Source organism: Myotis yumanensis, unplaced genomic scaffold, assembly GCF_028538775.1.
Source record: "Myotis yumanensis isolate MYYU_CA2020_CCGP unplaced genomic scaffold, mMyoYum1.0.hap1 SCAF_15, whole genome shotgun sequence".
Classification (NCBI taxonomy): Eukaryota; Metazoa; Chordata; class Mammalia; order Chiroptera; family Vespertilionidae; genus Myotis; species Myotis yumanensis.
In genome coordinates, this window is record NW_027223766.1 from 52,473,517 (window position 1) to 52,727,756 (window position 254,240).

At 56.6% G+C, this 254,240-nt stretch overlaps 3 protein-coding genes and 1 long non-coding RNA gene across 7 annotated transcripts; 2 read left to right on the top strand and 2 right to left on the bottom strand.

The window, feature by feature from the left end:
- Positions 1–3,170: 3,170 nt before the first annotated feature.
- KCNK9 (potassium two pore domain channel subfamily K member 9) lies at positions 3,171–41,616 on the bottom strand. Its single transcript, XM_070392423.1, has 2 exons — positions 41,334–41,616; positions 3,171–10,310 (listed from the first exon to the last, which is right to left on the bottom strand). The coding sequence occupies exons 1-2, from the start codon at positions 41,614–41,616 to the stop codon at positions 9,469–9,471; spliced, it is 1,125 nt and encodes a 374-aa protein (XP_070248524.1). The 3' UTR covers positions 3,171–9,468.
- On the top strand, positions 41,179–69,614 carry LOC138993283 (uncharacterized). 2 transcript variants are annotated; one of them, XR_011468256.1, is made up of 5 exons: positions 41,179–41,562; positions 63,493–63,686; positions 64,944–65,051; positions 67,311–67,702; positions 68,219–69,614. It is a non-coding gene; the product is annotated as an uncharacterized lncRNA (long non-coding RNA). The 2 variants fall into 2 exon arrangements; XR_011468257.1 differs by lacking the exon at positions 41,179–41,562 and adding an exon at positions 59,519–59,643.
- TRAPPC9 (trafficking protein particle complex subunit 9) lies at positions 66,299–229,134 on the bottom strand. Of its 3 annotated transcripts, XM_070392421.1 has the most exons (23): positions 229,049–229,134; positions 224,094–224,687; positions 217,697–217,842; positions 215,409–215,537; positions 206,718–206,744; positions 203,174–203,295; positions 201,425–201,550; positions 198,837–199,053; positions 194,037–194,180; positions 186,761–186,887; positions 184,193–184,338; positions 182,451–182,536; positions 179,708–179,834; positions 178,684–178,816; positions 176,769–176,932; positions 175,873–176,025; positions 173,845–173,969; positions 126,982–127,124; positions 117,673–117,783; positions 106,123–106,276; positions 101,189–101,279; positions 67,438–67,658; positions 66,299–66,942 (listed from the first exon to the last, which is right to left on the bottom strand). In XM_070392421.1, exons 2-23 carry the CDS (start codon positions 224,675–224,677, stop codon positions 66,775–66,777), a joined length of 3,444 nt encoding a protein of 1,147 aa, XP_070248522.1. In that variant the 5' UTR covers positions 224,678–224,687; positions 229,049–229,134; the 3' UTR covers positions 66,299–66,774. The 3 variants fall into 3 exon arrangements, with proteins under 3 accessions (XP_070248522.1, XP_070248521.1, XP_070248523.1); XM_070392420.1 differs by lacking the exon at positions 206,718–206,744 and having other exon boundaries at positions 229,049–229,128; XM_070392422.1 differs by lacking the exons at positions 224,094–224,687; positions 229,049–229,134 and adding an exon at positions 221,794–223,066.
- A 13,143-nt stretch (positions 229,135–242,277) lies between these two features.
- Positions 242,278–245,251, top strand: CHRAC1 (chromatin accessibility complex subunit 1). The gene is made up of 3 exons (XM_070392425.1): positions 242,278–242,485; positions 243,982–244,108; positions 244,679–245,251. Exons 1-3 carry the CDS (start codon positions 242,339–242,341, stop codon positions 244,798–244,800), a joined length of 396 nt encoding a protein of 131 aa, XP_070248526.1. The 5' UTR covers positions 242,278–242,338; the 3' UTR covers positions 244,801–245,251.
- The last annotated feature ends 8,989 nt before the right edge of the window (positions 245,252–254,240 follow it).

The following is a 254,240-nucleotide window of genomic DNA, read 5'->3' on the forward strand; positions in this document are numbered from 1 at the left end:
AGCAGAGAGAGCAGGTGATGGGTGTGTGGAGGCAGGAGAAAGGGATGCCCACCTGGACAGGGGCTCTGGGCTGAGGGAGGGAGAGGCCAGGACAGAGGTGGGCAGATAAGACAGCCGACCTGCCCACCGACGGGAAGAAGGGGCCCCTAAACAGGGGGGAGTTCAGCAGCCCCCCCACTCATTCTTGCCTCTGCAAAGTGGGACTCGTTTTCTCTCTGAGCAGAAGTGGTCTCTGCCATCGGCCACCATGGCTCCCCTCCCTGGGCACCGTGACACCTCAGACACCCGGCCCCAAACCGAGGCCGGCCCGTCAGATCGCGGTCCTGTGCGCGGGCATTGCACCCGCTGTGGTGAGTCACCTGCAGGAAGAGGGTGTGCGAGCTGAGCCCCCATGTGGGGGTGGCCCCCACTTAATCAGAGCCCCGGGCGCTGCAGACTGCGTTTGGGTTGTAACCTGCGGCCCCCTCACCTGGGTGGCTGCACCGGGGATGGCTCGGCAGCAGCCCTGAGCTGACACTCGCCCCAGGGGACCCCACTGAGCAGCAGAATTGTGGGTGACCCTAAATCTAATTGGATGCTCAGATCTGATGCCTGTCCCTGGGATTCTGGGCCGGAAGGACTCCCGGCAGCTGTGGCCTTCGCTCCTCGGGGTCGCGGAGACGGCACGAGTGCTCGGGGCAGCCGTTAGGGACACAGATGTGCAGCCTTAGTGGGTGCAGTGATCCCACTGCGTTGTAACCCCAGAGGCGTGTTCCAGAAGGTTCTAGCTGCATGATTAATAACTCTCAGGTCTTACACGATGCATCTGACCACTGGCTCGTCCTCTCCACCACCGGATGTGTGCCGTGTGTTGGGAGGAGAAGGGCAGCTCGGGCGAGACCGTTGGGTGATGTGTTTGTCCCTGGAGCCATCACGTGGGGCTCTCGTTAACCAGCCTCGGTGACCAGCCGCCGTGGCTGGGGGCAAGGTCTGTCTCCCACGTGGGGATCCTGCCCGTGGCCGGGCACGCGTGTTTCCATTCCCCCTCTCAGAACCTGAGAAATGGCTACATGGGGGCCGGGGGGACCCGGGGACCCACCGTGGGACAGGTCTGAGCTAAACTTCCCGGATCCCCTGAACTCCGCGACCCCTCCTCCGACAGCGGGGCCGTGTGACGTCTTGGGCTCCTGGAGTTGGTGCCGCTCAGAGCCGGTGCCCAGCAATCCCCGTGCAGTCACCCTGGGGCATGGCCACAGGTCCCCTCGGGGAGGCGGGAGGGGGTGAAGGGCATGCGTTTGTGGGAACCTGGCCAGGTCCTTCCTCCAGGGGACCCGCCCCCCTTTCCTTCGGGGACCTGGGTCTGCAAACCCGCTCAGGACTGGACGGTGACCAGGAGGAGGGATGCACTAGAGGTCACTCTGCCAGTAGCCGGCCGCCAAGAGACCACGTGTGCGGTGCACACGGCCGAACCGGGTGTGGTAACCCTCGCGGCGTCTGAGAACAGAGCTGGCCACAGCCCACACTGACAAGCGTTACATGGTCTCCGCAGACGCCCTGGTCCAGGGGAGCCCCGTCTTACACACGAGGAGTCTGCGGCCAGGGGCTGAGCGGGGACGCTGGCCTGGCCCACTGGGGGCTCCCACCCGCCCCAGGACTCCCTCTGACCTTGCAGGTGGGCCGGGGAGGGGGAGCCCCACGCTCTGGGGTCTTCGGGTTCATCACTGCGATCCTGAGTCTGGCCGGGCCGAGCCCCTCAGCTGCGGAGACCGTGGACGGGAGCTTTTTGGGCAGTTTGAGAGCTGAGTCAATAGACCGTCCAACTCGGGGCGGGGCTTGGAAGGCTGCGGGCTCCGCGCGACCTCTGCCCGTGACCCCTGCCCATGACCCCGCGCAGGAGCCCTCTGTGTGCGTGCGGTGCCCTCCCTCCAGAAGCTCTGCCCCCGCATCCCCAGAGCTCCCCGAGCCCCACCCCTGCAGCAGGAGGGGCCAGGGGCTCCCCGACATCCGGCAGCTCCTGCGGGTGTGGGAACAGACGTTGTCTTCTGAGGAGAGATGACCCTGAGCGCCTTTATCTACCTGCTCTTCCTTCATTTTCCCGAAACACAGACAGGCCGGCAGGGGAAGGGGCTGTCTCATGCCCTGAACCAGGAGTCCTCAGCCAGGAGAGAGAAACAAAAACCAACACCTGGGCTCTCGGCTCGGGGGGGGCCTCTGCGGGGTGTGGAGGGGGGGCTCCTCGGGGGGCTGCTGTGAGGCCGAGCCCGCGTGGGGTGCGCAGCGCGGTCCCCGCCGCCCGGTCTGCACGCCCCGAGCCCCGAGCGTGCCGGGCGGCGTGTGCCCAAGCCCTCGGCCACCCTCCAGTGCGGACGACCCAGACACATTTGCAAACGTGCCATAGAGATTTTAATGAAAAAATTAGAAAACTGCGTTATTTTACAACACTACCGTAAAGGGTTCTTTTTCTGTAAAGACCTTGTAAAATATATACAGGGCTGCTTAGTGCATTCGTTACAAAAGAAAGGTGCAATCTCTTGCATAAATTACATATTGTACACGGGCGGGATGTCTACTGGGACTTGTAAACATTGGTGACAGTGTGTCATTCTCCCGATCGGCTGCGAGAACAGACTCCACGGCTTAGTCCTGGGGTGTCCGTCCTGCTGCTTCAGGCCGCACTCTAAGGCCATGTGTGAAGGCACCCCCCCCCCCCCCCCCACGGGCGGAGAAGGCCAGAGAAGAGAGACAAAGGGACAGACAGGAGCAGGGACGGGGGCTGTTGGAATCTGGTTCTCCGTGGTCCAGGGGACCCCCGGTTTAGCCATGTGGCTCCCCCCAGAGGTCCACACCCCAGGCTCCCGCCAACGCGGGAAGGTAGCTCCCTGCTAGGAACTTGGGACAACCCAGCGCCTCCTCCCAGGACGTGGCCATGGAGCCCCAGCTTTGGGGAGAAATTCCTGATGTCTGCCTCCCCTCCCCCCCCCACCCCCCATAGCGCTTGGGAGCACACAGTATGGCCATTGAGACCAGCCAGGTCCCCCAACCACACAGTCATAAAAATACCAGCAATGTGAAAATGAGAAAGAGAGAGCCCCGGAGCCCCAAAGATGCCCAGTCAGCCCACACACGCCCCCCCGCCCCCCCGTGAATACGTGAGGATCCCCCTCCCGTGCCCCGCCCCCCAGAGGAACCCCTGCGTATCTGCCAATCAACCTCGGTGGGAGCTGAGAACTCATTCCAGGTTCAGCTCTGTGCCTGGTCCCGGGGGACGTTGGTCTCCTTGCCGGTGACTTAGGCACCGCACACAGTTGGCTCAAGTTCAGGTTACACACCCGAGAGGGAGGCAGCCGCCGCCTGGCCTGCTGGGGAGAGCCCGGCTGCTCCCGCCTCGTCTGTCAGTTCAGTGGTCTGCAACCTGCTCGTTGTCCTTGGTGTCTCCCTGCCTGTGTCTCCTATGTGTTTCATGGCAAACCTGGTCCACACCGGGCACAGGGACGGCCCCCGGCCTCGGGTGGGGGAGTCGTTTCCCTGGTTAAACCATCTCCCCGAACCCCCTGCGCCCTCTGCCCCGCGGGCCGTGGCCTCTCAGGCCCTGGCAGCCCCGATGGCCCGTGCTCCCTGCGGCGCACGAACGAATACGCACTCCGCCCGCTGCAGGGGGTGCTCCTCTGGGAGCCACCGAGTTACCGGGCGACAGTGCTGTGCGGGCCCTGCTCCGCTGGGCGCCCACGTCCGCGCTGTCCCCCTCACTGACCTCTGTGTCCTACCGACTCCCAGCGCTCAGCTTGCGGACGTGCTCGGCCAGCGGTTCGGGCCCGGCACCTGCGCTCGGGGCCCTGCCTCCGGGCCTCGGGCCTCTGGGAAGCAGGTGGTCCGTTGGGATTGTGGCCTCGGGAGGCCACAGACGTGGACCATCTGGTCCGGCACACGGGCCGGCGGGCGGCAGGCGCCTGAATGTCTGTGAATCGCCGGCCGGAAGGACCCTGCACAGAGCGGCCCCTGGGCACCACGCCCGCCACCGTGGCAGCCCCACCTGCCGCTCCACTGCCGGGAAGACGCTCCCGGGTTTGCCAGGGGAGAGGTGGGCGTGGCTCACAGGAAGACGCCCCTCCCCCCCAGGCACCTGGTCCCTGGGGACCTGCCATCCGGGCCGGTCAGAGGAGCTGAGCGGACGCGATTCTTTGGTGTGAGAGTCTGTACCTGAAAAATGCGATGCCCGAGAGGGAGGAGCGGCCCAGCTCGGGGACCCTGGGCCGCCTCGACGCAGCCTCCAAACCCGCCACCCACCAAGTGTCAATCAAACGCCCCAGACACGGCGACACTGGAGTCCCTTCATCCTCCCAGCCCGGGGGCCCGTCTGCCTCTCTCCGCCCGGCCAGCCCGTCCTCTGTGGCAGCAGAAGGGATGCGCCCAGGCCCGGGCCTGAGAACAGGGGAGGGCAGGGCAGCCCAGGCCGGGCTGCGGGGCCCTGAGGTCTCCCCCCGCGATGTGAGGAGCTGGAAGAGCGAGGCTGCGGTTCTGTCTTTAGGGCCAAGGCGTGTCGCCGGCTCCAGGGCCTCCCTCCTCAGCCCAGCCCGCCTTCTGGGCGCTGGAGGCCTACAGGGAACTGCCCGGGGCCAGCAGACAGGCCAGAGCGAGATCCACGCGTGGAGTCCTGCCCGCCCTCCAGACTCCCCCGGCTGGGACCGAGGGTCACCAGGCGAGGAGGGGTGGGCGGCAGGCAGACCACGGCCTCCCTACCTCCCTGCCAGGCTGGGTGTCCCACAAAATTTCAGGCAGCGTCCCCAGCACAGGGGTCCTCACCCTGTCCTTCTGGAACAAGCCACGCTTCCAGATCCTTCCCACAGAGATGGGGAAACCAAGGCTCAGGGATGGGCACGTCCCGGGATGAGGGATGGGAGCACGGCAGTCCTCCCTAAGCCCTCTCGTCTCTACCCCCCGGGAAGGCACCTGCCCAGGTGACACAGCACAGACTGGAGGGGGGTCCCACCCCCATGGCTGGGCCCTGCGCCCCATGTAGGGGACACTCGGGATCCCCGGGGGCCTCACCCTGCGATCACACGGAGCTCCCACGGCCACTCGTGCAGTAGATTCACTTTGAGACGGGCACATGGGCTAAGGGAGGCAAGCCCCCACCCACCTGTGAACAGCGGCAGCGGGTCTCCGGTGTGAGGTGCCACCTGGAGCAGCGCCAGCTTGCCCGTCCCCAAGACTGCACCACGGAGGCAGGAAGACGCTGCCCTGTGCCCACGTCACCACTGGGCAGGGGCAGGGCTGGGCGGGGGACCTGTCACTCACTGCGCACACCCACACCACTCAGCCTCTTCTAGCAGCAAGCGAAGCATGCAGCACATCCAGCACAGGGCCACCCTGCGGGGGCAGTGGCACAAGCGTGGGGTCACCACTGGGCAGGAAGTGCCCAGCTGTGGACAGCCCGTGGCCCTACTGCGCGGGGCACACTCAGCTCTGCCAGCCTCGTGCCTCGGACCAGCCCATGGGGGCCGATGGGCTTTGGTCATGCGGATGTGCATGGATTTCCAGGGGTGGGCGGGGCTTTCGCTGGAGCTAAGAAGGCCCTGATGACAGCGGTGAGCGCCCCTAGGCAAGGCGCTGGGGACCTGCCTGTCCATATTCCTTCTGTGGGTTCCGCCAGCACCTGCTGCTCCCAGCCCGGCCATTAGTCTGCTTCCCAGGCCATTTGTCTGCGATAGAAAGGACAACAGAGCCCAAGGAGGGCCTCACTGAGTCCCTCGGGGGCCAGGGAGGCTTCAACAAGATGGGGGAGATGCTCCCATCCACCTCCAGGCTGAAAAGCAGCAGGGGACCTTCCAGGTGGAACAGCACAGGCAAAGGCTCAGAGGTGGGACGCTGCATGGATGTATTTTCTTGATCAAATTGGAAGGTTACTAGGCCACACAGGTGGACTGCTTTGTTGTCAGACTGAGTGGTCATGTAGAACTTGCCAGAGAAAGTATCTCCAAGACGGCGGCCACAAAAGATAGCCCTTAGTGTCCAAGAGTACCGCGTGACAACAAGCTTACAGGTTGTCATTATTAATGATAGCAAGGGCTCAGCACCACCGCCCCTCACTAGAAGCTGCTGGTGCCCACGCACCCCGAAGCCCCTGTGGGTGACACCTGCCCTGCTGTGTGTGAGTGCCTAGCCGGACCACCGCCAGGCGTTTGGGAGACAGACTGCTGATGGTGAGCACAGAAGGGAGATCAGGTGTGAACTCTGAGACAGCAGTCAGCTCTGGCTGACTGAGGAGACCTGGTGTCCAGGGCCGGGCACCGCTGCTGCAGTGTCGGGGAGTATCTCTCACAGGGAAGGATGTTGCACATGACACATTGATCCACAAGGAGAGGCCGTCGCGGAGGTCTCCGGACAAACAACCGTATCGAACGCATTGCTCATGGCCAATGTGTTCTTGCCTGAAACTCAACCTGAGGGAGCCAGAAGCAGCCCCGACTCTTCCAAATGGCAATGTCGTCAACACAAAAGTGTGAGGGAGAACATCCCAGATGGGGCGGGGCTGCGTCAACATAATGTACCAGCCCTTCTCGGATGGTCTCAGATTCACCTACAACTCTGCAGGACATTTTGGGGGACAACTGGGGCAATGTGCACATGGGTTGTATTTTAGATAATAAATACTGTTGTGTGAAATGTAAGTTTTTAGGGGGATACCGGCACTGTTATCTGAGAGGAGGCTCTTGTTCCTGCGAGACCAGTTTTTTCTTTGGCGGCACCGCCTGAAGGTGGCATGCATCCCTTCACCCTCCAAATTCCTGAGTGTGCGTGGGGGGCGGGGCGGTGGGAGAGGAGGCAGCCACTGAGGCAGAGTGCTGGAGGCTGGGGAGTCGGGTGAGCGGCCACAGAAGTCCCCCCTACCACTCGCTCCACTTCTCTGTAAATCTGGAATTTGCAAAAATCGAAAGTCTGGGGGGAAGACATCATGGTAATAGATTTTGTTTTCTTTTCTTGTTGCCTCTACCAAGGTGAGGTCGAGAAAGAACCCCAGGAAATGGACTTCTGCCCAGGGCTCTGGTTCTCGTGAGGAGGCCACTGTTGGTGGTGACACTGTCTGTTCCCGCTCCCTCTCCCCAGCTCCCAGGACCGGCCAAGTCAAATGACTCTGGGTTTTCTTTTTTGGTGGCTCAACCTTCCAGTGTGGCCGCTGACAGGACATCCAGGCCGAGTCCTGATGGGCCCATGGTTTTCAGGAGAAATGCTACCGACTGCCCGCAGCCTCCAGCACAGCTCAGAGGCTCTGTGAACAGGCGTGGACGGCCTTGCCCTGCGGCCCCTGCAGCCAGCGCTCTCTACCGGGAGGGAAGATGCAAAAAGAGCAACTGTTTCTACTCTCTGCACAGACTTTAGAGACCTAACGTTTTTAAAAAAAAATAATCTTAGACACGAGTGAATAGAGACAGACCCTGGAGACTGAGATCTGTCCCGTTAGGCCCAGAGCGTCTGAGGTCCTTCCTGGGTCCTGTGCCCTGCACAAGGGGCCGTGTTTAACATGGGTGTGACGTGGGTGTACCATGGATGTAGCATGGATGTGACATGGGTGTGACATGGGTGTAACATGGAGTGCGTGCCGTTCAGAGGGGTCTTGTGTGCTGGGTTTCAGTCCTATGGGCCAAAGGCTTGGGACTGGCGGCATTTGGTCTCCTTTCAGAAACCGTGTGGTTTCCTCTTCCCAGGATCCCACCGGGGCTCCCGGCACCTTCCTTCCTAGCAATCCAGCCAGAGCCCATTTGCACCTGGAGCCGGGAGCTTCCCATCCAGGAAGGAGCAGGAGGCGGTGACTGTGGGAATGGCAGGGGCTGGCGTGGCTGTCATTGGAAGGGCCTCCAGGGGCCATCGGCACCTAGCTGTCCTCTGAGGTCGCCCCCTAGTGAGAGTGGGAGGAATTTCCCCTCTCAGAAAAGTTGTCCCCTGAGATTGACGAGCCCCCAGCAGGCCAAGACCGGCTCCCTGCCTCTCCACCATCCTGAGACCAACACACATGCCCCCGTATTTACCATCAGACGCAGAGACAGGCTTTCCTGGAATACATACACACAGAGGGAGGTTTGTTAACGAGGAATGCCCTGTCTTTTTGTTCTTAATTAGGAAAAGGACCCACATTGACCTGCTGATACCCACTCACATCCACGCACCCACACCGTGACCCTCACTCATTCGGTGGCTGCTGCACCAACGGCCATGCCCACCACCATCACAGAAATAAGAGGGAAGCAGTGGTCTACCCTCCCAGCTCCCGGTTTGTCCGGACGCTTCCAGTCGCACGGTAAACTGTTAGAACTGGAGATGGTAAAACTAAACAGGTCTGTAACAAATTAATAGTACTATTGGCTTCGGATGATCCCACCGATAGCTTTTCCTTGTGTTGAGAATGCATACCAGTTTAACAGAGTACATGCTTTAAAAAAATGCTCTTAACTGGCAAGCTAAAATGATCCATGTCGCCTTGCCCACCCCGCCCGCCCCCTAAAAATAAGTTAATATAATTTAGAACCGAGCATTTTAAAAGTATGGGCATGACGCATCGGGGATAAAGGCTGCTCGCGGAACATGCTCGACTTGGCAAGATGATAAATCAAAAACCTCGTGGGTTTTGTTTTCCTGGGTTGTTTGGAAGCAGCCAAAAGCAGGCTATTAACAAAACTGTAGGATGGAGAAAATAAATGAATACCTGTGCTTTCCTCCACGTCGCATGGCGCCCGCTCACGCGCACACACACACACACGCACACACACACACCAGCACACACACACCTACACACAGCCACCCACTCCCTGGAGAGGGAAGGAGTGGCGCCCGGTCGGGGACGCCCTGGGGGTGGGCGCTAAGGCTCCGCCTGGCGTGCAGCTCTGGGCCGGGTATCGTCTCAGCTGTGTCCCATGGTCTCGGTGTCACACTGTCCTGGGGAGGCCACCCCGCGAGGGGCGGCCAGGGAGAGATGTAAGGCATGTGTCGCTGGTGAGGAAGGAGGAGGAGGAAGAAACCCATGCTTCATGCTCAGATGCGCGTCTCAGAGGAGGCCTGGGCGGGCTCCGTCCGGCTGGAAAGGGGACGAAGAAAGGAAACCGAGAAGGAAGGAAGGACAGGAAGGAATGACGGTGACAGGACGCCTCTGACGGAGAAAGGGTAATAAATAAACAAGCGAGGAAAGACGTGGGGCCCGGCCGGTGAGGCTCAGGGGCTGAGAGTTAACCCATGAACCAGGAGGTCACGGTTCAATTCCCGTCAGGGCACAGGCCCGGGTTGTGGGCTCCATCCCCAGTGGGGGGCGTGCAGGAGGCAGCCGATCCATGATTCTCTCTCATCACTGATGTTTCCATCTCTCTCTCCCTCTCCCTTCCTCTCTGAAATCAGTAAAAATTAAAAATAAAAGTTAACAAAAAGCAAGACGAGTGGGGCCAACGGAACGTGACGTGACAGGTGACGGTTTCTGCCGCGGCCCTCCCCGCCCCCGCCCGTCCCCTAGATGGACCTCCGCCGGCGCATGAGCCTGTGCACGTCCGTGAAGCTGTGCAGCCCCGGCGAGACGGAGCTGATGGGCGACGGGAAGAGGCTGTTCTTCAATGTGCTCGGGGAGATCTCCTCGATCTTGTAGGAGACGGAGTGGAAGTACTGCGGGCCGAGCTGGGCGCCGAAGGAGTTCTGGTGTCCCGTGGGGCGGGCCCCCGCGCGGCCCTGCGGCCGGTAGCAGGAGCAGGAGCACACGGACTGCAGGTCCCCGTCCGCCTTGCAGCGCGCCCGGCCCCGCAGCGCCTCCTCGGGCACGTGGATGGCCATGCTGTTCCGGGCCCCGGCCAGCGACGCCCGCTCCTCGGCGTCCCTCCGCTCGTCCTCGCTGTTCATGGTCAGGAACCTGAGGACCACCAGGTTGAGGAAGGCCCCGATGACCGTCAGCCCCACCAGGATGTACATGAAGCTGAAGGCCACGTACAGCGGCTTCTTCTGCAGGGCGCCCTTGGTCTGCAGCGCCACGTAGTCCCCGAAGCCGATGGTGGTGAGCGTGATGAAGCAGTAGTAGTAGGCGTGGAAGAAGCTCCAGTCCTCGCACTGCGAGAAGGCGGCCGCGCCGATGCACAGGGTCCCCATGCAGGAGAAGAAGCCCACTGTCACCATGTTCTCCATGGACACCTCGGTGTGGCGCATCCCGCAGCACTTCTTGATGCGCTTCAGCAGGTAGCGCACGAAGGTGTTCATCCGCTCGCCCAGGCTCTGGAACATGACCAGCGTCAGCGGGATGCCCAGCACCGCGTAGAACATGCAGAAGGCCTTGCCCGCGTCCGTGCCGGGGGCCGCGTGCCCGTAACCTGGGAGGGGAGAGAGCACAGGGAGAGGCGGTGACCGGAGGGCTTGTGAGGTTGGACGGGGAGGGGGGAGGGCTTGGGGGCATTTCAATGGGGAGGGGCTGGGGAGTTTCCCTGGGAGGTTGGGATTGGGGGGGGATGGGGGGTGGGGGCGGCGGGGTTAGGGTTAGAGAGGAAGAGAGACAACCAATACAGACAGGTAGGGGGGACCTGGGTGGTCTCCTTGGATGAGTTTGGAATCTGCCCAGATCCTGAAGGGAGGGGAGAGGAGAGTGGGAGGAATCGGAATCGGTGAGAAATGTCCTGTGAAGCCTGGGGGTGGGGGGAGGTGGTGATCTGCAGCGTTTCTGTTGGGAGAGGAAGAAGAGTTTGGGAGCCATTTCATGGTTCGTCTTAGAGCAACACAAAGTTTTTTAAAAACCAAAAACAGCCCATTTGCTACGAAGAAAACTGCAAAGGCATCAAGCCCGACAAAGAAGACTAAACATGCCCCCCGTGGGCCAGCACAGACGGTGAACGGCCAGCATGGACGGTGGACAGCCGAGGACGCTGCACGGTGCAGGCCAGGCTCGGTGCTCACTCCTGTCGCCACCGCCTCTTTATTAAAGGGAGAGCAAAGATGAGCCAATGGAAAGCACCCAATCTGAAGAGCAGAGAGGAACGCAGATAAAAAATAAACAAGCAAAGCTTCCGACAGTTGAGGGCAATCACGAAAGGCTTCATAGAAGGGAAATCGAGACTAAGACCAGAAAGTCAGGATTGAGCCAAATTTGATAACGGACACAAGTGTACAGATTCAAGAAGCTGAGCAAAGCCCACCCAGGATAAACACGAAGAAAGCCACACATCCGAGTGAAACTGCTGAAAACCAAAGACAGAAAATCTTGAAGGCAGCCAGAGAGAAACAATGTGTCACATACAGGGACACGACTGTGTGAGTTCTGCTTACTTCCCATCCTAAACAGTGGAGGCCAGGGAACAGTGGAATTGCACCTTCAAAGAGCTTTTTGAAAAAGGCTGTTAACCCAGAATTGTCTATGCAGAGAAAATATCCTTTAAGAATGAAGGCAAAATACATTTTCAGATTAAGGAGAATTTGCTAACAGCTGATCTGCACGGCATGACTTCCAAAGGAAGTTCTGCCCTCGCTGGTGTGGCTCCGTGGACAGAGCGTCAGCCTGTGGACTGAAGGGTCCCGGGTTCGATTCCGGTCAAGGGCACATGCCCGGGTTGCAGGTTCGATCCCCAGTGTGGGGCGTGCAGGAGGCAGCCAATCAATGATTCTCTCTCATCATTGATGTTTCTATCTCTCTCCTCCCTCTCCCTTCCCCTCTGAAATCAATAAAAATATATTTTAAAAATAAAGAAAGTTCGTTCTTCTGCCTGGAAGGAAAAGATGCCAGATGGAGCCTTCGGGTTCAGGAGAGCATGAAACACCTGGGTAGGCACGGGGGTTTATATTGCTCACGGGATCTGCTGAGACTGTGCCGCCAGCCACGGGCACATCCGACATTCACAGGCACCTGCCTGGGACACGGAGGCACCCCGGTCCCTCCCGCAGAGCCCGGGTGCTCAGTGGAGCTGCGTGAACGAGGCGCAGGTGGAGTAGAGCCGCAACGCGTGCACGGGACATGGAGGCACGGGACACACACAGCTTCCTTCCGCTGCCTCTGGCCAGACCCTCCTGAGCTGCCTGATGCCCCCTCGGGCGGCGAACTCCCACTGGGGCTGCTGCACGTTCTCGGACAAGACTACCCCTGGCACCCGGCCAGCGGTGTGAGTCCTGAGTCCCACAGGGACCCTGCCCGGCCCCCTCTCCCCAGGCCTCCCCATCTTCTTCTGCCAGTTTCACTGCAGCCCCGGCTCCCCGCTCCGCAAGTGGAAGCAGCTGGAAGGCCAGGTGCCTGGTGTGGGCGGCAGGCAGGGCAGAAGCTGGCCACCTGGGCCTCTGGGCTTCGGCAAATCTATTGCCGGAAGAGAATGAAATCTTTATAAAGCGCATGCTAGGATTCTGTGCTGGTAGGAGTTCAACAGGCACAAATCGCATTAGGGGATGACTCAGGGTGGCGCTGGGGAGGGCGGTGGGAGGTGAGCTGCCCTGGCCCCCAGGCTTCCTGGCCGGCTCCCACTTCAGCCTGCCGTCAGCTCCCTGCTTGCCCTTCCCCCAGGAGGAGGGGGTTCCGGAAGGGAGGCAGCTGAGGGCTTTGGGAAGCGCCTACCTGCTGGCGGTTCCCAGTGCAGAGCCGGCTCCACACGTTCCGGGAACTACCTCCCAGGCACCTGGCAGCTGTGTTGTTGCTGGTCCTGGGGTGCGGCCCCTCCGCTCCCCTCCCCTCCCCCCGCCCCATCGGGCCCTTTTCAGATCCCGGAGGAGCGACACACGATTATAAAGACTCAGGTGTGCCCGGCCGGCGCGGCTCAGTGGTTGGGCGTCGACCTATGAACCAGGAGGTTACAGTTCAATTCCCGGTCAGGGCACAAGCCTGGGTTGCGGGCTCCATCCCCAGCAGGGGGCGTGCAGGAGGCAGCCGATCCATGATGCTCTCTCATCATTGATGTTTCTCTCTCTCTCTCCCTCTCCCTTCCTCTCTCTGAAATCAATAAAAATACATTTTTTAAAAAGAGAGTCGGGTGAAGGTGACCACGCTCTCCTGCATTTGCTCTTTCATCTGAAACGGGTACCCGGTTCGGCCACCTGGCCAGCGTCCCCTCCTGCCATAGGACGCTCCTGAGCTCCGCACCCCAGCACCAGGGCCTGGGCTCCGCACCCTCCAGGCAGCTGCCTCCTGTGGCTCTGACTGAGCCGCCAGCCCAGCCCTGAGCCACTGGGCCGTGGGTTTTCCTGCGGGAGCTGAAGGGACCCGGAGTGCGATGGCCGGCGCCCTGAGTCACCCAGCGCCCCGAGGAGGGGCCCCCCACAGGGAGCACGTCCTGCGGTGGGGACACGTTCCACCCCGTGTCTGAGCCCCCAAGCCAGCCCCTCGCAGGCTTCCGGATGGTCTCCCACGGAATCTTCTGGCTTCGGCCAGTGTTTTGATCGCACTTGATTAAGGCTCAGCCTGCCCTACGCCTCGGCGTGACTACGAAGAATGAGCAGCAGCCTGTGTGGGTAACAAAGCCCTTCGCAGCGCAAACACCCTGCACCCAACTCACAGGAGCCACCCTGGCCTGTCCGCGGGGGCGAGGGGACCCCGCAGGTGAGGGGAGCAGGGCATGGGCAGACGGAGGCCGGGGGGCAGAGGGGGCGGGGGCAGGCAACCTGATTTCAAAAGAGAAGCTGGGACTATGGAGTTTTGAAAATGTGGGATCTAATTGGTGTCTAATTAAACATTTTTACATGTGGCACAGGCCAAACAAAACAAGACAAAACAGACCATCTGTTTGTCTAAAGCAGAGGCATCCTGAAATGACAGGAAGGGAAGGGAGAGAACAGGAGGGGCTGGAGGGAAGGAAGGGGGTGCAGCAGAGTGGGGCTCCCCACCACCCAGCCCCCTTTCGCCTTCCCTCTGTCACTGAGCCCACAGTTGGTTCCATTTCACAGATGCACAAACCAAGGCAACAAGAGGCGACATGGCCCGCTGACCGCCTCCCCCGCTGTCCTCCTGCCCCCCCAGAACCAAGGAGGGACACGCCCGGGGGGCAGGGCCATTCTGGGTAGACTGAGGCCCCTTCCCACAATCCCCGAAGGGAACTCCACCCACAGGATGTGTGAGCCCATCTCACAGGGGAGAACACTGAGGCTCCAGCCCTCGGCCCTGCGTGCAGCCACCGGAGGGTGCAGATTTGAGAGCGGAGCCGGCAGGAGTGTGGGAAGAGCCTGGCCCAGGGCCTCCCAGCTGAGCCCTCTGAGCAGCAGGTGGGGGTGGAGGGCCAGTCCGTTTCCTCCTACGGGAGCTGGTGACGGGCTGCCGGCTGCCGGAACTCTAACGAGGCACCCACCAGGGTCAGCTCTCCCAGAGTGAGACAGCCAGCAGGCGCTGGGCATCCAGGCACAGCCCCTCCCAGCACACACACACACACACCCCCCCCCCATCAATCTCTGAGGCTGGGAACCACGGAAGCACGGAGCCATGCCCTCGGAAATCCTCCATCCACCAAATAAACGTGCTTTGCGGAGGTTCATCCGTGTGGCCAATAAAGAGCTGAATGGGCGGAGATGGTTCCAGCCCACAGGCCCGCTGGCTCAAGCGCCTCCTGCCACGGAGTCGGGGACAGGAGATGCAAGGGCGCCCTCTGGCGGGAGCTCGGGGGACTGCGGACACACCGGGGCTGCCGCACCGCCCACAGCCCACGTGTCCCCTGGGACCGCATCCAAACCAGGGGAAGAGCCATTCATCCTTCCCGGAGAGGACGGGCTAAGTGGAAAGTTCCCCCCAGAAGTCAGCATCCATCAGCGGCCGCCCTGGCGAAACATCCCCATAACAACAACAAGATGGTGGTGGTGGTGGCCGCAAGCAGTCATGAGGGAAGCACTACAATGCTGGGCTCCGTGGGCCACTTACTCCCGGGGGGAGGGACGGCCCTGTGCACGGTGAGCCGTTACCTCCGTGGCCTGGATGAGAAACGGGGCAAACTGTGGTCTCTCTAGGCCCCGCGGGAGACTCGTCCGGGCTCCGGCTCTGTCCCTGCTGTCCGCCCGCCCGGGGGCCATGCAGCCGAGGTTTGTGGGGGACCCTGCCGGAAGCCTGTGTCTCCTCTGGTCTCCGCCATCCCCCCCCAATAAATCCCCCCCTCTCTTCCGCTCTACTTTCCTTCCCTCCCACTCATGGTGCAGACCCCGCCCCCCAAAAGAAACTACAAGGAAATGCGGGGAAGCGCTTTAAATCTAAAAATGAAGTCCATGGAATTATGTAAGGTCTGGCTGACTTCTGAGAAGTGTATGCAGAATGACGAGCCTTAAGTCCAGCTTCGCAGCAGGGCCCACTCAGGAACAATGGATCCTTCCAGTAAAAGAGGTGAAGCCAAGTATTAAAACACGGCTTTCTTCCTGTTTGCCGTGGAGGGTCCCCCTTAGGGCTCATCACCGTGGAGGCGAGGGAGAAGGTGGGATTCACACTGGAGACCCAAGGGGGACAGAGAGCCCTGGTCGTCGGCCCCCCGCCCCTGCCCTGGTCTGCCAGTTGCCCAGCTCTGCTCAGACCTCTCCTGCCTCCACAGGGCAGAGTCCTGCCCTCACTCCGGCCGGCTCTGAATTCCCAGAGGCCCCGGGCACACAGGGATCTCCATGACCTGGAGGCAGGAGGCCTGGGTCCTCATCTGTGAAATGTGTGATTCAAGCCCGGAGGGGGGGGGGGGGGTCAACAGGGCCCGAGAGGCCAAAGGCAATGGGGCCGTTAGAACTGAAAGGGAGCCCGGCCGCGGGGCTCAGTGGTTGCCCGTCGACCTATGAACCAGGAGGTCACGCCCGGTTTCGGGCCCCGTCCCCAGGGGGGGCCTGCAGGAGGCCTCACTCAGTGATTCCACCAGACACCTGCTCCTGGGGCGGAGGGGAACGGTGGCTTTGGTGGCATCGGAAGCCCTGCTTCCCAACACGGCTCAGGGGGTGGGGGTGGGGGGGGTCAGCTGGTGTCGCTGACGGGCAGGTCCTGAGCCAGCAGGTCCGGGGGCTGGGCCTCTGCATTCTAACCAGCTCCCTGGACCTCCCGCCACGGAGGAAGGGAACTAAGAGAAGTGAGGACGTAGAGCGGGGCGTCCTGTGAGCACCTCGGGTCACAGATGAGAAACTGAGGCACAGACAGGCTGTCGCCCAGCGCCTGCTGTCAGGGGGTCCCATCGGGGGAGAAGGGGGTGCCCGTGCCCCGGGGAGAGCCGGCCGAGGCCTCCCTCCGGCCGCAGGAGGCGCCCGCGAATGGGACTGGCCTTGCTCCATCTCTCGGAGCCGGGCCGCCCTCTGGACTAAGGCGGCTGCCCGCTGCCTGCGGGTGAGGAATGGCCACTGGACTGGGAGGCGGCCCTGCATCTGTCTTGCTAATGGCTCGGTGTCCCGGCGCCGTTCGCGCTGGGCAGGGGCAGCCTCGGCCAAGGCAGCCGGCCCGCAGGCCGCCGTCCTGCAGGGGGAGCGGACTGGCCACCGCGTGGCCAGCTCTCCTCCAGGCCCGGCTCCGCACACTCAGCCCCCACCCCCCCGCCCCCTGGAGAAACCGAGGCGCGGCCGGCTCTCCTCCAGGCCCGGCTCCGCACACTCAGCCCCCCCCCCCCCGCCCCCTGGAGAAACCGAGGCGCGGCCGCTGCAGGAGAGGCCCCCTCCCACCTGCAAGGCGCTCCGCTGGCAACTCCCAGATGCGGCCACGGGGAGGCCACGCTGGCCACGGTGGCCTCAGGGATAGGCCTGGGGAGAGAACTGGCTTGGCCCACGGGAAGGTCGCCGTGGCCTCTGACTCAGTTTCCCCGTCACATGAGAATGGGGCCCCTGGCAAAGCTCGGGAACCCTGACAAACAGCGCCAGGTGCACAGAAACCGCCACGTCGGCACCCGAACCCGCACGTGGCCATCGGTGACGTCACCTCTTGCTCAGAGAAATGGCCTCACAGGTCAAGAGTGTGCAGTAGGCCCGCAACAACTGCAGTGAGGCCCTGGCTGGTGTGGCTCAGTGGATAGAGCGTCGGCCTGCGGACCGAAGGGTCCCGGGTTCCATGCTGGTCAAGGGCACTGACCTCGGTTGCAGGCTCCTCCCCGGCCCGGGCCTGGTCTGGGCTCATGCAGGAGGCAACTCATCGATGTGTCTCTCTCTCTCCTCGATGTTTCTCTCTGTCTCTCCCTCTCTCTTCCACTCCCTCCAAAGATCAATAGAAAAACACCCTCAGGTGAGGAGTAACAACCGCAGTCGAGCCGAACCCCTTCCCACCCATCCCCGTCCGAGCCTGTCCCCGGGCACTGCCCCCCAGAGGCCCTGCAGGAGTCACCAGCGAGTGGCAGGAAAGCCGGTCCCGCTGCCCCGGGGACGGAGGGGACAGCTGGGGCCCTGCACTGGCCGGACGTGACTGAGTCGCGTTGCCACGGCGAGCCTCAGTTTCCTCATCTGTCACAGGCAAAGGACCCCACCGCCTCTCCACGCTGGGAGGTGGGCACGGTGAGTGAGGCACGCAGCCCGGGCCGAGCCCTCGAGTCCGCACGATGGGCCTCTCCCACGCCAGCCCCGGGCCTCCCACCTGCCTGCAAAGCCCTTCCCAGTGAGGTGCCAGCACGGCACTCCCGGCCCCGTGTTCCCCGGGTGTGGCCCGGAGCGCCTGGGGGCTCCCTGGGGGGCCGGTCAGCCTGCAGATTCCGGGCCGGCCCTGGCGCTCGGGGTCAGAACCCTGGAATGGGCCTGGGGGTGCATGACACAGCCACCAAACAGGGGTCGGGGGGCAGAGCCGCGGCCCCGACGGGAGCTGGGCTCTGGGTCCTGCACTGTTTTGGGGCCTGGTGGGAGCGGGAACCTGGGGTGGGTCCCCTGGGGTGTGGACGGCCCACAAGGCCCCCAAAAGCAAAGCCCCGCTGGTTCACGCATCTCCTACCGGCCACACAGGGAGGACCCATTCCTGCCGGAGCGCCCTCCGCAGGGTGAGTGTCCTGCATCCGTCAGCGCCCACGGGGGACCCACAGCCAGGGCGCGGGAGCTCGTTATCACTGTCCTTCCTGTTAGAAAGACCAGTCCTGCACCCACACCCACACCCACACCCACACCCACACCCACACCCACACCGCCCTGCTCAGCGCGTGACCCTGGGAGTCCGCACGGTGGGCCGCTAACCTTAGAGACCAGAGCCGGAACCGCAACCCGAAAACCGCGATGGAAACTCCGCGCCCACCGCCTCCTTCACGCATCTCCTGGGTCTCCAGCCACCTCCCTCGTCCACTTTCTGCTTTTCAGACGCTTCAGGGTTATGAACTGCTAGTCCTGGGAATAGCGCCTGTCCCCACGGGAGAAGACACTGTTTTTAAGTGGACAGAAGCGGGGACGCTCCCCTGCACGCCCAGCCCAGAGGCGGCCCAGCCCCGGGGCGCGGGGTGCGTTCCCCCCACCCCTTTCCTGACACCGCCCGGGGCCCACAGCGAGCTGCACAGGCGCCCGTCCGTAGCCTCTGTTTTCCACTTAAAAGAACATGTTTAGGCCGTGGCAGTGCCAGTAAAAGTTCTCCATACGCATCATTTTTAATTCTTCCTCAACTTCAAGGAGACGGCCATCGTGTCTTCAGCTAAACAGGCCAACTAGGGAACCCGTCGTGACAAAGACCCAGAAAAAGCCGGAGACCAGCCCAGCACCAGACCCGGTCCGCGCTGACTCCTCTCGGCGGGCGGTCTAATGGAATCTCCCTCCGCAGCAGGCAGCTGCTGGGGGGCCCGCACCCCGTTTTCCTGGAGCAGACCGAGCTCAGAGAGGGCGAGGGACCTGCCCCCGTCACACAGCGTGAGTGGCGACCCTGAGACTCCGATCCTCATCGCTGCGACCCGGACGCCCCGCGGCCCTCGCGCTGGGATGATGCAGGTTGTGGCGGGTGGATCCTCCAGGCGGGCGAAGGGCCGGCCGTGCTGGGGCAGGAGCAGTCTCCCTTCTCCCTGCTGCACGGTCCCCTCCGTCCGCCGCCGCCCCCGCCCCCCACTGCTGCTGGACCTACCCTGACCGCCGTGGGCACAGCGAGGGGAGGGCCCCCAGGACGGCTTCTCCGCAGAGGCCAGGGCGCCCCGGGCAGGGTCCCGACCAGCTCGCCAACACTGGAAGGACAGAGCAGCACTGACCCAGGGAGGGGCTGCCCAGGAAAGATGGTGACGGCGTTCCAGCTTGTCCTGCTCACGGCTCCCGACCCCAGCTCCGGGGTCGCCTCCAACGCCAGCGGCCCAGGGTCCGGCTGTGGACACCGCAGCCGCAGACGGGGCAGAAGCGGCTGGAGCCCACAGGCCTCTGCCTGAGGCGGCCCCTGGAGAGCCAGCCCCACGCTGGTCTTCCCGACTCCGCTCCACTCCGCGAGAACACGTCCCCTGGGCCTTGGTTGAAAACAGAGGCATCTTTTTAACCCGCAGCTGCCTGGAGTGGCACTGCCCGCGGAGCAGGAGCCGCTGCCACAAATCTAAGGTGGAAAAGCGGGGAGTGAGAGCCTTAGAAAGGTCTGCCCGAGCCCGGGAGGTGAGGACACACACACACACACACACACTCACACACACACTCACACACACACACTCACACACACACACTCACACACACACTCACACACACACTCACACACACACACACTCACACACACACTCACACACACACACACACACTCACACACACACACACACTCACACACACACACTTACACACACACTCACACACACACACACTCACACACACACACACTCACACACACACACTCACACACACACACACACACACACTCACACGGCCATGCGCATGACCAGGAAGCACGGAGCGGCCCCCATCGCTCGCTTCTGGCTGACCCTGACACCCCACACAAGCGGGAAGTGGAGGCGAAGGTGGCCCTGCACACAGCCTACCAGAGCACTGTGTACCCCGACACACACACAGGTCCCCTTGACCAAGTCTGGGAGAATTACTGGCTCAAGGCGTTTAAGCAAAACTCTATCCAACAATGCGCTGACCACTGAGCTAACCAGGCAGAGACCCTCCCCCCCCCCCCCCCCCCGACCACACATGACAAGGAAAACGGACTTCACAGAATTCGTCCAGGAAAGCGGCAAGGCACACGCACAGCAGCAGCAGCAGGAGCATCAGACCCTGGAGGGGGCGGGGAGTTTGATTTCCAGAGCTGCCATGTTTTAGCATCTTAAACATCCAGCTTGCAACAGAAAAGTCCAAGACACAAACACACAGGAAAGTATGGCCCAAAAAGCAGTCAATAGACGCTGTCCCTACAGAAGCCAGCAATTAGTAGAGAACATGTTATAAATAAATACGTTCAAAGAATAAAGAGTGAAGGGGAAGCATCCAGTAATATCAACGAAGAGACAGAAATGGTTCCCATTAAAATACAGAAATCCGGGAATGGAGAAGTACAGTAACTGAAACGAAAAAACCCAAGACAAGGCTCCACAGCAAGCTGGAACTCACAGAAGAAAGAATCGTGGAACATCAAGAGCCTAATCCAGACTCCCCAGCCCGAGGAACAGAAAGAAAAAATAACTTTCAAAAAAGGACGCAGAGCCTCCAAGACCTGTGAGACTATCACCAAAGATCAACCACTTATTTCCTTGGCGTTCTAGGAGAGGACAGCAAAAGGCAGAAAGTACTTCTAAGGAAATAAGGGCCAAAATCTTCCAAAATTTGATGAAAAAGAAGCCTAACCCATTCCGAGTAGGATGAACACAGAGAGATCCACACCTCGACACACCCTAGTTAAGCTACTGAAAGTCAACAACACAGACAGAACCCGGAAAGCAGCAAGAGGCGCAGCCCATCGCATGTAAGGCCCCTTGAGAGGGTGAACAGCCGGCCTCTCAATGAAGCCACGGAGGCCCTCGGAGGACACGGAGGACACGTGCAAAGTGCTGCAAGAAAAGCACGTCAACCAGGAGTTGGATATCCGCCGACACTACCCTTCAAGGCACACGAGCCGTGAGATGCCACGGATAAGCACTGGAAGAAGGCGTTGCTGGCAGACCTGCCTACAGGAAATGACACAGGGGTGCCTTCGAGCTGAAACAAAGTCGGTAACTCAAATCCACACAAAGAAATAAAAAGTGCCAGTCGAGGCAGCCACAGAGCCTGCGTGGGCTGCTGGGACAGGTGCTGACTCAGGATGGGGCAGGGGAGGCTGAGCAGCGTGGGTCCCTGTGCCTGCCTGCTGCTGTGGCTGCCCTCCCCCGACCCCTCCTCCCCGTCCTCCCCACTGAGGGACCAAACCCCAGGAGAGAAGGACGGAGGGTGGACAAAGGGACCGTGTTCCTCCCACACACACACCTCAGGGTCCGTGCCATCAGCGAGCGCAGCAGGGACTGGGGTGGATGGGTGTCTGCACGTGGCCCCGGGTGAACGTCAACAACCAGAGTCCCTGGAAGGAGACCGGCTGCCCCGAGGTGCTGGTGAGGGGCCTGGCGGGGGGAGGGGCCGGGGGGAAGCAGAGAGCCCTGCCTCCGCTGCTGGCGACGCAGGGGAGACACACAGCGGCGTCCCCAGGCAGCAGTCCCACCTGGAGACTCACCAAGCCCCTCCTCGCAAGGGATTCTGGGTGAACCTGGTGGGTGGCCTGGAATGCCCCCTGGACCCCGAAAGCCTTCGCTCCTGTTAGCACGAAAGCCGCCGACCATCAGGATGAGCGCAGAAGCTCGAGCGCCGGGGCGGGTCAAGAGGGCGCCTCTCGAATTCCCCTTCTGCTTCCTTCCGGCTGCAGGACCGAGGCCCTGTGGCCCCCCTCAGCAGGCTGGAGCTGGAGGAGCCTCCCGGCTGGGGTGGCAGACATTCTGCGATCCGGCCCGGCCTCTGCGACCACCCGGTGCCCACGATGCCCACGGGCTGAGACACCGCCCCAGCCTGCTGTCTGCTGGGCCTCCAGGGCGGCTGAGCCTGGCCCTCCTGGTCTTTCCTGGTCTTTGCCTCTGCTCCTGAGCCACGTGCGGGGGGGCCTCCCTGCAGGATGCTGTGATCTGTGCCCCGAGGAGATCTGCCCCCGCCCCACCCCACCCCGTCCTGCCCGCTGCACAGAGAAGCAGGGGCCTCCCTCTCAGCTCTGACGACATCATTCGAACCCGGGTCCCAAGGCCCGAAACCGGGTCCGCTCCTGACTCCTCACCGCGCCATCACTCGCGTCGCCAGTGTGCGCTCAAGTCCTCGCTCCTGAACCCCTACGAGCTGGTGAACACGATGCCCGTCTGGCAACAATTCAGTGAGATGACGGGCTCGCGGCACAGGCTGGTGGGGTGCAGGTGACACACACCGACCCCAGACAGCCCGCAAGACGCCCCCGGATGCCCCCCAGCCCTCCCAGGAGACTGGTGCCAACACGGCCTCGCACACGGGATGCTGGGACTGATGTTCCCAGCGCCTTCCTGCCTCCAGGCCCATCCCACCTCCACGGCCCTGGATCCTCGCTCCTGAAAAAGTACTTCTAAGAGTCAACACCTAACCCTGGCTGGTGTTGCTCAGTGGATGGAGCATCGGCCTGCGGACGGAAGGGTCCCAGGTTCGATTCTGGTCAAAGGCACAGGCCCGGGTTGCAGGCTCGATCCCCAGTGGGGGGCTTGCAGGAGACAGCTGATCAATGATTCTCTCTCATCATTGATGCTTCTGTCTCTCCCTCTCCCTTCCTCTCTGAAAACATATTTAAAAAAGAGAAGAGTGGACACCTGAACCAGCTGGGCTCGGAGCCGACCACGTGCACCCGGGAACCCCCCTCCCTCCCGGGCCCCTCGACTGTCCCAGGGGCTCGGGGTTCAGTCCCCGGCTGGCCTGCTGCCTGTCATCTGCCTCCAGCGCTCCTCCTGGTGAACGTAGGGGACTTCCTCTGACACTGGGGGGAGCGCGTGGGGGACCCCGGTGTTCCCAAGGGCAGGAGCCCCTGCCGGGCCGAAGGCTGATGAAGTGGTTATTTCCTCTGCCTTCCACTCCGGGGAAACGTGGACCTGAAGAGCTCTCAGGAGGAAAGTGCTGCGTGGTGATGACTATTTCCTGGGCCCATAAATACACGACGCTGTGCAGCCAGACGCTGCCGGCCGCCGCCAGGAGCGCCAGCCAACAGGTGCCGGGCGGGCTCTGGGCGCAGGCGGTCCTGGGAGCCCACGGCGCAGGGCCGGGTGCTGGCTCCGTCCCCACCTTCTCTCCTGGGTGGGATCAGGACCTCGGCGGCTGGGGGCGACGAAGCCGCAGTCACAGGGGCGCGTGTGCGTGAGGACAGTTTGCTGTGTCACCTGTGGGCCGTCTGGGGACTCCTTCGACCCACCGCACACTCGTCCGTCCTCAATGCTTCGTCGATGTGGATGGGAGAGGCGCAGAGCGCTGGCTGCCGGGGCCTGCCCGGCGCCTGGCCCACCCAGCTGCCCCGTGTCTGAAATGGTGAGGAACAAGGACAAAAGCCACCGCCTGTCGGCCTCTGACTCCAAGTAGCTTCCCCCTGGCCAGTGGCCAGCACCATGCGTAGAAGTGCCTTCTTCTGAGACCACAGTAGGCGGTGGGCAGGGGAACGGGTGTCGGCACAGCTCACGAGCGGGGCTTTCCCTGAGCCTCACGGAAAAGCACCTGACACGTCTGACCTCTTGGTGCCGTGTTTGCTCGAGTCACCTGGAGCCCCCGCCTGACCTAGTCCTCCCCACCCCGCCCCTGCAGGGGGCCCTCCTCCCAATGTCAGGCCCACCCTTCTGGGCCCACACTCAGAACGGCCCACCGAGACCCCCCTCCTGCTCTCTCCAGACATTTCCGGGGTGCAGCTGAGGCCCCCCTGGGCCAGCCCCACCCTCCCTGACCCAAGGTCCACTACATGCAAACACCTCACCCACAGACACTCGAAGCGCGATCAGACGGCAGGAGATTTGGAAATTCCTTCCGAACCCGTGAATGGCTGTGTGCACGCGGCAGTGTGATGGGCTCAAGGGGGCCGCACCAGAGGCCCAGGGGCCCCGCCAGCTCGGTCAGCTCGACCAGAACTCCCTGAGACTGCTCCGCTCGGCAAGGCCTCCCGGCCCCACAGCCCCACACCCACGCCTCGGGCAGAGGGGCCACATCTAACCCCCAGCTCCTTCCCTGAGGGGAGGGGGAGGCCTAGAGTGATCAGGTGCTCACAGGATGGGGGGGGGGGGCAGATGGATGGATGACAGGTGGGTGGATGAATATGAAGAGGTGAGTAAATGGATGGGTGAGTGAGTGAGTGGGTGAGTATATGGATGGAGGATGAGCAGACTGATGTTTAGGTGAATCAATGGTTAAATCAACAATGGATGGATGGATGGATGGATGGATGGATGGATAAGGGGATGGACGGATAAGGGGGTGAATGGATGGATAGATGGATAAGGGTATGGATAGATGGATAAGGGTATGGAAAGATGGATAAGGGGATGGATGGATGGATGGATAAGGGGATGGATGGATGGATGGATGGATGGATGGATGGATGGATAAGGGGATGGACGGATAAGGGGGTGAATGGATGGATAGATGGATAAGGGTATGGATAGATGGGTAAGGGGATGGATGGATGGATGGATAAGGGGGTGGATGGATGGATAAGGGGATGGATGGATAAGGGGATGGATAGATGGATGGATGGATAAGGGGATGGATGAATGGATGGATAAGGGGATGGATGGATGAGTGGTTGGGGAAGGCGGGTTGTTTGGACACGGGTTGGTGAGTGGAAAGGTGGGCCCGTGGGCAAATGGCAGAGCTGGAAACACTGTTCTGGTGTGTCAGGATCTGAGCCCCTGCTTTCTCACCCCACCCCCCTCCCTCAGACCGCCTGGGAACAAGCTGACAGTGACAAGTGACGGGCTGGCCTGCAGGCCCGTGTGGCCTCGGTTGTCAGGAAGCTGACAGTCCATCTCACGGCGAATGCGTGCCCCCCCGCCTCCCCGTGCAGCCCTCGCTCGGGGCCAGGAGCAGAGGCAGGGCCGCCACCTCTTGTAATCACGAGGAGCAAACAAAACAAACAAAACGAACCCTCCTTCCCGGCTCCTTCCCAAAATAGCCTCTCGCCTCCCAGACACACGGGCTGGCTGGCTCCCTCCCTCACACCTGACCAGGCAGATTTTCTGGAACCCTGAGCCCGGGTGGGGGAGGGCAGGGGCCGATGGCCATGGCCAGGGAGGACGAGTCTGGGGAGGCATCCAGGCGGGAGGACCGTGTGTGCAAGGCCCTGAGGTGCGGGCGGCCTCGGAGCCTCGAGTGAGTTCCCAGACAGGAAGGTGCTGCGACCCATGGTGCTCCACGTGGGTGGCGGCCCGGCTGTCAGGGGGCCCGGCCCAGGGTCCCCCACGGGTAGGGCAGCGCCAGGCTGGAGCCCGGACCCTGAGAGACCCAAGCTCGGCCCCGGGTCTTGCTTGGGAACGAGGCCCTGACCCCACTGCCCCCAGGGGGCGCCCAAGAGCGGAGCCTGAGGCGGCCAAGCCCATCCCCTCACTCCAGCCCCCATGCCCTGCTGCCCTGCTGCCCCGGCAACCACCTTAAAGCATCCTGCTGGCCGATGGGGGGTGGACACAGCACCTGGGGTGTTCAGGAGTGGCCCCTCCAGCGCCTGTCCGGCCTGCCCGCACTCATGGGTCACTGTCTGCTCCCTGGGGGCCAGCTCGCGGCCTCCTCCCTCACACCCGCCCAACTGCAGGGAGGGCAGGAGGGGGCCGCGGAGGTGGGCAGGGAGGCCAGGTGCCACCCGCCCGTCCAGCTGCTGGACTTAGCACAGCCCTAACCCTCACCCAGCCTGCTTCATCCTGGCACCCGCCCCCCCGCAGCACCTTAAGCTCAGGCATCCTGAGGACCCAGCCAAGGCCAAGAGGGACCCAGCAGCCCCCAGACCAGGACAGGACAGAGAGAGGGCTCGGTCCCCATCCTCTCCGGGCATGGCCTCGAAACGTGCCTCCCGACCGCTCCCCGAGGCAGCCAGAAACGCCCCTGAACCCGCACTCGGGCCCAGCAATGCCCACGGCGCCCAGAGCCCTCGTCCTGGACACTGGGCACGGCAGCCCCCGAGGCCAGGACGGCATGGGGCAGGCAGCATGGGTCACTCCCGACTCTTCATGCCACGGAGCCACACAGTGAGGCCACACACAGCGAGGCCACACCACGGAGCCACACACAGCGAGGCCACACACAGCAAGGCCACACCATGGAGCCACACACAGCGAGGCCACACCACGGAGCCACACACAGCGAGGCCACACCACGGAGCCACACACAGCGAGGCCACACACAGCGAGGCCACACCATGGAGCCACACACAGCGAGGCCACACCACGGAGCCACACACAGTGAGGCCACACCACGGAGCCACACACAGCGAGGCCACACCACGGAGCCACACACAGCGAGGCCACACCACGGAGCCACACACAGCGAGGCCACACCAGGAGCCACACACAGCGAGGCCACACCATGGAGCCACACACAGCGAGGCCACACCACGGAGCCACACACAGCGAGGCCACACACAGCGAGGCCTGGCCTCCAGAGCCCCCGATTTATCCACAGGACCCCCGCACCTGCTCCTCCCGCTTTCTCCTCTTTGGGGAACAGCTGGGCCAACCATCAGCGCCACCCCGCACCCCCTTAGTGACAGCTGAGCAGAGCCCCCAGACCCGCCACATTCCTCACTGACCACCCATTTTTGTGGCAATGACCCCAGCTGCCCAGTGGGGCCCCTATTCCCTCTCCTCCCTGACCAGCAGCTGACCTGGGTGGCACTGGAGGTGGCCGAAGGGACGCAGGCCTCCCCCTGGCCCATACCCACCCGCCTGTCACTCCTGTATAAACCCGCCTCCGCCACCAGGGGCGGGACGCAGAGTGGGCGAGTCACTGCAGGTCAGGGCTGCTGGCATATGGCCCAGGTCCAGGTGATGAGGCCTGTGGGCGGGGCTGGGCCTGGGGCTGCAGAGGGTTAGGACCCAGCTCCAAGGTCAAAGCCGGCCTGTCAGCGGCCACAGGCGGGCACCCGACACATGCAGGTCAGTCGCTGTGATCCCACCCGAGGAGACCGTGCAGGGGGAGCCCCATCCCCACTGCGGAGACGGGAAGACTGAGGCTCGGGAGTTAAGTCGGCTCTCGGTCACGTGTGTGATGCCCTGTAAGCAAAGAGGCTTGGCAGCTGCCGGGGAAGAGGACCCCGCCCCGGGCAGAGCGCCCCCACATCCGCTCGCGAGGCCCGCCCCCAGGTGCAGGGGTCTGGCTGGCACTGCTGCACCTTCCAGCCAGGCTCTCTCCCTCCTGGCGCAGGGCGCAGGGCACAGGGCGCAGGGCGCAGGGCCAGAGCGGGCTCGCAGGGGCCTCTGTGACGCTGCGATTGTCCTGCGAGGAAGGTGTCCTGAGGGGAAGCGGACGAGGGCACAGAGGAATGCGGGCAAGGCCGTCGTCCACGCATTCCTCACAGCGGCGAAACCTGTGAGCCGTCAGCATCGCCCGAGCAGAGCGCAGATGAGCTTAGTAAGATCCCACGGCCCGGCCAGTGTGGCTCAGTGGTTGAGTGTTGACTTATGAACCAGGAGGTCACGGTTCAATTCCTGGTCGGGGCACATATCCACGTTGCGGCTCCATCCCCAGTGCGGGGCCTGCAGGAGGCGGCCATCACTGATTCCTCTCAGCATTGATGTTTCTCTCTCTCCCTCTCCCTTCCTCTCTGAGATCAATAAAGACACATTTAAAACGAAATAAATAAGGTGCCACCGCACAGGTGGGCCGTGGAGCCACCCGTGGTGGCGGGTGCCCACCCGTGGCCTCTGACAGGCCGGCTTGGACTTGGGAGCTCGGTCTTACTCCTGGGCGGCCCCAGGCACAGCCCCGCCCCCGGGACCCGGCATCACAGCTCCGCCTGGAAAGTAGCTTCCTGGCACCCTGCGGGCACCCCCTCCGCCCCCCGCCACCGGGCACAGGAGCGCCTCTCCTGGGAGCCTGGTTTTTGTGAAATAAGTGAATAAGAACACGCAGCAGACGCCATGTTTGTGCGTGTGCGTGTGCGCGTGCATGTGTGTGCGTGCGTGTGTGTGTGTGTGTGTGTGTGTGAGGGACCGTGTGGACCCGTGTCATCTGGAGTCTGAGAACCGGGATCCTGGGAGGTGGGAGATCAGGACCTTTTTCTTTACTTGCATTTCCACCTTCCCTCACAGGGACTGTGTATTGTTGGTGTGATTCAAATGTTTTGTTTTTTCAACAGAGAAACATCACAGGGGGTCAAATGCAGACTGTCCGACCTCCCGCCTCCAGCTCTGGGACGTATGACCGCCCTGGGGACCCCCATCACAGAGTAGGGACCGGCCGAGCTGGCCCGTGACCACTGCCTGCAGCCGTCCGCCCTCACCGGCGCTGCCTCCCGGCCTCCTGTCTGTCCTAACGACGTGAGTAAGGAGAAGGCTCCCCAGTGACAGGAACTGCGGGCCTGTCGGGGCACCCGCAGGCCGCCTGCCAGCTGCTCCCCGAGCCTGAGGCTGCAAAGCCGACCCCTCCTCAGGGGGTGCCCGGCTCCCTGCTGCCTGACCCCAAAGAGGGGCTGCACATGGCCAGCGCCTCCCTCCCCCCCGTGCTCCCCAGGGGACGCCCCCCTGACCCTCTCGGCCATGTCCTCACTGGGTGCTCTGTGCCTGGGGACAGGAGGCTCGGCCATGTCCTCACAGGGCAGGAGCCAGCCCCTCTCTTGGGTTCATGCTTTGTTCACGGCGCCCAGGCTAGGTCCCAGGGAGCAGCGAGGCCGCCCCTGTCCAGGTGGGTGTGCGAGGCAGAGGGCGAGGCCGATGTTAAACGTACAGACACACAGTTCTCACTCCCACGGTGAGGGCCAGGGAGCCTGCACCCACGCGGGCACCCGCCTCTGTCCCCACCGCTCACTGAGTTCCCGGGGCCTGGGGTGGTGCCCCAGGTTCCTCATTGTCACAGAGGGCACCGGCCCCACCTGCTGGTGTCACCCGCCGGCCAGCGGCAGAAGCTGGGAGGGACACCGTGTCTATCACCCAGGCTGTGCCTGCTGGCGGCAGGCGGGGCAGCCCCCCTTTGCGGGGTCCCCGCAAGTCCCCTGTCACTCATCACACAGAGAGGCCGGGGCCACGCCACGCCGGCACCACCACCAGCCGCGCCCTGGCCAGTCAAAACCCGCTCGCAGATCCGCACGCCCGGGAAAGTGGGAAATCAACAGCCAACGCCAGGTATTAAAAACCACGCTACACACTGTCTCCGAATAGATCCCGAGCGCAATCCCCATGGCAACCGCCCGAGCCTCAGGGCCCCTCCCCTGAGCAGGGAATGGAGGGACGGGGCAGGTGGGCCCAGGCGCTCGGACCCGGACCCGGCCACCATGGGGGCAAAGGGCCCACCCCGGTTCCAGCCCCAGGGCTCCCGGAGCATCGAGCTGCTGGGAGGGCCACAGGTCTCAGAAGCTGGACTTGACCCGAGGGCCTGGGAGCTGGGGCCCGGCCGCTGGCTTGAGGATGGGCACCAGCTCCACGGGGCCTTTCACGGCACAGCTGGGGCCAGGCTGACCGCGCCCTTTGCCCAAAGGAAGGGAAGTCCAGAACCTTCCGTGGTGCCCAGGCGGTCGGCAAGTCCTACCTGGAGGGGTGGGGCACTGGCAGCCTGAACCAGTCGCCTGGACGCACCCTGGGGAGAGGTCGGAGGACACAGTGCTCAGGCCCCACCACGAAGACATCCTGTCCCTGCCAGCAGCCGCGTGGGCTCAGGGGTGAGCACCTGGGCAGGCCCAGCCCCGGGGGGAGGGAGGCCCCTCAGACAACAGCTCCCGGGGCCCCACAGAAGGAAGCCGGGCCTGCGGGTGCCCTGGATTTGGAGGAAAAGCAGCAACGCGGGCAGCCACTGCGTGAGCGGGCAGATGAGGGTGCGGGGAACCCCACGCCCACCCCATGTGGCGGACGGCCCTCCCACGGCCCTGCCCTCCGCTGCTGCCAACACCTGCTGCTCCGAATGGGGGGCAGCTGTTTTTCGAGCATTTGCTTTTCAGAAAGACCTGGAGAACCTTCCAGAACAATGACACATAGCTCCCAGGCTCCGCAAACATCTCCCAGGGCCTGCGCCCCCAGCAGCCTGACACCTGGCCCAGGCGAGAGGCGGGCCCTGCAGGGAGGGGAGTGCAGCCCAGGCGACAGGTGCTGAGCTGGTGGGGCCTGGGCTGCAGGACGCAGGCCGGGCACCGGGCCAACCACAGAGGACTTCTCAGAGGAGGGCTCTCTAGCGGTCAGGTGGCGGCTCTGCGGGGAGCAGGTGCCTGTGGCCAGGGCTACAGGCCGCTGGGAGCTGATGGCAGTGGAGCAGGGCAGTGACTCCATCGAATCGGCCGGCCCCGGGGCAGCGGACGCACACCAGCAGGGGCCTGGGGGTCCCTGGGAGATGCAGGCGTTGGGAGGCCGAGGGGGAGCGTGGGTGTTGCATAAGGCAGCGGCCCCCGCCAGCCCTGCGCAAACAAACGCTTAGGTCATCCCGGAGGAAGCCAAAGGGAGCCGGCTCCCGTGTGCCCAGAAGCCGGCTGCGCTGCAAACAGCACCTGCAGGAAGAACCCAGCGCATTTCCCACGCCCGGCTCCCACGGCCGGTGGGGGAGGGCCGCGCGGGCAGCGGGCTGGGCAAGGATCTCCCGAAAGCACAGTCGGCCACGCCCTCCTGATGGAAGGAGAGGGACCGGCACCAAAGCATTAACAGCCCGGTGCCCCGCTGCGGCCCCGGAGGAAACGCGGACGGGGATGAGGGCCAGCGGCCAGCATCGGCCTCTCCCCGTGCAGGGCGGGCGGAGAGCGGGTGGCGGAGGGAGGAGAAAGCTGCAGAGAGACCAAGGCCCCTGGCAGCTCCCTCCTGGCTGGGAGCGACCCCTCTCCAGCCCCATCTTCTCTGAGTCCTTCCCAAGGGACTGCTGGGGCCTGTGCCTGCAGCAGCAGGTCCACGGGGTCCATCGCCGGCCACCGGAGGCCTCAGAGCCAGCTTCATCCAGGAGGTCATTCCCCGCGTGGGCGATGAAGGGCAGACTGGGAGGTGAGGTCGCCCAGGACACGTGGGACCTGCCGTGGCTGAGGCTGTCCCTGTCACTGGGTGTGTGCAAGCAGGGTCTGCGGGTCCCTGGACAAGCGTCCAGGAGGTCCCTTAAACCCTGGGGGTCTAGGCTCCACGTCCCCTAGGCCTCCAGGCAGGTGTGAGATGGGGCATGCAGCCACACCCCCTTCTCTGTCATCTTCCTATGATTGGTCTACGCGTGGCCATGTGACCCACCGCTGACCAATGAGTTAGAAGCAGAAGTTACTGGGTGGGGCGTCCAGGAAAATCTCTTGGAAGGGCAATGGCAGCTGGCATAGCCCTCTTGACCTTTGCCCCTTCTTTCCTCCTGCCTGGAACAGAGAGGTGACCTGCCTGGAACAGACATGTGACCAACACAAGCAAACATGCCAACACACTAAGGAGGACACAGCTGGAGTCCAAGCACCTGGGCCCCAGATGGCCCTGGACATGGCACCCCAAGACCAGTACCAGCACTCCCTGCACATCCCCTGGGGAACTCCAGGTCAGCCACACCTCAGGGGGGTCCCATCCATGCTCCTGGCACCAACACGCTCCTCGGCGAGTCCTCGAGGAAGGCATGAGCTCCCACCCTTGCAAATTTCATCGCCCAACACTTCGGCCGTAGCATCTGACGTGCTAACTTTTTGTCCTTCCTCCTCGGAAGCTCCCAGCACAAATGAGCTTCCACCACAGCCATCCTGCAGGTTAGTTCCCGGGACCCACACACATGGACAGCCCTGACCTGGGGCCGGGCTTCACACCTTATGTTTATGACTTTTGTGATAAGCTGTCTCAACATCTTCCTACAAGAGAAAGGGTAGGAATCAGCTAAAGACATAAACATTGTCTATCTAACAAATGCTAATAAAAGGAGGCACAGAAATAACATCAGGGGAAAGAACTTAGGGCAAAAAGTACCAAACACGACCCAGAAGCTAGTTTTATGAGAGCAAGCTTACCTCCACCCAGAAGCAACAGCACACAGGAGCCTGTATGCGTCTAACCACACAGCTTCAAAGTCACGAAACCAAAACTGTCAGCCATACGAGGAGACAGGGCAAAGCAAAGCACAGAGCACAGAAGGGACACGAACGGATCTCCCTCCAAGATCAGGCAGAAAGAGTAACACTAACCAGATAGTAATAACGCGAGGGCTGGAGGTGAGATGCGTGTAGAGCCGGGCGGCCTCGCGGAGTGAGTGAGGCGACCTAAGGTGACGATGACGGCAGCGAACTGAACGGAGAGCAGGCCCCACTAAAGGCACAGACGTTAGCAAACCATGATCATTTGCACCCTCTGTGTTCGCACACATGCTTCACCCAGCCTGTGTGCAGGTGACTTAGCGAGCAGGCACTTGTGTCCAACCCTTGAAAGGGATTCACGGGACGTAGTAAACCAGTTTGATTCAATAGATGTGCGTAGAACCTGTGCACATTCATGTGCGTGTTTTAATTCGGCAGTACTGCGCGCTACCTGCTGAAAAATCCCATCAAGAAAGGCGTTTAAAAGAAGCACAGGAACTTCATATACCCCCACTCTGCTGAGGGAGGCAAGGCCACCCACAGTCTACAAATGCGGACACCAAGGTAGACAGGAATCTGCCTTGCAAGACAGGAAGCGAGCAATGTCCACAGTTTCCAAAGTGACATCATTCCCGCACAGAAGAGCCCTCCACCTCGGAAGTCCTCTCTTTCACCAGTCCACTGTCCCTTCTGCACTCATGGCAGACATGACCAATCGATCCCCATTCAGCATTTCTGTGACCATGGCCAATTGGCTGGACCAGACTGACCAGGTGACACCTCTCCATCCCTGGAGCTAGACCAAGCCCCACGGGCTCCCGTCCCTCCTGGTTCCATGGTGCCCAGGAAGCTGTGGGTTCTTCGTGTCTAAACTGTAACCACAAGCCCCGTGGACGAGCCATGTCTGGGATAAGGGTGAATTTTCACGACTGTGGGCACCAGCCTTCCAACCCTGATTCCTAAGGAAATGTGCTGAAAAAGTAAGAACATCAAAAACGTTCCCAACATGCGGAGAGTTGCTCAAGTTAAAAAACAAAAACAAAAAACCAGCCCAGCCAGTGTGGCTCAGTGGTTGAGCACTGAACTATGAACCTTGAGGTCACAGTTCGATTCCCGGTCAGGGCACAGGCCCTGATTGTAGGCTCAATCCTATGTGGGGCGTGCAGGAGGCAGCCGATCAATGATTCCCTCTCATCATTGATGTTTCTATCTCTCCCTCCCGCTCCCTTCCTCTCTGAAATCAATAAAAACATATTTATAAAAAAACAGCAACATCTATACACACAGAAGTTCAATAAAGAGGTTCAACGATCTATACTTGGCAAGAGGCGGAAAGGATACTTTAAAATCACTATAAATAACAGAATTGATAAGTAGATAGTAGTATGTTCATTCAGGGGATGTACAGCTGTTAAAATACATTTCCCCGAGGCCTGCAGACACACCAGGTAATGTTTGATATCCATGTAAAGAGAAGAGGGGTTCTGCGATGGTAGGAATATCACCACCGACACTGTGGGTGCCCTACCAATGCCTGTGTCCGCTCCTTCCTCCCCATAGAACAACCTGCCCCATGTTCCGGGCACCCTTGCTGCTAGGCTTGGTCATGAGACAGTCCTGGCCAATGAGATGTAAGCAGGAGTCCTTGCCAGGGCTGCCAGGTAAGCTCTTAGAGGAGTAGGTGCCTCTGTCTGTGTCTGTGTTCTTCCCCTTCTCCTTGTCGGGGAGGATGCGGGAGGCAATGCCGGAGGCACAGCAGCCACCTCGGCACCACAAGGCACCGTCCCCCCGCAGGACGAAAGCCAAGCTCACCGGGCTGAGCAGAGAGAGAGAGAAGGAGCCTGATCCTCCGAAGGGACTGGGGAGCCGCCTGTCTGCCCATCTGCCTGCCCCAGAATTCTTAACGAGAAAGAGAAAACGGCTGCTCTCGAGCCGCTGTTAATTGGTTCTCCGCTACAGGCAGCTGAGCACAGTCCCGAACAGATCCGCTCTGATGGAACGGTGAGGACGGCACCTGTGGGCAGCGAGAACGGGAGCGTGAAGACGCCAGCCTCTGCTGCGGTGACCGTGGGCACACGGGAGCCGTGCGGACTTTTGTCCCTTCTTCACGCGTCATTCCCGCCACTGCTTCCTGCGTCCCCTTTCCAGCGACGGGGCGCCACCTTGTGGGCCAGCATACACTGGCCTCTGCCTCGCCGTGCAGATCCCTGAACACGGTCCCGAGTGGGTGTTAGACCTCGTCCCAGCCGCCGGGGTTCCTCAGCCTCGGGGGCCGCTGCCCCAGACACAGATCCAGGCCGGTGGCCTCTGCATTAAGCCCGATCGGCAAACACTCCCCGCCCGCAGCTCCCCTGCGCTGGGCCCTGTCCCGGGGCCCAGGTGAGACTGGGGGTGGGAAACTGGCACCCCAGCAGTCACTCCCCACAGAGTCCAAGACACGCAGACCTCGCCGCGGGCACGGCTGCGGGCAGGGTGCTTCCTGCGGATGCCCTGGGCGTCCCGCAGCCTCGGCCGGAGTGGGCACCACGCACCCCAGGCTCTGTGCCCCCAGCACAACCTCCCAGAGCCTCTGCTTCGGGGGAGCCAGGTGCCACCCACGGTTCTCCCCAAACTCACTGAGCTTGTCCCACCCACCTGAGCTCCTCCCCCCATCCACCTCATCAGCGGCTGCCCAGGCATCGCACGGCCCCGGGTGGAGCAGGGCTGGGGAAGCCGGGGCAGCAGGCTGTGCTCAGCTCCGGAACCCCCGCTTCCCCCCCCCCCACCCCGCTCCCCCCCGAGGCCCGGGTCTGCTCCCTGAGTCCCCACAGCCGCCATGTGCTCACAGCCGCTCAAGTTTCTCATGGTCCCGCTGCAGACTTTCCCATCAGCCCCCAGCCCTGCCCCGCGCCCCCTGCACCTGGTTCTGTTTTGTGCCGGAGACCAACTCCAGGCCTGCACCCCGCTCTCCCCATCTGAGCCCCAGCCCCTGCCCTGGAGCCACATGAACTAAGCACTCGGGACACGGATGCAGCGAGGGGGCTGCCCAGAGAGCGGGGCCACCGGGCACGCACAGGGGGACAGACTCCTCCTGCAGGGCCAGGCCGGCTGGGGGGCACACCCACAGACCAGAACCCCAGGGGAGGCACGAGGCTTACGGAGCAGAGGATGATGGGAAGGAACTCGGGGCCTGGCGTCTCCAACCTCCAAAACATGTTCCCAAGAGGAGGTGCGCCCTCCACGCAGCCCATAGTCCGAGGACCCTAAAGTACAGGGTGGGCGCCGGCGCCGAACAGGCCACTTCCCACGGCAGACGTCGGTGATGGGAGAGGCAGACGGCGGGCCTCACACACCCAGGCCCCGCCCGACGCAGGCCCGGAGGGGGCCACTGTGCAGAGGGGAGACCCCACCGTATTCATCCCAGAATTCCTCTGCCCGGGGGGCCCTCCTTTCTCAGGCCACCCACCGGGGTCCCTGCGCCTGTGCTCCCCTGGCCACCGCCACACCCCTCCCCACCCAGGCTCACCCATGTCAGCGTGCTGAGCGCCCCCCCCCCCCCCGCTCCCAGGCCCAGCCCCCCACTTCCAGTTTCTAAATGGACACCCTCTGCCTCTTCGTCAGGTGAGCCCAGCTGCCTCTTTAAGAGAAGACCCCCGCACACACACCTTTCCACACGGCAGCCCCCCGAGATCAGAGCCTCACACAACACCCTCAGCGTCCATCACCTCCGCCCTCATCCGGGTGGGGGATGAGCTCCTGCCTCTAGGACGCGCAGGAGGCTGGCTGGTGGGGTCCGGGCTGCTTCTGGGTCTGAGTGCTGGTTACAAGGTTTGTTTTCAAGGCCCCCTGGCCGATGCCCGGGTGAGATGGGCCCATTACATTCATGAAAACTGTTTCAGATGAAACGCGGTTGGGACCCGCTGACCACCTGGCAGGAAGGAGACGAGGCCAGAGCACCGTGGAGACGCCCATCAAGACACGAGGGCTGAGGTGGCCTGGAGCTCTGCGCCCCTCCCGGCACCTGCACCTGCACCTGCACCTGGGCCCCTCCCCGCACCTGCACCTGCACCTGGGCCCCTCTCTGCACCTGCACCTGCACCTGGGCCCCTCCCCGCACCTGCACCTGCACCTGGGCCCCTCCCAGCACCTGCACCTGCACCTGGGCCCCTCCCAGCACCTGCACCTGCACCTGGGCCCCTCCCAGCACCTGCACCTGCACCTGGGCCCCTCCCGGCACCTGCACCTGCACCTGGGCCCCTCTCCGCACCTGCACCTGCACCTGGGCCCCTCTCCGCACCTGCACCTGCACCTGGGCCCCTCTCCGCACCTGCACCTGCACCTGGGCCCCTCTCTGCACCTGCACCTACACCTGGGCCCCTCTCTGCACCTGCACCTACACCTGGGCCCCTCTCCGCACCTGCACCTGCACCTGGGCCCCTCTCTGCACCTGCACCTACACCTGGGCCCCTCCCGGCACCTGCACCTGCACCTGGGCCCCTCTCCGCACCTGCACCTACACCTGGGCCCCTCTCCGCACCTGCACCTACACCTGGGCCCCTCTCCGCACCTGCACCTACACCTGCGCCTGCACCTGAGCCCCTCCCCGCACCTGCACCTGGGCCCCTCTCCACACCTGCACCTGCACCTGAGCCCCTCCCTGCACCTACACCTGGGTCCCTCTCCGCACCTGCACCTACACCTGCACCTGAGCCTGCGCCCCTCCTGCCCCCCTCCCAGCATGAGCGTGGGAAGGAGCTAAAACCCGCTGAATGGGGAGGTGAATGAGCCCGGGACGCAGGGCCCAGAAGTGCTCAGTAGAGGGAGGGTGAGCGAGTGAGTGAGTGGGGCCTGCACTGGTGGCGGGGGTGTGAGCTGTGAGGAGACTGGAAGTGGCATTCAGGGCCCGCTGCCTCCTCTGCACCCGGGCCTCCCCAGCTGTAAAGTGGGCAGCACCCCTCCGGCCGCGGGCAGTGAGTGCCAGGGTGTGAGTGTGCCTCCAGGAAGATGCAGCGAGAAGGGACCCAGTCTGGTATCAACAATATTGGGCCTGAGGGAGGCGGGGGGCTGCCCAGGGCCCAGGAGAAAGCCAGGAAGACGCTCTGGAGGCAGCAGGGGAGGGGTTAACGCTTAGCTGTTCCTGCTCCTCACGGTGGCTGCACAGCGCCTTACGCTTGGGTTTCCAGCTTCCCTCCCGCCCAAGGCCAGGCCTTATCTTGTCATCTAGACGGTCCCCAGAGCAAAGCACAGACCAGGCCAGCGGCCCGGTGAGGCGCACACACACTGGGAAAGCTGCACTGCGGGCCGGGAAGTGGGGAGCCCTCACCCCAACACCCTGCTCAGGGCTCTGCGTGCGAACGAGATAAGGGCGGCGTCTGGAAAGTCTGGATTCAAGCAGGTGCAGCATTGGATCCGGGAGGCAAGGGGCCCACGGCCGTGTCTCAGGGGGCGCCCACCAGGGCAGCAGCTTGCTCCCAGGCGGTGCCCTCGGCTCCTGCAGCAGCCCGCCCCCCCCCCCCCCCGCATCCAAATGGGCCCAAAGGGCCTGGGAATCACACCCCAGATGTAAGCCTCCTGCTCCCCCTTCTCCCCTTCCTCCCCCTCAGACAGGGCAGGTTGTAACTCGCCCTCCTGCCCCCTCCAGGTGAGACCTGAATTCTAAGCGCGGTTTCTTCTCCGGTGACCCTGAAGGTGTAACCACTCAGGTCCCACACTAGATTGAAAAAGGGGTGTCATGGGGATTCCTGCCCTGTTGTCAGGAGTGACCGCTGGTTGTGGAACCCCATTTTGGCCTCAAGCGCCTCCTGCAGGGAAGTTACAAGTTTGCCAGGGTCCCTAGTGCACCCAGGCCGCAGCCCCAGGCAGAGGAATTCAAGTCAAGCTCTTGGCAGCCCCGGCAGCCAGCACTCCGCGTCCACCACCTCCATCACCACCACCACCATCACCATCACCTCCACCACCTCTACCTCCATCACCATCACCACCATCACCTCCACCACCTCTACTTCCACTACCTCTACCTCCATCACCATCACCACCATCACCTCCACCACCTCTATCTCCATCACCACCATCACCATCACCTCCACCTCCATCACCACCATCACCATCACCTCCACCACCTCTATCTCCATCACCACCATCACCATCACCTCTACCTCCATCACCACCATCACCATCACCATCACCATCACCTCCACCTCCATCACCACCATCACCATCACCATCACCATCACCTCCACCTCCATCACCACCATCACCATCACCATCACCATCACCACCACCTCCATCACCACCATCACCTCTATCTCCATCACCACCACCTCTACTTCCATCACCATCACCTCCACCTCCATCACCACCATCACCATCACCTCCACCACTTCTGCCTCCATCACCACCACCATCACCACCACCTCCACCACCATCACCACCTCCATCACCACTATCACCATCACTATCATCAGCATCACTACCACCTCTACCTCCATCACCAGCATCACCATCACCTCTACCTCCATCACCACTACCTCCATCACCATCACCAGCATCACCACCACCTCCATCACCATTGCCTCCATCACCACCACCTCCACCTCCACCAATAGCCTGGGGGTTGGGGGAGAGCTTCCCAACCATCCTGCCAATCAGACAAGCACGACAAGCTTTCCATCTGTAACTCGATGGCGAGTCCCAAAGGTCTGGGCTCACCACGCGCAGAAGTCAACAGCATCCTCTCTGGGAAGTGGCTACAGTGGCACCGACATCGAAGCAGCCGCGGGAGGAGGCAGCGGGGCTGGGGTGTGGTGGAGCAGAAGCCACCTTCGGGCCCCTGGACCTCTGGGCGTCCCTCCTGAGGCTGTGCCCAGGGCTCCCGGGAGAGTCAGCCTCTGTCTCTCCAAAGCCTTTCTCGAAGGCGCGGCCGCAGATCCGACTGGAAGTGGTCGTTATAAACGTGTTTAAGATCCATTTCCCAGAGCGAGCCATTAGCTGCCTCCGAGAAGCAGGTTCATTAGTGGAGCGAGTGCCCGGTGCCTGCCCCTCGAGTGGGAGCTGCGAGTGGGCGCTCACTCCCAACGTCCAGGGCTGGAGGAGTGAGCCGAGGAGGTGAACCTGCCTCACTAAGGCCCCTGTCCGACAGGAGACGATGCCTGGGAGGCCGGCTTGGGGCTGGGTTTTGTTCTAGGCCTGGAGCACCTTCATTTGCATTTATATTAAAAAAAGAAGAAAACAAACAGAATTAACTAGAAAGGTGCTTTGTTTCCTGTAAATTCAGGGGCTCCACTAACCAGCTTCCAGGGGCAGAGCGCAGGACAGGCAGGCTCGGGCAGGGAGCCAGTGCACACCTACTAAGCACTCTCGTCGCTGGTGTCTGCAGGTACCAGGCCTCCCCCAGCCCCTCAGAGTCAACCTGGCAGGTGGCCACTGTGCAATGCCCTTCCCTCCTACGGGTGGGGAAACTGAGGCTGGGAAACGCCCAGTGTGGCCGGACTCGGGTCCCAAGCTCAGTGTCTTCCCACCCCAGGGCAGGTGAGCGAGGACAATCTCTTCTTCCCGACCTTACGGATTATTCCAACCTTTCTCTCCAGTAAGGCAGCTGAGCGCTCAGTAAAGGCAGAGAGAAGCATCAGCGCTGCCGTCAGGCGCCTTGGGGCGCACCCACAGCCCCTCTATGATAACACCTCGGCTGGGCCACCCTTTGTAGGCGTCACCGTGAGAAGCACAGGCCCAAACCACGGGTCAGAATCAACAAACACACCTGCACAAAATGTATCTAACAATTTCTTTTCTCAGGCAAACCAACATCTCTAGGTTCGATTTCAACTCCAACCCTCTCCTGGGACCGGCCCAGCGTGGCGTGTCCCAGAGAGCGGCCAGACGCCCCCGTCCTGGATGGAGACACTAAAGACCAAGGGAGGGTGGCTTCCCCGCCCTGGGGGGGTCGGCTTGGGAGCATCTGTCTCGCTCTCTGGCCTCCAGCTCACAGGCCCTGACCCCCAGGACCTTGCCTGCGCATGTGTGTTCCGGCCACAGCTCACAATGGAAGTTTACAGACAGAAAGGACCGTGATGACAATGACCGGCTGGCCCGTGGGGCACTGGGGGCACACGGCGGGCGAGGAAGGCTCTCCTGGGTTCTGGCCTGGGCCAGAGGTGTGGCGGACACAGAGCAAAGCTGGTTATGGAGACGACAGAAGGACCACTTCCTTCCAAAACCATGAGATGCTGCAGCAATGAATTAAACATTTCTGACAAGATGACTCTGAAAAGTGTTTGCAGCCGAGAAGGGAAGACAGGCCGAGCCGGGACTTCCTGTTGCATATGGCACAGCGAGCCGCTCCGCCAGCGCAGAGCTCCCCAGACGGCACATGCCGAGGCGACCGCAGAGGGGGAGGCCTCCTCCCCAGTGCAGGACAGACAGGACTGGAGGGGGACGGGAGAGAGGCCCCCCAGGCCAGCACGGTGGCCCTGACAGGACGAGGAGAGGGTGTGGAGGGCAGGGTGCAGGCTGGGACAAGCTGCGGTCAGACACCACCTCCTCCTGCCCGGGGAGGGCACCCACAAACCTGGGAGGAAGGGACCTGCCTGCGCTCCCAAAAGTGTGATGTCTGCAAGTTCACAGAGCCCAGGCCTCAGGGTGCTGCCCCGGCACCCACCAGAGAGCGCCCGGTGCACAGCCCCAAGTGGGGGCCAGGGGAGCCCCCAGGGCCTACCAGCAGGGCTCCCCCCAGACCGGGCCAACTTCTCCGGTTTGCAGGCCATACGCAGACTGGTCTTGCCCACAGCCCTGGGTGGGCAGGCCAGGACCGTCCCTGGCCCTCCTCCTTGCTCCCAGCACAGTTCACCCGCTGCCAACCCCTCACCAATCACCAGATACAAACTCTCTCCCCCCGGGCCTGGCACGACCTGCTGCAGAATTCGAAGAAGAGGCGCCAGCAGGGAGGGGGCTGAAATCTGGGCTCGGATGCTGGTGGCTGGCGAGGGTCAGCGCCGCCCACGCCCAGGGAGCCGTCCTGGCCACCCGAGTCTCTCCCCGCGCGGATGGCAGGCCGGGCACCCTCCCCAACTCGGGGAGAGGTAGTAAGTGTTGGGCTGGGAGCCGCGCAGCCCGCCGCCGGGCGGTGGGTGGGTGTCTGCTGGGGACTATTCTTAGCCTCCACTCGCTTCGCAGAGCGGCGCCTCCGCCCTCCCGGTCCCGCCCGCTCAGGGCTCACACGCCCGGTCCAGGCACCTGCGCCTGGAGAGCCCGGCTGGGGTCCTCCAGGAACCAGGCGCCGGAGCGGAGGGGGCTCTCGAGGGAGAGGGGGGGAGCGCTGCGGGAGGAGCCCCAGCGACAGGCTCCCCGCACCCAGCCCCGCGCCGCGCGCTCGGCCGCCTCCCCGGCTCCTCCGCCGGCGCCCAGCCCTTACCTATGGTGGTGATGACCGTGATGGCAAAGTAGAAGGAGCCGGCGAATTTCCACTGGACGCCGGCGCGGTGCGGCTCCGACTGCAGGATGACCTGCTCCAGCTGCCGGTAGTCCTCGCCGCTGATGTTGTACTTCCCCTTGAGGCGCGTCTCCTCCGCTTTGAGTTTCTCCTCCTCGCGCATCTCGTGGTCCGACTCCAGGGCGTCGAAGACGGCGGCGCCCACCAGCAGGTAGGTGAAGGTGCAGACGATGAGGGACAGAGTCCGCACGTTCTGCCTCTTCATGGCCGCCAGCAGGGAGCTGGCGCGGGGGGCATGTCCCGCAGGCTCGCAGCCGCGCGCGTCCCACTGCAGCGCCCGGCGGCCGCCGCCGCCTCCGCCGCCGCCGCCGCCTCCAAGTTGTAAGCAGCGGCGGCGGCAGCAGCAGCAGCAGCAGCAGCAGCGGGGAGGCGGGGGGCGGGGAGGCTGGGGGTGCCCCCCTCCGCCGGGGCCGCCACAGCCGCCGCCACCGCGAGGCGGCCCGCGGGGCAGGGGAGGCGCGGGCCCGGGCTCGGGCGAGAAGGCGGACAGGCACAGGAGGCTGCTGGAGCGCCGCGGCCAGGCGTCCGGGAGCCCCGACACCCTGCGCCAGACCCGGCCGAAGCAGCCCGCCCCACTGCGCAGGGCCATGCACGGCGGCGCCTCCGGGCACCGCGCGCCCTCCGCTCCCCGCCCCCCGCTCCCGCCGGAAAAGCAGGGGCAGGAGCGGGAGCGCGGCCCGAAGGCGGCCTCCGGGGCCTGCGCCCCTCGGGGTCCGGCTCCCGGGCGGCGGCGCCCCGCTAGGAGCCCACAGGTTGGCGCGCGCCCGGCTGGACCTCCTTCTCCGTTTACCTCTCCGCGGCCCCCCTCGAGGGGGGTGTGGAAAAGTTTGCGAAGTGCCGGCGTCTCCGGAGTCCCCAGCCGGCGAGGCAGGGACCGGGCAGGTGCGGCGGGCGGGGCAGCCCGAGGCCCGAAGGTCCGAGCGCCCAGGGCCCACCCGAGCGCGCAGGGACGGGGAGGGGTCCCTGCCGGGCGTCGGCCGGTCCACGAAGTTTGCTCCGCTCAGCCCCCGAGGCGCGGGATCGGGGCGCGGCCTCCGGGCGGCAAAGCCCGCGGCGGTGCGGCCTCGGGGGCGGCCGGGAGGCGGCGCGGTGGCGGTCGTCCAGCCCGCTTCTCCGAGGGCGGCGGGCGCGGCGGCGGCGGCGGCGGGAGGGGTCCCGCGGGCCTCGCGGAGCTGCAGAGCGGGCGCGGGCGCATCAGCCGCGCCGGGGTCGGGGCCCTCCGGCGTCCAGGCGTCTGGGGAGGCGGCTGTGGCGCTGGTCTGCCCGGGGCGCTGCGTGCGTGCGCGCCGGAGGGAGCCCGAGTGTGTGTGTGTGTGTGTGTGCGTGTGCGTGTGTGTGTGCGCGTGTGTGTGCGTGTGTGTGTGCGCGCGCGTGGCAGCCCCGCTCCGGCGGGAGGGCCGCGGGGGGCGGGGGCCGGGCTACGCGGAGGCACGGCCTTCCTCCTCTCTTCCTCCCTCCCCCTCCCCCCGCAGCCTCCGGGGCGCGCCACCTCCCGCCTGGTACCCGGCCAGCTGGCGAGGCGGCCGCGGCAGCTCCCGCTGCAGACCGAGCGCGGCGCAGGGTGCGCACGGAGGGAGCGGGAGGGGCGGCCGGTGCCGGGAGGGCGGGGGCGGGCGGAGGACTAGGTGTCTGGGGAGTGAGGGTGGAGGCGGAGCCAGCAGCAGGTTTCAGCGCGGAGGCCGGGAAGACCAGGCGGCTGCTGGGTCCTTGGAGCCGGCTCCCTGCGAGCGCGCGCAGCCGCGCGGGGCGGAGAGTTTGCGGGACCCGGGGCTGTGGGAGGAGAGGGGTTCTGTTCAGCCCAAGAAGACAGACCGGCGGCTTAAGGGAGAGGAGGCAGCCGGCCGAGGGCGGGGCACCAGCAGAGGGGGCCGTGTGCACCCGGGAGCGGGCAGCGCGCGCGGTTCCCCAGGGCCAGCTACCTGGCGCCGGCGCGTGCCACTGGCGGGGGGCACCTCCTCATCGCGTGGTGGGGTCCCCAGGGTCGCCTCAGCTCCCTCCAGCGGCCCAGCCGGTGGCCCAGAACCTGCTGACCTGAGCCGTTACCCCGGGGAGCGCCGAGGATGGCACGGGTTGCCACTCTTGGGGTCCGGGCCACACCCCTCTTTCCTCCCTGTGGCTTTTCCCAGAAACACTCTCTAGGTTCCCCGAGGCTGGTCGCGGGGTGCATCCGCACGCCACCGGCCCCTCCCCTGCTCTCTGAGCAGCGCCAGGCCCCTCTCCCGACCAGCCTGGGACTGGACACGCGGCCCCCCTCCTCTGGGGCGCACTGACCCCCTGTGTCCGGAGGGGAGACCTCGCCTGGCTCCCCTTCCCACGTCAGCCCCCTCTGCCCCCTTCCCTCAGCTCCCTGCAGATCGAGGGGGGTCCTTTCATCACGGCCCCCTAATCTCTTGGAGCTCGAAATGGGCAGATTGAAGCCGCGGAGACACCCGCCACCCCGGGTTCCCCTTCTCTGGGCCAGGCCTTGGACCCGGCCAAGGAAGAGATGGAGACTTGGGGAAAGGGGCGCCCCCCGGCGGCGGGCGAAGAGCCGGGGCAGAGGTGGACTTGGGCGCTGCGAAGTTGGCCGGGGGATCAAATCCAACCCTCTCGCAGCTCGCGGGCTACGGGCGTTCTGACCCCTCTGAGTCGCCCCCCCCCCACTCGGGCCGCGCATCGGCTCCCGGTCCGCAGGGACTTGGAGCGAGGCCCGGGACCCTCAGCTTCACGGAGGCTCCCCGGCTTTCCACACATTTGAGGGGCTCGCGAGTGCGTGCGCCCCCGCCGCTCCGGGAAAGAGGCCCGCGCTCTGTTCCGGCCGCGGGGTCTCCGCCGAGTCCGCGGGCTCCTGGAGCGCCAGGAGGGAGAAAGGGGGCGCAAGTCCCGCCCCAAGGCGCTCCCCCTAGAATTCATTTTGGAAACCAGGCCCCTGCGCTTGGCGATGGAGCCCGGCTGCCCGGTGAGTCACCGCGGGCGGGCGACCAGGATTCCCAGCGGCTGGTGCTTCACTGCGCGGCGGCTCGGCCCACGACGGAACCCCAGCCGGGCCTCCCGGGCCCCGCCGCGGAGCCACCCTGAGTCACGGCCGTCGGACCCCCGCCGTCCGGAAGCGCCGGCGGCGGGGCGCCGCCAGGGGGCACTGGACTCCGACCCACAGGTCCGCCCGCTGTGAGCCAACCTGGGGAGGAGCCCCCGGCGCCCGCGGGCAGGTGCGGAGCGGGGCGGGGACGCTGTCCACCAGCAGAGCCCACGCTGTGTCAAGAGCCTCTTCTCCGGGGTTTACAGACAGCCTTCCAGGAAAGGAACCGCTTTCCGCGTCCTGGAAGGGACCTGGGAGATAAACTAGTCCAAACCGCGGCTTACAGATGGGAACACTTCCAACCGAGAATCTGTGCCCAGGGACACAGGCAATTCGGTCTAGCCCTCCGCCCTGCTCCGCCCAGCGCTCCTTCAAGGCCCGCTGCCTTCTGACCCCAAGTCCCAGTGCCATGTCCGCCACAGACCCCCCCAAATGCTGGTCTCCCTTTTCTCCCCCCTCCAACTTACAGCTTTGGACTCAAGAGAAACAAGGCAGGAGCCAGGCCTCAGGGCAGAATCTGGGGGGTGGGAGCGGAGGGTGCTCTGGCCTGCCCATCTGCCCCCACACTCCCCTCCACGCCCCACACTCCCCTCCACACCCCACACCCTCTCCACGCCCCACACCCTCTCCACGCCCCACACCCTCTCCACGCCCCACACCGTCTCCACGCCCCACACTCCCCTCCACGCCCCACACTCCCCTCCACGCCCCACACTCCCCTCCACGCCCCACACCCTCTCCACGCCCCACACTCCCCTCCACGCCCCACACCCTCTCCACGCCCCACACTCCCCTCCACGCCCCACACTCCCCTCCACGCCCCACACCCTCTCCACGCCCCACACCCTCTCCACGCCCCACACTCTCCTCCACGCCCCACACTCTCCTCCACGCCCCACACTCCCCTCCACGCCCCACTCCCCTCCACGCCCCACACTCCCCTCCACGCCCCACACCCTCTCCACGCCCCACTCCCCTCCACGCCCCACACCGTCTCCACGCCCCCGCTCCCTCTCCCTGCCACGCTCCCTCTCCCTGCCACGCTCTCCTCCCATGGCCTTGACCTACAGGTAGAAGGCGGGCTCCTGGCGCAGAGCCTGTCCTGACACCTCCCGTGCGCCCCCAGAGCTCTTCCCCAAGGCGGTTCTGTTAACCTTGGTGGCTGTGACAGTCCAGAAAGGTCAGGCTGGTCTCTGGGGGGGTCGGGTGGGGGACACCCCAACTCCAGCTCAGCCTGGAAGTGGATTCAGAGCTCAGTGTGGCCAATCAGAGCCCAGGATGCCCCCTGCCCACAGTGATTGGCTGGGTGTGGCTCCCCCCTCACCCAATGGGAGCCCTGGGAAAGCATTGCCAGGAGGAGCAGAGGGTGGGAAGGAAGCCGGTAATGAGGGTGCAGGCCCCGGCACCCACCTGAGGAAGCAAATGTCAGAGATCTCTGCTCAGGCCACCGGCTGGTGCCTGGGAGCCAGCAGCCTGTGGCCCCTCCCCCGGGGGCCGTGGGCCTGCGTTAGGAAACAGATGGCCTGATCAGAGAATAAGGGCCTCCAGGCTCTGTCACTCCGCTGCCTGCTCGTGTGCTAGGTTCTTCAGACGCTGAGTGAGTCCACAGCCCCACCTCCGAGAGCTGCTACCCTGTCCCCCCGCAGAAGCCTGTGGTTTACTGTCCTGGAGAGGGTTGGAGGGCCCTGCCCGCCAGCCCAGAGCTCCTCCCACAGCAGCGCTGAAGGCAGAGAGGGTGGCGCTCTGGGGCAGGTCCCCCGCTGACGCCGGGCACCAGTCAGTGCAGGCCCCAGGCAGTTCCATTTGCTGGAAGGAGCCGAGTCTGCTGGTCCCAGGACCCCCAACTCCTTGGGCAGGGCCCAGGCTTTGCCATATTAATGCCCACATCTGTGAAAACGGGCAGAGGCTGACAATCATCGTCCCCATTTTACAGATGGGGAAGGTGAGGCACCGAGTCCAGGGGGTCAGAGGAGCTGGAATGAGCCTGCCGTCCCCCCAGGGCCAGTGGCGGATTCAGAGGGAAGCACAGGGCAGCCGGGCAACTGAGCCCACGCAGAGCTCCCCTGCCTCCTCTTGGGATGAGAACGTGTGTGTCACCAGGAAGGCGGTGTTGAACGGAGGGCAGGACCTCTCAGAGCCTGCCGTCCACTCACAGGCATCGCGCGCCTGGGCAGCAGTGCTGGGAGCAGCGCTCCCCAAATCCATGTGACCACAGAGTCTGCACAAAGTCGGCCTCAGCACCAGCTCCTAGGTCCACTCTTGGGGAGCCACTGGCCTCGCCCAGAGAGCAGGGCACAGGGAGGCAGGACACCTGGGTTCCACTTCCGCTCGGGCCCTCAGACAAGCCCACGCCAGTGCAGTCCTGTGGCCTCAGCTCCTGGCTGGGCCCTGCCTCCGTGGAGCTTCCCCCTCCACCTGCAGCCAGAGCCCCTCTGACACTGACCCTGCCCTCCATGCTGAGAGCCCCCAGCGCCTCCTGGGCATGCTCACCTCACACCTCCCACCTTTTGCAGACTGTCCCCTCCTTTGAGGCAAGGACGGCGCCCCAGTACCCGCGCACATGCGTGCCCTCGCTCTATTAGAGGAAATGTGATTAGTGGGTCTCAGGTTGCTGAGTGGGGTCTGAACCATGCCTGCTCCATAAATAGCTCATCACGTCCGGAGCCCTGCGCTGCCAGGCCCAGCGGGCGACTGGCAGAGGCATCTGCAGCTGACAGCTCCCAGGGGCTGCTGAGGGCCACCGGCCCAGCAGGAGGGTCTCATTAACAGAGTCCTGAGTGCAGGGTCGATAAGGGGGGGCGCCGCTCCACGACCAGGCAGAGGGGGCAAGAGGGCCCTTCCGAGCTCACCCCGCCAGCCCGGGATAACTCGTTGTCCAGAGAGAGGGGCACTGTGGGACCCCACTAGCTGCTTTCTTAACATTTAACAATCATCACTTCATAGATAAAAACAAAAACTAAAAACCTTCACCCGACCGGTGTGGCTCAGTGGTTGAGCGTCGACCTGTGAACCAGGAGGTCACGGTTCGATTCCTGGTCAGGGCACATGCCCGGGCTGCGGGCTCGATCCCCACTGTGGGGCATGCAGGAGGCAGCTGATCAATTCTTTCTCATCATTGGTGTTTCTATCTTTCCTTCTCCCTTCCTCTCTAAAATCAATTAAAATTTTTAATAATAAAAAAAAATAAAAACCACCGCTGACTGGGTCGGCAGTAACTGCCCCACCTCGGGCAAGTGGCCGAGTCTCCATGTTGAACATGGGCTGTGGCGGGGTTCCCTCCGGTGGCAGTGGGAGGGGTGGTGTAACACCTGGACAGTGCCAGCACTGGGGGGGGGGGGGGGCCTAGGAACCAGCAGCAGGTGTGGGGCCTGCACAGAAGCAGCCGGTCCCTAAGGCCCAAGCTCCGTTCTCCCCCCTCCCCCCCCACCCCGGGCAGACAGTCCAGGTCCTCCCATGGCCAAGGGAGGGGCCCTCCCCGGGTCTCTCTCCTGGCCAGGGAAGCACAGGAAAGAGGCGTCCACACCTGGCTGGACCTCTCCCACCTGCAGCAGGCGCTGTCCTCTCTCCAGCTGACTGCCCACCGGCCGCGGGAGCGGAGCCAGTGCCACAGGCCGCACGCAGCGGGGACCCGCTGCTCGGCCAGCTCCCTCCGGCGGGAGCTAACTTTAGCCGGTCACATGGCGCGCGGTGCCTGTGCCCAGAGCTCGCAGAGCCCTGCGGAAGGTGTTTAACTGTCTTCCCCTCCGAAGCCTGGCTCTCGCCTCTGCCATTTCCACCTTGTGTGGCAGAAGGTATTTTTGCAAGCGCAGCCGAGGTGGCAGCGACTTCACAGCGTGAGGCTGCGCCCTGTACACGCCACTGCTATTTCGGGGACTCGCAGGTGTGTCGTTTGTGTCCTGACGGCCCGGCAACTCCCAGGGAGGGAAGAGGGGCAGGTGCTCCAAGGCCCGAAGGTCCCCGAGCTCGGGCCCCAGGTTCCTCCCCGAGGAAGCCTGCCTGCCCCGGGCTGGGCTGGGCAAGGCCTGGGCCCCATGCACACAGCAGCAAGGCCGTGCCCCCAGCCCCTGAGCTGTCCCGCTCTCCGTTGTTCTGAGCTGGAGCAGACAGGCAGCCCCGAGGATGCGCACTTGCAGATGGTAGAGACGACCTCCCGGGGCTGGGAGGAGCTCTGGCCATGGGTCTCCTTCCCTGCTCACCCGTGAGGGGCGTTGGCCCAGAGAAGGGGCCGAGCTGGGAGGCCCCGAGTCACTGTCAGCAGGGCCGGGACACTGTCCAGCTTCGGGCCCCTGAGGGTGTCCAGGCAGCCTGCGTGGCCCAGCCACCCAGCTCTGGCCGCCAGCACCCACGAGCCAGCAGCAAGGCCAGGCTGTGGCGGAGCCGATGCTGGATGGGAGAGTGCACAGCCCTGGTCGGGCAGCGGGCGAGGCGGGGCTGGGGCTGCGGGGAGATGAGATACCTGGGTGCGGGGTCAGGCCTGCCTCCGGGAGAGCATTTGAGCTGCGACTTCAATGCCGTGTTGGGAGCCAGGGAGGTCATCCAGGCAGAGGGAGTGGCTGATGCCCTCGAGTCAGGGGACGGATCTTGGCTGGTTCAGCGAAGAGCAAGAATGCAAAGGTGGCTGGGGTCAAGATGAGGTCAGAGGTCAGGGCTCCAAGGCCCCCAGGAGGATAGGAGGTGGGCGGGTGGGGGGCTGGATCTTACTTGTGCCCCAGGAACCACGCTGCACTGGATGAGGGGGAGTCGAGTCACAGCCTCCCTGGGCGGGGTGGGTCCCCTCCTGCTGTGTGGGCCTTGCAGGGCCCAGGGCCTAGGTAGCCCTCTGACCTGGAGGAAGAAAGTCCCCAGGAAATGGGTGGCCAATGAAGCAATAAGGACCCCAACTCTGATGACCGTGAGGCTGGGCTGCCACCAGCCCCGAGGCCACGCTAAGGGTCTCCCCTCGGGGGGCGCTAGGCCTGGCAGGGAGGGTGGGGGTGAGCGGGGTGAAGTCACAGCAGATTTGGGTGCTGTCTGGCCCTCAGCGCCCTAGGACAGGCCTGGGGGACACAGCGTGACTCCCACAGCACCAGGAAGGGTCCCCAGTCCCCCAGGCCCTCCCCAGTCCCCTCCCCCCCGCCCGTGCCTGCAATCCCTGTAATGGTGGGTGACTGAATCACTCCTTTTAAAGATCATTTTGCTCTTTACATCGATTTATTCTTCATCACAAACAATGCCTTTTTGCATAGAATCTAAGAAACAGAGGAAAATATACAGAAGCAAAAGGGAAAGAAACAAAAACCTAAGCCGGGCCCCCTCCCCCCCCTTGGGGGGAAGTTAGACCATTCAGCAATGGGCCCAGGCCTGGGAACGAGGCTGCACCCTAAGCACACGGCTGGTGCCGGAGGCTCCCTCAGAGTCACGTTCAAGGAAAGGGGTGGCGGGTAAAGTTCAGGGACAGTCAGGAGGGCCCAGGGAGGAGGCAGAGAAGGGGAGGCCCTGGAGGAGAGGCAGGTGAGGCCAGGGTGCTCACACGTCACAGAGCAAGGCGCTGTGGTCAAGGGGCTTCCGTGGCCTGGCACCAGCAATACTGTCCACGACTCAGCCCCAAGTGCACCGCTCCCCTGGGGGGCCACCTCAACCCATAGACCGTCCAGCCATGCCCCTCAGACAGTGCACAGGGAGAGGAGCAGGAGAGGAGCAGGGGAGGAGCAGGGGGAGGAGCGGGGGAGAAAGCGGGGAGGAGCAGGGGGAGGAATGGGGGGAGCAGGGAGAGGAGCAGGGAGAGGAGCAGGGGGAGGAGCAGGGAGAGGAGCAGGGGAGGAGCAGGGGGAGGAGCAGGGGAGGAGCAGGGAGAGGAGCAGGGGGAGGAGCAGGGAGAGGAGCAGGGGAGGAGCAGGGGAGGAGCAGGGGGAGGAGCAGGGAGAGGAGCAGGGGGAGGAGCAGGGAGAGGAGCAGGGGAGGAGCAGGGGGAGGAGCAGGGGAGGAGCAGGGGGAGGAATGGGGGGAGCAGGGAGAGGAGCAGGGGGAGGAGCAGGGAGAGGAGCAGGGGAGGAGCAGGGGGAGGAGCAGGGGAGGAGCAGGGAGAGGAGCAGGGGGAGGAGCAGGGAGAGGAGCAGGGGAGGAGCAGGGGGAGGAGCAGGGAGAGGAGCAGGGGAGGAGCAGGGGGAGGAGCGGGGGAGAAAGCGGGAGGAGCAGGGGGAGGAATGGGGGGAGCAGGGAGAGGAGCAGGGAGAGGAGCAGGGGGAGGAGCAGGGAGAGGAGCAGGGGGAGGAGCAGGGAGAGGAGCAGGGGAGGAGCAGGGGGAGGAGCAGAGGAGGAGCAGGGGGAGGAATGGGGGGAGCAGGGAGAGGAGCAGGGGAGGAGCAGGGGAGGAGCAGGGGGAGGAATGGGGGGAGCAGGGAGAGGAGCAGGGGAGGAGCAGGGGGAGGAATGGGGGGAGCAGGGAGAGGAGCAGGGAGAGGAATGGGGGGAGCAGGGAGAGGAGCAGGGGAGGAGCTGGGGGAGGAACAGGGGAGGAGCAGGGGGAGGGATGGGGGGAGCAGGGAGAGGAGCAGGGGGGAGCAGGGGGAGGAACGGGGCGGGGGGGGGGGGGGAGCAGGGCCGGGCCTCCCACCCAGTCTGTGCCTTTTCTGAGAGGAGCCTTTCAGCCCTGAGCTCCTCTATGGGCTCAGCTCTTTGTCTTCCCCACTCCCCCCCGCTCCAGCCCTCCCACCTCGCCCTGTGCCCTCTCACCCATGTCCTCCCTGGTAAATTTCTTGGGAGTTCAATTGCATCTCAACATCTGTCTCTTGTGGGACTCAGACTAACACAGGGGCATTCAGAAACCACCTGAGCCCCCAAAGAGCCAACAAAGAACAATCACAGCTTTTAAGGGGCCAGAGCCAGCGAGGAAGGGAGCAGCCAGAGAGAGAGAGAGGGAGAGAGAGAGAGGGAGGGAGGAGGGAGGTGGGACTTGGGAGGTGACAGGGTTAGATGAGGACACAGGCGGGGCCCCTGGAGGGAGTTCAAGTTCCTATGGGAAGAAAGGACCAGAGCTCACTCTCCAGAACATGAGGACACGCCACGCCGGGAGAGAGCCCTTGCTGGGTCCTGGCACCATAACCCAGGCCGTCCAGCCGCAGGACTGGGAGAGCGAGTGCCCACAGGCAGGCCTCCAGCCTTGGCTCTGGGAGGGCCACCTGAGCCGACAGCAGGACCCACATGTGTGAAGTGGAAACTCAGTGGCTCAACATTACAAAGGCTTCTGCTCGCTCCTGTGAGTTGACAGGCAGCTCTGCTCTCTGAGGCTCCTCTGAGACTGGACAGCTGCGCCCCTGCCCTCCTTCCAGGACCCGGCAGGAAGGGGGACCCCACAGATCTCGCCAAGGTCCCGGAGACTCCGCCCAGAAATGTCCTATGTCACTTCTGAGTACATTTTGTCACATGGCCCAGCTCGGGGGTCAGCCCAACCACGTGTCCAGCAAAGACCTCGCCCAAGAATCCGGCTCAGCCCAGGTGTGGCTCACCTGTGAGGACGCAGGAAACCATCTGAGCTGCACTTCCTGAGCCCTGGTCTACGCCCCTTTCCCCCCCGCACCCTCGAACCCTCGTGTGAGGGAGACTCGAGAGAAGACTCAGGATAGAGTATGGACTGATGTACAGGGGTAGATACAGAAGCAGAGCAACACTGAACAGAATGTTAAACTACAGTGGGAAGCCTGGGGAGGGTTGGGGGGGGATTAAGAGACCAACTGAAGGACTTATATGCATGCATATAAGATTAACCAATGGACACAAGACATGGGGCGGGGGTGGGGGGGGGGGTGGGGGGTAGGGGCCGGGGGAATGTCAAGGGGGGGAAAAAAGGAGACATATGTAATACTCTTTGTAATACTTTAAGAAATAAAAATTATTAAAATAAAAAAAAAAAAAAGACTCAGGATAGGAAATTAATGAGACAGGATGGAGCCCACAGAATGAAGAAAGATGAAGAGGGAAGGGCGGTGGGTGAGCGGGGCCTTGATAGGTGGGGAATTAAATCAAAATGAATACGGATAGACCTGTCAGACCCTGCCACCTAATGCTTAGTAAGGGCTCCCGAAATAGAAGCTCCTCCCGGGAGGGAAAATTCCAATGATGGTCTGCTTAGAAAAGTCCTAGCTCAGCAACCTCGCAAGGTCTGGGCAGGGGAAATTTACAGGCTCTCCCAGGGCCTCATCCTTGAGGGGCAGGGGAAGGAAGAATTCTAGAAATTCTCACACTGGACGGAGGAGGAATAGTCAGGGGGAAATAACGCGTCTTACTGGGTGAAATAGGAGGCGTCTTAGTACAGAGAAATCTGTGTCTGGTCGCAGGGACGAGGAGGGTCTGGGTGTCTGCTCAGGCGCCACAACAGAGTCCCAGGGACTGGTGTCCGGCACAGTGGGCGTTTGCTTCTCACCGTTCTAGGGGCTGGAAGCCCAAGGCCAAGGGTCTGGCGAAGTAGGTTTCATTTCGAGGTCACGTCTCTTGCTTTGCGACGGCTGTCGTCTTGCCGTGGGCTCCCGTGACCTCTTCTTTGTCCGTGCTCTGGGGGGGAGGGGCAAGAGTGAGCTCTAGTGTCTTTTCTTATGAGGGCACTAACCTTATCTGATCAGGGCCCCACCCTTATGACCTAGTTTAACCTTGATTACTTCCTCAGGGGCCCCATCTCCAAGTACAGTCACACAAAGGTTTGGGGTTTCAACATGTGCATTTTGGGGAGACACAAACATTCAGTCTGTAACAGAAGAGCATAAGTACGGATTTCTAATTGACAAAGAAAAATATAGAAGGAACTGTAACTTGATCAAACCATCAAAAATGAGGAAGAAACGATGTAAAATAAATAGCCAACAACAGGAAGTATGTTAAATATGTGAGTTACCATCTTAAATGGAAAGATGTGGACTCTCCATGAGAACAGCCAGACCTTGTCATACTGGGTTCTGAAGAAACACAGCCAAATATAAGCTGTTTATTAGAAATACACTCGAAACAGAATACTGTAGATATTTAGATGGCTGGGGAAATATGTGCAAGGATAAAGCAAGTGAAAATAAAGTAGAACTGGCAGGTACTAATTTCAAAAAAGGTTAAAGATGCTTACACGTGATAAATGAGAACATTCTACAGTAGAGGGATACACAGTCAGAAGCCTGCATTTATAAAAGAAGAGCTAACTTTTCAAAGCAAAACCTATTGGGAAAGAGAACTTGATAAAAAAAATATAAGCATATGAGGGACAGCTGCTCATTTCTATCAGAAATGGACAGAAGTGTTAGAAAGGAAGTCCCAGGTATGCAGTCCCATGCATGCAGTCCCATGTATGCAGTCCCATGCATGCAGTCCCATGTATGCAGTCCCAGGTATGCAGTCCCAGGTATGCAGTCCCAGGTATGCAGTCCCCTGTATGCAGTCCCATGCATGCAGTCCCATGTATGCAGTTCCATGTATGCAGTCCCATGTATGCAGTCCCCTGTATGCAGTCCCAGATATGCAGTCCCATGTATGCAGTCCCAGCTATGCAGTCCCAGGTATGCAGTCCCAGGTATGCAGTCCCATGTATGCAGTCCCAGGTATGCAGTCCCATGTATGCAGTCCCAGGTATGCAGTCCCATGTCTGCAGTCCCAGGTATGCAGTCCCAGGTATGCAGTCCCATGTATGCAGTCCCCTGTATGCAGTCCCCTGTATGCAGTTCCATGTATGCAGTCCCATGTATGCAGTCCCAGGTATGCAGTCCCATGTATGCAGTCCCAGGTATGCAGTCCCAGGTATGCAGTCCCAGGTATGCAGTCCCATGCATGCAGTCCCATGTATGCAGTTCCATGTATGCAGTCCCATGTATGCAGTCCCCTGTATGCAGTCCCAGATATGCAGTCCCATGTATGCAGTCCCAGCTATGCAGTCCCAGGTATGCAGTCCCATGTATGCAGTCCCATGTATGCAGTCCCAGGTATGCAGTCCCATGTATGCAGTCCCAGGTATGCAGTCCCAGGTATGCAGTCCCAGGTATGCAGTCCCAGGTATGCAGTCCCCTGTATGCAGTCCCCTGTATGCAGTTCCATGTATGCAGTCCCATGTATGCAGTCCCAGGTATGCAGTCCCAGGTATGCAGTCCCAGGTATGCAGTCCCAGGTATGCAGTCCCAGGTATGCAGTCCCCTGTATGCAGTCCCATGCATGCAGTCCCCTGTATGCAGTCCCATGTATGCAGTCCCCTGTATGCAGTCCCATGTATGCAGTCCCCTGTATGCAGTCCCCTGTATGCAGTCCCATGTATGCAGTCCCATGTATGCAGTCCCCTGCACTGCAGGGCCTCGATCAGAGCCTGGTGTGAACAAATCAAATTGCCCGTAGTGATGTCAGGGACAACTGGGGAACGCGATGTGGGTGGAGCCTGAGGAGATCGCAGGACACCACCTCTCTGAACAGGGCTGGGACCACGGTTACCAGGGACCTTCCTTCTCCATCGAGGAGGGAAGCTGAGGGACCGAGGGGCAGAAAGTAGGAGGCTGATCTCTCTTACTAAGACCTCAGTGAGAAACAAGCCTGGCGTCATGGCACAGCTACTGAGTCCCGGTGCTTTCCTGTACCTTTGACATTTTAAAACACCGAAGTAATAACACCAGAATAACGCAGCCCACGCATGTGGAGGTGTGTGTGACACACACTTTATATGTTCTCAAGAGCGAACACACGGTCATATGCCCACAGGCCACTGATGAAAGGCAGGAGCTGGCAGGCCAGCGAGGAAACCTCACCAAGTTCAAGGGACACACGAATGCAGCTGTTCACAGGCCTCCGTGCTCTGGCCACGCCCAATGCAAGGAGAAATAAAGGATAGCAGGGAGCCCCAAACCCTCCAACTACTTGCAACTGCAAAACATTCCTACATAACTCTTGGCTCACAGGGAAAATCAAAGGAGAAATTGCTGGAAATGAGGAAAAGGAAAAGCCTCGGGTTAGCACACACAGAGGGGAGCCCACGGCTCGGGAAGGCGCCGCCAGAAAGGCCTTCACCAGACACAGGAAGACTAGCCGTAGCACCAGCTCTTGTGCTTGGCTCAAGAAATTAGGGGAAAAACAACAAGAGAAATAAGAAAGAGAAGATTCATAAAGATAAGTGAAATTGATGAAACAGGAAAAAAATTTAAACAGTGGAAAGAATACGTAACTGCAAACGCTTGTTCTTTGAAATGGCTAATAAAGTAAAAAACAACCCTCGTGAGTCTCATTACAGGGCACGAAGAGCGAGAGATGGTAAAATTAGACGAGAGTGGGAATGAAGGAGGCTGACGTACCCCTAGAACTACAGACACAGGGGAGATAAAAGTAATTATGAGAGACTATTGCCTGCAACTCTGAGAAACCTCGGGACATGGACAGTTTCCTGGTATCAGTCAATTACCAAAATCAGTCCAAGGAAAAAACTGAAAGTGTTAATAGACCAATTACCATAAAAGAGATTAGGAGGTGACTGAAGATTTATCGGGGAAAAGGCACCAGAATCAGACAGGCGCACGGCCGAGGTGCATCTAATTTCTAAAGGTCTAATCCTGTCGGTGCTATGGAAACTATTTGGGGTCATGGAAAGAGATGGGAGAGAAACGCCCTTGTTCATCCTGCGCATCTACAATAACCTGAGTACAAGTAATACAAAATAAGGGGACTGCAGGCCAATGGCACTGCGGAATATAAATAAAAGTTCCTAAAATAAAATGCTAGCAAATAGAATCCAGCAACGGACATAAAGAACAATACCTTACTCTTCAGGTTTCCTGCAGGAATGCGAGTGTGGGCGAGGATCCTTGGCCCTGGGGACACTTTGTAGGCATACTGTCACCCCTCTTCTCTGAGCGTCTCTTGGGGAGACAGAGTCGGGACATGTTAGGCAATGATCAGGGGGCTCAAAAGAACAGGACTGGACAGAGCAAAGACATCTGAGGAGCCTTAATATCTGTCTGGTGGCCACGATTTCACATGGAAACCGTGTGGGGTTTATTCCAGTACAGGCTCCGAGAGGTCATATTGTTCCAACACCTTATCAACGATTCCATAAAACCAATTCCTTTCTGATCTGAAACCCACCGAGGGAGCAGCTGAAAGCATTTGCTTGTTTTTAGTTGCGCCCCGGTGCCCAGGACCTGGTGCTGAGCGTGTGGTCCATCGCACAGCACAGAATCTTGGCCATCTGCGGGGAGTTGGTGTGATTGACAGAGGCCTGGAGAGGTGCGGCGACTTCTGAGAGCACTCAGATGGCGAGGGCAGAGTCCGGATCTGAACCCTGCCGAGACCGGCCGCAGAGCCCAAGCTTTAAATGGTACACGTGGAAGTCACCCTCGGTGACTTGCTGGCTCACAGAGGAGTTCCAGGCGTCCATGTACCCAAAGCCAGGGCCACGGAATGAACGCTGGGTTAGGTGTCAGGAGGCCTCGGTTCCAGCCCCTGCCCTGCCACCAGCTCACTAGGTGGCTGGACCACGACTTTGGCCTTCTCTGACTCTGAGATGCCTTGAGCAGCCTGTCTCTGCAGAGCCGGCCTCGAGGCGCTGTCCGTGGTGCTGAAGGCCTCCTGCCCAGGGTTCCCACTTCACTTCCCCGTCTCCAGAGGAGCTGGCCTGGGCAGCTGCCAGGGACACAGTGTGATTAATCAGCAGGTTTGAAATGGCAAACTAAATTCTAAAGGTGGACGCAGGGAAGAATTCTTTATTGGTTTGCTGAATCGGTGCCAAAGGATCTTTTTTTACCAAAAGCCATGTCTTTGACAATTCGCATCACCTGGGGCTGACTCAAACATCTCAATTTTTGGAGAGAGGCATGGAATTAAGTTTCCACTGCCCAGCAGAATAAAGGGAACATCACCTAATCCCCAAGCTCCGTTTGCCCCTTTCAAGTCCCATCCTTCCCCTTCACCCACAGGGAATCGGTGCTAAATTTTGTGTCCGTTGCTCACTTTTTGTTTCTACAGTATTTTTTTTAAGGAACTTGTGTATGGAGCCTTAATAAATACATGGGTTTGCTTTGGGGACTCCGTCATTGAAATCAAGCCACAGGTATTCTTTGGTTGCCTGCTTTAGTCCATCAACGCTATGCTTTTGACGAGCATCTGTGTTATTCTGTAATCACCACCGTATTCTGTTCTGCTACACAAATCGGCCACAACGGAGTGACGAGTTCCATTCTTAATAGGGCACTGGAATTACGTCCTTTTCTCCTACTATGAACAATTCTGCCATAAATGTTCTGGGATGTGGCTCGTGTTGGGCAAACCACTATGGAATGGTAGTGGGGTCACTGGGTCATAGGATATGACCAGCTCAACTTTGCTAGGCCTGGTATAGACTCCTGGTGCCTACTGCATCCCATTCCCCCTCCTCTCTACCGCAGACAGGCCCCGTTCTCGGCCAGGCGGGGCCCTGTAGTTTGCTCTTCTCTATGGGTTGTGAGCAAAAGTGACTGAAAGTGGTAGATCCTCCTCGTATTTCTCCCCGTTTGTGACCTGTCTTTCCACCTCCTTTATGGAATCTTCTGAGGAACACAAGTTCTTAATTTTAACATACTAGAATTTATCATTTTATGATGTGGTTTTTGTGTCTCGGTTAGGAAATCTGTTTCTAACCCAAGGCCACAAAGCTACTTATAAAGTCTTCTAAATGTTGTATAATTTGCCTTTCACATTTAGGTCTTAGCCGAGAATAGATTTTCGTACACGGTGAGTCAGGGGTCCGAGGTCTCCCTTGCCCACATCTTCCCGCTTACTTTCCCAGCACTATCTCAGGAAGAGCCCAGCCTCTTCCCTGGCACATGGCCGCAGTAGTTCACACATCCCGTGTCCGTCTGCGCATGGGTCACTTCTGGGTTTTCCATTGGTCCCTTTCTGTGTGTTTACCATTGTACTATATTTCTACCTGTTCTTCAAGAGCATGTCGGTTATTGTTGGGTCTTTGCATTTCCACATAATCAGCTTGCCAAGTTTCACCCAAAGAAATTAAGCTTTTTATTACTGCAGCACTGAGTCCATAAATCAATATGGCGAAAATTCACATCTTTGGGACAGTCTCCCAGTGTCCCAACTGTCCACTTAGATCCTCTTTAATGTCCTCCAAGACACTGTTACCTCTTGTTCCATGAGGGTCTTGCACATTGAAAATGTATCCTTGGGTGGTGTATCCATCTCCTACTGCCACTGTAACACACTTAGTGGCCTACACAACACAAATGTCATACCTTACCGTTCCGGAAGCCAGACGTTAAAAATGAGTCTCTCGGGGCAAAAGTGAAGGATTCAGGAGGGCTTTGTTCTTCATGGAGTTCGTAGCGGGAATCCCTTTCCTGGCCTTTTCCAGCTTCTAAAGCAGTGGTTCTCAACCTTCCTAATGCCGCGACCCTTTCATACAGTTCCTCATGTTGTGGTGACCCCCAACCATAAAATTATTTGTGTTGCTACTTCATAACTGTAATTTTGCTACTTTTATGAATCATCATGTAAACATCTGATATGCAGGATGTATTTTCATTGTTACAAATTGAACATAATTAAAGCATTGTGATTAATCACAAAAACAATATGTAATTATATGTGTGTTTTCCGATGGTCTTAGGCGACCCCTGTGAAAGGGTTGTTCGACCCCCAGCAGCATCAGGCTAAATCCCCACGCTGCCCCCTCTGGTTCTCTTCCCAGGACGCTTGTGACTATCTTGAGGCCCCCTGGGTAATCTCCCTGTTTTAAAGTCAGGTGATTGGCAACTTTAATCTTACCTGTGCCTATACTTACTCTTCGTCATCGGACACCCACAGGCTCTGAGAATTGGGACGTGGCCATCTTCGGGATGCCCTTATCCAGCCGACCACAGAGTCTACCTTTTTTGTAGTTCTATAAGAGGTAGCCCATTTTATTTTCTAGCCATTTGTGCTATAAAAATGCGATGGCTTTTCTGTATAGATTTTGTATCCGACAACTTTGCTAAGCACGGATTGATTCTAATAAACTTGCGGATCCTTTATGTAGTAGACGGCACACGATGTCAATAACGACGGCTCTACTTCTTCCTTTCCAGCCCGTGTGCCTTCTGTGGGTTCTTGTCTTTGCGTTTCCGTGCTGGCCTGGGCCACGCACACATGTGGAGAGAGCAAGCATCCTTGTTTCGTTCCTGACCTTAGAGTGCTTACATTTCAACATTGAGAAGAAGGTTTGACGTATGTATATTTTTTATAGATATCCCTTTATCAGGTTAAAAAAACCTCTCTAGGCCTAGCTTTCTAGGAGTTTTTTTTTTGGGGGGGGGGGGGGGGGTAAGGGTGATATCGACTTTTATCAAGACTTTTCCCACATCTATAAGAATGTTCATATGCTTTTTCTTCTTTAACTTGACAATGTGGTAGATTATTAACATCCTGTCCAATGTGAAACCAACCTTGCATTCTCTTTGTACAACTCGACCACGATATGCTACCTTTTTCACATACAACTGAGTCTGTTTGCTAACATTTAGATTCAGATTTTTGCCCCTACATGAATGCATGATTTAGCCTGAAATCTCCTTTTCTAGGCTGTCTTTGCAAAGTTTGGTATCAAGGCCATACTAGCCTTATGAAAAATAACTAAATATTTTCCCTTTTTCCCACATTCAGAAATGTTCTGGGCACACTTGGATTTTAGTTTGTTTGTTTCTTGAATTAGAATTCACTGGTAAAAGCAATTTGGGCCTAGAATTTTCTTGACAAAAAAGATTTTTAACTACTGAGTTGATTTCTTCAATGGCTTTAAGATTACTCAGTTTTTCTGTTTATTATTATTGAAAACTTTAATGTTTATTGTGTTTTCTAGAAAATTATATTTCATTTCTGTTTTGAAGTTTATTGGTGTAAAGTTCTTCATAATTTCCTCTTCTAATATCCTCCCATCATTGTCTGTAGTATCTGATGTCCCCTCTTTGTTGACATGTGGCTATTTGTGTCTTTTCTATTTTATTAATCCAGTCAGAGGCTTCTCGATTTTATTAGCCTTTTCAAAACACAACCTTTAGCTTTTCGCTACTGTGGGTTTTTCTTATTTTATTAATTTACGATCTTATCTCTATCATATTCTTCTCTTCTCGATGATCTCTCCTGCCATCTTTTTCAGCACCTGGGGATGGCGCTCAGCCCATTAACTTTCACACGTTCCTCTTTGGAATATAAGCATTTAAGTTTATAAAATATCCCTCTAAATACTGATTTATCAGCACCGTACAGTTTTGATATATACTTCGCTATTGTTCAATGTCAATATTTCCTACTTTCCACGGCGATTTCTTCTTTCAACCCTTAGTGATCTAAAAGTGTTTTCTAGTTTCCAAATCCATGAGACTTTTATAATTATCTTTTTGTGGCTGATTTCTAACTCAAGCATATCAGGTTCAGAGAATGTATGTCTGTGATAACAGCCCTTCAACTACACACTGGGCCACAGCAAATCTCAACATGTGTGCTCGATAAAAACGGCTTTCTACAGCCGCTGAGTGAAGTATTCTACATAAATCCATCAGATTAAATGTATTGGTTGAAACTTTCAAATCTTTAACATTTTGTCTCCTTGATCTTTCAGTTACTGAGAGCAGTTTGTCTATTTCTCCTTGTAATTCTATCAGGTTTTACTTTATGTGTTTGAGATGGTATTACTGGTTGCATATGTATTTGGAGTTAGTATAGCTTCCTGGCGAGGTTACTGTTTATCATCATGATGTAATTACTTCTAGAAGTCATTAACGTTTTGCGTTAGACTTTCTTTTCATTAGGGTTTTTCTGGTACAGCTTCTCCTGCCATTCTGTTTCAACCTCCTCCCACGTCCTTGTCTTAGTGTCTCCTGTAAATATCATCACCTGATTTTTGTGGCTGCTGTCTAGTCTTTTATCTGGGATAGTCTTTTAATTTATTGTAAGCACTGACATACTTTATTTCTACAACTCGTTTCATAACCACTTCTGGCTACTTATCCATTGTGCTTCACTTTTCTCAACTACAACATAAAGATAATAGTACCATTACAGCGTGGTTTTGTTTGTTCTGCCATTTCCATTGATTCACTTGGTCCATTTTTCTTTCTTTTTTGTCTTCATTTGGACTGAATAATTGTTTTTCCTTATTTAACTTTTTGGAACATCCAGTTTAGAAGTTGTGCATGCACTTTCTTACTTTCTTAATGGTTACCCCAGAAATTGAAGTTCCGTAACTAAAGCACAAAAGCTCGCATCTAAGTTATTTGATATCTTTCTCCTCCTCCCGAGCCTTTGAAATTAAAATTAAAGCACCTTCTCGCTCCTTGACTCCGTCGTCCCCTCACTAACGTGTGTTACTTTGCTGTACACGTTAGGTCTGTGATGTTTCCACTGTAATTCATGCTGATGGTGATGACTGACAGTCACTGTTGGTTCAGATTTACCCACATTGCTGTTGTTCTTCTTTCCTGCATTTCCGACCGTCAAATATCGATTCCTTCTGCCTGGAGTTTATTCTCTAGAATTCTGTTTAGTGAGGCTTTGGCGGCAGAGAGCCCTGGGTTTTGTTTCGGTAAGAATGTTGCTGTTTCACCTATTAGAACATGTTGGTGTCGCTCAGATGTCACTCCACTGACATCTGGACTCTGCTGTGGCGGACGGAAAGTCAGCTATCAAGGTGCCACCTCTTTAGGGTGGTTTGCCTTGTCTTCTAGCTCCTCAGCAATCACCCCTTCACGTCTGGTGTTTGGAATCATATTATGATGAGTCTATTGTGTATTTTCAATGTTATGCTCCGTGGACTTGCTGGGGCTTCCGGAAGTGTGGGGTTTGTCCCATCAGTTCTGAGGGTCTCAGTCATGCCCCTTCCCATCCTGCCTCCGCTCCATCCTGCCCTCTCCTCCAGGAACTCTGAGGATGTGAGCGTCCTCACCCTGCTGGCTGTGGGTGTTTTAGTCTCTTTCATATTGTCTGTCCTCTCTGAGCTGCATTTTTTATAACGTCGCCAGCTCTATCTTCCATTCACTCGTCTCCCTCGAGCGGGGTTTAATCTGCCTTCAACGCACTCATTAAGTATTTAATTTTAGTTCTGTCACAGTTACGGGACTTCCACTTGATTATTTTTGTGATGCTCTCCATCTTCACCCATTTTCATCTTCTTTGTCATTTCTGTGACACAGTGAGGCACTTACTTCACAGTCTGTCTGAGGAAGCCGCTGCGTGGTTCTCCTTCAAGCCCGGTTTGCTGCCTTTGTTCTGCCCTCACACATGATGCACTGTTTCCTTGTGTGTTTGATGATTTTCTTTCTTTTAGAACTGAATTATTCATTTGCCTTGGAGATTTGGGACAGAAGTGGCTTCCTCCAGAAAGGATGTGTTTACTTCTGCGAGCCGTCTGCTGCGTGGCGGTGTGGGCGCTGGGTGTCTGGGACCATTTTCAAGTTAATAAAGGACGTGGGGTTGGGGGCAGCGCTGGGGGAGTGTGGCCTGGGACTGCAGGTCACGGGAGGGCCAATTTGGGTGGAATCAAAGCGTGGAGACCGGACAGTTCTATTTCCACCCTCTGAGTAGGGGAGGGGGCACTTCCAGTTCGCCCCTGACTCAGGGTAGAATCCTTTGCGTTCCCAGATTAATGGGGTGCAGCCTCCCCTGAGCTTCCCCACCTGGGTGGGCGTGGTTCGCTCCTCCCCTTCCCAGTTCTGTGAGAATGGCGAGCTGGCGCCCCGCCCTCTCGGGGTTTTGCCCACCCAGGTCAGGCAGGTGCTTCTTACTCCCCTGCCGCCCGCGGTGCGTCACGCACGTGTCTAACAGAAGGGCCATCGCTTAGTCGGTTTCAGGAGGAGGCTTAGTCTGTGCCCCAGTCCATCACGGTAACACCTTTTGATCTTTACTATTTGCCTTAACCCCTTAGGCCATGGTTCCGAGGCCCAGGGGCCAGGCGACCACAGGCTCCCCGCCTCCTCTCTGCGCCCGGGGCCCGGGCTGGCGTGAGCCACCACGAGGACGGGGTTCCTAGGCTGGCGGCTCAGAGGCATCACCTGACGCCGTGTCTTTCTAAACCATCCACAGATCCAGCCTCGGCCTGAATGCAAATAGGTCAACGTGACATCATGGGGCTCATTCCCTCGATGGGCAGCCCCTCTCCCCGGAGCCGCTGTTCAGAAAGCGCCTGACACTGCCCCTCGCTACCTGGTACATGGGCCCGCGCAGAGTCTAAGGGAACAGTGAGGGCACGTGGCCAGCTTCCCAGGGACAGGGGTCAGGTGAGTGGCCGGGAGGACAAGGAGGTGCGGGAGGGCAGGAGGGGCCCAGCGTTAGCTAGTGAGGACCTGCTATCACATGTGGGCACGCCGAGGGGATGCAGGCCAACCACTAGCGCACATGCCCACGAGATATGTTCTTACCGCCATCACGCAGATGACAGCAACACGGCTTCCTGTCAGTGACGTGTGAGGTCCCAGAGCCGGCCAGGGGCGGGGCGGGGCTTCCGCGCCTCAGGCACCTTCTGGATCCCCGCTCTGCCGGGTGAATTTTGGGCAACACTGTGACGGCCGGGTGACTGCGGGCCACTGCAGGCCTGTCCTCCCCTGTGTGGAACAAGTGTCAGGAGGGCGAAGCCACGCCACCCGCTGCTGAGGGGAAAGGACGCCGTCGATTTCGGGCTGTGCTTCCTCGGCCTCAGGGGGCGCTGGGCCCCGGGCTGGCACCTGGACGTCGCCTGCCTGGAGGAGGAATATTAGGAATAACCCGGCACCTGACAACACGGAGGAGATGCACGGAGTCGGGCCGGCGCTGCGAGAAGTCAGGGCTGCCGTGGGGTCAGCGGGAGCCAGGGGCACCGGGGGACACACAGGTGCCTTCCCAGACCCTGGCTGGAGGGGCTGACTGCCATTATTGAGCGCCGACTGTGTACAGGCAGAGCAGTGGCCCTTTGCCTGGACTCCCTCATCGGACCCTGGCACCAGGGGGCTGAGCTGGACTCCACCCAGCCCGAGGCCTCCTGCCTGGCGGGTCCATCCGACCTCTGTGTGTACGGCGGGTCCAGGATGGGACGGCTCAGACTCGACCTTGTCCAGGGAGCTGTGGACACGGTCACAGGGCCCTGGAGAGTTCTCGTGTCCTGAGCGAAGGGCTGTGGCCACCTCTGCTGGAGAGTCCTCTCCGGTCCCCACCCGCCACCTCAGGGCTGCTCTCCCGTGGAGCCTGGAGCCACGGCAGCTGAAAAGATCTCGGGATCCTTGGGCGGCCGGGCCCCTGCACCCGGCACACCACGCCCACCCTGTCCCAGAGCAGCTGGGGTCCCCAACTCAGCCAGCTCTCACACTGCCTACCAGAGTGGGCACAGACCCCACCCACAGGTCAGGGCTCGGTCCCACTGGCCGGCCCCAGCTCAGACGCCAGCGCAGGTGCAGGCCCCCCACTTCTAACAGCCAGCAGTGTGCTGGGGTCCCTGACCCCCCAGGCCTGACAGTTGGCTATGACAGAGCCCAGAACTCACAAACACCTACTTACATTCCCAGGTGACCACAAGGACGTGACAAAGGATGCCGGTGAGCGGCGGATGGAGCGAAGCACAGTGAGGTCCGGAGGGGTCCAGGGGCAGGTGCTTCTGCGTCGCCCGCGTGACTGTGAGTGCGTTCACCAGAAGCTCCCCGCACCCCGGTGGGCAGGATGGGTCCCAAACCCAGTCCAGGGAGGACAGGGCGGGGTGGAGGCTCCCAGCTCCTAAGCACGCTGGTCCTTCGGCGACCAGTCCCGTCCTGAAGCCACCAGGGGCCACCCAGGGGCCCACCCAGAGTCACCTTGCTGGACAAAGACACTCCCATTGCCTGGAAATTCCAAGGGATTGGGGGGGGGGGTGCTCCAGGTCAGGAACCGGACAGGGACAAATGTCAATTTCTTCCTATCACATCCGCCTGCCTCGGCAAAAGCCCACTCCCTGCTCCCTGCCCCAGGATTCCCTGGGACATCACTGTTGGGGACACCCCAAGGCAGGGGTCGGGTCATCCTCCTGGCAAGGGTGGGGGCACTGGGGGCCGGGACCGAGGAACGAACTCCGGGGACACGCAGGCCAGCTCAGCCGCCCCCGGCTGGGGGACTCTCTCCCTCCAGATTCCCCTGAGGATTTCGGGGCCAGGGTTCCTGTGGCAGCGTCCCTCAGGGCTCCCTCGCTGCCCCAGGGGAACCCCACTTCCCAGACGGGCTGCTTGAGCTCATCCTGTGCAGGCTTTGCTGTGCAACCTCTAATTGAGCCCCTTCCTGGGCCGCTGCTGGGGGCCAGGTGTAGCCAAGGCCAGGCCTCCCTCCTGCCCTGAGCCAAGGGGAGGGAGGGCTGCAAGGGCGCAGCTCCATGAGGGGCGAGGCCTGGGACAGTGGAGGCGGATGGGGAGGAAGGCACCACAGCCCCCTGGCAGCCCCGCAAGCAGAGTAAGGGCCTTCTCTGGGCGCACAGCCCCCACCTGGCCGGGCTGCACCCCTGCCTCCCTGCGAGCACCTCTGGGCAGCAAACAGCCTGCCAACCAGCCAGCCTGGCCTGAAAGGCCTGGGCATGGCCCCAGAGCCCAGAGGGACTGTGGACAGTGTCACAGGGTGAAGAGAGAGCAAGAGGCTGACATGGCCAGCGCCACCTTGGGGGCTGGGGACCGGGGTGGGGGCCGGGGACCAGGGTGGGGCTGGACCTCATGTTCTGAGCCAGGCCAAAGAAGCACACGTGTGGAAGGGGCTGTGGGGTCACCGAGACAGACAGACCCAGGCCCAGCCCTCCTGGCCACCAGCCGTGTGTCGTGGGGGTCTCTGATGGGAACCCCGTGCACTGGAACCCTCACCTGAGTTGGGGCGGCCCCTGCCCACCGACAGAGGCAGGCGGACCAGCAGGGAGCCAGGCAGGCCCTTTATTGGAGAACTTGTCACAGACACACAGATACACACAGGCCATGGTCCCTGGGGCCCCGCCCAGACACTGCCCCGCAGCTGGCACAGGGGCTGCCTCGGGGCTCAGGGAGAAGGGCCAGCCCTGGGGGGATTCTGAGGCCTGGGGGCTCTGCAGGCCCCCCCTGGCCGGGCTGTGATCCCAAGGTGCAGGTCCCAGCTGGGTAGGTGAGCTGTGCCCTCTGGGGTTGGGCAGCATCCGCCTTAGAGCCAGGCTCCAGCAGAAGGTCCGTGGTGGGCAGTGCGGGGAGGGGTGAGGCTGCCATGTCTCCACACTTGGCACAGCCCAGAAAAGGTGCTACAGGAAAAAGGGATGGAGGGGGCTGGGGCTGGGGCTGGGGCTGGGCTGGAGGAGGGACAGGAGCTACAACGAAGGCTGGGGGGCCAGACTGTGCACCCCCATAGCACAGGCCGGACCCGGGCTCAGGCCTGGCCCTCCAGGGCGCGCACGTGCACGCTGGGCAGGCAGAACCAGGAGGGCGGCAGCTCCTTGCTTGTGCTGTCCTCGTGCACCCGGACGTGCAGGAAGAAGTCGCCCGTGTAGAGGAAGAGGAGGGCCCCGAGGCAGGCCGACTGGCCCGCAGGCTGCACCTACAGGCAGGAGGGAGGTGTCAGCCCAGAGCAGCGGGACCCAGAGCCACAGGGGACCCCGAACCCGCCCGGACAGTCACTGCACCTGTCCCGGCCTCGGCTTCGTTTCTGGGAGGCACTTCAGGTGGGGTGGGGGTGGGGGTGAAGGCACAGTGTCATGTGGGTGGAGCTTGAGGGCTGTGCCCTGTGAGGCTGGGCGGGGGGGCCAGGGGAGCTCTGTGACTCCATCAGTCCCCTGGGCCCTGCAGTGACCATGGACAGGGAGGAGGTGACTGCATGGGGCAGGGCAATAGTGAACGGGGGACCTCAGCTGTCCTGGGCCCCCACCACTCGCCTTGTCTTCTGAACTTCCCTGGTCTCACTCCTAGGGCTCCGGATGCAGAGAAGTGAGCTGCCTAAGGCCTCAGAGTGAGCCAGGCAGACCAGGGCCAGCCCAGAGGGCTGGGGGCAGTGGGACACGACCCTGGGGCTGCATGGGGCTCCCCGACCACGCACCGCATCCAGGTAGAAGGTGCTGGAGCCCACGAAGGAGACGGCGCTGTGCAGGTCGTAGCTGTGCACGCCGTTCTGGTGGTCCTGGAAGGGGACCACGGTGAGGGCGAAGGGCCCCACGCTGCGCGGGCTCCGGTTCGTCAGCCGCACCTCCAGGCGCATGGGATCGCCCACCTGGCAGGCCGCCGCCTCGCAGTCACACGGCTGTCCGTCCACCAGCACGTCTGCCAAAGACACAGGACATGAGACCGTCAGGGACACAGCCCAGGTGGCCTCCCCTTCTCGTCCGTCTTCTTGTCATTCATTCATTCATTCCTTCCCTCATTCATTCACCCCCTACCCCAGCATCCTCCACATCTGCCACCCCTCTGTGCCAGGCTGGGTGCACGGTCCAGTCCCTGCTCTGCTGACGTGCAGGCTGGCAGGGACAGGCATGGGGCCAGAGCTCTAGGAGGGTCCCCAAGGTTGTTTGGGGGGTCCAGGAGGGGCTCCAAGATACTCCCGCCCGGAAGGGCTGAGCTCTGGCCACAGTCCCTCAAGATGACGAGTGGCACCTGGCTGGGCCTTTGCCACACACACTCCTATTGACAGTGACTGGGGGTGGGGGTGTATCTGCAAGTCAACAAACCCCCCACCACGCTCCCCTCCAAATCCATGTTTCAGGAAGCCTTCTGCGATCAAGCCTCCCCCACGTTTTGTTTCTTTAAAATCATGAGCTTTCACAGCACACTGTAAACACTTCGGGAAGTTTACGGAAGTAAAAACACTTTTGTAATAATCCCAGGCCCTGGCCCCGCCCCCTCAGCACCCGGCGACCACTCCTGTGTCTGGGCATCCGCGTTGAGACCGTGAGGACCGAGCATGTCCCCCATGTCGACGTCCTTGGGAGAATGTTCTCGGAGGCCGCAGAAGATCCCAGGCAAGAAACACGCGTGATGTGCCCACCCACCACATCTCGCTGTGTCCACGTTTGCACCGTGAGCTTTGTCTGAATTCAGACTCAGGAATGGAATCATTGGGACAAAAGTAAGAACGTCTAAGAGCAGCTGGTCCTAGGGTGACGGCCTCCAGGAAGGCTCCAGGGCCTGCACCTCGCAGCACCACTCCCCCAGGTGCCGACTCCACCCTGTGCTCCACCTCCCAGCGCACGGCTCACTACACCCGCTCCTACTCCCATCACGGAGCCAAGAGGGTGGGGGGAGGCTGCAGAGGTCCTGAGCAGCACCATTCAGTCCCGTCTCCCCGTGCCTCCCTCACCCCTGCTCCGAGGCACCCGGGCAAGGAGTGCAGGCTGAGGGTGGACACAGGGTCGCCCAGCCTAGAAACCTTCCGACTGAAGAAACCCAGGTCACGTTTCCACACTCACTTTCTCATGACCCACAACATCTTACCTGAAGCTCTCGTGTTTACCGCCTGTTTAACTATTAACTGCCTGTGTGTCTCCTCCCCCAGAAGCTCCGGAGAACTGCCACTTGCCCGTGTCCCCAAGACCCAGGCCAGGCAGACTCTGGTTCTAGTTCATATTTACTGGATGAATGGATGGATGGATGGATGGATGGATGGATGGATGGATGGATGAGTGAATGAGTGAGTGAGTGAGTGAGTGAGTGCATGCATGAGTGAGTGAGTGAGTGAGTGAATGAGTGAGTGAGTGAGTGAGTGAATGAGTGAGTGAGTGAGTGAGTGAGTGCATGCATGAGTGAGTGGGCTTTGGGCCCAGATGCCTTCGGGACCAGCCCGTCTGTACCGTGAGGGTTAGAGGGTCAGGACCGCCCTCCCCCTTCCTGGCCTGGGTCCCCGACGGCAGCGCCAGCTCTCCCGCAGATTATTCATGCAGGAGGCTCTCGGGTAAGACATCCCGGGAGCAGATTAGGCTCTGCCCCCTCAACGTTACATGGGGCCATGGCCCACCTCCTGCCTCCCGCCCCCACCCCATTCCCCCTCACTGTTAATACAGCTGGAGTCACGGACTTAATTTCATCTGGCCCAGAATGCCTCCTGAAACCACCGCCACGCTTATGCTACAGCACGGCCGCGACAGACACATAGGCTATAAATAGAAACCAGGAGGAGGGAGGGCCTGGCCGCTGGGAGGAGAAGGAAGCCCCCAGTGCCAGGCCGCCCTGGTGCCAGCCTGCCTTTGGGCCAAGGGCAGCCACGGTGGGACGGGGGGTGCACAGGGTGAGGGAGCTCGGAGAAGGGTGGCGGAGGGGCGGAGTGGGCTGGCCCTTAATCCCAGACAGGCTCCTGGAGGGCACGTGCAGAGCAAGGTCGGCCCTGCCTGGGCTGCTCGTGCTGCGCCCTCTGCGTTCACAACAGAAGCCGGCCCTTCTCTTGGGCACAGCCCTCGGCATCTGCCCATCGGCCTCGCACACTTAGGTTTCTGTGAACGAATGAGGCCGGGAGAAGGTGGGGGAGTTGTGGAAGGGGCTTGTCCTCATCAGTCCCCCCTCCAGGGCCCTTCCCCCAGCAAGCTCAGCAGCCCCCCTTCCCACTGCTCGGGCTCCTGTGGGTGACCAGAGGGCCTGTTTTTTGCGCACCTGCTGGATCCAGGCCGCCACTTGCAGGGCCACACGGGTGCTGCTCGCCAGGCCCACCAGGCTGGCACCCACAGGCGAGCAAGTGGAGGGGCAGCCACAGAGCAGGCTCCCTTAGTGGCCAAAGGAAAGCCCGCAAGTGGCAGCAGGCCCCAAGGTCACGTGGAAATCACTTTCCGTGACAAGGAGTGACCCTGCGCTTCTTGCTCAAGTGACTTACACAACCTGTTCACCTGTCCCTTAGCACCTGGCGCCCAAGGCAGGCAGGGGTACTGTCCCCGGAGCCCAGGCTCCCAGGAAGGCCATCCCCCCCGCTGGCCCCACGACGCCCCCTGCCTGGCCCTTGGTGACTATAAGAAACAGGGGAGGCTCGGTAGACTTGAGGTGCAAATGTCTAATTTTGGATAAAAAACTTTTAAGGCTTAAGAGCAACGCGGAGGGATTAGTGAGGCAACAGCTGGGAAGGGCGGGAGTGAGCTCACCAAGCCGGCTTCGCTTCGGCCAAGCACACTGAAATGCCCATTTCTCAAGGCACCGCACCCGTCTAGCCCACGTAAATCTGGGTGAGCCTAAGTCTGAGTCAGATTGACTCCAGAGAGGCCTGGATTGGGAGTCAACCCAGGAGCTCTGTCACCGGTTAGGAGCCATAGTCGGTCCCGTGAAAAAAGACAGCCGCGCCTCAGGACTCGAGGGAGCGCGGAGGCCCGGCCTGCTGTGGGCCTGGCTTCACCTCCTCGACGGCAGCCAGCGGGCCTCGGGGCGGCACAGGCAGACCCGGCGCGAAACCTCGTAACTGCAAGTACCCAGTACGAAGTGGTGACCTTTCTCTAAGGCCAAGGGAGCACATGCAAGGTGCCTAACCGACCGGCAACCTCACCCTCTTTACTGATGAGAGTCAAGAAACTGACCTTTTCTCTGTGGCTGTTAGGAAGCTCAGAGTCAAAAGGACAGCCATCGAACCTTTGGTAGCCATATTAGTCCCCCACCCCAACATTCTCATTCTCTCTCTCTCTCTCTCTCTCTCTCTTGCACACCCACTCCACCAGTCTTGACCAACTATGCCAAATACGGTTTCCCTTATCCAGGTTTCTAAATGTCATAGGGCTACTTTTCCATATATTGAGTTTTAAAAAGAGGTCAAAAGCATGGACAGTGCCAGGAGGTGGGGGTGACCATGTTCTGAGCAAGGGTTTAAGGCAGCGGTTCTCAACCTGGGGGTCGAACAACCCTTTCACAGGGGTCGCCTAAGACCATCGGAAAACACATATATAATTACATATTGTTTTTGTGATTAATCACTATGCTTTATTTATGTTCAATTTGTAACAATGAAAATACATCCTGCATATCAGATATTTACATTACGATTCATAACAGTAGCAAAATTACAGTTATGAAGTAGCAATGAAAATAATTTTATGGTTGGGGGTCACCACAACATGAGGAACTGTATTAAAGGGTCGCGGCATTAGGAAGGTTGAGAACCACTGGTCTAAGGCAAAGAGGCACCTGGGGAGGTGGGCTCCCCCCACCTCCCCGTCACCCTTGCCCCCACCTGGAGCCCCCGCAGGGCTGGGCGGGGGGGGGGGCCTTTCTTCGGGGTGAGCTGGCTCAGGGAGGCAGCTGGAGGCGAGTGACAGGCGGGAGGGTGGCCTGCACAGCTCAGCTCTGATCCCAGTTGCACGGTCACGGAGGACAGGCTCGTCTTGCCCCGGGGCAATTACCAAGTGAGTGCCTGTCAGGTGGAGCCCTGCTCTGCATCTGCCAGAGCACGTGCGGTGACAGTGATGGAGGCAGCTAATCAGTGCGTGAGCCAGAGCGCCTGGCCCTCAGCGCCCAGGGAGGAGGCCGGCAGGACCCACATGTGTAATTACCCTCAAGGCGGGAGCGCCCCAAGGAGCGGCTTGGCTCTCTCGGGTAAATAATTTACTTTTACAACTTTCCATTAAAGATTAAAGGGAATTAAATTAAAATTAGGCAAGTGGAGAAGAAATCGCGCTGCCCCGGGTTCTCTGTGGAGAGGTTCCTGGCTTCCTCAGTGTGCCCACCGCGAGACGGTCCTGGCACGGGCCTCCAGGGTGGGGCCCACGGAGGAGAGCCCGGGGGAGGTGCGGGGAGCTCACAGAGTGGTGAGGGCGGCCCCAGAGGCAGGTCTCTGGGCTGCGTCTCGGCGTGGCCCGTGGCTGCTGTGGGCCATGGCGAACCACTGTCCTCAACAGCGGGAAGAAACACATGGCCAACACCACACACCCTCCTGTGGAAGTGCCCTCCCCACCAGGCCAGGGTTCTCGGGCCACACAGGTGCCCACTTCAGGGCCAGGTGAGCCCCTTCCGAAGCCAGGGCTGCTGCCTCCTTGTCTGAAAATGGGAGGAGGCAGCGTCTGGCCAGCGGGCTGGTGGGTGCAGAGGAGATGTGTCCGGAGAGGGGTGAGGTCCCAGTGTGGAGAGAGAACACAGGTCATGGCCCACAAACACACGCCTCCCACAATCCCTTTCTCCTGGTGGACAGAACTAAATGAACTGAGTAGAGGAGGGAGGAATCGTGGGATGGGCAGGGCCATAGTGGGACCACAATGGGTGGGCCCATGGGATGGGTGGGGTCGTATGTGGGTGGGCTGTGGGATGGGTGGGGTCATAAGTGGGTGGGCTGTGGGATGGGCGGGGTCATATGTGGGTGGGCTGTGGGATGGGCAGGGCATCCCCGACATTTGGGGCTTTGTCACAGCATTTATCTGAGCCATTTGCAGGCCTCCAGCACTCATCTAACCAGCCCTCTCGTCAGAAGGGAACCTGAGCCCAGCAGGGAGCTGACACGCTCAGGGCCACACTGTGAGCTGGCGTGGGCGTGGGCACGGGAACCCCGGAACAGAACCGCACCAGGAACACCTTCCGGCTAGAGGTAATGCCTCTATGAGGTCCTCTGCTTCCACCTTTTCTTGGACAAGCACTTCAGACAACAGAAGACAAACCAGGGAAAGGCAGGCGGGGAAACGGGACATGTGCCTGCTGGCGGGCATTACGCAGAGACAGCCTCTGAGAGCAGCAGAGAATGTGAAATGACTTGTCTGTCCCCACGCAACGTCTACCGTTTCAGTCCTCGTTTTCCATCTTCCCTCCAGCCTTTCTAAATAAAGCGAAGACTCCTGCCGCCCAGGCGGGACCCTCCACCCTGCCCACGGCTCTGCGCCCAGCCTGGTCCTTGCCACACCGTGTCATCCGGCCTCGCACCATCTCGCCGGCAGGGTCAGGTCACACGCCGGGGAGGGAGCATGGGGAGGTCCCAGCAGGTGTGGGAAGAGGCGGGCGGCTGGTTTCATGCCACTGGCCCTGGGCACAAGCGGTGGCCTGCCTCTGCCGGGGAGCCTGCCTGCCTCAGCTCAGCCTCACTCCCTGGGAAGCCTGCCCTCCTGGCGCCTTGGTCTCTGAACTCGGCCTTCTGCACTTCCCTGCCTCCACCAACAGAGTCCCGAGGGCCAGGACCTGGGCGCCCCCTCGGTTCCCGGTGCCCAGCAGGGCCAGTGTACGTACGGGGTCTCTGCCAGGGTGCACAGACCTCCCACTGGCTGGTAGTGGGGCCAGGCCGGCGGGGAGCCAGCCGGGAGCAAGCCCAGGGGAAGAGGGGCTCGCAGAGGAGACAAGTGGCGCAGATGTAGCAGTGACGCCGCGCTGCCCCTCCAGAGTGTTCGAGGCCTGGCTGGGACTGTGCCCTCTACACCCGCAACCTGTGCCCTCCCGCCGTATGTCCCCCCACAGCACGCGCGATGCCCTCATGCGTCCCCTTGCCGACTCCCACTGGCCTTCTCGACACTCAGCTTGAACAGCACCTCCTCCAGGAAGGCTTCCTGACCCCAGCCCTGCCCAAGCCCCTGTCACTTGAGGGCCGGCTCCACACAGGATTTTCTGTTGAGGGGCTGTCTCCCGCTACAGGGCTCAGGGCTCACTCAGTGAACTGACAGTGACCCCGCACCCCCCAAGCCTCTGCTCCCCGATCTGTTACATGAGAGTATCGGGCCGGATGATTTCAAAACAGGCTCAGCCCCACGGAGTCTACACGCAGACCCTGCCCGACTCTGCACACTGCCCACCTGTTTTCACACCAGCTTATAATCCCTGGCAACAGGGGGAGGCTCCCCCACTTTGCTTACCGAAGGTGTTGGTCTTGGTTTTGTGGGGTCCCCGGTTAGAGTGACCCCCAAGCCTCCCTTCTAACCTGCTTAGTGATCTGGGCTCCTGTGTCCCAACCTAGGAGCAAGAATCAGATTCTTTGTCTCTGGCGTTACAAACTCAACACCACTAGACTGCAGGTCACCCATCTGTCCATCCACCCACCCACCACCCACTGACCCATCTACCACCCACTGACCCATCCACCAATCCATTCATCTATCACCACTCAGACATCCACCCACCACCCACTGACCCATCCACCAATCACCGCTCAGACATCCACCCACCACCCATCCACCCACCACCCACTGACCCATCCACCAATCACCGCTCAGACATCCACCCACCACCCATCCACCCACCACCCACTGACCCATCCACCAATCACCGCTCAGACATCCACCCACCACCCATCCACCCACCACCCACTGACCCATCCACCAATCCATTCATCATCACCTCTCAGACATCCACCCACCACCCATCCATCCATCCACCCACCCATCCATCCATCCACCCACCCATCCATCCATCCACCCACCCATCCATCCACCCACCCATCCATCCATCTACCCACCCATCCATCCACCCACCTATCCATCCATCCACCCACCTATCCATCCACCCACCCATCCATCCATCCACCCACCCATCCACTTACCACCCACTCATCCATCCACCTGTTCATCCATCCACCCCCCACCCACCTATCCATCCGTCCACACATCCACCCACCACCCACTCACCTACCTACTCACCACTCTCTCTTCCATCCACCCATCTACCCATCTAGCCACCTGCCCACCCACCCACAGCAGGGACTCAATTCTGGAGCCTGGCCGTGTCTGACTGCAAGTCCAGGGACGCAGTGGCGCACAGGCTGGGCCACAGCGCAGGGTGAGTGCAGTGAGAGGGGTGTGCAGGGGTGGCGCTCTGGCAGGAGGGGAGGGTACTGAGCTCGTGGGTCTCCCAGGAGGCACAGAAGAGGGACTTTCCCCCAGCGAACGCCCGTGAAGGACTGAGTCTGCGATCCGCCAGTGGCTGAGGTGATGGGACCAGCCTCTGACTATCCAACGAGCAGCAGCGCTCTTGCTCTCGCTCGTGCTCTGGGCCAGCCACACGGCTTCCGGGAGAAACTGGAGCGTTTAAAAGCAACTTGGAAATGACTGCCTGCTGTGCTGTCTGCTTAATTAGCAGGAAAGTGGTTTCAGCCGCAGAGCAGCGCCCTGGGCGGGACCAGGGTCCCAACACAGGGTTGGCAGCTGGCTCTCCACCATCCACGGTGGCTGCGGAGGAGACACAGGCCACCAGGCCCATCCACTCCATATGAGGGGCTCAGGGCAAAAGCTCGTGGAGACCACCTGCCCCATGTCCAAATACTCGCAAGCTACAGACCAAGTTAACAAACGCGATCGAAACCGTGTTTCTCCTCCTAACTTCACAACGCGTCTCCATAACGACCGGAAGGCCGCGTTCAAGCTGCAACTCTGTGGCTCAGAGCAGAGTCCTGGGCGGAGGTGATGGAGGGCAGTCCCGCTGCTTCCCCTCCACTCGGGGGCCAGGAGTTCTCAGCTCATCCCACGGGGTCTGCCTCCTCCGGGCTGGGGTCCCCATTCTGACTCCAGACCCACGGAGCCCACCTTTGAGCACCTCCAGAAGGTGACAGGTGTGCAGGCAGGGCTCCCCAAAACAGCAAACGTGCCCCCCGCCCCCACCCCGGCTCCAGGCTGAGGCGCCCTCCCCACAGGGATGGCCTGACAGCTACCCTGACCGCTGAACCACCCAGCTCTGGCCTCACTCTCCAGGCCCAGCCGCTCCCCAAAGCCTATAACCTCCCTGCTCTGGTCTCCAGCTCCAAAGCCCTGAGCGCTGCACCCCGCCCGGCCAAGGGCACACCTCCTCCCTCCTGCCTCTGTGCCTGCCCTCCTCTGCTTATGTCCTGGTGCTGAGTTCAGATGAGACCCGAAGGAGAGACGGGTGGCGTTCTGAGGTGGAGCAGACACAGCCTGTCCCCCTGTAAGACCCCATCTCCCTCCGGGCCCCGCCCATCAGAGGGGAGGCCACCTGCACAGGGTCTTGGCTAAGGAAAACCTCCACGTGCCCCTGCCAAGGGGCAGCACTAGGGGGCTGGCTGGAGCGAGGGCTGCTGCCTTAGGAACCAGGAAGAATGGTCTGTAATGAGCATATTCAGAGCCGTATGCAAATCAGGTGCTTGAAAACAGCTTGTTCTCTTCAATAATTCAATCATCTCCACCTCCCTCCTCTTCTGGGCACAAGTGTTTGCTAGCAGGCGGGCAGGCCGGGACGCCTGCGGGCAGAAGCCCGGCTGGCCTCGGAAGGAGGGGGGCTTGGCCTCTCCTCCCAGCCCTGAGGCTCCTGGGGTTACCCAGGCCTGCGCTGGGCCCGGGGTGACAGCCTGGAGGCCAGAAGCAAGAACTTTAGGAGCGTGTACACGGCAGGAATGCCCTCCAAAGGCAGAGCCCAGACACACGCAGGCTTCTGAATTACACCCTGGACCTGTCCGCGGCCCAACTCACACGCGCCTGCGCCGCTCCCATCAGGGCCCGGCCACCAGCCTTCTCCCGCACCCGACTGCAGCTCGGAAAGCAGCCCTGGCCCCCTTTAAGGACAGCCACTGGTCGGCGGGAGAGCTTTACCCCCCAGGGTGACAGGCACAAAACAATCATAGACGCAACATCCAACACAAAGCAATCAACACGGAATGTTTGCTGTTTCTCTTTTTCACGAGGCCTCGGGGAGCTGTCAAATCCCTTTGGCCCCAAACAGGGAGGGACAGAGACATGAGGAGGAGCCCAAGACCAGGCTGTCCTGTCTGCCGGCACAGGATGCGTGTCCTCAGGGTAGTGAACCCGAGGGGGCGGGGGGCGGGGAGAGAGAAGGAGGGATCAGGCGGTCCTGGGGCCTCTGCCCCCGCAGCCCTGTGCGTCCCCAGAGTGCGCTCCACTCCAGGCGCCTCCACAGGGTCACGGCTGGTCCAAACAAGCTGTAGCTCCGTCTAGAGTAGACGCTTCACCAGATCGTACTAACTTCAGGGGCAGGTCTCGGAATCCCATGACACTCCAGCCGGGACTCTGCACTGACCTCCATGGCCTGGAAGAGGACTCGCCATTCCGGGGCAGTTTCCTCATCTGATGTGCCCGCCTGGCCCCGTGTGAAGACAACGCAGGGAGAGGAAGCCAGGGGCCACGAGAGAGGAGGGCCGGATTTCTCCTGCCCGCACCAGCAGAGAGCTGCGGGCTGACCCCGAGGCGCCTCGTCCTCACCAGGGCCCGTCAGGGGGTTAGGTGGGCCCAGGGAGGAGCCCAGGCAGGTGCTGGGCGCAGGGGCGGAGATTCCAGAGGCAGGAGGCATGGGAGCCAGGCGGGAGGTGGGCAGGTGGGTGTGGCTGGCTGGGCCCAGATCCCGCAGAGACAAGGGAACTGGCGGGCGTGATGGATGCTCGGTCCAGGAAGAAGCACGTGCACGACACACGCATGACATACGGTGGGGAATCTCGAATACCCGCCGTCAGAGTGCGCACGGGAGGTGCAGGGCCTGTCTCTCCTGGCCTGGCTGCTGACATAGATTTTGAAGGAAAATAAAAGCTATTGCTGGCAAGAGTCCAGGGAAATGGATATGTTCCTCCGCCTATTAGTGTCTGAAAGCTGCTACACTAACGGAGGGCGATCTCCGTGTGAGGAGCAAACAGCCCTGAGAAAGCAGACACCCCCCCACCACTCGCAGTCCTACTGCAGAACCTTGTCAGGGAGGGGGGGCTGGGCCTGCAGCCCTGAGCGCCTGCAGCTGACCCGTCCAACAGAGGGGCGCCACAGCAATTAGGGACACTTGGATAAAGGGGTATGTGCAGCCACTGAGACCCACGCCTCGGACCTGTGCACGCTCGGTGCGAAGACGGTGACCCGGTGACCGTGCCCAGGGAGGAAAAGCAGAGCTGTGCCCACAGCCCCGGTGTGTCTCGTGTTTGTGACACGCACAGCCCACCCTTGCGCAGCATGGTTCGAACCGTGCGGGTCCACCACACACTCTTCTTATCTCGACTCGTGAACCAACAACGGAAACTTACGGCATCGATAGACGCAGCCCAGGCTGCAGCGGCGTTTCCCTTCCGGTGGTTTCTGAGTAACATTCTCTCTCCAGCCCACTTCACTGTGAGACAGTGCACTGCGCAGAACACACAGCTGTGGTAACTGTTTGTGTTCCTGGTAAGACTCCGGTCAACAGCAGGCTGTCAGTCGCTAAGTGGGGGGCTACATTTATGTTTGATATATGGATTTCCGACTGTGTGGGGGTTGGCACCCCTAGGGCCTGCCGTTCCAGCGTCAACTGTACATAGGAAATAACCCAGACAACCACAGACCTGTTTGTTAATGGTTAACGCCTCTGGGTGATCAGGTGATCCGGATATTTAACGACTTTGTATTTACCTATAATTGTTATTTTTTAAATGAGCATGAATTTTTTAAAATTTGTCGATGAGGTTTATCTGAACAGAGAGCACATAACCCACTTTTATTCTTACCGTTGTAACAACCTGTATTAGAAGCATACCAATGTGCGTCCAGTCTAACGTTATGGGCTAACCTGGGTCTCCCCAAATCCATACACTAGGGTTCTGACACCCCCTCCCCGGCCGTCACTGGAGAGGGCCTTTGAAGAGGTGACAGAGTGGAAGTGTGTGGCCAGGGTGGGCCCTGACCCAGTGTGGCTGGTGCTGGCACAGCAGGCGGCTGGAGCCCGGGGTCACAGGGGGCCCAGGCATGGTGGGCACCTGCCTCTCAGCACCCCCGGTCCGGGCTGCCTGCCGGACCACCTCCCGAGCCATGGGCCAGGCCTCACTCCTAACAACATGTCCTCAGCCCCAGCACTGTGCCCACCTGGCAAGCGGCACTGGGGGAGGCTGTTGTGCCAGCTCAGGGCCGCCCACTGGGTCTCGGCCTCCGTGTCTCCAGAGGCTGGCGCTTGGATAGGTTTTAACTAAAATCCAGAGTAAATGCCAGACAGGCCTTCGTGCTGACGGGGCCGCTGCAATGAAGCAAATGAAGATGAATCTCCCGGAGTTCACGGCTGCAAGGCCCCCAGGACCTCGGGGAGTCTGTCCTGAGGCCCTCCCCTCAGCAGAGCGCAGGTGGGAGGTCACGGGTCCTGAAGGGCAGACTGTCCAGGGGAAACTGAGGCAGGGATGGTGGAGGGAACCCTGGGATGGACCTCTCGGTTGACGGGGCAGCAGCTGCCCACTCCCACACCCTTCTTCCCCATGGTTGCCATGCTCCACGCTCGGTCACTGCCAGGGCCTCCTGGGCATCCCACCTGCCCTCATAGCGCAGCTCTTCCCTGTGCCAGGCTCCCCCAGGTCCCCCCTGTGCCAGGGCTCCTCTAGAAAGAAGTCAAACCTTCTAGAGAGAAACCAAGCACAGCGCCTGCTCACGGAGCCCAGTACAGCGGGGAAGGCAGGCAACACTCGGACCGGTTCTGAGAGAGGGTGGTGTGGGCGGTGCTGGACCACCGCTGGGGAAGGCCGGCGGCTGCAGGACAGTGCGCGGCGGCACTTTGCGGGCTGGCCTGGGTGGTGGGGGAGGGAGAGAGGCCTTGGAGGGCAGGGCGGGAGGGACAGGTAGATGGAAGTCACTGGGGTTAAGCAGAAGTGGCAGCTGGCTCACGGGTGCAGGGGTCACTCGGGCTGCCGGCTGGAGAGACCTGGGCAGTGATGCCGAGAGGCGGGTGGGAGGTGAGCAGCGGCCCAGCAGAGAGGAAGGCGGCCGGAGGCCAGGGCCGGGGGCAGTGGGGCTGGGGCTAGTCAGCCTTAGGCCCTCTGCATGGCCATGCACACGTGTGCAAACACCTTCTCGACTGCTCGCGGCCTCAGCCTGATCTGTGATGTCCACTCAGACGTGTCATCATCCAGCTGGGCCACCTCCTCTTGGGGCCATCAACCAGGGCGCTCCTGGACTCGCCCCTCGGGCGGTGCCATGCTCCCTGCCTCCGCTTCCCCGGGCCTGAGCGGACAGGGACGCTGGGCTTCGTAACGTTTACCGCAGGAAGGCCAGCGTCTTCCTGTCACCCCGAGGGACTGGCAGCGGTACTGACTGAGATGGTCCTTCTCCGACAGGGCCGTGAAAGCTCCGCAGGGGAGGAGCTGCCCGACTGATCCACAACGAGAGACAAGGACGGGGAACTGCCTTCTGCTGCCTGGGCCCAACCCCGCCCGGCCAGGGACACGCATCCAGGGAGCGACTGAGAACTGAGTTGTCAACGACAGGGTCTGCCGGTCAGGAGGGAAGCACCCCGACGGCGCCCTGCGGCCTTGGGTACCGTCCAACAGCGAGGCAGGCTGCAGGCTGGGGCGCAGGGCCCGCGTGGGCCCAGCAGGACCTCGGTGCTGCCACGCCTGGGCCAGGCGCCCAGGACAGCGAGGGCCTCTCTCCACTCACCCCTGCGGCCCGGCGGCCGGCTCAGCCACAGCCTGTGCAGGGAGGGACCGGCACGACGCCCACTCCGGTTCTGGGTGGCTCTCTTTTTGGCTCACTTTTCTAATAAAAGCAAGAGACCAGCATATTGGTCTCTGGGGACCAAGCGCGGGGCTGCAATTATTCATGCGTGTTGTGCCTTCCTTTCTGGTAAACATCTCCCCGCTCCACAGCTAAGAAAGGCACTCTGCCCTAAACTGAGAAGAGGGCTCTGGGGCCAGGCTGGCAAGGAGCGTGTCCTTCGCGGCTGGGAATCACCAGCTGCTCCCGGGCCCAGGAAGCCGAGGGCTGAGGCCCGTCTGGGAGGGAGGGGGCACGTCTGGGAGGGCGGGGCCTGTCTGGGAGGGAGGGGGCACGTCTGGGAGGGAGGGGCACGTCTGGGAGGGAGGGGGCCTGTCTGGGAGGGAGGAGGCCTGTCTGGGAGGGAGGGGGCACGTCTGGGAGGGAGGGGGTCCATCTGGGAGGGAGAGGGCACGTCTGGGAGGGAGGGGGCACGTCTGGGAGGGAGGGGCCACGTCTGGGAGGGCGGGGCCTGTCTGGGAGGGCGGGGCCTGTCTGGGAGGGAGGGGGCACGTCTGGGAGGGAGGGGGTCCATCTGGGAGGGAGAGGGCACGTCTGGGAGGGAGGGGGCACGTCTGGGAGGGAGGGGCACGTCTGGGAGGGAGGGGGCCTGTCTGGGAGGGAGGAGGCCTGTCTGGGAGGGAGGGGGCACGTCTGGGAGGGAGGGGCCTGTCTGGGAGGGAGGGGGCACGTCTGGGAGGGAGGGGGCACGTCTGGGAGGGAGGGGGCCCATCTGGGAGGGAGGGGGCACGTCTGGGTCTGGGAGGGCGGGGCCTGTCTGGGAGGGAGGGGGCACGTCTGGGAGGGAGGGGGCACGTCTGGGAGGGAGGGGGTCCATCTGGGAGGGAGAGGGCACGTCTGGGAGGGAGGGGGTCCATCTGGGAGGGAGAGGGCACGTCTGGGAGGGAGGGGGCACGTCTGGGAGGGAGGGGCCACGTCTGGGAGGGCGGGGCCTGTCTGGGAGGGAGGGGGTCCATCTGGGAGGGAGAGGGCACGTCTGGGAGGGAGGGGGCACGTCTGGGAGGGAGGGGCACGTCTGGGAGGGAGGGGGCCTGTCTGGGAGGGAGGAGGCCTGTCTGGGAGGGAGGGGGCACGTCTGGGAGGGAGGGGCCTGTCTGGGAGGGAGGGGGCACGTCTGGGAGGGAGGGGGCACGTCTGGGAGGGAGGGGGCCCATCTGGGAGGGAGGGGGCACGTCTGGGTCTGGGAGGGCGGGGCCTGTCTGGGAGGGAGGGGGTCCATCTGGGAGGGCGGGGCCACGTCTGGGAGGGCGGGGCCTGTCTGGGAGGGCGGGGCCTGTCTGGGAGGGAGGGGGCACGTTTGGGAGGGAGGGGGCACGTCTGGGAGGGCGGGGCCGTCTGGGAGGGCGGGGCCCGTCTGGGAGGGAGGGGGCACGTCTGGGAGGGCGGGGCCTGTCTGGGAGGGGGGGCACGTCTGGGAGGGAGGGGGCACGTCTGGGGGGGCACGTCTGGGAGGGAGGGGGCACGTCTGGGAGGGCGGGGGCCTGTCTGGGAGGGCGGGGCCTGTCTGGGAAGGGGGGCACGTCTGGGAGGGAGGGGGCACGTCTGGGAGGGGGGCACGTCTGGGAGGGAGGGGGCACGTCTGGGAGGGAGGGGGCCTCTCTGGGAGGGAGGAGGCCTGTCTGGGAGGGCGGGGGCACGTCTGGGAGGGCGGGGCCTGTCTGGGAGGGAGGGGGCACGTCTGGGAGGGCGGGGGCACGTCTGGGAGGGAGGGGGCCTGTCTGGGAGGGCGGGGCCTGTCTAGGAGGGCGGGGCACGTCTGGGAGGGAGGGGTGCAGGTGGCCATGGCTCGGGTCATGCCCTGTGACCACACTGCTTGGCTGTTAGTCCATCAGGCCTGCATGGTTCCGAACAGGCTCGCACAGGGCTTTGGGATGTCAGGACAGACGCTCCTCTCTGTCCCCACGGCCCCACAGGGGGAGCCCCAAACTCCGGAGCCACACCCGGCCTGAGCAGTCAGGACGAACGCTCTGCTCTGTCCTGCAGGACCACAGGCTGCCTCCCGGCCCCGGTGCCAGGCCTGCGGTCGGGTTCAGAGTGGAATGTCCTCCTTCCCATTTCTGCACTGAAATTCCCCTCGAAACCTGAGCCTCTCCTCTCACCAGGCACTGCCAGAGGTGCTGGTGTCACCCCCGGGAGGCCGGGGACAGGAGGGAGGACCCAGCTCCTTCAGGGGGGACTCGGGATCCGGACACTGGCCCCTTTGGGCTCCCAGCTGGAGGTCTCTCCCCCACAGGCTACTCGCTGGCTCCTAAAGGCCCAGCCCAGCCATGGGATGACCGGGTGCAGGGAGGCTCGGTGGCACCAGCCAAGCTGCTCGGCGGGGCCAGCGGACTAAACGGGGCCATTCCCCACAACAGGGGTGACCGGGCTGTCCTGTGGCCAGAGAGAGGCAGCCTCACCGCAGGCGAAGGTGGATGCCCGTCCCCCGAGCGAGCAGGGCCGTTTACAGAAAGGGGGCGCGTCACACTCCTTCAGGAAACAGGGTCTTCACTACAGAATCGATCACCCGATTAGGAAAGCACAGCTGGCCCCGCAGCGGCCCTCAACTCGTCTCCAGAGTGGCTTCTGCCAAGGCATAGGGGGTGGGCACGTGTGCATGCACAGAAAGTACACATCTGTGTCATGAAAAGGCATGTGTGTATGCAGGGCTCGAGGGCGCGGGGTAGGACAGACTCCCAAGCCAACAAAAGTGATTATAAAGTTTTACTTGAGAAAGACCATAAAGTGCCTTCAGGGAAACCAAAATGACTTTCAGGCCATAAAGCAACAGTCCCCCACGTCTGAGTTCACAGAAATGAGCCGAGGGTGTGTTCTCCGCCACACATCCAGGAGCCTCACCGCTGCAGCCCGCAGCTCCGCCTCAGCCCACACCCAGGTCCCGCGGCCGGCCTCCTCCGCCTCTGAGCATACCACCTGCCACCTCAGGCCCGTCCCCTGCCCTCTCAGCTGTCCAAACGCAGCCCCCGCCCCCATCTCCAGGAGGCGCTCTCTTCCTGCCTCATGGTCCAAACCACACACGCCCACCGTGCCCAGGGGTTTCCGCGTCAGGCTCTGCAGGGCGCGCTGAGCCTCGGTTTGCACACTGATGGCCTGACTGTGTGTCCCCGGGCAGCACAGAGCCGGGCCTGGTAGGTGCTGTGCTCAGGGAACGTCTGCTCGGTGGGTGACGGAGGGCTTTCCCAAGGGAGCTGTTAACAGTCCTTGGATCTGGGTCCAAACAGGCCCCCGAGGAAATAGCGTTAGTCACTGGGCCCTCCTGGCCGGTCGGTAAGCGTTTCCTGAAGGATCTAATGAGCGAATGAATGGCTTTCCCCTTGGCCCCCAGAGATGCGCCATCCTGGCCCTGAGGCTCCTGTGCACTCACATGCACTGCGGCCGATGGAAATCACCTCCCACCAGCTGGAGGGGCGTCACAAGGCAGACTTACCCTCCCTCCCACAGAAAAACACACCAAACCACACAGACAAAACACATGGCACAGTGCTTTTCAAGACCCTGGTCATCAGGCAACAAAGCACAGTGGCCCTGAGGACGAGGAACAGAGGAAGAGGCCGGGTTACCCTGGCCCATGGCCGTGGAGAGTTTGGGGGCATCACACGGGGAGTGGAGACCGCAGGGGGCCCCGAACACTCTGGGAGCTGAGGAGATGAAGCTGGGAGTCCAGGCAGACTCAGGCAGCCAGGGTTTACAGGACAGAATGCCGGAAGGAAGAGAGCGAGACCATGGAGGTCGACAGAGGCTGGGTCCCTGTCATACATCTGTCCAAACCCATAGCATGTGCCACGCCAAGAGCGACCCCTACTGCACACCACAGCCTCCGGTGACACCGATGTGTCCATGTAGCCACTGATGATGACAACGTACCCTCTGGGGGGGATGCTGTCGGGGGGAGGCAGGGGGCGGCTGGGTATAAAGACACTCTCTGTGCTTTCTGCTCCATTTTGCTCTGAGCCTAAAACTGCTGCATAAAATAGTCTGTCTTTTCAAGTGGGATCATGAAAACACCCAGCGACTCTAAGCGAAGGCGGCAGAAGAGGAAGCTGCAGCAGAGACCAGTTGGGACAGATAGAAAACAGACGGAAGATCAGAGACTTAAACCTCAACGTATCAATAGTCACACTCAGTGTCAACAGACAAGAGGCAAATGGGCCGAACAAAAGGCCGAGATTGTCAAGATAAAAACAAAACAAGAGCCAAGTCCATGTGGCTTATAAGAAACGCACTTTTAATATCAAGAAACAACAGGTTAAAATTGAACGTGTGCAAAAAGACATGCCATGCTAACACTACTGTCAAGTAAGCGGGAGTCGCTGTATCGCATGGGAGCGACGGCTAGCAGGAAGTTGTAGATGCCACTTCATAACTACCAGGGCAATTCATCAAAGGCTGTAAGAGTCCCAAATGTGGCCCCTGCTGTGTGGCTCAGTGGTTGAGCGTCAACCGATTAACAAGGAGGTCACGGTTCGATTCCCGGTCAGGGCACATGCTCGGGTTGTGAGCTGGATCCCCAGTGTGGGGCGTGCAAGAGGCAGCCAATCAATGATTCTCTCTCATCATTGATGTTTCTATCTCTCTCTCCCTCTCCCTTCCTCTCTGAAATAAATAAAAATATATATATTTTTAAAAAGAGTCCTAAACGTGTATGGACCTAATAATAGAGCCCCAAGGTTTGTCCGGTCCAGTCTGATGGAGCAGCCAATAGAAACAGAGGGGCCACCGCTGCAGCAGGGCAGGCTGGGCCTTTCGGTAGCCTCCCTCAGCAGTGACGGGAGTCAGCCGGCCTAACAGACTTGCATGACCCACCCAGCAGCCTGACCCGAATAACCCGTATGGGACATGCCACCCAAAGGGCAGAGCACAGGCTGTTCTCAGGGCTCATGAAATATTCACCAACACAGACCACACTCTCCATGGAGAGACTGAGAGGGCTCACGTCACACAAGCACACCCTCTGACCACAATTATATTAGCAATCAGTAACAGAGAGAGGCTGGACAACCCCCAAATAGTTAGAAAGTGAACACTCCCTTTCCAAGTAACCCTCAGGTCAAAGAGAATAAGTGGGAAAAGAGAAATTATTTTGAACAGAGTGAAAATGAAATCACAGGATACCAACACTGGTGAGATGCCAATAGCAGCGCTTACTGGAAATGTTATCGCACTATACATGTATTGGGGGGAAAACCCTCAAATTTATGATTTTGGCTTCCACTTTAAGAAATTATGAAGAGAAGGACAAATCAAATCCAAAGGAAGAAAGAGAAAGGAAATAATAAACAGCCATGGGAAAATCAATGAAATAGAAATCAGAAAATCAATAGAGAAAAATCAATGAAACCCAGAGCTCAAGAGAATTAGTAAACCTCTGGCCACACTGATCAGAGACACAAAGAATCAATACGAGGAAAGAGCGGTGATGTCACCACAGGTCCTATAAATGGTGAAAAGAAAATGGAAATATTGTGGAAAAATTGATTCCAATAAATTTAACAGCTTAGATGAAATGGGAAGACTCCTTAAAAGACATACCAGCAAGTCTCACTAAGGAAGAGAGACTCCGAATAGTCTGTATCCATTAAAGAAACGGAGTTGTAGTCAACATCCTTCTCACAAAGGAAACTCTGGGCCCAGGTTCCCTCACCGGGGAGTCCCACCAAACACGTGGGAAAGAAGTGACCCCGATTCTACAGAGAAGCTTCCAGAAAATCACGTCCCCACTCATTTTGGCGTCATTATCCTGAGGCCTATGCTGAGGGTGGGTCACAACTCCAGACAAGCATTCCTCACAAACACAAAGGAAGATATTCTAACCAAACTTCTTTAGGAAACGGAATCCAACATCTACAAAACGGGTAATACATCGCTACCAACTGAAGTTTACCCCAGGAATGCAAAGGTGGCTCAGCATTTGAAAACCAGTCCATGTAGCTCACCATTTTAAGAAATTAAAAAATAAAAACAACACGTGATCATCTCAGTAGATGTAGGAAAAGCATCTGGCACGATGCCACCTTCACTCCCGATAAAAACGCTCAGCCAGCCAGGAAGAGACGAGAGCTCCCTTGGCGTGACCGCGGGCAGCTCTGCAACCTACAGACCTCACCTTTCACGTCAAAGCCCCGCTGCTGTCCTTCCCCGCAGGGCAGGTGGAACGAACGCCAGGTGGCACTGGGATGAACGAGGAAAATGCATCCCGACTGGAAAAACGGAAGACTCTTCATTCTCAGGTGAATGACGGCGCCTCAAGGCCTGCCAGCGGTGCGGGCGAGAACCCTGGCACTGCCTCTCTCCCAATAAGCGGGCGCAGAAGCTAGGGAATGCTCGGTAGGGAGAGGAGGACCCACTGTGGGCGCTCACCTCACTCCCGTGGGGTCCGGGGCACTCCTTTGCGGCCAACCATTCCCAGGCCCAACGGGTCCAGAGGGCACTGGACTGGGACCAGGCAGCCTAATTCCAACCCGGCCCCGGCCCCCCAGTCCCCTGGCCCTGTGAGCTTGTGCTGAGAGCCACGCAGTGACCACAGCCCCAGATGGGCCTGTCACCCAGATCACAGATGCGCGTGCCCCTCCCAGAGCCCGGCTGCAGCAGGGCAGCCCCTCCACAGACACCCTGCCCGCCCCTCCGCCCTCCTGCTCGCCTCACGCCCGGTGGCCCCATGGCTGGTGTGCACCAGAGGAGGGCAGGTGGTGGGTTAATTTAAAATGTAACTGGCTTTCTTTTCCCACAGGGAAAAGGAGTGGGAACGGGTTTCTAAAAATAGCCGGGCCTGTCAAAACCGTTCAGCATCAGGGCGAAGACGACTGCTGGGGGAGCAGGGAGTCCCCGCTCGGACCTTCCCACTGCCAACACCAGCGGGCTCGTGGTCGCGGGCAGTCCACAGTCCTGGGCCCAGACCGTCCCCAGGCGATGTGGTCCCCGCCGGGTAAAGCTCCGGGCCGCCTGGCCCTTGGGCACCTGCTTTACACAAACCATCCCTCCCTCCCTCCCTCCCTCCCGCCCAGACCGAGGCTCAGAGAAGGCGAGGGCCTCTCCCAGGCGGGAGGCTGAGCAGCCCAAACCCAGCCCATCGTGAGGACAGCAGCCACTGGTGCTGCCGCCTCCGTGCACCGGAGTCCCGGGACTTGTGAAAACGATGCCAGCCCCCTCCCGCAGGTCCCCGGCAGCCACCCACGTGCAGGGGCAGTGGCTGTGGCGCTCTGTCCTGGGCGGGGCCCCGCCTGGGCTCCATCCTCACCGCCTTTACCCAGGAAAGAACTTTCTTCCCAGAGAGGTGGGGGAGGAGTGGGGAGGAGACCAGGCAGTTTCACACACAGACCCTGAGAGGAAAGAGCTCAAGGCCCACAGCCCACGCTCCCCTGGCCCCACAAGAGGTCAGCCATCACGTGTCTGAGCAGATCAACCCACAAAGTGCCCCCTGCCTTCCCGCCCCCCACCCCCACCCCACACGCTGCAGGTCAGACCAGAGCGCCCTGGAAGTGAGTCAGAGCGAAGAGCCCCTGCTTTCTCTCCAAGGGCCCGCACACGGCCCGGTCCTCCCTGAGATGAGACACCTCCTGGGCACGACGACGCACACAAACCATGGGGTTACCAACAGTGACTGGGAGCCCGAGGAGGGGGCTGGGCGTGCGCGCTGCCCAGTCCACACCAGCACGCCATCCCTCGGCCTTCCCAGGCCCGCCTTCCCGCGCCTGCTTAGACTCGGCCTCATGCCCCCCAGGCTACGTCACCTCAGCCCAGCTGAGCCACACTGACACAGGAGGGCCGCACGCCTCGGTCAGCTCTGAGAGGGCCTGCACTTTGTGCTCGTCATCGCCAGTAACCTGGAAACAGGCCTGCTGGGCAGGGCTCTGGTGCCGTGGGCGGTAGGAGGTCAGAGACAGGGGCGGGAGGGAGTCAGGGTGAAGCCCCGCTCACCCAGCTGGCGGGGGCCAGTGGGGGTGGGGATGATGGCCCTGCAGCCCGGGCACCCAGACCTCCCTCTGCTGGCCATCCCTGCAGCCTCTGCCCTGTGTCTGCTCACGCATCTCCTGGGCTGGGATGGAAGGTACGCACACCTTTGACCCGACCCCCCAGGGAGGCAGGTGGACAGGGGAGAGGGACAAAGCTGAGAGCACACAGAGGTGGCCTCGCTGGTGAGCTCACGGCCAGCACACCCATGTCACCAACAGCCCCCAGGGGAGCACCTGACGTCGGCAATGTGGTCAGGGGCTCAGCTGGCCGCTCCACCCTCTCCCGGGCCGCCTCCCTGCAGGAGGCAGGGCCTTGGATGGGACCAGTCCCCTCGGTAATGGCTGCTTGAGGCCTGGCCCCCCGGGAACACGGGGCGTGTTGCTGCCCAGCGGCGACAGCAGGTGTTTACAGGGCATCTGTGGACAGCGCGCTGGGCAATCGCTGCATCGGGACACACGGCAAGGACACCGGGGACTGAATCTCTTACTAATTAGCGGCTGTCATGCCTGTGATTAGGCCCCAGCACAGCCCATTTTCCCCAGAGAAGTTTAGTCCTGTTTGAGCCAGGAACCCAAGGGCTCTGCTGGCTGACGCCCAAGAGCCCCGCTCCACTAATCAAATTCAGAGCCTGCCTCGCCGCCTCGGTGCCACCAGTGGTGACCTGAGGACCAGTGACACCAGCAGGGCTGCTCTGCCCTCCAGCGGGGAGCAGGGCGGGCGCACAGACCGGAGCCAGCGCTCGGGAGCCCTGGTCTCTGCCCCCGTGCAGGGTGCTGGGGGCTCCTGCAGGGCCGGGATGCGGAGAGGCAGCAGGTGGAGGGCAGGGCCTGTCCTGCCTGAGGGGCTCCAACCCGAGGACTGGCCTGTCTCCCAGCACATCTGCCAGGAGGCGGCAGGAACAGTGAGAACACGTGACTCCGCCTCCGGGACGCAGGCTCTGTGGCTCGTGTCGAGCCCTCGATGGCACCTCTTGCTCCACTGCGTGGCCCTGAGAGCACCGCCTGGCCCAGGGCCTCTGGACGCCGGGTGTGGGCCGGACTGGGCCTCCTTCCCTTCCCCGGACCCCTCTGAGGGCCCCTCCGCAAGACACAGCGATCTCAAACTCCGCCTGGAAGATGGAGGAGCGGCCATGGGACGCTGGGCCCCCCAGGACGAGCTGCCCCTGTCCATGATCCCAACAGCTTCCCCTGGGCCGCCCTCGGCTTCATCAGCTTCATTTCCAGGCAAGGCGGCTGGGAGGGTCTGTAATCACAGCCGCAGGCGGGTGGGGCGAGGAGGTGAAGTCATCAGTAAGTGGACACTTGGATGAGTACTTACAGCCATCAGTTAGCATCTGAAAGCATCCTTTTCAATTATCTCAGAATAATCCGCGCTACCCTGAACCCGCAGCTCACAATTAAAGTGCTGGGAGTGAGCGGGATCATCAGACCGCTGGGCCCAGCGCGACACCAGGTGGGAGGCAGACCTTTAGAACTGAGACCAGCCAAGCGCGAGCCAATTACCACCCCGAGATCGATCCTCCAAATGGCACGGGAGGGAGCGGGCCCCCATGTGCGGATGGTGCAAGGTCATTAGCCCGTGGTGACCAGTGACTAAGCCAACCCAACACGGGAGGCGGCAGGCGGCCGGGCTTCAACCCGACGCCCTCGGCACAAGTGGGAGATGGGCTCAGGGAGGGGCCGGCCCTGGACGCTCCCTGTCACGCAGCCCACGAGCAGAGCCCTGGGCATCGGGGTGCTCAGAGCCAGCTCTGCACTGGGGGGGTCCTGGTGGTCACTCAGATGCTGGGGCTCAGCCGTCCTGGGGGTGACCCACTCAGTCTCCTCGGGACACAGCTGAGAAGCAGCCCCCTCGCCCCCCCACCCCCGTCCTTGGAAGGCAGGAGGAGGGCCCCCCACGGAAGGTCGTGCAGAGGCCATGTCCTGCTGCGAGATGAGCCCCCCTCTCTGAAGGACTGGGCTTCCCCAGGAGGCTCTGGGGGCCTCAAAGCCACGGGTCTCCATGGGCGGGCTGGACTCTGAGCAGGTGACATGGAATCAGAAAGCTCAGCCAACGTGGAAAGGAACCAGCGTTGCTGAGGCCACAGCCCACGCCCACCGCCCCGCCCTTGGCCACAGGTGTGTCTCGTAACAGGGGTGGGGAGAGACAGAACTGGCATCCTGAGTCCCTTCTAAAACAGCAGTCACTGTGCCCGCCAGGTGCCCCACAAACGTCTCCTTAACATCCATGAACATCTACGACGAGACCTGGTGCACAGCACAGGGCCTGACACTTCACACTAGGCGACAGGTGCTGCAGGTGACAGTGCCGGGGGGACTAATGTACAGAGACCAAGGTGGCTGAGCAAAGCTGGGTGGCATGCACCCATCGGGTTCTGCACCAGTCCCTCTCTGCCTGAGGCCAGGGAACTCTGGTTGCAAGTGCACAGGCTGGTCACACTCTCGGAGGGGGACCCCTCCCCTGGCCGGGCCCCTGTGTGGGAATCCCCACCACCAGCAGGGGTATAGGGGCAGGCCCCGTGCGGCAGATGTCCGGGCAGGTGGGCGCAGAGTCTCCTTTCACCCGAGAGGATGGCACGGCTAAGGGAGTTTAAGCTCACCTACGGCCAGAGCCCGAGGACGGTGGAGGTAGGGGTGGGTCTCGCCTGACTTTATATTTCATGATTATTTGTTAACATGTTTCCTGAGATATACTTCACATGCCACACGATACATGCACTTAAGGTGCGCAACTCATTGGTTGTCAGTGACTTCCCAGTGTGCAGCCATCGCCACTATTTAATTCCAGAACCTCTCCATCCCCCACAGAACCCTGTCCATGGACAGCAGTGGGGTGAGGGGGGAGTGGAGGAGACATGGAGGGGATAGTGACGGCGTGGGGAGGGGGAGGAACAACAACCAAGAAACCCGTCCCCAAAGGCAGTCACCTCCCCGCCACCGCCCCCCCCACCCCCACCCCCCCCCACACACACACAACCACTAGTCTACTTCTGGTCTCAGATTCCCTCCTCTGGGGGTTTTCACACAACAGCCACAGGAGGTAACTCTCTGGGCCCCGCTCCTTTCACTTAGCAGGACACGTAAGCGTGCGCCCGCCCGCTCACCCGCCCTCGGCGTGTCAGCTCTTCACTCCTGCTTGTGCTGAGATCCACGCCCAGGTTCATGCACAGACCGCGTTCTGTTTACCTGCTGCTGCGTTCAGGGCCGCTCAGCTCCACGCGCGGCTCCCAGGGCTGGCGCCGCTGTGCGCATCTGTGCGCATCTGTGCGCAGGCTCCTGCGGGCCGTGTGCTTTCGTTTCTCCTCGCCTGGAAGGGAACCAGCCTGACTCTGAGCCCGATCCTTGTCCCCACGGAGGCTCTAAGCAAGGCCGTCTCCATGGCTGAGAGCCATCGCCAAGGACATGTCATGCCATGGCCCTTCTGAGGACAGGAGACGACGCCCCGACAGCTCACATCCCTGCCCACTCCAGGGCCCCCACACCGGGAGGAGCGCCCCTCGCACTGTGGGAAGGCGGTCCTGGATCTGAATACGGGAGTCTGCTCCTGTTGTGCCAGCAACACAGTGACTGAGTGGGCACAGGCGGCCGAGGGCAGCTGGGACGGGGTGAGGTGCTGCCCATGGCGGCAGGACTGTGCAGGGTGGGGACTGACCCAGCGCTGAGAAATGCTGGAGGTGCAGGCGTAAGGGGACAGGGTGAGGTGGATGTGCTGTCACTCAGGGCCGTGCTGCAGAGGGGCCCTGGGGTGCTGGCTGGGTGCACGAGGGGCCACCCGGCGGAGCTGCAGGACTGGGCAGCAGCTGGGCCTCAGACTTCCCAGATCTGAACCTCTGCCCCCATCCCTGTGGGATCAATTAACATTCCCAATAAAAATGGCAATTTGATTTCCACAGTAGCTTCTCAGGAAAAGGTCATTTCCTCCCCAGGAAATGGGGTGTCCTGGTTTGTGTTCAGCCAGGTGTTCTGGGGACAGGGCTGGGGACACATGCTCGTAGAGGATGCTGGGGAGCAGCTCGTTGGGGCCTCGAAAGCCAAGAGCTTCTGAGAGCAGCTGCAGCTCCAAGACACTGAGGTGGACTGAGCTCCAATGCCCAGTGTTTCCGGGGTCGCCCTCCCCCACACGTTCACAGACCTGGGTATTGACCTGCAGGCGCCAGCCTCGGGGAGACGCGAGCAGCGCACACCACCCGCCCTGCCCGCCCTCCTAGAGGAGGCGCGTGGAAATGGGACCTCAGTCCCTCCCACAAGAATGAGCCGAAAGCAGATTTTCCCCAGAACCTCCAGGCAAGAACTCCACCTGACAAAACACCTGCTTTCAGTCTGTGACGCCGGAGCAGAGGCCCTCTTGAAGCTTAAAGCTCCCTTCCCCTAACTGACTTCTCCTCCGCTTTCAAGATTCTGCTAACAGCAGGGGCCATCTTGGTTTCCTCAGCACTCCTGGTGGGCAAGGAGTGCTGGTGCCTCCCCATCCCAGCTCAGACCTCTCTCCTGGTGCCTCCCAGCCCAGCCCTGGCCTTCTCTCCCCACTTTGAGCCTCAGCCTAGAGCACTGGTCTTCACCTCCTTACCAGCTCCTCTGGCCTCCATACCCTACAGGTGAAGCAGAGCTGCTTTTCAGTTGCTTTAAATGGAGGACTGCATTTGAGTAATGAATTTTGAAAGCTACTGAGCTGAAGCAACCTGAAGGTCCCTCCCAGCTCCTCCGCTCCATGGCTCTGTGATCTTATCGCCATTGCTCCCCTGCAGCCAGTGGTACTGCTCCCTCCCTCCCTCCCCATCCCTCTCCCCCTCCCGCCCTCGCCCTCGCCCTCCCATCCAGTCATTTATCTATCTTACATCCACGGAACACCCTGACTAATAACCCCGGGGAGCTCAGTGGACAGCGCGGGAAAGGCCACGGTGCCGCTGTGAGCCGATGGCGCCCAGCTGGCAGCCGATAAGAGACGCTGGTGCCAAGTCTGCTTTCTTTAATTAAGGGGAAGATTGATAAGCGCTGTCGGAGTGAAATGAAGAGACTCCAAGCCTGGCTGGTTTGCTGAGATGTGAGAGGGGGCACTGGAGACTTTAAAAAGCAAGTTTCCCTAGAAAGCCCGCAGCGAGTGGCAGGAAGTACAGGCAGCGATGTCTGATGTTGAACAATGGAGCCCACCCGAGTCCCCGGCGGGGACCGGCCTCATCTCGCCAGCGGCTTGGACAAGCTGTATTTGCTGTTTGGATAAACGGGATTTTCACCAGGGCGGGCATGGACAGGTCTGCTGTAACCCTCCCCACACTGTCCCTGCTCACAGGGCACTTGGCGAGGACGGAGCACGCCAGGACCAGCCCCCAGGCCGTCTGCGCCCAGGCTGCTCCGTCTGCGCTGCCGGTCTAGGCATTGCAGCCACAGGCCCGCGACTCAGCTGGGTTGCCATTCTCGTCAAAAACAAGATAAATACAACTTTTGGCTGTTCTGGGCCGCCTGAGCCCAAAGAGAGACACACACACCAAGGCGCCTAGAAGGCTGGAGATGGGCTCGGCCGCCCTTCCTGGAGGACTGGGGCCGGGGGCAGGCCACGCTGCCGTCCAGGGCTTGGCAAACAGCACCAGATAAATATTTGCTGAGTGACCGATCGCACGAACGCTGATTATCGCTGAGGAGACGTGGTAGTCATGGCACCGGGCACCGGGCACGTGGATTCTTAGTGACTGACGTGACAACCTGACGTGACAACCCACGTGGCTCCCAGGAATGCCTGAGGGCCCGGAGCTGCGGGTGCTGCTGGCTGACTGGGGGCCCTGGGGCCCTTCTGTTGCAAGGCGGCCGGGTCCCAACACAAACATATGAGCCACTGTGAGCCCATAATGACCCTCGCTCTCAGTCCTGCCCACCAGAGCAGAGTGCGGAGACCAGGTTTGCATTCACGAAGGACAGCAAACCTGCCCTTCCAGGCATTATGACGTTAGGATCATTCTCGGTTACAGAGCAGAGCGCACCATCCTCAACTGGACAAGAGGGGGGACAACCTTCAGAAACACAGGGGACTCTGGAGAGGGAGCTGAGCACCGAGGGTTCCTGGGAGGTGGACAAACTGCCTTCCTCAGGTCCTGGCCACGCCCACATCTGAGTGCCCTCTTCCCAGCCCAGGAACGTGCTCTCCCACCCCCCCCTCCCACCCAGATGGTTCTGAGTCTGGGCTCCTCGTGGATCTGGCGGTACACGCTCCTGCCCCATGAGCACGGGGGTGCGCCACTTGCAATCTGGGGAAGGCCCCTGACCCCCAGCCCGCTGGTCTCAGCCTGGCCGGCCAGGGTTCCCCATGCTGGGCCCCCGTCGATACCATCCCAGTGGCAAGAACCGAGTGTGCAGCCAGTCCTCATGGGATCAAGAGCGGGAGGTGGCGAGATCAGAGCGCAGTCACTGGGAGGCGCCTCCCAACCTCACTCACTCCGGGAAGAGCAGGTGCCCCTGAGCCAGGGCGTCCTGCGGTCTCTTAGTGATGCCATCTGTCTGCCTCACAGAGAGACGGGGACAGGCACAGACCCAGGTCGCCCGAGGCTCTACATGCAGAGCAGAGCTCTCGGACGACAGGCGAGCAAGGGAGCAGGTGAGCAGCCCCAGCCCGGCGCCCGAGGGGCGGTTCAGCTCTGGGCTTCGGGAGGCGGGTTGCCCATGAGGCTGCAACTGCCTCCTTCCGGGTCTGCACTGGGATCAGGGGTCCAGCCTGGGTCAGGAGCAGGGGCAGAACTCGGCTTGATGGGCTCGCTCTGGGGACCCAGGGCAGAGCCTGGGGCGGGAATCCCTCAGGGACAGGTGCCCAATGGCAGAGCTGAGGGCGATGGAGGTGACTTTAAAGATAAAGCAAAGGGCTCCGTTTTGGTTTTGTTATTTCTCTTTGTAAATGACTATGTAAATGTTTAATATGTTTATATTACATGCATCACATATAATTATTGTAATCATAGATAATTATTACGTATACACATATGCATATCACAAGTGCATATAATTACCTAATAAATATGCCAATGTGAGCATTATTCGGGGGCTTGTTGATCATTTCATTTTGTGCTGTCTTATTCTCAGGGCAAACGGTCCTGCTACAGGGTCATCTGAATAAAACAATGCAAGCAGGGCAATGCACGCTTCAGCTCGTGCGTGATCCTGCGCGTTGGAGTAGAAAGTCACCCCTCCTACCAGCTGCCCAGCCCGCGCAGGGCTCTCCGGGCTCACTGAGCTCCGATCTGCAGGCTGAGCTGCTCCAGCCCTGAGCATGTTCTCCACTCCCTGCCTGCCCCCCTCCCCCGCCCCCACCAACTCTGGAACATCAAGGACTGAAGCCACCACACTGTCTCTGAGTCAGAATCAAAAGGGCGGCCCTGGGGGGGCGGGGGGGGGGGGGGGTGGGCCCACTGGCCTCTGCCCACCCTTGCAGCAGCCCAGCCCCAGATGAGCACTGGTTCCTCCCATTAGGCCATCAATCATCCATGCACGCGCTGCACAGTGTTCCAAGGCAAGCACATCAATTACACCACTAGTGGCTCAGTGCACAAATTCATGCACATTGAAAGGAAATTAATTAGAGGCAAGATTTGTGCAGTAATTACGTGTGATTGGCACCAGCGAGAGCTTTATATGTACCGCACATGTGGGAGTTAACGTTTATTTTTAAATCGCCAGTGCTCGTCATATGTAACGGTCGGTTGTTCATTTGGACCAACGGTTGGTCACTTAGCCTTTTATATATATAGGTTATCTGTCCGGGTCTCCGAGAGGCGGGGCTCTGCCTCCTCCACAAACATGCCGTGAGACTGTCAGGCCCACCTGGCTACCTTTGGAGCCAGGCCAGCTCCAAAGGCAAACCAATCAGTGAAAGAAACAGGTGGAGGATTCTGAGTGTGGGGCATGGAGCCACCGTGGGGCGAGCAGCTCAGTGTGCTCCCGTAGCGGGGATCAGACTCCTGCTCGGGGCGGGGGGCTGGCTCCCAGTTCCAGCATCTCGCCAGGTCCCTCCACTTCCTGGGCCTCAGATCCAACCACTTCCCAGAATGACTGCATCACCAACACTCAGGCCCACGTGGAGGTCCAACCAGGTCCTCAAACACGCAGCTTCCACTCCACTCCTGACCCAAATAAGGACCAGGCAGCAGGGGTCAGACCCTGTGTGCAGCCTGCAGGTCATTCTTGTGACCCAACCTCGCACCTGCCGTGAGCGCCGAGGGAAAGCCCCGCCTCCCCCGAGGTTGGCCGGTGCTTTGCAGTTGGTTGGTTTTCTCTGCCGCTGCTGTCAGGCGTTTATAGACGTGGCAACTCCATGGGTGGGGGATGCGTGGACCCCACTGGACCCCACTTCCAGGGGTCAGCTCTCCTTCCTGTCTGCACCCGCAGGTGCCTGAACTCAGGAGAGTGCGATGAACATTTGAGAAGCAACAGTGGTTTTGCCCCAACGAGAGCCAGCGAGCGAGGCGGAGACCCGGTCTGTCAAGGTCGGGCACACTGTGCGCACCAGCACCGCCTCCACACTCCGCCCCACACACTCACGTGGGCGCCACCCGCCCCCCCCGCCCCCCCGTCGGCTCGTCCCACCGTCTCCATCTGGAAGCCTTGCCCTGCTCTGCACGTTGAAATCCCGCCCCTGCTCTCAGCCTCACACGTGGCTGCCTCCAGGAATTCCCCTGGTCAGCGGTCCACCTGACAGGCACTTGAGCATCCCCACCTCGTCGCCGTCTGAGACGCCCACACCAAGCCCAGGGGCCTGGAGCTGATCCCAGGCGGGAGCAGAGGCACCTCAGGTCCCTTCATCCACCAGTGCCTGGCCCTGGCAATGCTCAGGAGGTGGCACTGACCTGAGCCCGGATGCCCCCACGTGGCTGTGCGACCCCATGGCTTTCTGGAGGCCGGCTCACGGCACACGCAGCTCCCCCGCTCCTCTGCCAGCTCCCGCCCACCTCGTTTCCATGTTTAGAAGCAGCCATCAGTGCTGCTCACTGTCCTAATGACCCACAGAGACACTTCGTCAGCGCGGCTTGCTGCTCTTATGAGCGCCCGGAATGTCTGCATGAAGCTCAGGCTCCACAAATAGAAGGGGCGTGTGGGTGACAGCCTGCCGCGGCTTCAGGAGGCAGGGACGTGAGTGCTTCCTTCGAGCCACGGCCACAGGTTCTGCACCCGAAAGGGTGACCCCCAGCGAGCGATGCTGCACCAGGCAGGGACAGTCCTGCCTGCAGCCTGTGCCCCTGCACACCCAGAGCGGGAGCGATGCCAGCGCTGCCCCACACAGCCAGCAAGCTGCAAGGGACAGAGACGAGCCTGGCCGGGGCCCAGGCCCCAGAGAACATGGGCGGCACGTGTGTGGGAAGAGCCCGGGCAGAGACGGGGAGCACGGTGGAGGGGCGAGAGGCCAGCAGGGGTAGGTGTGGCAGCCCGGAGGCCCCTTTGCTTTCTGGGCAATTCAGTTCTGAGGCCACTGCGGGGGTGACAGGGTGGGCAGGGAGGGTGTGGGGGCACCTGCCCAGTAGAGCCATCAGTGCGGGATGCCAGCACCTTGGAGAGGGGCTGAGATCCTGGAGGGGGGGAGGGCCGGTGGGGAGAGTGGTTGGCACCTGGGGGGACTGACACATCAGTGCCTGCCCTGCAGGCCATGAACGCCGTCTCAGCCGGACGGGAGCACAGCGAGGACCGGGACGCTCCTGTGGTGTCGGCTGGAGTTAGTGGTGGGTGTGCAGTAGCTGGTGGGTTCTGTCTAAAGGGACGGAAATCAAGGGCAGAGGAGTGTTCAGACCCAGGAGGGCAGACACGTAACTGAATGCGACAAGTGATTCTGCATGAGGCCGAGGGTTTTTAGGTGTAAAAGACACGGTTGGGACAACTGGTGCCACTTGGGTGGGTCCAAAGGTTAGCTGCTGGCACTGGTGCGACTCCCTGGCCTGACAGCTGTGTGTGGTTATGTAGGACACTGTCCTCAATGGTGGCGAAGACACAGGAGAAATTGGGGACGAAGGTGCATCAGGCCAGCTGCTTCCTCTAAACCGGTTCAGAAAGCAATCTCACTACTGCACTTGCAACTTTTCTGCAGTCTCTGCACAATAACACGGTTATTTCTGGGAGGAAAAAAAAAGGTGGATCCGTGCCTAACTCCTCAGACCTTAATACATCCAGACGAATAAAAGATCAAATGCTAAAACAACTCAGCCAGGAGAGTGCGAGGAGAAAATATGGGAGAATGTTAAAAATATATTTCTAGATGAGGGAAAGCAAATATGGTACAAAAACAGATTTTGCCCAGCCAGTGTGGCTCAGTGGTTGAGCATCGAACCATGAACCAGGAAGTCACGATTCGATTCCCAGTCAGGGCACATGCCCAGGTTGCAGGCTCGGTCCCCAGTAAGGGGCAAGCAGGAGGCAGCCGATCAATGATTCTCTCTCATCATTGATGTTTCTCTCTCTCTCCCTTTCTCTCTGAAATTAATAAAAATATATATATTTTTTAAAAAACCAGAAGATTTTTTTAAAGAGATTGCTAAATTTAAAGTAATTATCTTCCCACTTGACTCATTTTTGTAAGGACTGGCTGTGGACAGGACACTTGCTGCAACAATGTTTACGATGGAAAGACTGGAAACAACCGAAGGTGCAGAAGAGAGAAACTGCCTGCTCCCACGTGGGTTAGAGCACGTGCCTGCCCTCGCGCTCAGCTGCTTCCTCACAAGGCGCTGCGGGCGGCGGGCTCCAAGTCGATTCTCACCTCCGCTTCCGGGACACCCGCACGAGCTCCCTACGTGCACGCCAGGCTGTGGGGGGTGGCCGGTGACCGACCCGGGTCCCCCACCCACATCAGACTGGAAGTGTCCAAAATCAAGGATCAAGTGTGACTTATATTTGGTTCCCAGCACTTAGCATGGCACCTGGTGCAGAATGGATGGTCGATAGATAGCTCTTTGCTGAATGAATGGATAAACCCATCAATCAGAGAATCTACCAGCTCCATGTAACCTCAAGCAACATAAACCCCCGAGTCTGTTTCCTAATTCGTAAGAAAAGAGAATAACAGCGACGACCTCACAGACTTGTATGCGTTGCACAGGCTGCGTGGAGAATTTGGTCGCCGTGTCTTGCTCCCCAAAAGTGTAGGTGTGCCATTCTCCCTGAAGTAGGGCAGTGGGGTGCCACCACACAAGGCATCCGTGGTCACTGCCTCCTAAGCGGGCATTCCCTCATGCCGAGGAGTGCCACCCACACACACAGCTCGGGACCCAGCTCACGGGTGCCAGCTGCCCAGGGGCTATTTGGGGAACATGTACTGAAAATATCCTCTGCAAAATGCAGGTAACCCCTGATCTGTATTCACAGGATGGATGTCAATGAAAAAGAGTGCAGACCAATCCCTGATGCATCTGAGAAGCTGAGGAGCAGTGTTACCAGCTGCAGAAGGCAGTGGGAGGCCCAGCGGCGGGGCTTTCAAAGCAGAGTAAAAAGCAGAGTAAAAATCGCTTAGCCCATTAGTCTCCAGTACCTGGTATCTATGGAAACAACTGGAAACAGGCCTCAGAACCACCATCGGAGAGCATGCTGGCTCTGCGGTCCTCCCACCTGGAGGGGCAGCCTTCCGGGTGCAGGACAGAGGCAGGAGCGTCTAGGGAGCTCCCGTCATGGCGTGGGGCTGTCCTGCACCCCACAGCCCGGCCACCGCAGTCCTGTCCCGTCTGCCTTGCCTCCGGAGGCACTCACAGTCCCAGACCCCCTCCAGCAGCTCTGCTTGCCCCACTCCACAATGATTCCAGCGGCCCCGCCACCCAGGCCCACCTCCACCTCTGGGAGGATCGGGGCACATCTTCCTCCTCCATGAGGACCTGGTGCCCTCAGCATCCCCGGCCTAGAGAGGAGAAACAGGCTCAGAAGGCTGGGCCGCCGGCCCCGGATGCCACAACTGCCGATGCAGCAGAGCCAGGACGGAGCCTCACGGCTGCTGCGCCCTCTGTGCCCCGAGATGCCGGGCTCCTGTTCGTCCCTGAGCAGATCGCAGGATCAGCTGGGAAAGCCTCTTATGAGATGCTCTGCTCAGCCGAGGGCTATGGCTGCTATTAGAGGCACAGACGGCCGCCGTCCAGGGCACCAGACCCAGGGCCCGGCGCACGGTCCCAGGCCGGCCCCCAGTGGCTGAGCTCCAGGGGAGTCTAGGTGTTCACCAGACACACGCTCTTCCCCGCTGACCCCGAGGAAAGCTGCCAGCTCCTCGGGAGGGGACGGAGGGAAGGAGGTGACACTCCTGCTCCCCCACCTCCCCGGTCGCTTAGAGTCCACCCCCACCATAGCAGACACGCCCATCGGACAGGTGCCGCGAGGAGGGCGGGGACTCCGCAGCACCTGGAACCGAGAGGCACTGAGCGCACCTCACACCTGGGGTTTGGTCACAGGTCTGGCTGCGAGGACACTCAGGTGAGACACAGACACCAGCCTGGCAGCATGGTGAGTCCCCCCACGCCCCTAGGTTCCCATGGTGACCTCAGCTGAGGGTAGCCCCGCAGCGGGCGAGGGCGAGGCGCGGGCAGGGTGTACTCACCCCACTGCAGGGGGGCCAGCTGCAGGTGCTCCAGGGCCAGCTGGTTCAGGACGCCCTCCACGCTGGCCTCGCCCGTGCGCTTCAGCGAGGGGTAAGCCTCGGTCAAGGAAAACGCGGCTCCCGCTGGGCCCCGGGACGGGAGGGGTAGCACTAGAAGTCTCTGGACAGACTCCCAGACAGGAAACCGCCTGCAGATATGCAGACATGCCCTCCTCCAACCACCCGAGAGCCCTGAGCGTGCGGGACACAGGCCCCTCCTCTGACCGCAGACCCGGCGAAGGAAGCCACAGCCGGTGAGGAAGCCCAGGGCGGTCCTCGCTGGGGACGCAGAAATGGGACGTCTTCCTCAATAAACACCACCAGGTGCGTTTCCGACACGTGTGCATCCCCGCTGGCTTCCTGTGTGAGCTCTGCCTCGCGGTGTAATTACACGAGTGTGACAGATGGGCTCTCTGGTGTGAGCCGTCAGGGAGCGAGTATCGGCAGGTAGACTGGGACAGGGCTGAGGCTGAGAACCGGGGCGGTGTGGGGGCCCTGAGAAATGAAGCCCCTAATGGGCTCTGCTCGCCCTCCTCTTAGTGCCACGTGGTAGCTGAGCAGGGGGTGTGGAGACTGAATCCTGGCACCACCTCTGGTGAGCGGGGTGGGTCTGTTTCATCATCTGTAAAATGGGCTGAAGAGCAGCACGCCTTCTCAGGCTCATGGGGAGTGAGTGTAACCCACAGGCAGTGTGGGGAGTGCGAACCCCACTCTCATTCTCTCCTCCCCCCGTCTCCCCTCCTCTCAGGAACACGGCCATCATTTCTTTGGCCTCAGATGCCACAGGGACCGACTCCGCCACAGCAATCTATTCGTGTTTCTCCCAAAGATAACTCTCTCCCTAAGAAGAGCTTTCCAGGTGAAATGCTCTCCACCTCATTACACACGGGGCTGTGTGCCGAGCTGGCATTACCGCTGCACACTTGGCCCTGCACTGTGACTCATCTCAGAGCCTGGGACACTCTCGGAGGTGGCCGGGACGCAGCGCTAAGACTGGCCCCACCACCGCAGCTCGCAGGCCTGCCGGGGACACGTGTCATCAGCCAGCTCCATCTGTGGCTGTGTCCCTCCCCTTCTCAGGCCACCTCTCAGTGAGGACACCGTCTCAGTCGGGGGGTCACCGTGGCGGAGGCCCCGCAGGGGGACAAGCATCTGTGGGGACACAGCGCCCTCGGCTCTGTTGTCTTTAAAAAGCCAAAGCCTCTGTTCCTTACAAGGAGCCAGCCCAGCGGGAAGCCTGTCGGACGCTGGGGTCTGGGCGTCTGTGACCTCAGAGATGACCTGCACGGCCCCTGCCCTGGCCTAAGGCAGGACAGGCACAGGCAACACCATGGGCAGGGCAGGACCAGGGGCTCCGGGGCTCCACGCAGCTCTTTCCACCGCTGCTAGGAGCGCCCACAAAGCCCCCTCCGCCTCCACGCAGCCCACAGCCAGTGGCTGACTGACAGGGGAGGGTGTTCAGTTCCCACCGGCCTGCGGGGACTCCGGAGAAACAGCCATGCTGTCCTCAGGGAGCCTTCCAGGGGAGAGGCCGCGCCGGCCCCGCCCTGCTCCCCGCAGCCAGCCGGCCCTGTCCTGTACCGCTGGGGGGCCCAGTCGCCTGTCCACGTCCTTGTTTAAGGCTCTGCAACTCGGCATCTTAGCCCCTCTCACTACAGAAATCGCACCAGGCTTTCGAGGCGGGTTGAGCGCGGGGCCTGCAGAACGGAAGTGGCGCCCGCGAGCCGGGCCCCACTGAGGAGCTTGGCAGTGATTCGCTGGAGGAGCGAGTCAGAGTGGGAGCCGCTGCAAAGCTGCCAATGGCTCTGGGGCCTTGGGAACCGGGCCCGGAGCACACTTCTGTATTAATTTGCTTTCGGACGGGAGCCATGGAATTCTACAGCTGAGCTAATAAAGCTAATTACCTGCCTCCACACCCCTTTTTGGCCCCAGGAGCCACCCAAGCAGTGTTGTGTCTGGGCCTCAGCCACGCTGTCTCGTCCTGCTGCTTCCTCTGCCGCCGCTGCGGCCCAGGCGACAGTCCCAGCGCCTACAGCCGCTCCTCCTCCTTACATACACAGACCCTGGCACTTGGGGCCAGAGATCAATAACGGTGATAATGGCGATGATCCCTACCATCATTCCTACCAGCAGGACGTCTCTGCAGGGTCGCCACGCGAGGCCGTGCGTGCAGGACGCGTTTAACACACATCTGCTCCGCTTAATACTATTTTCACGTTAGACTTGAGAACGTGGAGGGTGGAAGGTAGGGACTGCCATTTCCATTTTAAAGAGTTTTTAATTCAGGCCCTTGCAGAGACTAAGGAGGCTGGCACCGCAAGAAGTGGGGGGATCAGGGCAGTCTGACCCTGGAGCCCCACCTGCAGACACAGGAAACCTGGACGCCAGGAAAGGTGGGGACCCCCCCACTCAGGGCCCACAGGTGCTGGGCCCACCTCTCCTCCAGCTCCCAGGACAGGCCTTGGGGACTCTCCGTGGTGCTGAAGAGCCTGCCTCCCCTTAAGCCAGTGGTTCTCAACCTTCCTAATGCCGCGACCCTTTAATACAGTTGCTCATGTTGTGGTGACCCCCAATTTCATTGTGACAAATTGAACATAATTAAAGCATAGTGATTAATCACAAAAACAATATGTAATTATATATGCGTTTTCCGATGGTCTTAGGCGACCCTTGTGAAAGGGTCGTTCGACCCCCAAAGGAGTTGCGACCCACAGGTTGAGAACCGCTGCCTTAAGCCCTTTCTGGTTGGGGATCTGGGACGCAGAAATTAAGTCTCCAACTAAGTCATAGGTCCTTGTCCCCCCGACCTGCTCCTGTCCCTTCGGAGGGCAGGGAAGGTGACCCTGTGCCAGGGGGACTGTGCCATCACTGTCATGCGACCCAGGCTTTGCAAGCCTTGGAGCCACACCCGTGTGTAACGATTGACAGCCCTGTGCTACTGAACCAGAGAGAGTTCCCAGCTCAGCGTCTGTCTAACAGGAACCACAGGGCCCCCAGCCTCGCCACTCCCTGCCGCAAAGGCATGGTTCAGTTACCAGGAGTCACTACAGGTCGTCACACCTCCTGCCGTCACAAACCCTCGGGGGAGTGAGCCAGGACACCCAGCGTCCAGCGCTGCTTCCCACTCGGGTGCCTGCCGCCGGTGCCCCCGCCTGGAGCCCCCTTCAGCCTGGCCTTTCTGGTGACCGCCCACCATCTCTGGAGCTCACCTCTACCTTATCTGGGACGCCCTCTCTGATGCACCCCCAGCCCTCCCTCCTCCCTACACTCCTGCTCGGGTGTGCATGCGCCCCCATGTGCCTGCCCTGCAGGGCCCGAATCCACACGGGGTGTTTACCGACACCCAGTCCGTGCGCTGTGGGGGTGCTGAGGATGAAAAGACCCACCAAGATGAGATCCCTCCTGCTTTAAGGAGCCCAGTCTACTTGATAGATCTTATCTCACTGGCCATCCATCACTATAATTACATTTAATTATTCATCAGTGTTTGTGCAGGGCCTTTTGTTCACAAACATTTGCACGCACACGTCTCAGTTAACCTACGTGTCTTTGGAATCGTGAATGCTCGCTCCAAATCTTTGAAACGCATAGCGAGATGCAGGGAAAACGCAGAAGGTTCAAACACCTTCGCTCCCATTGTCTGCTTGGCCATCAGCGGTGAAATATTGGGGGATGTGCTGTAATCAAAGGGCCATTTGAAGCCACTGAGGAGCATTTGAGATCCCATCCGCTTATGTGACTGAAGTTCACCAGGACCCCGTCGGGTACTTTAGAGAAAATGATGGTTCCATCAGCCCTTCCACTGGGGCCTGTGCTGCCCGGCGGGGGGCCGGACTCTCCCGAGCCCACCTCGCCTCACCCGGGGGAAGCAGCACCCTGCTCTCAGCGCCAGCTAAGACACATGGCTGTGAGCCCAGCGGAAAACCCTCACAGGTGCTCCTAGTGAGCGTCCTGGAGGGGGTGCTGGGCTGGGGGCCGCTCCTCAACATCCCCCAGGACAGCGCCGTCAGCGCCCACGCGCCCGCTCTGCAGGAACCACCAGTGCAGGGGCTCCGCCCAGCCCCACTTCAGCCCAAATAAATGAGCAGGTCATCACAAATAGAAGTTACGATGATGAAAAGGTGCTTAGGTGATTAGTGAGCCTCTTCCCCGACTGTCTCCAGTCTGAACCGGGAACTCTGGGAGCGTTCTCATCACGGCAGGGCTGCCAGCGGCTCGGCTCAGTGCCCTGGTGTCAGGGACCAGTGGACGGGGAGTGCCAGGCAGTGCACTGAGCTGCCAGGGGAGTTGCAGGGCGCGTTGCTGCAGGGCTTGTGGGCTGAGGACCTGGAGAGGCGAGCATGGGGCCAGGTGAGATGGAGGGAGCACCTCAGGGCAGGGGGGTGTACCAGGTGAAGGTGAGCCAGCAGGACCTGTCACTAACACGAGTATCCACACTGGCAAGAAGTCTGGGATCCAAGGCCGGCACCTGCCAGCCCAAGACCTTTCCTGGCCCTGAATCGGTGCTTCCGTCGGGGGCCTTGCAGGTGGTGAGAGGCAGAGAAAAATGCCCTCTCTCCCAGCCGTGGCATTTCTGAGCTACTTGTGGCTAAAATGCAATAGCTGCCCGGCCAGTGTGGCTCAGTGGCTGAGTGTCATCCCATGCACCTAGAGGTCGCGGGTTCGATTCCTGGTCAGGGCACATGCCCGGGTCTTGATCCCCAGTGTGGGGCATGCAGGAGGCAGCTGATCAATGATTCTCTCTCATCATTGATGTTTCTATCTCTCTCTCCCTTCTTCTCTGAAATCAATAAAAGTGTATTTTTAAAAAATGCAATAGCTAACCCCTCATGGGTCCCCTCTATGGTCAGAAAGCCCGAGCAGGGGCATCGAGAGCCACGGCCGTGAAAGGATATGATCCGCCACCGGATGCCCAGCTTGCTGTTGATCTCCAGGCCGCGCGCCTCCTGCCTCTGCTCCTCCAGCTGCTTTGGACTCGCAAATTGTCCCTTCTCCCCAGGGGACTCTGGGAAACTCTCAAAGTTGAACTTGTCCACCTGAATCGCCATTCTGAGAGAAGGGGACACAGCAGAGATTAGTCAGCGGTGGGGGGACTAGGTCCTCGCTGGCGTGGGAGAATCAGCACCTGCCAGTGTGAGACGACATAATGGGTCATTATCGCAATTCATGACGGGTGTGTTCCGAGGAGATGACATAACAGACTCCCGGGGTAGCTCCAGCTTAGAGCTGGTTCCACACACAGTGTAGGACTGAATGCTCGGTCACAGACTCCCACCTCGCGGAAGGCTCGGGCCCCAGAAATGGTACATCTGGAAGAGGACGGGACAGACAGGGGCCTCTGTGGAGAACCTCAGAGACTGGCACTTCTGCAACCTGGGAACCCCAAAGCCCCTGGGATCTGCAGCATCATCAGAGCCCCCTGTCACTCCTCATCCTCACTCTCCATCCTCGGCCAGACAGACTGGCTCACACACACCACGCCTCACTGGCCCCCTGCGCCCGCCTGCCCACAGCCAGCCCCTGCGCCCGCCTGCCCACTGCCAGCCCCTGCGCCCGCCTGCCCACTGCCAGCCCCTGCGCCCGCCTGCCCACTCCCAGCCCCTGCGCCCGCCTGCCCACTGCCAGCCCCTGCGCCCGCCTGCCCACTCCCAGCCCCTGCGCCCGCCTGCCCACTGCCAGCCCCTGCGCCCGCCTGCCCCCTTGTCTTAAGCCATTTCTACCCTACAGGTTCATGCTCTAGTATCACATTCTCTACAAGACCCTCCATTCTGTTGGCTGACCAAGCCCATTTGTAAGATTTGTGCCGATTAAAGACGATAGTGGATACAAAGTGGCTGGCACAGTGCCCGGTACATGAAGACACCCAAAATAGTGGCTGCCATGGTGACTGCTGACCCCACGTGCAGAGGAAGAGACCCAGGTACCGAGGAGGTAAGGAGGCGCAGGCGGAGCGCAGACCTGGCCTGCAGTTCCGATCCGCCCGCCTGCGCTCCCAGCCCCTCCCAGACCATCCCTGCCGCTAATGATCCCGTTCATCTTTGATGAGTCAGAGTGAAGTAGAATTAATACGACGACTGACTGCCAATTTTCATGTTTCATTTTATGGCCAAATGTGTCAGTAATAGTCAAGAGCTGGCACGAAAGAAAGGTGCTGAGATGTTCAAAGAGTCTATTAAAGAAAGCGCTGGTCTTAAATGCCGCACCGTGTGATTCAGTCTTTAAACAGCTGAAGACCTCACCCCAGACGTCTTAACGATGACATTTAAATACAAACCAAGGAGTCGGATTTAGAGGGACCCTCCCCGCGGAAGTAAATTGAACTTCCCTTGGGAGGTGATGGATAGTTAGGAGGCGTGACCTGAGGGAGTCCGTGTGGCGTGTTACACGGGAGTCCTTGTGACATGACCTGCAGGAGTCCGTGTGGCGTGACCTGCGGGAGTGTGTGTGGTGTGTCACGCGGGAGTCTGTGTGGCCTCTTGCTGCTGAGGCAGCCTCTGCTAAACCCTCAGGTGTGGAACTAGCTGCAGGGACCCGGGAGGAGACCCCAGACGGTGCAGAGGAGGCGCCTGTACATGCACTATCTCATTTTACACTTAGGGGGACCTGTGTCACCACCCCCATCACAGAGGGTTAGCTGAGATGAAGTACTGTACTGCAGTCACAGGAGACAAAGAGCCAGGCTCTAAGGCAGCCCTCTGCTCTCGGCCCTGCATGGACGCTGGCTGGCCCCTCCCCACGGCTTTACCCTCCAGACGCTAACTCCATGCACCCCTCAGACCCCGCCAGGCAGGGCCTTGCTCAGGGGCCTCGCTGCGCCCCACCCCACCTGCCTTCCTGGGGAGACAGAGCGGAGAGGTGGACTGTCAGGTGGTGGTCAGAGCTATGACACAGGTGCTCAAGGTGCTATGGGGGTGCAGGAACCAGTGCTGCCGGGCAACCTCAGGGACAGCTGGGAAACTGGCTGGCGGAGCTGAGGGGGCAGGGCAGGCGGGGGGCGGAGGGGGGTACCATCCCGGACAGGCTTGTCACTGCCGGGAGCAGGATGTGGTGGATGGGACTGTGACCACCAACCCTGGGTGTCGCTCAGACCAGACGGAGGACACTGGGAAGGGGCTGACGGGACCAGTTTTCAGTGCCAGGGCCCCATCCAAACCAGAACCGCCAGCAGGAAGACAAGTTCCCGAGGCGCGGCTTCTCCAGGGATTTATACGTCGGAATAGCCCGAGTATCATCTGTGTGCAAAGTAACATTCATGCAACCTTCAACAAACAGCTCAGTCAACAAAACTCCAGGACCTATTTATAGAACTCGGGTTGAGAACTAAAGGAGACGCCTTTAGAAAATAAAAACTAGAACCCATTTCCAGAAGCCAACATTCCTTCCAAGAGGCTACGTACCAGGGAGGCATGAAAGCTTCCCAATGACAATCCGTAGCGCTGTGCGGCCTTTCCCTGGGCTGGGCACTAAGCTCCCTCCCCTTGCGTCCTGCAGAGGCTGCAAAGAGAGGAGCCGGGCCCCTGTGCCAAGCCTCTGGAGCTTCTCCCACTTCACCCGGTGCAACCCGAGTGTGGGCAGGTGGGTCCCGGTTTACAGATGGGGGACCGAGGCTCCAAATGAACTGCCAGTGTCATGAGGGGTGTAGACAGGGAGGCAGAGGCCTGGGAGCCAAGATCCCATGAGTAGAGTCAGCGGGATGCCAGGCGAGGAGGGAGGGGAGCGGCAGGAAGTGTCCGAGCCCGGCCTGAACTAGGCCAGTGCTGACCACGCGCCTGCACTGCCCGCCACCTGTGCCGGGGGAGCAAGGCAGCAGACTGCGAGCAGGAGGGCCAGGAGGAGGCCAGGATGGGGACACGGTGGGGCCCAGAGGCCTGGACGGGGCACAGCTGGCAGCCAGGGGAGGTCTAGGCAGGGAATGGCACCACTCGCAGCTGGAGTGAGCGTGAGGAAGGGCGGCGCTGACCAACGTGCTGAATTCAAGGAGCCTGGCAGGGCCTGGTGAGCAGAGCCCAGAAAGATCCTGGAGACCTGAACCTGAGTGGGAGGGGTGGTGAGAAGTAGGGGCTCCTCAACGCCCAGGCCTTGGCCTTCTCTCCGAGGTACCCACGTCAGTCCTCGTTATTTCAAAGACCAGCTATTCCTATGCAGCTCTTGGCATGACTGCACCGTCACCGAGCCAGCAGGACACACCAGCCTGCACTCACACCACCAAGGGAGGGGCCAGAGCGGCTCCCTGCACCCTGACAGCGTGCCAGGGCACCAGCCTCTGGGATCCGAACCCCACCAGGGTCTCCCCCACTCCCACCGCCAGCATCACCCCCATGTCTTGCTCATCGGGACGGGAACACTCAGCACCCGGTGGTCTAGCCCAGGTCTCAGCCCCACCTTCCCAGCTAAGCTCCCCTCCCACCCTCTGTGCTCCCAGTGTCTCTGATGAAGCTCATCAAAAAGCCCAGCATCGCAGGCATGGGTCTCCCCAGCGGGCGGAGAGTCTCTGACAAGCAGGGACAGAGCCGATCTGTCCTCCCCTGCCCAGCGGCCGGCACATGGCCCGGCACACAGTAGGTGCTGTAGAAACAGTGGCTGAGCTAAGAGGCACCAGCAGGCCTGCATGTGGCTGGAGCCTTCTCCTCCCAGAGGGAGCTGCTCAGTGCAGAGCTGATTGGCTAAGGAGGGAAGTGCCCCATTTTGTTAACAAAATGCCTCAATCATACTAAATCAGTTGCCATTAGTAAAAAAGGACTATTACATCTAATTACACATTTCATCGATTCTGAATTAAACCTCCTATTCCCTAAATTAAATGAGAAAAGCAAACAAGAACAGGAAACGCTCAGATTTCCCTTGCAAACCATCGAAGGGTGTGTGCCAAGCTCGGGGAGGGGCCCCACATGTCTGCTTGCCCCCCCCTCGTGTCCAGAGATCGGGGCTGCGGAGACACGGACACCTGGACATGCACCCACGTCTGTGTCACTCGGGGTCGGTCAGCTGGCCCCCTGGAGCACTTTCTAGCTGTAAGAATAGGGACGAGCTGAGAGTGCAGTCGTGAGGTTTAAGATGCCGCAGGCCACGTGCTAAGCACCGAGCACGCACGCCAACAGTGGTACCTGGCCTGTGGGTGCTCACCTGTGAGACGGGGACGGTAGGTGAAGGGCTCTTCCGCCCGGCAGTCCTGGGTGAGGAGGTCCTGCTGTCTGTCTAACCCTCTGTTACCCACAGGTGACACAAAGGTGACACCTAGCATTGCAGATGACGCAGTGGGTGTTGAACAAGTGTGGACCACCTGGACGTCACAGATGCACTGGGTGAGGGGATGATGCTCACGGGGGGCTGTGCCCCTGGGTCTTGTGCCCTCTTTTAACTTGCGTTTACCTCCCTCCGACTCCCGCAAGGGACAGGCTGTGGGGCCAGGGCAGGAGCCGTGGCAGCCTGGGGTTGGCCTGTAATGTCAACAGTTGTGAGAACAGCTAAGTGCCTGCTGGTGGCCTCTCGGGCAGCCTCCCCTCACAGGTGGGCGGCTGGCTTGGCTCACACCGAAAACAAGGGCGGTCACGGTGAGATCAAAGCTCTGGCATGAGCTCTGGTTTCCATTCAGGAGGCCAACAGCAGCGCTCGTGGCCTTCAAGGAGACAGAGAAGCGCTATTTATACCCAACTTGTTCCGGCCATGGCGCTAAAAGGACAGAAACGTCACAGTGACGAGATGAACATTCAAAGACAGCCTCGACCCCCCCCACCCTCGACCTGCCATACAGTGAGAGGCGCCCACGGGGAGGGAGCTAAGACAGGAACGTTCCCGGGAGAGGCTCAGAGAGGAAGGAAACGGAAGGAGGCCACGCGGGCCAGCAGGAGGAGGATGACACAGAGGCACCTCCAGTGCTCACCGTGCGGCACACACGTGGTAACCTGTGGACTCGCCACAACCCACTAGTGCCCCTGGCACAGAGGCGGAAACCGAGGCAGGGCAGGACCACGCCTGCTAGCATCGGCCCTCAGGCGCCAGAGCCTTCTGGCTTCCCGGCTCCACTGTCGGGCGCAGGCAGCCAGCCCTGCTCTCGCCTTCCCACCTCCCAGCTGCCCAGGGGGTCCAGGCAGGGGCCTGCAGACAATGCCAACACCACCTCCACAATCGAACCTGGGGAGCTTGGCCGTCCGCTCGGAACAGGAGGACATGAGTGGTAGGTGCCGGCCTCAGCCTGAACGCCCGCCCTCAAGGACCGTGTTACCCAATCCTCACAGCCCCTCAGGAGCAGGTGTGACACCCGTTTCACAGAGGCGGAGCCTGAGGACTGTGGGTTAGTGATGGGCCAGTGCAGGCAATGGCGGTCCTCACACTCGAGGTTTCACTGTGGGATCACGTGGTGCGTCCAGGAAGAAGGCGAACACTCCCAGGCCTGGCACGCTCCTCAGGCACGTAGCTAACACAGCGGCACACGGAAGCCCAGCATCGGGGATGGTCCAGGAGAAAGGGAAGGAGTCGTTGCCCTCTAGGCACAGACTAAGCCATCCCCAGGCCCCCGGAGCTCCCCTCTCCCCCTATCTGTCTGCACGGGCCATGGGCTTGGGACTGTCCCGTCTGCAGAGCCAGCCCCATGCAGGCCAGGCACAGGCAGCCCCCGGACAGCGCAGGTCTGTACTCTGTCAGCCTGTCAGTGAGGGTCACATGTCCGGGGCTGGAGGAGGAAGGGAACGCAAAGGCGGCGAATGAGAAACTCAGGAGCTTCACCCTGTAACAGGCTGTGATTTATTGCTCTATCGTGATGACAATGGCCTGCCAGAGAGACTGCGAAACAAAGAGTAAAAGCACACGTCCATGTTGGGAACACGGCACTGGGGGATTTACGCCTCGATGCTTTCCCTTACTCACAGGCAATCTGTGGAGTGTGTGGGAGCACCGGGAGCAGCGACACGACACAACATGGGAGGAGAGGCGCAGGGTCCAGGCGTGCTGGTGGCACCTCAGTGGAGACCACGTCCTGGCTGAGGCTGTGGTGCCCAAGGGCCCACAACAGCAACGTGTGCGGGCAGGGCGCTGACGGCAGCCAGTGAAGGGGCCCTGTCCTCACTGAGAGGCCGAAGAACACACACAGTAAAGACAGAAGTGAACAAAACCATGCTTGTGCCCACCCAGCAGGTACGAGCGACCTCGGATATACATTCCACTCAAGTGCATGAGCTACCTCCCCACATGGGCCAGGCTGGCCATCACACAAGTCGCCACCTATTTACAATTCTGAAATCACCGAGGATTCAATCTGGTTGACAACATGCATGTCACATGTTTTTAGGGGCAAGTGTGCTGATGTCTGCAACTTACTTTAAAATCCATGAGCAAATATCATGGATTTAAAAAGATGTAGATATATAAATAGATATATAAAAACTAAAGGCCCAGTGCATGAAATTCATACATGGGTAGGGTCCCTAGACCTGGCCAGTGATCAGGGTGGATCTGCAGGGTGGCTGGCAGGGCGATGTGGGGAGGGGGTCCCCCACTGGCACCTGCCTTAGCTGGCCTGGGGCTGCCCGCTCACCAGCCCCACCCCCCACCACTGCGAGTTGGAGCCTGTGGGCTGGGGGCAGCTCCTGCGTTGAGCGTCTGCCCCCTGGTGGTCAGTGTGCGTCATAGCAACCGGTCGTTCCACCATTCGCTCAATTTGCATATTAGGCTTTCATTAAATAGGATACAGGGTATCCCCCCCAAAAATGTATACACACACTATGAATTAATTATAAAGGCAGTGTTTATTAAAACATTTCATTTTCATTTAACAGCTATCAGCTATTAAAGTGTATACATTTTTTGCGACACCATATATATGTGTGTGTGTGTATATACAGATACGTGATAAAGCTACTATAGCAAAACAGTAATGACAAATCTAGGTGGGGGATTTACCAGTACTCACTGGGAAATTCTTTTAACTTTGCTGCATGTTTGAAATTTTTCATAATAAAAAAATGAAAAAAATCAATCATTGTCTTCAGTGGCCGTCCCAGAACACCTGAGACGGGAGGGGCAGTGTGTGTCTGCAGGGAAGTGGCTGTGCAGTGACTCCCCGTGTCTGTCTCAGGAACCCCACTCCAGCCCCTTCTAAGAAAAACCTCAGGACCGGCTCCAAGGTCAGTCTTTCTAGTCGGCAGCAAAGGGCTCTGAAGGCCGGAGAGTCTCAGAGAAATAATCAAAGCCCAGAGCATTAATACGCTTAAGCACCATTTCCACGGCCACGCAGCGGAGAAACGGCACTGTGGAGCTCCTCGGGCAGAGCAAGAGCCACACCGTCACCGCGTCCCGCGCCATCACCGCGTCCCGCGCCTTTGGGCGGAGACACTCCGGCCTCAGGAATGCCTCACTGCAGTGATGCATTCTCAGCACCCCAAACTGCATTTCCATAAGAACACATCTCCTCCTCTAATCTCCTTCCTCAGAGAAAGAGGCAGAAATGGACCAGCTCCCCAGGCCTGCACTGGACAATACACTGCTTTCTCTCACCTCCGCGGCTTAACCTGCACCCAAATTCAGCCTCAACAGGGCTGGCTCCTTGCCTCCCTGTGCTAAGGCCCTGCTCCTCTGGCTTCAGGTTCAGCGAGGGGCAGCGAGTGAGCGCTGTGTGCCAGGCACAGGCCAGGTTCTGACACGGGGTCTCAGCTCACCCTCACAGAGCCCCATGGAGCCCCCTTTTCCTCCTTACCACAGGAGGAGGAGCAGGCTTGGGGGTTTAAGAGACTCGCCAAGTCAAATAGTTACATTTAAGTGACAACACCGTGGACGGTTGAAGACGAATAAACTGAACTAGACCCTGAACGGGGAGACCCTCCAGGCGTCCGGCAGTTAGGGTCCCTGGGGCTCTCCCCAGAACGGTGAACAGGAGTGTGCCAAGAAAATGAGACGGGAGGGGGCACAAAAGCCAGCTAGATGCTGGGCGCCGCTGGAGGACAGACATTCCGAGCCCGCAGAGCACTGGGGAGGGGCTAGGATGGCCCCACCCTGGGAGGAAAGCACCTCTTTCTGGGCGGCTCTGTGGACCCAGAACTGGGCACAGGAGGTCACGCTATTGAGCCCTGAAGAGCTTTGTGGGGCGTCAGGAGCTGGAGGAGCCAGAGAAGGTCAGTCGGGTGAGGAAACCCGGCACCAGGCCCCTGCTCAGAGCCAGCTCGCTCACGCCCAGAGCCGCTGCTGGGCCCATGTTTTGCCCTGTGACAGCCCTAACTGAAGCGTCTCCTCACGGGAGCTAAAAATAGCTACTTTAACGCCAATGCGTCCCGACAGCCACAACCACCTCTGTCCACAGCAAGGCCCAGGGAGTTGCCATAGAAACTGGAGGGCATAAGTGGCCCTGGCTACTTCAAGGTCACAGGGGACTGGGGCGACCCTGGGGCACAGCCCTGGAGAGCACTGGGGCTGTGGGCAGGCACACGGCTTCACCGAAGCCGCTAGTGAGCCGTCCCCTCAAAGGCCAGGAGAGCTGACGGGCATCCTGCAGAGACAAGAACCCCGGTCTGGCAGAGGGACAGGCCCGCATGCAGCAGTGGCTCCGACCCAGGTGGAGGCCCTGGGCTGCGGTCCCTCCGAGACAAACCGGGGAGGACAGCCCTGCACCCGGGCCCTGCCCAGGGACCATGGATGTGCTGTCTATGCCCAGCCCACATGCGCCCAGTACTCGGGCCGCTCCCTCTGCCTCGCAGACGTGCACACGGACGTGCAGAGAGAGTGCGGAGAGTGAGGCCAGCGGCCCCGCATGGGGCCACCCAGAGTGGAGGCTCGTCCAGCGGACTTGCTATCCAAGTGGACTTGGAGGAGCTGAGCCCCCTCGGACACCCTGCAGCTCGCTCTGCTCCTCCCGGTGTGGACGGCCTCCCTGTCAGGTCAGCCTGGCAAGCAAGGGCCTGAATGTCAGGCAGCAGCCGATCACAGACTCCAGTCAGCTGGTGGCGAGGGCTTGAGCTGAAGGACACCCTGAGTGGGGGCCGCAATTAGGCCCCTGGCAGCCCTGGCTCCCCTCAACCCACGTGGAGAATAAAGGAGCACAGTGGGCAGGGAGCCCGTCTCGGGGACCAGAGCAACCAGGAGAGGCCATCCCAGGCCCTCAGTCCCCAGGGGCCAGAGCCAAGCCGTGAGGCTTGTCCTGTCGATACCCTCACGCCTCCTCACAGCCTGTGTGCGCTCGCCACTGCTCAGCCTGCCTACTCACAGCCCCTCTGCCGGGACGCAGTCCCCACTGAGGTGCCGCCAGCGCCTGGACTCTGCCTCCCTTCCCCCATTTTGGGTCACGCCGCCTCTCCCGTGCACGCGAGGGCCCTGCCACATCACAGGGCCCAGCTCAGCCTCCTCGCTTCCTCGTGAGGCCCAGGCGGCTCCCACCAGGGGCTTCAGGGCTCCCCTCCGACCAGAGTCTGCGACACTGTGTCAGGCAGCGCCCTTCCTACTGTCTGTCCATCTTGTCTTCTCCTTGGAAGGCAGGCTTCCCAGGGCAAGACTGACTTCTTTTGTTTTTTTAAATATGTTTTTATTTATTTCAGAGAGGAAGGAAGAGGGAGAGAGAGCTATAAGCGTCAATGATGAGAGAGAATCACTGATCAGCCGCCTCCTGCACGCCCCTCACTGGGGATTGAGCCCACAACCAGGCATGTACCCTGACTGGTTCATAGGTCGACACTCAACCACTGAGCCACGGCCGGCAGGACTGACTTCTGAGTGAAGGCTGCTATCCGGCCGCACGGGCACAGGGACTGGGGAAACCCACCACTCTGGGATGCTGGCGCCCGCTGTGGCCGCGCGGTGTCCCTCCCTAAGGGGCCTGCCTCCCCGCCCATGTCTGCACTGCACTGCCCGCACTGTGACAGCGGGCACACATGACACATTCTATGAAAACATCATTTCCGATAGCAGCACAACAGCCAATTACGCAAACGCACCGCAGTTTACTAGTCACACCCTGTCGGCGACACTGGCTGCTCCCAGGGTTTCTACAAGTAACAGCGACACACTCATCCCGTGCTCAGCACTTGCCTGCAGCTCAGATGGTTCCTGGTCAGGAGAGCATCCGGGAGGAGCGTGCTCACTGGCCCCACAGCTCCCAAGGCCTTGCTGTGCGCAGCGGGATGTGCTCGTTTTCATGGGAACCTAACATCTCACGGCATCCCCCCAACACGGAGGGAGAGGGGCCCACGTGGCCGAGGCCCCTCCTCTGAAGGTTCCTGACACCTGTGGACACAGGAAGCCACACCCCTAGGGAACAAGGACGACGTGGGGGGAATATCTGACTGTGGCCAACGCCCTGAAGGCCCAGGTGAAGGGCTCCGTGGGCACAGCCTCCCTCAACACGGGGCTGCCCTCACCCCGCGTCCCCACGCGCAGCTGCAGACGGGGATCAGAAGGCGGCCCTGAGGCTCCCGAGCAGGAAACGACTCCTGGTGAGTTCCAATCAGTCAAATGTTTTCCACCTACAAAGGTTCCTGAGCCCAGAAGCTTCACCCGCCGGCCCGGGAGCCCCGCGGGCACTGACCCGCTGAGATGTTCCCAGCGAGGTCTCCGTTAGCATTCATGACGCACGGCCTCACCGTCCCTGTTTCAGAGACATCCCCAAATACAAGGAGCAAACACAAACAGTGCAATGACTTCACAAAGCAGCGCCGCCCGAGGGGAGGGCGGAGGCGCCACGTTAGGCGCCACGTTAGGCGCCACGAGAGCAAATGCAGAATGTGCTCGAGGAACAAGTGATTGGAAACAGAAGTTCCTGTCCACTAGCCACCGATAAACAGCCATGAGCAGGCGAGGCGACCAGTAGGATGGAGGGCTGCGCAGCACCCACCAAGCTCCCCACACAGCTGTCCCCAACCCCCAGGGCGGGCTGGGGATGAGCCCAGCTCCTGGGCCCTGGCCAACCCCCTGTCGTGCTTCCTGCACCCAATCCCAGGCTAAGGGGGGAGATCCCCGGGGGCCTGGGTTCTGCCCCCAAAGAACAGTGTCTGTTTCCCAGGACCAAGCACACCTGGCAAGAAGATGTGCTTTCCTTAAATGTTGAATAAATAAAAGGTAGCACTATATTCTGTACATTTCTAGTATAAAAGGAAGGGCCCTGTGACACCCATCCCCATGCCCACAGCCACCACCCAACCCTTGGGAGAGACGTTCATGGAACAACCGCTCACTCCGTCTCTGTCAGCTGAGACGAGGGTGCACTTGTTGGTGTAAGAATTCCATGCCAGGCGCCTGGGTACAGGCTCAGGAAAGAGAAAAGCATCAATAAGATGCTCCATCGCAGGAAGAAGAGAAGCAGACACTCAGTGCCTTCTGATGAAAGGGGAGCAAGGGGGTGTGGGGGCACGTGGGGATGTGGGGACGCAGGGACATGGGATGTGGGGAGCGGGGACATGGGGAGGCGGGGACACGGGGATGTGGGGATGTGGGGAGAGGTACATGGGGATGCAGGGATGTGGGACACTTACCGCTGGCACTCGCCCGCATGCAGGATGAGCTCCTCGTTGCCGCGGGCGCTGAGGCTCAGCTCGTGCTCCGTGGAGTTGAAGACGTCCAGGAGCAGGTGGCACTGCCGGGTGCTGCAGGGAGAGACGAGGGAGGCTCAGAATCGCCTGGCGGCTGAGAGGAGAGCGGCTCTGCCTTTTCTTCCCCAGAAGGTCCTCCCCTGCTTGAGGATGTCGGCACTGCGATTCATCAAAAATGCCCAGTGCCCCTGGGCTGAAAGATGACTGTGGTGCACTCTGAGCAAAACTGTCGACTCAGAAAAGTGGGTCTGGGGTCCTCCTCGGTCCCGAGTCACATGCTCACAACCCTGCTGTGCCATGAACAAACCATGCGACCATGAGAGGTAACTGGAGTCTCCTCACTCACAGGTGTGGGGACCAGAACACCTGATATGTAAGTAAGACAGCGGGGGGCGGGAAGGGGGGCACTCAGCCAGCGTCGTTCCATGAATGCCACATCTGAGTCACAGTCCCATCAGCCCCTGCTCCCTGGGGTCCCAGGCCCGAGCCCGGTGCGGGGTGCCAGGGCCTGGTCCTGGGGAAGAGCCCGATGCTGATGTGCATGGCTGCTGTGGGTTCTCACACCCCGGCTCCTGCTCGGGGCGTGGAAGACACTGGGGGCTTGCTCCCCCACCGGAAGCCTCCGCTCCTTCGTCCTCTCTCCTACAGGGAGGCCGTGGGTCAAAGTCCTTGCCAGTGAGGACAGACTGCAGGGGACTCACCATCCAACAGAAGACAAGGCCCGAGAGGAGGAGGCGCTCGCCCTCCCTAGAGTGCCCGGGTGCGAGGAGCTCATCAACCACTCGAGGCCACGAGGAAACACCACGGGCTGCGGGAGGCGGGGGCCCGGAGGGGCTGGGCGTGTCGTGGCCGAGCAGCTGGAGCAGCCCTCACGCCCCCGCCCTCCAGGCTCATTAGCTGCACACACAGAACAAGACCGACCACACGCTTCAGTGGGGTCGGCGCCATCAGTTCAGCTCCCATCACAGGTAAATGCCGCCTAGAACGAACACAGTCTCCCAAATGCCAAGCATCTCAGCTGCACGTGACAGGTCGCCCATGTGCCTGTTGATCTGCGCGGGGCAGCGTGCCCACGGCAGCAACAGAGGTGGAAGCCACTCTCCTTCTGGAGGAGCAAGGGGAGCAGTTTTCACAGAAAACAGACTCGAGGAAGGAGGCCCCACCTGGTGTGACCTCCAAGCAGGCCCCGCGGGGCATCTCCTGAGTGCGGACAAGGCTTCCTGGTGGGGAAGGGACGGAGGGGAACACCCGTGAGGTCACTCCTCCCCATAACCCAGGGCTGTGCTCCCGGGGCCTGTTCATGGGGAAGGATAGTGAGGCCCGGGCGATGACTGGGACTCAAGGCAGCACTCAAAGCCTCTAGTTTTCACAGCAGACAAACCAGGTTCCAAACCAAGCCCCACCCCCTGCTCTTTCCAGAGAAGGGACCCGAGGAGAGCGGGGCAGTAACTTCTCCGTGGGTGTGCACATACACACGTGCACGTGTGCACCCACATATACACACCCTTGCACACATGTGTACACACACACATACGCACACGTGCACACATATGCACATGTCATCAAAAAGGCCAGGGCATCTGGGAAATATCCATTTTTCAAATGCGCACCGGAGCCTGGCCTGCAGGGAGGGAGAGCGGCAGCGTAAGGCTCTCGCTGCCGCGAGGGAGACACATCCCACACCCGCCTTCAGAAGGGCAGGTTCGCACCGGTTGCTCCTGGGCCCTTGGGTGGGGGTGTCTCCCCAGAGGTTCAGCTCTTGGAAAATACTCATTAGCACTGACAGCTGCCTACAACAGGCCTCTTCACTCTGCTCACGGGAAAATGAGTTTCAAGAACAATCTATCCACCTTTGTCATAACTTCATGAAATCTTTAATCACAGCCAAATCTTTCATCAGAAGAGGGAGTTGGTGAAACATTTATCAGAGGAGGGAAATGGATGACTTTTAGAGCGGGGAGGGGAAGGTTCCGACATCTGTGTCCTCTCTCCCAGCCGCATGGACGGACATGGGCACGAGGCCCTCTGGGCCCTGTGTTTCGGCTCCCTGGGTGCCTGGACCCACCCTTTCCTGCTCTGACTGAGGACGTGCCGGTGGCCTGTGCCCTCTGTGATCCATGAATGGGTTCCCTTCCCGACCTGCAGCCGTGCCCACCTGTGTCCCGGCTCTGAGCACCCTGCCCGCCACACCGAGACAGAGCGGACATGAACCCGCTTGCTTTGTGTGGGCTTTTTCTCTCCCTGGGCCCGTCTTTCTGAAGTACAGGGAAGCCCCGAAAGCCTCCTGGGAGACCTAGGTCAGAGCAGGTCCTGCAGGACAGACCCACCCCCAGGCGTGGGGGAGGGCAGGGCAAAGGCCCGGGGCAGGGAAGGACCTGGGGGAGGAGGAGGCGGGGGGTGGCCAAGCCCTGGGGGGAGGGGAGGAGATGGTCCCAACACAGAGGGCAGAGCATGTGAAACTACCTCCACATGGTCGGCACCCACCGTTCCCTCTGCTGAGAATCAATCTTATTAACCCGCCTACACATATAATACCTGTGGATACGACGCAAACGAGAAAAACAGGGTCTCTGCCCGGCCCGCTGAGCATCATCCAGGCACCAGGGGGTTGCCAGTTCGATTCCCCATCCAGGACACGAGCTGGATTGTGGGCTGGATCCCAGGTAGGGGCCTTGAAGGAGGCAGCTGATCAATATGTCTCTCTCACATCAAGGTTTCTCTCTCTCCTCTCCCCCCACCCCCATTCCTCCCTTACTCTCTCTAAAACGAATGGAAAAAATATCCTCGGGTGAGGATTAAAAAAAAAAAAAGACTTGAACAAACAGCTCAACAAAAGGCAACTAAGCCCCAACGAGCGTGCTGCTCCTCACCGTTAGGGAAGCAGCAGAGAGACCAGGTGCGGACACCACGGCGCTCGCACTGAAGTGGCCCCAGGAGAACACCGACAAGGCCGAGTGCCAACGAAGAGAGGACGCAGGGTCCTTTCTCTCCTGCCCGGGGCCTGCCCAGGGCACTGCCCTCCGAGAGCAGCGGGCAGTGTCTCCTGAAGCTAAGCCCACGCTGACCTGTGTGTAACCCTGCAAGCCCACTGGGTGCTCAACCTCGAGAAATAAAAACGCTCCTTCGCACAGTCAGGACGAACAGGCATTTATGGCAGCTCTACTCATGGTCCCAAGAGCTGGAACAGCCCGAGGTCCTTCGGCTGTGACGGGCCTCCCAGACAGGGTGCACCTAGACAAGGGAAGCTCCGCAATCACACAAAGTCCAGCTACCGACGCCCGCGACACGATGGATCTAAAAGCAACATGGTGACCAGAAAGTTCCCTTCAAAAGCTGACACATAGCAGGATCCCATCTCCACCACGTCCTGGAGACGCCGGGCCTGAGCCAAATACACAGGAGGCCGGAGGGCAGGCCCGCGGGCACCGGACCAGGGTGGGGCGGGTGTGACTGTGAGGAGCACATGATGAGGTTTTGGGGTGACAGATCTGCTCTTTGTCCTGATTGTGGTGGAACGTGAATCCAATGTGTGTTAGCGCTCACGACACTCCATGCTAGAAAAGTCCATTTTGCTGTGTTCATTTAAAACTTTTTACATCGACGCGATTAGAAAATATACGGCACCACAACCTTGATGAGCTCATCCGAACGCCGGTCTGGTTGCTCAATAACTGTAATGTCTTAGGCAAGTCATTCCATTCCTCTGCGCCTCGGTTTCCCCAAAGAAGACAAGGATACTGATGCCATGGGACTATGGGAGGCTCCCACGGGGAAGCGTGACGGTGCTTCTGGCAACCACAGGAGGGTTTTATGTGACTGTGAGGCGGTGGCAATCAGGGCTGCTGCAGGGAGCAGTGACGGCAAAGCAGACACGTGTGCCCACACAGCAACCCCTCGGACTGGCCAGGACTGCCTGAGCCACAAGCACGCTCGAGAAACTCCCACACCCAGGACCGAGTCTATCCAAACACCATGCACCACGGCCAGGAAGCACGGGGCCTCTTCCTCCCTGAGATCCATGGGTACCTCCGGGGCTCCCAGGGTCCGAACATCAACATCCGGTCACTCCTGGGAGCACAGGCTTGGGTGACTGCAAAGCCCAAAAGGGCACCATGGCCTCATGCACCAGGGGCCAAATCCGGGGGGTCTCCTAAAAGTCTGTAGCTGCCTGGTTTCCCATTCTGTCTTCTTTCCAGAACAACTCAGCAGCCCGTCTCAGCACGGAGGGCTTCCTTGTGTGTGTAAGAAAGCCAGGAGCTTCATCAGTCAAAGGTGAGGGGAACAGAACCCAGGGTCCGAGTGCTCCTGGTGACGAAGCCATCGCCCACTGCACACTGAGCTGCCGAGCTCGCGAACGTCCTCGAGCCACGAACTCCCGGCCGTCCACGGAACAGGGTTGCTCAAGGCATCATGCAAGGGCCACCTGCAACCCAAGCTCTAGAGGAGACTGCACCAGACCCGGAGGCCGCCAGCAGTGAGGTCACAGAGAGGCGGGGCAAGGCCCCCAGGCCTCCGGGATATACCGAGGTGAGTGACGTCCTACGGAAGGCATAGGGTGGCTGCCAGAGCTGGTGTGTGACACGCGTGACGCGTGCCTCTCTCCCTAGCACATGGCACACCATCGCTGTGTGCACACGGGGAAATGATGACCCACCTTGTGTGAGGCCCTGCATTTGGCACTTGGGTACACACTTTGGCAGGGCTTGCAAGATCCACGTCACCTCCCTCCCAGACAAAGGGAAGATGGTGCTGGGAGACATGTGAATGCACAGGCACAGGCGCAGAGCCAACTGAAACCAGGTGCAGAGACGACCTGGTGCTTGCACAAACCCCATTCTTGTTGCATCTAAAAGCGATTACACACAGAACTATAACAACTGGGGGAAGATGGACCGTGACAAATCAGCGCTACCACGGCCTGACTCCTGCCTGCAGCCGCGCTGCCGGCCAGGGGGAGATGGAGTTTCCTAAATGGCCGGGATGAGCGCCGGGATGTGTCAAGTGGGGTGATTTCTGTGAATAATGGGACGACTGTTGTGCCCCACGCCCTGCTCGGAGGAGTGCATTTTCCTCGCAGCGTCTCTGGCCAGATCATTTATCCTAACAGCCGAGGAAAAACTGCTCCCCGGGACCGAGGGAGGCTCGGCGCTCAGGCGGGGCAGGGCCCATCCATTTCAATCTCTCCCTGACCAGATTACCGGGCAGCTGGTGTGAAGAGGGAATCTCGGAGGTAATTGACCTCCTCAATAAAAGTCGACCGAGGCCTGTGCGCAGTCCCGGGAGAAGGGAGGCAAACAAGGAGGTCGCCACCGCCATCTACGCCCTGTGGCGCCGAGGAGCAAGCCCTGCCCTCTACTGTCTGATGTCACCCTCTTTCCACCAGGAGCCTCAGCCATCACCCGAGGGACAGGCAGGCTGAAGCAGAGGTGAGCCCAGGCACCCGCACTCCCCGGCAGAGGCCCTGGGGCAGAGGCTCGGATCAAGTGCCAAGAGGCCACAGCTCAAGTCCCCTCTCTTCTCCTCACTCACGGGCAACAGAGGACGAGTTAGAGACAAGAACCAACGCAGTGCTGACGTGGGCGGGGCTCTAGAGCTGAAACGGGGTGCTGGGCACCCCTGGAATCGAGTGGGCCCTGAGGAAGTAGGGTTTCCCTGCCGCCTTTCACCACTGAAACATCACCAACGAGAAGAACCGCATCGATGATCAAGGTTCGGAGCGGAGCAGACACACACCCTCCCCGGGACCGACGACGGAGCATCCACTAAACAGGTGCGGGGGTTGTGGGCCACCTGCACCCCTTCCTTCTGAGACGTTTCTTACATTCGTCTCCTCGGTGTTTAATGTTATACATATGTACAAGGCCTCGGCTGCAGAGATGTATTATCAACATTTCTCCCAGTGTGCAGCCTGCCTTTTGATGAGCTGGGGGTGGGGGTGGGGGAGAGATTAACTGGGAACCTGGGAACTTATACGCATAAATACACAGCCCAAGGGCACAGACAATAGTGCAGTGGAGGCTGGGAGGGGTGGTTGCGGGGGCGGGGATGACATTTGTAATATTTCCAACAATAAAGATACATTTAAAAAAGAGAAGCCTAAGCTGAGCCATTCCTTCTTGCCCAAGCCATCCTCCAATTCGGGGAAGAGAACAGTCTTTCCCACTAACTAAACCTGTGCATGAGAAACTGTGAGCTCCCCTCAGAGAAGAACCCTTCTCGTACCGCTGCCCAAGGCTGGTCTGAAGTGGACACATGGTCTGGCTTCCTTCCCCCTGAAGGAGGCCAGGCCTGGGAGGAGAGAGGCCGCTGTGCAGGGAGGGCTCCCGGGCAGAACAGCCTGATGCTCCAAGTGAGAGGCTGGGCAGCCTGGGCCACACACAAGTCTCCTGGGACGCAGAGTGGCGTAAAGAGAAAGGCTGCCACCATGACCAAGTAGGATTTATCCCAGAGATGCAAGGATGGTACAACATCCGTAAATCAATAAATGTGATACATCACATAAACAAATTGAAAGAAAAAAACCACATGGTCATATCAATTGATGCAGAAAAAGCATTCGACAAAATCCAACACCCATTTTTGATAAAAACTCTCAGAAAGGTGGGAATAGAAGGATCATACCTAAACATAATAAAAGCCATATATGACAGGCCCACAGCCAACATCATACTCAATGGACAAAAACTAACACCATTTCCCCTAAGAACAGGAACAAGACAGGGATGCCCACTCTCACCACTCCTGTTCAACATAGTACTGGAAGTATTAGCCATTGCAATTAGGCAAGAAGAAGAAATAAAAGGCATCCAAATTGGAAAAGAGGAAGTAAAACTGTCCTTATTTGCAGATGACATGATATTATACATACAAAACCCTAGAGACTCCATCAAAAAGCTACTAGACTTAATACATGAATTTGGCAATGTAGCAGGATACAAAATTAACCCCAAGAAATCTGAGGCATTTCTATACACCAATAGTGAACTTTCAGAAAGGGAGATCAGAAAAACAATCCCATTTACCATCGCACCAAAAAAATTAAGATACCTAGGAATAAACTTAACTAAAGAGGTTAAAGACCTCTACTCAGAAAACTACAGGACGTTGAAAAAAGAGATAGAGGAAGACATAAACAGATGGAAGAACATACCATGTTCTTGGATTGGTAGAATCAACATCATCAAAATGTCCATACTACCCAAAGCAATCTATACATTCAACGCACTTCCCATTAAAATACCAATGGCCTTCTTCAAAGATCTAGAACGAACTCTCCAAAAATTCATCTGGAATAAAAAAAGACCCCGAATAGCTGCAAAGATCCTGAGAAAGAACAAAGTAGGTGGGATCTCAATGCCAGATATCAAGCTGTATTACAAAGCCACTGTTCTCAAAACTGCCTGGTACTGGCACAAGAACAGACATATAGATCAGTGGAATAGAATAGAGAGTCCAGAAATTAGCCCGAACCAATATGCTCAATTAATTTTTGACAAAGGAGGCATGAACATACAATGGAGCCAAGATAGTCTCTTCAATAAATGGTGTTGGGAAAATTGGACAGACATATGCAAGAAAATGAAACTAGAGCACCAACTTACACCATACACAAGAATAAACTCAAAATGGATAAAGGACTTAAATGTACGACAGGAAACCATAAAAGTTCTAGAAGAATACAAAGGCAACAAAATCTCAGACATATGCCAAAACAATTTCTTCACTGATACAGCTCCTAGGGCAGTTGAAACTAAAGAGAAAATGAACAAATGGGACTACATCAAAATAAAAAGCTTCTGCACAGCAAAAGAAACCATCAACAAAACAACAAGAAAACCCACCTCGTGGGAAAACATATTTGCCAACGTCATATCTGATAAGGGCTTAATCTCCAAAATTTATAGGGAACTCATACAACTTAACAAAAAGAAGATAAACAATCCAATCAAAAAATGGGCAAAGGATCTAAATAGACGCCTTTCAAAAGAGGACATTCAGAAAGCCAAGAGACATATGAAAACATGCTCAAAGTCACTAATCATCCGAGAGATGCAAATCAAAACAACAATGAGGTACCATCTCACACCTGTCAGAATGGCCATCATCAACAAATCAACAAACGACAAGTGCTGGAGAGGATGTGGAGAAAAAGGAACACTTGTGCACTGCTGGTGGGAATGCAGACTGGTGCAGCCACTATGGAAGGCAGTATGGAGGTTCCTCAAAAAATTGGAAATGGAACTCCCATTTGACCCTGTGATCCCACTTCTAGGAATATATCCCAAGAAACCAGAAACACCAATCAGAAAGGATATATGCACCCAGATGTTCATAGCAGCACAATTCACCATAGCTAAGATCTGGAAACAGCCTAAGTGCCCATCAGTAGATGAATGGATTAGAAAACCGTGGTACATCTACACGATGGAATACTATGCTGCTGTTAAAAAGAAGGAACTCCTACCATTTGCAACATCATGGATGGAACTGGAGAGCATTATGCTAAGTGAAACAAGCCAGTCAATGAAGGAAAAATACCACATAATCTCACTCATTCATGGATAATAAAGACCATTACAAACTTTTGAACAATAATAGATACAGAGGCAGAGCTGCCTCAAACTGATTGTCAAACTGCAGTGGGAAGGCCAGAGAGAGTTGGGGGGCAGGAGGGAGGGGAGTAAGAGATCAACCGAAGGACTTGTATGCATGCATATAAGCATAACTAATGGACATAAGACACTGGGGGGTAAGGGAGGGTAGGGGTTTGTCAAGGGCAGGGGGGAAAAAAGGACACTTATGTAATACCCTTTGTAATACTTTAAGCGAAAAATAAAAATAAATAAATAAATAAATAAATAAATAAAAAAAAGAGAAAGGCTGCCTCCTCCGGGCGCCCCAGTGCAAGTCGGAACCCAGGCCAGGCTCGGGGCAGTGAGCGGGCCACACCTGCACAGCGCCGACCACACACTCACACACTCACGCACGCGCGTGCACACACACACACGCACACACACGCATACGGCAGTGGCGATATCAACATGACTGCTACTGCATGGGATGCATGCGGGGGACCCCCACGCACTCCCAACTGCCTGAGGCCCTGTCTGCTTCTTGGATGAGGCCCTGAGACCCAGGGCATCTCAGCAGCCTGGGGTGAGGGCCAGGCCTGAGGGGAGGGGGCAGGGTGACCGCCAGGTGGAACTGCACACGCAGGGGCTCTGGAACAAAGGACATGCAGCAGACAGTTACCTGGTGGCCGGCAGAGTGCTGACTCGCGTGAAGAACACTGATGGCTCCACCTCCACGCGCAGCCCCAGGGATAGGTCCCTGTAGTAGCCTTCCACGTGGCCTGGGCCTCCGGAGTACTTGAAGTTCAGGATCGCTTCCAGGACCTGCAAACATGTAAAACATGGAGTCAGTCCTTGCGAAGCAGCTCGTTCCTGCAGGAGGCGGCTTCGCATGGGTGAGGCTGGGATGCACGGGGTAAGGCCATCACTCCCACTGCGCGGCCCTGGGCAGCGTGTCTCCTGTGGTCACGCTTAGAACAAGGTGAATAAGGTGTGGTCCTTGGTCTGAAACGCTGAGGGAATGAACGGGGGAGTAAATGAGCTGATAGACAAATGGAGCCAGCCCTCGCCCAGCGTGCACAGCGGCTTCCTCCCTGCAGGCACGCGGGCAAGAAAGCCAACAGATTCCCAGCGCTGGCCTTGCATAGCCCGACCTGGCGAGCAGCAGGCTGCCACATTAGCTCTGTTGGTTGGTTGCTTTTTTAGGGTAAAATTAAACGCCCCCGCCAGGGAGTGAGGTAGCAGACATCCCTGGGAGCTGGGAGACAGATACTGTCAAGTACCACTGAACAAAGAAGGAATCGTCTGTTTCTATTTTCTTGGAATTGGAGGTTTCTTTGCTCTGTCGAGAACCAGGAAAAGATGTAATTATAGAAAGATAACTGTCTAATTTGTGAAAATCAAGTACAGAAAAGGTCTGTGGAATCACTGAGTCTCGCTGTCTTTCTTCCTTGATTGAAGAGAAAGCCTCCTGGCTGCCTAGACCACCGAGCGGGTTGGAAGGCAGGAGACCGGATGTTCAAGTGTCTCAGCGACAATGTCACGGAAGCAACGCGTCCTCTGCCAAGACACGGCCCCTCGGAGCATGGCGCAGTCCTGACTTTGAGAACAGACTGTCACAACCAGCAGTCATGGGCAAGGCACTAGAGGACAGTATTACTCATTTCTGGGCACTCAGTGATTGTGCGAACTAAAATGAGAGGCCTTTTCAGTAGCTACCTTCCACTGAGTGCCTACTACGTGCCAAATTCTCTGCCAAATGACCCATGCACATGAACCCTACCGTTCTTAAATACGTTTTTATTGATTTTTAGAGAGAGCGGAGGGAGAGGAAGAGAAACATCAATGAGAGAGAAACATCATCGATCAGCTGCCTCCTGCACGCCCCCTACAGGGGATCGAACTTGCAACCCAGGCATGTGCCAGGAATCTAACCGTGACCTCTTGGTTCATGGGTCGATGTTCCACCGCTGAGCCACGCTGGCCGGGCAACTCTAACTCCTTAAGAGCTCTGCAGGGAACTCCTGTTTTCACAAACAAGGCTCAGAGTAGTCGGGTGACTGGCCCGGAAGCAGCACACCCAGGACATGAACACAGAGCCGTATGGCCATACAGCCTGCGCTCTTGCCATTTATGCAAATTACTCAGAATAGCATTTGTTCACCCATCCAATCATTCACTCACCAACCCTAGAGGGGTGTCAGCCCCGTGATAGAGGATGGTAGAAGACTCGGTACCACCCTGAGGGGCTGAGTCTACTCAAAGACACAGGCCCAGAGACAGCAAAGATAAATGGTGGTCGTGACAGGGAAGGGCAGGCTACACGAGGACAGAGAGCAGCCAGCATGGCATGTGCCTGAGGGACAGGGCCTGGGTAGGGAGGGACAGCACCTTTCAGGAAAGCAGGGTCAGGCTCTGATCAGATTGAAAATGGACACATAATGGAGAAACATCAGGTCACTGAAACCTCATTTTTTAAGACGTCAATGGAAGTGGCAATCCTCTGAGTTAGGCGAATCCAGGGGCACAGAGCGAGACTGGTTACCAAGATCACAAAGGAAGAAGAGAACGGCCTCTCGGGGCAGATACCGCCCACGTCAGCAGAATGACAAAGGAATGACGCACACAATTCAGTGCCAATAGATTCACCTGCTTAGATAAGTGGACGCGCTACCAAACGGGCCTCGAGGAGACAGACCCGGGGGAGTCTCCCGGCGACTGAACCGCGGATGCACCGGAGAACGGCCTCCTCAAAGCTCTGACGCCTCCAGCTGACTCCATCAACCCTTCCTGCTGACGACAGCACCAACTTCACGCAGACACCTTCAGAAATGGAGGGAGGGAGGGCAGGTCTGCATCCCTTTGATGAGGCCAGTGTGGCCCAAGTAGCCAGTCAGACGGAGAGTGTCCATGGGGAAACCACAGGCCTGTGTGCCTGGTGAATTTAGAGTAAAAACCCTAACAAAATACTACTGAGTCAGACGCAGTGATGTAACGATGGGCAATACTGCAGGACAGGTAAGTCCCACCCCGCATCTCACCGCTAACCCTGGGGCCGGTGCTCACGGGAGCCCCACACGCAGGTGTGGAGAGAAGAAAGCCCGAATCCAGTCGTAGAACCCGGGAGCTGTAAGGCCCCATCCAACGTGAAGTCTGTGACAGTGGGTCTGCCTCTGATCAGTCCTGACCCCCTCCCTCCCACTGCTGCACCCTCATTCAGTCCCCCAGGCGTCCCGGCCACAGAGCTTGCAGTCTGATCACAGCCAATGGCACTGCACGCTGCCCTGACAGGCGTGGGCCACACGGCCTGTTACTCGGGGCGGGAAACACGGAGTTTATTGCCTCAAAGGATTGAGATGTGATCACGGCTTTACTCGAGAGACATGAGAACCAGAGAGGCGGCCGTCCCATTGGAGACACATTCGCCGCGCAACAGTGCACCCTCCACAAGGAAGACCTCACGGACGAGCTGAATTGGCATCCAAGAGCCAGGCTCTGGCCTCAAGTTCAAGGTGGCACCGCCTACCCTCTAACACCAAAACAACAACTATATACAGAAACGCTGTCTCTGAGAACGCCCTAAGGACCAGCGGACTTCCTACAGCTACGGAATAAAGAAGCCACCGTGAGAAGAGCAGGAGGGATGCACCCCGCCCCGTCCCTGGGCGGTGACCCACAGTGGGACCCACAGTGGGAGGATCTCACAACCGCAGGGACGCCCCAAAGTGAGAGGGGTCTGAGCCCAGCCTGGGGACCTGCACTGGGAAGAGGAGCCCCCATAGCATCGGGCTTTGGAAGCGAGCGGGGCTCACGTCTGGGCGAGCCAAGGGCTGAGGGACCCCAGGCTGCACTCTTGCTGGGTCCCAGCACGGAGGCAGCAGTTTGCAAAGCACCTGGGTCCCACGTGAAGGTGACGCACTGACGACTCTCAGGGTGTGCGCTGGAGGGACAGGAGTCTGTGGGACTTTCCCCTGAGTCAGAGTGTTGGCGGGTGCCTCCCCCGTCTTGAACCTGGTTGGTCTGAGGCTGGCGGACGCCCCTCTGACACTCTCCACAACTTTGCTAACAAAGTTAGCACACCACCAGTGTGTCCACAGAAGCCGTGGCCCTGCCACCGCAGGAGGCCACATAAATCCCCCAGGAACCCCTCTGAGCACAAGGACTAGGGCATGGCGTTCTGTGGAGGCACCTTCCTGTGAGGAAACCTGTGCCCTGCATGATCCCCCCAGGACTGTTTCAATATCGTTTAAAGGCCAAGCTTTAAAAGTCATGAAAAATGTACATGAAAAGGGGAAAGGCCCTGGCAGGGCACCCTCCCCCGGACCCGCTGTACGTGTGTGACTCTGGCTGCGACGGGCTGTGTGGTGTTGACTTCTCCGTGTTGGGGCTGCCTGAGATCCTGGCGTTTCCCCGAGGACCCGCCCAGGCTAGCACCCCCCAGAGGGGCTCCTGCCTGCCACACCCAGTGGGTGGCTTCAGCGTGGCTGGGCCTCAAAGTGAGCCACAGCGCAGGCCTGCCCAGCATACCAGTGAGCCTGCAGTGGCTGTGGCCAGGCCTCCAGCCAGCGGGCCAGAGGCAGCCTCACCACCAGTGTGTCCACAGAAGCCGTGGCCCTGCCACCGCAGGAGGCCACATAAATCCCCCAGGAACCCCTCTGAGCACAAGGACTAGGGCATGGCGTTCTGTGGAGGCACCGACTCCCAGGATGTCACCTTGGCCACTGGCTCAGTTGAGATTAAAAAACAAAAACACCCTGTGGCTTGGATTTGTAATTTGCCCAACTAATCCCAATGCCTGGCAGTGACAGATCCAATCCCACATCTGCCCAAGTCCGCAGTCCTGCTGATGGATGCCACGGCGCCCCGTACAAGCAGGCAGCGTGACCCGTGGGCGTGTCCGGCCCCCTCTGGCGGTCCCTCCAGGCATGGCGCGCCGGGCACTCACTCACAGCCTGGCGCACTGCCCGGTAGAGGAGCCCAGCACACGCCTCCCGAATCGATGAACGAGAGGAAGAAACAGCTCCAGCGCGGGCAGGAGGCTCCTGAGGATGTGGCTTCCAGGCCTCCAGGAGAATAAATCTCCATCATAAACGGAACCTCCCGGCCTGGCAGATGCTGCTGATTTTATTCCACGTGCAGCTGTAACAGAACATTCCCTCTCGTGTGCTAAATATGCATTTCTAATTACGCTCACCTACGCCGTATTCCCTCTGAAGACTGAGAACAGCTACACAATATAATTACAGAGAGCAGCACTCTATAGCAGAGGTAAGCTAGGGTTAGCGAGCAGACAATAAGTCATGGAGAGCAACCATCAGCATCGCAAACAAGAACACGCAGCACCAGGGCACAGAACTTCACCCACGTGGCACCAGGCCCTGACTCCTGGCCTCTGGTCACCAGCACAGGTGGGCAGGAAAGAAAGGAGGGGAGGAGTTCATCCCCTCCACCCCCACCCCCACCCCAATCAGACAGCAGCCCTGCCCCCAGCTCCGCTGGGAGCTGACAGGGAGGGTTACCTGCTGTAGGGCGGCCGTGAGCATGGAAGGAGGAGACGAGGGCCTGGGTTTAACCAGCATCAGTGCCCTGTGTCCACGTGGCAGCCTTGGCTTCCTAACAAAGACGGAGGCGGCGCTCGGCCAGGGGAAAGGAAGCAGCAGAGCCGGGGAGGAAGGCGGCCGCCTGGCTGAACCCCAGGTCGCCTGGGCCCCCACTCGCTCCATTCACCAGGCATTTGCTCCAGGGCCAGGTTATTCTGTTTAACCAAGAAAAATGGAAAGCAGTGACCGCCAAGACTGCAACTAGAACTTGGTTCATATGCTAGTAGTGTCGACTTTCCACAGATGGGCTGTCCTCCTCAGAAGAATGACAGCATTTTAAAAGGAAGGAACAGAAATTGGGAGATTATTTTTAAATAAAACAAGGGGCTGGAGCTAGACCGGAGAACGGGGAGCGCCGGGCCCACCTCCCAGAGCGGCCATGGCCACGACGCCGTGGGTGGCACTGGTGTCAGCCTTTGCTTTTCTAAGCACATCACACACAGGAAGCTCGTGGCCAACGAGGCAGCACACAGGGCACGTCCGTCCCATCCCTGCCATGCTGCCCTCCTCGGTTTTAGAAGACTCCTGGGTCAGCCCTTAATGAGCTGAGATTGAAATCATCGGCGAGGAGGGAAAATTCATTTCCTCTCCCTGGTCACCTCGCAGAGTCTTTAATATCTAAGGTTCAGGGGTGGGGATGGCACTGGGATGTCACTGGAGACGAGTTCCCATAGGCCTGCCCGCTAAACATTCATGGGCTCAGTGTCAGCTCAGTACCTGTGAGACTGCACACCCACGTACAAGCCTCCTTGAATCTCCTCCCTCTCTCCTCTTCCTGTGTCAGCTGCCTCCCCTCTGTAAGCCATTCCCGGACTCTCCATTCATTCATTCACTTGCTCACTCATTCATTCATTCATTCATTTGCTCACGTGTTCATTCATCCATTCACTCAATCATTCATTCATTCGCTCATTCATTCACTCACTCCGCCTCTCAGGCTCACTAGACACCTCCAGCCCTGGGCCTGTCCTGAAGTTTTGCAAACATTTACCCTGGAGTTGCCTATTGTGCGCACACACGTGTGGGACCGTCAGCCTATCGGAGCTCCTGTGAACCAGAGTTGCAGCAGCTTCATCTCCACGTCCTCAGGCCGCGCTCGGCGCTTGGTGCTCAAGCAGCCGCCGGGGAAAGCAGGAAGGGCGCCCTGGAGAAATGAGGGTACGCCTTTGAGAAAGAAACGGGCTTCACAGGGATGAGCGAGGAGGGGTGGCTTTGCAGGCAAGAGGAACAACATGTGTGAAGGCACGTGCCCTGTGCCCCCTTTCTGCTGCTGGGGGCCCCTGACGTCACAGGTTCCACCGGGAGGGAACCATGCAAACCATGGTGGGCCTGTCAGACACTGCGATCACTGCACATCCAGGGAGAGGCTCCTGAGCAAGTGCCCAAGGGATGGAAACTTATATTTGGAGGAGACGCTCACTGTGAACTAAAGTTTCACTGTCAAAGAATTGCCATCATTAACAGTCCTCACCCAAAAGAACAATCCAAGCTCAGCCGGCCTCCAAATGAAACGGGGCCGGCGGGTAACACAAGGAAGGGTGAGCACCTGTATCATGAAATTCTTCAGTCAAATAGTCCATTTGTTGCCAAAACCGGTTTGGCTCAGTGGATAGAGCGTCGGCCTGCGGACTGAAGGGTCCCAGGTTCGATTCCGGTCAAGGGCATGTACCTGGGTTTCGGGCACATCCCCGGTAGGAGATGTGCAGGAGGCAGCTGATCGATGTTTCTCTCTCATCGATGTTTCTAACTCTCTATCTCTCTCCCTTCCTCTCTGTAAAAAATCAATAAAATATACTTTAAAAAAAAAAAAAATAGTCCATTTGTATTTGCAGGTGGCAAGCGCGGCCTAATTCGCTTACCGCTAACAGCGCTGCTTCGGATACTTGTTCAGTCCTCACGCGTGACGATGCTTCGCTTGGCTCCACATACAGCTCTGCCTAATAGATAGGACTAACCACCCGAATCAGCATGAGCCTTTCGGCGTCAATGTGAGTGTCACTATGTAATCGGTGTCGCTCCATTAACTAATGCACCTTGACTCTCCCTCGCATCCACAATACACTGAGGGTAAAAAAAACATGAGGAGGAGAACACGATTTAAAATAATGTTGAAAAAATGACTTTCTGAAAGGCACCACCGACTGGCCACATGGGGTCCAGGCAAACAGAGCAGGCCTTCCAGCCCCGCTTGGGGCACAGCGCCACCTGCAAAGGAAGGGCACCTGCCGCTGCCCCCCCCCCGCCCCCCCACCCCCGACGCCGCTGCCCACACACACCCACCCGAAGCCACGGCGTCGCAGAACTTCTAGAGAACATCAGCATGAGAGCAATTCAGTGAAATGTGAAGAGCAGAAGTCCACTGATTCTGCGGTTCTACCACCACCCAGGGCCGTGTAGGTGCAGAAAGCTCTGGAGCCAGGGTCAGGCCTTGGGGCCCAGGTTCAATGCCCACAGAACCGGCACGTTAACCACTTACAGCCTCAGGCAGTTCCTCTAAGAGGCAAAGATAGTGTGGCCCCAGATGGCAGGGGTGGGCAGGGCGGTGGGCCTGGGTGAGCGCCAGCCTCTGCAAAGGGCTCTGGAATGGCCACCACGTTCCTCTGGGCCAGGCCCCCACGCACACTCACAAATGGATGCAGCCTCAGTGAACCCAGGGAGCTTGCATGCTCACACCTCCCAGCGACCGCAATGAGGCCAGGAAGCAAAACAAAACACTTATTAGCAAGAAAGAAAATTGTCTCCATTCACAGAGGACCCGAGCACCAAAAACATGACATGTCGATACAAACCTAAAAAACCTAAGAGCGAGGTATGTGCACTGAAAACTGCAAAGTCCTGAGGAGACAGATCACAGGCCTAAACAAACGGAAGGTATGTTTCGTGTTTATGGAAAGATGTCAGTTTCCCCCAAATGTATGTGTAGCGAGTCCGGTCAGAATTCCCGCAGGATATCGTGGTTGATTCTGAAATTAACATGGACAGCAAAGGGACCAGAAGAGCAAAACACTTCTGAGAAGGGAGAAGTGGGAAGACTCACACCCTGACTCCCAGACTTACTCTAAGGCTGCTCCAAGGATGGGCGGTGCTGGTGAAAGAGACACAGGAATCAATACAACAGAACCAGACCCCACACATGGCCGGCTGCTTTCCAACAGAATTGCACATGCAATTCAATGGAGGAAGGAAAGTCTTTAGCAAATGTTTCTGGAACAACTGGAGACCTGAATACCAAAAGTAAATAAATCCTCAACTCCTACCTTGTACCATCAGGAAAATAAAATCAAAATAAACCATGGTCCTGCCCAACTGGCGTGGCTCAGGGGTTGAGTGTTGACCTATGAACCAGGAGGTCATGGTTCGTTCCCAGTCAAGGGCACATGCCTGGGTTGCAGACTCCATTCCCAGTGGGGGGGGGGGGGGGGGGGGGGGGGTGCAGGAGGCAGTCGATCAATGATTCTCTCTCATCTTTGATGTTTCTCTCTCTTCTTTCCTCTCTCAAATCAATAAAAACATTTTTTAAAGAAACAAGGCACTCGATGGCGAGCATTCGGTGGTGTCCAGCACAGGTCCTCAATCGCTTCCGGGTAACAGCGCCCGCACTGTGGAGACCTAAACACACCAGGCCACGTTCCTCCCCCTCCGACTCAGAGCTGCTAAGATTCACAGGCCCACAGAGCCCGGCCAGGTGCCTCCAGCGCCTCAGCCGGAGCTCCACTCGCCACGTGCCATGTGTATATTGACCCCAACGCCCGACAGCATTTCCGTACAGCGTGTAAGAGCTCAAGGTGCCTCACAACCTTTCTCCCCTGAGGTCCTCCCATCGGTGCCGTGGGAAAGGTACTGGGACAGACCCATGCACCCACTGTCAGGAATCCTAGACACTTCTTGGCCACTAGCAGGAAAGCCACCTCCTCCAGGAAGGCACCTGCTGGCTCGGCAGGCACGACTGGCAGTTACTCAGAGAAGGCAACTCCCTATGCCCTCGCCAGGTTACCATCAAGATGAACTGCCCCTGCCATCTGTTCCCAGTTGCCCCTGCGGCTGACAGATGTTGGCCTCCCCCACACAGGCCACCTGTCGCTGCTTCTACCTGCCCCTCACCCTCACCACCCGCCTCTACCTCTCTAGCTACTCACTTCCCCACCCCCAAGTCCCTGCACCATTCTCAGTGTTCACTCCACCAGTCACGGGGGCAGGGGACAGGATCCAGGTGCTCAGCAGTGCCTCTGACCATCGCAGGGGCATCCCCCCACACCTGAAAGATGGCCACACAGGTGTTCAGGTCACTGCTCTATCGTAGTGAAAGCAGGTCTCTGTGTAAGTGTGAAATGGCCCACTAAAATACCTTAAACTGGGAGGGTAACACACCCGTGATGAGACTGGAGTAGAGGCTGCTCCTCCTCACCCGTCTGCACCTCCATCCTCAACACGGAACGCGCCCAGAGGAGGAAGGAGACGTGCATTCCACACCTGGCACCGGGGATTTAGCAAGTGTCCGGCGAGAACTCGGCCTCTCCCGGGGGCCACAGGCCCAGCCTTCTCTAGCCCAGAGGTGGCCTCAGAACAAGCTGGGCCAGGTGGAACGGGAGGGACTTGTGACAAGGGAGGGATGTTGTCAGCCAGGGCAAGGACGGGCTTTAACATTCCTGGCTCACTTCTTCCTTCCCTGAAATCTGAGCTGCTGTCCAGCCCACACAAAAGCCACAGGTCCCTGTGGTCAGCCCCACAGAAGCCACGCCTTCGTGACTGGGCCAGCGGCCGTCTCTCTAAGAATTTAAAGGAAGAAGCGTCTGAAGCAGGACGCTGGCAGCGGGGTCTCCAGGGCTGGCAGGTGTTCCGGGGAGCGCGGGTTCCTCCAGGCAGAGCGAGCCCCTGGCAGCCAGCTCCCCACGGAATGAGGCCCCGGAGGGCAGGGTGGAGGAGCATTCTGACGGCAGACATGGAGAGAGAGGAAAGCATCACCGCTTCTTCGTATCCTAATGCATTTTAACAACCTAATTGACATTAAGATGGTGACAGAGACACAAGAAAAGGGGGAGGAGTTAAGGGTGACAAACTACTAAACTTGCAGATACTGTTTGACTCCCCAGCCTTTGACACTGTTATTCACTTCCCGTTTCTCCAGCCTGCCCCTCAAATTCATTTTTCTGCTAGAAATGAAGCTTCTGCAAAAGACTGAGGAATGCCCTCTTTTCTTCTTCGGTTAAACGAAAGGAGAAGTGGTCTGATTTGGTGGGAGAGCGTGTGCCTACGGGACAGGGCACAGTCACACATGTTTCGGCGGAGTCCACGCTGGTTGGAGGAAACCACGATGGAAATGTCCGCTGCTGGAGGGTGCGGGGGGACAGACGTCCCCACACGGCCGGCGATGCAGGGCGGGCACGGCCTCTCTGGAACGCCATTTGACAGCTGGTCTAACAAGGGACTTAAAAAACGAAGCCATGCTACCTCTGGAACCCTGTGCTGAGAGTCTAACCTGGAATCCAACCTGTGGAGAAGCTATTTCGAATGGTCTGGTGACATAGGATAGTGGAATGTCATTTAACCATTAAATTATGTTGACGCTAATGTGACCTGAAGTGGGAAGATGCCTCTGGACTAACGCTGAGTTAGGAGGCAGGGGGCAGGCACGTGGGGACTGGGAAATGGAATCACTCCGGACACGGGCTCGCGTCCCGCCTCCCACTGGCCAGCCGTGCGGCCTTGGCCAAGCCTGTCCAGCTGAGCCTCAGATCCCACGGGTGTACCCAGGGGAACCACCCTGAGAGATGTTCAAATCAAGAGCCTAGGACAGTGAGCTCGGCGTGTCAGCATTTTGAAAAACCCTAAGTTAACTCTGGTGCCGTGTCACATATGGAAATTTTTTGATATTTGCAACCATAGTAAAACAAAGACTTATATTTTTGATATTTATTTTATATATTTACATGCCATTTAACAAAGAAAAATCAACCAAAAAAATGAGTTCACGTGTCACCTCTGGCACGCGTGTCATAGGTTCGCCATCACTGCCCTAGGATCTGGACTGAGCGACAGAGTTAGGACTGGAAAGCGAGACAGACAGCGGGCTCAGCCCTGCACCTGCGCTTCGTAAACCTGCACCTCCTGCACCTGCACCGCCAGCACTGGCCTAGGCAACATCTATCATGCCGGCACTCCGTCATAGGGCCGCTCTAAAGCGTGCTTAGGAAAGAGAATAAATACGCTAATGAGTCTGGGCACGGAACACGGGGTTCTTTCTTCCCACATTTTTTTCATTTTCAACATTTTCTATAGTAAACATGTTACACTATTATAACGAAAGTAAATCTCTATAAATGTAAAATTGTCCACTCAAAATCCTAATGGATAAGGCAATAAAAATATTATTAGTATCGTTCCTTTCCATTCGTCACCCGTTTGGATGGGAACCCAACAGTTTTTAATCCACTTAATGGCTACTCCGGGGGTGAGCGTGCTGAGCGCGTTTCTTTTCTGTTTAAGACCCTGCGGTGGGCCCATGGGACCGCATCCAGCGCTGCATGATGCGTGGCCTACGCACCTGGCCCCGCCTGCCATCCCAAAGGCCAGCGCAGAGCCGGAAAGTGAGGGCGCCCGACTGCCATCCCGAAGGCCAGCGCAGAGCTGGGAAGTGCGGCCGATGGGCAGGCAGGGCTGGACAGTGGAGGGCGCAGTGGGGACCAGTGTGCGGGAGCTGTGCCTGGTTCTGGACAAGATGACGGTCTCCCTGAGGGCCTGGTCTGGCTGACGCCTCAGAGCACAGAGACAGCCTGCCCTGCCCTGGCCCGCCAACCCCGAGGGATGAGGTGCCGGGCAGGTGCTGAGCTGTCACCATTCTTGTTGTACAGGCAGGAAACCAGCACCTGGAGAGGTTTAACCTTGGCCGAGATGGCAGGGCTGGGGCCGGGCAGCTGGTCCCTGAAGGCTGTGCTCTCAGCCGCTCCACTGCACTAGCTGTGTGTGTGCCTGACCCACAGCCAGTCCCTATGACACAGAGACGCTGGGCCACACACACACACACACACACACACACACACACACACAGGGCGAGCCGTGTTCCCTCCCAACACCTCTGCCAACCTCCTGGCCCAGGACTCCTAGAAGGCGCTCCCCCTCCCCCACCCAACTCTAATGCTTGCTGAGGCTGCCTCAGGGGTGCTGGGCCCACACGCCCGCCCCAAGTTGGGCAGCATCGGCTGTGACTTTCACACCTCAGGTTCTCTCCGCATGGCTTGGCAGAAAGGATGCCACTATATATGTATATGTATATATATATATATATATATATACACACACATACTTTTTTTTAAGACTTGAAACCCACTAGACTCTACTAAAAATCATAAATTTCAACTTTTTCTATCCTTACCATCCTGATCAAATCTCTTTAAATACAAACCCTGCCTTCTTCTCCATGCGGAAGGGAGGTCTGATAAAATGAGGGTCACCGACAACCCTGGCATGGCCACACCGCTGCGCTGTGGCTCACACAGCCGAGCACCCAGGGCCCCATCTCCCGGCTCCCGGTGGGGAGCGTGCAGCTGCTGATGTCGTCAGCTGGCCACCTGCTGTCTCCCAGCAAACGCCCTGCTCTGCTGGCCACCTGGACAGGACGGGGACCAGCTGCTGACGGGGGCGCCTGCCGAGGTCGCTGCCCCCACCTTGGAGAGTGGGTGCGGGCGACGGTGCTGGGTGATCATGCGCGCCTTGCACTCTCCACGTGGGAGCCGCAGCCTCTCCATCAATGAACCGTGTTTCATCCTCTGACATGTTGTTAAAAATAAACACCCCTCCTTCCCAGCGCTGCCAGGCTGCCTCCCAGGCCGCTGCGTGGCAGGCACGACGGGCACCTGGCCTGGCTGCGGCTCGCAGAGGCTCGGCTGGGACACAAACTGAGGGAAGGTGGTCAGGCTGACACCCAGGCCTAGCAGGCGGTCAGACCTCCCAAACTTCCTATGACTCAGGGAACAGCCACATGACAAGCATACACTTCCCCAAGCCCTGCCCTCCCAAAGCCCCCCCACCCCCCAGCCAGCAGCCAGTGGTCCTTCTAGAGCACAGCCAGGCCATACAATTCCCTGGCTCGCTCCTGGGATGTCCCACCACACCCCTGCCCCCCAACCCTCTGCCTGCAGACAAACGCTCAGGAGCAGACTCGGCTCCCAGTGTCCGGGCACTTGACCACACAGCTCCTCAAGGTGCCAGGCTCCACCCACCCTGCACCGTCACTCTGGCATCCTTTCTGCTTGGAAAACTACCACTTACCCTCTAGGTCTTTCCCGGGCTGCCTCGTTCCCATTACCCAGACCTCGGAATAAAGGCCATCCTCTGGGGAGCTGGTCCCCAGCCAGGGGTGGACACTCCTTCCTGGGACTGTCCCTCTCAGAACTGGCCTTCCTCAGGCACTCACATCCATCCCGCACCTTCTGCGCAGCAGGACACAGACCCTCAGAAGACGGGCTCTGTTTGTGTCCCTCACAACTCCACCCCAAGTCCCTGCGAACCTGACACACCGCCAGCCGTGGGCTCCACCCCTTCCTTCTGCACCGACCTCTCCATACCAGGAGCTGAGAAATGCCGGCCCAGAGCCCTTGAGGCCAGATGTCTCCCAGAACCCAGCGTCCTCAGATCTCGGAAATGCGATGGGCCACGGGCCCCAGGCTAGCAGCCCCTGCAGCTGCCGCTCAGGTCTGCAGTGACACGTACACACACTGAACACAGTGACGTGAGGACGTTTAGTGGCCTCTTGCCCATCGTGGCGGGTTTCACCTCCAACCAGGCTGCACACTCCATAAAGAGAAAAGCCCTTCTCCCGCAGGTGGGGCTCAGCGATTGAGCATCAACCTAGGAACCAAGAGGTCACAGATTCGATTCCCCACAAGCCTGGGTTGTAAGCTCAATCCCCAGCAGGGGGCGTGCAGGAGGCAGCTAATTGATGATATTTCTCTCTTATCGATGTTCTCTCTCTCTCCCCTCTCCCTTCCTCTCTCTAAAAAAACAATAAAAACATTTTTTTAAAGAGAGAGAAAGAGAAGCGCTTCTCTGGGGAGATGCTGGAATGGCAGGCAGGAAAGGCAGTGGGTCTCAGGAGCTGCCTTCCCGCCTGTTGCTTCCTGAGGCCCTAGAGGCAGGGTCCCGCCTCCTCCCCAGAGCCATGCGGAGCACAGAGCCCAGCAGGTGGGCAGGCCCCCGTGGGCAAGTGGGCAGGTGCTCGATCCTGCCCATCCCAGCCTCGGCGGCTGCTCTGTTTGTGCAGCTGTGATAACACAGGCTGACTGGTGCTGCTGCCCAGCACTGCTTCTGTCGAACGCAGGTGCCACCCTGGGTATGGGCAGTCACACCATGTGCACCTCTGTACACACAGTGTCACCTGCTCCAGGTACAGCCTCGTCCCCCAGGCCTGCTGGGTGCACTGCTTAGAACCAAGAGGCGGACCGGCAGCCAGTGTGCCCGGGTTAGAACCTGGGTCTGAGGGCAGCGTTTGCTCTTTCACTGACACTAACCAGCTGACACTTCAAAAAATATTCTCAGTGTCCTTATCTTCACCGGCCAGTACCAGGCACCAGGTGACTCGGTGGGCCTGGCATTGGAGCTAATCTGGGTGGTTTATGTTTGCTGGACGTTCAGCCAAGTTCTGCATTCGGCCCTCCAAATGGTGAGGCTCTGCCCAGAAATGCAGGTGACCTCACACATCACACACACAGGAGTCAGGCCGAGAAAGTCAAAACACCAGGAAAGGGATGGCCTCCTTCTTCGTGAAGGCAGAGGCAGGCCCCCAACACACAGAGCCTGGAACATGGCAGGCCCCCAACACACAGAGCCTGGAACATGGCAGGCCCCCGACACAGAGCCTAGAACATGGCAGGCCCCCGACACACAGAGCCTGGGCCATGGCAGGCCCCAGGAGCAGCTGGTCTGACACACGTCAGGACGAAACAGCACCATCAGCCCTGAGATGCAGAGCAGATGCGCGCGTCCACACCTGCCAGGGAGACAGCAATCCCAGAGTCCCCAGCGCGTGGAGGACAGTGTGCACCCCTCAGAACTGAGCGGAACAGGGAGAACGGAGGAAAGGGACAGAGCGAGTCAGCCTGGAGCAAGGAACAAAGGCAGCCTGGGGCCTGAGAGCCACGGTGTCGGGCAGATTAACACAGATGCAGCAGCAGATAAAACTCCTTAAAATATTTAGCACCTTAAAGTGGTTTTGAAAGGAAGCAAGCTCCCTGCGCCCGCCAGCTCACTCCATCAGCGGGACACTTTAATAAGGTGACTCCAGCAGGAGGCCGAGGCGCGTGGCCGACGGGCTGTTCCATCCAACGGCCGGCCGCAGCTTCCTCTAGAAGAGAACACTGGGCAGCCCTTCTCCCTCATCGGTGTGGCCACTTCCACAGACAGAAACAGTCAGGAACGGCCGTCCCGGTGGCCAGGGCAGGGTTTGCTGGAGCCTGAGGTCTTCCCAACCAGCTTGCAGTCACCTCCCCCTGCCAGGACTCGCCCGGCGCCTGGAGGGCGGCGTGGACCGCGTGTGGGTTGTAGGTTGGATAAGGAGACAGAGGAGGCGGTGACCAGAGGGCGAGTGCGCGGCACGCGGCAGGCAGGCGACGGCAGCTTTCATTCAGTGCAGTGCGTGCGGTGGAAAATGTTAATCTACGGGAAGTGAGACTGCTTAACGGAGCGAGGTGAGCAGCAACAGTACGGGGTACGTCTCCTCCTCAAAGGAGTTTGGAAATCAGACTCTGACTCAGCGCAACGCTCATGGCAAGAGATGCAACATCAAACTGGGAGGAAAAAATAGATTCCTCCAGAGCTCGAGGCGGGCAAAGACCAGCGGGGCAAAGTGACTCATTCCAGTTCCTGAACCTCGACGTGTTTACCTACGACTGCTCGTCATCTGAAAACACGTCTGAATATTAATTTTAGAGCTTACGAAGTCCATAAACATCTATTTTCTCACAAAAATCTTAATATCACTTTACAAATTAGGAACCAAGCTCGCCTGGTGTGGCTCAACGGTTGAGCATCAACCTACGAACCAGGAGGTCACAGCTGGATTCCCCGTCTGGGCACATGCCCGGGCTGTGGGCTCATTTCTCTCTCATCATTGATGTTTCTCTCTTTCCCTCTCCCTTCTTCTCTCTGAAATCAATAAAAACGTATTTTTAAAAAATAATTATTTTTAAAATAATTATTTTTAAAAAATAGGAACCGAGATTTGCTTCGGTGAAAACCTGCACTTAGGTGCCTCCCTTCCCCAAAGAGCAGGATGCCAATGGCCAGTGTCCACAGAACAGCGAGCGCCAGGCACGGGCACTGCACAAGTTCGCTCACAGACTCCAGCCACAACAAAGGTCAGGGCAGGAGAGGCCAGGAGAGTGGCTGTGGAAACACACACACACCGCAGGGTGCAGCCAGCGCCTGCCCCGGAGGCTAACAGGGGTGACTGTTCCGGATGAATGCCCCTCATTACAACTGCTGTGGCCTCCAAGGAAACCCAGGTTCCAGGTCGTCAGCCAAGGATTCAGTCACCTCGAGTACCTGCAGGGACGCAGTCCGACACCCCTGCCCGCCCACCACAGCCCTTCTGAGCACTGGTACGGCCACCAGCAGCCACCCTTCTCACTAAGGTTCAGGCCCACCGGTGCCGGCGACAGGACCAGGAGAGGGTACAGAACAGAGGTGGGGCCAAGAAGGGGCCTCCTCCTGGCAGCTGGAGCGGGGCTGCTGGTGTCACCTGTGGTGCAGGAACCGGGGCTCAGGTAACTGTTGGAGCCAATGAATAGAGGATGGGAAGGGAGGGAGGACAGGACACCATGGAGATGGGACACGCTGGAACCGAAGCCCTGCAGGCTGGTCTGAGAGCTTTCCAACTGGGTCCCCTAGGCCTGGTCCCCTGCAACGTGGCTGTGGCTGTGGCTCCCACACAGTCCCAGGCGTCTCCCCACACCCTTGGGGCTGGAGGCAGCCTGGAAGCGGTTTTCCTGAGCACAATCAAGAGTCTTCACTCAGACAGGCCTCTTCCAGGTGCGGCCCAACGTCACGCCCAAGCCACCTGCGTATGTGGGTCTCCAGGAGGCCCAGGGGGCACAGCTGGGTTGTAACCTCCGAGCAAGGAGACGAGAGGAGCAGGGATGGGGGGGTAGGGTAGGAGGAGGCAGCGGCGATGCCCGGCCGTGCCAGCTGCAAGCACACGGCAGGAGCATCGTCTCTGGAACGAGTTCAGGAACGGGCTAATTTTATCCACAGCCGAAGAAAACTGATGATGAATCGGCTGCACAAAAATGCAGAACATGATCAAGCAAAACAGGTCCTTTCAGGATCCCCCCTAGAACAGCTCCTCTCAACCAGCTTCATCCTGGGTCCCCACTTCACAGACAGTGCCGCAGCTGGGCCTTCTTGGTCTCTGCCCCGCCCCTGCGCCGCCCCACCCTGCCCCTGCCCGTCCGGCCCCCTGCCCCCTGCCCGGCTGGCCCTGCTGGCTGCAACACCCTTGCTTCTTCATGCCCAACGCCCACCCATCGTCCAAGGTTCCGCTCCAACAAAACACCGTAGAGGTATTCGATCCCTAAGCACCTCTGCACGGCTGCGCCATTGGACGGACTGTCACGCGCACACAGCTCAGGAGATGCTAATATTCCCATGTTAGAGGTTAAAAGCCCGAGATCAGAAGAGGACAGTGACTTCTCCAGGGTAGCTCAGCTGAGAAGTAAAGCAGGAAATTTACCAGGTCTTCTGACTCCCAATGCTCCTACCTCGTGCATAAGGTCTCCCCATGTAACCACCTCTATGAAACCCTCCCAGGTTCCTCTCAGCCAGAAAGGACACCCCCTTCCGCTCAGCTGGGCCCCACAGAGCTGTGTGGGGGCTCCATGCAGGGTCTGCCTCAGCCGGCTCTCACTGCACCCCTTTCTACATCATTTTTGCACCCACGAGACCGAGTCCTCAACTCTGAGCCTTATTCCAACTCTGGAGGCCTCGTCTCACCGGACACGCGCCCAGCAGACAGTCAGAGAGTGAGCGAGGGTGAAGGCAGCATGAGTCCTTTAGGAAGGGGTTTCTCGTGCGTGTGCGCCCTGCCTGGGCCAGGACCGAGGCCGAAGCCGAAACAGAGACGACGGGGCTCCACCCTGAACTGGATCCTGTCTGCAGGTGCCACAGAAGAGCACTTAAGACAAGGGGTGGGGTGGGCTGAGCGGGTCCTAATATATTGTGACGGGAGGAGATTTAACTTTGGGTGGGGGCACACAGTGCAACATACACATCTCGTAACATAGAAACCACACCTGAAACCTATATGATCATGCTGACCCATGTCACCCCAATAAATTTAATTTTTAAAAAGGAAAAAACCAGAGAAAAAGAAGAAATTAAGGCAGAGCTGGGCTACAGAAGAAACTGTCTTCAACTCAAAATGGATTGGGGTTTCTTTTCCTTTTTTACCAGAAAACGCTGCGTAGCCACGGCAGGGGAAAGTGGAGACTGGGGCGGGGGCCTCTGCCAGCTCCTCTCTTCAGCAGCTGGAAAAAGAGATCATTAGCGTTTCCCTGATTTCCAAGCTTCTGGGTTAATTAATACAACAGAGTGCGCTTCTCCCAGAGAGGAGTTTTAAATAGCTCTCACTTTAAAGATTTTCGGTCCCGCCCAGCTCCCTTGCGATACTTTTATTCAATCATTCCTTCACCCCTTTTCATTCATTCAAAATGCATGCAGCTCACACCACCCACCAATCTGGTGCCAGATGCAGGGAATCCAGAGGCACGTGTTGTTAAAATGTCATGGAACAAAATCGGGTCACCAGACAGCACGTGAGCTGCCGTGAGGGGGTCTCCGCGGCACTGCACGGAGCAGGAGCATGTGCTGCTCCCGAGGATGTCAGAGAGGCCTCCACGGAGGAGGCAGCTTTGGTCACACCTGGGAGAAGCACTGCGACTAATTTAAAAGTCGATTCCAACCCCCCCCCCCTTTTTTAATGTATTCTATTTATTTCAGAGGTTCACTGAAGGGAGAGGGAGAGACAGAAACATCAATAATGAGAGGGAAGCACTGATCAGCTGCCTCCTGCACACCCGACTCTGGGGATCGAGCCTGCAACCTGGGCATGTGCCCTGACTGGGAATCGAACTGTGACCTGGTTCATAGGTTGATGCTCAACCACTAAGCCATATGGGCCGGGCCACCTTCTCTGCTTCTGCGAAGCTGCCAGCCACGAGGGAACTCACTGTCGACAAAGGTTGCTCCATGCCGTCGGCTAACTCCTGATGGCTCGTCATATCAATACCACGAGGACCAGGGAGCCCCCAAGCCACCTGACAGGGCAGGCACACACCATCTTCTTGGAAATCCACCCGGAAATGGTTATCGAGCTGATACGAAAAGGCCCAACATTTCAACTATGGGTAGGTAGTGTGTCCTCTTTACCAACTACCTGGCATTTAAAATTGGCATCTTTATTCAAAAATCCACTTCTATTGTATATCCTGTCGGAAGATGCTTAATGGTTCCTGAAATCCCCGCCGGGTGTCACTGGCTTGCCAATTCAGTTACTTTCTTCCTGAGCAACCGACACCAAACCATGTAGGCAATCCTTCCCAGGGACAGAAATCCATCTCCTGTCACATTTTTAAAAATAAAACACCTTGGAGCAACCTGCTGTTTTCTAGAAGTTTCTCCAGAGCTTTGTAATGCATCGCTGGCTTCTCGCCTGTGGCAGTCCCCTGGCCTGCTCGATGATGAGAGAAGACTTAGGGACAACAGGCTCTTTTTTTTTTTCTTGTGGTTAAAAAAAAGTGATAGCGCGAAGCCTGACCCGTGTGATTTACTGACAGATAAAGGTGACTGCGTGGAGCGCACAGCACTCGGTGTCACAGCTGCTGCCCAAGAAAAGCCCAGAATCCCCCCGTTTCTTGGGAACTCCTGGTTTTCCGGGATGCTTTCGGGTGTGGCTGCTGAAATGCCTGCGTGACTATATTCCTAAGCTTTGGCTTCTTTATCCACAGACTCAGGACAGCATCTGCCGCGGTTACTTCTCAAATACAGAGGGAGAGAAATGAATGCCTGTGCCTTGTGCGCCAGAGCGCCCGCACCAGGTGAGCAGCTGTCCGAGTCCCACTGACCCTGCTCCTCCCTCCCGGTTCCCGCAGCGCGGGGGCGCCCCTTCCCTGCCCTGGCCCGCCCCGCACCCTGCATTCCAAGACTCAGCTCTGCCTCTCACCCTCCTCTCCAATGTGTCTGACACGGCCACACTGTGGAAGCTGGTCGTCACTGCGTCCCACCCCCATTCACACATTCAACTTGGGAAAAAGTTAAATATGCAAACCGGTGTTAGGCAGCGTGGAGTGAGGGCTGCCTTCGCTACAAGTCCAGTCCAGAGAGATGCCTGGGGTAATGAGCCTGCCCTTAGCTGTGGTCCCCCCGGGGGTGGGGAGGCTCCCACGGGGCCTCGTACACAGGAACTGCAAGGGCACCAAAGGAGCCCGCTTAGACACACCATTGGTCATTATATTATTCTCCATACCTTTTGGTATGTCTCAAATAATTTCCAATAAATTTTTTAAAAACCCACTCCACCAAAAAGTCATTCATCGTTTCTTAGTTTTACTTTCATTTGTTCATTCATGCAACACTGAGAGGTACGTATTGTAAGCCAAGCTCCATTGTAGGACCAGGAATTATACTGATATCTGAGACCAGCTCCTGCCCTTGAGGAAATTATTGTCTTGGGGAGGGGGGGTGAGGAAGAGGGCAGGGGTGAGGGAGGCAGACAACATAATGAAGACCGTACTGTGAGAAGGCACTGCTGCAAGGCGGCGCCCATGGGGAGGCGCAGGTGACAGGCTTGTGCTGGGCAGGTGAGGGGTGGGCACCGATGGATGGACACCAGAGGGCTGATGGAAGTGAGCCACGCTCTTTTTTTTAAAAATATATTTATTGATTTTTTTACAGAGAGGAAGGGAGAGGGATAGAGAGTTAGAAACATCGATGAGAGAGAAACATCGATCAGCTGCCTCCTGCACACCCCCTACTGGGGATGTGCCCGCAACCGAGGTACATGCCCTTGACCGGAATCGAACCTGGGATCCTTGAGTCTGCAGGCTGACGCTTTATCCACTGAGCCAAACCGGTTAGGGCAAGTGAGCCACGCTCTTACGGGGATCACTCGTGGACCCCAGAGCAGCCTCTCCCTCATCTCCATTTCACACGAGGAGATCAAAGCCAAGGAGCTGGAACTGGGACTTGGGCACCCCACTCCCAGCAGGGACCCCTTCACCACAGCCTCACACCACACACTCCTCACTTGCAAAATGTCATTCATCTTCAACTCGTTCGAACAGACTGCGGGCTCCAGAGATGCATGTCTGCCAACGAAGTCACCGTTCTCCACAGCGAGGACCGTCTATGTTCCTACTGTGTGTGTGTGTGTGTGTTAGTGCCTATACTTCGCTCCTTGCTTTCCCCAGTGTCCCTGGCAGTATATCTGGCATTTAACAAGAGCATAAAAATGTCTCCTGTATTCATCTCAATCAATAAATGAAAGACAATTCAACTGCACAATGTCCTTACATACCAATTAAGAAAAATCCAATGCGTCTCAGAGTCCCCACAGCAATCCCTCCTCTCCCACTACCGCTGGGCCTCCAGGATCCGGCCACGTTACCCACATAGCTATCTTCCAGGAAGAGGAGTCGGACCAGGTCGAGCTTTCTCCGTGAAAACCTCGGGGGGCTCCTCAGTCAGCAATAGCTCCCGGGTGGCTCCTCGGCCTTCCCCGGCCAAGCCCGTGGTTTCCCTCCAGCTCCCACTCCCACTCCCACCCGATCCCTTCCTGGCATTGATTTGTGCTACAGGCACTGCCCCGACAGGCCACAGATGGCCATGGTCTTTCGCTCAGCGAGTAATTTTTCTTACTTTCCCTGCCTGTGCTAATCCTTGTTCATCCCTGAGATTCAGCCCAAAGGGCAATGTTTCTATGTTACAACAGACATCTGTGCCACCTTTTCATAACACTGATTTTGTTCTTCGAGCATCAATAGTTGCTTGTTTAATTCCTCTTGCCACTAGCAGCTACTTGTGGTTAGGAGAATACAGCACGCCTCGCAGCGAGGGTTCATTGGAAGTGGGGGCAGGGAGCCCGCTCTTTGGACCACGTCTCTATTTATTTTGCACCCACTGACTGAGGGACCCCTCTAGGTGAATCAGGACCGGGCTGGCGCTCTGAGACTTGCTGGTTTTGGAGAACTTGCTGTCGATGTGTTCTAGTTAACAAAACAATATTAGTAGAGATGCTTGGCTTTCTGAAGCCAATAGGCTGCAGAGGACAGGAATCGTAGGTGGTAAAGCGGGAAGAAGGTAGCGTAAGGAGCGGGGTCCTCCTTCTCTGCACCTGGGAGTCTATATTTACATTAATGGGGTCCATATTCCAATTAGAAGATGGTTTCAGCGCCGCAGCGTACAAGCTAACGTTACGATTCTGTGGCTGTTGTTACGGGCAAGGGAGGAACCTGTCCGGATATTAATTACTCGTGCTGCTCGTTCACTTATTGAGTTTATTCAGTGTTAAGCATACAATGCACTCGGTTTCTGTCTCCGTCCCGGAGCGCAGCATGCATTCAAACGCTACTGAGTCCTCGAGAACAAAGCGCACGACTGGTAGACTCCTCCGCGGCAAAGGGTTAATGGTAACCATGGCAACGCCTCCAAGAATAGCATCCTCTGCAGCCGCATGCACGCTGGGGCAGCTGACAGAATGGTTATAAATATACCTATTAGCAGCCTGCGCTGAATCTTTAAACAGCGCTGCTGGGAGAAGGGGCCTAAAAATAGCTCCGCACGGTCGCACTGGCAGCCGCGTCCTCAGAAACACTGCCTCCCGCTCACATCCACACACGCGCAGCGCGGGCGGCACCGCTTCCTTCCAGGCGCCAAGGAGCGAATGCGGAGGCGCACAGTCGAGTACGTGGCCGGTTGCGACCTTCTTGCACTACGACATGCCACACAGAATCCCCCACACAGGAAGGGCGGCCACTGTGGGTGCCGCGTGGGCAGCTGGCTGCAGGGCCACAGGCGGGCCCCACACGCCACGCTCCCCGGGAAAGCTGCTCCCGTAATGCCCCACGTGGAGGAGGCCGAGCCAGGTGACAGCACTGCCGGCCAGCGAGGGGTATCCCCCCAGTCCTCCCTCATGGTCCTGGCTCCCTGCGTTGCAGGGACAGCTGGTCCTCGTTCCTCCTAAGTGCAGGCTCCCCTCCGCACCGAGCCAGCGAGCTGCAGCGTGGCCACATTCAGTTACTCACTAGGTACTTCCACCTCTCCAACCTTCTCTTCACCCGTGGAGAGGAGGACGCAGTGAGTCCCAGGACGGTTAGAAAGAGTAAATAGTTTCATTTTTTTGCATGTATCTGTCCAATTTTCCCAACACCATTTATTGAAGAGACTGTCTTGACTCCATTGTATGCTCTTGCCTCCTTTGTCAAATATTAATTGAGCATAGTGGTTTCGGTCGATTTCTGGGCTCTCTATTCTATTCCATTGGTCTATATGTCTGTTCTTATGCCAGTACCAGGCAGTTTTGAGAACAGTGGCTTTGTAATACAGCTTGATATCTGGTATTGGGATCCCTCCTACTTTGTTCTTCTTTCTCGGGATCGCTAGACCACCAACTTACACCATACACAAAAATAAAGTCAAAATGGATAAAGGGCTTAAACGTAAGATGGGAAACCATAAAAATCTTAGAGGAATCCACAGGCAGCAAGATCTCAGATATATGCCGAAGCAATATCTTCACCGACACAGCTCCTAGGGCAATGGAAACTAAAGGGAAAATAAACAAATGGGACTACAACAAAATAAAAAGCTTCTGCACAGCAAAAGAAACCATCAACAAAACAACAAGAAAACCCACTGATGGGAGAACATATTTGCCAACGATATCTCCAATAAGGGTTTAATCGCCAACATTTACAGAGAACTCATACAACTTAACAAAAGGAAGACAAACAACCCAATCAAAAAATGGGCAACGGATCTAAATAGATACTTTTTGAAAGAAGACATAAGGGAGGCCAAGAGACATACGGTAAACATGTTCAAAGTCACTAATCATCTGAGAGATGCAAATCAAAATGGCAATGAGGTACCATCTCACACCTGTCAGAATGGCTATCATCAACAAACGACAAGTGCTGGCGAGGATGCGGAGAAAAAGGAACCCTTGTTCACTGCTGGTGGGAATGCAGACTGGTGCAGCCACTGTGGAGGACAGTATGGAGTTTCCTCAAAAAACTAAAAATGGAACTTCCATTTGACCCAGTGATCCCACTTCTAGGAATATATCCAAAGAAACCAGAAACACCAATCAGAAAGGATATATGCACCCCTATGTTCATAGCAGCACAATTTACAATAGCTAAGATTCGGAATCAGCCTGAGTGCCCAGCAGCAGATGAGTGGATTAAAAAAATGTGGCATGTCTACACAATGGAATACTATGCAGCTGTAAAAAGGAAGGAACTCCTACCATTTGCAACAGCATGGATGGAGCTGGAGAGCATTATGCTAAGTGAAATAAGTCAGTCAGAGAAAGATAAATATCACATGATCTCACTCATTTGTGGACTATAATGAATAACATAAACCAATGAACAAAAACAGATCTAGAGACAGAGAAGCATTGATCAGATACTCAAACCTCAGAGGGAAGGTAGGGGAGGGTGGGGGTAAGGGGGAGAGATCAACCAAAGGACTTGTATGCATGCATATAAGCATAAGCGATGGACGAAGATAACGGGGTGAGGGTGAGGGCAAGACTGGGAGGATGGGGGACAAAGGGGGGATAAAGACATATTTGTAATACCTTAATCAATAAAAAAAATTTTTTTAAAAAGGAAGAGTAAATAGGAGTGGAAGAAAGATGCCTTGCACCCCGCAGCACCCAGCTGGTGAGGCTTCTTCCTCTTCCCTGCTCAGGTGTAGGTTATAACTGTGGGAAGACTGGGCCATAGGACCCACGCAGCTGTTAGCAGAGCCAATGGCCAAGGACACAGCTATGGAATGGAACCAGGAGCCGTCGCCTGGTGCCTCTGTTCCTGCCTGTCAAAACTCCCCAGTCACTCCATCCCTCAAAAAGGAGCGACAGACAGCACCACATCAACAGCCCGAAGGGATGTGGGCGGCAGAATGCAGGAGGCATGAGAATCTGTCTGCAACGAGGGAGCGCCCAGCAATGCCCGGCCCCCAGAGAGCAGCCAGGGGGTCTCAGGCCTCAGCCCAGCCACATGCATGGCCTCACGCGTCACCTCGGCTCCCTCTCTTAAAGTGGAGCTGGCTGGACCAACCTCACAGAACATACAGGATAAAGCACAGAAAGTGCCAGATCGGCTCCCCGCCCTCTGCCCAGCCTATCTGGCCTGCGGCTTGGGTGGCAGATGGCCTATGGCTGTATCACCAGGGCCCTTGCCTCTGGTTGAAAGGTAGGAGGCAGGAGGCAGGAGGCAAGAGGGAGCCTGGGCCTCTGTTTCCTACTCCCTCCCCGCCATGGCCCAGTAGGGCCGCGTGCCCACACTGGAGTCCTGTCCACCAAGCTTCCCTGGCTGTCACTCTCCATGGCGCTGGTAATCCCATTGGCCCCTCCTTGCCCCCTCAGGCCTGGGGAGCTGGCGTCTTCCCCGTTTGGCTGCTGAGTACCCTTCTGCTGCCCTTAACCTCTGGCGCAGGCACCGCCCGTGCCTGCCTGCTTCTTTCTCCCAGGACCTGACCCCACAGGCGGCCCCGGATGGTGCCAGCTGGTTGCTCAGATTCCCACTTTGGCCAACACTGTGAGTTCCTGTTCTGCTACATCCTTGCCATTTCTGGTATCACTGACCTTTTAAAAAAATTTTCCCAACCTGACAGATACAGATTTTACAAACAGGAAACTGCCTGTCTCCATCCAGCCACTTAGTCAGCAAATATGTAAAGTGCTGAGTGCCAAGCACTGTGCTGAACGCACTGCAGAAGCCACAGACAGAACCACTGCCTCGGGGAGGAGCAGGCAGAGAACAAAAGGAAAAGGGATGATGGGGAACATCATGTGGGGAGGGATGGTGCTGTGGGGAGGACTACAGCAGGAGGACAGGGCGGAGAGCGCGGAGCTGCTGCCCAGGGTACGCTGACATGCACGTACGCGGTCAGTGCTGACAAGAGCACCAGTGAAAGCATTTCATCACGGTGGGCACAGGCACCGTCAGAGTGAGGCCAGACAGAAGCACCCCCCTGACCCAGCCGGGGGCGCCAACAGCATGGCCTCCCACAGGCTCAGGCTCCCAGGGAAAGGCTCCCAGAGCCACGCCCACCTCGCTAACTTCTCATGGACCCGTATCAGTGAGCATTCCTCAGGCCAGCCGGTCCTTGCTGGTGATGTGTTCGTCATGGCTCCGTTCCTGTGGATTATCTGTCTCTTTCATTGTTTCCTTATTGGGGACAGATGGTAGGGACTGAAAGATGCAAAACGTAGTGGACATGTGACTTTGCTTTCAGTGTTGTTCAGTCTCCTTTGCAGCGTTTTGGGAAAGTGTAATGTCATCAAACTGGCTAGGCTTTTCTAGGAGGCCCTTCTGCCCGAGCGTGTTCAGAGAGCCATACGGTACCTTCTAAACCTGTAAGCATGGCGCTCACCTGTAACTGACTGTGTATGGTCTCCTGATTCTCCGTTTTCCCACGGGTGTATCAAATGCGCCTGCATCACTTCTGAGAAGGTGCTTTCTTTCTCCCACTCGGTTACAATGCTGCCCTGTCGTTCCGCCGCCCATCAATTCTAAAACCCCATCTATCAGAAGGTTTTTATAAAGCTGTGTTAGGGCTGCCATCTGGCTGACAATTATAAAACATCAGACTGTAATACGAATTTGTATTTTAGAGATAAAACCAAGGCGTTCCTGCGGCCTGAAATGGAGCCTGTCCGATCTCCTGACCTGTGGCTGTGACAGGGCCTCTGGTCTCTCCCACTGTCCATCTGTCCCTGACCATTGATCCAACTGTTTCATCCTCTTGCTTTGCAAGCTTACCAGCTCGTAGGCAAGCCTCTGCCGTGTGCTCAGGTTCTTCGATTTATCTTGGCTACCCTGGCTCCTTTTATATGAATTCTGGGACTAGCTTGTCAAGCTGATTTAAAAACTCCTGCTGGAAAACTGCCAGGAATCGCATGTAATTAATAGATTAATCTGGGAGTGAGTTGACATCTTCGTAATATTTCGTCTCCCCTCCACGAATGCGGTGTAGAGCTTACTTTGCTGCTTCATTGGGGCTATGTTTGGGTTTTCACACCCTCCAGAACGGTCTTGCATACATTGTTGGATGGTGTTCAAGGTACTTAGCGCACTGGTAGCTATTATGACTGGGGATATTTTAAATTGGATTTTCTAACTGGTTCTTATTGGAATAGAGAGATGCTATCAATATTTTATCTTGAAATCTCTCACAAGTTCTAACAGTGTGCCCATATGGACCATCCCGTCACCCACAATTAAGGACAGTTTTGTCTCCTCCATTCTAATTCATATGCTTCTCCTGCCTTTTTTTTAAATATGTTTTTATTGATTTTAGAGACACACAAAATCGATAATGAGAGAGAGTCCTCGATCGGCTGCCTCCTGCACACCCCGCTCTGGGAATCGAGCTCTCAACCTCCTAGTGCATGGATGCCTCTCAATCCACTGAGCCACACTGGCCAGGTGCCTCTCCTGTCTTTATCTTTTCCAACTGCATGAGCCAGAACTGAGATCATTTCAAATAGAAGCAGCGATAGCAGACATCCTGACTTAAGAAGGTAAAGTATCTAAAGTTTCGCCATGATGTTTCCTACAGATTTTCCATAGACACCCCATCAAAAGCTCACAACCTTTTCAAGAACAAAGTGTTTGAGAATGCTACGCACTCAATTCTCCTAACGTGCTGGACTTCCCGAACACCCTCTGCCTCCTGAGGAAACATGTCCTACACGCTGTATATGCAAAGGGGCAGCTGTGCCTGTCTGCCATGCATGCAGCAGCTTCCAGGGAGGGTTTGTGAAGAACTAAATCCTACACTAACCTTAGGAAAATGTGTCCATGGCACTATGTAGGCATGTGTGCAGGGGGAAGGTGTATGCACATGATTGGGTACACACACACACATTTCAGCTCGACTTACATTCAAGCCAATGCAAGCATCTCCATTTAAAAGGCATGCTCCTAGAAACCAACTCTACTTAAAACTATTAAAAATCAAAACAATAACAAAAATCACCCGGCCAGTGTGGCTTAGTGGTTGAGCGTCAACCTATGAACTAGGAGGTCACAGTTTGATTCCCAGTCAGGGCACATGCCGAGATTGCAGGCTCCATCTCTAGTGGGGAGCATGCAGGAGGCAGCCAATCAATGATTCTCTCTCATCACTGATGTTTCTCTCTCTCTCTCTCTCTCTCTCTCTCTCTCCCTTCTTCTTTGAAATCAATTTTTAAAATATTTTTTAAAAAGCCACTCTGATATTTTAGAATTAATTTGAGCTTGTAAGTTTCCTTTAAAGATGTTACTTCCACCTTCCTGCTCTGGCTCTTGCCTGCCTCTCTCTACTACTTGCCTCTAGAGGCCCAGTGCACGAAATTTGTGCACGAGTAGGGTCCCTAGGCCTGGCTGGTGATCAGGGCCAATCAGGTTCCCTGCCTCCCAGCCTCCCTGCTTCCTCCTTCCCTCGCTCCCTCACTGCCCCAACACCGTCACCGCTGGTCGCCCACCATGTTCCGCGCCGCCCCCTGGTGGTCAGCACACATCATAACGAGCAACTGAACTCCTGAACTCCCAGTCTCCAGGTCGAACTCCCAAGGGGACAATTTGCATATTAGCCTTTTATTATATAGGACAAGTAATAGCCAACAAGCTCCCTATAGCAGGGGTGGGCAACCCCTGGCACGCGTGCCAAACATGGCACACCAGTAACTTTTGCTGGCACGCAAAACCCTCTCTTATAATCTTCCATTTACAATTTTTTTCTTAATATCGACTTTTTTATTTTTCAGATAAATTCAGTGTAGGTGCATCTTAGATAAATAAATAATTTTACATAACATATACATTAAAAAATAAATGTATTTTTCATCATCATATACTGTGTTTTTGTCGCTCAAATGAATTTTATTATTTCTTCAAGGTTCTTCACCTACGTACACCTTAAGAGATATCAAGTAGGCGTAACATGTTCTCAAAAAATTAGGGTTGGCACGCAGAAGAATTTTGAGTCAGAGATTTTGCTGGTTTTGGCACGCACTCACAAAAAGGTTGCCCACACCTGCCCTATAGTTTCCCACACACCAGGCCCTGTGGTTTGTAAACTCTATGATGTCGGGCAAGTTACTTGACACCCAGGAGCCTCCGCCTCCTTGGGGAGAAAGAATGGGGGCAGAGCACGCCTCTCCAGCGTGACTTTGTAACCAGATGCGATGAAGCAACACAGGCGCCCAGTGAGCACAGGTTTCCGTCCATCTCTGTCCCGATGTCCACGTTTCCTTTCCTTCTGCGTCACCTTCTCTCCTCCCATTTCTCGGTCCCATGTTTCACTACCCGGCAATATTAAACAGTTTAATACGCACTTGGGTGTGAACTTAAGCAGAGAAACCCAATAGAGCCAAAACGCCTCCGTGGACAAGAAGAGCTGTCTACGTCTGAGCCCTCCCTGTGCTGACCACCATGCCACCGACCTAGTCAGTGTCTACTCGCAGCTATTTTCTTTACTGGGCAGGGCCTGCGCACGTGCTCTGAGCCACGGGTGGATGCTCACGTCTCACAGAGCCTCGGTTTCTCGGCGGGAGACAGCAAGGCGTGCTCATAATCAGAGGGGAGGCCGAGCTGCAGGGGCCAACGCTGCCCAGAGAAGCTGGCTGAGAGATAAGATGCGCTGCCTCCCTTCCTCTGTTGCAAAGAGTCATGATGTCTACTTATAGCTTGATAACTCCACAGCGGGAAGAGGGGAGATGAAAGAGTAAGTCAGACCTTCCTAACACTGTCAGAGCTGTTTTGATCCGAGTGTGATAAGTGTGAACAGCACTATGGCCCATATGAGCGTAATTAGTGATTGATCTCCCCCCCACACACACACAGCGCTCCATCGCCAACAATACTTCACGGTTGTAAAAGCATTTTATATGTATTATTTCCATTGATTCTCGAGAAAAAAGCCGCAGAGAGTTAATTTACAGAAGAGAAAACAGAAGCTGAACGAAGCAAAGGGACAGAGCATCATCCAGGAAGAGCACAGGGGGTCAGCTCCCAGGCCCCTGGGCAGACACCCACACCTGTGCCAGGCGCGTGAGGCTGGGGCTGCGGAAAGGACTTTGGTAGAGAGATGGCCGCCATGCAGCCGCCCACTTACTCAGGAAACAGTCACTGAGACCTAATGAGTGCCACGCGCTGGCTCCGTCCCGGGAGCAGGGCAGTGACCGAGCCGAAGCCCTGCCCTCCTCCCATGGGAGCTCATCCTCCCGCGGCCACGCCAATGGGCGAGGGGAGTGTGCGCGGGGCGGACGGAAGGCGCCCAGCCCGCGGGGGGAGGCGGGCCACCTCAGCATTCAGCACTGCCCACCGGGGCCACGTTAATAAGCAGGACTCCCTCCATCACGATTCTCCATTTTGAGAGTCCGTTTCCACGCACTGACCACGGGAACTAACCCACTTGCACTTGCCTCCACACTGGGTTCTGGACTCAGCTTGATTGCACTGAACTCTCCTCTGAGGCAAGTTTTCTGTTGTCAGAGAGGAAAATCGCAGGGTGCGGCATGGAACTCCCCCCCCCCCCCCCCCCAGAGGAAACTTGAGGATGGTCCATTCATCAGCTCCTTCTTCCCGCCCAGTGGTTGGGATGGACCACAATGACCTCAATTGTGCGCACCGCGCTCAGGACGGGGACAGCCCCTCGGGCGGCAGGCCTGCCATCCTCCCTCCCAGCATGTCTCACGGGAAGCTGCACGTCTGCACTGACCCCGACCCTGACCCTGACCCCGGGAGGCTCCTCCAACAGGCTTTCCTTTCAGCCGTAGGCCTCCGGCTGCCCCGCTGCAACCCACAGAGACTCACCTCCAACAATGCCGTATTCACCTCGCGGCTCCTGGTGCCGGCGCACTCCCAGCGCCGAGGACAAGATGAATGGTACAGTGAGCAGAGGCATCCCCACTTTGTGCTCGGTTTTCTATTCATTGGTACAATCTGTTCCTACTTTGTTGGGAGTATGACTGTTAATTCACAGTCACTGTTTACCGCCGCGTTCTATTGACTGCATTTGCTGAAGGAGCTAACCCAATGGGGAGAGGGTTTCTTGTCAGGGTCCCTGTACCTACAAGAGCAAGTGCCAGGTAAGGCTCCCACTCTCAGTCCGTACTGTGCTGGGCTGCACCAGCGTGTCCGGGGGAGCTGAGCCGGTGCAGGAGGTGCCCACTCTGCAAGGGGCAGGAACTGTGCCTGTCATCACCCTCTGCCCGCACCCCACTGTGTCAGGCTCCCCGCAAACCACCACTCCTGGGTCCCACCAGCACGGTCAGCGTGGCCCTGGGTGGCGAGCCAACCCTACAGTGACCAGGAAGGTCCAAGCAACGGCAGGTGCCTTGGCTCTCGGGTGGGAATGAGAATATTATTCTGCTGCTTTAGAGACTGGCCTCCAGTTCCTCATTAGTGAAAAGAGGAGAACATCTACCACGAAGGGTTGTTGTGTCAGTTAAAATGTGTATAAATCATCTCTTCCAAGGTAGTGGGCAAATATTTATTAGCTCCATGCTCAGCTCATCCAAGCATTTGCTCCACGTGAGTCAGTAAATGAAACACAAGCATGAGCCCTGAGGAACCTCCAGCAGAGGCCTCTATGAGACACCCACCCACATGCACATGCAAATACACATGCATGTATGTGTGGACGCCTGCACAGCACTGTACAAACCCCAAAAGACTTCCAGATGGCATGAGAGGAAACAGGAGCTGCTCGGCCACAGCTGACCACCAGCAGCCTGCCACGCAGTAGCAAGGCATGTGGGACATGCAGGCGGGACGCTCTGATGAGGATGTGCACATGGTGATGATGGTGGTGGAGGTGGTGGTACAGGTGGTGGAGGTGGTGGTGATGGAGGCAGTGGCGGTGATGGTGGTGGTGGTGGTGATGGTGGGGTGATGTGGTGGTGATGATGGTGGTGATGGTGGAGGTGGTGGAGGTGGAGGTGGTAGTGGTGGTGGAGGTGGTGGTGAAGGAGATGGTGGTACAGGTGGTGGAGGTGGTGGCAGTGGTGATGGAGTGGAGGTGGTGATGGTGGTGGTGGTGGAGATGGTGATACAGGTGGTGGAGGTGGTGGCAGTGGTGATGGAGGTGGCAGTGATGATGGTAGTGGTGGGGTGATGGTGGTGATGACGGTGGTGGTGATGATGGCGGCGGTGGTGGTGATGATGGTAGTGATGGTGGTGATGGTAGTGTGGTGGTGGTGGTGGTGGTGGTGAAGGAGATGGTGGTACAGGTGGTGGAGGTGGTGGCAGTGGTGATGGAGGTGGCGGTGATGATGGTAGTGGTGGGGTGATGGTGGTGATGGTAGTGTGGTGGTGGTGGTGATGATGATGGTGGTGATGATGGTGGTGGTAATGGTGATGGTGGTGGTAATGGTGATGGTGGTTGCAGTGGTGCAGTGACCAGGTTGGTGAATGTATATTGAGGCTTTAGCATTACTGCCAAATTCTCTACTGATATTACCCCGATTAATCATCACAACACCCTCATGTGAGTAAATTGTCATTACTACCCTCACTTTATAGGTGAGGCACTGAGGCCTAGGAGTTCATCGGGGTGGATACCAGCTGGGTCAGAGGGGTTAGCCCGAAGCAGCATGCGGGGCAACATGATCACTAGAACCAGGAGAGAAGAGGAGACCAGCAGGACAGACTGACAGGGGTGAAGACCGTCTGGTAGATGAGCAAGCCACACCCACAAGTAAGGGACAGGGAATGAGAGGGAGGAATGGGGGCTGAGATGGTCCTGGGACCGGGAGCATGAGGCGAAGGATTTTCAAGCCCGATCCCAGGGGTGTGGCAGGGCTCTGCCCTCAGTGCTGCCCTTTGGCATTGTCTCCTACAGGTGGGGTTTTTTTTTCCCCATCAGTGACTTAAATAAAGACAAAATAGGCAAGTTTATTTCAGTTCTGTGGACACCACAGGTCTCCAGGGAAAGCTAACCTGAAAGACAGAGAGCTGAAATTGTAAGCGACTTCTGGCTGATATATGGAATCAAACCAGGAAGATGACATTTATCAAGGACTTAGCTCACTCCCACACTCAGGTTGCAAAAAATCAACCGCACAGGACAGATTAGAGGAGGCTGAGATTGACAGCAGATGAAGGATAAAGAGGGAGGGGGGTCCTGACACCCTGACTCCTGCTCGGGAGGGGCCGGGGCATGACTCAGCAGGGCTGTGACCTCAGGCCACACTAGCAACAAAGCAGCCCTGTGCAGAGGGCGCTGTGATCTCAGGACACGGAGGTCTGGTTTCCATCCGCAGCTGGAGTGGACCCGTTGAGAGCCTCCTATTGAACAGCCTCCCCTCCTCCCTGCAGCAGTCGGCTAGGGCTCCGCAGTGAAGAACCACCACCGGGCCTGAACCAACAGGAAAGTCCTGCCTCACAGCGCTGGGCCGGAGTCTGAGACCCTGGTGCCGCGGGGTTGGTTCCCTCCAAGGCCTCTCCTTGGCTTGGAGATGGCCATCTTCACGTTCCCTGGCATCTTCCCATCATGGCGTCCTCCCATCCTGCCATCCTCCCTGTAAGCGTGTCTATCTCCGAGTCTGCCCTTTGGATGAGCACCCATCTCCCCTACAATTCTTTCCAAACTCTGTCTTTCCTCCTAGAAACCTTCTGGAGCAGTCCAGGTGGGCTTCCTGGCGCCTGCTGCCATCTCTGTGCGCCCTTACAATGACCACCTTGCATTACACCTTGTGTTATGGGTCCCTCTCCCACAGTAACCATCAGCTCGTTACTGCACTGTCTCTGCCGTGGCCTCTGCCTCACCAGCGTAGGGCGCGGTGCTAAGCGTGGAGCACAGCGCACGGCACCGGTGAATGAACACACGCACGACTCGTCAGACCCACCCTCCGCGTTACTGGCTCAGTGGTTTTTCCAAAGCGCCAATTTGATTATGACCCTCAATGGCTAAAAGCCGCTCAGTAGCTGCGAGGACCCTCCAGGATAACGTCCAAACTTCTTCCCGTAGCACAGGGATTCTCCGGGGGCTCCCCAGCCCTGCCACCTCCCATCCATCAATCCTGCTGCCACCCCATCCTCTAACCCCACCAGCTGTGCACAACCCCCAACACCAGAGGCCTTTCAAATCTCCCCACTCTCGTTCCTGGCACCCCCGCCACCCTGGACCCCCTGAACGTGGAAAGCAGAGAGAATGACAAAAATTTCAATGTAGGGGTGGGGATGGCTGGGGAGAGGTCAATGGGGGGGGGCGGGGAAGACATATGTAATACTATATGCAAAATACTTGAAACGATAAAGAATTAGAAATAATAAAAATTAAAAATAAATAAATAAATAAATTTTAATGTAAGGAAGAGAGAGACTCAAAAAAAGCAGGTCCAAATAAAATGTCCCTAAAACCATTATGCAGCAGCAAAAATCAGAAAAGCACTCCTTTTCCATTCGGAAGCCTTCCCTGTCTGCTGGGGGGAGGGAAGGAGGAGGTAGGAAGGGGCAGGGAAGGACCCACCGTCAAGGACGACTACTGAGCACATGGCTCTGGGAAGGGTCCAGCAGACAAGACCCCACTCAACAGCCAAAGCCCAAATCAAGGGCTTCCCTCCCATTTGCAGCTAAGGGTCCAGGTCAAAGAAAAATGCAATTCTCTCCAACAAGTGGAACTTCCAGGCACAATTTCTGCATTGGGTCATAAATTTCCTTTTTCACAAAATTCAGTAATTTTTCTTTAAAATAAGGGGCATGTTCTTTTTACATAAGACTAATGGATGTACCCTGTCAGAACGTGAGCAAGCTGTCGTCCGTAGGAAAATGGAATTAGCAGCCACTATGTTCCTACGTGCCAGGCAGCGCAGTGGCCGACCTCGTCATCTCTCCCCGAAATGTGTTGGCAAGGACGGACCCAATGTGATCTCACAGCTTAACGAACTGGCCCTGGGGACGGGAGGCCCTCTCCCAGACTCCCTTCTTTGCTTAGTTGGAGGAATATTGAAAGAGCAACTGCTATGGCCAAGGCTGAAGTTCCAGGTGCTAAAGAGGCGGCAGCGAACAAGCAGAGTCCTGCCCTCAGCCAGCTCCTGGCCCAGCGGGTGACAGAGGACGGCTGGGGAGCCAGGCTGGGAGGGAGGCCCGGCCCCTTACGTCACGCAGCCGCCAGCCTCCCGCCCTGCTCTCCTCTGCCCTCTTTCCCATACACTCAGGACCTAAAATTCCACTTGGCCCACCTTGGATTCACAAGCCTACCTCATCCCGCACGCATGGCCACCTCCGCTGGACGCAGACCCTGCTGAAGGTGCCGTGCGCACAGCAGACCCCCAGTGACTCTTTGGTGAATGACTGTCCAAAACCCACACCCTCCATCCCACTGTTTCCGGGCGGTGTCCTCCCGGCAAAGGTGTGCCTCCTGCCTCCGGCTCATGTCCGCAGGGGACGCACGTGAGGAAGGGAAAGGGAGTCTGCACTTTTAATAAACAGCGTTTCACAGGTAATGTGGAGTTTATCCTGAATCTCACCCAAACCACTCGGCTGAGGGGAGGAAGGAAACCAGGTCTCTCACTCTGCAAATCCAAAGGAAACCAGGCGTTCCATGCAACAGAGGCGCTAACAAATAAACCAGATGCTCGGCACTGTTTCCAGCTCCGTCTCCCTGAGGAAGGGCGGCCCCGTGCGGTGAGGCCGGGGAACTGCACCGACGGCCGCTGCCTGCTCAAGCCCAGAAAATAGGCTCCCGAGTGAGTTTCGTGGCCTCTGTTTCCGCTGCTGCCCTATTTCATAGCCAGTGAAGAGGAGCAGACAGCGGGGAACCAGACTATCCTGAGTTTAGAAGCAAGAGGAGAACAGCGCCGTTGCTGCAAACACTGGTGCTCGCTGTGTGCCCTGTCGTGCGTCCAGTGCGTCCATGATGAAGTTAGTCTCATGGGCTTTTATTCTCCCTGCCGTACAGATGAGGAGGCTGAGGCTCAGAGGAGTCGGTGGCCGGCTCAAAGGTCTCAGCAGATAAGGGACGCACCTGGAGGTCCCTAGACCCCCAGGGGCACCGCGTCTGAGGCACTCCCCTTCCCTGTCCTAGAAGAGAAGATGCGGGCATTCACAGGGTGCTTTCTGTGTGCGGGCACCTTGCCAACCTGATCTCTCCCTGCCCATTTGAGTAAACCTACCCCTCTCCCAGATGCAGGCAGGGCTCAGAGATTGAGCCCATGAGGACACCCAGCACATCACCGTGAAGATTCCCTGCTGGTCCTGCTGCTGCAGATAGAACTGCTCGTTCAGCGACATCAGAGATCTCACCCTGAGCAAGGCTGGACCAGAGGGCAGAGAGCAGGAAGGGGCGTGCAGGTGAGCCCAGCCGGAGCCAGCCGCCAGGGAAGTGTGAGCAGCCACGCCACGCAGGACACTAAGGAGAAAGCCCGATTCCTGGCACGGCCGCCTCCCCAGGCCCAGTCCCAGAGCTCTGGGCCGGAACTCCATCTTTCTTCTCGGGACAATGGTGCCCCCAGCCCTTACCAGACTTCCGCTGGGACCCCAGCCCCACTGTAGGGCAGTCTCCCTGCCTCAAGCTTATGGCCTACCGCTCTGTGAGTGTGAACTGTAAGGCACTGACCCTACAGAATCCAAGGGGAATTGAGAATGATGTGCTGTTATAGGGAAAACCCAAAAGAAGGTATAGGGACAGCCCCAACCTGCTACCCTGCTTTCCAACCTCACCCTTCCTCTCCGTGTGCTGGCACTCAATCTCTAGGCTCCTCATCATTTCCCGCCAACTTCCCTGTTGCTTCAGTCCTCTGTGCCTTTTCACATGCTATTCCCTCTCTGTGGAAGGCTGTTCCATGCACTCCCACCTGAGCCAAGACTGGTTTTTTATTTCCTTAGTAGAGTCTCATTCTGTAGACACAGTATCTGTCTTATCTGATCTGTTCTCCCAGGACTAAGTCCAGTGCCTAATACACAGCAGGTGTTCAATAAATATTTCATGGATGGATGAAGAAATAATCAGTAAACTCCATGGAGCCTGGCCACCACCACTACATAATGAACTTGTGGGGAGGGCGTTTGTGGTGGTGGTGCTACACCACGATGTGAATGCACTTAATGCCACTGGACTGCCCTGAAAAGTGATGAGGAGGGTGTTTTATGTTATGTATATTTTACCACAAAATTTAAAACTAAATTTTTAAAGGGCGGTGGGGGACATGGTCCACTTTCGGCTCAGCAGACCTGCCTGCTCCCTGCAGGAAGCAGAGCACTGCAGGAAAGGAAGGCAGCTGGCGGCTGGTGGCCAGGCGCAGGCGGAGCTGTGACACCCCCACAGCCAGGACCCTCAGCAGACACAGCCTCCCACCTGCACATCAGGTTCTCCATGGCTTTCACAGTCAAATCACCGCAGATTCTAATTCGGGCTGGACCCCTTAAGGAGAGGGACTGGCTCCCCAATGCCCAGACCCTGGCCCAGAGGCCAGCCAGCAGCCGTCAATAAATGGAAGAGGCCACCAGACACTGACAGGGAGCATGTCTGGTCTCCTCGGTGTTATTACAGCCATTTACCAAGAAGGACAATCACATCCAAGCCTGCCTCCTGGGTGCTGAGTGAACCAATGAATGAATGAATGAAGCAGCGAATGAATGGCCTCAGTAGAAACAGAGGGCGGCAGGTGCAGAACCAGGGGCTCAGAGAGGCCTGCTGCGTGTCTCCAATGCGAACCAGCACCTCGGCCACGTGGTGACGGGTGCAGCAAGGGGGGTGGCCGGGGGAGGTGCACTGGCGCTGGACGCCTGCACAGAGAGCTCGGCCACCACAAGCACTCACCCAGCGCTTCCTCTTCCAGGGCGTGTGCAGCCTCCCGCCCAGTGAGAGAACAACCTTTCCATGTACGACCCCTGGACCAGCTGAACAAGCTGAGGTGCTGTCCACACCCCTCCTCCCTGGAGCCGGCACTGCCTCCATTCGACACACCTCCCGGCCACGGTCACTGCCGCCCAGGCCTGTCTAGGTCTGGAGCCCACCCCCCACCACAGCACCGCACAGACACGCAGGCGCTGGGCCCAGCGAGCATGAGCTCTCGCTGTCGCTGCCTCTGCCCTCACAATGGCCCGGGGCACCCAACACACCTTCTAAGTGGGAGCTCCTTGTCTTCAAACAAAATGAAGCCCACGATCAGGTCCCGGGGATGTGGATGCAAATTAATGTCAACAGAAATGTCAACAGAAATATCACAGCGAGAACGAGCATGAAGCACACAGCTGCGTCTCTGGGGACAGGAGTGATAACTGATAACTAACTGGGTGAAGGATGAATGTCACCTAGAACCGTGGTCGGCAAACTGCGGCTCGGGAACCACATGCGGCTCTTTGGCCCCTTGAGTGTGGCTCTTCCTCAGCCTTAGGAGTACCCTAATTAAAGTAATAACAATGTACCTACCTATATAGTTTAAGTTTAAAAAATTTGGCTCTCAAAAGAAATTTCAATCATTGTACTATTGATATTTGGCCCTGTTGACTAATCAGTTTGCCGACCACTGACCTAGAACGTTTCTAAAGAGGGTTTCTAGGCGAGGTGAAGTGGGGGAGAGGAAACTCCATCCTTTTGCATCTGCCACCTGCCAGTGCTTGGAAGCGAGGCTCTGAGGGAACCTCCAAGGGAGAGCAGGCCTGGGCCCCGCTACCCCCCGCCCTCTCTAACAGCCCATGCTCCTTTGTGGACTCGCCCGGCCTGGGTGGCTGCAGACTCAGCTTGGACACCTGCAAACCTACGCCGACTTCATTCACTTTGAGGACCGGAAACAACGTGCAGGATGTCCCTGCGATGCCTGTCACACAGCAACTGTCCTTAACCACGTCCACGAACAATAACCACTAGCAGCCACGACTACTGAGGCATTTGCCCCACTTCCAGGAATGGCTGTTTAAGTCCAGCCGAGGCGAGACAGAATCTCCGCCGATGGACAGGCCTCAGACCCCTGCCACACACAGCCCGCTTCCCGCGCGGCTGGGAGGGAGGGTCTAAGTAAACGGTAGTGAAATCCCCGGCCCCACGATCTAAAACCCAAGTGTGTCCCAAGGTGACTATGCGGTGGGGATCATGGCTGCTCACCTACAGGAATAAATTTAAATTACACACTTGGAGTGCAGGCCTAGATTCTTGCAGATCTCAGCTTAAAAACCGCGAACAGCAATTTAACCAACAAGCCTGACCTACCTTCCTGATTGGGAACAGCTTCGTACTGGAGCATTGCAGAGTCTACCTGAGTCAGGTGATGGCGAAGCTTGAATACAAATCTGCAAAGTTGAGCTTAAAACATCTAGGGCAGGGCTGTTTGTTTTCAGAGAAGTTTGAGAAGTTGACTTGGGGAGGAAGGAAATGACACTCCCCCATCAAGCTTCCTCTGCCGAAGGAACCTGTGCTTTCAGAAAACACGCTCCTTTGATGGTTGTGCCCCGCTAGAGTGTCCAACGGAGCAGCCCGAGGCTGGGCCGGGCGGCAGAGCGAGGGCGCTGAGGTCAGGCGGCCAAGCCACTTCCACGCTGCGCGACTACAGACAAACCAGGGCTGTACATGAGCCTCGTAGCCCTCGCCTTTCAGGGCTGCTCTGAGAATGACCGAGAATTTGCACGCAGCCTGGCGCCGAGACTACGCTGGTTCCCACGTGTGGAAGCTGCTGTCTGCTCGTTTTGCAAAAGGGAAGCGGAGCCCAGTCCTGCCTCCAGGGCTCACCTAGAGATTCTTTTCTTCTTTTTTAAGATTTTTAAAAATATATATATTTATTAAAGGGCAGATAATATATATTTTTATTGATTTCTGAGAGGAAGGGAGACGGAGAGAGAGAAACATCGAAGAATCACTGATCGGCTCTCTGCCTCCTGCACGCCCCCCACTGGGGATCGAGCCTGCAACCCAGACACGTGCCCTGACTGGGAATCAAACCGTGACCTTCTGGTTCACAGGTTGATGCTCAACCACTGAGCCACACCGGCGGGGCTGGAGCCTCAGATCCTAACCCGTTTCAGCGCCTCGTTCTAACCAGGGGCTGCAGACTGTAGACTGCTCTCAGGCTCGGCGCCTGCTATGGAGGCCTCTCCAGATGAAACGGTGATGTGGTTAACTTCCTCTCTCCTTACCAGATATGTGATGACACTCCGGCCACAAGCCAACCCTTAGGGATATTTCATTAATGAGTTTCGTGGTTCTTTATAAAATATCTATATCTCTTCAAGAGGACAGAACAGAAAATGAAAGAACACAGAACAAAGGGGAAGATGAAGACCTGTCCGGGGGAGGCAGCCCCGAGTAAAGACAGGACAGAGCAGTGGTCGGCCCCCGAGGGCCTCTCCCTGGAGGGTACACAGTATGGGGTGAGCTGGCCTGCGCCTGCTCGTGCAGTGGAGGATGTTCAAGTAACAAGAGGACGGAAGGTCTCCTCGGGAGGCCTGCGCAGTGAGGTGAGGAGGAGGCCACACCACGGGCCGGGTGGGCCGCTAGTCTCCAGACTCAGGAGCCACGCCTCCCTCCCTCCTCGGGCATTCACGGTGCCCAGCGTCTGACCTGACTCAGACAGGCTCTGTCACCTCCTGATGCTGCACAATTAGGAGCTGACAAAGCCGGGACTGAACCCAGGGCGCTGGGAGACAGGCTTGGGGAGGGCTGTGGGGACTCTGCTATCTTTGAAGCTTTTCTGTCCATTTAAAACGATTCCAAAATAAAAAGAACTTTTTAAAAGGAGGCCACAGCCCAGGGTCATGCGCTCTCTCACCTGAGGGGCAGGAGGAAGGTGTGAGCTGGGAAGTGGGGCTGCGGAGGCTGCAAAGGCCAAGTGTCCACACACTGAAGATGCTGAAAGCCTTCGGGCCAAGGGAACCCAGCCGGTCCTCCAGCCGCGGAGCACCCGCTGCTTCCCGAGCCGAAGGCCGGAGATTGGCGAGCATCCTACACTCTTCATGCAGCCTCAGCAGATTTATTTTTTGGAATTGTTTAAATTGACCCTACGGCGCTGCATGCTTCTCTGGATTAAGTTTCTGGGGGGCGGTTCCTGCCCCCCCATTTCCCAGGGAAGCACGGCCTCGAGTGCACAGCACTGCTCCTGACGTCTCGGGGCTGCGGCCGATGGCTTTTGCTTAGCACCCGATGCCCATTTGGCAGATGCTGTCGCACACTCTTCCGGAAAACCTGTCGCCGAGTCTCCACGCCCTGTCCGATGCCTACTGTGGCTCGAGGCTCTTGGACTCCCCAGAACGGCTCCAATCGGAAACATTGTCTCTCGTTGTCATTTGTACCGTCTGTCAGATGACAGGTCTTGATATTTAATGTGAAAACACAGTCATTCTTTAACTGAGTCATTTGGATGCTGGTGACATTTCTACACATCACACCTGACTCCCACTCAGGAGCTTGTCAAAGGGGAAGGAGGAGAAAGCAGACAGCAGCGGGGGTGGGGGTGTCCCTGGGCTCAGGGAGGAGGTGACAGCCAGTGTGGCGAGGGCCTGCTACCACGAGGACACGGGCAACGCGGGGACAGATGCAGCAGTATACACAGCCTCCGTGTCCACGGGAGGAACAGTGCGTACACATGGGGCTCCGGGGAACAAGGGAGGACCCACACTGGGGGCGAGACCTCAGACTCAGACAAGCCTGGGCCTGGCGCAACGATGCCATTTCTTAGCTGTGTCAACTGTCACGAAGTGTCTGCTGTAAGCCTCGGTTTCCCCATCCCAAATGGAGACACCGGTAGATGACAGGTTGTTGCCAAGACGGAAAGAGAGCACGGCGCCGGGCTGGTGTTTGGAAACACGGGGTACTGGTCCATCACCGCTCTCGGGGCCAAAGCACCCACTCTCGGAGTCTGTTATTACCGCCTCCGCAATGAGTTCCAGGGCTCAGTTAGAGTTCCACTCTTAAGCTAACTTCCAGGGAGATGAACATCGGCGCTCTAGCTGTGCAGCCTGGAGGGGTCGGTCTCAGTGCTATGCGTGTCTCCAGCTCGCTTCCTTCCAGGGCCTCAGCAACATCAAAGAGAAGACGGTGCTGGATTAAAACCAACTTCCGTGGCGCACAGAGCGGGCGTGTGAGTGGTCCGGGCAGTGTGCTGGTTTGGACTAATTAGTTATAATAGAATCTGGGAGTCAAGTGGGGGAAATTCTAATATTGTCTGGATATTAGAAGCAATAAAAACATACTGAGACATAAAACTGTACAGTACGGACAAAGCAAGCTATAAAACGGACTCTCGACCACACAGCGAGGCAGCAGGAGGAGTTCGTCAGCCAGGTGCCATCCTCAGCCTCAGCTCAGAACCTACTAGGAAACATGGCAGGGGGTAACCATGGCAGCTGGTGCTGGCATCCCAGGTGCCCTGACTTCTGTGCAGCAAGCCGTCTACCAGGCTGCTGTGCTGACGGCCTATCCAGAGCACAGCGGGCCCCACCCTGCTCCATCCTGCACTTCCCCAGCGCCTCTCACAGCCTGAGGTCGCATTGCTGGGTCTCCTGCCAGGGGCCGCTCCGGAACCGCCTGCTCCCAGGACTGGCCTGGATGGAGTGAACGAAATGCCATAGAGATTCGATGCACAACGAGTATCACAGAAGCAAAGTCCTAAAGGTGTCACGGAACCCCAAGGAACATTCTTTGGGCCTTGACCTTAATTCTGTTCCAGAATTCCCCCTGCAGTAGACTCCACTCCTTACTGCTCAATTCCTATTAAGTGTTGAAATTGTTGGGCAGATTAAAGGATTCCGTTGGAGCTTTGGTGCTTAAACTTTGCGGAGAGAACTTCCCTGTCTCTGTAACTATTACTGGGACAGATTAGAAATAATTTGGAACTGAATTGGATTTGCCATTTGGTAAGCTTTTCTTATCTGCCAGGGCTAATAGCAGACACTTTGCTCCTTATAATAGCCCAGGAGGAAGACCTATTATCTGCATTTTACAGATTAAAACTGAGAGTCAGATAGGCGAGAAAGCTTGCTCGCTGCTCAATAAATACGGCCAGAATCGATACAGGATGTTTTGTATCCCATAAGTCTGGAAACTTAGAAATAGCGCCAGCTTGGGACTCAGACGTATCTGGGCCTGAGTGTTAACTTCTACTGGGTAACGGCTTGACCTTGGGTGCGTTATTTAATCTTCCTGAGCGGCGGGTAATTTCCACCTGAATAACGGGACGCTGCCGTCATGAGCGCAGCAACTGGACACACTGTTGAAAGCACTAATCTCGCTGGTGTGGACCCCAAGCCCCTCCGGCCTCGGCACGCTCCACCCTTGCCGTCCTGTGCGCAAGCAGTCAATGAGCAAATGCATTGTCCCCTCCCAGCCGATGGGAGCCTTCATTCTGCCACCGGACGGGGCTCACGGAAAGTTTTCATTTGTAACACAGCATAACAAAATGGGCCATTTGTTGTAACACAGTTTTTTTAACTACATTTGCTCTTAAGGTTTCTTAGCAGAGCCTTCCAGTCGGCCCGTTTATAAATGCAATTGTTGAAATAAAACATACATGAACATACACGAACATCCCAGGGCTCCAGTGTGAAGGCTGAAGTGACAGGAATATTCAACAGACCGAAGCCGTCACCTGAGGGCGGTCACCGCCAGGCCTGACCGAATGAGAACACACCGCTTCGCCTCCCTGATGCCGAGGCTCTTCGGATTAAAGAGAGTCCGTGGACGGGGAGTGTGTCGCTGAGCTGTGGGGAGCATCTGATCTGGGAAGATCTACTTCAGGCTGAGCAGGGACCAGCCCGTGGCCATGAGGACATTCCTGGGAACTCGGGGATAAAGCACAGAATGACAGCAGAGGTGGGAGTGGGGGGCGGGTGGAGATGCGGGAAGGAGCGCTGACTCTGCTCACACCACCTGGAAGGCCTGGCAGGCAAGACAGCCTCGAACGTGGCCCTGAGACTGGGGACATGCTGGGAGTTGGAGGAACAGAGGGAGGACCTTGGTCGGTCGCAGGGACTGCAGCCCAGCTGAAGGGCAGGGGACGGGGCGTGGCCCAGGGGCAGTCACTCTGCACCTCTCCGGACAGTGGGAGTGTAGGTGGTGGGCTGAGGAGGATCCCTTCCAGTTCTCAGTCGGTGAGTTTTATTGGAAACAAACAGGGCACGTCGTCGGATGCCTTTTCTGCAGCCGTCATGGAGACGCTGGTACTTTTCCTTTCTGGTCTGTTGGTACTGAGAACTGCATGTGTTGTGTTGCTAATGTTAAAACCAGTCTTGCAGTCCCCAGGTAACCCCACTTGGTCCACATTCTACATGTTGCTGAACGGGACATGCCCGGAGTCTGTGCCCAGGTCCTTGTGGCTCCACACCCTCTCCATTGGCTTTGGTACCAGGGCAAAGCTGACCCCACAGAACACTTAGGAGTATTCACTCTCTTTCAAGTTTCCTGAAAGAAGAGTTTACATAAAACCCATGTTATTCCTCCCTTAAATGCTTCATAAAATGCATGACTGAAACCATCGGGCTGGGAATGTTCTCTATGGGGAGGTTTTAACAGGAGTCCCATTTCCTTAACAGCTACAAGGCTATTCCGACTGTGTTTCTGTGAGCAAGCCCACCAGCCTTGTGCAGGCCACTGCACGTCACAGCGGGGACGCAAGGCCCGGAGGCTGTGCTGCGGGGCCTGGCTGAGAGGAAGGTCATTTCTAACCTGTGTCCACATCACACAATCTGTTCAGTCCTCAGACTCGCCACACAGCGCGCAGGACGACTCCTCGGGACCATGGACAGACAGCGGGTGCCCGCTGGACAGGGACGACGTCTTCCTGGAACCTGAGGACACACTCCCTTCTCACTTCCCGAGGGCCTCCCTCGAAGCTGCTTCCACTGACTCACTTGTTTCCATGACTACGCCATTCCTGGGTGATAGCTTTACAGGTTGAGCACATTTCCAATTAAATCATCTTTCCTGCTTTGGGGAGATGTGTGAGGTAACAAGCTGGGCAGTGCCAGGAGGCCGGGCGATAGGGGCCCCCGCAGCAGCACCCCAAGCCTGGCACACAGCGCCACGCACCCCTCAGGAGTCCCACAGAACCGCAGCAGACGTGCCCTGACACCGGGGGTCCCTGCATCGTTTCAGTTTCGAGCTCCCCATCACCTTCCCCAGCAACAGACCACTGACTAATGCAGTTGCTCCCACACACCCCTCCCTACTGCCTTTGGGGGCACGGGGTCTGTCACCTGGGACATCCTGCTCCGAGTCTGGTATGGGTCCCATCCTACTCAGGGTCCAGGTTAGAAGGGACCCGGATTCTACCCTGGATCCGACACCGCTAACTAACTCCATGAACCAGGGTGAGGCTCAGACCTTCCCTAAATCCCAGTGTCCCCGCTTCCCTGACGAGATATTTCAAACGCTGAGAACACCTCTGAGCAGACAGCACTGGGCATGGCCGGGCCTGCAGAGCACAGTCCACCACGGCCAGCTCCTTTCCTCCGGGGCGTGGGCAAGCAGCCAACACTCAGAAGGCTCAGTGGGCCTGGCAGACAGGCAGGCACGACTGGAAGGGACGGAGAGAACCTATAAACCACCACAGTGGGTGGGGCCAAACCAAGGACTGGAAAGCAGGATCAAGAGGCTTGCCCTGGCCAGTGTGCTCAGTGGTTAGAGTGTCAGCCTGCCCACCACAGGGTCTCAGGGTCAATTCCAGGTCAAGGGAATGTACCTGGGTTGCAAGTTCGATCCACAGCCCCGGTCAGGGTGCGTGCAGGAGACAACCAATCCATGTGTCTCTCTCACACAATGCTTCTCTCCCTCCCTCCCTTCCACTCTCTCTGAAAATCATGGAAAAAATATCCTTGGGAGAGGATGGGGGGGGGGGGGGATTTGGGCTCAATGCACAAAACTCAGGAGGGCGGTGGAGGGAAGGCATGTCACAGTGCGACGGGCAGGGACCGGAGGGACTGAGCGTGTCACATCTCCCGGAGCCAGCGCCCTCACTGGAGGAGAAGACCACCCTCAGAGTCATCGTGAGAATTAGAAGAACAATTTCTGTACAAGTGCCAGACAACAAGGATGCACTCAGTAAACAGTAATGGTATTTAAATAATTATATTTAAACACACGTGCAAGCAAGCACCACATTTATAATCATTATAAAACACGCAACTCCAACTGAAGAAAAATTCATGCACCATCACCCAACCAGCAGGAAGGGCGAGGCCCAGGATTTTTAAATCTGACTCTGCGACCCGAAACCTGTGCTCCAGTTCAGACGCAGGAGCTCTGTGGACATGACCCCCTCTGCTTGTCCAGAGGCCCCCACGCACCCCAACCTCGCACTGCACACCTGCTACCGCACGTGCCTCTGGCTGCCTGAGTGTCTGGAAACCAATGAGGGGAAGGAGGTGCCAAAGAAATAAGAAAAGTTTATGGAATTAACATCTGAACTGGGAATAATAATGCAATAAATGCGTTTTTCAAATGAAGAAAGAGGCAGGAAACAGCCTACTCCACTCAGGGCCCGCCTTGGTTGAACCCCCGCATTCCTAGATTTCATGGAAGCGAGTCAGCAACACCACGGTTGGAGCACGCTGGCCCAGGGATCCTGCTTCCCACGCCGGCGAGAGGAGCACCCGAGAAACCACATTCCACAAACACGTTCCACAAACACACCACTGCTGCCACACCCACGCCGCCTTCCCTTTTGGAGAAACACCCAGAACCTTGCCTCCAGAAAGGCTGGGCAGGAGCCGAGCGCCGACCCTGTGGCTAGCGGCATGCGTGTGGGGCCAACTCACCTTCGTGTGGCTCGGGTCCCCAGGCTTGCTGCCCTCGGGCGGGTTCGAGGCCTTGCTCTCCACACGTGGCCTCACTACTTGGCGGAAGGGGCTGCACAAGGGGAAGCCACTCACGCTGATCCCATCTGAAAGGTGAGGATGGAGTGAAGTGAGAGGGCAGCTGGATGGAAGGAGGAGCTCTCGCTCAGACATAAACAGTAAGAGGGGAGAGCCAGCCGCTGCCAGCCCAGCCTGTGCTCCCTGCACTCTGGTGACGCCCCGGAACGAGCACCCACACCCGTGGCAGGAAAAGCTGCGTGGAGACACATAGCCCAGCACCAAGCTCCCCAGAGGGGCCTGCAGGTTCCAGAAGAGACCTGGACCCAGGGGCCGAGGATGTGAGCAGGGCCTCTGATGTAGTGGCAGGGCCAGGTGGGGAAAACCCTGGCGTTGAGTGTCCCCCAAGGAGGCAGGACACTGATGCTGAGTCCCAGAATCTCTAGGTGGGACCCCAAAGGATGACACACTAAGTGAAGGGCAGACTGGAAATAGCGCAGCCTCACAGGGACCACGGCCAGGCTCTGAGTCCTGTTGTTCCTGTTCCTGGATCCAGGCACTTCCACCAAAACTCTTCCCCTGGTCCCCGCTCCTCCCAGTGTCTTTGTCTCTGGTCACAGGCATCCTCTTCCATAATACTGCCCTGCACCGTGTGACCCCGGGACCCGCTCCCTGCCTGCAGTCCAGACCCAGGAGCACAAGCTGCTGCCAGGGACGTGGGTGGAGATCAGACCCTGGAGGCCTGACTCCCAGCCTCTCCACCATCCGGCTGAATGGCCTCGGCCAAGTCCCTTTTCGTCTTTGAGCCTGAAGTGCCTCATCCCTAAAGAAGGAGCAGCTATAACACACGGACCGTGGGATTGTCTGGAAGCATGAATGAGTCACTGCATATAAAGTACGTATCTCAGCACCCGGCACCGGCAAGCATCCAACAGAAACCGCTACAATTACTACAGCAATGTGTGTGTGTCCCCGACTCCTTACTGACTACAAACTCCATGAAGGCAGAATCCTCGTCCCTCCCACTTCCGGACCTCCCACAGCAGCAGGCACGGGCTCACGCAGATCACGAGCCCTCAGTAAATGGTAAGTAAATGAATTAATAAGACAAAACCCATAACTAACCTAGTCTCTCAAGTTCGACTTGACCGCATCACTTCCTGAGCACACAGGGAAGGCTGGGAGAGGCTGGCTGGGAGACCAAGCTCAGTTCCCAGAGAGCGAGAGAGACATCTAGCCTCTGAGGTACAATCCACTGCCTTACCGAGGGCCAGGCCTCTGGACCTGCTGCTCCCTGAGGTTAAATGGGGTCATGAGGATGGGGCCTAAGCCCACACGCCTGGTGCCCTTACAATAGACACCAGAGCGCTCTCTCTGCCACGTGAGGACATGGGGGGGTCAGGTAGGCATCTGCAGGCCAGGAGAAGGCCCCTCACCAGAACCCAGCCATGCCAGCCCCTGCTCTCAGACGCCCACCCTTCAGAGCCGTGAGAAATAAATTTCTGTTGTACAGCCACACTGTCGGTGGTCTTTTGTTATGGCAGAGCTAACTAATACACCCACAATGCCGCCACATGAATGTCTGAATGCACGCTTCATAATTTGACATCATTAATCCATGGGATCTTACCTGTAATCAGAGATTCCCAAATATAAAGTCCCATGTTCTCTAGACTCTGAGGCCTCAGAGAAATCACCAGACTCTGAGGAGAGCTTGATCATCCCCTAATTAGATCACAGCAGGTGAACTTGAAAAATGCAGTTCCCTCACTCCACCAACTCAGGGTGCCCTCCTGGCCCCGAGCACAGCACAATGAAGGGTGTGAACGAGGAACTTTAACTGAGAAGCCCTTTGCTGCTCTCAGATGAACGGGGACTCACTCGGGTAATGAGGTGCCCAGGAGTCTCAAGCAGCTTGAGTGAGTGAGTGACAAGCACGGGCGGCGGCGCAGCTCCGGGCCCGCGGAGCGCCAATGGGAGCGGGAAGCTCACCGTCGCTGAGGTCTTGGAGGAGGTTCTCCTGGCACGAGAAGTCCAGCTTCACCTGGATGTTGACAGTGAGCGTGGCCACCTGGCCGGGCTGCAGGGGAAACTGGGCCAGGGCTTCTTCCAGCTTCCAGCTCAGGAAGTCACCGTACAGCTTTTCTGCAACGACAACAACAGTGCGATGGTGATAACGTGACTGAGGCAACAGGAGGCTCGCTGATGCCCCGGGAAGTTCTGATGCATTCTCAGAAAGCCAAGAAAAACGCAAACCATTTCAAATGTTATAGATCAAAGTGCCAAGAAAGTGCCAGTCCTGGGTGTTGGGAGGCCATCACCTGGGTGTGTGAGTGAGGCACGAAGAGGAGTGAGGCGCCAAGCTTGAAGCCAAGTCACCTTTGCAACCACTGAGCGCTTCCTGTGGTTTTCCACGAGGAGTGTGCATGGCACACGCTCATAAATGCACACACGTGCTAACGCTCACTGTCGGAGTCCACCTTCCAGTGCACGCATGGAGATGCCTGTGCCTCGGGCCTGCTGAGGTCAGTGGCCCACGGAGAGGCTGTCAGAGGGATGCATGGGCTCCGGGCACTGGACCCACTCAGGAAACCCTGGCTGCAGGTGACAGGTGGGTCCCAGGCAGAACTCTTCTGAGCCTGCAACACCCCTGCATTCATTCGCTCAAGAATGCTTCCTGAGGGTCTAGGACAGAAAGGCGGGTACAGGGTGCATCCTCTGCTCCATTAGCCTCCTGCGTGCACTCTTCACACGTGACTAGAACGCCACCTTCACGAGGGCATCAGACAGCGGGAGAAGCTTTCAGACGCTCTGCACACGACACAGAACAGCGTGTCTTCGGAATAGAGCGATAAACTGCTCAGGGCAAACCTGCCGGGAGCACCCACCTTTGGAGGTGAGGACTTTGGAGGTGACTTCCAGCTTCTCCAAGGGCTCCACTCCGATGTTCTCCAACTTGATGACAAGCTGCTGGGTCTCTCCGTTGTAAAGCTGGACGGACACATGCGTGGATACTTCGTCACCAGAGGCAGGTTGCAAGGAGTGCGCAGATCTAGGATAATGGTAGTAACAATAATGCATCATAAAAAGAAAGAAGAAAAGAAAACCAGTGCATTTTAGAAGTATTCATATCACCACACGTAGAATTTCAGAACTAGGGACAGGGAATCTGGGCTTTGAACAGGGAACCCAGTGCCCCGCCACCAGGAACAGGAGGGTGAATTGGCCACAGAGGACGGGCAGACCCGAGTGTGTTTATACGCGCCACAGAGAGCTTCACCCACTGTCTGGTCCAAAGCACAGAAAAGAGTGTGTAGCCAGTGCCGGTCTCACACCTGCGCTGTGCAGGGAGAAGCCGACGCTTAAGCAAGTTGGGCTCACGACCAGTCATGCCCGGCCCAGGGCCTCTGGTTCCAGCCCGGATAGAGAATTTGCTTTTGATGTCAATAGCAGAACTCTTTGCCTAACCCAAGAGCATGAAAACTTTCCTCTGAAAGTTTTACACCTTTAGCTCTTACAATGAGTGCCAGGATCCCTTCTGAGTTCACTCACGCGATGCTCCTCCTGCCTCTGGTCTCAGGCTGCTCCCTCAGCGAGAAAACCCTCCTGTCCGCCCACTCACCTGCTAACTCCTCCTCCCTCACCTCTCCCATCGCAGGCATGTACGCCACCTCCGGGAAGGACTCCCGCAGCCCCTGTGACCCCCAGCCCTGTCAGCGTCCTGAGGACAGCGCCCTGGGACTGCTGCTCCCTGTCCATCTCCCCACGGCACTGGAACTGCCTGGGCAAGGACAGGACTGGTGTCAGGCCTGCGCCCAGCATCCAGCACAGTGCCCACGACATGTGTGAGGGAGCTTTTAGGACATTTCAGAAAATACCAAGACACATCTTACAAAAACAGCCAAAAGAGTCAGCATGCTCCGTAAGAGCAAAAATGGAGACAATCCCAAGTTCCAAGAGCAAGGACATGAATGGTGATGGGATTCTGAGATACTTTTTACGATGAGCTTTCTGACATCATTGAAGTAAATGTCTTAGCTTATGTTATATGCTTATGCAAAAGTAATCTATCCCACTACCTATACTGTAATTAATAGGTACAGGGGTTGACAAAAGTGGGTTTGCGGTATGAGTGCACAAAATGCCAAGTTTATTCTTATGTTACTATTAATTACTGTATTGTTTATTTGTATTATGTCTTTTTGTTGTTGTTGTTCATCTCACCCAAGGATATTTTTCCACTGATTTCAGAGAGAGTGGAAGAGAGAAGGAAAGACAGAGAGGAACATCGATGTGAGAGAAACACATCGACTGGTTGTCTCCTGCACACGTCCCGACCAGGGCCAGGGAGGAGCCTGCAACCGAGGTACGTGCCCTTGACCGGAATCGAACCCGGGACCCTTTGGTCCACAGGCCATTGCTCTATCCACTGAGCCAAACTAGCTAGGGCTTATGAGCATTATTACTGGTGTGATCTTGCATCCTGACTTACGGATTTATCTTTTCGGTAATTTAACCTGCGTGAAACCACCCCTCACTGTATTCACAAAAGCTGTGACTGCAGAGGCTAAGTGCACACTGTGTCTGCTCTGGGTAAGAAACCCTTCCGCTTCCCCACTCGCTGTCACAGAGCCCATCGCTCCCTCTGTCCCGACACAGCCCTTGCCCACACTCTAGTCGCAAAGTTGGAGCCTGACTCAGGCTCCCGGTGCCCGAGAGGCGCACATGGAGCGACGCACACTGAGCCATCTGCCTCAGTGCCACGTGTGGTCCGGAGACCGTCACCTGCTCTGTGGCATCTACCTGGGCAGAGACGTGCTGATCTGCAGTCTGGGCAGAGCAGGAATGACTTCGACTGTGGAGCCGTTGTTCTTTATTCCTGGGAGGTTGTCCAGCAAACAGTCGCTGAAGACGCCAAAGACGGTGGTGTGGTAACCTAGGAGACAAGAGGAGGGGCTTCCACCCGGCCAGCTTCCAGTCTCAGGCCTGAGGGCCGAGCTGAGGTTCAGGCCCATCACCTGCCAGTCCCACCCACAGACCCCGCGGCTTACCCTGGAGGCGGAGCTAATCACAGCACCCGCATGCCCACCTTACCAGGCTGCCTGAGCCCCAGTGAACATGTGCCTGTGAGGTCTCTGTAAACTGGGATCTCTGCACAACTTAATTCCATCTCGTCCCTTTCCTGAAGTGCTTTTCAAGTGTGGCTGTCTATAACCTGAGAGTGGGAGCCAGCACACCTTTCCAGGACATCACGTGACTTAAGTCTTTGAAAAATGATTCAAAGTCTAAGCTCCAGAGCCGATGATTGTCATCATCACCGCCACGTGAGACAGCAAACCTGCTGCTTGTGGACAGGAACGACAACCTAACATTAGCAAAATTTCCACGACAAAAAAAAAACTCCCTCAGTTACAAAAGCACTTGAAATTGTTCAAGCTTTAAAATGGCTTTTGAGCCCGGCCGGCGTGGCTCAGTGGTTGAGCATCGACCTATGAACCAGGAGGTCACGGTTCAATTCCCAGTCAGGGCACATGTCCAGGTTGTGGACTCAATCCCCAGTAGGGGGCATGCAGGAGGCGGCCAATCAATGATTCTCTCTCATCATTTATGCCCCTATCTCTCCCTCTCTGAAATCAATAAAAATTTATTTAAAAATAAAAAATGAAATAAATAAAATGGCTTTGAAATGTTGAGGTTCCTACGTAACAAAATGAAGCGATGGCCGGTGGTTGGGACTAGGATGTGCTGCCGGGGACAGGCCTCCGTGAGGCAGGGCCACAGAGCGCTGGCCGTCCTACCGACCTGGATCGGAGAGAAACCCCCTTACCGTTCACGGAAATCGTCCCCGTCGTCTGCGGGACCCCAACGAGCGTCACTGGGTAAAGACCAGACTCAGCGGGGAGGGAAAGTGCCGCAGGAAGAGACTCGAACTCCACTCCGCTCGTGAGGAGCCCCTGGAACAAGGGGCAGGCGACATGAATAAGTTTGTTTTACCAAATGGGAATGTAAGCACAAAAGAAAAAACATGAAGCGTGGAAATATATCGTCCAGCATCTATGAATCATCAGCTCATTTCCGAATTGACAGTGAACGAGACCGAGTCCCCGGCCTCAAGGGGCTGCCCCACGACTGGAAACGATGCAGGATGTCAGCTCTGGACTGCCCAACATTGTAACAGACATGCCCCAGGGCAAGAAGGCAAGAAAAGGAAATGAAAGGCACACAGACAGTTCTCTCTCACACACACACACACACACACACACACACACTGTGGCCACAGAAAACCCTACGGAATCTAAGTGGAAAAACTAGTAAGTGCATTTAGCAGAGTGACCAAGGCGTCGTTTTTAAAAAGGTAAGGTACTGCTGCAATAACCTAGCAAGAACGTGTTGATGCTGTGAGCCCGAGTTCTCACGCTGGAAGAGGGACGCAGGTGTGGAATGGAGGAAGGCGAGAGAGGACTTATGGAGACGGATTAGAACTGGAGGTACCCCTGTGAAGTCGGGATTTATGAAATTTGTGTTTGTGCTGTGCATATGGGCATGAGTCTATGTACACATATGCAGGGGCATGCATGTAGGCACATATGGACATACATGCAAGTAGGTATATGTAGACATTCATGTCTGTGTGTGCATGCATGTAGGCACATATGGGGATACATGGCTGTGTGGACATGCTTATAGGTGCAGGTGGGCGTGCGTGTCTGTGTGTACATGTGTGTCGATACATATGGACATGCATGTCCACATGGGTACATAAGGAAGTTCGTGTCTAATGTACATGCATGCACAATTGTCCTACCTCTGTCTACAGAAAGCACCCAAGAGACACTCTAGTGGCAGTGAGCACCCCTGAGCCCAGGTTTTGAGCAGAAGTGAGAAATGATCCAACTATGTAAAGAACAGATGTCACGGGCAGGAGTAGAAACAGAAACCAATTAGACGGCTATTGCCTCTAGGTGAAATATGGCCGCATTTTGTTTCTTTTTAAAATAGCTAACGCAAATATGGCCAGCTGTTAACATTTTCTAAATGTGGATGGTGGATATGTGAATGTTTATTATTCCCTGTAACATGTCATATGTTTGAGATATTTCATGACTTAATTTTTTAAAACCTGACCATGACTGGGGGGCTACCTCCTAGTGTCATTTTTTTTTTTTTTTTTAAGAGAGAGTAGAATGGAGGGAGACAGACAGAGAGAAATTCGGATGGGAGAGAGACACATTGATTGGTTACCTCCCACACACGCCCTGACCTGGGCCAGGGACTAAATCTGCGACCCAGCTACGTGCCCCTGGCAGGGAGACCCTGAGACCCTGTGGTGCACCAGCCGACACTCTAACTGCTGAGCCACACCAGCCAAGGCTCCTAGTGGTCATTTCTATTTTAGTCTTTGTTCTTCCCAATTTTTTATGAAAAGCTACTTTTTTAAAGATAAAAACAGTATAAGAAAAAGCAGGAGGCAGATGATACTTTTATCACTTTGGGGAGGATTCTCTAAACAACTATCATTCCCTGTTTGGCCAAGAGACAGTCCCTGGAGAGGCCTGGTCACAAGCGGAGCAGGAGGCCAGCACATTCCTGTACCACGGGGGCAGCACCCTCCAAGGCCCGCCTCTGAACAGCCTCAGCACTGTCAGCTCAATATGCAGCAGACGCTCTAAGAACTCACACAGATTTCAGAAAACTATGCCGCGTGCTGAAGGCCTAAGTATCACCATAAATAATGCCCCGCCCACCTGGGAACTCTGACTCACCTGGCGCTCTCAGCCGAGCCGTCGTCATCCCTGCCTGACTGCACAGGGGTCCTGCGGCCCCTCGTGCACCCCCACACCACAGCACTGACCACATCACCGCAGGGATCGGGCCCCGGTGCCCCGCCCAAGGCCTGGCCATGGCATGGCACTCAGCCAGACACCTGCACGAAGCACCTGCCCTGGCCCCTGAATGTGCGTCGGAAAACTCCGAGTGTCTCAACCCTCCTTTGCAGGCCTCCCTGTGAACATGCACACAGGGGATTTGCGCAGTGGGCTCTGCCCTGGGATCACTGGGATCAGCCCGGACAGCCAGGATAAAGCCCCTCCCACAATGGAGTTAGGTGAGTACTTCCGACAGACACCGCTCCCTGGTGAGCTTGGACGCCCTGCACACAGGACCAGCACCCGGGTCTCGAGGCTGAGAAAAAGCCCAGGAGAGTGATGAGAACGTCACCCTCTCCCTCAGCCTTGGTCACCTCATCATCATGCAGCAGCAACGTGACCTGTGATCGTCGCACACAAACCTCAAGGAGATGATTTCAAATCTGATTTCCAAGCAACTAGACACGATGTGAGTCCCCATCAGAGGGGTCTCTGTCCACTGATTCAAACACCGACCGAGTACCAGGCACTAGAGACTCGGGAAAGATAAGGTGTGATCTCCACTTACAAGCTGACCAGCCCTGACAAAGCAAATACAAAACCTGACACAGCTTAGGATGTGAGCCTCAAGTATTAGGTAAAAAACACATCTTCATAGCAAGGTGGTAGTCAGCCCCAAAGGGTCGAATCAGTGGTGATACATACCATGTTCTCAACTCGGAGTTCAAAGGGCATGGGGTTGTACACCATCAGCTGGACTTCGCACACGTCTCCCTGCACCCACTGGAAATCTAGAAACACACACATGTGTTAGCTGGTACTCTGCGTATTTCACAAGGTTTCCTCTGGCAAGTCCTTTCTCCGGCGAAGCAGCGGGCATAAATATCGTCATGAGGTAGCCAAGGCAAAGCTGGTTTCCCCACAGGCTTTCTCGGAACCAGAGCAGGTCCTACCGCCACTTGGGTGCCACATGACAGGTATTTCTCGCCATCAGCAGAGACTGATTCTCGCCATCAAGCCAAATGCAGCCTCACAAAACCGAATCAGTCCTGACAGCGCCAAGCTGGGCACAGAGCCGCCAGCCGCACAGCTTCCCGGGACCCGAGGCCAGTTAAGTGACATATTAGCTTGCTCCCCTGTCTCTCCCCTCCGTAACACAGTGGCTTCTCCTCCCTGACCACTCCCAGGGTGGCTGCAGGTCACCACCTGTGGGAGGCAGAGTTCTGAGATGACGCCCAGCCTGGGGCAGGTGCCCTGGAGAGCCTCTCCCCAGTGCGAATATGAGGAGGAAGTTCTGCTCTGTAACAAAGGTAAAGGGGTTCTGCAGACTGACTAAGGTCTCCAATCAGTCGACTTGGGGTTAATCAAAAGGGAGAGTACCCTGGGTGGGCCTGGTCTAATCAGGTGAATCCTGAAAGAAAAGATTCAAAGCCAGAGAAGGCCTATGGGAGGCCATGTGGCAAAGCCCCAAGAGCGGCCTGGAGGAGCTGAGAGCGGCCTGGCTGACAGCTAGCAAGAGAAGAGGGGTGTCAATTACACAACTCCCCCAATCATACAAGAAGACTCGTTCATGGAGACTGGAATTGTGGCATAAAGATACGTGATCCTTCAAACCTCTAGGCAGGTCCTAGCTGATGAGTATATTACCAAAGAGAAAGAAGCCACAGAATGTAAATTACATTTTCCTACCCATGGGTGTCCAACCAATAATATACATTCTGGCTGCAGCTTCTGTTACATCTCAGAAAATATCTTGCCTCACCCACTGAATGCATCCTCCATCCAAGTGAGCAGGTGCTCCTCGCTGTGATGGGGAGCCAGGTGCTAAAGGAGATGCCCTGGCTGTGACCACTGACCTGGCTGGGGCCTGAGCCAGCCACGTCCGAGCTCCACCCAGGCAGGCGATTTAGACTCGCTGTCTTGTTTTCCGTCTGTAAACTGGGACTAGGACGCCTGCAGCGCCTGCAGTTATGAGGATCACTGCAGCACAGAGGATTATTTTCATAAAATGAAACCTCGACAATTTCTTAAGCCGGGAGAGGAAAAAATAGAGGCAGGGCCGGCCCCGGGGCTGACCCTGCAGCCGCACAGCCCCAGGCGCCAAGGGCCCGCCTGGGTCCTTATCCCCACCCAACCCTGAATGGAGTCAGCCTTTCATCCCAGTGGCTAGGAAGCCACGCCAGGCCTTGGAAATCACTCCACTTACTGCCCCGCTGCAGTTCGCATGAGTCTCCGCTAACAGAGCCCTCTGGCCTCTACAACTCCCACAAACATCCCCTTTCGTGAAACACATTTTTAAAAGTCAGATCTATGACAACTGCCCGACGGAGGCAGCGAACCGGTAAGCCGAGAGGAGAGACTGCTCTGTGCAGATGCCTGCACGCACGAAGGCTTGGCTGCGTGTGGGCGGGCGCGGCGAAGCTCGAAAGCCAGGAGGATGGTCCTACCGATCTTCTTGCTCCGCTCCTCCCCACGGCTGTGGGCAATGATGGGCGAGTAGATGAAGGGGCTCTTGGCGGACACATTCTGACCCAGCAAGCTCTTCATCTTCTGCGGCCGGAGGCTGGCAGGGAGGTTCAGCAGTTTCACATGCCTGCAGTTTCAAATGGAACAGAAATACGTCACCTGCCTTGTCAGCTTGGTTTCAGCGGAAATACCACCCAGCAGTCTGTGTCAGGAGAACAGTGCATCCCACAGCAAACAAACTGAGGGAAAGAAATTGCTCCGATTCGGCAGGACAGCGCGAATGCTGCACTCGGTGGCCCGGACCCTCCCAGGCGGGGGGTGACCCCGCAGCCAGAGGCCCGGTTGAAACCTGAACTGCACTGCAGCACTGTGTGCCAGGGGCAGTGGCAGGCCGGCCCCAGACCTGGGCCCCGGGTCCATGAAGTGCGGTGAGCCCTCAGACTACTGGGAGGACTCGAGCTGCCCCACTCAGGTTAACTCTTCTCCCTGCTCTCTCCTTCCTGCCGAGCACCCACACAGCAAACAGAAGGGCAGCCCTGATCGCTCAGCCCCAGGGCCCACATGTGAAGGTCAACAGCACCGCTGCTTCATTTAAGGGAATGACTGGGTCTCCATCGGCCTGGCTGTACCTTACGCTGCTTTCCCAGCTGGGACGGGTGCTCGGCAATCCTCACGCTCCCACCAACCAGCCTGCGTGTACCGCAGGTTTACTAATCCACGGAGCCTGCGCACATCCAGGCCCTGCAACCACTTCCGTGTCCTCCCTCGTTACACACCACACCTGCCCCGTCAGTTCCGGTCAAGGGCTCGTACCTCGGTCACAGGCTCAACCCCCGGCCCTGGTCAGGATGCTTCTGGGAGGCAACCAGTTGACGTGTCTCTCTCCCATGGATGTCTTTCTCTCTCTCTCTCTCTCTCTCTCTCTCTCTTTCTTCTTCCCCCAACCCCCTCCCGCCACCTCCCTCCCTTTCACTCTCAAAAAAAAAAAACAATGAAAAAAATATCCTTTGGTAAGGATAAAAAAACTAATAATAAAATATGCAAAGGAATTCGTGGTCAGCCAGACAGGGAAAGCAGCGGGCAGCCATGGCATTCACTCACAACCAGAACTGAGCACCAATGTCTTCTTATGAGACGCATCCTAGGGAAAAACAGTCACGAGGCACTGACTTCATGCAGCAAGAGTCGCTGCAGAACTAATACTGTATGTTTGTTCTTCGAAGCTGCCACCAACCAAGAAAGCAGAATCCCAGGGACAAGACGTCCAAGACAGGGAGTATTTTTAGAGACTTTAGAGACTGTTAACATTTTAAAACCTGACGCCGCAGCATGCTGCTGCTAACTGGGGCCGTGAAAGCAATGGCGGAATACTAACCAGGAAAGTGGTACAAACGGGCAGAGGGGGCAACCGGGAAAGAACTCACCTCTCTCCCTTGCTTTTCACTCCATCGACCTAACTCGCAGCAGAAACACACCTGAGACCCAGTGGAGAGCTCCGCAGACGGGCATGACGAAAACTCACCATCTCTGCCCACATCGGGACAGTGTGGAGGGCACCCACCCCTCTAAACCCACATGGCTGAGACGGCCAGAGAGGGCATGAACCCCAGCCAGGCTAGTGATGGGACCACCCCCTCAGACTCCGAATGCTGCTGTGCACATCTCACTATCTTCAGACACCACAGAGGGAGGTGATGGGCTGGGTGATACTCAGCGGGACGGAAGGGCTGGGCCACAGAGGACCCTGGTGGGGTCATGGGAGCCTCCTCCTAACACTGGGAGGCTGGCTTTGCCCCGTTTCAGACGACAAGGAAAACCACCCTGACTAGCGTGGCCTCTGGGCCCTTTTTTGAATAAAGGCCTGTAATCCTGCCTCAAACAGTATAATTAACTTAAGAGTTTACATTTTAAAAGCACCAAAGCCACTCAAAGCAACTCGAAGCTCATTCTGACTGGAGGGTTTTGATCCTCATCAATAAAAACGGCCTCATTAACTGCAGAGCTCTCACCGGGTTGAAGGAGTTCAATGTTGGTGCATAAAAAACAACCACCATCAGCCATCCCTCCCCCGACCCCAGGCCAATGACAGGCCCACTGGCTTTCTGTCAATGGCATCTCCACTCCGCTCATTTCTCCCTCAGTAATCCGTGGCTGGCAGTGTGCACACAACCCACGTGACCGCCTGGGCAGTAACAGTCAGGCTGGCTTTTATGTACATGCTCATGTGTGGAGGGTCCTGCAGGGATAAAACAAGGTGCTTATACTTCAGTTGGGCCGTCTTGGCTTGAACCCGGGGAGGAGTGACTGGTCTGGGTGTGGCAGCCCCTGGCACAGGCCCCTGGGCAGCCCAGAAACCGGGGCTCCGTAACATGCTGGCCATCCTCTCATCCCCGGGACACCCCTTACATTTGCTAGGACTGCTGATGAGGTCCGACGAGACAATAGACAGCCAGTGACAAATGGAGACTCATCCAAAGGTCTTGTTCACGACCAGGGCTGAGGACGGGCCCAGCGTGACACACACCTCCCGCACTCGCCAGCCGCCCTACCTGACGATGGGCAGCTTGGTGAGGGGCACAGGCGGCAGGCTGAGGCCGTCCGGGAGGGTGATGAGCTCCATCGTCCCAGGGCACTTGGACGTGTAGCTCTCCAGGCTCTGCGTCACGTCTTTCTTTTCTGAAGAGAAAATAGAAATAAAACAAAGGTGAGACCAAAGTCAATGTGGGAAGCTTTTACTTTATTTAAGCAAAAGTAAACTTCAACCCAAACCCTGACAGTTCAATGAGCCCCATCTTCTGACAGCGATAAAGGGACAGCGACCACAAGAGACCAAAAGAAAGTGGGAGCTTTGTTCGATGTATTTAGACGGCTACTAGCAGTGGCTCCGTTTAGGGCCTGTGGGTAACGGGAAACTAAGTTACTGTCTTCTAGATTGCATTTCCCAGGAAAGTCAGCAGGCGGGCAGGATGCAGACCGGCATGTTTATTCCTTAGCCAATACTTGTCCAGCAGTCCCCAGGTCCAAGCCAAATGCCAGGCCCACCCCAGGAGTCTGCATCCGTCCGCATAACGATATTCGAGAGAAGAAGTTCAGGTCTACATTTCTGATGCCGAAAGGGAGCCTTGTGAGATGACCATTTTCCCCACCCACCCCACCCTGTCCCTAGGAGGGAGGAAGAGAACACGGTGACCATCATGGCGTTTGCTTGTGTCTGCGACATGCTCCCCTACCTGCTCGCAGACTGTAAGTGCGACCCCCACAAACGCACTTTCCAGCCTAAAACACATGGCAGCCCTGACTGGTTTGGCTCAGTGGATAGAGCGTCAGCCTGGGGACTGAAGGGTCCCGGGTTCGATTCCTTTTAAGGGCATGTACCTTGGTTGCGGGCACATCCCCAGTGGGGGGTGTGCGGGAGGCAGCTGATCAATGTCTCTCTCATCGATAGAGAGTTCTAACTCTCTATCCCTCTCCCTTCCTCTCTGTAAAAAATCAATAAAATATATTTTTTAAAAAAAAACACATGGCAACTCAGGCAGGTAGGCCTCGCTATGTCCGCTTCGCAGAGGAAAAGGCAGAGACCAAGTGACGTCAGATAGCTTGTCAAAGATCACGTGTCTGTGGTCTTGTCACTATACTGTTTAGAAGAATCAAGGAAGTTGGGGGGCGAGGGGGGAGTTCGGGGCTCACTCCTTGGCCATTGTTTCCGCTGTCGTTGCAGACAGACCTGGAGAGAAGAGTAGCAGGGCGCCCGGGGGAGGCCCACGGCAAGGCAGTCGGACCTGGTCCGCTAAAGGCTTGTCCTCCCTGGCTGCTGTGCGCACCGTGGGGAAGCCACCCAACCTCCTGAGCCTGTCTCCCATGTCAAGAGTGACCAAGGACGAATGCGATGAGGTATCAGAAACTGGCTGGTAGACTTGAGCAGGGAGCCCCGGGAAATGAGGGTGACTTCCGGCCTCTTCTGTTTGGCGATTGCCCCAATAAGTGAAAACACAGAAGACAACACAGATCGCTGGAAACATGATACTCAGCCAGTTAAACATCTTATGTAGCAAGAAAAACCAACTCTGCTTTTCTTCACTCTGCAAACACACCCAGGCAGCCCTCGGCCCAGCTACGAGGCTCGAAACGGTCATGTGCCACCGCTACACTGATGAGCGACCTGCCAGGCCAGCAGGGTGGACACGCCCTCCCCGGACCAGAACCAGCCTCTCTCTCCTCAGCAGAACTCGGACGGGCTGCAACACAGCGAGCCACGCTGACACCTCCGTGGCACTGCCTGCACCTGTGACTCACTTGGTTTACACAGCGACACCTCGGGGGCCCTGATCAGCAGCCATTCAAGCACAGCGGGAGATTAAATATTTCCCTCGTTCTCTTCAAGTACATAAACATGATCTACCACAATGAAGGCAATTATTTCAAGCCATCAGCTTCCTGTCTCATCACCCAGGTAAAGCACCACCTAGAAACTATTGAAGGGTCTCTAGAGACCCCAGGATGGCACCCAGAGGGGAGCTGCCTAGAGAAGGAAGACTTGGTGCATAATTAGAAAGAAGCTGCATATCCGACGATGAAGGCATGGCGGGAGAAGATGAGGCACAGTAATAGGACGCACATTCAGGCGCCACTGAAAACGACGCTTACAAAGCTCTGCCATCATATGGGAAATGTCTGTTACATTCTGTGGAAAACCAGGATGCGAAACTATATTTATGAATAAATTCAATTTTAAAATAATCCAATTTTTAAAAGAATAGAAAACAATATTGAGAACTACACAGCAATGCCAGGGTGTCGGCCTGTGCAGGCCATGCATAACTTTCTCCTCTCTGTTTACGTTTTCTGAGATTTCTAAGGGGGGCATATGTTATTTATATAATAAAAATAAAGTAAACACTTATAATTGAATTTCCACAGCAGCTTGGTAAGGAAAACCAGGGTCTCTAAAGTTCTGCATGAGCAAAGACCATGTCAGCGCAGGAGGAACTCTGGGGCCTGCGCTGTGGCCGAGGGGATCCCCACAGCTGTCCTGGGCTGGGCTGGGCTGGGCTGAGGAGCGACAGGCGGGCAGCGACTGGCATTTAAGAGGACTTGCTACTGCTGGCCCCGGGCAGGCCCTTCACATGCGTCATCCCCATAACTAGGCCCCAAAACCTCGTGTGCGGTGCCACTGTCGTCCCTGCCTTACAGAGGAGCACCCTGAGGCTGGCAGGATCTAGCCCCAGCTCAGTGCACCCCCCTCGCACGCTCAGCCGTCAGTCGCCCTTTCCTCTAAAGCTATTTCATGCGTATTTCACGACACTCCTCTAGCCTCTAGCACAGCCCCGCGTGGACGGTCAGCCTCCTGCTGGCTCACGTGGCACCGCACCGGGCACCGGCAAACTCAGATTCCCATCAGCCTCGGGCATTTCTTTTCAATAAAAGCACTTCACACACAAAACAAACGATTTCCTGTCTGAATCCCTGAGGCCCAAGTCTCTGTGCCGCCATTTCCCTCCCAAGCTTCACACAGAGTGGATGTACCCCCGCCCGACTTTCCCAGAATCTTTACCGTAGGCAGGTGAAAGTTAGTTAATTAATGAACAATAAAAGCTGTTACTAAACCTGTACCTAAAGGGGACGTGGCTCATACACTGAGGCATGACTTCCCACGTGTATAACTTTACAAACCACGAGAAACCTTGGGTGGCAAGTCACAGATCTGATTTGGGAAAAACTGCTCCCCACAGAACAGGGGGTGCTCAGGGACGCCAAGACTCTTGGGCAGCAACCAGGTGGATCTCTGCATTTTCCTTCCTAACCACAAGGATAATGAAGGCGGAGGGAAGGAAGAGGGGAAGGGGGAGGAAGGGAGGAAGGAGGAAGAGAAAGAAGGGAAGAAGGAAGAGAAGAGAGGAAGGAGGAAGGAGGGGGAGGAGAAGGGGAAGAAGGAGGGAAAGAAGAGAAGAGGGAAGGGAGGAAGGAGGGGAGGAAGGAGGAGAGGAAGGAGGTGACAGGACGTGCACGCTCACAGACTCCCCTCTCACCTGCCCACAGGACAAGTCTACACCTCAGCCGGGCATGGGGCTGTCATCAGCACCCAGCTGCACCCCTGCCAGCCCGAGCCCGCTGTTCTACAGGCAGCCCATGTTCAATGGCACAGCGGTGCCCGGTGCACAGGAGCACCCGGAACTCGCTGTGACTCTGACCGGGCATAGCCCTGCTGGGCACTGTCCCCGAGCACCACAGAGCTCAGATCTAAGGTCACCTCTCACGCTGCTCGCTTCCACCCAGGATCCACCGCGTGCGAGATGATCGATGGCTATTTATAGGAAGGAAATGGAGAAGCCTCCTCCGGCATGACTCTTGGCCTCTTCCTGGTCCCTTATTCCCCGCACAGCGCTCCTAGAGACCTTAGCATGCGTCCTTCATGAGCCCGAAGGGGCCACTGCAACTGCACACACAGCTCAGAAAGCTACCTGCTCCATGTGTAAAAACGAAAAGCCTGTAAAGGAATGGGCCGTTCCACTCCTTCTTATTCTCTTCACAGCGCAATGCACTCCCACTCAGAAAGCACACGCTCTCAGAACAGTGGGTGTCCGGCAGGGCATGGGAGGACGTGGTTGGGGATTTTCCTGTCTAGCTCATCTAGGCCTGTGTGCGGGGACGTGCCACAGAAAACAAACACCAAGTCGCCCCTGGTATTAAAACAAGAAGTGAAATATCTATCAAATATGCAGAGAGAGAAGGGAAAAAGACACAATGCTCTTGTCAGTGCAGATTGACCTCCTGCCTCCTGAAGGTGGACAGGGCCCAAACCCCAAGTTCCAGCCTTCCCTGCGGTGCCGGCTGGTCTGGCTGGAAGCCACACCCCTGAATCCCTTTCCCCTGAATCCTCTTCCCCGCGCAGCTGAGCTGGTGCTCCAGGGACCTGACCACGCAGGGACAAGCAGCGGGTGCTCAGACCCTGCGGGCGGGGGCCTCCGGCCTGGCCTCGCCTCTGCTGGGCCGGGCGGGTACAGCAGTCAAGGGCACCATCTCTCCTACAGGAACCCCATCACCAGAGCTGGGGGCTGGGGACTGGGAGCGGCTGAGAAGCCGGCACGGTCCACTCCACCCCTGGGGTCCCGCTCTGCCTGGTGGGCTCCAGCTGGTCCTTGCCGCCTTCACACCCACCATCCCTTCCCGGCTGCCTGCTGAGGGCTCAGGACCCAGCAGCACACACGGAACACACAGCCAAACCCCTGTCATAGGCCATGTGTGTGGGGACACGTGTAAGCACTCAGAGGCACCCCTCCTTCACCAACAGTAGGCAGGCTCCTCGGAGCCTCTTTCCGACTGGGCCCCGGCCCCGGGCCCCGGCTGAGGCTGTCCTTGGCCTGCCTGGGGCAGCTGTAGCAAGAACCTGCTAAATCAGTTCACCAAGTCCCCCCACACCCTTGATATCTAATCACCCGGCATCCGATCCACTTCCTCATCCCGCCCTTGAGGCCCAAGTCCTTGGCCGCCTTCACAAGGACCCTGTTAGGACAGTTCGGCCCCAACCCCCTGGCCCTGATGTCTCCGCTCAGTAATTTTCCATCTGCGCCTCCCTCCAGCTGCTGCCGGCTCTACGTCCCCACTTGTCCTTGTGTTCGGGGCTGAGCTCAGTCTCTCTCCCCTACAGCAGCCGTCCTGATAAAGTCTGCCTCACCGTGTTAGCAGGTGTGAGCGGATTTCCTCTTTGACAGTACATATGCATTATGCGTGTGTACATATGCATTATGTGTGTGTACGTATGCATTATGTATGCGTGTACATAAGCATTATGCATGCATTTTGTGTACGTGTTCCATTTATTTAGCCCAGAAATGAACCCTGACTGATGCAGCAGTTTGCACAGCTTTGTTGTCATTTTCAAAGGGGTACTTCTTCCTCTTCCATAAGCAAAACCCTTTGTGATGGAAGACTGTTCTGAAACTGTTTCCAAGCTCAATGAGCGGTTTCTTTTTTCCTTCAAAGAAATGAAAAATGTCATCACCCCACCTCCAGGGGGCAAACAAAACTTGGCATGTTCAAGAAATCAAAGTGGTCGCTGTGGGTCACCTGTAGGGAGCCTCACCCGGCTGTTAGATTCACACGTGGTGCCTGAAGCTAATCTCTGTAACACATAGGAGCTGCTTAGGGTTCCAGCGACACTTGCAAACTCCATGGTAAGCTAAGGGGACCTGTCACAGTGCTCAAAAGGGGTTCCCTGACACCCTCAGTTTTATCCCAGAAACAAGTGCACCCTCTTGGGAGGCACCCTCACTCTTTCCCACCGCGGCCCACCCCCAGGTGGTTATGGTATAGAGTGCGCTGTCTACTGAGCTGTGTACATGTCCCTGGGACCGGGGCTGAAAGCTGGGCTCTAGACTCGGCGCTGCCCTGAGTGACCGGGGAGACTTCAGGCGAGCCGCTTAATTAGCAGCTCAGAGCATCACAGACCTCGCCAGCACGGTGGTCAGGACTCAAGCTGCCTCCCTCACCCAGACAAATGAGGCAGGAGGCAGGAAAGCACTCAGAAGACTGCAAAGGAGTTTCACATAAAAGAGATACAATTAGCAAACAAACAGAGGAAACAATATCCGGCTTTGCATGTTACCCAGAAAATACAAATTAAAACAGTGAGGCAACATTCTGTACACACTGGATTAGCAGCACTGCTGCGGGCGGTACAATTAGACCCATCCTTCCAGAAGGCAATTTGGCAATAGGTTGCAACAGCAATAAAAATGCTCTCGTAGCTGACCCGGCAAGCCCTCTCCTGATAAAATCGCTCCTGCTCGGAAAGCTGAAGACCTGAGGATGGTCACCATGGTGTTATCAGTAACAGCAAACACCAACCAAAGGCGGCGTTTAATATTAATGCATCCAGCACAACGTGCGCGCCCACGTGGCTGCTGGGAGCTTTAGGGCGCAGGGCTTCTTTTGGAGGTGATCAAAAGATTTTTAAAATGGACTCTGGTGCAAGGTGCATGTCTATGAATGTCCTAAGAAAGTGGCATAGCCCCACCAGCGTGGCTCAGTGGTTGAGCGTCGACCTATGAACCAGGAGGTCCCGGTTCGATTCCCGGTCAGGGCACATGCCCGGGTTGCAGGCTCCATCCCCAGGAGGGGGCATGCAGGAGGCAGCCAATCAATGATTCTCTCCCATCATTGATGCTTCTATCTCTCTCCCTCTCCCTTCCTCTCTGAAATCAATTAAAAAAAATTTTTTTTAAAAGAAACATGTATATTTTAAATGGGTGAATTGTGTAGTGTGTGAATTAAACCTCAATCAAGTTGATTTTTAAAAAGGAAAAGCATTAATTATTCATGCACTTGGCAACATGTGAGTGCCAAGCATGCCACTGGGTGACGGGATGGGACACAAGCAGGTGGACACCTGCCTCCAGGAGCTTGCAGCTTCCGTGGGGAGTGGTGATTAAGTAAGTGATGGACACATAGGGATGAAAAGTGCTCCAATTGGCACATTCCACACTCAAGGGAGAACATTTCAGAGGAACCCACGCTGGTCTAGGGCGGCCAAGAAAGGCTGCCTAGAAAAAAATAAAGGGAGGTATGTAGGAAGGTGGCACCAGGTAAGGACGAGCCCATGACCCGAGGGAAAAGGGACAAGTGCCAGGGATCAGGATGGCACCCTAAACTCTAAGGCCCAGCGAGGATTCCACCTGGACCGGCTGCCACGCAGACACTGCGCCTCCATCATCGCCAGGCCACGGGGAGCTAGTCACCGGTCCGCAGCCAGAATTCCATACGGGACCCCAGCAGCCAGAGAGCTCTCATGCGTAGCTGCTTGAAAAAACTGAGTCTGGAAGCACTCACCTTGATCCGACAGGAAGTCCAGCATGGTCTGCAGCAGGAAGGACAGGTGCCTGACGGACAGGGCGGGGTTCCCCATCCTCCGGGAGGCGTAGACCAGCTCGTGAAGCAGGCGCATCTGCACAGCAGCCCAGCCTCGGTGCGTGCCTGCCACCAAAGCCACACAAAGTCACAGATCAGAGACGAGCAGCAGGACGGGCACGGGACAGACACGTCTATATAACGTGTGAGCCTCGAGGGTCCAACTACAAAGCCTCCACCGTCACACTCCCAGGGCAGCAGGTGGCGTTCCATTTATTTAGCTCAGAAATGAACTCTAAAGTGGTGCTTTTTTCATGCATTACCTGGTTCATATTACACTTTCTTCTGCAAAGAGACAATTTTTTAAGTAACCTATTTTGAAATAATTATAACAAGATTGAAAAAAGATTACATTTTCGACAGCATATACCACTGTTGGGCATACTTCTTGTTTTTTTTTTCAACAGAATACTGATATTTGGTGGGTTTTGTTACCAACAACCAAGGACATGACATTCAAAAGCACAGTATTTCTCTGAAGTAGAACAAACGTACAGAAAAGCAGATAAACTAGAAACAAGGTTATCAGCAAACTTTTGTGGCCACCCCTCCAAAATGATTCAGTGTACGTGACATTAGAGGTGGGGAAACTGTTTGCACAGCCAGTGAAAAGGATCTCTTTTTCTTTTTAATCCTTACTGGGGATATTTTTTCCATCTTTTTTTTTTAGAGACTGGAAGGGAGGGGGAGAGACAGAGAGAGAAACATCAATGTGAGAGAGATACATTGATTGGTTGCCTCCTGCACTTGCCCTCTCGCCCTCCAGAGCCAGGGATCAAGCCTACAACTGAGGTACGTGCCCTTGACCAGAATTGAACCCGGGACCCGTCAGTCCCTGGGCCAACACTCTAACCACTGAGCACTGGCCAGGGCGTGGCAGGACCTCTGTAAGGTCACAGAACTTCAGACTGATTTATTCCATTCTCCTTTGGGCAACAACTACTGGTCTTAGGTTTTTTTCACCTTCAAATCCTTCGTGAAGAAGATAGTGGTCCCAGGAACCCAAACCGAATAGGTCACCCCACAGTGTGGTGTGCCCAGGCCAAGGGGCTTGTAGAAAAGTTGGGGGAAAGGGCTTAAGGCTCCAATCAAAGGTTCCTCTCTCACTGCCCCTAGCGGCCTCCTCGCCCTCTGTCCTGCTGTGTGTTCCCACGGCACCGCGCACACAGTTCCACCCGTGGGAGTTACCTGGCAGGTGCAGTGAGGCACCTGTAAGCTCCCGTGTTTGTTTGTCTGTCCTTCACTTCCCTGTGAACTAGGATTGTCTTACCCCCCCGGGACCCGTGATGCCTGGCAGGAAGCTGGCACACAGCTGGTACTTAGCCAGCTTGGGAGTCGGATGGGACTCCTGCTGGGAGACACGCCCATTTCACAGACACGCAGACTCATGTGTGCAGGGGAAAGGACATGATTTCTGGGACCGGCTGTAAAATACCTCAATGAAGGACAAATGGGGTGGGGGGGGGGGCGGGGGCATAAACAAAGCAGACATGGCCCAAGGAGAGAAAGGCAAGTCCCTGGATTGTTTCCACGTTGTCAGCAGAAGCTAGAACCCAACGCTGACACAAAGCAAGCAGCTTTAAATATATTTTTTTATTGATTTCAGAGAGGCAGGGGGAAGGAGAGAGAGAGAGAAACATCAAGACAACAGAGAATCATTGATCGGCTGCCTCCTGATACCCCACACTGGGGATCAAGCCCACAACCTGGGCATGTGTCCTGACCAGAATCAAACCATGACCTCCTGGGTCATAGGTCAACACTCAATCACTGAGCCATATCCACCAAGCAAAACAAGCCACTTTAAAAAGGACTGAGATGCTGAAATTGATGTCGTGACTAACCTCGCCATAAATTCAAAATGATCCAATTTAAATAATCTCAACACCACCGTATGAAGGAGGCTGTCTTGCTTTAGAACTCGGCAAATATCATTTTGCTGATTTTCTTTTAAATAGATAATGATCCACTTCCTACCACAGGCAATTATGAGTAAGACTGAGTGTAAATTTCCTTAACACTAAATAGTGTGTGAGTTGTCATTTCTATGTGAGTCAAATTGCTTCTCCTATAAAAACTTAAATCTTTTTATTTTTAAGACAGATTTGCAACAGAGGACCCAGCAATAAAATTTTCAACACTCTTGTATTTCAGAAGCTCACCAATGTGAGAGTTTATCACATCAACTCTGCCTTTCAGCAATCCCCTGCCTTGCCTGTCTCCTTCCTATAGCTCCCGAGGAAATGTAATCCATTGCCCAGGGAAAGGCTGAGCCAAAGGACTGATCAAAAATCTCCATATACAGCCACAGAGAGAAGACCAAAATGACAGCGAGCCACCGAGAGCTGGCAAACGCACACGGCACATCTGTGCTGCTCTGTGGACTGTGCGGAAGCAGCGAGTGAAAACGCTCATTTCAAGAAATAGGTAGAAATACATTTCAGGTCCTGACAATCCAGTCCACCTTTTCCTCACAGGCTCAGGGCTTGAGCAGATTTCCTCTGAACTCTCGGAGAGAGGGCTGAAGTGGCCCAGGGCACCGCGGAGACAGGTGTGGAGGGATTCTGATTCCTTATCAGCACATCCAGCTGACACTTACCCTCTTCCTTTATTTGATCTCCCGCGCCTACCATCTTGTCTTCCCGAATCTCTTTCACAAACTGATGGCGAATGTCCCCTCCTGAGACGGAGGCTAAGGCAAAGGACCTCGGCTCTGGGAGGTGTGCTCATGTGCTTTATTTTTCAAAAGAAACATGTTTCGTGCGGTGATTGCAGGAGGGGACGGGAGAGGGGACAAGGGGGTAACTGGTGCTGGCTGGACGGAGACTAGCCTTGGGGTGAACACACCCACAGTGACAGGGGACGTGCTGTGGAATTGCGCCCTGAAACCCGTATAACTTTGTTAATCACTGTTATCCCAATAAATGCAATAAAAAGGGGGGAGAAACACGTTCCATTCACCTGATTCAAAAATTAGATCAAGAAACAAACTCTACTCAGTAAATGTAAACGAACACATGGCATTGTAGCTGCTCATAAGGTGGATCCCACATCACACGTATGTGCTGGACACCTGCCACATGCTGGGCACGGCGAGAGTCAGGGGTCTCGGCCCTGACAGGCTCACAGGCTGGGGGGAGGCAGTGGGGAAAACGCCCCAATTTATTTGTAATGTATTTACAAGTTAGGGGAGGTGGACCAGGAAGAGCGGAAGCCAACGAAGGGGAAAGAGTCCACTGAGGCTGCGCTTCCGCTGAGGGGCCGCCCTGAACTGGCATGAGTGGGACCCGAGGGTGACAGGCAGTGAGCGGGTGAGCGACAGGGAAGAACGCTCCAGAGAAGGGGGGCCGTCAGAAGACCGACAAATGGCCTCTCAGAACCTCAGGCAACCAGCCCAGGAAGGTAAAACGTTATAGAAACAGCTCCTGTGCGGCTGTCCGCAGGCTCCCAGACACCGTTCGGTTAAACACCACGTGGCCTCGGCGCTCTGGGAAACTAAGGACACCCGTGACCACAGCTGGGGCAAGGCTGTCCTGAGGGTAAAGCCTGGATTGAGATGCTGGTTAAACGCCCACCAGGGTGCCGAGCGAGAACGAGGACGGGCTGGGGGAGCGCCGTGCACGCCTGCGCTCCTCGCCTGGGAGGAGTCGGTGCTGAGCTCACAGCACGCCCGTGTGACACAGCATCACAGCCCACCCGTGTGACACAGCGTCACAGCCCGTCCACAGCGCCAGCCACCGGCAGGTGCTCGGCAGGCGGCTCTCGGAGGACACAGGGACAGAAATCAGAGGACAGAGAGCAGGCGAGGGCAGGTGGAGCACATCTGTCCTGGTGTCTGTCTGGGTGAGAACGAGGGTCTGGAAGACGGCCAGGTCCACGTGGCCACGTGTTTACCCTCAGCCCGCGGCGCCGCGTCCAACACAAGGCAAGAACGGAGACGTGCTAACGCCCTCCCGGGGGATGAGACACAGCCAGGGACAGACAGGGGCAGAATCACTCCCCAGCTCCATGAGCCCCAGTCACGGACGACATCCGAATAAGACACGTGTCAACCCCACAGGGAAGTGTTAGAAAACCAGGGCACAGGCACAGCCCGCAAAGCCACGGAAAGGCAGGGCCTATGTGGGCCCGATTCAGGAGGGACGCACTCGGCTACAGAGCAGGACAACGTTGGCCCTGGGCCTCCAGGGCTCCCCCCGGGGCCCTGAGGACAGAAGTCAGGGCAGCTCCATCCCAGTGGGCCTTCCCGGGCACAGGAGCTGGCATACCAGCCTCGGCAAGCCTGTCCTCATGCCCTTGCCAGTCCTTCAACCTATGACCCCTCCCACGTCCCCTCACTCCAAGGATCACCTGACAAGCCCCTCTGCCCGCCCTGTGGCTCATTCGGTCCCCCTGCGCTCTGCTAAGCCCAGAACCCTCCTTTTAAAGGATTTTGGGAAAATCTTTTGAAGTAATTTTGACCAAAAAAAAAAAAATTTTAGCTATCACGTGCTCTCAGCCAGGGATACGGCGAACTAGAGTCCACACAGCAGCCTGGCCGCCGCCTGTCTGTAAATAGAGCTCCGTGCCCTACACCTGTCGGCGCGGTGTCCGCGCCCTGCAGCAGCTGGGGAGCCACCACCGAGACCACGTGGCCCGCACGCCAAAGTATTGACCCTCGGGCCCTGCTCGCACGAGGCAAGGTTAAGGGAATCAAAGCAACGTTTTGGTCCCGGCCGGTACCTTTGCTGAAGTCCTGCGGGTCCAGCGACAGGCTGTAGCCCGGCAGCGTCTCCAGAAGCAGCTTGTAGCAGGCCCTCCAGCCGGGCTCGGCGATGCTGGGCGCCACGCACTGCATGGCGGCCACGCGCTTGAAGAAGGCGGACTTGCGCCGGAAGCCGATGAGCTCGTAGAGCTCGGAGAGGACGCTGTAGCGCTGGATCTTCTCCTCCTCGGACAGCTGGGGCACGGGGAGGAAGGGAGAGGCTTTGCAAGACACATAAAAACTTTTTCTTTAAAGCTTTTTCATAAAACAGCGACACGATGAAATGTGGAGCGGGAGCGGGTGCCCGCAAGGCGACAAGACAGCAGTGGAGTCAGTGGGTAGAAGCCCTGACCCTCTGAGGCCACTGACCTGGAGCCAACCCGTCCCTCTGCGGGAGAGGCCCAGGCTCCCAGGACAAAGACATCTGCTGCACAGCTCGTGCGCGCGTGCACACACATACACACACGCATACACACACGCACACACACATGCACGCACACACGCGTGCACACACACGCGGCGTCGGCTTCGAGCTCCTTCATTAGAAAAGGAACGTGGGTTCATCAGACCCTGGGATGTGGGCAGGACTCTCAGCAGATACAAAACTCAGCCCACACAGCGTGCAGAGCCAGGTGACCCGGCAATGGCTGTCGGCAACAGCAGCCTCACTGAGAGGAAGCCTTCCTGGCGCACAGTCTTCTAACCCCAGACCTAACCAGACTCTCCCAACCACCCTATGGTGTGACGACGTCTGTGTCTAAGCACGAACTCTATGCCAGCAAACATCACGTACTTATTGAATCATTGCAACAATCCCATGAGCTGGCCGAGGAAAATGAAGCTCAGAGAGGAATTAATCGTCTGTGCCAGCCACACCGCCAGGAAGTATCAGGCACGTCCTGAGTGGGTCCCCCCCACAGGCCCACATGCCCACTTCCAGGCCACACTGCGTGAGGAAGCCTTGCCCATCAACCCGTTCCCCAGAGAGTTCTGTGAGGACAGAGCCGAGTGTGGATCCCTGCCACCTGCTGCTCTCCTTCGGCCCAGCCCCGTCCTCTCCCCCCACCCCCACCCCGCCGCCCTCACCATGCCCACTGCCATGCCCTCGCGTGGGCCGCCATTAGCTCCCAGTGACCTCAGTGGTCTTCCTGCCAGCTTCCTCTACCTCCCTCCCTCCAGACACTTGCAGCTGCCAGAAAGGATTCCCAGGTCACAGTTCAGGACCCGTCACCCCCTCCCAGACACACCTAGAACATGGAACACAAGTGCCTTCCCTGGCAGGCCAGGCCACCGCAAGCCCACCCAGCCCGCCCTGTACCTCCAGGTCCCACCGTCTACTGTGAACATTTCCCACGTGCCAAGCAGTGTGCTAAGCCCTTCATACGCATTATTACATTATTACATTATTCAGAACTTGTAACATGCCAGGAAGAAGTGAATGCTGTCATTCCCCATATGCAGATTCGCAACAAGGAACACACTTGGTCAGGAACAAAACCTTGTGCATTTCAGAAAAACTGCAGACCCTCTATTTCATTACTGTAAATTCCCAGCAGGACTCATTAGTCTGCTGTTTGCTCATCTGGCAAGCAAACAGCCCGATGAGCCAACTAAAACCGAGTGTGGTGTGGGGACAACATTCACCCCACATCAGCACCCGCTTCCATGCTGGCCTCAGAAAGCCTGGTATCGGCCCTCTGGCGTGTCTCTGCTGCCCCCTAGTGCTCACCTCGAAGATCAAGCAAACAGAGCAGGAGCTGTTCCAAACAGCAGCAAATTCCCACATATTTTAAGTAACCAGCGCAGCGTTCCAGTCTGGTTGCCCTACCACGAAAATCCAAGTTAGCTAAATGTCTAAATCTTCCTAGACTAGGAATTTTGGGGTTTGGCATTAGCAACCCGTAAAAAAATGTCCTCATGATTTTGTCTGATTAAAAACACACCCAGATTCGACGGAGGCAGCACTGTGGAAGCTGCTGTGTAAAGAGGACTGACATCCAGACGGGGTAACAATGGCAACTGCATCACAAGTGACAAACGTCAGGTGAGAGGCACACAGACCGTTCAAGGTCGCAAAGCTGTCAGAGGCGAAGTTGCTTCTCCAAACAAAAATTAAAAACTTGGAAGGAGAGCGAGTCCTGGACTTTGGAAGTGAAATACTGTAACATAAAGCAGCAGCATGCCTGGCTGGTGTGGCTCAGTGATTGAGCACTGACCTATGAACCAGGACGTCAAGGTTCGATTCCTGTTCAGGGCACATGCCTGGGTTGCAGGCTCGATCCCTAGTAGGGGGCATGCAGGAAGCAGCCGATCAATGATTCTCTCTCATCATTGATGTTTCTATCTCTCTCCCTTCCTTTCTGAAATCAATAAAAAGATTTTTTTTAAATGATGCACAATAACCACACTCAGGATGGCGAGTTCTGACCCCCAAGTTTTCCCCACACCACCCTGAATCCCAGCAGCGTGGACGGATCAGTGATCACTAAGGAACAGGAAACTGCACTCACTTCCACCTCAAGGGAGGGGGAGGGTTTGTGAGGGGAAGGGGGGCCAAGACACCCACCTGTCGGAGGTTAATGTAGACGGCATTCTGGAGAAATTCGGAAGCCTCCATGCTCCGCTTCTGAATGGCCAGGACACGCACAGCTTTGACGCATGCTTCCAGCTCAATCACTCCCGCATTCTTGTACTGCAGGGAGAGAGGGCCCTCCGTCAGAAAAGAGGAAGGAAGATGGTCTGTCCCCCCACGGAGACTCGAGGACCTGCAGCAGCAGCACCGAGCATGTACCCCTCCCAAGGGGGCAGAATCTGTGCTTCAGAATGTCTATCCCTGAGGGGGACAAAAGGAGGGGACCTACGATGCCCATGTACTAATAAACATGTTTGCATCTGTTCAACTGACACAACCACAATAGCTGGATGTGTTACAAAACTTCAAAATGTTATCAATGGCTACTCTGCTACTCAAGTCATTTCCACCTCTCATCTCTAAGACACTTTTAGAATCCCTCTCTCACACCTGAGCTTTAAGGCAGCTGAGTTAATTCATGTGACTTTGTTGCAAAAATTCTAGCTCCCTGTATCAAATTCATGTGACTTTGTTGCAAAAATCCTAGCTCCCTGTCCTCTACTTAAAGGTTTCCGTCTTTCTGATCTGCTCTTTCCCGGTTACTTGATCCTGCTTCTTCAATCCTGGGGTGAAGGACAGATGGAGACGGAGAGAGAAAAGGCCCTGTGAGCTTCACTTCACATCTCCGTAAAAAGCACCCATGAAGCAGCCAAGGACTTCGCTACCACCTCAGTGACTAAAAACCAAGGCGGTGCTTCTCCCTCAGAAGGTGGGAGGCAGCCTGGCGTGCGTGTGTACAAATCAAATACAATCAAGTCCCGGAACTGCACAGGTATGTTTTATGTCGCTGTCAATTCCCGGGGATGGGCCAGCCCCCAGGGCAGCTCTAACCGGTGTCTGGGTGGCTCAGGGAAGTCCCAGCCTCTTGCGGCGGAGGAGGTGAGCAGGAAAGGAGAAAGAGGAAAATGAAGCAAACGAATAAAAACACAGCTGGGAACAGGCACGGCACTGATTTTCTTTTCCTAGTTACATCACACACACGAGGACCAAGGAGTCTTGCAGAAAACTGGGGTGAGGACGAAGAGACGAGGACCAGTTTTTTATGAGCAGTAGAGTGAGGCTGGCACTGCGGTTGGCTGTATGTGCGCAGTTTACCCTGGTTACAGAAACCCTGAAACGCCCATCCTGAGAGAGAACACGGGCTCAGTGCGGTCGTGTACGCTGACTAACGTCAGATGTGGGATGACCCTCGGGCTGTCAGACTCCAGAGTCCACTCTTTCCTCTCCAGGCTCCCCTGTGCCTGTGCAGCAAGCCTTTCCCACGGAGGTGACGTTTGCAGTTCTCATTGGCACAGGGCTCTGGGCAGCCACTAAGCTTTATTCAGACTCAGGGGCAAAGCGGATCCACCACAGGGCTTTGCCACTGAGGCGGGAGAGCGCGGCTCCTGCTCGTGTCAGAGCCGCCTGTTCTACCCGGAGTGCTTCGGGGGGCCGCAGTCCACAGGCAGCCACTACGGAGCTCAAAAACCTACACGCGCCACCCCCCTCTCTCCATCCGCCTCCCCAGCAGCAGGACTCAGCTCTGAGCACTTTGATCACTGGAGAGGAACCTGTGATGAGTGTAAATGCACAGGGAGACCTGCCGAGTTACGGAGAGCAAGAAGGAAGGCACTCAGCTCTGCCCGCTGTGAGACGGGGAGGAGGCTGGAGGCGCACGCCGGCGGAGACGCGCAGGCCACGCACCTTGCCGTAGTAGGAGATGGCCTCCTTGTACTTCTCGATGATGTCTTCGGGGCTCAGGCAGTTCTTGGCGCGTCCGATCTCAGCGCTGGTGTCGGGGTTTATGCCGTTGGTGGTGAGGGCACCTGCCACCGAGAGAAGGGGAAGAAAGAATCTTTTGCTTTTCAGTCTCGTTTCCTTGTGAGTCTGAAAGAGGGGCACACACAAGATAACACACATCGCCTGCTGAAATGTAAGGAATGAAATCATTTGAAAAGTCCGCATAGCTCATATGCTCCCTAGAATAGTCTCACCACCCAAGGATCGTATTAAATGTTAACTAGCTCACAATACGTTTTCCTCCCTGTTGAAATTTTTCTCAAAGAGCCTGAAATGCATTCTGTAGAAGCAGCACGCCTACACTAACTAGCGAGGTGGACTTGAACACCATGCGGCCAGCAAGCGTTACCTCCCGGCCTTAAGCTCTGACAGCCACGGGCCACTGTGTCCTGAGACGCAGATACGCTGTTTGAAAGCATTTCCAACTGTCCAGCACTCAGAAAAGAATGTAACTGATAAACACCAGACCTTCCTGTGGCTGCCACGCTCTGTGTCTAGCCAACCTCTGTGAACAAGCGGAACCCCCTAATCCCTGAGCCTCACACTCGCATGGGGGGGGCGGGTGTCCTCTACAGAACGTAACCAGCGACACACACACACACTGCCAGGAGACCAAGGGAGAGAGTCTGAGTTCCTGGAGCACTCAAACATCCATTCTCCAGAGCCACGTGTTTATCTCACGGACAAGCATCTCCCACAAGCCCTGTCTTCTTCAGGTCCACGGGGAGGCCGGCTCACGTGTGCTGTGGGTCGTTATCGCTCACAGCCCCTCACACTGCCCGCCACGCTCCTGCGAGCCCCCTCCGCCCTGCTCTCCTCCTGGCCCCGCCTTCTCGCCTGCCTGGTTAGTGTTCTGCACGCTGCCCCGCATGATGTGTGGAACAAGACAGAAGAATGAGTGGACAGATAAATGGGTAGACGGACAGAGAGATTCCAAGAGACAGAAAGAAAATGTCCTGTGTCAAATCCCCCTCCAGTCAGGGAAGAAAGAGCCACACGGAGAACTGGGAAGAGGCAGGTGGCTGGGGATTCTGCTTCCCGCAGATTTTGTGAAAATCACAGCAAGAGATGAGAGAGCAGAACTATAAATAATAAAAGAAAGGCGTGCTTGAAAAGATGTCGAACAGATATACTTCCTAAAGCAGCGGTCGCCAGCCGGTGATCCGCGGACACTGGTGGTCTGTGAGGCCCGAAAGCGTGACCACTGTTCTACAGAACAGACCCAAATCAGCGAGGCCACTGCACGGGCTGGGCGCCTGCAGACGGAGGCTCTGCATTACAGGCGACTGCACGCCACACAGCACAGCCGGTCTCTTGGCCTTCCCAGGAGCCAGAAGCGAGGGGAGGTGTCCACGCTCACAACCCCCAGGAGAGGAGCTCCCAGCATGCCCTGCCTGCAGGTGAGGAGTCAGGTCCAGGAGCGGAGTCTTCCTGCTGGCCCTCAGATGACGCGGGCTCGAGCTCTGGGGTTCACGTGTCTAACATATGTGTCCTGCCACAGTAACACTGAATAAACGGCAGGTCCCCTTGATCTATCTCATTTGCCTGAACAACTTCTATTGTTGAATTTTGCTGTTTTCCTTTGGAGAAAGGAAAGGGAAGATCATGGGGGTCAGAAGGAGGGGGTGCTTCATTCCTCATGTGGTACCTCATCTCATCCCAACAGCACACGATCAAGACGAATCACCTACAGCCTGGCCGGTGTGGCTCAGTGGTTGAGCATCGAGCCAGGAACCAAGAGGTCCCAAGTTTGATTCCCGGTCAGGGCATATACCTGGGTTGCATGCAGAAGGCAGCCAATGAGAAACATCGATGATTCTATCCCTCCCCTTCCTCTCTCTCTTTAAAAAAAAACACTTTTTTAAATAAGCATTTTAATGCCAAGATTTAAGTTTCTAAATACCATTCTCCAAGAAAATGAACTAGAACATCTTAGACAACTGTCTGGTTTCAGAGCTGGGACAGGGAAAGTACAAAATGAAACTAAATTCTTGACCCAGAAAAATGAGTAGAGCCAGCAAACACCAACAGCGCCCCCCTCACCTCCCAGCAACAGCAGGGCACACACTGTCCTCGGGCACGGAGCATTCTCCAGGATAGACCTCGTCATGGTTATAAAACCAATCCCAATAACCTTAAATGAACTGGAAAAGTCCTCAACAAAACACTAGCAAACTAAATCCAGCAACGAGGATTGTGCAACATGACCAAGCGGTATTCATCTCAAGAACGTCAGGTTGGGTTAAGAGGCCAAGATCAATTAATACGATACACCCTATCAGTAGACTGAAGGACACAGACTGCACTAGACACAGTGAGATTCTTAAATAGAATTCTAAAGTTAGAACATGGATGGAAAGCTACAAAAAGGCTCTGAAAAACAGGTATAGTTAGATAGCAATTTGCATTTACTGTGTGAAGGTACTGTGTGGGTGCCTTTTTTAAAAAAAGCAGCTTCCATACAATTCACACATTTAAAGCATACCATCCAGTGGTTTTTACTACGCTCGGAGCGGCACATCCATCCCCACCACCAACCTGAGGACATTTCCATCACCCCGACAAGAAGCCCTGTACCCACAGCAGTCACTCCCCCACCCGCTGCCGGGCCATGCAGCCTGTTCTGGACGTTCCGAATGGTTCTTTCACCAGCAACTCAGGTCTCCTGAAAGCAAAGCATGTTTTTCTTCCTCTACACGATCGACAGCCTGAGCAAGAGGTGATCACGGAACATGAGCCCTGGGAAAGGAGCCGACACGGTGTTAAAACAAAATAATCTGCAAACCTGAAGCGATTTCATGTCAGAATCAAGAGACACGATGAGATAGGATCGATGTCTGGGCCACAAAGCGTGTGTAAGCATGACTGTCTGATCCTAGTCCTCAAAGGCAGGCAGGGTCTCAGGTTTTTATTATTTACCCTTTGTCATTGTTTCGGATTAAGCCAGAAAACAATAGAGCTCATTATAAAATAATTAGGCACTGCAATAAAAGAGGTTAATCACAGGAGGTGTGAAGAGGGAAAAGGCAAACCGGACTCTGAAAAAAAAAAAAAAAGCACCATTTCTTTCGGTGCTAAGAGCACACACAGGAAACACAAATGCATGTTGCGAGGAGCATGGACCACAGGTCAGAGCACAGTCAATCCGTGAATCAACCGGACAGGCATGCCCGTGCATTCAAAGCGCCTGGCAGGCACACGTGCGGGCCATCCACACAGCCATGCGAGCGGGCGGGAGCTCCTCCACACACAGCATAGAGCAGTCGGGCCCCATCATCGGGGACCAAGCAACAATCAGGGTTGAACAGTTCTGATTTAAAGCGGCTTAAATCAGAATGCCCCACAGATCGCCCTGCAGACATTGTAACCGTTCATTCACCCACCGAGAAACAAGCGCTTAAAGAAAGGCAAACACAACCAAAAGAAACGAAGCACAGAGATGGAGTACCTGGGTCAATGAGAACTTCCTGTGCGCCTGGAAGAGAGAACAGAGGATGGCGTTTTATTGGGAAGACAAACTGCTTTCAAAGGTAATGACTACATCATCTTTCACAATTCACACAGCCTTCAAAAACCCGAGGTGCTTCTCTCACATCAGAAAAGCAATTCTGATTTACAAGCTCAGTGCCTTTTTGCTTTAGAAGTTTTTCCATGACTGCTGCACGAATTGTGGGGTGCCGCCTCACCTCTTTTCTCCCCACTGCCTAAGCTCATACACCCCAGTTATTCTCCAACAAGCATGAGAATTTGTTACTTCCACAAATAAGCCAAAGGACAAAGGAATATTGATTCATTTGTGCAAATGGGGGCGATGGTACCAGCAGGCTATATGGAACTTACCACATGCTACATGAAATCTTACACACATACTCATACTCACACTCACACTCACACACTCACACTCACACACTCACACTGACACACACTCACACACAAATTCACACACAGAGTTACTGCACACTTCAAACTAAGGATTTCCTACTTTTAGACAGTAACTTTGCAGTTAGTTTAAAATACAAAATAGTTAATTCTCTTTTTGGAAGCAGCTTTGAAAGCCTTGATCACCTGGTCAATTGTCCAGTGTCCATGAACTCCATCCGCCTTCCTGTGGAACATAGCTTCCCATGATGACAGAACACGCCCTAAGAATCATGCTTGCCATCAGCCAGGATCATTTGTAACCACACTCACAGGACTGAAAAAGCTATGTCCCAACAGCACGTTCCTACTGAAGCTGCGTATGTATTCAAGTGTCTATGCAGAGCAAGGCCCAGGGCACGGTCCTCTGGGAGAGCTAGTTGCTGCACTGCAACCTCCATTTCCACACACAGACTAGAGAGCCCTACTCCCGACGCCCGGGCTGTAATACAGTAAAGACAGGTGTCTTCTGTGGCACAGCCGTGCGCCCAGACAGAGCGTGACCACCGCCATGGGTGCCCACCCTCAGGAAGGGCCCAGTGCTGGGCGCCTCCAAGCCTGAGTGTGACAGGGCAGGTCCTCTCGCCAGAAGGCCTCTGCTGGACGCTGGGGAACCTGTCTAGTGCCGGGACACAGTATCAAGATTCCCATTTTCCTGTATCCCTAACGTTCATGGATAAGGTAGCTTCATCAGTAATAAAAGTCCCATCTATCCCCAACTGCCTACTCTTTTGTCTCACCTCTCAAATGGCTGGTGGATAAAGTAGGAATGCCAATATTGGGGGCCCTTGACTCCCACCATACTCTAATCTACACTAATAAAAGAGAAACATGGTAATTAGCATACGACCGCTACCCTTTTCATTGGCTAATCAGTGAATATATGCAAATTAACTGTTAGCCAAGATGGCGGCTGGCAGCCAGGCAGCTGGAAGCAAACATGAGGCTTGCTTGCTGCAGTGAAGGAGGACTCCAACGTTCCCCGCCTGTGCTGCCAGCCTCTGAGCTGGCAGTTTGAAACTTTGTAGCAAATATAGAAGCTAAACAAAACCGCAGGGATCTCAGAGCTGGAGTTATACATTGTTTCGATTATAGAACGCAAACAAACCAGCAGCAGAAGCCTCAGAGCTAGAGCCAGAGCTAAAGCTGGCCCAGAATAAAAAAAAAAAAAAAGAGCCAAAACCGGTTTGGCTCAGTGGATAGAGCGTCGGCCTGCGGACTGAAGGGTCCCGGGTTCGATTCCGGTCAAGGGCATGTACCTGGGTTGCAGGCACATCCCCAGTAGGAGATGTGCAGGAGGCAGCTGATCGATGTTTCTCTCTCATCGATGTTTCTAACTCTCTATCTCTCTCCCTTCCTCTCTGTAAAAAAATCAATAAAATATATTTAAAAAAAAAAAAAAAAGAAAAAAAAAAAAGAAAAAAAGGAGCGGTTGGGAGCTTCAGTCAATCGCCAGCCTTAAGGCAGCCCTCAGCCCCTCACCCAGACTGGCCAGGCACCCCAGTGGGGACCCCCACCCTGATCCAGGACACCCTTCAGGGCAAACCAGCCGGCCCCCAGGCCTCTATCCTATATAGTAAAAGGGTAATATGCCTCCCAGCACCAGGATCAGCGGAGCAGCGAGGCCTCCTGGCACTGGATCAGCGTGACAGGGGGCAGTGCCCAAACCCCCTGATCGCCTTGCTGCTCTGTGTGTGACAGGGTGCAGTGTCCCAACCCCCTGATCAGCCCTGCTCTGTGTGTGACAGGGTGTGGTGCCCCAACCCCCCCTCCCCCCAATAGGCCCTGTCTGTGTGTGACAGGGTGCGGCACCCCACCCCCCATCCCCCCAGGCCCTGCTCTGTGTGTGACAGGGTAGAGCCATAACCTCCCCATTGGCCCTGCCCTGAGTGTGACAGTGGCGGTGCCCCAACCCCCTGATTGGCCCTGCTCTGTGGGTGATAGAGGGCAGCGCCCCAACCCCCCCCCCCCCCCCCCCTGAACGGGCTCTGCTCTGTGTGTGATGTGGTAGAGCCATAACCTCCCCATTGGCCCTGCCCTGAGTGTGACAGTGGCCGCGCCCCAACCCCCTGATAGGTCCTGCTCTGTGGGTGATAGAGGGCGGCTCCCCAACCCCCTGATCCGCCCTGCTCTGTGTGTGACAGGGGGCGGTGCCCTAACCCCCCTATCGGCCCTACTCTGTGAGTGACAGGAGGGAGCTCCTCAACCCCCTGATTGGCCCTGCTCTGTGCGTGACAGGGGGTGGTGCCGCAACCTCCCCATCGACCGTGCCTTGAGTGTGACAGGGGGCAGTGCCCCAACCCCCCAATCAGCCCCACCCTGAGCGTGACTGAGGGTGGCATCCCAACCTCCCAATCCGCCCTGCTCTGTGCATGACAGGGGGCAGCGCCCCAACTCCCCAATCAGCCCTGCTCTGAGCCCGACCAGGGGCTGCACCTAGGGATTGGGTGTGCCCTCTGCCACCCGGGAGCAGGCCTAAGCCAGCAGGTCGTTATCTCCTGAGGGGTCCCAGACTGCAAGAGGGCACAGGCCGGGCTGGGGGACCCCCCCTTCCCCCCCAAGTGCACAAATTTTTGTGCACCGGGCCTCTAGTTAACAAATAATTCTGTATTTGTGACTGTCACATCTCTGCGGCTGCTGCTACACTGTGAGAGCAGGAACTACGGACCCTCCCAAGTATTTCATTCATTTCTTAAGTGGATCTTTGTTCATAAAACCATCTTTTCCTATTTAATTCCTTCGTTGTTGACAAAGACTGTAAAATGATGGCTCCATACAAAATAATAGCTAGAGTTTATTCCTCTTTTATGAGATAACCACTGGGCTAAACACTTCACATCATTTCTCTCTGAATCTCACAGTTCTACAAAGCAGGTAGGAGCACCCCTGGTCCACGGATGGGGAGAAGACTCAGAGAGAACTGCCTCATTTACCCCCTGGCGTGGCTCAGGGGTTGAGCATCAACCTATGAACCAGGAAGTCATGGTTTGATTCCCAGTCAGGGCACAGGCCCGGGTTGCAGGCCCAATCCCCAGTAGGGGGTGTGCAGAAAGCAGCTAATCCATGATTCTCTCTCATCATTGATTTTTCTATCCCTCTCTCCCTCTCCCTTCCCCTCTCTGAAATGAAATTTTTTAAAAAACATATTAAAAAAAGAACTGCCTCATTTGAATGGCTCACAGTGTCATGTGTTCAAACCCAAGTCAATCAACCAGGCTGCCCAGGTACAAATCACCTCCCTCATTCACCTGCACAGCGGGCCCTGTGTCCCCCGACTCGGACCGGGCTTTCTTCTGAGAGGTGCTCCTGAGACTGTTTCTATCTCTTCTCTGACATCACGGTTTCTAATTTTGGAAGAAAGGCCCAATATGGCCATTGTTCACAGCTGTCTAAAACTTCACGCTGAGGTGGCAGAATAAAAATAAGCTATAACTAGAACAATTGCTCCAGGTATCCAGACCCTGAGCTATTCTGAAGCAGTAAACACAGAAATCAAGTAAAAGGGACATGGTGAAGTCTTCTTTGACAAACACGGAAACTAAGGCTTTAAAAGGTGCAACAGCGCCACCTATGGCCAAAAGCGGTCTCCCAGGTTGCAGGAGAAGGGAAATGATGGGGAAGGTTTTTAAAAACAGGATGTTCAGACCTAGCGGGTTTCGCTCAGTGGATAGAGCTTCATGCCGGGGTTGCAGGCTCGATCCCCAGTGTGGAGTGTGCAGGAGGTAGCTGATCAATGAGTCTCTCTCATCACTGATGTTTCTATCTCTCTCTCCCTCTCCCTTCCTCTCTGAAATCAATAAAAATATACTTATTTAAAAAAAAATAAAAACAGGATGTTCAGGGCCGGTAAATGCTTAGCTAGCACCTGCTGAATTCTGCTTCAGAGAAGGAAATGTTATTGGGTACTTAATCTATAATCTTTAACACGACCGAGTACAAACCAAAGACACAGGCTCAGGGGAAGTGATAGTAGAGCAGAAACACGTTATTTTACAGATTAGGGCCCTGAGACCAGGGAACCTGTCCTTCCAGCAGTCAGAAGCGCAGCTGCCCCTATCCTTACATCCTGCACACCACCAGAGCCAACAGCTCCGTGTAACTCTGTGCATGAGAGCCACGTCTGCATTTTTCCAGCAGTAGGGAGTCCAAGTGTCTAGCAAAATACTTTCCAAAAGGCAGGTGACTAGGAAGCAGACAATTTTGTGAAATTTTGTAAAAAAATGTGAAAACGTTTACTTACAAAGGAAAACAGCATGGGCTCCCCTTTCATTCCCGCTCTGTAGCCAAAGTGATAGGTGACTCAATTTTTTTTTAACCAATTAAAGGTACAGAAACAAATCAAAATTTCTTCAACTGCAAAGGAGATAAGCTTATTTCCTGAATATCAATGTTTCTAAATTAATGACTATGGTCATGTAAAGGTTTCAGTGGATGATTACATGGCCATATGAATTCTGAGTTGTCAAAATATACCTTCTTACAAATAATCTTTAAATTATTCAGCTTAAGGAAAGTTAGCCAGTCCCTACATTGCTGGAATGACACGGATTTAATTAAACCTTCTTACTGCACTAAAAAAATAATAATAATGGAACTGAGCCCTGGCCGAGTGGCTCAGTTGGTTGGAGCGTCGTCCAGAACACCAAAAGGCTGCGGGTTTGATTCCTGGTCAGAGCTCATACCTTGGTTGCAATTCAATTCCCAGTGGGGGCAACAAGGGAGGCAACCAATCGATGTCTCTCCCTCTCTCTCTCTCTCTCTCTCCCCCTCTCCCCCTTCCTATCTCTCTAAAAATCAGTAAACATATCCTCAGGTGAGGATTTTAAAAAAATGAATGAGTTTAAGGGGGGGAAAAAACAAGTATTAGTCATTAGCAATGGTTGGATTTTCAAAATCCACTTCTTTTTTGCACTATAATCATTTTAATGTTGTTTTTAGTGCATACGCAGTTACAATTTGAAACACTGACATTGGTCACTAGCTGAGAATAAAACATTTGTGGAAATAAATGTGCAATCTTAGTCTCTGCCATTCTGTCTTACATCCATCCTCGCGGCTGTCTCCTGTCCTTCATGAACTCACGGAAGCTCAGACAACCGGTCCCTGGGAGGCTGATGGGGGGACAAGTAAGAAAGCTCCCTGGTCATCATACCAACCAGGGTTCAGGTCCCAAGTCGGCCCCTCGCCCGCTGCATGATTTGGGTCAAATCACCTCATCTCTTTACACCTCAATCCCTCACCTGCCAGTGGAAATATGATACCTGCCCTCCAACGCCTGCTGGGAAGTAAAACGTACAGAGAGCAGTCAGCACAGGGCCAAGGAAGGTGCTGGGGAAGTTTATAGCTATTTGACCATTATGATGATGATTACTGTTCATAAATGAAGGACAAAAAAGTAGAAATGACCATTAAGGAGAAACAGTTACTTGTCAATAGCCATTTCCTTCCTTTTGGATGGATTACAGATGTCCTGTTGATTTTTTTTTTTTTTTAATAAACCAAGTTGTGTCCATTAATTATAGACTTGTGGGTTCATATATAAATCTGGGGGGGGGGGATTTGTGGCCTCTAACCTTTGATTACTAGGAAAGTCTTTATATATTTTTCCCTTTTTTATTAGATTTATTGGGGTGACATTGGTTAATAGAATCACATAGGTTTCAGATGTGGGTTTCTATGTTACAAGATCTGTATATTGCACTGTGTGCTCACCACTCAGAGTCACATCTTCTGTCACCAAGGAAAGTCTTTAAAAACTGTAAAACAGCCCAGCCATTGAGAGTCAACCTATGAACCAGGAGGTCATGGTTCAATTCCTGGTCAGGGTACAGGCCAGAGTTGGGGGCTCAATCCCCAGTAGGCGGTGTGCAGGAGGCAGCCAATCAGTGATATTCTCTCATCATTGATGCTTCTATCTCTCTCTCCCTTCCTCTCTGAAATCAATAAAAACATCTTTTTTTTAAAGTAAAACCAAAAAAAAGAATTAAAGCAAAAATAGGTAGAGACTACAGAATTCTTTTGAAACTAAGATAACTCAACTTTAAGTGAGGTGGGGGGATTTCCTTTTCTTAGAGGAAATCTGCTTGAGAGCCATGCAGCCTGGATCTTTAACATTATTCATGAGTTCATATTGCCAACAGCAACAGCACTGACAACGAGACCTGCCAGCACGGACCAGGTGCAGGCATTTCTGTGTGTGTCTCACTCAGCCTTCCCAGAGCCCGGGGGGGTAGGGACTATCACTCTCTTCCCCAATTCACAGACAAGATCACTGAGGCACAGAGAGACGGCGCAGCACGCTCCATCTGTGTTTCTGCTGCTGGGCTGTGGAAAAGGACCCTGAGATAGAACTTCAAGGCAGAATGTTAAATAATTGGTTTTTCCGGGCCTCACCTCAGACAGCTGGCGCCCTAATCCCTGATGTAAGAGGAGGCTGCCACCACACTCTGATCATTGTGAAATTAATTTGCAAGATCAAGCAACGCCTGTGTCCTGTGATCGAGCCTGCTCACGGGCCTGGAGCCTGGTTGCTGGAAGGCAGGGCCGCAGTTTCCGGCCTCCATGCGGCTCACACCGCTCCCCCAGCTCTCATGGAGCCTTAGGGGCACTTCCCCAGAGACCGCCTTCAACACTGAAAAGCGCCCAAGGTTCATGAGGGTTTTTTGGGCAAAACTACATAACGACATTTCTCTTCTGCAGACAGAGCAGGTTTTCAAAAAAGCTGAGAACTGTTTCTGCCTACTTTCAGCAAGCGGGGAAGGAAACACTGCCGTAAAAAGTCCCTGGAGCCTCACTAGTCGCATCAGCAACACCGTCTCCCTCGCCACACCTAACTTCAGGTCACAGGGGACCACCCTCCAGCCTCGGTATCCCCAGAGGAGCACAGAGGCCTGCCTCCCGAGGAGAAAATGAAGCAGGCGTCCGCCTGTCTGGCCATGTGGGAGCTCACAGCGCTGGCAGCTGCCTGGAGAAGACATAGACCTGAAATGCTGTCCTCTCGCACCAGAGACGGGAGTTAGCACAACGAGGGGTAAATACTGGTGGCGAGCACAGGAAAGGGAGGAGCAGAGGAAGGATTCTCCACCTCACTCTTCCCTTATCCGCTGTCGGCGCGCTTCTCTCTCCTCTCAAATCGTCAGGAACAGCTCCACCGAAGGATGAAGTATCTTCGAAAACCATTAGAGTCACGCTAGCTACTCTGCAGAGAGGGCACCCAGGCTAGGGCTGCAGCTCCGGTGGCTGATACACAATGGTGGTCCCTGCCCTCTTTGCTAAGAATGGAGGTGGATTACAGGGAGAAAGGGAATTCAAGGCCTTTCCCCATCCCATACAAATGAACTGCGGACTTTCTCTTTGGGGAGAAATATGCTAAAAATCTCACAAAACAAATGACACCTTGTAGTTTTGTGTCTAGCCCAGGGGTGGGCAAACTTTTTGACTCGAGGGCCACAATGGGATCTTAAACTGGACCGGAGGGCAGGAACAAAAGCATGGATGGAGTGTTTGTGTGAACTAATATAAATTCAAAGTAAACATCATTACATAAAAGGGTACGGTCTTTTTTTTTTTTTTTAGTTTTATTCATTTCAAACGGGCCAGATCCGGCCCGCGGGCCGTAGTTTGCCCACGGCTGGTCTAGCCTGATCTCTGCAATCGTTGTTATTATCTTTGTGACCTATGCCATGTGACCTATACCTCCTGAACCGTCACAGGCAAGTTCCTTCAGTGAGGGTCGGAGGGTTAAGTTCATTCAACAAGCACGGGTGAGTCTCCCCTACCAAGATGATTTACGCTGCATCAGGGCTAAGAAGCATAAGCCAATCACACATAACTAAGAGAAATGTCATCACCCGGGAGAATAAGAAACAGTCCCCAGGCCCTGAATTAGCCATTAAAATGGACCTCTGAGGTGAGCTTCACCAAATGCACAGCAATTATAAAGATCCCCAGACACAGAACTTCAGGGTCGGTGGACCCTGAAATTTAGGCAAATGTCCCAGAAATCCACCAATCACTGCAATCCATTCATATGATCCGCAAGACTCAAGATGGATAAATATTCAATAAGATCAGAAGGAAACATCTCATGTGCAAGGATTCTGACCGCACAGACACTGCACTTGACTGAAACGCTGTCAGGCTTGACTCCGAGGCAGACGGAAACAATGGCCCTGCCCGCTCAGGACAGTGACTGAGCCCAGACGAGGAAAGGGCCGCTCACCTGGTCGGTGTCTGTTGGTTGCCTCGGCAGGAAGTGAGCCCCCCTGGCACCTGCGAGCTCCATTCTTGCCACCGGTCCCACCAGGGTAGTGATAGATGACAGAAGCCGAACACAGCCCTTCCAGGGCAGCTGGGCATAAAAAACAAACAGGACCATCAGTAAGTCAGTGGCCCATTCGCAGCTCAAATCGCAGAGCCTACGCATGCCCAGGGCACTTTATGTGGAAATGCCCATTTTCCTCACAACAAAGATCACGCCCACGGCCACTGGTTCTGTGAGACACAGGAGCATGCCGCCGGTCATCTTCCAGGTGCCACCGTCAAGGCTGGCACCCCAGAAAACTCCCACGATGCTCAAGGCTCCACGGAGGGACTGCACCCGCAAGTGAAATGGGCCAGCCCCTCAGCCAGCCAGCCATTCATTTACCAACAGTGTAGCCGGGGTGGGGAACCTTTTTCTGCCAAGGGCCATTTGGGTATTTATAACATTATTCGAGGGCCATACAAAATTATCAACTTAAAAATTAGCCTGCTGCCGAAACCGGTTTGGCTCAGTGGATAGAGCGTTGGCCTGTGGACTGGAAGGTCCCAGGTTCGATTCCGGTCAAGGGCATGTACCTGGGTTGCGGGCACATCCCCAGTAGGAGATGTGCAGGAGGCAGCTGATCGGTGTTTCTCTCTCATCGATGTTTCTAACTCTCTATCTCTCTCCCTTCCTCTCTGTAAAAAATCAATAAAATATATTTTAAAAAAAAAATTAGCCTGCTATAGAAATAGTCAATAAAAACTGATTTGGACATTTAAAAAAAATTAGGCTGCTATATTTGGTCAACATTTAATTAACTCACCCCTAATGTATTGGTAGGGCCAGACCAAATGATTTCTCAGGCCTTATACAGCCTGTAGGCTGGACATTCCCCACCCGTAGTTTAGAGCTTACTGGGTGGCAGGTGCTGTGCCAGATTCTGACACTCTGATGTGCGGGAAGTGCCCTGCACTGACAATATTTAAAAGTAATGCCATCAGCCCTAGCTGGTTTGGCTCAGTGGATAGAGCATTGACCTGTGGACTGAAGGGTCCCAGGTTCGATTCCAGTCAAGAGCACATATTCGGGTTGCGGGCTTGATCCTCAGAAGGGGGCAAGCAGGAGGCAGCCAACCAATGATTCTCTCTCATCATTGATGTTTCTATCTCTCTCTCCCTCTCCCTTCCTCGCTGAAATCAGTAAGAATGTATTTTAAAAGTAATGCCACCAAAGCAGGACCAGGATGTCTTTCCACATCAGACACCCCAAATGCATCCGTTCCATTTACAGCAAACACCTACGGGCGTGCCTCCTCCTCAAGGGCAGCCACACTAACCTGGAGTACATTTCCTTCTGCTGTCAATGGCAATTATGGCCTAAGAATCTCAGGCGAGGCTATGTGCCCTGTAAGTTGTGCAACAGTTGTGCTCATCTCATTCATTAGCATAGCAGTTCCCAAACTTTTTGGTCTTAAAACTCTGACATGCTAAGAAAATACTGAGGATCACAGCACGCTTGTGTGTGTGCGTGCATGTGTGTGCGTGTGTGTGTGTGTGTGTGTGTGTGTGTAGGCTACAGCTGGAGATATTTACTGTATTCAAAAATAAAACCACAAAAGGATTTAAGTATTTATGTGGCAACTCCTTTTTCTTTTTTAACATATTTTTATTGATTTCAGAGAGGAAAGGAAAGAGAGAGAGAGAGAAAAACATCAATGATGACAGAGAATCATTGATCAGCTACCTCCTGCACATCCCACACTGAGGATTAAGCCCACAACCTGGGCATGTGCCCTGACTGGGAATTGAACCATGACCTCATGGTGCATGGGACAATGCTCACCCATTGAGCCACGCCGGCCGGGCAGCATTTCATTCATTTTTATGTCTACTCCACCATCTGGATATACTGCACTGTACTTATCCATTCACCTGCTAATGTATGGACGAGGTGTTGAAGAATGAGTGGTGGGGGGATGGCATTCTAAGCAGAGGGCGAGATGTGCTAAAATTAAAAACAAGCAGACCAGGGAATCAGGACTTTGTAAACGAAGGGCACCGTGCTCCAGTGGGACTGGGGCACGACCTGGGTGGGGAGTGCCAGAGGCGAGGCCGGGATGCTGCCAGGCCACTGCCCGCTGCCCCCAGCAGGCTGCCTGCTTCTCCTGCCCATCCCTTGTGTTTAGGCCCATTTTTTCTGTTCGCTTATTTCAGATAACAGTTGCCATAATCACATATCTGACCAGCTTCGTCAGATCGCCTTACCGCCGAGCCACAGGAAGTCGTTCACGGCGCGGAGCAGCTCCACGGCCATGTGGTAGTGCACCAGGGAGTCCTGCAGCATGCCCGCCTGCAGGCACAGGTCCCCCACGTGCTTCCGCATGCGCCCCTGGCACCTCTTCTTGTAATGTCTGAAAGATAAAACGCGTGGAAACACATCACTGCGAAGGCCCGACTTCTGCCCCCCGGCACACTGGCTAAGCAGCTACGCAGCTCTCTCGCTACAAAAAAAAAAAAAAAAAAGCTACAAAGGCAACTAGAGGCTCTATCAGGACAGCCAGCAGCCATCATTGCCAGTATGCGAGCTGGAGCGGTCCTGGCGTCTAAGTTATTTTTTCAGTGTCACAGGGAGAAACAACTCCCACCGTGTGTTTCACCTGGACAATATGAGCGCAGGAGTTTTCTTTTCAGATGTTCTGATCACAACATTAGCACAAGAAAGTATGTTGCAGCTTTTTAAAAACACGATTAACTTCCACTTCCTTAACTTCAAACGTATTATTATTTTATAAAGAGAGTGAGGCTGCCTATTATAAGCCAAGCATTTGGCTTCTGCAAACAAGACCTGGATCTTCACGATTTCAGAGTGAGCGTTAGTAATGCTTTGCGCGGGCGGGGCCTGGGCGCTGACAGCTCTTTAAATGTTGGCAAGGATGTGCCATTAAATAATGCAAAGGCTTTGAATTCCATGTCAACTCAGAAACCAAAGAAACTACACCAAAAGCTTCCTTCATCATTTTTAAATAATCTCTTGACTATTACATTTCTTAGAAGATATGATTTTTTTTAAGAAAAGTCACAGCTATAGTAACTCTTCCCTGACCATGGAAAGCAATAGTATCAAGAGTAAAAACCCGGATGGAAATCCAGAAGGTGGGAGGGGTCCAGCTAAACAAATGTTATTGGCAGGTTTCAATACGAAGTTACATCCTATCAGATCTAACTCTAATGAGCTCCACAAACTCTTTTTCTTTGGCTACCCTGGAATTTAGCTTTTTTGTTCCAAATACTCAGATCATCACATAAGGCAGAGAGGGATAGAAGGGGACTCACCAGCCTCCCTCCCGTCCCTCCTATGGCCCCACTCACAAGCCCTCCCCACGGGAAAGTACTACATCCATATGCCTCTGCCATCCCAGCCGGACATGTCATCTCTGCCCCCCACGGGTCACCTCAAGAGCCTTCTATGTTCGTCTAACCCCCTGTCCTTGACCACACACACACACACATGCTCAGCGTAACCTTCCCAAAGCACTTCAAAGCCTTCAAAGGTTCTCCAGTTCAGGTCCAGCCCTCTCACTACTTCCCCACACCCCACAGCCGCACTGAGGTACTGAGGTCCCCTGTGACCTGACCCTTCCACCTCGCTACTGCCCACTCTCCTTAGGGCTCAGTGTGACTGTCAGTTTCTCAAGCGAGCCTTCCCTGCCTCCAGCTTCTGCACACTGAGCTAGGAATCCCTGCCATGTTCCTAGAACACTCTGTGCTGAATCAACTTCTGGTATCTGTAAGCTCCAAAAGGGCAAGCATGTTTTGCTTAATATTGTGTATCCACCCTTCTTCCCCCGGACACTCAAAATCAAATGAATGGATGGGTCGCAAAGGTACACGCAGCCGCTCCTGCCCAACCCACTCCTTCCTCCAGACAGCAGCGGAGGGACTACCGCTCCCCAAGGTCACCCCTGCTGGCAGCCTTCTCTGCCACCTGAGCCCCCTCTCTGCCCCTTCGCCTGGCTCACTCCGACTTTATCTTGAGAAGTCAATACAGAGCCCTCTCCCACCAGGAAAGCTTCCCTGGAAATCCCTCTAGCTCTCAGCTGGGCTGCCCTCCATAGCAGGTCGGCCTAGTTACTCTCTGGGTGTCTGTCTGTCCATCCCTTCCATCGAGACCATGACCTCTAGGAGGGCATTTGGGAAGAGGAGAAAGAGAGATGAAGGAAGGGAGGAGAAAGAGCGAAATCACAGCCCAGCCTGGCCAGTGTGGCTCAATTGGTTGAACGTCATCCCATGCATCAAGGAGTCACTGGTTCGATGCCCAATGAGGGCACGAGCCCAGGTTGCAGGCTTGATCCCCCGTGCGGGGCCTCCAGGAGGCTGCCGACCAATGTTGATGTTTCTCTCTCACCAATGTTTCTATCTCTCTCCCTTCCTCTATAACTATAATCAAGAAAAACATTTTTTTTTTTAATCACAGCCCAGGCCCCAAAGTCAAGTACTCTCACAAATGTGCACACGCCACTGGAGCTGTCAGGGAAAAGGCTCATTGAGCACCTGTTCGAGCGTCTCACTCTGAGACCCACATGACGCGCTGAAGAGGAACGCTTATCTTCACCTGATGCGAAATAACGGAGAGTCATACAAACGGCACCAAGCTTCAGGCGCAGCTCCGTCCCCCTGAGAAAGCGGATCCCTCTGCCCGGCGCAAAGCTTCACCCGCCCACACGAGGGCAGTGCGAGGCTCCCTCACCTGCTGTGCTCTCCTGCTCTAATCAGGAAAAGAACTGTGTCCAAAACCAAGTTCTCTTTCCCCAACAGTGACATGATTCTCCACTTGTAACACGCGGCTGAGTTTACCAGTACTACCATGATATTGACCCACAGGAGATTTTTAAATTAGACTGATTTTTTAAAAGAATTTACTCCTAACCTGATAGAGTAAAATCTGCTTTAAAGCATCCTGCCTGAACGCTTCAAAAAAAGTAAATTATTCCCTCTTCCAGCACAGGACACTCGCTCGCAGCATGGGAGCCACAGCCCTCTGAGAGGGAGGCCTCCCCTGCCCAGTCACTTAGGGAAAGCACGTTAAGTCTCACAGGAGGCCAGGAGGTGGCTCAGGAGAGGGGCCTGATGTCTAGGAGTGACCGCAGCTTGTGGCATACCTGCATGGGGGGAGCTGGAGAGAAAGGAGGAACCCAGCAAGGCTATTCTCACACCGATCCCCTGGGAGCGGGTGAGTGACCACAAAGGCCCTGCGGTCCAGGGCATGACCAGCCCTCACGGGATCCCCGCCACGCATTTTCCAAGCCGCACAGCTTCAAGTTCTGGAACCTGCTACACTTATTTGTGTTTTGTTCTCCCCGCCCCAGAATGTGACCGAATCTTGCAGGAAGGCAGCCTGTCTCAATTGAGGTGAAAGTGCTCACACTTGGACCAAAGCATTAAAGAGCCCAGGCCTCCTGGCCATGGTGGTGGCAAAACCTTTCCCCACGGGTGGGATGAGTCCTAGGTTACCAGAGATGGTCCCTTCGGGACATGTCCCTCAGTGACACACATCAGCCTCAGCACACACAGAAACAGCCACTTCCGGCCAACACAGGGTTCAAGGTAAAGGCTGCTGCAGGTAAGGGCCGTACAACCACAGAAGGTGAAACGCGTGTCTGGCTCTGACCGCTTATTGGCTGGAGAGTGGGCACCAGGGTCAATGAAAGGTCCTGGTGTCCACAAGGACTATGAGCTGGCTGCGTACGAGCAGCGGTACCTTCCTGACACTTGGAAAAGTCGCCCTCGGAAAGGGGCATAAGACTGGTGTTGATTTTCGAGGCGCCTCCGCCCCTTCGTAGGTTGCTAAGGCGAAGCGAAGTCCTGGCATGCTCAAGGGGAAAGCAAGAGAAACTCCGGGGGCCGCTTCCTCCAACGGCGTCCCCTTGCTGGTGACCGTGGCCACGAAACCCTGCCATGCACACAGCCGCAGCCAAGAGCCACGTGCCAAATGCACTCAGTTAAAAGCCAGAATCAAGCAAGGCGCTCGACCTTCTAGGTTAAAGCAGCCCAGGAGAGAGCCCTCGCGGCCCCGGAAATAGCATCTCCCTTCCTTGTACGAATGAAAAAATTAATACAGGCTCGTTGGTTACAAATACTAAGTAAGAACAACAAGGTCCCCAAAGCAAGTATTTCAACAGAGACCAAACACCAGTGGGTTACATGCTAAAGCAGCTAATAAAATTTTAGAAAATAAAAGGATGACCAGGATGCTACACGGGTCAAGGCAGCAGCAAGATTTTGTTCTGAAAGCGATGGAGGCGAGGAGGAGGCAGCACGGATGGAAATCTAGCTACTTTCCAAGCAGAATGTTCCCAGCCTACCTTTTCAGACCCAACAACATACTCACAGGGCGGTATGAGAGAAAAGAAAAGGAAAAGAAAGGAAAGAGGAACAAGCAAAAATTAGAAACACATAAGAACAAAAATAACTTTGGCAGCTACAACTCTCCATGTACAGGAATTTGAATTTACGGCGGGCGCCGAGGAGGCTGGGGACACACTCGACGCCTAAGTAAGACCCACCCACTCCTGGGCTCCCGGGGGCCTGGGCCTGAAGTTAGCGGCATCTGCCAGGAAGCCCGTCAGGGGGTCAGTTCACCAAACCCCAGCGGGACCTACTCCTGGACATTTCCCTTTGGGCTACGAAATCCTATCTCATCTCCCCTCTACGCTTTGTATCACTCCTGCCCCAAAGCACTGTGGTAAAGGTGAGTGACTATGGAGCCATGGAGGCCACAGCAGGTTAGCAGTGACTAGAGGGGATGGGTCTGATTGGGGGTCACTGGTATCCCACTGGAGTTCAAATGACGCTGAGTGTTTGGAGAGCGGTTAGAATAGGATGGGCCGTGGGTCTGCAGCCTCGAAGCCTAGAAGTTGATAAGCAAAAGTCACCCAGCGGCCTGTGCAGTGGGGAGAAGCCAGTCTCTGCCACCTGCAGGCTGTGGTGACATGGGGAGGACAGGGAGCCCTGGGCGCTATGCAGCCCCGTTCCATAAGGGATGAGCCACCTGACAGCCCAGGAGGCTCAGCAGCTCTGCCCTCGACAGCTGCCCAGACTCCTAAACCAGCCCCTCAGCTCCCAGGAGTGGGAGGGAGCGCTGGCACATGATCACAGGGCCCCTGCCATCCAGCATGCGTCATGGGTATGGCAGGCCTTGTCCTTCCCTCAGACCTTATAAACGTGTCCGGGGAGAAAGGAAAAATTACTCCAGACCCTGCAAGGCACCACACACAGCCGTGATGGGCTGATCTGCGCTTCTCACTGGCAGAGCTGGCCTGGGCCATTTTTTTCTCAATTCTGTGACATTTTCTCTGCCAACTTAGCAACCACCAGAAAGGCAGTGTTTGACCTTAGGGTCCATTCAAGAAACACACTGAGCGTCAATTTGCAGCAGGCCTTGGCCTGCGTGCACATGTCAGTGACTCCTCACCTGCGAGACCATCGTCTGAAGTCTACATTGGAGGGAGGAAAGACGCAGAGTGGCCAAGACAGGAAGCCCAGGCCACGTGGCTCCCCGGCTCCCCTAGCAAAGGGGCCATGTCTTGGCAAGCAGTGGTAGCCCTGGCTTGCATCTAGTCCTCTGCTGGACAGATGCCGCCATGGCAACCGGGAAGAGGGAGAGAGGGAGAGGGGGAGAGGGGAAGAGGGGGAGAAGGGGAGAGGGGGAGAGGGGGAGAGGGAGAGAGGGAAAGAGGGAGAGAGGGGAAGGGCCCAGAAGAGCTCATCTGCAATTCCAGTGCAAAGTGAAGCTGTCGACTTAACCGCAGGGAAAGCGTGAGGACCGACCTTCTGCCCCAGCCACACTCCCTGTTCTGCGGACACTGGAAACACAGTCCCATCTGAGTAAGGAGCCCTCTGGGAAGTCCCTGGGGGTGTCCCTGAGATCCTGGGTCTGACACTGTGGCTACCAAGTGGCAAGTGGGGTTGACCCATGCACAATACCCGGTCTGGGCACCGGGAGACACGGGTCCGCTTCCAGCTCAGCTGGCACTGGTCCTACCACCTGTCCAGACTTGGCCTCTCCTCTAGAACCACGGATGACCCTGAAGAAGTAAGTTTCATCTGGGCTCTAGGGCAGCGCTGTCCAACAGGCATACAATGTGCGCCACATGAGTAAACTTTTCTAGTTGCCATATTTAAAAAAGTAAAAAGCAAAAGTAAATTATTGAAACTGATTTAATAACTTATTTTATTTAACCTAATATATGTAAAGTATTATCAATCTGACATGTAGTCAATATCAAAACATTAATGAGGTATTTTACTTTATTTTTTTCTGTTCTAAGTCTCCAAAGCTGATGTGCATTTCTCTTACAGCACATCTCGGCTCAGACTAGCCTCTCCCTGGTGCTCAAGAGCCACAGGGGCTCTGGCAGCTGTATTGGACAGCAGCTCCGGGGGGTTCTACTAGGGGACGCGGCTGAAAAGGGGGAGTCAGTGTGCACACTAACCCTAAGAGGATTTCCCTGAGGCAAAGGCTGTCCTGTTTTGAAAAGGCTAAACACGAATGGACTGCACCTTTCTACCCTTTCCTGCCATGAAGTTCCACCCGGGTCCCTTCTGGGTGTCAGGAAGCCCCCCAAGCTCGCAGCCGGGACCCGGGGCCTCCAGGTGAACTTACCTACTGTCCGTGTCCAGGCCCACAAAGTCCTTCTTCTCGAAGGGGACGCAGAGCAGGGGGACCTTGTCCCCGGACTTGTCGGTGGCCCTGTCCAGACGCTTGGACTCGAGCACAATGAAGAGCGACTCGATGAAGTCCTCGATCCTCTTCTCCACGCCCGGGCAGTCCTCGTAGCTGGGGTAGAAGGCCACATCGGTGCGTGGCTGCTCGGCGATCTCCCCCTGCAGCCCGAAGACGAAGAGCCTGGAGTCGTAGAGGGTGGAGCCGTAGATCTCCTTCTGCATGTGGAACTTCTCGAAGGTCTGCGGCCAGTCCTTGGCCGAGCAGCAGTCGGTGATGGTGACGAGGCCCACGACCTTGCGGTGGGTCTGGAAGTCGCCCCACTCGTTGTTCTCGGGCGGGTAGTGGTGCCGGTAGCGGATGTACAGCACGCGCTGGGAGTCCCGCACGCTGATCTGGCTCACGGAGCAGATCCTCTTGTAGATCCGGAAGAAGTTCTCTTCGGAGACGACCCCCACGGGCTGCACCACCACGAGGAGCGTCTGGTGGTCCTCGGCGCACTGCATGTAGTCCGGGACGCTCATGGCGAAGTCCCTGCCCGAAGACACGAAAGGAGACTTTGAGACGCACGCGGTCGGTTGTGAAGGCTGCTTAGGGTTGGGGACTGACGCTGACCACCTGGGAGGCAGGGTACACCCCACGCGAAGCCATGGAAGACAGCGTGTCCCCCGAGTTCTGCAGATGACTGCCACAGCTCCCACCACAGTCCCCCCACTCCTGGACTGGGCTCCGAGCTCCTGCAGAAAAGGGGCTGCCCCTCATTTTCTGCTCCCGCCCGGCTGGGCACTGGTGCCGTCAGTGCTCAGGCATGTTTGCTGAATGAAGGAAGGAACAAATGAGAATACAGTGAGAACAAGCACAGTGGGATCCAAAGGTCTGGACTTGAACTCCAGGCTGCCTAAGCTCCTAAGTTGCAAAATCATGGAGATAAGAAAACGTGCCTTATGAGAATCTATCTGGGTTCAGGAAGGTCGCTAGGTGAAATACCCAGCACACTGCCTGACAGAAAAAGAGGGGTCCTACACATTTACCATCCCTCCGTTATAAACGGTGGTGCCCTGGGAGAGCTTTCGTAACCTGTCTGAGCCAATACTGTCGGACATCAAAAGGAAACCAGAGTACATGATTAGCAGCACTGCTGAAGAATTAAATTAGATTACCCATAGGAAAGTATCTGGCCCATAGAAGGTACTCCAAAGTGTTTGTTGAATGAATGACTAAATGAACTGAATACCGCCCCCTCCCAGAGACCATCACAATGGAAATGGAAATGCCAGGAAATCTGAAGACCACGGTCAACTCCGGACTCTACACTAACCACGTGGGTGACCAGGGGCAGGCCTGTCTGCGTCTCTAAACCCCAGTTAAATGATGAATAAAAATGAGGATAGTCACACAAGCCTCAAAGGGCTAGTGAGTGGACGCTCTGGTTTTGTTTGTTTTTTTAAAATATATTTTATTGATTTTTCACAGAGCGGAAGGGAGAGGGATAGAGAGTTAGAAACATCGATGAGAGAGGAACATCGATCAGCTGCCTCCTGCACACCTCCTACTGGGGATGTGCCCGCAACCAAGGTACATGCCCTTGGCCGGAATCTAACCTGGGACCTTTCAGTCCAAAGGCCGATGCTCTACCCACCGAGCCAAACTGGTTAGGGCGATGCTCTGGTTTTGATATTGTACCAGAGTGTGGCCAGCTGGCACCACCAGGGGGAACTGGGCACAGGGTCTGTAGGCTCTCTCACTATTATTTCTTACAGATGCACAGAAATCCATACCATATCTCCAAATTAAAATTCTAATTTTTTAAAAAGATACTGAGATGAAATGGGGTCCCTCAGCCTGGCCTGCGCCCTCTCGAAATTTGGGACCCCCGAGGGATGTAGCCGTTCCGAGGTGGCAGGTGGCCAGGGAGGAGCCCAGCCGGGGCCGGGTGCAGCTCCACTGCCACTCATCCTGGCCTTGCTGCATCTGCTGCCGGTTTTGCTCAGTGGACAGAGCATAGGCCTGCGGACTACAGGGTCCTGGGTTCAATTCATGTGAAGGGCACAGACTTCAGTTGCAGGCTCCTGGCCCTGGTCGGGGGCACCGCGCAAGGCAACCAATCCATGTGTCTCTCTCACATCGGTGTTTCTCCCTCTCCCTTCCACTCTCTCTAAAAAGCAATGGAAAAAATATCAGGTGAGGATTAAAAAGAAATAATAAAACTAATATATTTCTCACCCAGCCAGTGTGGCTCAGTGGTTCAACATTGACCTATGAGCCAGGAGGTCATAGTTCAATTCCCAGTCAAGGCACATGCCCAGTAGAGGGCGTGCAGGGGGCAGCCGATCAATGATTCTCTATCATCATTGATGTTTCTACCTCCCTCTCCCTTCATCTCTCTGAAATCAATAAAAACATATATATATTCTTCACCTTTGTAGTTCCTCAAAAAGTTAAATAGTTACCATATAACAAGCAATTCTACTCCTAGGTACATACCAAAGAGATTTGAAAAACCTATGTCCACACAAAAACTAGCTCACAAATGTTTGTAGCAGGATTATTCATAAAAGCCAAAAATTGGAAACTGCAAGAACATCCATCCGCTGATAAAGAAAACAGTCTGGCCCTGACTGGTGTGGCTCAGTGGATAGAGCATCGGCCTGAGGACTGAAGGGTCCCAGGTTCGATTCCGGTCAAGGGCATGTACCTTGGTTGTGGGCACATCCCCAGTAGGAGGTGAGTAGGAGGCAGCTGATCGATGTTTCTAACTCTCTATCCCTCTCCCTTCCTCTCTGTAAAAAAAATCAATAAAATATATTTTTTTAAAAAAAGAAAACAGTCTGTCCACACAATATCACTCAGCGTTAAAATGAAACAAAGTACAGATACGCCTGCAACATCATGACCCTTGAAAATATTGTGAAAGAAGCCAATCATAAGAGGCCACATATCCTACGGTTCCATTTATATGAAACTAGAGGCCCCGTGCACGAAATCTGCATACTGTGCTTTTATTATATAGGATGCCCCAAAAATGCAAATCCATAGACAGGAGGTAACCCTGCGGCTGCTGGGCAGCGGAGGGAGGGCGTGACGGCCCATGGTAGGAGACTTCCTCCTGAGTGATGAGATGTTCTGGGATAATCATGTTGCCCGACAGTGACGACACTGAAACGTGTTCCCTTTACGTGGGTGGATTTTATGGCATGTGAACACTCTCAGGAAAGCTGTTATCTGAAAACTATCTTTTTTTTTTAAAAGAGTAGATTCTCTCTCTTTTTTTTAATATGTTTTATTGATTTTTTTACAGAGAGGAAGGGAGAGGGATAGAGAGTTAGAAACATAGACCAGCTGCCTCCTGTGCCCACAACCAAGGTACATGCCCTTGACCGGAATCGAACCTGGGACCCTTCAGTCCGCAGGCCCACGCTCTAGCCACTGAGCCAAACCGGTCAGGGCTGAAAACTATCTTTCTTGACACCACTCTTCCCTCTATACCAGCGGTTCTCAACCTTCTGGCCCTTTAAATACAGTTCCTCATGTGTGACCCAACCATAAAATTATTTTCGTTGCTACTTCATAACTGTAATGTTGCCACTGTTATGAATCGTCATGTAAATATCTGATATGCAGGATGGTCTTAGGAGACCCCTGTGAAAGGGGTCGCGACCCACAGGTTGAGAACCGCTGCCCTAGATGCTGAGTTTGCCACACAATTTAAGGAACACAAACAAGTCGAACCAGACCTCGCCCAGGGCTCCCCGGCACTGTGTTGGGGTGCCAGCACCTGCCCTGAGGGCACGCAGACCTCGCCCGGGGCTCCCCAGCACTGTGTTGGGGTGCCAGAACCTGCCCTGAGGGCACGCAGACCTCGCCCGGGGCTCCCTGACACTGTGTTGGGGTGCCAGCACCTGCCCTGAGGGCACGCAGACCTCGCCCGGGGCTCCCTGGCACCTGCCCGCGGGCACTGCGGGGCCTGACTGTAGCTCGACCTGCAGGCTGTCAGGGGCCCGGCCTCCGCTCAGGGACCCGAGCGCCGGCTCCGGCTCCGCAGTGTGAGCCGGGCCATGACCTGTGGCGCCGCCCCCGGGCGCCCAGCAGAAAGGCCCGGGGAGAACGGGGACCGAGGAGAACGGGACAGCGTCGCGCAGGAGGGAGCCCGAGACGCCCAGCAAGTGCAGGGCCGACTCCCGCGGGACCTCTGAGCACCCACGGGACCCACCAGGGACCTTCTATCCGGAGGAGCCTGAGGGGGACAGGGACGGGGCGCACGGGGTCAGGGGGCAGGAGGGGAGAGAGGACCAGCCCGGCCGGGCTCACCCGGGGCCCCCAGACCCCAACACGCACCCGGGGGTCCCCACACTTCCACACGCACCCGGGGGCCCCCACACTTCCACACGCACAGAGGGTCCCCACACTTCCTCACACACACCCGGGGGTCCCCACACTTCCACACACACCGGGGGGCCCCCACACTTCCTCACACACACCCGGGGGTCCCCACACTTCCACACGCACAGAGGGTCCCCACACTTCCTCACACACACCCGGGGGTCCCCACACTTCCACACACACCGGGGGGCCCCCACACTTCCTCACACACACCCGGGGGTCCCCACACTTCCACACGCACCGGGGGCCCCGGACCCCGCCCGGCCCGGGCCCGAGCCGTGGGCTGGAGGGAAGCGGGAGGGGAAGGGGCGACACTGCGGAGCGGGGCGGGTCCTGGGCAGGCGGGGACAGGCCCCGGGACGGGTGACCCGCCGCCACAGGTGCATCAGGACCCGCGGGGCGGGCGGCCGGCAGGCGGCTGAGGCGACCCCCGCGGGACGCTGCCTGGCGCCGCCGCCGCCACACGGGGACAGACCCCCGCCGCCCCCTGGGCCCCCCCGCCACCCTGCACTTACACAGCGGGGCGCCCTGGGCCGAGCCCGAGCCAAGCAGCGGGCGGCGGCCGAGCAGCCGGGGCCGCGCTCTGAGCAGCAGCTTCCGACTTGGGGGGCGGGGCCGGCCGGCACGCTCCTGCGCATGCGCGCCCTTCCGGGCCGTGATCCGCTCCGGGTTTTAGAAGAGACGTCGGGAGGGGCGGGGAGGGACGGGGAGAGGGGCGGGAGGGGCGGGGCAAGGGCGGGAAGGGGGAGGGGAGGGAGAGGGAGGATGCAGACCCCAGGGAAGAGCGGGGAGGACGGTGGAGAGGAGGGAGGAAGGGCGCCAGTGTAGCGAACACAAGGGGCTCCAGGCTTGGAGTGTCTGAGCCGAAGGGACGCAAGTCTGGTTAAAAGGAAAAGTTCTTGTTTGTACTTGGACATAAAGGAGGCCATGGGTGCAGAAGCACTGCTTTGTTTAGTCACGTGTTGACGTCTTTTTCTGTAATTGGCTCCGGATTTGGATAATTACCTATTAATTTTATTTATGGATTCGTTTATTTACTTATTTGCAGTTGGCTTAAACGTATCCCACGGTGGTTCAGGCCAAGCCCTTACATTTTCTGAGCTTCGTTTTCTCACTGATAAAATGCAGATTAGTTTCCTAATTAGTTTTTTACCATAGGCATGTGTTTCTTTTTTAATTAAAACATGCGGTATAATGGAGCCCAGCTGGAGTGGCTCAGTGGTCCTATGAGGGTGATTGTGGTCAGGGCACATGCCGCTGTTACAGACTTGATCCCCACTGTGGGGGCAAGCAGGAGGCAGCCAATGGATGATGCTCTCTCATCACCAATGTTTCTCTCTCTCTCTCTCTCTCTCTCTTTCCCTTCCTCTCTGAAATCAATAAAAATATATTTTAAAAAAATAAAAAACATATAATGGAGGACAGGCTTGGTTCTCTCAGCAAATACAGCAGCCATGGAAAAAGTACCTGAGCCCTCACTTTGCTTTAAGCCAGCAAGCATTTATTGACTCTCTATGTGCCCAGTACTGTTTTATGACTTATTTTATTATTCATCTATAATAATAAAAGCATAATATGCTAATTATACCGGAAGTCCTCCAGTTGACCTTACGGATGAAGCCGGGGCTGTGAGGGAAGCCCGGGCCCCGGGTGCCAGAGGGAAGCTGGTGCCAGCAGCCAGGGAAGGAAGGCCTACTCTTGCACAAATTTGGTGCATTGGGCCTCTAGTATTTTTTATAAAATAATCATGTGCTCTCCCTCATCCCTGCCCAGAGCCCGTGGAAAATCAATTGAGTTTTTATAGAATTGTTTTCCGAGGAGTAGGAATGAGTTATCAACAGAACACATCTTCAGGGCAAACCAAGTGGAGCGGATGTCCAGTGTGCCTGCCAGCCAGCCAGCAAGGGTTTCCAACAGAGGCGCCCAGGAGCTGAGGGAGAAGTATGCTGCGCTCAGCACAGCCAGGGGTGAACCTGAGGGGGCGGTGAGGGATTAAAGAAGACATTTAAAGAATGAAGCTGGGGCCGGGTGGGACGCTGCTCTCGGATGGAGAGACAGCGCCACGCCTGCAAGCCGAGTCTTTGTTTTATAGCAGATTCCACGAGGCAAAGCAAGGGCTGGTCAAGATGTTTACAAAGTTCTCAGGGGTTTCGGAGCTACTCAGTTACATGCACCTGAACTCCATCAAGCTTTGTTTTGGCAGCACTTGCTGCACCTCCCGCAGCCCATATCACTCAGCCACCTGGGACCACAGGTTCGGACCATAAGGTCAACCTTACAACTACTATATAGCCTTTGGCTATCATTGTTCTGGGAGGGCTTTGCCCTCCAAGCTGGGACCTGCACGTGGCTTTGCCAGGAGAGGACCGTGCCCTCTCATTAGTCTGAGGCTTGAACCTGTCCAAACGCTGTAGCCGCTCCCCACAGAGAAGGCCTCTAGGACACCACACAAAGCTGCCTGAGGCGGCTGCTCCGTGGTGGTAAGCGTGCAGGTTGATGGTCATAGAGCATAGAAAACAGACATGGAAGGCAGCCAGTCTTTTTTTTAAAAAAGAGGTCTGGAAAGGACACCATGGGGCTGGAGTCACACGAGTGGCTGCTATTTTGGGATCCCAGTCTGGGCTGTCTGACCCACGGCCTGGGCTCTTTCCATGGCCCTTTTTTGTTCTTCTTCTGCCTATAAATGGGTAAGACAAGCAATTTGGAAACAACATTGAAAGCCAGCAACGGAAACATTGCTATTTGTACAGCACGTCTCTGTTTACAATGGACTCGCTTATACTGATTGATTTTATTGTTCCAGCTCAATCTGTGGGGGAGGGAGGGAGGAAGCTAATCTGCATTTTACCAGTGAGAAAACGAAGCTCAGAAAATGTAAGGGCCACACGGCCCCCAAGCCAGCAAATGAGGGTGTCCAGCCCAGTCCCAGGGCTGTCTTGCTCCTGGGGTTGTGTTCCTATTGTGTGCCACGCCAGCACGACCAAGGGTGATCCCGAGTGGGGGAGTAAAAGGATTAAGGAAAGACAGACAAGAGTATAATAGCTGGGTCTCGGTGGGATGCTGCCTCCCTGATGAGGAGACAGCGCCCACACCCACAAGCCGTGTCTTTATTTTGTAGCAGATGCCACGAGGCAAAGCAGGGGCGTGATCAAGTTGTTTACAGCATTCTTGTGAGTTTCAACCCTACTCAACTACATGCACCCGAACTCTATCACAAGGCACGTGGGGCTACATGTTTGGACCATAGGTTCAAGCTTACAACCTCAGCCGTTGGCTATGATTGTGCTGGAGGGCAGGGCTGGGACTTGCACGTGGCAGTGAGAGGACCCTGTCCTTTCATTAGTCCGAGGCTTGAACCTGGCCAAGACACTGTAACCTCGCCCCACACTATTGTAGCTTTAACATTTCCTGAATGTAGAGAATTCAAAGAATACACCAAACCTGCTCTCAAGGAGTTTGAAGACACACACGTAAAGTAGGGAAGGAGCCTCTGAAATCATCAGGTCTAACCCTCACACCAACACCAGGAGCCCCTCTGCACATGTCCTCCCAGAGGGGGACAGCGGCATGACACGGGCCCTATGATGTGAGACCGAGTCTGCTTCCCTCAAACAACCAGCCGTGAGTCTCGGAGCTGAGGGCCAGCACCTGGAGCTGAACACCATCCCTGAGCCGAGTCGGCAGCACAGGTTGGAGCGCCCGCTGCTCCTCTCACTGTGGGAGTCATCCCTTCACACGGCTGTTATTGGTGTTAAATAACATCAAGTATGGGAAAGGCCTTGGAGACAGAGAGTGGCAGATCTAAGTTCCGTCCCAATTCCGTCCCCAGCTACTCGTATGGCTTTGGGCTAGCCGCTAGGATGATCATATATTTTGACTTGCCTGGAACAGGCCCAGTGTATGGCTGTTGTCCTGGCTAAAGAGGTCTGGCTGGGTGATATGGTCACCTGACACTGGGCAAAACCCATCAGCTCGCGGATCTCTCAGGAGTATTTTAAAGGCTCCCTTGCTCCTTTCCATGTCGTAGGGCTGGCTCTCCTGACCACTTGGTGTCAAGTGTCTCCTGGGCTCCTACCTCCCAAGCCAAGAGCAAAGAGAGTCCTTCATTAACTCCATTTATTTAGCACCACTAAGAACCAGGCGCGTGAGCAGTTCTTTCACATCCACTCCCTCAAAATGATACAATCGGGGTGGCTACCCTTTACCTGGCAGGTCACGTGCAATGTGCTTGGCACGAATTTCTCATCCCACCCTCACAATGGCGCTCTAAGGTAGGTTGTTCTAAGGTAAGGGGACTTACACTTTTTTCCCTTCCCACGTGTGGAATAATTGAGAAATAAGACACAGGAACCAGACAATGGATATTTACAAGTCAATGTTATTACCAATACTTGATTGGAGAGGGTGCCTTACATCTGGAGCCAAAAGTTTGGTTTTGATTTACTCAATCCTTCATCTTAGAATAACTCAGACTCGAGTCGCAGCCAGAGCTGGACAACCAGAGGCCTCCCCTCAATGGTCCAAAGTCCCACAAGCTCATGAGGGACAGGGTGGGAGTCAACCCCAGGATAAGAGCCGAAGCTCAGTTTAAACCTCGCGAATGACTCTATTCTTCCTTCAGACACGACTGCAAAGTGATGGAAGTGGCTCAGGAGTTGAGCGCCTCGTCAGGATTCCCCCTCGGGCCTTCTAGTGCTCAGCTGCTGCTTTCGGAGATGGGGGGCCTTCGGGGAAGGACCTCCCTGTACAGGAACCCCATCACACCAGACTTGAGTGGGAAAGAGGCGATGAGGTTGCAGGGGAAGAAAGGAAGAGAGACCGCAGTGTCAGCCAACAGGTGGACTCCTGGAGTCCGACTCATCTCTGAGTCCCAGCGCCTGGCACAAACTCGGACTCAGCGTGATCTCTGCGAAAGGAGCGTGAATCAACCCATTCGGTGAATGAACGAATGAGTGAAACTCTAAGCCCGCCTCGGGGGTCTTATTGCGGCTCCACAAGCTGGGCTCCTAACTGGCCAATCAACGCCCTCGCTCGCCCGCCCCGCCCCGACGCCCCGCCCCTCTGCCTTCCCTCCAGCTGCGCGGAAATCCCGGACGTTGTCTTCCGGAGGCGGCCTCGGTGAGAGTGCGCATGCTCCAGGGCCGGCGTCGGCGCGGCGTCCTTTCCCCGCGGCGCCAGGGGCGAGTTTGAAAGTGGTTGCTTGGTAGACAGCTGCGCTCCACTGCCTCCCCCGCCAACTCCTCCCGCAGAACTGAGACTTATTTTGGTAACGTCATCCCCACGTCGACGCCCCACAAGCCGAGGGGAGACGGCTGCCATCGGAACCCTTCCACAGACAGGGTGAGACCAGCCGCGAGGGACCGGAAGTGACGCACAAGAGGGAGCGGAAGTACAAGGCCCCGCGCTTGTTGCCCTGGAAACCGAGCCTCCGGCCTGCGGCCCAAGTGCGTCAGCAGACGGAGGTCGCTGGCGCGGGGTGGAGAGCTGCGCGCGCCCTTGGCGGAGTCGTTGCTAGACCCGCCCCGGGGTGGGCGGTGACCAGCGCCTGCGGGTGTGCACCCCGTTATCCAGCCCAGAAATGTGTGTCAGTCTCCGGCCGCGTGCCAGGCATTGTGGTTACGGACACGGGGGTTGGGGGTGGGGATTGGACCTGCGCAGATCGCGCCATCCAGACCGCTGGTCCCCCCGCCCCCCTCTATGGAAGTACTACCCCCTGCTCATCTGGTCGATTTTCTAGCCCCAGCGTCCTGATCTCAAAGCAAACCCGCTACTCTTTTCTCATTTTTCCCTAAGCCGCGCTCCTCCGCGCTTCCTCGTCTTTTCTGCATTGTTCCTTCGTCCCGGAAGGTCCAACGAGCACATTCCTGCTCCTTGACGTGGTGCTGAAATGGCAGGTGGTTCCCTCCCATCTTCCCAGGCAGCTTTTGTTCTGGGACAGAAGTGTGGGTGATGGACGGTCTGTCTTCTTTTCAATAAATATTTCCTAGTTTTTTTCTTTAAAAGGCATACATTGCTATCATAAGGAAAAATAAGTCATTTTTTTTTCAGAGACCAGTTCTTTGTCCTCAAAGAGCTTGTTATTTTTGGAAACACTTTTTTGGTTTAACTTTTTTATGTATATAATTTCAAACAGAAAACTGGCACGAATTGTAAAAAGAATTCCCATATGCCCTTTATCCATACTCACCAGTTATTTACATTTTTGTTTCATTTGTTTTACCATTCGATAGATATCCCAATTATGTATTTTATAGCAGCTGTTTTCTCCCTGCCCAGGATCACACACTGCAATTAGTAGTCATCTTTTTTTTAGTATCCTTTTTTTTTTTTTTTTGAACAATTTCTCGGTCTTTGGTCTTGCATGACTTTAACATGTTGGAAGAATACAGGTCAGCTATTTCATAGAACTTTCCTCAATTGGAGTTTGCCTAGCACTTTCTCACGATTAGTTCAGGTTATGTAATTGTTTGCAAAACACCACAGCTGTGCTGTGAGTCCTCAGTGCATTATCTGAGGAGGCACCAGGTGTTGGTTTGTGCCGTTGTTTGTCATGTTAACTTTGATCACTTTACTATTGTCGAGTCAGTGGAGCTTCTCCACTGTAAAGTTACTGTTTTTCCCATCGTAATTAATAAGTAACTGTGGGTTTTTTAAGCTACTTTGAGATTATATAAATAGCCTAGTCTCCATCACACTTTCACCAATGAATTTAACATCCACTGATATCTCAAGAATGATTACTGAACAGCATAGTAATGACTGTCATTTACTACTTATATTTCAAACAAAACACCATGCACTTTGACATTTGGGGGGAAATAAAATGTGTTTGTTCAGAAGAAAATAGGTGGTCAGTAAGTATTATTTACTATGTTAGGTTTCCTTCCTTTATAGATTAATAAAGAGGTTTCCTGCTTCATAGAGTATCATCTGAAGCACTAGATTAATTTTCCATCCAGATTATTCTTCTCCTGTTAGCATCTACCTCAGTGCCTGTCATTTATTTGAATTCACAAAGGAAAAATACACACACCCCATAACTGTGAGCAACTAATATTTAAGAGTACTCACATATGCATGGTAGTCACTTGTAGAACCATAAATTGTGTAAAGATAAGTTATAATATGTCCAATTTAAGAAAATCGGATTTTACATTTCAAAATAAAGTTTAAATAAAATAATTCAAAAAAAAGAAAAGAGTAACCCTGGGGATATATGAGTAGCTGCAATGCCAAGTATGGCCACCAGATGTCAGAACAAGCTAAGTAGCTACTCTAGAAAAACCGGAGTCTGGCCTAAATTAGGATTCAATTGTCTCAAATTGTGTCCAAAACCTTGGATTTTGTCACGTTGTCAGAGGAGTCTGGATCAGTCAGTTCTGGAAAAATCCAAAGTAGACTGAAGCTAGGAAGGAATTCACAATAAAGATTTAACTGAATTGGCAGTGGTTTAATTCTTGAACTGGGTGGTTTGAGAACTCAGATAATAACATTACTTTATACGTTTTATGTTACATATAAAATAATATGTAACCCAATTGGAAATATGTTGTATATAACATATCAAGTTGTTATAATTCAAATTGTATTTTTTTATACATTTGGTGTATCTTTTTAAAAATATTTTTATTGATTTCAGAGGAAGGAAGGAAGGGAGGAAGGAAAGGAGGGAGGGGAAGAGAGGGATAAAAACATCAATGATGAGACAGAATCACTGATTGGCTGCCTCCTGCACACACCCTACTGGGAATTGAGCCCAAAACCCGAAACCCAGGCCTGTGCCCTGACAAGGAATCAAACTGTGACCTCTTGGTTCATAGGTCGATGCTCAACCACTGAGCCACAGCGGCCAGGCTCACTTTGCTTTTAAAAAAAATACATGTAACCCTGACTGGTTTGGCTCAGTGGATAGAGCGTCGGCGTGTGGACTGGAGGGTCCCAGGTTCGGTTCCGGTCAGGGGAATGTACCTTGGTTGCGGGCTCCTACCCAGTGGGGAGTGTGCAGGAGCCAGCTGATGGATGTTTCTAACTCTCTATCCCTCTCCTTCTCTCTGTAAAGCATCAATAAAATATATTTTTTTTAAAAAATACATGTAAACATGTTACTTTATAACATTTCCATGACCATTATTCAGGCTCATAAACAATTACTTCCATTAATATTTTCCAAAATATTATTGGAGACTGTAATTTTTTAACTTGCCAAAAGTAACTGGAATGAACAATATTTCTATTTTCCCAGCTTCCTCTGAGCACACTGGGTAACATGGGGAGCCTCTGCACAAAGGACTAGCAGGGCATTTCGTGGCCATCTGCCAGCTGTTGGTAGCACTGTCCAGAAATGTTGAACTTTGGTGTCCTACCCTGAAACTAAAGGCACGAATGAGTCTAAAGACGGGGTAATACATCATTTTCCAAATTAGCTCATTTCAGTTCTTTCTTTCTGTAAAATTGAAGACCTGCTGAGCTGTTCATTGGTGACTCACTCAGTTTGGACCTGTACCACCATCTGATCGTCTGATGGGAGCTCTGAGACTTCACAGACACCTGCGGTAGCCGTTTCTTCTATTCCCATCTCATTTACGTGAAAAAAGTTCTCAGCCTTTACACACAAAACCTGAAACTGGAGCCCCGGCCAGTGTGGCTCAATTGGTTGGGTGTTGTCCCTTGTACCAAGAGGTCACCGGTTCAATTCTTGGTCCCAGGTTGTGGGGCTCACTCCCCAATAGGGACAGTGCAGGAGGCAGCTGATTAATGTTTCTCTCATCAATGTTTCCTCTCTCTCTCTCTCACCCTTCCTCTCTGAGATCAATAAACACTTTTTTTTTTTTTAAAGAAAAAAGAAAGAAAGAAAAAGCCCAGCAGAACTCTGTTCCATTAGCAGATGCTGGCCTCCAGCCCCTGCGGCTCTTGCACATGCTCTGTCCAACCCAGCTGGGTGCTGTGGGCCGGGAGCAGCATGCGCTGGAAATACATCTCCTTTTGGGGGACGTGTCTGAGCAGAGCTGTCAGGAAAAGTGGGTCAGCGCTTGGCTTTTCTCTTTTCACAAGTACACTACTTCCCAGAGCTTTACTTGGGCCCAAGGCCAAGTTAGCTTGGCCTTTCCAGGGCTCGCCGGGCTGCCCGCGTTCCTGCGGGCCTCGCCCGTTGGCCCAGGAGCTGGGCTGGGAGCCCGGGCCGAGGGATGAGTGACTCAGGTGGAGGTGACCTGCCTCCTTCTGACGGGAAGAGAGGACGCGGCTGCACTCGCTGCTGTTTCTGCCGATGAACCGCCGCCAGCGGGGAGCCTTCACAGCCCAAATGCATGCGTGCCCCCGCGGTTCCAGTCTCCTCCCGGGAGAAGCGCTCTCCTGCTCCTGCTCCTGCTGGCAGCTCCAGGGCCCAGGCCCGCTCCTCAGGCGAGTAGCTCCCAGCGCCCGCCCGGTGAGCTCGGCCTGGTGCAGTGCTGACCGCTCGGGGTTACTGTGACTGCGATGATGTTCCAGAGCTCAGCGCTGGGAGAACTGCGTCTGAACCTCGCTTGTCTGCCCAGTGGCTTCACGGCCTTGGGGCGCGGCTTCACCTGGCACAGCCTCCCTCTTCATCTGCCAAATGGAGCCTCGGTACTCACCACAGGGCCAGTTGTGCAGGTTAAATGCTTTGGACTTGAAAAAAGCCTAGTGTGAGAGAGGCAGCACATAGTAGGTGCTCCCACACGTCTCCAGCTTCTTCCCACCGCTAACAGGCTGACCGGTCTCATCGAAGCACGTGACTAAGCCCTTACCTCCCAGGTCGACTCAATAAGCAATTCCCTGACCGGTAAGGGCCAGGGCCTGTGCTGGGCTCTGGAGGGGGGAGAAGGCATCAGGCCCAAGCCTGGCCCCTGGAAGGGCGTAGCAGCGGTTCTCAACCTGTGGGTCTCGACCCCTTTGGCGGTCGAACGACCCTTTCACAGGGGTCACCTAAGACCATCCTGCATATCAGATATTTACATTACGATTCATAACAGTAACAACGAAAATAATTTTATGGTTGGGTCACAACATGAGGAACTGTATTTAAAGGGCCAGAAGGTTGAGAACCACTGGAATGGATAATTTCAAATGGGAAGATGAAGTTCTGGAGATGGATGGTGGTGAGGGTTTGCACCACCACGTGAATGTGCTCACGGTCACAGAACTGTCCACTTAACGATGGCTTACACAGTAAACTTTATGTTGTGTATATTTTTCAGGATAAAAATTATTTTTTAAATAAACTATCAGCTCTTGTCACTTTCCTCCAGAGAACTCTGCAATGACTTCCCACCACCCCACCCTGGACCCAGGGCTCTGCATCCCATCCTCCCGCCTCTCCCCTCCGCCCAGATGCCGGTCCACGAAGACCTTACACAGTGATAAGCCACTGGCCTGCTGGCAGCCGCTGCGACTGTGGGCTCTGCTTGGTCCCGTCATTCCTCTATCCAGGCCATTATCTGTGATGACAGGCTGGCACTGTATTTTTACAACTTGTATGATACTCCATAAAGCTAAACGCTCGTTATTACCATTCCTAAATATCTATCAAGCACTCCTAACCACACAGAGCCAGTAAGATGTAGGTTCAGCTCTAGGAAGTCCTCCTTCTAATTCCATCCAAACCCCTTTCAGTTCGCTGCCCTCCTTCCTGGAGGAGCCGGGACCCCTGCGTCCTGCCTGAGCGTTAAATGCACGCGCTCCTTGCAGCTTCTCGGTGATGCTGGGCGCAGATGCCTTTGCCTTACTTTACAGACATGGAGGCCGAGAACCAGACTGGGCAGCCCGGGGAGACTCAGCTTTTTAAAAAAATATATATTTTATTGATTTTTTACAGAGAGGAAGGGAGAGGGAGAGGGAGAGTTAGAAACATCAATGAGAGAAACATCGATCAGCTGCCTCCTGCACACCCCCCACTGGGGATGTGCCCGCAATCAAGGTACATGCCCTTGACCGGAATCGAACCCGGGACCCTTCAGTCTGAAGGCCGACGCTCTATCCACTGAGCCAAACCAGCTAGGGCTTTTTTTTTTTTTTTTTTTTTGAATATCTAGTTCTTTCAGTGTGCAGACAGCTGAACACTGGGCGAGGCCGTGGTTTCCCTGGGGCATGCTAGGATCTGACTGCTATTAGGGTTAGAGCCAATGAGGGGTCTCAGCAACCCCTTGCCAGGTAAGCACCTCAATGGAGCTCACCACAGGACTCCAAACAGGTGAAGAGCACCCTCCTCAGGCCGGCAGGGGGCTATTCCACCGACAAAGGGCTCAGATGGGTGGGGTGGGGTCAGTCCTCCCAACTCTCCCCATTCTAATTCCCAATCAATAGCCACCTTCACAGAAAAGAGCGGGTGAAGGTGGACTTCAATCTATCCTGCAATCATGCGTCAGGTAGGATCAAAGGTAGGTCTGACTTTAGCGTGTCAGCCCCAAGGCTACAAAAGATAAGGAATCACAGGGCCAGCACACGATCTGACTTGAAGTTTAAAGCCCTGAGCTTCCCGTTTTTCTCCCTGAAATCCCTCCGATGCCCTCGGAAGGCAGCCTGTCCCAGGAGGCTCCATTCCCCCACGATGGTCACTCGCAGCAGCCTGTCCTTCCCCGAGCACCTGATCTGGGAAGGCAGGTGAGACGCAGGTTAGCTGTTCTGCCAGGGGACGCTGCCAGGGTCTGTGTGGCAGCACAATCCACTCAGGTAGGCAAACCCCACTTTTCTGGGCCTGTTTCTGAAGCCACGATGGATGTGCCGAGGGGCCTCAGGACGAGCAGTCATTTTCAGAACCCACTAAACCTGTACGAACCAGCCCTACAAGTACAGGCTGCCCGTGTTGTGTCCTTACCTACGTGATGGACAGCACGGAAATCAGAACTGAATGCTCCACTCTTGAAGTCAGAGTGGATTTGGGGTGACAAGACCTGGCAGCGGGAACAGTGACCTCGCGGACAGTGGATAGTCCAGCGTCAGGCTCTGGCGCGGCCGGGTGGAGTATCACTGAGGGGTGGGACTTCCTCCTAGGTGCCAGGCACTGCACACCTCCGCACAACCTGAGATGGGGGTGGCGACCCCATCTCTGCACAGGAGCAGCAGCGGTCAGAGCGGGCACTTTGTCACACTCCTGCCAGTGGCGGCCATCTTACTGGACCTCCATGCAGTATTCGACCGGCTGATGGGTCTCTCCTTTCAGAAAAAACATCAAATGGCTTTGGACACACCCGATCTCCTCCGACTCAGCGGCCACTTCTCCCCAGTGTCCTTTGCCGGCTTTTCCTTCGCTTCTTCATCTTGAGATGCTGGAGGACCCCCGGACGTGGTCCTCAGATCTTTCACTTCCTCCTAGACGCGGTCATCCAGGCCCATGGTTTTAACCACCACCCAGACAACGGCGGCTGCTAAATTCACTGAACCCCGGACTGGACTATCCACTGTCCGCTCCACATGCCACTCGTGTTTGAGAGGCAACTAGAGCTTAACCTGCTCCGAACCGAACCTCTGCCTGCCGGACCTCCAGCCCCGCTGCCACCTCAGTCAACGGCACCCCCATTCACTCACTCACTCGGGTTCACCTGCTCTCCCAAGGCCTCCCCACTCATCGGGGGAGTCCCACCGTCCACAAGGCCCTGCGTGCCCTGGCCCCTGGGGAAGCCCTGCCACCCTTCCTAGCAGCGCGCCTGAACAACACCAGCCTCCTCTTCCTCGCCTGCAACCGCCTGCTTGGTTTCCTTGCTTCCACGACCGTAGACCTGCCCACCTTTACCACTCGCTCCTGGTCCATTCACAATCAAGGCCAGAGAGATTGTTTTAAAGACTCAGACCGCTCTGACCCGTTTGGCTCAGTGGATAGAGCGTGGCCTGCGGACTGAAGGGTCCCAGGTTCGACTCCGGTCAAGGGCATGTACCTTGGTTGTGGGCACATCCCCAGGGAAGGTGTGCAGGAGGCAGCTGATCGATGTTTCTAACTCTCTATCCCTCCCCCTTCCTCTCCGTAAAAAAATCAATAAAATGTATTAAAAAAAACAACAAACAACTTAAGAGAAACCCCATCATCCCTCTCCTATCTTTCACCCTCTTTCCATTCTCAGGATAAAAGCCACCAGGACACCGCTCAGGCCTCCCGGCCGGCACACCGGCTCCACTGCAGGGCCCGTGGCGCTTTCCCGAACAGCTCCGGCCGCAGGGCCTCTCTCGGCAGCGGCCTCTCCTGCAGGGAAGCGCGTCCTCCGACATCAGGCGGCTTCCTCTCCCCGCTGCCCAGCCTTCCTCCCACCGCCCGGTTAAGACGGTGGCCGCTTCTCCGTATCCTCTCGCACCGCTCTGCCTCCCTTCACGGTATGGACCAGCATCCCGCCGGTGCCTGCTCCCGTCCTGCCTTCCCTCCGCCATGCCGGCGTCAGGAACGCGCTCCCTTTTTACACGCTGCATCCCCGGTCCTAGCGGAAAAGACACCGCCCACTTACTGAGCGACAGGACCGCGGGGGAACCTCCTCCCGCCTCTGGGAACTGCTGCGCCGCCACCCGCTCTAGCAGCACCCGCCCTCCCTCGGGCTCCTGCGGCCACCCCGCCAGGTGCCAGCGCGCCCTACCCCGCCGTTTGGGCTCCCTCGGGCTTCCCGGGCTCCTTCCGCGCAGCCGCGGGATGCGCGGGGCATCATGGAGCTTGTAGTCCGTCCCCGGAAGGACGGCCGCCGGCCCCCGCCGTGGCGCCTCCCCCGCACTACAACTCCCAGGGGGCAGCGGGACGTCGCTCTCGCAGCGCCCGTGTCGGCCGGCCACCGTGCGGCGGGTCCCGGCGGCTGCCGCGGGGGAGGGGCAGGAAGATGGCGGACATGGTCGTGGGCAGAGACAAGTGCGGGGAGCAGCGCCTCGTGTCGCTGCCCCTGTCCCGCATCCGGGTCATCATGAAGAGCTCGCCCGAGGTGTCCAGCATCAACCAGGAGGCGCTCGTGCTCACGGCGAAGGCTACGGTAAGCGGGCGCCGTGCGAGGAGGAGTGAAGAGCGGGGGTGGGGGCCGCCGGGAGCGGCCGCGCTGCGCAGTTCCCGTGGGCCCGCGGGACGCCAGCTACCCTTCCGTGGGCTCGAGCGCGCGCGTACTTCCCTCCACGCCGCGCGCGCCCCCGCGCGCTCGCCTCCACTTGGCCCCGCCCCCAGCGCCGCTCCCGTGCTCCCTCGCGCGCCCTCGCCCCGCCCACCCCGCGCGCCCTCCCGTCCTCCCTCGCGCGGGGGTCACCTGGGCGGCGCCGCGCTGTACCCCGAAGCCTGCCCCTTTTTCTCGCTTTCGGCCTATTGGTGGTTTCGGGGCCCCAACTCCCCAGACGGCCCAGCGAGGGCCCGGGCGCTGTCACGCGAAGCTCGAGGGCTTCCAAACGAGGCCCGGCCCGGGTGCCGTGGGGCCTCCCCCTCCCCCCACCTCCCGGCGGGACGCCCCCGGTGGAGGGAGTCGCAGGGACGCGAGCTGCACTGCCCGCCGCGTCTCTGGTTTGGTCGCGGCGGTGGAGGCGGAGGCGGAGGCGGGGCGGGAGCCCTCCAGTTCCCTGGCGGCTGGGACTTGCCCGTAGGTGGAGTCTCCGGGCTCCTCCGCCAGCCCCCGCAGGGTGTCGGGCTAGAGCTCGGGGCGGCGAGAAAGCCCAGATTTCTTGCGGGTGTTGTGCCGAGCCTCGCTTTCTTAGAGCCAGGGCAGTGACCGCTCAGCGTGGATGTTGGGGTGCTTGTTTCCGGGACAGCTCGGTCCTCTGAGTGTTCAGGAAGCAAATTTAGCCCCGCTGGTGTGGCTCAGTGGGTAGAGCGCTGGCCTGCGGACCTGGGTTCGATTGCGGTCAAGGGCGCAGGGCGCATGCCGGGGTTGCGGGCTCATCCCCAGTGGGGGGCGTGTAGGAGGCTGCCGATCAGTGATTCTCATCATTGATGTGTCCCTCTCCCTTCCTCTCTGAAATCAATAGAAAGCATATATATATATGATTTATGCAGCAGGCACTCGATCCCGCACGCACCGTGCTGGGTGGACTGGGGCAGTGCAGGCCCTTGCCTTAGGGAAGGTGTGTGGGCGAAATAGGAAATGTGGTCTGTTCCGAGCTTCCCGTTGTTGACTGTTTTATTTATAGGCGAACCACCTAAGACAAAGTATTCCTGAGCCAAACAATTTTTGAATGGTCTCTTGCTCCTTTATTTTTTTTTTTTTTTACTGTAGAGCTCGGTCATTAAACATTTACGACTCATTGTTTCGTTTTAAATATTTTTACCGAGTTAAAAATCTAAAGTAAACTTTAGGGAAATGCCTGCTTCCCCACCAACCCTGATACTCGGTTTCTTTCTGACCTCATAGCTCTCCTTCCCTCCGGTAATTTCCTGTCATCTGAGAAACCAAGATAATCTGCAGTCATCCACACTTAATGTAACTCAAATTTTTAAGTTCTATGGCGTTTTCAAAGCACACCTTTCATGTCACCTTTTCATTTGTTTTAGGAACTCTTTGTTCAGTATCTAGCCACCTATTCCTACAGACATGGCAGTGGAAAAGAAAAGAAAGCACTTACTTACCATGACTTATCCAATACGGCAGAGGAATCGGAAACGTTCCAGTTTCTTGCAGGTAACTTACAGCTTTTCCCCTGCTTTCACTGCAATAAACATGGTGCTGCTTTCTCTAGGTGCCAGCGTTAGCCATGGCCTGGCACAGCGTTGCCTGTTGACTGTCTGTAATGTGTATCACCTAGAATGGTAATGAGGCCAGCAACCTCCAAAAGGGTGTTTGGCCTGCTGGTGAGCGTGGCAGACCCCCGCTCGGACCTCTCCTTGCCACTGAAGGGGAAACCCTGGGCCGGTCTACTTGGCCCCAGAAACAGAAGCTAACTTGTAGAACAAGCGGCGGGGGCCCGGCTAAAAGGGCTCAGTCTCCCCCTGGGCCCGCCAGCCTGTCGCAAGGTAAGCTGGGCGGGTTGCTCGCAGGCTGACCCACACATAGAAGCACGTGGTTTGCATTCAGGGAAATGGAAACAGACCTTTAGCATTCGTCAGGAGACCACCCTGAAGGGCAGTCCGATTTCGTCTTGTTTTGGAACCTACTTTAGAGGTCAGAGCAGGAAGTAGTGTTTTGACATGTGTGCGGCTGGTTGCGTAGTTTACCGAAAGCAACTGCTAATGTCAGCTTTATGTTTTTAAGATATATTACCAAAGAAGATACTAGCTAGTAAATACCTGAAAATGCTTAAGGAGAAGAAGGAAGAGGAAGAGGAGGAGGAGGAGAATAACAACGGTGATGAAAGTGATGAAGCGGAATCCTAAACCCAAAACGAAATGCTTTACAGTCCGCCTGGTGAGGGGCCCCCAGGACCACCCAGCACTGCGCCTTCAGTCTCCACACCTTCCAGAGGCTTCCAGGACACTGCTCCTTGGCTGAGACGCAGGACCTAAGGCACCTGTACACATGGCCGAGGAGAGCTGTCGGGCCCACCCTGCGGTTGGCGGGCACGAGCACGAGCTGCCTGGACAGCCAAAGACAATGCTCTCCACGCTCGCTTCGGCTAGCGTTCCAGAGCTTCTCCTGGCGGCTCGTAAAACAACCACGTCTCGTTTTAGCTCCATGTAGTTTAAGTTACATTTTGTTACATTGTGTGTAGTTACATTTGCATTTTTGTATTTCAAGAAAATTTGAATATTTGTTTAAATACAGCATTTTTAACTGTAAAGACAAAAATTTTAAATTAAAAGTTATATATGTAGTTTTACAGTAAAATGCTCTAGGTCTAATTTTAGAAGCCTCTATTGTCCTAATGCCTCGCTTATTATCTGAGACTTTTGTGAAATTTTAAAATATGCATTTCTAGCATTTTTATTCCCAGAGAAAAATTTTAAGTCAAATCATAAATCCAAAAATACTACCTCTGCGTAAGCATATTTTTCTTAAACACTTTAGAACCTTTTGTATCTTGAAGATATATCTCATTTACTGTTCCTTCTTTTTTTTTTTTTTTTTTAAATATATTTTTATTGATTTTTTTACAGAGAGGAAGGGAGAGAGATAGAGAGCTAGAAACATCGATGAGAGAGAAACATCAACCAGCCGCCTCCTGCACATCTCCCACTGGGGATGTGCCCGAAACCCAGGTACATGCCCTTGACCGGAATCGAACCCGGGACCCTTCAGTCCGCAGGCCGACGCTCTATCCACTGAGCCAAACCGGCCTCGGCTACTGTTCCTTCTTTACACCTACAGTAACTACCGTCCACAAGAGAAAACCATAAACTGTATTTTCTGGCTCTTTTAATCTTTTTTTTTAAATGAGGTATTTTAATCCAGTAACAGTATCCTTGTTCAGTCTGTTGGTTGTGTAAGCAAGCAGTCAGTCCCATCACCCCACCCCAAACATCCCACGTACCCCTTGGAGGGACTCCCCCCTACTCCCAGGCAACCACTGATGTTTTCTGTCTCTCTTGTTTTTAAAGTTTATTTTTTAAAATAAAAATCCACTTTTTGGTGTACAGTTCCAAGTTGGACAAATGCAGAGTCATGTAACCACCACAAATATGATAACAGTTTTATCACCTCCCTCCAACTTTCTGCGAGGTCCAACGCATTCCTTCCCTTTACCTTGGCAGCCGCTGAGGAGGCTCTGCCTGGTAGCGGTGCCAGTACTTTTCTGCAACGGGCTATATGGAAAATACGTTCCGTTTTGTGGGCTGTCGATTACTCAGTCCTGCTGCTGTACAAAAGCAGACGGAGAGAGGACCTAGGGAATGAGCGTGGCTGTATTTCAAGAAAATATTTCTGGATGCTGACATTTGAATTTTGAATAGTTTTCATGGGTTTAAAGTCAAAAAATTTTTTCAACCAGTTAAGAATGTAAAAACCATTCTCATCTTATAGGTCCAACAAAAAAACACCGTAGCGCCCCAGCTGGTTTGGCCTGCAGACTGAAGGGTCCCAGGTTCGATTCTGGTCAAGGGCACATGCCCGGGTTGTGGGCTTGATCCCCAGTGTGGGGCGTGCAGGAGGCAGCTGATCAATGATTCTCTCCCATCATTGATGTTTCTCCCTTCCTCTCTGAAATCAGTAAAAAGATAGACTTAAAAAAATAAGACAAACAAGCCCACAGTAGCCCCCGGACTATTGTTTTCTGGCCCGTCTTTCCCGAGGGCCACGTAAGGAACCACAGTGCGTGAGGCGGAGGTGGGCTTTTAGTTGAGCGCAGGCGCTAGGCTGCTGCTGCGGGTCGGCAGCCCCGCCCTGTGCCTGCTGCGGGCTCCGGTGCATGGAGACACCGCGGTTACCCAGTCCCGGGTGAATGGGCGAGTCCCAATTTGGGTTGTTTGCAGTTTTGACGATTACACAGGCCTGTGAACACTTACGGGGAACGAAACCTCCGCCTGCTTTAGTGACACTACATCCTAGTATCTTCAGCCACTTTTTGCTTTTCTCAATCCAACTGCCCTGGGCCTTCCCCTTTTTAGTACAGACAGAAGTCAAAACCAGCCCAGGCGGCCCAGGCGTTCAGAGCTGCACCAGTGCAGGCAGCCCCAGCCAGGGCAGAGGGGCCACGTGACCACCGGCCACGAACCCCGCGTATGGACAAGTTTGATTCCCACAGGATGTGGACTCGGGGCTTTCATTTGGGGCTCAGTTGAATGGTCTTTTACATAAATGTCCTTTCTTATGGCTGCTGAAGCAGAAGCACCCAACTCATTCTAGAGACACCTGTCCTACCAACCAGTCCATTCCTGTGGTTCTCACCCCAGACTCCAAGTTCTCAGGGGCAGTGCCCAGCACTGTTCAAGGAATGGGTGAGTCCGATGCTTGTAGGAGCCCTAGACCAGCGGTCGCCAACCAGTGGTCTGTGAGGTCTCAAAGGTTGGAGACCGCTGCCCTAGGCGGGTACCAGTAAACACATAAGCAATTGAAGACCTTTGGGAGAAGCAGCTGTAAATACAAGGAATTTTATTTGATTTTTTGCTGACATACTATGAGGCAAAACAAAATTGACACAATACAAAATAACTTTATAAAATATCATTCACATTTACAGCATTCTGTGCATGTTAAGGGTTACGTAAGGAGGTGAAAAAACACTATGCCAAATTTTTAGTATTAGTTTATATACACACAGTAAGAAACAAAACAAATAGCTGTTAGGGTTTCCATGAATTTATTGCAAAAATAGTGCAAACTACTTTAACCTAGGAAGCTGTAAAACAAACTCGAAAGGACCCAGCTGAGCTTAGACACGGCCATAGGTGCTCAGCCTCTCAGCCTGGAGCTTTCTCCACCAGTTTAGCTTTTGTCCATCAAGACCACACCCCACCCGTTTGGTTTAGGGTGAGAGCAGGGGAACGGAGAGGCAGAGCCCGGCGCTCCGGAGGGGCCGCGGGGCCGCCGCCCGGGGCCAGCAGCACCTCTAGGGTCATGCTACTCACTCAGTGGCGACCGCGGAGGTCTGTGTTGAAAACGTGTGAGATGCCACGATGGTTAAGCCTGACCTTGGCAACGAGCTACCCAACCTCTGCATGGCACGGAGACCGAATCCAGGACGCATGGCAGCGTGGACGGGAAGGACTGGGAGCGCCACTGCCCGCCGACACCCTCTGGGGTGTGTCGGGTAAAGTATGATTCTGCTTGTGGGCAACCTTTGAACCGATGGTGAAGTTAAAAGAGGAAAAAAAAAGCCACGGTATCCCTACAAGGGTAAATCTGAGGCTTCCCACAACAGTCTCTTGGGGTCCGAAAAGCATAAGTCTCAACAAAACAATAAGAGCAAAACAAAACGCTACACATAAAGCTAAATAAACAAAATGCAGCACATTCAGGTTCTTTTTCTTGAGGTACCGATATGAATCCAACCACCTGCCCCCGGGACTCCTGCTAGTAAAACAACACTTCCTGGCCAGCCAATCGCGGGGCATCTATTATTACTGAGAAAGTGCAACAGGGCCCATCCTTACATGCAGCATAAAGGGTGACTCACTCCACAAAACAGCCCACGGAGCGGCCGGACAGGAGGTTCACACGAGAGACATTGACTCAGAATTGCCCCGTTTTTGAGATCCTGCAGCAGAAAGCCGCCCAAATCAATCAACTTTCAGAGTTTTGCCACTAAGGAATGTTGGTTCTCTTGCAAAATTCAGAGATCTCTTTAAAATAGTAAAACTATCTACTACAGGAAAGATTCCCCTGAATTTTTATGTCTTATTGGTATAAAATCAAATTCTTAAGACTCCAAAATATTGCGTTACCTCCAAAGGATTAAGTTAAAAAAGATCGCCATAGTAGGAAAAGTCTAGATTGTAAACTGCCCAATATAAAAGTGTGGAAAGTGGCCCATCCCCTCTGATTCCTCACCTGCCAGGAAGCTCTCCTCCCTGGGACCCTGGGCTGCGGCTGCTGAAGCGCCCCCCCCCCTCCCCCGCCAAAGCCTTGCACCTCCCCCTGCCCCCCCCCCCCCGCCCCCATCAGCAACACCTCTGCCCCCAGCAACACCTCTGCAGGTGGGGAGAGATGAGATGGACACAGTCCATTGCTGCTCAGGAAATCAACTCACAACCAGAGGGAGAAGGGCCCGACGGCGAAAAAGCAACGGCCAGAGGACACGGGGGCTGCTCTGGCCGCCTTGGTTGGCACGGAAAATGAAGTGACAGCTATAAATATGTGCATAGAAGAGTTTGGAATTTGTTTGTAAAATGTTAAATTTTCTCTTGGACATCGTTTCTCTCTTTTTTTCACAAGAAGGCAGTTGGGATTCCAATGTACGTGAGTGGTTGGCTGAGTGTCCACGGAAGGCCAGGCCAGCGGGCTCCTCTCCCCCGGCGTGCAGGTGCTCAATTTCACTCGGACCTGGTTTCCAACCCATTAGGATTCAACACAAAAGGCACAAAATAAATAAAAATATTATTAAACAAACGGAAACTGATTTCAAGCTTCATGTGGAGTTGACAGCTCACGTTTGGTTACCTTTTCCAATTGAATTTGACAGGCGTAGTAAATAGCACCCAACTGTGTAGTGAGGTAGGTCCACATTGTAGAGAAAGCTGGGTCCCCTCCATGTTCTGTCTAAATTTAAGATGCTTTTACAAAAACAAAAACCCATTGAGTCACAGGCAGAAGCGATGGCAGGTGGCACTACCTGAAGAAAGCTTGGAACGTGAGCAAGTAAGATTCGTGCCCAAATCATACTCTCCATCAGCCACGAGTCCATCTCAGGTTGGAGGGGGAAATTCAGACATTAAAATAACCCTGGGGAAGTCTCAAGGCTTCAGAACAGGCCTTTTCGACTGATTGCCACAGAGACGCACAATGGTCTGTTCTTCATTGAGCGATGGCAACAGCCAGGAGAGAGAGAGAGACGGAGAGGGGGAAGAGAGAGGGAAGAGAGGGAGAAAGAGAGAGGCGCATCACTGCAAGTTTCCCTTTGTAACTGGAGAAAAGACAAGTTGAATTACGAGACGGCATCCTGATCTGGCCGGTTGACACTCCGCCTAACATTTTTGCACGCTCTGAAACTGACGGATGGGACATCGGATTAAGGCTTAATTTAAAGGGGCCCCCCACCCGGCCTCAAGCGCACTGGACAGCCTCCGGACACACCATGGCAGGGAGCCGAGGACAAGGACGGGGAGCCGCAGAGGCGCGCGCAGCAGGTCCTGCGATTCTACTGCGAAGTTTACAATTCATGCAGCGAGTTCTCGAGAAGCCACGCCGAGGCCGGCGGGTAGAAATGCTAGTTTACAGGGGAACCGCCACTTGACACACGGCACACGGCCCGGGGCCCGGCGCAGGGAGGAGCGAGGCGGGGGACGGGACCGAGCACCACCCGGCGGGGCCCTGGCAGCTGCTGGGCTTCGTGGGGAGAGTAAACTTTAATGTCGAAATACATTTTGATTCAAAATGTCTCCTACAGTGTTTTGTTGTTGGGGGGAGTCAAGAAAGGACAAGATCTACCTAGGGAACTTTAGAATTCATTTTTGGTTCTTTTTCAATTATTTTATAAAAATAAAATAAAACTAGAAAAGTTGATAAAACTCAGGGTTCAAACCCCTCCATACATATTAGGTGAGTAACTGGAAGTGTACCAGAGGTAAGAAAATTCTGGATTCAGACGCTACATTCTTTTCTTGTATTTGATGAGGAATTATCCACTTTGCTGCACAGAACCTTACAATTATTCTCTGAAAACTGCTTAAAACATAAAACCGCAGCTGTCTCTACAGTTACAACACATGAGCTCACACCTTCAGCAACGACTCAAACCCCATCACGCTCGGACTCAAACCCCATCACGCTCAGGGCACAGGCGCTGACTCAGTGCCGAACGCCGGGCTTCCGGACCTCTGTCAGGGGATGTGGCTTTGAAGAGGACCCCAAACTTGGACGGTGCTGCCCGGCGCCTGCTGAGAACGGGGGTGGGGGGGGGTGTGGAGAGGGGACGGCCAAGAGGCGCCACCAGGAAGGGCTTTCTACACATTTGTGAATAAAGAACATTGATCACCTCCCCCACTTAAGACCAATCACATCGTCCCTGACACAGAACTGCGGGTTGTAATCCGACCACCAGCCAAGGGGAGTGCTCACCACCTGGCGAGAGGGCGAGAGCTGCACTTGCGCTTCCGGTTTGTCCATCCTGGAGTCCTCGCGCGGGCGGCCGAGGGGACACCCTCACCGAGCGTCCGGGAGAGCGCAGGCCTTCCGAGGCGAGGAGAGGCCAATGGCACCGCAGCCGAGGTTGAAAAATCCAGCTCCATTAGACTAAACACTCGGGAGCGACTGAACACCCCCCCTGGCTCTGCTATGGCCACGGCCACGGGAGAAGCCACGGGAGAAGCCACGAGACCGCCACCTCATGTTTTCTGACACGAGACAACACGCACGGCATCACCGTTTACAAAGTCAGAGCTGAAGGAGCGTCAAAGGCAGGAGGCGATGGATGACTGACGTGGGACGGCGCCGGCTTCCCGCCCAATGGGAACGACACCGAGGCCCAGGCTTTGAAGGCACGAGGCTGAGATGGGGTCTCCCAGGGCCTGCCCCTCCCATGAGGGTGTTCCCACAACCTCCAGAGACCCAGGAGCCTCGGGTCCCCCACATGGGCAAGCAGCGCACCCAGGTCTGCGGTGTGGGCTCTCCATGGAGTCCGATCGCAGTGGGAAGGACCTTGAAGATTCACAAGGAGCTGGGGTCCCAAGGGAAGAGTCAGTGACAGGTGTTTCAGCTCTAGCTCTGCATCGCTCAGCTCCAAGGGGCGGGGCACAGGGCTGATGCACCCCTACATCCCTAGCCCACCACCCAGGGCACCCCCGGATCTCACATGTCTAATACTCTCACATCCCCAGGTAGAGAGAAAGTGTTAACAGAAGCACCAGTGGTCTTTGTTCTCTCGCTGTCAACCACTTGCAGGAACGCACTCGGCTGAGGGGATGGGAGGGAGGATGGGGGGCGTTCTCTGATTCTGGAGACCCGGGCACAAAAGGCTGATGGGCAGATCCGAGCTGTCAGTCCCCATGACCGATCGAGCAGGGGCTGCCGTGCAGGGTCCCCGAAACACCTGTTGGGTCCCGGCTGAAAACAAGACTCACCCAGCAGCCAGCCCCCCTGCGGGCACCCCGCGCATCTCGAGTGGACAGGCGATCGCCCTGAGAAAGACCGAAGGACACTCAGCTCGCTCAGGCGTGAAGCAGCCACGGAACAGGCCAGGCACCGAGACTCGGACGCACCGGAGCCTCTGGTCCGAGGTCAGGGCGTCCTCCACACCTCACAACACCGCCGCCTGTCCCTTCAGACTCTGCGATCGCTCGCCCTGAGGGCTCGAGAGCACCAGGGACCCCGAGGAAAGACCAAGGAGGCAGAGGCGCCTGGCCCACGGCCGTGAGGGCACTCAGTCCTGACCGCCGCCCACAGCGGGCTTCCTGCGACGACCCAGGGCGTCGGAGGTTCCACTTCACGGCACCGCGGGCGCCTTCCTTCCAAACACGGGCCTGGGACTCGAACAGAACAACCCGCTCAACCTCAGGTCGGTTTACAGTAGGGAGAGGTGGGAACGCCAGGCTCAGGGTCAAAGGTCAGTCGGCGTGCCTGCACTGCTCACGCCACGCGGCCACTTTAATTGTGGGATTGACGGGAAGCGGGGTCCAAGCCCTTGGTGAGGTCACAGAGGCGGTGAGGAGGAGGAGGGAGCAGCGGGAGCCTTTCCAGCCACCGGGGGGTAAAGCAGGACGTGCGTCCTTCCTCGGAGCGGGCCAGCCCCGCCACGCGGACACGTGGCCACTCGGCCAGCACTGAACAGAGTGCTCACACTCAGTTACTCGGGAGACGTTTGGCTATTTTCAGTGTGGACAGCGAGGCTAGGAGCAAACATGAACCTTCAGAGAATCAGAGGTAGCCTTTATCTGCATTTGCTTTTTTTAAAACGAAAAGGTATTTAGAAACCACCTTCTGTAGTGAGCTGGCTACGCCAATACATTCACTGGGGACAGACACATGGCAAAACGTACCCAGAAAGCACGAGGCGAGGGCCCCACGACGGCATCACGCACCAGGTGACTGGCTGGGCGGACAGCTCCCGGGCGGCCTGACCACACACAGAATCACACCCGGGAGGGCGTGCGAGCAAACACGACTCCCCTGGCAGACACCGCAGGCCGGCAGGACAGCGTGGGGTCTCGGCCTCCACAGCTATGACGGTTTTGACACAACAGTGACCTTGTGGCTTCACAGGACGGCCGACCAGAGAGAAGCCCGGAGGCGTCACTCTCGCCGGACACGGGCCACCCAGACGCCTGCTCTCTACTCGGCCAAGTGCTCCCGGGGTCACGGCAAACAACCAGGAACCCAACAAGCCACAGAAGCACCCACGGACGTGCAAGGAACCCTCTTAGACGATGCCTGCGGACCTCCGTGAGCACACGCCCCTTCCCCAGGCCGCAGGCTCCTCGGGAACGAGGCAAGGACGACGCTGCCCTTCACGCACGGCCAAGGCACCGGCGAAGGAGGAGCCGCCACTCTCACCCAGAACCCGGCACCGGGCGGTCACAGGGCCAAGCACGGCTCCTACTTACAGTCAGTCAGACAAGAACGGCGATGCGGGTCGGACATAATTACAAAAGGAGGTTGTCAAAATCAGTGCAATTATTTTGAGTTGAAATTTTCCTTACAAAAAAGAGTGTGTGAGACGAGAACAGCCCCGTGGCCAGGCTGCAGAGCCCGAGAGGACAGCGTGGGGGAAGGGCTAAAATATAAATAAGAGAGTTGCATTCTGAAAGTGAGGCGTACAAACACCAAGGACGTTTCTCTACTGCACATTCCTTTTCTCGCGAGTGTGAGGAGAGATGAGTCCGAGAGAGGTCACAGGGAGTGCTATGGCTTGTCCGGGCCACTGGGATTGTCCACGGTTGGGGTCATGCCAACTTCTAAAGTTCCTCCGAATGGAACCGCCTTAGTGTGTAGGGAAATGCCCGTGAAAATCCTTTAACTGTCCATCCACTCAAAGTCCCGCCCAGGACCCCAGATCTTAACAGCCCCCCAGAACAAGCCCAGCACCTCCAGGACTCAGGGCGGACAAGCCGTCCTGGCCCCAGAGGCCCTTGGGGACATTGAGTCCCCGCAGGGCGCTTGGCTGGTCCGCCCTTCACATATTGTATCAAATATATAATTTGAGTGAAAAACTGCCTTGCAAAAAGAAAATTTAAATCTCCCCGCAGATCAGTGTAACATTACATTGCTGCATATATAAGAAAAACAATTC

Bases quoted from the DNA above. Each gene is read 5' to 3' on its own strand.
- KCNK9 (XM_070392423.1), bottom strand. From the start codon at position 41,616: ATGAAGAGGCAGAACGTGCGGACTCTGTCCCTCATCGTCTGCACCTTC. The intron at 10,311-41,333 runs GTAAGGGCTGGG...CTCCCCTCCCAG, and splicing joins CACGGTCATCACCACCATAG to GTTACGGGCACGCGGCCCCC.
- TRAPPC9 (XM_070392421.1), bottom strand. From the start codon at position 224,677: ATGAGCGTCCCGGACTACATGCAGTGCGCCGAGGACCACCAGACGCTC. The intron at 215,538-217,696 runs GTAAGGCGATCT...TTTTATGCCCAG, and splicing joins CGACTTCCTGTGGCTCGGCG to CTGCCCTGGAAGGGCTGTGT. The intron at 201,551-203,173 runs GTGCGTGGCCTG...CTCTCCCTGCAG, and splicing joins CCATCTCCTACTACGGCAAG to TACAAGAATGCGGGAGTGAT.
- CHRAC1 (XM_070392425.1), top strand. From the start codon at position 242,339: ATGGCGGACATGGTCGTGGGCAGAGACAAGTGCGGGGAGCAGCGCCTC. The intron at 242,486-243,981 runs GTAAGCGGGCGC...CATTTGTTTTAG, and splicing joins TGCTCACGGCGAAGGCTACG to GAACTCTTTGTTCAGTATCT. The intron at 244,109-244,678 runs GTAACTTACAGC...TATGTTTTTAAG, and splicing joins AACGTTCCAGTTTCTTGCAG to ATATATTACCAAAGAAGATA.